At 38.8% G+C, this 288,358-nt stretch overlaps 12 protein-coding genes and 4 long non-coding RNA genes across 24 annotated transcripts in view; 9 read left to right on the top strand and 7 right to left on the bottom strand.

The window, feature by feature from the left end:
• lingo4b (leucine rich repeat and Ig domain containing 4b) overlaps positions 1–16,912 on the bottom strand; it is an 18,009-nt gene extending 1,097 nt beyond the window's left edge. The window contains exons 1-4 of one of the 4 annotated variants that reach the window (XM_026183513.2): positions 16,522–16,912; positions 15,317–15,350; positions 2,237–2,342; positions 1–2,083 (exon numbers count right to left, since the gene is read on the bottom strand). The exon at positions 1–2,083 is cut by the window's left edge and continues 1,097 nt beyond it. In XM_026183513.2, the coding sequence (XP_026039298.2) occupies positions 257–2,071 (1,815 nt within the window). In that variant the 5' untranslated portion in view covers positions 2,072–2,083; positions 2,237–2,342; positions 15,317–15,350; positions 16,522–16,912 and the 3' untranslated portion in view covers positions 1–256. Of the gene's footprint in view, positions 2,084–2,236; positions 2,343–3,322; positions 3,476–3,495; positions 3,644–15,316; positions 15,351–16,521 lie in introns of those variants that run through there. The other 3 variants (XM_026183512.2, XM_026183514.2, XM_026183515.2) reach the window with 3 other exon arrangements.
• Positions 16,913–33,332: 16,420 nt separating this feature from the next.
• On the bottom strand, positions 33,333–36,583 carry LOC145431961 (uncharacterized). The gene is made up of 2 exons (XR_013912294.1): positions 36,248–36,583; positions 33,333–34,759 (listed from the first exon to the last, which is right to left on the bottom strand). It is a non-coding gene; the product is annotated as an uncharacterized LOC145431961 (long non-coding RNA).
• On the top strand, positions 33,616–44,647 carry ctsk (cathepsin K). The gene is made up of 8 exons (XM_026184938.2): positions 33,616–33,749; positions 35,321–35,444; positions 37,700–37,822; positions 39,195–39,347; positions 41,951–42,169; positions 43,123–43,288; positions 43,600–43,708; positions 43,899–44,647. The coding sequence occupies exons 2-8, from the start codon at positions 35,322–35,324 to the stop codon at positions 43,996–43,998; spliced, it is 993 nt and encodes a 330-aa protein (XP_026040723.1). The 5' UTR covers positions 33,616–33,749; position 35,321; the 3' UTR covers positions 43,999–44,647.
• An 899-nt stretch (positions 44,648–45,546) lies between these two features.
• On the top strand, positions 45,547–55,547 carry LOC113032063 (cathepsin S-like). Its single transcript, XM_026184719.2, has 8 exons — positions 45,547–45,691; positions 47,297–47,412; positions 47,538–47,660; positions 49,409–49,561; positions 50,997–51,221; positions 52,401–52,566; positions 52,753–52,855; positions 53,514–55,547. The coding sequence occupies exons 1-8, from the start codon at positions 45,673–45,675 to the stop codon at positions 53,611–53,613; spliced, it is 1,005 nt and encodes a 334-aa protein (XP_026040504.1). The 5' UTR covers positions 45,547–45,672; the 3' UTR covers positions 53,614–55,547.
• A 4,602-nt stretch (positions 55,548–60,149) lies between these two features.
• On the top strand, positions 60,150–62,903 carry LOC113032064 (cathepsin K-like). The gene is made up of 4 exons (XM_080308652.1): positions 60,150–60,161; positions 60,725–60,970; positions 61,337–61,563; positions 61,745–62,903. The coding sequence occupies exons 1-4, from the start codon at positions 60,150–60,152 to the stop codon at positions 61,842–61,844; spliced, it is 585 nt and encodes a 194-aa protein (XP_080164778.1). The 3' UTR covers positions 61,845–62,903.
• Positions 62,904–63,611: 708 nt separating this feature from the next.
• Positions 63,612–68,367, bottom strand: LOC145431960 (uncharacterized). Its single transcript, XR_013912293.1, has 4 exons — positions 67,742–68,367; positions 66,679–66,827; positions 65,813–65,978; positions 63,612–65,737 (listed from the first exon to the last, which is right to left on the bottom strand). It is a non-coding gene; the product is annotated as an uncharacterized LOC145431960 (long non-coding RNA).
• A 387-nt stretch (positions 68,368–68,754) lies between these two features.
• On the top strand, positions 68,755–80,430 carry LOC113032328 (cathepsin S-like). Its single transcript, XM_026185194.2, has 8 exons — positions 68,755–68,904; positions 73,236–73,351; positions 73,473–73,595; positions 75,084–75,236; positions 76,165–76,389; positions 77,803–77,968; positions 78,154–78,256; positions 79,720–80,430. The coding sequence occupies exons 1-8, from the start codon at positions 68,886–68,888 to the stop codon at positions 79,817–79,819; spliced, it is 1,005 nt and encodes a 334-aa protein (XP_026040979.2). The 5' UTR covers positions 68,755–68,885; the 3' UTR covers positions 79,820–80,430.
• Positions 80,431–81,203: 773 nt separating this feature from the next.
• Positions 81,204–126,454, bottom strand: onecutl (one cut domain, family member, like). 5 transcript variants are annotated; one of them, XM_026183925.2, is made up of 17 exons: positions 126,099–126,363; positions 125,962–125,996; positions 124,156–124,300; positions 123,983–124,046; positions 123,248–123,284; positions 123,080–123,100; positions 122,856–122,882; positions 122,475–122,542; positions 121,855–122,006; positions 120,940–121,097; positions 120,724–120,774; positions 120,214–120,274; positions 119,925–119,977; positions 119,111–119,194; positions 118,209–118,266; positions 94,297–94,422; positions 93,752–93,853 (listed from the first exon to the last, which is right to left on the bottom strand). In XM_026183925.2, exons 2-16 carry the CDS (start codon positions 125,992–125,994, stop codon positions 94,313–94,315), a joined length of 1,122 nt encoding a protein of 373 aa, XP_026039710.2. In that variant the 5' UTR covers positions 125,995–125,996; positions 126,099–126,363; the 3' UTR covers positions 93,752–93,853; positions 94,297–94,312. The 5 variants fall into 5 exon arrangements, with proteins under 5 accessions (XP_080164614.1, XP_026039709.2, XP_026039708.2 ...); XM_080308488.1 differs by lacking the exons at positions 93,752–93,853; positions 94,297–94,422 and adding an exon at positions 81,204–86,207 and having other exon boundaries at positions 121,855–121,961; positions 126,099–126,454; XM_026183924.2 differs by lacking the exons at positions 93,752–93,853; positions 94,297–94,422 and adding an exon at positions 81,204–86,207 and having other exon boundaries at positions 126,099–126,380.
• A 3-nt stretch (positions 126,455–126,457) lies between these two features.
• Positions 126,458–134,606, top strand: ensab (endosulfine alpha b). The gene is made up of 3 exons (XM_026183928.2): positions 126,458–126,942; positions 129,538–129,660; positions 130,973–134,606. Exons 1-3 carry the CDS (start codon positions 126,727–126,729, stop codon positions 131,141–131,143), a joined length of 510 nt encoding a protein of 169 aa, XP_026039713.2. The 5' UTR covers positions 126,458–126,726; the 3' UTR covers positions 131,144–134,606.
• An 896-nt stretch (positions 134,607–135,502) lies between these two features.
• mcl1b (MCL1 apoptosis regulator, BCL2 family member b) lies at positions 135,503–137,529 on the top strand. The gene is made up of 3 exons (XM_026183974.2): positions 135,503–136,158; positions 136,385–136,635; positions 136,760–137,529. Exons 1-3 carry the CDS (start codon positions 135,708–135,710, stop codon positions 136,874–136,876), a joined length of 819 nt encoding a protein of 272 aa, XP_026039759.1. The 5' UTR covers positions 135,503–135,707; the 3' UTR covers positions 136,877–137,529.
• Positions 137,530–140,727: 3,198 nt separating this feature from the next.
• On the top strand, positions 140,728–167,888 carry LOC113031679 (uncharacterized). Its single transcript, XR_003273764.2, has 2 exons — positions 140,728–143,614; positions 167,037–167,888. It is a non-coding gene; the product is annotated as an uncharacterized LOC113031679 (long non-coding RNA).
• Positions 167,889–188,320: 20,432 nt separating this feature from the next.
• LOC145431963 (uncharacterized) lies at positions 188,321–189,311 on the bottom strand. Its single transcript, XR_013912295.1, has 2 exons — positions 188,942–189,311; positions 188,321–188,791 (listed from the first exon to the last, which is right to left on the bottom strand). It is a non-coding gene; the product is annotated as an uncharacterized LOC145431963 (long non-coding RNA).
• Positions 189,312–192,715: 3,404 nt separating this feature from the next.
• On the top strand, positions 192,716–208,582 carry tmod4 (tropomodulin 4 (muscle)). 2 transcript variants are annotated; one of them, XM_026183615.2, is made up of 10 exons: positions 192,716–192,848; positions 200,112–200,288; positions 200,992–201,148; positions 201,675–201,794; positions 205,797–205,889; positions 206,044–206,174; positions 206,441–206,548; positions 207,026–207,169; positions 207,884–208,028; positions 208,153–208,582. In XM_026183615.2, exons 2-10 carry the CDS (start codon positions 200,187–200,189, stop codon positions 208,173–208,175), a joined length of 1,023 nt encoding a protein of 340 aa, XP_026039400.1. In that variant the 5' UTR covers positions 192,716–192,848; positions 200,112–200,186; the 3' UTR covers positions 208,176–208,582. The 2 variants fall into 2 exon arrangements, with proteins under 2 accessions (XP_026039400.1, XP_026039399.1); XM_026183614.2 differs by lacking the exon at positions 192,716–192,848 and adding an exon at positions 193,799–194,078.
• Positions 208,583–211,137: 2,555 nt separating this feature from the next.
• On the bottom strand, positions 211,138–215,406 carry scnm1 (sodium channel modifier 1). The gene is made up of 8 exons (XM_026183616.2): positions 215,266–215,406; positions 215,018–215,088; positions 214,838–214,926; positions 213,366–213,460; positions 212,929–213,029; positions 212,714–212,838; positions 212,507–212,627; positions 211,138–212,372 (listed from the first exon to the last, which is right to left on the bottom strand). Exons 1-8 carry the CDS (start codon positions 215,314–215,316, stop codon positions 212,261–212,263), a joined length of 765 nt encoding a protein of 254 aa, XP_026039401.1. The 5' UTR covers positions 215,317–215,406; the 3' UTR covers positions 211,138–212,260.
• A 4-nt stretch (positions 215,407–215,410) lies between these two features.
• lysmd1 (LysM, putative peptidoglycan-binding, domain containing 1) lies at positions 215,411–218,707 on the top strand. Its single transcript, XM_026183617.2, has 3 exons — positions 215,411–216,254; positions 216,682–216,989; positions 217,646–218,707. The coding sequence occupies exons 1-3, from the start codon at positions 216,024–216,026 to the stop codon at positions 217,818–217,820; spliced, it is 714 nt and encodes a 237-aa protein (XP_026039402.2). The 5' UTR covers positions 215,411–216,023; the 3' UTR covers positions 217,821–218,707.
• On the bottom strand, positions 218,701–225,316 carry tnfaip8l2b (tumor necrosis factor, alpha-induced protein 8-like 2b). Its single transcript, XM_026183618.2, has 3 exons — positions 224,815–225,316; positions 220,106–220,429; positions 218,701–219,507 (listed from the first exon to the last, which is right to left on the bottom strand). Exons 2-3 carry the CDS (start codon positions 220,421–220,423, stop codon positions 219,265–219,267), a joined length of 561 nt encoding a protein of 186 aa, XP_026039403.1. The 5' UTR covers positions 220,424–220,429; positions 224,815–225,316; the 3' UTR covers positions 218,701–219,264.
• Positions 225,317–288,358: the final 63,042 nt, after the last annotated feature.

The following is a 288,358-nucleotide window of genomic DNA, read 5'->3' on the forward strand; positions in this document are numbered from 1 at the left end:
ATCTGCTAACATTATCCCATCCCTGGATCATAAGATATTCATTAGTTAGATAACACAGCCATGTTGGTGCTGAGATGGAACTTTCAACTCTAAAATTAGAAGAGGACTGGCACAAGTGCATCACACTGGCTCCGATTTGCCTTCTTAGGGGGTGTTTAAATAGTAGTGTTGGTTTTTGAGTGTCTCAGTGGAAATCACCAGTGATACAGAAGGACTCAAATTCTATATAAACGCTCCTTTTAATTCTAACTCAGCTTTAAATGAGTTTCATGGTAAATCTGCCACCATCACCTCCATCCCCTCCCCCTCCACCCATGGAAGACCGAGGAACAAAGTCAATAGTTGCAGTGTGTTTAATTTGACCTTTGCTCTGGCTCCAGAAAAACATGAAGACAAAACAGATGGCAACTGAGCTAAGGAACGACAGGAAGCCCATGGTGGTTGCAATGATCAAGGTCTTTGCATCGAATGGGTATGGCTTAGCCATTTGAGCTGAGGAGTTTGCAGCTTGGGTATTTGAAGGTTCTACCAAGCCCTCCTCTGTGACGAAAGACATGTTTCGGTTGCGTGGGAGCCCCTTCACATACAAGCTGACAGTCAGACTGTCATTGCCAGCTGCATTACTTGCCAGGCACTGATACGTGCCACTATCCTGAACTTGGGCAAAACGCACTTCTAAAGTTCCATTTGGTAAAACTCTGATTCTTCCTGTTGGAGAAATCACATTTTTATGGGATGAGATCCAGGTGATAGATGGTGATGGATCCCCATCAGCCTTGCAGGAAAAGAGAACAGTAGTGCCCTCCTCTACTCTTTCCTCTTGCGGCCTACGGTGCATGATGCGAGCAGGGCGGCAGGTAAAAACCCTTGGAAGTTCCTTCTCTAAGAAGTCTTTGAATTCACGCTGCCTTACTGCATCAGGAGAGGAGCAAGTGGGCTGATGTCCATCGAAGTTCAAGCGCACTCTGCGACGAAACACCCAGAGAAGCCGGCAGTCACATGCTAGGGGATTCCCATCTAACCGCAGCACCTGAAGGTTCCCAACAGAATGGAAGGCGCTCTCTTCCAAAGTAGTGAGCTGATTGGATGTCACATTAAGCATGCGAAAATAGGCTAGTCCCCTGAAGGCTCCCGGCTCTATTCGTAGTAGGCTGCCACCTGCTAAGTGTAACTCCTGAAGTCTCAAGAGATCCCCAAGCAGGTTACCTTGGATAACAGTGATGGGGTTATAGGACAGGTCCAGGAAGCGCAGATACACCAGGTGACGAAGTGCAGAATAAGGAACTGCACTTAGGTTACAGCTACTGATAACAAGCGAGGTCAAATTTAGACCAATTAGGCTGTTGCCAGCTATAGTGTCCAGTGCTGGCCAGTTTGTGATCAGGAGGCTGCGCAGGTGTTGCAGTTTACGGAAAGCATTGTTGGGAAGTGTAGAAATGGTGAGGCGTAGCATTCGTAGACGTGTCAGGCTCTGGAGCTGGGACAATGCCTCAGTGGGAATTGAGGTCAGGTTGCTACGGTCTAAGTTGAGCTCCTGTAGATTCTGCAGACCAAAGAAAGCACGCTGGGAGATGAAGACCAAGTCATTTTCACTAGCTTCCAGTGTCTGCAGATTTACCATTTCTTTAAAGGTATAGTCCAGAAAGACCAAAATCTCATTTTGGCTCAAATCCAGAAATTTTAGACTGGACAGGCCAGAAAACACCCCAACTGGGATGATCTTGAGGCGGTTATTCTTAAGCCGAAGTGTCCTGAGATTCTGTAGGCCCAGGAAAGCCTCTACCTCAATCATGGAGATTATATTATCACTGAGGTCCAACTCTTGAAGTTTCACAAGGCCAGAAAATTGACGGCGTCCCACAGTCTTAATCCTGTTGCGGGATAAATCCAAACGTCTGGCATCACTGGGCAAGGCCCCTGGCACTGAATTTAAGTGTTTTCCAGAGCAGATCACTTCTTTGGGCTCAGGTCGACACAGACAGCCTGGAGTACAGCCTCCTGCAGATACGCCCAGTCCAAACTGGAGCAGGATGCTCCACAAGCCCCATCGGACGACTGACTCCACAAACATCTTACGCCCGGCCTGAAAAGAGATGCACATAATTACCTTTTTTAAAAACATTTATAAAGATGTTTTTCTCTATAGGAGCTTAATGTTTCTAAGACAGAGTGTAAGCAAAATGTATTTGTATTGAATTCACTGCCCTCACAAGCTTACATTTTAATCAAAACATACCGTTTTAGTTTTGAAGTGCAGATTTTCATAACCAGTGGCAGTCAAGTTGGAGTCAAGCTTAAGTCCACTGATGATTTTCTGTCAACAACATGCCCTTTTGTGTCACCTGAGGATAAAAGAAAATCAGAAAAACCAAGGTTAACTAAGTGAAAAAATGGCAACTCCACAACAGGCTGAGTAAGTTTCAACATTTATTAGTTGTAAGATCTATTAACCCCATCTATTTAATCAGCTTAGTGTTCCTAGCAGGACAAACCAAATGGATTAAAAACCACCACAAACACAGCTTTCTCAGAAGGTGAGTTAAATGATTCATTTTGTAGCATCTGGCAACACACAGAATAGTGTCTGAGGCACCAGTGTGCACCTCACATGAGGGGAAGACAACCATTTGACCAGTGTGTTAAACCAATCACTGCCAAAGTGAAAGAAATCAAGAATTCAAGATTGTGTGAATTTTGAGTCCTGCAATCAGTATATTGCATAATTAATTCTGCTTGTCAGTAGGTGCATTGCAACAGCATTTTTACATAAGGAAGTGAACAACAGAAAGTGCCTATTTTTATAGCCAATCTGTTCTAATTACTCACAACTATGAACAGAATATTAATGCAGTCAGTGTTAGAGCTATTGAATCCATCAAGACTTGTGCACAAATATCTTTTGTTTAAATTGTACCTTAATTTGCTCTACGGTGTTGCTTTAGAGTAAAGCACTATAATGATAAACATATTTTCATATAGATGTTTAGAAGACATGATAACACAAAGCAGCCTCCATTGTTGGTGCAAATTAAGTAGGAAAATATTACAGCATAAATCTTGTATGAACATATTCTAAAATAATCAGTGAAGAAACTGAGTGATAAGTAAAAGCAACCTCCAAACTTTAGGGAACAGAGTCAAAAAAGAGCCCTGCTGTCTGTAAAATGCTGCAAAGTGAAATATCAGTAAATTACATAATGCTGCTGTCTGGCTTGCCAGTTGAATTTAAGAAAATGATGAATGTAGAATCTAATATAAATTATGCATCCCTTCTCCAACAACTACCACTAAGACCTGCTAAAATATGAAGAACAAATCTTACCTAACAGACGTTAAAAGAAACAAATCTTAATTCTTAACACTTTTCCACAGCTGCATGAAAACCTCCAAGTCCAGAAGTTGAACTGCTCTCACACAGGATATTTCCTTTCATATAAAAAAAAAGATACAATACAAAAATAATCCTCAAAATACTAAAGCCAAACTGTGTCTGACCTGCAGCAGCTGCAGCTTACTCTTCACCATCAAACAGTTTCCAGAGTGTGGACCCACCCTCGCTGCAGCCTCTCCTCTGAGTGCCTGAGTTGCCAACAGTCCCAGAGCTCTACAGTCTTTGTCTCATCCTTGTTCTTCATGCAAACAGCTCTTATACTGGCAGGCTGGGAGCGCTGACTCACAAACCCAACACTTGTGCTCTTAGACTCACAGGGCTCCTTTTAGACCAATATATTAGAGTGCAGTCACACAAGAAAGATACCAATAAATGTTGGACGTCAGCCAGGCATAGTTGGTGATTTCCCAGTTTTTACTGACCACAGCTAAAGTCAAATCGGCTGTAAAATGCTACGTTTTATTACTGGTGTTTGTGAACTATTATTATTATTATTGTTATTATTACTATTATTATTATTTTGTTTCTGCAGGTTAATTGTTATGCTAATTTTATGTAGTATATGTGATCTCAAGCTCAAGTTCTTCAACTATTAAAAATGGCAAAAAATACATAACATGGTATTAAATTTATATTCTTTAAAAACTGTAAAAAAAATAAAAAAATAAAAAAATAAAAACCTAAAGAAATGGACCATGAGTAGCAAATATAGTATTTTACAAAACTGCATTGGTTTACTTTGTCCATTGATGGGGTTCACAAGTTAAATATGCTGATACCCCCCCCTGAGCTAAGTTGTGAGAGACAGAGACTGACAGCTGGGAGATATCCCAGGCCTGTACCCTGTCAGTTGCCGAGACCTTCCAGCCAATCAGCAATTGGTTTCACACCTCCCCTGTGTCTATCTGCACACCATAAAGATACAGTCCAGCCAAAGGTCACGACTCCAGAGTTATACCCAGGACTGACCCATCCATCAAATTAGAAAGTGGGAAATAAATGAATTTGTTATTTCTCACCCTGTGTGGATTGTGGTCACATGAGTGTCATGTTACAGTGTTAATTGTTTTAACTATTTTCTATCATACTGAAACACTTGTTGTTTCTATTAATAATACAATTTCTCATTAGAATGAAAAACATACACAAAAAGTGCACTGTCAGTGCATTTGTCAAAGACTGGCACAAATGGAAAACTGAGTACCCCCTTAAATTTTGTAACCTTCACAAATGAAAATAAATCAGACATTATATCTGTATTTCCAGGAGAACTCCCTGCATTTAAATATGTGTTACTCTGTAGTTGCTCACACATGCACAGTAATTGACTACAGCATGGTTTTTATTGGTTTAAGACGCTAAGCTGTCAAGATAAACACAAATACACAAAAATAAAAATACTAAAAGCTTTACTGTTTTTAAAAATTTGAATATATACAGAGGTATCTATTTTTTTAAATATTACCTCAGCATTTCTTAGTGCTGCAACTTTCAATTTTGTTTTTTGTGCAAATGACTTTCCCTGTCAGTGACTGGGCTTCTTTGACAGTACAGCTGCTGCTGCATGCATGGGGGGATATTCTGGTTGTGTTCCAAATCTACCTTGATCCATGTGTGGCTTTACAATATGCCACTAAGAAACAATAGGTCATTACAGTCCAAAAGCTACACAGCTAACTGAATGAGATGAAGATGAAAAGAGTTTAGCAGATCATCATATTTTACTACAGTACTGTTTGCAGTTATGCAGGCAAACGAGGGACAACACACTGCAGAAGACCTCCTACAGGGGGAATTAGAAAAGAAGACTGAAGATGAGGAGACTATGGGTTAAATTAATCCATTTAATAAAATAAATAAATACAAATCTGTGGTTACCTTTGGGAATACAAAAACAGGTTTAATAGTCTTGCCTACTATAGTTGCAGTTATTTTCATGGATACATTTTTTTCCAAAACAAGCTACCAATTTAAATTAATAGATTTAAAAAATCATTTATTGAAAATCACACTCTGCAAATAACTTATTTTTATTATATTTTGTTTCATTTTTGAATCACAATGAGTTGTTAATAATAAAACGTTTCCTGTATTTCTTTTCAGTCTTTCTAAGTGTTTTATTATTTCTGGTTAATTCAATTATATATGTATATTTGTATTTCTTTATTATATATTTTTCTTAGAAATACCCTGCAGTCATTTCTAAGAAGTCACTTCAGGTTCATTTCAGTTTAATTCTGTTTAGTAAGCATGCTGTTTGATCACTGTGAGAACTTGTTCCATCCAGTTCCTGGGATTTGCTTATGTTGCCAGAGTCTGGCAAGATACTGCAGACTCTGATTGACCAATATGAAGCTGCCATTTGATGACCCTGCAAAAACCTTTTTATGCATGAGTCAAAAATATCCACTCGCCTAAAGCCAAGAAGATGCCAGCTCTTACCTAATAACCCCTCACATTGCCAAAATGCAAACAATATCAGTGATGTAACATCTCATCAGACAATTCTTTGGCAGAGTATTTTGGATGGGCTCCAACTGTCGCATAATTGTTCGACATAATTCACCTTCCATACTCTGTTCAGTTTTCCCTTTCTCTGTTCTTTCATCAGACATAACTCATCAAGCCTCTCAGCTCGGGCTCTTATCACCTTACATCAGTCTGTGGTTAGTTTCCAACCCATGTTAACATTTGGACTTTCTTCTTTGCCCTAGTGTTGCTGCAGGTTCAGTCATTTCTTCACTGTCCGAAGTTGCTGTGTTCTTCCACAGGAATTAAGATTATAATGATTTAAATTAAAAGTAGCATACCATTAATGATTGCTGTGACTACTAAAGTCACTGAGATGGCTTCATGAGTATGGATGTTGTTTGTTTATGCTGATGCCAGAAATGTGAAACACAGCTTAAATGAGACATTTTTGCTGTTCCTCTTATTCATCAAACCTAACATGATCCATGTATTTACTCACTGAAAAGCAATTTGCATCATTACTTTGCTAAAACACTGCCACGAGGAAGAAAGAGGCAATGACTCTCAATTAACCTGAACTTCTCTTGTAGCCTGCACTGTGGTTTCATTAGCTTTGAGGGACGTCTTTCTGAAACTCAGCCCTTTAAAGTTCCACCTTAGCTGAGTTCTTTAATGTTCGATCGCTTTGTCACCAAAGGACTTCAAGCAAAATGTGAAGAATTGTGACAGACAGAATCCAATTACTGAGATGAAAAGAAAAGTTCTTTTAGCAACAGGTGCATGGAACAGGAACATGAGCTCACATGGGCCACAGGATGACAGTTTGGCAGTATCCACTCCACTGAATTTGGATGCCCCAAGCTTGAATCCCTGCGCCAAGCAGCCCCATCTGACACAGAATGCACAGTCTGAGCCCGGTTGAGTTTTCTGACACTTGTCAAAGGGCTATTTTTAGCTTGTCACAGTGAGAAAGACAAGAGCCTGGCTCAAATCCCCAATTAAAAAGACTGGAACAGAACAACAGTGCAGGGATCACAGAGCATGAATTTGTGTCTTCTCTGTGTGGGTGTGTGCACTCAAGTTGTTAAAAGAACGTTTGATGGGGGAGATGGTGGAGCTGTGCGTTTCCATTTTTTTTTAAGGGTTTCTGGCACCTGCTACAATGTGACGGCCCCTGAGACCTGCATGCAAGCAGCAAATATTAAAGGGTTTACTGGCAGAACAGCTGTTCAGTGCATAGAAAGAAAACACAAGTCTCCTGGTCTTTCCCCTTTGGGTGTATCTGAGGAAGTCTTTGTAAACAAGCTCATGTCAGGAGGCACATCTATAAAGAAAATATCTGAAATACAAGTGTAAAAGCTCAGAGAAAAACTGAATCACAAAAGGAGCTACAGTTGCAAAAGTACCGACTATAGTTTTACCCCATTGAGAGCAGGGTCACACATTTGGTCACTAACTTATGCTAATAAGTGAAATCTTGTTGAAACCAACAAAAACAAAGATTCAAAATAATTTGAATTTATAAAAAATCTTGATCCCAAGGTTGCCAAAGAGTATGATGGACTAAAAATATTGCAGAGATCTATCGATCTGGTGTTCAGATGTAGAAAATGCAGAATCTTGTAGCCGAAACACGTTGCACACTTGATGGAAAAAATGGCCCCAAGTGTGAAAAAACTCAAGATTTATTTTTTTTAAACTTCTGAACTGAGCTAATTTTAAATAATGAACTTGCAAAATCTATCCTGCAAAATATAACGAAAGGCAATTTGGTAAAAAGGCCTAGTTTAAAAGCATTAACATTTGTTGAAGTCCTTTGTGTGCCTTATTGTGCAGTTGTTTAAACCTGCTGATTAGCCTGCTGTACTGAGTTTAGTGTCTCACAGTGATGTAAAGTTTCAGGATGCTATTCTGGAACATGGATGTTCTTTTCTTAATGCTTCTTAGTGAGAAGGAGGAAATTAAAAAGGTTTTTAGCTGGGTGACAGGATTCTTTAGTATTCTAAATACGCCTACACTCTGAGATTTTAGCAATCCTATAAATTAAATGGACACTGTGAGACGTCATACACTACTCCCAGACATCAAGCTTAGTGCACACAAACTGTTGGATGATAAGAAATGAATTGCAGCCCACAATATAGTTCCTCCATTATTTGTTTGTATACTGTCCCACGACTGGAGCATACAAAACACTCTACTTTTAAATGTGCTGTATAAATTTAACTCAGTTTTCTTCTCCAATGAAATCTCTGAGAATTTTTTAACACATAAATATATAACACATAAAAGGCAAAAGACAAGGTGAATTGATCACTTGTATACAAAGAGATGAAAGAAGCAAAACCATAATTTATGCATCATTTATAGTGCTGTACTCAGGGGTTAAAATGCAGAGGGATGATCTGGAACTGTGGTTTTGGATTTTTTTTTTTTTTGGGATATTTATAAGTTGTGGTTGTAATACTTCAGCACCTACAGAAGAGAAGCTAGCACAAAGGCAGAAACATTTTTTAAGTGGCAAGCAATTTCAAATGCAATATTTTTATAAGCTCAAAAAATGTCACTAACTGTTTGTGCAGTGTGCAGTTTGTCACACAATGTGTCTGCTATCTGAAGGCACACTAATGCATTTTCCAAGGACAGAAAAGAGTACAGGATAACGTCGTTGAGAAAAATGTAAGAAAGACAAGATGGGGAGAAAGAAGAGCAGTTATACTTAGCAAAGGACTTACATGTAATGCCCTAATTTTTTAAAATTGATATTGGATCTGATATAATGTGAAGTTGTGTTTTTTCATGTTGTGAAACATTTTGCGAAACAACCTGAGGTACACTAACTTTGTGTTTTATCTAAAGGTTACATGAAAACACAATGCATTTTAAAATAGGGCAAACAGATTAGCATGCCTTAAGTAAAGCACTGTGTACTGTACAACACAGTTATGCCATCCAATACTGAACTTTCTTACAGTATAACAGAGCCACAAACACAATATTGACACTATTCTTTTACATTGTCATCATTCATCGAGTACATCACAAAATTGCATAATGTTAACCCAGCATAACGCTCTGAGTTCTTGCATCTAGGCCACGCTATACTATGAATTTGTACGGTATTATTCAAGTACATACATGTTTCATTTTATTACTTTTTTCTCCTTGGTCTTAAAAACAAAAAGTTATAAAAAGGCTTAAAAAATGTTTGATATTAAAAGACTTAAATTTGGTGCTCCATAAAAAAATTCTGTTTAATGTCTTTGTGTATTTATAATGATGCTCGTAAACAAGCTTATAATGGCCATAAAATATATGCCAATGGATGTATTTTACATCAGCTAAACATTAGCAAGCTTGGCTCAGTAGCTTTGTAAATTGTATATAAACTCAACAGCATTGTGTATCTTCTAAAGAAACTAAAGTTGCTGTTGGCCGCACAACTGGTTTATGAATACTGTCCAAATAGGAGAAACCTTACACGATTATTTATTGGCTGCAGTTAGCAGCCTATCGGAGAGTCGAAGAGCAACACGTGGGTTTATAAACAGCTCCAACGGAAATGTTAAAGATATACATAACAGATGCAAAATGAAATATGGTTCATATTTTCTCATAGTTCTTTAGGTTTAAAATTACGATTAATACTACAATCATGTAGCTACTATCTATCTATATATCTATATCTATATATATATATATATCTATATATATATATATAATTTGCGGGACTTAAGATATGTTATGCAAATTTTAATGAATGAAACAATAATAGGCAGTTACATATCAGGTGCCAGGTGTTGTTACGTAATCCAGTTTGTGATGGTAGAATCTAATCTTCACATAATTCATGTCTACATTACGCAATCTCTGCATTCATTGCCAACATTTTACAAACTGTGTGGAGCACATGCAAGACATTTCTAATTTGATCACCTTCTAAAATGCTGGGAGGAAAGCAAAGACCTGTGAATATATGAGTATAGCAAAGGAGGATTGTTCTTGCCTGGTTGCATGTTTGAAATTGACACATCCAACTGAGACAAAGAAGAAAATATCTCAGTATGGTTATAAGCTTTTGCTTGGGACAAATAGGACTGTATAAATTGTTTGCCAAAGATCACTGATTGATTTATGAAGCTAATTTTAACATGGTAAAGATTTTTCTCAAGAACAAACTCCATTATCGCCCATCATAACAGTGTCCAAATTTTAAAAGCTCTTGGTTATAAATAATTAGCGTGTGTCTCTGTGCCTCTGTCTTCAAGAGTTGTGTATTTTTTCTGTTTCTATTATCTCTTGGTGTATGCATGTCACTATCATTGATTTTGCCAAGAGAAAAAAAGACGGAACAAAGAACAGACACATTAAGTATGGTGTGATTGAATATTGGTGTGATTACCAATTTAATGTGTGGTGGAACTGGGTCACAGTGACAGATTCACTCACATCAGCCTTGTTCCAGACTGTGTGTTGGGTAAAGCACTTTGCTGTAATTCCTCATTCCGACAAGGAGAGAGTTAAGACTCTGTGCAACGTCATGCAAAGTGCACCGTCTGCAATATTAATAATAGCACAAATAAATGAGGGAAGGGAATTAGATTCAGCGCAGCACCCTATGTGATGTGACAAATGAGGTCATCTCAGCTAACTGATATGATGCACTGGATCCATCATTATACAACAAAGAGATAATGGGAGGTCACACATTAATAGGGAGCTGAGGGCTCTTAACCTGCAACAGATCATAGATGAAAAACTCAATAATTCAGGACAACTTACATACCGAGTGCAGAATATAGCTGCAATCAGAACAGCAGAATGGGTCTTAAACTGCTTATTGATAAATTATGTTTCTATAGTGATGAAAGACAAAAGACAGGAGAACTACCTGGATCCTACACAATTCCAATGAATTAAAGATTACCAGCAAAAGTAACGTGCAAAGAAAATTATAAAAAAAAATACACTTTAACACATTAAACATTAAAGAGAAAACTAATGTGTGAGGTAAAAAGAAGAAATATAAAGTATGAAATAAAGAAATACTGAAAAGTACGGTGAAAAGAACCAAAGGGAAGAGAAAATAGTAGAAATAAGTAACAGTAGGAGAAAAGAATGATCTGGAGGAATCTGGGAAAGGAAAACAATTAAGAGGTAAAATAGCTAAAAGGCCTAAATTGAGAAAATTGAGAACTGAAAACTAGAAAACAAATGAAATTTAAAAGTCCTTAAAAAATGTCTTAAAAAGACATTTCTGATCACATTTCCCGATATAATTTTTTTTTTTAATCTAAAATAAGCCAAATTATAAAATCACTACAAACACCAAAGACAGAATGAACTTTTACTTCACAGAAATCCACCAACTCCATAATCTTCCCTTTTATGCAGGTTGAGCTTTTCTTTTTTAGAAGACCTAATGCTAATGCTAATCTGATAGCAGCCAAGGCTACTACCACAAGCCTGCCTAGACAGTCTTAGCAACACAAAAGCAAACGGAAACAAATCAATGCTATTCAGAAAGTGACTTAGTCCCATCTCACCAGAAAAAAGGGAAAGAAAAAAAAACTTGGTCAAGTCCCCTTTCTTATTAATTTCATAAAATGGGGGTTTATTGTCAGTGCCTTGAGTGGGACTCTTCGTCATCGTCAATGACGAATTGGACATAATGAATATTTATGAACATGGTAGAATTTTGCCATCCAACTTCTGCATAATTTTTGTCCTAAATCTGTCCAAAGAGAACAAAAGTAAGAAAAAATACAAATTGACTGAGAAGAAAAAACTTTGGACCATAACATTTTTATGCAAATTGGAGATGGTCGAGTAGAAGACCCGCATAGATTTGAGATGGAATGACCCAAATTGTCTGATAAAGTTCTGATAAGAACTGCACTGCTAAATTCGAGACAGTATTCTTTTAAAGAGCTTGGTGATTTGAACAGCGTACAACACGCTCTGTCATTAGATCTTCCACCAAAACACAGTGAAGACGTCTTGATGGAGTAACAGCATTAAACAATACGGCTTTTTCTTTTTCTGAAAGAGGGAAATTTTAGGTCTAATATACATAGTTTTGTATTTTTACATTGAGAAGCAATCAATTACACCATGTAGATGGAAAGAAATACTACAATGTGAGGCCCAGCAGTAGCCATGAATGTGACAAGAAGGACATAAGCTTTTGACTACTCCAGTTCACAATACTGTATTAATTACTTTTAATTATTTCTTTGAAAATTTCTGATTGGCCACTCCATCTAGTTCTCTATTTGTTTATTTTTTGACCTAGAGCAAATATTGTCCAGCCTTTATGACTATGGCTAAATGGGGTCAGAAAAAGGACCCGGTTAATGGCCTGAAGACATTTGCTTTTTTAAATCTTCCTAGCGGACAGGAAGTGATATTTTCAATAGCGGATAAAGCGAATAAAGATAGGGTAGGTTACTAAGAAGTTGAGTTTTCTTCAGAAAAACTAGTTCATGTTTAATGTAACCCAAATTCTAAAGCCTAAACCCTTTATACGTGTTCACAATGTCTGCACTAAAAGGGGGAGCAAAAGCCCTGAGGTCACAGCCTTATTTATACTAACTGCATCAAACTGGATTCTCTTTATCTCTTCACAGACTGTTTTCTGTGTGCCTTTGTAGACTTGATTCAATGAATAATACAAATGAGGAAGTGCTTTTGAACAGCATGTCCTTGTAGACATTCATGAAATTGCACGCAGTTATACATACAAAAACTGATGAAAGTAGTTGTGTGAATGACAACAAAACAGCTTGATCGAGAAGCTTGAGACCTACTGTGGTTTCAATCTGTATATGACATATCGAGCTTCCAGTAACCACAACAATGGTTTGAAGCATGCTAACTTTCAGCTCTGCATGTTTGATTTGGCAGAGTTTTAGGTTGGATGACCTTCCTGCTGCAACACCCAAAGGGGATTTATGTCCTTGTCTGGAATTAAACTAGCAACTGTGTTACCACCACACTATACATTATTTTTTCTGAAGTGAGGTGCTTTGAATGGCCCCAGTGTATGACTCAACAACTACTTGATGATAAAATTAAGCACACTCACTGACTGACAACCAGTAGAATTAAGTAGATCAAAAAAACATCAGAGTCATAAAAATACACAAACAGAATAAGAGTAACATACTGTAACATGCCCCTTTTGATTTTCTCTTTCCTTGCCCTCACAATATCTTACCCTGAAGGAAACAATCCGGGACGCTTACCATAGAAAAGCTTAGGAAGTGCCTATGCTTTACTCTTTGTTGGACGTTGGGTTAGTCTTCGCATGTGAAATGGGTTAATGGCTTACAGATGAATAAAATAATAGAATAAACCGGAAAGGACGCATGCATCATGAAAATGGAAACTCAACCTAGAAAAACATGTAGCATGAAAGAAATCCTCTATTACATATTTTTTTCTTTTTCATGGCCAAACAACACAAGACTGCTGCTAACACAAGCAATGGGCCAGTGGCTTTCAAGTCTTTACTCAAGCCCTGACTACATTCCTCCAGTGGCAGTAAACATCTGATGTTTCTGTTCATCTACAAAAGGACTTCAAATGACTATGTGGCCTGAATAGTGAGTGTTGTGTACTGTGAGTTCAAATGTGCTGTGCAGATTCTGCCCTGGATACAGTACACGAGTCGTTTTCATGTGCAATCCCTCCAAAACCAGGATAAGTTAAGACTGATGAAAAGGCAAACCGCACATGGCCTTATGTGAAAATTAAGAGATTTAGCTTTTGCACAAAAAGGAAAGGGGGGGGGCAGAAGTACTAAATGGAACTGTGATGTTAATCTCATAGCTGTTAAGATTGAAACTGCGGCTGGGGAAATGAGGATGCATTGTTCCAGGCTAAAATATACCTTCTCCCAGACAGCTCTTTGGCGGAGCCTGGTATTAAGAAGCTGCTGTTGGAAAGAAGTCAAAGCTGCAGTGAAGTAATCTCCCACCTACATGTCTCTTTTTTTCCTCATGTGATGGGTTTATATGGAAATGTGTGTCATTTTGAAGTATTGTAAAGTATTCTTTTTAAGCTGTCTTCACGGATGCTGAACAAAAAAGTTTGCTTGTAATTAACCATACAAGTTAGGAAAACACAAGTTCCATAAATACATGAGCAAAAGTTGTGCTATATAATAAATCAAATCAAAATTTACAAAAGTGCCCAATTTAATCTGTGCCTTTACAGTATGTAAAGCCAAGGATTCCCTCATAATACGTGCGTAAAAGAGTTTTTGAACTACAGATTAGTTTTAATGTGTAAATAGTCTGTCTGTCTGTCTATCTATTCCAGATCTCATGTCAAGGCACCATGTCTCAAATCACCCTCTGACCTCTGTATGATTTCTGTTCCTATATATGTTGTTTTACTGTTTCACTGTTTTTCAGATTACCCCATGATCAGTCAGTGCCTGTCTCTGTGCGATATGTGAGGAAATAATAAAGGGCTATAGGTGATGTGATGCTCTTGTTACAGTGTAAAGGTCTCTCTTGTCCTCTGTCACCAATGTCGCATAACAATATACAGTGTTACAGTTTCAAAGATCCCCTAAAACCATCATTTATTCGATTTGACCCACACTGATAGATCTAAAATCCATCTAAAAAGATATGGGTCAAATCTGCTCAAAAACAAGGAAAATGTAGAAAAAATGTATAAGAGCAATACAACAGTAAACAATTAGACTATTTTTTGACTATGTCAAAATGTGTCAAATTTGACCCAAACAGTGTGTTAGGATTAATACAAACCTAATATTATACAACAGCTTGCTTTTTCTTTGTAAAGATTTTTTCTCTTTCTACAGAATATTTATTTCCACAAATGTTTTAGGTTCATGCTGCCAAATAACAGCTAAACATGTTTTTTTAATCGTGTAGACAGCACACTCTAATTAAGCAAAACGTTGTCTAAAATCTCTACCTCAGAAAACAAGTGGGATGGTTGACAGTGTTGACAGTTGAAGAGAAAGTATGTTTTAATTTAAATTTATAATAATTTCAGTCTTCATGTGAGTCACATATATATATATATATATAACTGAAGGGGTGATGATATTTCTTTCCACCAAAGAGCCAACTACACTATTTATCTGGCCAAGCTCTTCAAGATCATTTCTTTGGCAGGTATAAAATGAATGTCTGGATTCTACCTGGGAGCATATAGAAAGCAGACCAAAGCTGATTATACTCCACTTAATTTTACCTACTTTGACCTAAAGTGGGATCTGAAATTTAAATTCAAAGGTTCTGAGTTTCCCGCAGTACAAAAAAGCCCTTAATATTCATCATCAAAGTTTTTTTAACATTAAAACAAAGGAGAAAAATTTCATTCTTTATGATATCATGCAAGCAATAATACAGATAAATGTATAAACTCACCACAAGATTAGCATGCAAAGTCACTGTCTAACCAACATACCTCAAGACCCAGCTGCATATATCTGCCACTGAAGCTGTGCAATAAAAGTGAAAAACAATTAAAAACTTGTCTTGTACTTCTTTGCCTAAGGCTCCAATCAACTGAGGTCTGGAGTGGCTGCCCAATATAACAGTCCAGATAAATCAGTTTCTAACAAGGAGACTGACATACTTCCTGTGCATAAAATGCCCTCTGATTAAATTGCCATTTGGCAGAATCCCAAGTGTCAAATCCTTGGTTCTCCCTTGATGGTGATCTGCTCCTCCTGAGCCACAACCGATATGATGTGTGTCCTCATTATGACAGGAGGGGGGGACAAAGAGTTGGCTGCTGGTCTGAGTTCATATCTGTACCTTCACTGAAATGTGGATCCTGACTACAGGTGAGGTGATGATCATATCTTTAATAATAGCAAACTGACAAACATATCTTTCAGCGACAGTACTGAAAATACTGTGGCGTATACTACAAAGTAGTATAGAGTATAAAGACAAACGGAGGGACTTGCACTGCCCCAGGGGAAATGAGGCTGCAGTTACAGCTGTCAGTAATCCTGCCTAAACGCTGTTAAAACAAAGTCTGCTGTGGCCCTTTTTTAGGTTTATGGAACAAACTATCCTGAGGATTACTGTTCCCATGGACACTCTAACTCCACAACACAAACAACAACAACAAGAAACAAGCAGACCTCTAGAAAAAACTTGGCTGAACATTAAAGTGACATTAAAGGTATGTTTATCTTTGTGGTTTCAAGTAATAAAATATAGGTCAGTGTTTAAACTCAGCCCTGGCAATCTCCAGACAACTCACAATAAATGGCACAAAAGTTCTTCACATTATAACTGTTATGATATTTTTACTATCTGTTTTGCAATTCTACAGACTTGGTTTGGACTAAATGTTATAGAAACACGGTGTAGGCTACAAATACATAAATAATATAAATGTTTGGTTCATTTTTTTTTTTTCAATTTTGTTTAAGTTCTCACAGAACTGCGACTAGTGGTAAGAATGCGAACTTTAGCGATTCCACATAAAAATAAAATATAAAGTAAACACTGGCTCGTTTTAGAGTCACCTACCCTAAGATGAAGACCAAACCTAAGCTCAACTCGTGCTTTAAATAAATATAGTGTGGCCTATTTCTGTTATGACTGGTTCATGGAACCCTACAAAGTAGTTTGTAGGAAAATAAAGAAACTCACCTGAATCATCGCATTAAAGCCTTCAGCGCTTAAACTCTCACTGCCCATCTCCCACAGAAAGGCGTACTCATCTCTGTTAAGGACGGTTTCCCTCTCCCTCCTCTCCCTTTTCGGTTGGTCTACATTCAGCCAGACTTTTCCAACATCTGTCACGCTAGAGTCGCGCAATTTACTTCGCCCTCCTTCTTCATTAATTTCCTTTTCCAACTGCCGAATACCTCCGGGAGTTTTCCAATAATTGCGCTACTAAAGTAATTTAGGTCGGCTGTGTCTCTGTCTGTGTTGTTGTGAGTGGTTGATTCTGTGGAGAAGCTCCTGCGCTCAAACCGCGGTGCTACTGATGCTGCGCTCTCCGCATCTCCATCCCTCTGCTCAGCTCACGGAGCAAAAGTCACACAGATTTAAGGCTGGAGCGGTGCCATGCGTCGGAGCTGCAAATCCGCACGTAACGAAGAATGAGTCTATTGGTCCTCAACCTTTACGTGCGCTACTGCTCCCTGTCTATAACAACGACTCAAAAATACATCTATAAATAGAAATAAATATATCACTATAATGATATATTTTGTATATGAGGTCATCTGATTCAGATTGAAACTCAATGTAATGACGAAATAAGTTAAGTCTTGAAACCAAGAGTACTACATTTACCCTAAACTTGTACCTGCTCATATCTACATGGTCAAAGTTTTGTCATGAGTCTGAAGTGCTAAAAAGAACATAAAAAACAAGATAGGAAAACCGAAAATGCAGTCACATTTCTGTAATAGAGAAATGTTAGCCTTCTGAGAGTGTCATGGGTTAAAATTGATTATCAGAATGTTTTTATTAAGTTAGGGTGTTCTGCTGGGTTATACTTAGACCCTTTTTAGTCTCAACATTACAGACAAATCAACAAAATATCCCCGAGGACCTGGCAGAGTGAAGTTACTATGCATGCATACTGAACTACTTCAAAGTGTTTTCTTAATTAAATAATTTGGGTGTAACACAATGCAAAGCTGATATCTATATTTCAGTGCTACCATGGTACATGGATATTGATGCACATTACCTATATAAGCATACACCTCTCTCTGTACAGTTTAACCTATATCTGTATTTATTGTTGGCTTGGAGGACAAATTGGATTTGGAATTTTGGCTAATGTAAACACTTTTCATTTCAAGGAGATTTGTTTAGGTTCAGTTATTTGAAAAAGTGGTCAAGGAAAGTTTTATGGTCTATTTGATCATCTGACAGTTCTTGTCTCCAGTCCTGTCAGGCTCTTCACTAACAGTGTTGCAGTGTATTAAGTTTTTATGCACCATACAATTAGTTATACCTACTTTATCCTCTGTAGGGTTTCAAGTGGGGAGTGGAGCCTATTAAAATACCTGCCTGACTCTCTTTGCATCAGAACCTGGGACCTTGACAGCTCAACAGTATTAGTTATTCATTTATTTGGTGTTTCTGCTTTTAACCAGTTAAAATACATGGAAATACAATTTAAGACTTCTTACTTTCATTGAAATTAAAAAAAGAAAAAAACAATACAGTGCTTTACTAAGACCACAGCTGTACTCACAACAGGTTGATGTGAATAAAACTAGCTTTCTGTCACAAAAGTAACTGTTAGAACACATCCAGAGTGATAGAGATGTGCAAATAATAATAATATGGGTGGAAAAATCCCCAAGCTGTCAGCTCTGAGGGGATTTGTGATTTTTTTTTTCCTTTTTTTTATCCTCTACTCTGAGTGAGGCCTGGCACGCTTCCAGGACAGTACATTACTATCAAAGCTTGTAGGGAGAAATGTGCAGATATGTATGGGACAGCTAAATCTTCAGATTAAAGAAACAGCTGGATATTAAAGACAAGGAAAGCCCCTACTGTCTCTCCCACAAACACCAGTATACATGACAGCCACCATAAACACTTATTAATGATGTTTTCAAGTGTAATCTGAGAAAAAAAAAGGTTTTAATGGCCTTAATGACATCCTTTTAACTTCTCATTTCAGTTCACCTCGGTTCAGTTTTCCTGTGAGGTCATAATCTTTCAAAACCTAGATTATCATAATTATACAGATGTATTTTTCAAGCTCACACAGAGAAGTCAGTGGACTGACTGTGTGCAGTTCTTGTTTATTAGCATGAGGCAGACTGACCTTCCCCCTCCGTTCAGAACAGAGATGCTCCATACCGCAGGCTAAAAACCTGTTTAATAGGGACCTCACATTCTAAACACATACACACACATCATGCACTCACACACACTTATACTTACTGTGAGACCTGGTGGTATGCAACCAATTCAAGGAGCAAGTATTTATAGCTGTTCTTAATGGAAGCCTTCTGTCATAAAGAGATACAACATAAAAGGACTGTACAAAATAAAGTTAATGGATTCCCCACTCCCCACAAATGCACACATATGCATACACATACACACATATTTCCCATGTGTAACAAATTTCCCACTGGGAAACAGACGTCAAATTAAAAGCCAAGAATTATTTTTTCAATTCAATTCAATTCAATTCTTTATTTATTTGTCACATGTAGTTATAACTAGTACAACACACAGTGAAATGTTTTTTCCGGCTAAAAAGTACTCCCCCCCCCGACTGTGCATCTTACTAAACTTATAATAAAAAAATATCTATATAAAAGTATAAAAATGTATAATATCGTGCAAAATATTACGCTGTAATAGTTAAGAGCTATAGTATACGTATTTACGTAAATACAGATGTAAATGATAAAATTACAAATAAAAATAAGGATAAAACTCAAAAGAAAATTATATACTGTGTATGGAATTGTCCATCATGTTGTCCGATTTGTGTTTTGATTGAGGAGTCTCACTGTTTGTGGGTAAAAACTCCTCCTGAACCTTTCAGTTCTTGTTTTCAGGCTACAGAGGCGTTTCCCTGACCTCAGTGGCCTGAACAGTTTGTAAGCGGGATGGCTGGAGTCGTTAGTGATCCTGATGGCCCGGGATCTGCACCTTTCAGCGTAGATGTCCTGCAGTGTTGGTAAAGATGTTCCCATAGTGCGTTCAGCTGTGCGCACGACCCTCTGCAGGGCTTTCTGTTGCTGTACTGTGCAGTTCCCGTACCACACCGTGATGTTATTACACAGGATGCTCTCAATGACCCCGGTGTAGAATCTCCTCTGGATGTTCTTGGAGATCTTAAACCTCTTTAAACGCCTCAGATGATAGAGGCGCTGTCTGCCTTTGCTGATGAGGAAGTCCGTATGTGTGTTCCAATTAAGGTCCTCGTTGATATAAACACCGAGGTATTTAAAATTAGAGACTTTCTCCACAGGGTTTCCATTGATCTGAATTGGGGTGTGAGTTTTCTCGCCTCTCTGTCTCCTAAAATCAATCACCATCTCCTTTGTTTTGCTGATATTCATGGAGAGGTGGTTTGCCACACACCACTTTGCTAATCCGTCCACCTCGCTTCGGTAGGCCCTCTCGTCATTCCCGGAGATGAGTCCTACCACCACTGTGTCGTCAGCGAACTTCACAATGGAGTTAGTGGGGTATCTGGCCGTGCAGTCCGCGGTGTAGAGGGAATAAAGAAGAGGGCTAAGCACACATCCCTGGGGGGCCCCTATGTTCAGTGAAAGGGTATGAGAGTACACATCCCCTATTCTCACCGACTGTGGTCTCGCAGTCAAAAAGCTGTGAATCCACCTGCACAAGGATGTGCTGAATCCCAGATCCCGGAGCTTATCCGTAAGGATGTGGGGCACTATGGTGTTGAACGCTGAGCTGTAGTCTATAAACAGCATTCTCACATAGTTCCCACGTCCCTCATCTAGATGGCTCAGTGTGGTGTGCAGGACCTGTGCTACAGCATCTCCAGTGGATCTATTTGTCCGGTATGCAAACTGCAATGAGTCCAAGTCGGGAGGGAGGAAAGAACTAATAAAGGGTTTCATGAGCCTCTCAAAACATTTCATCACTACAGATGTTAGGGCCACTGGGCGATAATCATTTAGGCTGGCTGGGCGGGTGTTCTTAGGGATCGGAACAATCACTGATGTTTTAAAGCAGGTGGGGACTACCTGCTGGGCCAGGGAGGCATTGAAGATGTTAGTGAAAACTGTAGTTAGCTGATCTGCACATACTCTTAGCACACGTCCCGGTATGCTATCTGGTCCCGCTGCCTTCCTGCAGTTGGTTGCCCTCAGAGCTCTCCTCACGTCATGCTCAGAGAGTATCAGTGGTGCTGGTTCAGCAGCGGGGGCGGGTGCAGGGCTCTGAGATTGAAACTGAGGCGCCTCAAAACGCGCAAAAAAAGCATTGAGTTCGTCAGCTAACTCCGGTTTCGTACATCTCACAGTGCTGGGTTTATAATCTGTGATTGTTCGTAGCCCGTCCCATATACGTCGGGAGTCGCCATATTGGAAATGCGACTCCACCTTGTCCTTGTAACGCCTTTTAGCCGCTTTCACAGTCTTCCTTAAACCATAAGAAGCTGCTTTATAGTTGGTCATATCGCCCGATGTGAGCCCCATATTGTAGGCCGTGGTCCGTGCTTTGAGAGCTCTCCTGAGTAAGATATAGAGAAACACACAATAATAACGCGGTAGGTTGGAAATCTTATCAAAATACATCTTCAATTAAGTTTCGTCTATAAATTACCTAATAATTATTAAGAAATTTGGTGCTGAAAAATGAAGATGAGAATTTTCTCAAGTGGCCAACCTTCAAATACAAACCAGTTCCAAAGACTGCCACGATAAAATGTGCAGCGAAATTCTAGTTTTTTACTTTGATGTTACTCAGTACTCATAAGCAGGTATCTGCAACAGTGCAGTGCACATATATCTCTACAATTCATGGATACATCTTTATAATCAAGCTTGCTAATCTTAGATGATAACTTAATATGCCACCCCCTTATAGTGAGTACTCAGGGGTACGGTTTTGGTCACTTCAGTATCTGTGATACTTTGCATAAAAGGAACATGCAGGACTGAGAGCTTCTTCTAAATGGATTTATTTGCAAGGATCTATATACAACAGGAACAAGAAAGCATTAAATAAAGCATTAAATAAAGATGTGACCAGATGTTACCAGGATCAGAACTGATGAACGGAAGAATAGCACATGAAATGCTAAAGATAAAAGGACAGATCTGGGTTTAACTATCGAGTTACCTGTTAGATTTGTATTGTTGATTGTCATTTATGCTTAGAAATATTTACTTATATATGCTTAGAGTTTTGTAATTAGTTGTAGATTGGTAGAGGTTTTGATCCTTGATAGTCTGCAAACTTTGTGACAGCACTTTGGGAGCATGAGAGGTCATACCGTGTCTTATTGTTTTATGGTAGGATTAACGTAGTTGCGTCTGTTCTAGTCTAAGTGCTCTTTGTTTAGATGAACTGCAGGACTTCCTCACCGTGTTATCTAGGATGAACCATCTAGGGTGAGGGGGAGGCTACCCTCTTCCTGACCAAGGATGTTTGACCCTTTGATCAGCAGTCCACACACACACACACACACACACACACACACACACACACACACACACACACACACACACACACACAGGCAAGGTACTCTTTGTGTGTATGTAGACGTCATATGTTAATGAACTTATGCATATTCATGTAACCTCAATAAAAGAACAGTGGTACGGGAGAACGGACGAGAGCAACTGGGGTCAAGCGAAGGAACGGTGCCTGTCCGGTTCTCTCCCGTGCACGAGAAACATGAAGAAGCTTGCCTACTTGTGTCTTGCTTTGCAGTGTAATTATATTGTCTTCAACGTTCCAGCGGATGGGTTCAAGCTACAAACCTATCATTACCAATGAACAGTGAAAAGCTAATTAAACTTCTTTAAGATTTAATGAAAAATTAATTCATTCTAAATGTGTATTTCATGGAACAACCTCTCCGCTGTGTTGCAGACTGACCATGAGCACCTAGTCAGGGGCTGATGGTTTCAAGCTGTAGCATCCTTTCGCACAGTTTTAAGAGTTCCTAAAAAAATCATATAGCAGGTGAACAGCACTTGAACATCACTGGATTGCAGATTCTGTTTAACAGCCTTACGCCTGAGTTTTTGTTTGTGACATGAAGCTGTTTTGGCCTTTAATGCTACATCCTCACCCTCACATAGTGCTTTATTCCACTGTGTAATTGTGCCAGGTGCACACTAAACTCTAAGCCAGACTCATGGCAGTTCATGAACTCAGATCATGACTGTATCACAAACTGCCATGAGACCAGGTCAACAGATGCGGTCTCCTCTGGTTCCAAAAAAAAGGAAAGAAAACAAAATGTTAACACTGAGGCTTCAAAAAGGAGATAAAAAGCAGTGGGTGATATTGCAGTGGCTATTTCAACTTCTTAGTCTATGACTACAGTCCATCATAGTCTCCGTGTAGTTTACTATTCAAATAACAGCATTGTCAGATGATAGACATGAAAGATCTAATGCTGTGTTTGAGAATTTTTTTGGCTCAACCATAGCCAGAAGGCATTTTTTAAAATTCTTTTTATTCTTTATTCTTTCATAATGCTAAAGTACCAACTCCAAGTCAAGCTCAAATATGGAAACATTTCAGTGATTTTGTAAGTGTGACATAAACTTTGACAGACTGAAGTGGTTTCTACAGAATAGATACACATGTGTTTGCCCTCTTGCAAAAAAAAGAAAAAAAAGAAGAAGATAATAATTGAACATTTAAATCAATTTTCAATAAAACTGTTTAAATGTTTCATTTTCATTTGGTACACTGTGTTTTCAAACATGACTGATTCTTTGGGTGTTTGTCGCAGCTGCAGTGGTTTTCAGTCTCAAAGCACCCATCAAATGGGAGCAAACATTTCTCAAAGGCCGTTGCTAAACTATTCAAGCATTCAGCTGTTGCAAACAGGTGCAGAAAATTTTTCACAGTTAATGCATCCCAGGCTGAAATGGAAAGTCACCCATCCAAAGAGACCTTCCCTCTGGATTTTACCATGTGTGCCTGTCAGAGCTCCCTTCGGGAGCAATAGAAACAGACGAGGAAACCCACTAAAAGCAAATGGAATCCAAGAGAGACCAATAGAGCTGAGACTGTCTTCAGAAATGGACAGAATTTATAAAAGATTTCATTTTTAAAAAGTTTCGCTTTGAAACACTCGATTTTTCTAAAGTAAACATTGCCAGGAGAAGACTGACCAGGAATGAAACTGGGAGTGGGGAGCTAATTTTCACTGATATGATATGCAACCATAAGGTCATCTGGGCAGTTAAACTTTTGTGTGAAATGTAGTAAATGTAGTAATTCTGCAACTAATCACTCTTGTGTGTGTGTGTGTGTGTGTGTGTGTGTGTGTGTGTGTGTGTGTGTGTGTGTGTGTGTGTGTGTGTGTGTGTGTGTGTGTACCTAAATAAAAAAATACAGTTAGCTCATATACTTTATGAGCTCAATATAACTTTTATTTGATTTTTCATTATAAAGTCATTTAAAGGCCACTATAAACTGTACATTTTACACTTTTTCTTATTTATAACAGTAGACTTTCATTTGTTGACAGTAAAGAACACAAGACAAACAGCTGAAGTTTGATTTAATAGTCTTTGGGCTTTTAATTTAGTGCCATAAACGTTGCTTTTATGTAAGCATAAAAAAACAAAAATACAGAAACAGATGCCTTTAACTTTTAAGGTATACTTGGTGTCATTGTGTAGACACTTTATCATACTGATTAAGACATATCAAGAAATAATCTGACCAATTTATGTAGCAGATTATTAGCAATAGAACAGCTGTATCAAAGTTTTGAATAAAGTCTGTGCTTTAGTTTCCTCGAAGCACTAAAATTGTTTTTTCAGACAGTAAGCAGATTTTCAGGAAGCTTGAAGATCTCAGTTTTAGCTCCCAAAAGGAGTCTGACTGGGGCTTAACCTCACTTTCCATTTTAATTAATCCTCATCCATTGGCCTCCGGCTCAGTGATTAGAGCAGGGCATCCTTCCTCAGTTCCCTGCAGCAGAAGACAGACCATCTGCCAGACAGGTGGCTGCTCTTGATGGACAAGTCAGCAGTTCATATCCAGGTAGGTTTAAGAGAAGTCTTACAACACTCAGCATACAGGAATGTTTGATATGTGCTGTTGAAATAATCGAAGGGAGCTTGTAGACGCAAGCAATCTAGAGAGGATGTGGACAAAACAATGAGAGCATCATTGCCGGAGCGCTCAGCTAACTATTATTCTAGAGATTGTTTTGGACGCCGTAATCCAAGAAGACAGCTCATCAATAATGGTATATTGAAGGGACAGTGTTGCCTGAAGGTGAACTCGCATTCTACAAATGAAGACACATCCATCTGTGTTTTCGAATGGCGGTGGTATTCTGTTCACCGGGGTTTAATTTGAATAAAACCCCCAAGAAGGCTCAACATCAGATGAGATGAGCAATGGAAAGTAGAGCTAATTAGGAGAGAGGAATCATGAAGCCTGACCTTTGGCCCCTCGGGGCAAACTTCTGTGGAAATCCTGCAAATAACAGCAACACTGATAAAGAAAGGCATGTGACTGTTCAATAGATACACACATTCCTCTTTAGACAGTCAATTCTAAATGCACGTTATTATAAATATCAACAGAAAATTGTACATCAGTTCCTTGGCGCCGAATTGTACCTATAAACCCAATTTGCTCTCACCCCTAGTCCTCTATATTAGGGTAATTTGTCAAGAGCAGGTTCTGGATGATTAAGCAGAAACGTGACCAGATTCTCAACAGCATGTGGTTTACCAGACAAAAACAAATAGCTGACGTCCATCGTGTCCATTTGCATGTGAGGAGAATAATTTGTAGGGCTGGTTACCCCTGATTGCCCTTCTCTGTTTTCCTTTCTGTTGCGAGCTTGTTTGTGTATGAGAGCAGTCATCTCAGTTTGATTTGTTGGTACACACTGGATTGGAAGATCAATGAAGTAACTAATAACATTAAAAATCCTTAGGAGGGTGACCCATGTGCTTATTAAAGCTTCATCCACAGTGCTGACTGGCTGATATGATGCTTAATTAAATGCCTCAGCACAGTTAGCCAACAGGAACCTCTATCAGGTTGTTGAAGAGGAAGCAAGGCTTCTCAAGTGATTATCCTTTTTATAATGGCTGCCAGCGACATCTGGTCTCCCTGCTGCCATCCACAGACTGCGTCTCATCTTATAACCATGGATACTATGTGAGGATCATTTATTTATTCCTTAATGGGTCATCTTTATAATAAATGGGTCTTTTTTTGAAAAAGGCTAAGGCAAATGCAGCGTATTTCTTATCACTACCCTTACACATGTTCACGATCTACATTCAAAACCTTCAACAAGCAAACTGTTTATTTTTCCAGACGGTCTCTCACAAAGGGTGGCGTTTTAAATGGAGTTTTAAATCCCCTTTTTCTGATATTCAATGAAATCTTTTTGAAGTCTTGATGCTTTTTTTTCATTAACCTCTCTAAACCTTTCATTTAAATCTGTCTTTAAATTAAAGCTGTGATGAACTAGCAACTGATTTCAAAGGTGACACTTATGCTGTTTCACAGACCAAAGTAAACAAGCACAAATAGATCTTTTAGTATTTTAATCCATGTTGAGGCATCAGCTGAGAGTCCGACTAATGCTGAGTGCTCAAACATTCTTCAGGGTTAACATATTGGCACTACTATAAAGAGGGTGTCACTTAAGCTAGACGCTTTGAGCACATTTAATTTCTGCACATTAGCAATTTTTGCCTAACCCTACCCTAAAAATATAAATTAAAGGACAGAAGTGTAAGCCACTGCAGCACTTTAAAGCCTCGTGTGGGCTGCTAATCCCTGAAGAGCGAACTTGGAGATGGATTGGCACGTGACAGATCAACCATTGGAAAAATTATGAATGTGTGCTGGCAGGTTGTTTGTGAAATGGGCTTTCAATTCCGTGTGTGTGATATGGGGGGGTTTCTCTGCTTAGAATAAATACTAATCCTTTAAACATCAGAGCACATGTGTGCATCAACGGACTGCACAGATGCACAGCAACCAGGCCATGTAAAGAGATTAGATGCCAGGAATTGTGAATGACTTTGTTTTTCTGCCAGCTTATGGTGAGATTCGTTGATAATTTACTCATGGGTATATGATGAAGATGCAGAAAGGAAAGCTTCAAAGCGAGGTGATGCTTTAAAAATAAAGCAAACACTGTTCTGCAATTTATTTTATTAATTTTTTTATTGAATTTTATATGGATTTCAAATTTGTAAAAGGGGAATGAATAAATTAAGACAGTCAAAGTTTTCTAGAAGTTGACATAAGATGAAATCTTTTTGTTTATATTTTATTACAAGTTTTTGGCAAAATGTAACTTCCCTTAAATTTAGCTGTTATCCTTGACATTTCTTATTATAATTGGCTCTTTCACCACTTAGTGTTGTTTATAAGCTCAAATGATGGCATTAGGAAATAAATCCATGATCTTTTGTTCTTTGTTTTTGGGTTAATGGTCCATACAGGTATAAAGCTGCCATTATTTATCAAACCTATCACCACATTGCCCCATGATTTGCAGTCTTTACTGAGTTGTGCTTATTGATGATGCTTTAAAATGCCAACCATTAACATGAAAAATTAGTCTAGAAGTGCAAAACTGCAATTTCTTATTTCAAGGCAATGGGGAAGTGCAATGTAGCCCTTCCCCATAGACTCTAATCTCAAAGTGCCTAACTCTAGAGCACAAATTAAGCCTTACACAATAAACTGTTTGCCTGGTTGCTTTGAGTAACTGGTAGCTACAGCTGCTAGCTACCTGCTTGTCACATTAATTGGAATCACTGACCCAGTTAAAGTGCTCTTGTTCTTGCATCTTTACTGCAATAGTTAACTATTAATATGTATTTTGTGTGCATCCAGTAAGTGGGTAGTGACTAAAACTCTTGTATTAGCAGAATTTGTTTGTTTTTGTGTGTGTGAAATGCACCATGTGGACAGTGGTAGTGACTTTCTAACCAATATCAGGCGAGCAAAGTTGGCTAAATCCATTCACCTGTCATGAAACAAAGTTGTGGATTTCATCAGTTTATACAATTCTACTTCAGCCACAGTAACTTCACAACAGTTTTATGAAGACCATTTTTTTTAAGACATGGCCAAAAACCACCCCCGGGGAATCTATCCGTGATTCAGTGAATCGTGTAGTTCTACTGTGTGTTTTTGTCTGTTTTCTGTTGCTTGTTCTGTTTTCTTTTCCACACTGACTTTGCTGCCAAAACAACCCCTAGAGCTCCTCTAGGGCAATTCATCTAATTAACCTACTGAATACATGTTGGTCAGCTCAACCTCATTTTGCATTCTACACAAGTTCTTTGGGGACCTTTTTAACCTTGCTGATGATACAGGTTGTTACTACATATTTGTATTTGAACAGCAGAGGCAGTAGTTTATTCAAATTCTGTGCTGATTGCATGTTGATTCTTCTGACAACAGTGCTGAGTTTATCTTGATATAATTACGAAGCTACAAAAACAGGTCCAAAAACCATTTTAGAGTTTCTTAGAACACTGCAGCAAACAAGAGCAACATTTTCTACCAGAATAGATATTAAATAATGATTCTGGCATACGATCTGAGCTGAAATCAAAAAGTTGAAATTTGATCTGATTTATTTCATGGAAGAGAATATTTATTTTATACTCTGAAATGAACTCAGTCAAATGAGCTGACGAGAGGGCGTAACAGAGTTCAGATCAGAAATGATCAGATAAATGTGCTAAACTCAGTCATCAGTGAACCAGCATCACTGCTGGCCGAGTGTGAGCTCTGTTTTATAAACTGTGAGATTTTTTGTTTTTTGATTTATTGGTCATTTTGTTTCTAAATTTGCCAAATATCCATCTTGAATGTTGATACTAACAAAAAGGATTATCCTAGAAGAAATAGTGACAAATAACAATAGTAAAAGCTACTCAACAGTAAAAAATAATTGCTTTCCCATGAAGACAAGTTACTGAAATGTACAAATGAAACTGAAGGTCATCGTGGATATTATATCCTCAGGAGTAATATGGTATTAGCACAAAGCCCCAGTGGCTCCTGGCTGCTTTATTGCACATACTGTATGTGTCGCTCATTGCTGCACACATCCCTCTCAGTGCTGCTTTTGGAAGTACCTTATGAATTTACTTTGTTTGAACACTGAATTGACATTCAATGGAAAATGTCTCTCATGACACGCTCTCAGATACACATCAGCTGTGCCAGTGTGTCAGCTTTGCCTGAATTGGACATAAGCCATGATAAAAGAAATGGAGCTTGAAAAAATATGAAATTTATCATTTTGGTATATATGATTATATGACCACTTTACGATGTTAAATTTACTGTAAATTCTGACAGGAGGCGCAAGAAGCCACCAGGTGGCACTAATTTGTTCCCACTATTACTTTGCTATTATCTTTCAGTGTGTTGCATGAGCTATACAGATTGTACTGAAACATATTGGCTACTTTCATTTGCAACATGTAATATGGGAAATTTGATTTAACGCTCTTGGAAAATTATTCCTATTATTATTATAGACGCCAGTATGTGACTCTTCTGATCAGAAGAATCACACTCACCTCTGTTCTTGGTGACATAAAAAGCCTTATTTACATAATAAAATGGATCAAATTCAGAAACAGAAATGGGGATTATTATAGCAGGAAGCTTTCATACAGTCACAAGTAGTGAAACAGCTTTAATATTTGCTAATTTACTAATTGAGGAATTCTAAAAATGTAAGTATGAAAAGATTTTTTTGTGTGACCAGAAGCAGTAACTTCCTGAAGTCTTGTCTTCACTCTAGGTACTGAAAATCCATCAGAAACAAATTTTCAGAAATACCTTAGACAAATTTGACAATTCTAGAAGAATAGCATCAGTAACACAAAGATGCACCTGGCTTCAGGCCACTACTCTTATTTCTAGACAGAATTATACAGCAAAACTGAATGGCAGCTTTTAGGGCATGACAAACATCTCCTCTTCATTTTTAATGTAAAACACAGACACTCGTGTTTTCATAGAGAAAGCAGGACATGCATGGCTCAGACAACAACAACTCAGTATACACGTAATGGGTTTTTTCCCCCTGCTATAAACAATTTGAGCTTGGAATGAAAAAAGACAACACTGTCTAATCTGTTGGAATCAAAACAAGCCTTTAAAACCTCTTTGGTGTCTGCGGCACTAATCTCTGAACTGGTCAATGAAAAGTGCACACAGTTCAGATGAGAATTTAAAGCCTCTTGGGCTTTCTCACTAGATTGCCAGGGGAAAAGAATCTGAATGAAGCCTGATTTTCTATGGTGCTCAAATGCAATGGATTTCAACAAGTTACAGCATTCGGGGCATATAATCTGTCCTCTGAGAGCCATATACATGCATATAGAAAATGAGATGTCACTCAGCTTACTCTGCAGTACCTAAACGCTGTGATGTAAGGCTATTTCTTGCTATTACAGAGCCAGTTCAGTTTTTGTAATGATAAAACCCAACCCTATCCCGTGATGGGGTGAGTCAGGATCATATGACTTGCAGAGGATTCTGGGAGGTAAGCTGTTTCCAGTTTTGCGGTGGGTTGTGAGTATGTGCTGAGATGGGAAACAGATGTGACCTAATAGGAGGAGAAAAAACGGAAGACAAGAGGAATTTACTGCTGAGCTGGGCCTCAGAGTACTTTTCACTGTTCAAAACAAAGAGTCAGACAAGAACAAAAAATGGCTGCCAAGTGGTCACATGAGAAAAAGTCATAAATGCAGAAAAGCATTCTCAGCATCAGCCCCATGTGGAGATATTAATAGATTGTTTTAGCACTCAAGAAGAAAAAACAGAGCTATACGGACTGCTAGGTAACCATTTTAGTAAGGAATACCTGTATAAATCAATCTGCTCAAATACATACATTTACACACAGGTTATGACCTGCTGCAAGATGGTATGCTCCCTGATGCTAAGATTGGGGTTGAGTGCTGCATGGTGGATCAATCAAAATACCGCCCGTTCATGAATCTCATTATCTAAAGTGCCAAAGAGGAAGGAAGAGTCTTACAAAGGCTTAAGATGCACTCTCCAGCCTGGTGAAATCCAGTGAGCAGATGTTTCATCAGTTAAAATATCGATCAGTTAGATAGTGAGCTGTCAGTGATGAAAGCCATTGCCTTGAGCTGCTTGCCTGCACTGCACTTAACACACTAGAGATCTTAACACAACAGGAATCTTAGCACAGCACCCAAGATTGTTCTTGACCTTGAGGAGAACTGAAGCAGCAAAGGAGAGAGCGACAGCTGCATTTGTGCACTGTATGATACCGTCTCCGATTGCATATTGATTTTTTCATAAAGCCTTTGAAATTGTAAATCGTCGGATTCTGCTGAACAAACTCTGCTCATTTAAATTTTTGCCTTTTGATATTCATGGTTTTCCTCTAACTAAACTGTCCCAGTGGGTAAAATCAGTCATGTAATATCTTTTTTAAACCTTAGGAGTCCCACAAGGCAGGATTCTGGATCATTTTCTTTTTGTCTAATACATGCTGGTGTCATGTATTCAAAACTTGCTTTTGCAATGACCTATTTTCATAAGTGGTTAGAATAATATCACTTGATAATTAATTCAAACAAAACAGAATACAGCTCTGAACCTACTCATGAAAAAAATATGCTAAACATCGCAGAAATTTACAAAAATCTTGGAGAATTCATTTATTTAAACCAAAAGTCATATTTTAAATCTATCAAGAAAGATTAAAATATAAAAGTATATTACCATCAGGCCAAATAATGTAAAAAAAAAATGTGCACTGTGGACTTGCAATCCACTATCAGCAGCTTTTAGCTAGATATCTAACAATGACATGTAACTTTAACAAGAGTAATAACAATAGTAATAACAAGGTAATTCATGTCTATTTTTTTAATTGTCCCACCTTGTTTTGCCATTTAGTATATTTTTGTGTATTTGTAGTGGCTTAATTATGGCTTCATCTACCGCTATCAATAAAATTAGTTCTACAGGCCTAACTCGCCATCAAATTTGATGTTTTCATCTCAGAGTGGCAATCGGAATTACAGAGAACTTCATTTACTTCCAGTATTCAATGAGTTTAGATTAGATTTTAATACTATTGAGTTTAAAAAGGTGTTTTAGTTAGATATTGATGGAAAAATCATTGTCATTGTCCATCTTATAAATGGATTCATGGCCACTCGTAGTTTTTTTAGCACCTGAAGATATCCCTCAGTAATGCAATGGCAAGATAAATTATGGGGAGCAAAATCCACACTCGTGGTTCTACATACAAATTGTCTCTTTTCAGCAACACATCAAGCTCAAGCTAACATGAGACAACAGGAGTCTGACTTAAACAACTCAAACTGGTATCTTAATTTCCTTTGTTTCCTTGCAGTGCTGCAGGAAAGCATAATACATGCTTGTCTGATTTACTTCAAATTGCTGAAACTTCATGTTGTGCTGGATCAATGTTTTGTATTGAGCAAGGACATGCATAAAATAGCCACTACTGATTAGGGAATTAAGGAGCCAATAAAGATTTAAATTTACATAAATACAAGACAAGGTATAGTCCTGTCATTTATTGTTCATAGCTGTGCACCAAAATATCATGTTAGCATCTTAAAGTTTCATTGCCTGCAAAACCTTGGTATGTTTCAAGTTCAAGGTGGCATAAATATATATTTGTCCAGATCACAAACACATGATAGACTGATATGTAATGATATGCATGAATAATCTTGTAATAGCAGTTGTGATAATGGTAGTGCAAGCACTTGTGTTAGCAAGGCCTCTCCATTGAACAATGTGTTATTGTTCATGGAGACATGATTATACGTCTGATTAACTTGTAGCAACATGGACATGTATCACTGGACATCTCAGCTGCACGGGATGCTCCTATATTTAATTCACTGTCTAGATATGTGCTAGACAACAGTATGAGTATAGGAGTCATAAGACACATTCATGTATATACACACATGACTAACAGCAAGAGGAAGTACCACCAAACAGACAGAAATTGGAGCAAATACAAATATGGCAAAGACCTATTTGGATTCTGCCGTGGGAATGTTTTTTTATCAAACTGCCACTCATGATCAAGTTTCACATGCTGTGTTCTTGTATAATTAATCTAAAATCTAAAATAAGCACGTTTGGTTTTTATTCTTCAAGTAGAGAAATTGTTTTCCAGTTACACACAATGAACATAAAAAAATACATATAGTAGCCTTAATAGCCTTTCCACACCAAGTGTCAGAACATTCTGAGAAAATGTTCTGCTGAGAAAAATTTCAGCATAACAAGAGACAAAAGAAATTGCGCTGGAAGAGTCTCTGGAAATCTTCAGCCGACAGGCCTGAAAAAAAACTTTGCAAATATTTTGACTTATCGTGTTGGTTTGGTTCCAGTGATACTCATAATGACCACACTAAATGCTAAATAAATAATAGCAGTACTAAATTTGCAGTGCAGGAGATGACATGTTTTCTTGTAACAGCCGCTGCTGGTGCCCACCGTCAAATTATTTTTAGTGCAAACTGAGTAACCCAGTTTATTGGCTGACAACTATTACATTGTACACACTTGTACCATACTGTTTTTTTCCATGTGCCTTTTTTGCTGCATCCTTCCTTCCTTCCTTCCTTCCTTTTGGAATAAAAATATCTTTGCTCAATAATTAATCACTCAGAGACCCATCCATTCATCTATGTTAACCTAGCATTATTCTTCTTCTTCATGATTTAGAGTAAACTTGAAAGCAGACTAAAAGGTCACTTTGATTCTTGAACAAAATACAAAGCATGATCATGTATATAAATCAATGTTCTGCTATAAAAGATAATCAGTGTTAGACTTGTAAAGAAAGGCCAAGTTCCAGGTCTTTTTTTTTTCAAAGCACCTTTGTTGTTCTTCAGGCACTAACCCAGACTGCAGCAGTGCCACATCCTCTGTGGAGTTTTCAGACATGTCTCTGTAACCTGACACCTGACATCATCCGGTTTATTCAGTGAAACCAGATGTAATTTCCCTCCATGTTAGAAGAAAACTCCTCCCCAGGCCTGGAGCTCCCATTGTACTTCCTCAAAATTCAGCCGATATAAACTCGCCCACTGACCTACTTCAGCAGCAGAGGAAGACCAAGTCAAACTCGGAAGAATTCCCTGAGCTTTTTGACTTTTGGACTTCAGGTAAGTTTGTTTACTGCTGATCTCCTAACACTCCTAACACACAAAATCTTTTTTGCTCTTTTGTGCGTGTTGTAACTTTATTGTTTTAAACTTTAAATCAGTTTGAAAGAACTGCTGCTTTCTGATATTTTAGTATTTAAGTAAAAACAACTCAGCTGAACTGAACTTAGACATGGCTCTTACTTAATTACATGAACTGATTTTCAAGACCTTGAAAGAGATTTTTCCATAAATGTTGGTTCAAATATATGCATAGCTTTTCTGCAGCTAAGAAAGTAATCAGCCTTAAAAAAGATTACAGAACAATTTTGACCCAACTGCACATTAATAGAGTCATTCTTGGAAGAGGGGGGCAGGGAGACGTAACATTTACTGGCAGCCAGTTTGAGTTCTGGAAAGTTTGACATACCAATGCAAAAAAAAAAAAAAAAAACCACACATCTGGGAATGTGAAAAAAGTCATGAATGCTAATGTTTTATGCAAAATATAAATTTATTTTCAAAACATAAGCTACCACAGGGAGAAGTCTTGTGACTCATACTCAGCATTGTGCACATATGCTGAATTACTGGCATGTATCATGGGATTGCTCTATTTAAAACATAGATTTTCACCCAAAGGTGAAGCCATGCTGTGTATAATCCATTAGTGTAGGAAGCAGGAATCAAAAAGAAAAAGAAAAGAAAACAAAAGGAAATATTGTTTTCTGCTCTTAGTTAAGAGAAACTCCAAGGTCAGCGACCTTTACTGGAAACAAAGCCCACAAATGCAGATTAGAAGCACAATGTATTAAAATACAAGATGGACTCAGAAAGCCCAAGAAACAAAGGCAGAGAAAAAATTTCACACTGCCTGGACTTAAAAAACCCACAGTTAAAATGTTTGAATCACTGATGAGAGCGAGAGTGAAAACATTTTCTCAGTGGAGTTCAGTTGTGTTTGAGACTTCATCCTGTAGCTGTCATTCACGTTTGCTGTCAAACTATATCCAGCATTGTCCGGTCTGACCCTGAAAATGAAAGTGAAATTCGTTGAAAATCATATAAGAATTATCCTGAGAGTTTCCTGTCTCAAACCAAAACATGGAATAGAGGTTTGTTTCCCAAGAAGTGCAACTTAGCATTTTGTTTTTGTCACTGTGGCATGATTGAGATAATGAAACCAACCACATGAGAGTAAACCCCTGCAGAAACACAATGCTCTCACTGGATTATAGGAAAGCATATATAGATATCGATAGATATATATATTAGCTTTTATCCTTATGACAGTCGAGTGCAGACAGGAAGGTTATAAATGAAGAAGTGACCTGATTCAAACCTAAGCTTCTCCAGCAAGTTCATATGGTAAACTGTTTCTGTTTCTGAATGGGAATTTTGACAGTAACTCCTCTCTTGGACACCCATAAGATAACACTGAGATATTTTATATGCGTACACATACCCTAATTATAATGTTGTGACACTTTTGAAATATGAAAACTCTATTGTAAAAAATAAAACTTTGTTAATAAAAAAAACTTTTGGGTTTGGTATAAATAAAAACATGAAGGTGTTTTTTGTTCTTTTAGGATGTTGCCACTTGTGTGTGTGCTGTTGCTGGCTACCTCTGCGCTGGGCCGTTTTGATGAATACTCTTTGGATGCCCAGTGGGAAGAGTGGAAGAGCACACATAGGAAAGAATACAATGGCTTGGTGAGTGTGTGTTACTATTGTTTTAGAGTTAAAATAATGATAAAATTAAGAGATATAAATAGCACAAAGAAAACTTAAATATAAGGTAGGAAATATAAAGATTTTGTTTTTAAAAAGCAGATGCTTCTTTTTAAATCTGATTTTCCTGAAAGAGGACTTCTACAAATAAAACACTAAACCTGAAAACAAAACTGAGAGCAGTATTGGTGAAGCCTTTGGTGAATTAATTCTAAAATGAAATAATGAAATAAAAAAATATGCACATTATGTGCTTTCCCATCAAATGTGCATATCACAGTTTCAAAACATCATTGGTTTTCCTTATCTGATGCAACTTGCTCCTTGAAAAGGAATAGACATGACTGCACAATGCTATGTTTGACTTAAAAAAAACCTCATCCAGTCTCAGCAACATGTAGTTATTTATAATTTACATGGTTTAATACATTTGCATACACATGTGGCAAAGACTCATATTTTATTTATACACAGCATGTTCCACATCTTAGCCCAAGACAGGCTTCTGTAAGTCTGCAGGCTAAGCTGCCCTTTTTAAGGAAGCTCCACCAGTTTCAGTTATTTTGGCAGAAACGCTAACAGCAGATCAGGTAAAGCCAGAGAGTCACAGAAGGAAGCATCAGCAACATTAACAGGGAACAAATATGCTTCCCCAGTCACATTTTGTTTTATATGATCGAATCAGTTATGTTTAAACTGTTGATAATTTTACCTCCTTACTTGATGGCAGCACTGGTTGATCTTCTTCTTTGTTTTGGCTGAAAATTAAACAGACAGAAGCTTACCTGAAGCAGGACATGCAATTTTCTGTCAGTCCAACTTTCTCATCCATAACCAGTAGATGTTTGGATCCTCCTTTAAACTTTAAATTTTTGTTTTTTTGTTTAGTATAATTCAACACTTTTCAGTTTAAAAGACTAATTCAACAACTATGGGTATTTAAATCATTATTTAATGATATTATGAAACAAGAGGAGAAAAAAATCCTAGCATATTTTGTAATTTAGTTTTATCATTAGCTTTTTATGTGTCATATCACCAGAGCCAGAAATTTCTAACAGAGGAAAGTCCTCCACTCCTCTTTCTCGGTTTCTCTGCGGCAAAAAAATCCCTATACTCTGTTTCTCTTCCTGGCTGTGAAGAAGGGGTTGTTTGCAGTTTGCTCTTAAACCATAGCGGACTGTGATTTACTCCATGAATGCTCACTGAGCATCTGTTATCCCTCTGCTCTTCACCTCAAGCTAGAGGTCAGCACTCCACAGCTGGGGCATGTGTGTGTGTGTTTATGTCTAGTTTTCATGAGTGTGTATAGTTACATGTGCTTTGATTCATGAACTGAATGTGCGTATATAGTTTTTATAACATGTGTTTCTGTAGTGTGCAGAAAAGACATCTCTCTCTCCCCCTCATGGTGATTTTAATCAGTATTTATGCACAGGAGAGCTTTTCAACCTTCTTTGAATTGGCATCACTGATCTAATATAATCAAAGTCCCCTTACCATATTTACATTTTCCATTACTGGAATGAATATCAAGATGGAAATAATGCTTATAGTTATGCTAATCATTGGTGAGATTACCTAGACTACTAAGTAGAGCATATTTGATTTTCTCAATACCAAACACTTGGCTCTATCTCACTTCCATATTATAATATTACTCTTTCGTGGATGACACATAGTGGTGGAATTTGAATAAAGGCAAACTAATGTTTTAACCCACATATGTATAATCTGTAGGGAAGATTGTTGTGTGAATGTGCACTGGTTTAATTGACCTAATTAATGAAATGGGGCTGTAACACAGACAAGCTTTTTTTTAATCTGCTAATTATAATGCAAATTTGTCCTGTTTGCCTAGATTAGTTTCTTTCAGCTGTCAGGTGTTCGTGCATGAGTGTAGAAACAAGGAAAGCAAACTTTAAGACTGGAAAAAGTGTTTCTTTTATTTTTTATAAAGATTTTTTTATAAGAAAACCATTCACACCAGTTCAAAAGTGAGGCTGCATCATCATCCTAGAAAGTAAAAGTCCTCTTGTTGTTCATATTAGGAGGGTCACCGTTGTTTCTAATAATAATGGAAGCAACGAAATGATAATGACTTCTTTATAACATCTGCTATAATATTTATTTGTGATACTTTTAAAGCTTCTAAAAATGTGGATTGTTTTGTAAGTGTAAGCCAGGGAGCTCTTTTTTAACTTAAGTACAGTGACGTGTACTTTTGTTCCCCTCAGGGTGAGGAGGGGATCCGCAGGGCCATTTGGGAGAAGAATATGCGCATGATTGAGGCTCACAACGAGGAGGCCGCGCTGGGCATTCACTCCTTTGAGATGGGGATGAACCATCTGGGAGACATGGTGAGTTCAATCTTGTCAAATACCAGATAAAACTTTTTATTCCATGAAGTGCATCATAATTACGGTAAGGACACTGGTTTAGACTTTGTCTAAAACCTGACAAAAAGAAGAGTCAGTGGACATACCATAGCTCACACTGCTCGTCCCAGAAGCCTGTTTCTGAAAAACCAGACGCTCTTATTGGTTGTGGATCGTCATGCAGTCTGGCACATCTCTGTCCTAATCACGACTCCATGTTCACTTTTTTTACATCTTGTTTTTGACATGTATGTGATCCCAGCACATTACATCTCTATAAGATCATCTGTCCCTATTTTTTATACATGTCACTTGCAGTGTGTAACACACCAACATAGATTTGAATATACTAAAGTACAAAATATTTTGTTTCTTCTGGTACATCTTTCATGTATGACGCTAGACACAATCAAATCCACCTTTTTGAGAAACTGGAACAGCAAATATTTTGCTTGTTTGAGTAAGATCTGGGTAATTTTGACAGTAAAAAATAGCTCCTGCATGTCACATTCATGTTTTCTTCAGCAGTTTTGGCTTTTTGCAGCTGCAGTCGGTTTGTCATCTCTGCTTTTTTTATTCACTAATGCATGCTGCAGCCCCTTGATGTGAAACTGGGTTTGGTGTCCTTAAATCAGCCGGTGTCAGTGACATGCCAGCATGGGTTGTGACTGATGGTGGCTTTTTTTCATCAACACGGAGAGGTTTTAAAAGGCTGCTCCAGAAATGAAGCACAACATGGCAGGGCTCAAGCTCATTTATTAGTGATAGAACAAGTATGCGCATCTGAATTCTTGACAAATGGCCAATTTCATGTTTATGAAATAACAGGTGGTGGGAAATGAAGGATGCTTTTCCATTTTGATTGAAAGCACTTAAATTAAATAAACGAAATTAACAGATGGCCTGTATTTCTTCCATTAATGATCTTTCTACTTTTAGACTCAGCTGTAATAAAAGCCCCAGGGAATCCAGACAATAACAAAGTGGGGATTTTTTTTATTTTATTTAGCAAAAAGTTCCATTGTGGCAGCCAGTAAAAAGTACAAATGTATCACAAATTTGAATTCCCTTTGACCTCTTTATATCCCTCTCTCCTTTACTCCTTTGCCTGCAGTTTCTTGAAGTCTGCAGTTTGTCATATGCACATTTGAAAATCTTTTTGTATTCCAGCTCCCCCCGGCACTCTGGTTCTTTTTCAAGAACACTTTCTCTCATTCAATTATTCAAAAATCCCATTGCCTGGATGTTATGACCTATGACCCCGACTACAACTTTGTTCAAATGTTCATTCAGTAACATCCCTACGATGTGAAACACAATTTAAAATACCTTAACTGTGTTTCTGTTCATGCAGACCTCAGAGGAGGTGGTTGAGAAGATGACTGGCCTGCAAATCCCAGTGAACCAGGAGCGCAGTTTCACACTGGCTATGGATGACATGCCCTCCAAAATTCCCAAATCTGTTGACTACCGCAAGAAGGGCATGGTGACTTCAGTTAAGAACCAGGTGAGAACTGAATAATATTTGACTAGTTTCTGTCAGTGTGGATTAATATCATCAGCTGAAATGTTGTTGTTTGGTATCATTAGCTGCATGTGTTGGTTTTCAGAAAGCAGCTCTTTAACTGTCAAAGTGCGGCTTTAACTTCTTTTTTTTTTCACAACCACAATTCACTGACCAAGTGAGCATAAAAAAACATGTGTGGCTGCTGCTTTTAATAAAAAAAGAAATAGGCACTTAACAAAAAAAAGCATGAATCAGAAATGTGTGAATAAATAGATTCAGTGCAAGTGTTTTAGAGATAGCATTCAAATGAAATGTGTCAGTCAACACACAATTGATAGCAGCACAAGGGCACAGCTTGTGTAATGGAAACATTTAACGTGATCAAGTACAGTGTAGCATATCGCAACACGGGGCAGACCAAACAGGACAGAGGACAGAGACAATCTGCTCTGTCACAGTTCTTGGAAATCAAATCTGAAACTGCAGGTTTCTTACTGGAGGAAGTTTTTGTAGATTTTAGCAGAGTAATCTACAGTTAGGATTCCTGTGGGCTCTGGCATATGATTGTTTGTCTAAAAGTTTGTGGAGAACTAAGAAAAAGTTCCTAGGGCTATTTTCAGGAAATGTTTTAAGAGTGAAACTCAAAACCTCTGTGATTTCTGTGGGGAACTGTTACTGTTGAAGGCAGAGGCAAGAATAATGACATCAACTGGGATTTCAGTTACACATTTTATGTTGTGTTCAGTGGCAATATCTGACATTGTTTTACACAAAGTCAAAGTACATGTTTATGAAACCATCTGAAATCAGAAATGAATAGTTTTAAAAAGTTTTATGTAAGTGTAGGTGAACACCTTTATATTCATCTCTAGTATAAATGAAAACATTCAGCAGCCTGTTGCCTTGAAAAAATTGAATGTAATTCACAATTTGTGAAGATTTTTTTTTTTTTACTGTAACCTCGAAAAAAGAAAAAGGATTCAGAAAAATACTTTGCAGCGTTTATTTAAACATTTAAAGACGTAACCAGTCCCACTTAATGCTCAGATCAACACTAAAAGTAACAGGCTGTTCTCATGGTTAATTGACTTGGTAACAAAGGCCTTCATTATTAGATGTAATTGGTCGTTAAGAGCAAATTAAACAACCATTTATGTAAACAACATTCATCTGGTGGAATTGGTGAATATACTTGTAGGAAATGTTTTACAATGTTCAACAGTTTCTTTATTGTGATAACAAATTATGATAGAAATCATTGTTATATGAGTGTCAAAAATAGGTAACTGTGATAGATAATATAAATTAGTAAAACATAAATTTGAGGGCTTGTGTGTTACGTTGTCTCCCCCTGGCGGATGTATTTGAACACACAGCCATAAACAGGATTTTTTTTTTTTTTTTTAGCTCTTGCTTTGGTGCTTGTGGTTCATGAATTATGCAGCAGACTGGTTGCAGTCTCTGCATACTAACAGTTCTGCTGCTTCATCCTGAGCTCCTTTTATGATGACTGAATTCTGTTTCTGATGTTTTCTTCATTTCAGGCAAATTTCTGTTATCGCTGAGCTCAAAGCCACAAACAACATTCAGCCATCTGATTTCAGATTTACAACGTTTTTAATTGGGGCATCTCTAAGCAGCAGAGTGAGGTGGAGCATTAGAGGTGTGAAGACTCAGATATTTCAAAATGAAGGCCAAAAAAAGAAAATAATAAGCTATTATTTGTTCGTCTGAATAGGGAATAAGATTGAAATGGGTCCTTCTACTTCTAGACGCACTTTAAAGCCAAATGTATGTGGACATGTAAGCGTTTCAGAGCTGTAAGCATTAACCTAGTGTTATTACATCATGCACTCCTCCAGGGAGGTTGTTCATAACATACAGGGAAGGGATCTGTTCCTTTTCAGGCACAGAAGCATTAGTTACACCCAACACATGTTAACAAGAATAACCTTTTCATTTAAATTCAACATAAACGTTCATCTATATTACAGCAAGTCCCTATTTCCTGGGTGAAAGCCAAACACGATGGCGGTGTCAGTGATTCATTAGCGCTGGATGTGTCAGTCCAGACCTGTAAAAAAGACCATTTCTCACTGTGTGTCATTAACACTGTTTCAACATTACTGAACACCACAAACTGCCCAGCAGCTGATTCTATTTACAACCCAAATTCACAGCAGTTACAGAATTTCGATCAGCAAACAGAAATGGCTTTCTTTCATTGTCAATGTGGTCACAGTCTGCCTCCCGGTGGACAGACAGGAGAAGACACAGCATTTGCTGTGATGTTGATTTAATCTGTTTAACTTGATTCTCTTTAATATGATAAATCTTGATGAAAAAAACAGGCTCTCTGCAAATGGTTTGCTTAAACAATAATGCCTATCAGAACAGCTGGGTATTTATTTCCTTACAATGTGCACATTTATTCCTGTTTCCTACCAACTCTGGTCTGGTCTGGGTTTCTTACATTTCTGCTGATTATAGCTTCCATGTCGGCTTAGTTTCCTCTTACTGTTGTCAGCAACAGTCCAGTCACAGTGGTATGTACATATCAAACTAAACCTCTTACTCACCAGTCTTTCTTTGACCCCTGACAGGGCTCCTGTGGCTCCTGCTGGGCCTTTAGCTCTGCCGGGGCCCTTGAGGGGCAGTTGGCCAAGCAGACCGGGCAGCTCGTTGACCTCAGTCCTCAGAACCTGGTGGACTGTGTTACAGAGAACGACGGCTGTGGAGGAGGCTACATGACCAATGCCTTCCAGTATGTGAATGAAAATGGAGGTATTGACTCTGAAGCGGCCTACCCATATGTTGGACAGGTGAGCAACCCACTCTGCCAAACACACAACTAAACTTGAAGTAGCTTATTAATCTGAGCCTTTCACTTCAGTTCGTTTCATGTAGTGAGTGCCACATCCTCTATAAACTAAGCACTTATATTTTAATATCACTGGGTGCTTGAACACATAAAAGCAAGATGGTCCAAAGCAGTCAAGCGGGGGTTTTTAAAGTAATAAACAAGTATAATTTAGTTGGTGTTTGTTGTTTTTTAAATGAGTGATTGCCCCACCTCTTCCAGTACTTAAGATAAGCTCGAAGTTGTTCTGGTAAGGCACTCTTACAAAGAAGCTTTGCACAAAAAGTCTTTTAACCTAGTTGTTATAAATAATACCCAGTAATCAGCTGTTAGCTGCAGATGCATAGATGGTGAAGAGGTTCTCACTTGGCTGTGAGGGTGTCACGTTTGTCCCCTTCACACGCTTCACCAACAACATGCAACGAGGAAGAAAATATTTCATTTTGACAGTAAAGTAGCTGCAAACATCTTACCAGAGGGAGGTGATTCAGCAGAAATGATGAAGTGGAAACTCTCCCACAGAGTGAGCATAGTTTCCTCTTTAGTCATTTGGTAATATGAGAAGGAAGTACATCTGCTCGGTAATGATAAAAATCTGCCGTCTCTCTATTGTTTGGCTAGTTGGAATTGCACCAAACACATCATGTGATATAACATGTGACAGAAGAGTCACAAGGTACTAAAACCTTGCATAGCAAGTATTTTGACTATTGATTTTATACAGCAATTATTAACTTTCTTTTATTGTCGGTTAATCAGTAATAACCATCGGATTAAAATTCGATATTCTACCTAAATATGATTATACTGTGAGGTAAGGACATGAAAAGTAGCATCTTAAATATCAAGAATTGACACTTTTAAAATCGGCAACAAACGCTTTTAGCATTTTCTCCTCCTTTGTCTTGCCTGCAGGATCAGACCTGCCGCTACAATGCATCAGGCATGGCAGCCCAGTGCAAAGGCTACAAGGAGATCCCAGTGGGTAATGAGCGCGCGCTGGCTGTTGCACTCTACAAAGTTGGTCCAGTGTCTGTGGGCATCGATGCACAACAGAGCAGCTTCCAGTTCTACAAGCATGGTCAGTGAACTTCTCATATGTCTGGTCAGATGAAATTATTATCTGCACCTACTTCATGGAGGAAGGAAAGTGTGTGGAATAAAATCCTAGAATTTAAGGGCCTGTTTAGTCAGGGTTTCTTAATTAAATATGAATTAAATAAACTAAACATGGAGTTCACACCTAGTAAAACTAGTAAAACAATTAAACATAACACATCAACAGCTTTCTGGTTATATTCAACATTAAAAAGTGTGCGAGGTACATCGTTTATGCACTGTTCACTAATGCAGCTCACTCTTTTTTTCTCTCTCTCTCTGTTGTGAACCCAGGTGTTTACTACGATCCCAACTGTAACAAAGATGACGTCAATCATGCCGTACTGGCAGTAGGCTATGGAGTGAACACCAAGGGGAAGAAGTACTGGATTGTCAAGAACAGGTGGGACATGTCACTTGTCTGAATGGCATCAGGTGGCTCAAATGTCCACTAAAATTAAGTGTTGGTTGTTTGTTGATTTGTTTTCATGTCATCTGTCAAAATGATAAGCTGAAATGCTGTTTGACTCCTGGCGATATTTCATTGTCTCCATCGTTCCATCTTAACTCCGTCTTTTGGCTTTTCTTCACAGCTGGGGTGAGGAATGGGGCAACAAGGGATACATCCTGATGGCACGTAACCGTGGCAACCTCTGCGGCATCACCAACCTCGCTAGCTACCCCATCTTGTGAAGAGATTAGGGAAAATGAACGGGCTTTGCTTAGACTACTATAAGACGAATATACACTTGGAAATGTTCAGAGTAAATGTTCATTTCAACACATCCGCAACCACTACAGTACAATATGTTTGTTTACAGTCTTTTCTAACAGGAAATGGAATTTGGAGATAACGAACAGGTTCACTGAAAACAGGCATTAAATGTTTCTGAGTCTTGGATTCCAAAAAACACTTTTAAACCATGAGTTATCTCATGCCTGCAGACCTCTGCTGTGCTCTGGTTAATAAAGAAACACATACAGTTTATTGTAACTTCAGAGCATGCTGTTGAATAAACCTAAGCCAGAACACAGGCTTGTTTTATGCTGAAGTCGCAAGTTAAATCTACATATCTACATGGCACAACATACTTTTTCTTTTTACAGTATTTGACTGGTAGTCAGTGATAGTTTCAGTCCCTACTTTTACTTGCTTTCTGTGTGAAAAAAGACAGGAAACATTGCTGTGCAATGGGAGCTACTCCTTTCCTGCTGGTAGTGTGAGTTCCTATAACTATTTTCTCTTGTGATCACAAGGACTTGTCGTTCTGTTCTGCACTTTTCCAATGATTACATTGTAAACAGATGTTTTCTATGAAATTGAATAAAGGGTTCATTTTGACTTTGAATGCCTCATTTGGAATTTTTTTATGTTTTTGTAAAAAACATTTTATGGAATTTTTACAAAAACACAAACAAATATGGGAATAAGTTATGTAAGGATCAGGATATGCACTCAATGATACACCACAACATGATAAACTATAATCATATGATATGCTCAAACTCTGTGTGTTACATTTCCAGATTTTCTAAACAGCCTCACATTCCATAAAACTGTAAATGAGCTGCTGTCAGATCATGTTGGATAATACTGGCAGCTTACACTGAAATCATGTCCTTTGCTTCTATCACCCCAACCGGTTGAAGCAGATTATGATTTTATGCCATTCTGAGGCAATAGAATATAATAGAATATTAGAATATTAGTCACTGAGATCAAATGAAAACTCAAAGGAAATATTGTTGGAAATAATTTTGTCAGTTTGGTCGAATTTGTAATTTCAAGAAAGGAATTCTGGCATATGAAACATGACTGTGAGATACCTTCTTTGACAAAACGATGTGCTTCTGTTATGTTTATTCTGAACTTTAATCTTGCCTCTGTCATACTAATATAAAACAGAAACACAACTCTCAGTCTAATAAGAAGCTAAACTAAAACATAAAATAATAACGAGGAAACCCCAATCTGGAAATAAACCCAACTACACTGAACTAAAGATAAATAACTTAATAAATTAAAACTAAAAAACTTGATTGCTCCTAGGGTGTAATGAAAATGCTAAATGTGGGAAGTAAGACACTTTTAATGTGCAATAAAATGCTGAGTGTGTGTACTTGTCATACTTTCCGAAAATGTGCAATTCTGTGGTTCAAGTTTTTGGGAAAACCTCTGAATAAGTGGTTTTTGTTTACCTTCTGTTTCATGTCTTATGCGTTCAACTATTCCTTTCCTGCACTGTGAGGCAAACGGTGTAGCTTTTACTTTCGAAAGAGGAAGAACTGCGAGAGAACATGTGACACTTTGCTCATAAATAATAGCAACAAGGAAACGCAGTCAGACTGAATTTCCGCGCAGCAAAGATGAGTCCGACTAATCAAGGCAAGTGAAACACTTTCCAGTAATACTTTAACAGCTTTAGTAGAAATATTAATGGCTGGTAAAACAAAAAGGCGGACATCGCCCCATAAAAAGCTTCATAATTTAGTTTACTTTCGTTTTTGTAGCTTTCAAAGACTTTTCTTTGTTCAGGCCGCAGGTGTGTTCAACGATAGAAATACATTGTAACCTTGTTATAATGTCATCACAGTGAAGTAAAGTGTTTCTATAATGTTAAATAATTGCAGAAAAAGAAATCGTCCAAACACACTCGGTGTATTTTTAGTATATCCTTATGTAATTACACCATTGACAGGAAGGCTGTGCTGTACAACTACGCTGTAGCATTTGTTTAGTAAAACAATTTGAAAGTAATATAAAACCGGAATTCTTCGTTTTTGTATTTGTATTTATGAAACTGACAACAAAACGAAGCGGAAAAAAGAGCCAGTCAAAGTGCTTTTGGGGTAAAAGTCCAAGTAAAAATTGAATAGATCGCTTACTTAAATCGTATACATTAGTATGAGAAGCCTGATGAGTTATAAATTCTGGTTAAAAAATATTATATATATCATATTACATTTAGGTTCTACACTGAGGGTATTGTGTGTGTTGTTTGAAGAGGGTCCTTTCCCCAGCTGGGAACTGTACCAGGTGGAGCTTCATATTCATGGATGTACTTCTTGCTTGTTCATAAGTTTCACTTCAGGCCTTGTGACTGTGGCGTCATTTTGAAAATTTTGCACAGCCTTAAATATGTGGAAGTTATACTTGAGACTTCTCTTAACACTCAGAGACTAAAGACAAAGTGGTCAGTGCAAAAAGCTGTTTTTTAAAAAGTGACTTTTGCTATGTAGATAAGGCCAATGAGCCACCTCAGTATAAAACCCCTGGAGACAACATCAGCACCAATTATAATCTGGTAACATGCTTGAACACTCAGTTCAAACAGAAGTGTTCAGTGGAATCACTTCACTGTCTTTAGTTTTGTATATTTGCTCTTAGTCATTGTAAGAAAACTGAGCAAACACTCTCCCTTTTTGTATTTTGAGGCCTGTTTGTTGATTCTTGTATGCCTTTTTCAGCTTGTTGCCAGCCCTTCTGATAACAAGTGACGTAAACCAATATTTACAATCATGTTTTTCCGCGTTCTGACTGAGAAGCAGATCAAGACAGTGAAATTGTGAAAAAAAGGCCTTTTAATTTGGGAAAAATTACCATGTATGAATCTAGGAAAATAGTTGTGGCTTCTGTTAACCTTTTAGAGTAAATGTTGGATTTTAATAAGAAGAATTAAATATCAGGGGCTCTCATAAACAAGTTCAGTTGTGCTCATATTTCACTAAACGCCTATTCTTTGTTTTGATTTCCATCTTTTTGTTGTTTTCTTTTTGTCAACATGTAACACAACTCTGAAAATATTTTGGCCTGTGTCGTGCCAGAGTCTCTATGTGTGGTTTTTATGAAACTAAGGTCTGTTTCTGACTGGAAACTTGAGCTCTTTGCCAGGCAGGTTGTTTTCTCAGTGTGTTAGTGAGCATCAGTCTCATCAAAGGTCAGGTGACATCCTGTCTTCTCGTGTCATCGTCTATGTTTGTGTGTTTGCAGGCCTGCTGTTGCTGCTCATCTCCCTGTGTGCCGGGGCAGCAGCCATGTTTGAATCCACACTGGACGCACACTGGGAGCTGTGGAAGAAGACACATGGGAAGAGCTACAAAAATGATGTATGTGACAAAAAGTAGTAATAAATATTTTTTTAAAGTGTTATATTTGTATGGACAAACTCTGCACAAGGCTTATAATTAACTTATATGGCATTTTCACCTCATCTGCTCTTTCTTTATGTGAGGTGGAGAATGCTCACCGCCGGGAGCTGTGGGAGAATAACCTGAAGATGATTACCGTGCACAACCTGGAGGCCTCAATGGGACTTCACACCTATGAACTGGGCATGAATCACATGGGAGACCTGGTGAGACACTCTCTTGCTTCATTAATGTTTTTGACTTATGATATTTTTTATTCAATAATGGTGATTGTATTAATGATGTTGAAAAGGTCAACAGGATCAAAGCTGATCCGTATTGAAGAGTAGCTGGGTGTGTGATGGATGATAGATTACTGGCAGAAAACTGAGGCTACAAGTGGCTCAAAAGTCTTTGTGTTCAGGCCCAACAGAGTTATGTCAAAACACTTGACCATCATTTTCCACATAAAACCTCCACAGTAATGCTGGCTCAAAACCTCATGCCACAGTTATATGATCAGTTTCCACCTGCCCCTCAAAATACTTTTTTTCACTTCCTGCGTTTACATCTACACTTCTGCAGCTCACATTTTTAGCTTCTGTAGAAGCACCCTTTCTTCCCTTGTTGCCTTCTCTCATGTTTAAGCTAATGAATGAGAAACTAGAAGTTTACATCAAGAAATATCTCGAGCTTTATGACCCAAAAATTAAGTCTGGTGAGATGGAGCTCTGGAAAATTATTCTTGAGGTGAAAAGTCTACACTGTTAAAAAAAAAAAAAATCCTAGAAAAACAGTAATATTCCTGCAGCTGGGGCGCCAAAGTAATAACATACAATAACAGAAAATAACTTTCTCATAAAAATACAGTTATTTTCAGTAATGATAATACAGTTTGTTGCCCTAATTTTACATGGGATTTTGCCTTTCTCAAGTGCTTTTAAACATTAAATTAGGAACATTTTAATGTGATCAAACAATGAAATTACCTATAAACAAGGTCAATGAATGTGGCAATATGAATAATAATACTTAAATGTACAGAAACATACTGTTAACAGTTGGTTTAAATAATAATGGATTGCATACCCTGGGACAGACTGAGAGAGGCGAGGCTGCCATATCGCACCATCTGGCCATCACCAGTAGGTGAAGAGTCTTGACCAAGGACACAATGACCAAGAGTGTCCGAGCCGGGGCTTGAACCAGCAACCTTGTGATTACAAGGCGAACTGCCAACGCTTGAGCCACGATGGCCCTAAGTAGCAATAATAGTAATAATTATTTTATGTAAACAACGTTTATAGGAATCATGTTATATATTTTGCCATAGCATTACATTTGAATTCAACAGTTCAATCCTTCAAATAACGGACAAATATCTGTGCAATCATGATACATTTGTGAATGTATTTTAACAATCATATTTAGATTGTACAGACAAAAAACAAGAAAGTTCTGTTTTATTACATTACGGTGATTTTACGTTAATTTACATTTGAAATGTGAAATCACAGTCTTTTTATGTAAATTTAATGATATTCTAGAAGAACAGAACGAAACTGTAAAATACAAGTAAAATACTTTTATATTAGGACTTGTTCTTACAGTGTAGCTTAAATCAAAAAGACAGCCACCATGGCCTTTTGTTGTCTTGCAACATGTTTGGTCTTCCTGTTGACATATCCTGTTAGTGCTTGGAGCAGCACTTGATGCACCACAATGTTTTTACAGCTCCAGTTGCCTGCAGCTTGGTTAGTAGTTGGATTAGATGCAAAGTTTGATTATGAAATTAAACATTAAAATGGCTCTAATGAAGTCAGGGAGATTATAACATATAAATATTGCATAGGGGAGAAATTAAAGCTTTTAGAAAGTTTATAAAGCACATTGAAGTTGAAAACTTTGATAACTGTCTGCCAGCTGTGACTGGCTTTTGTTTCTTATTTCATCATTGCCATTTTCTTTCTCATAGACAGAAGAAGAGATCATGCAGTTTTTTGCCAGTCTCACTCCTCCCACTGACATCCAGAGGGCGCCGTCTCCCTTTGCAGGGGCATCAGGTTCTGGTATACCAGACACCATGGACTGGAGAGAGAAGGGTTGTGTCACCAAAGTCAAGATGCAGGTAAAAAGAAAAGAAAAGAAGAGGGCATTTAAATCAATGTATATGTATTAGTGCTGCTGAGAGGAGCAAAAACATTTGATGTCTCATAGCCACACAGGCAGTAGTGTCAACATATCCCCCATTCATCCTGTTCCTTATTCTTTGAAAAGGTTCATGTTTACACAGGATGTCATTACCACAGTTGCTAGTTTAGCAATTATTTGGTCACATCCATTTGTCTTGGTGCAAAGAAGGTGGGTAGCACAGTCTTACAGGGTTTTTTTTTAACCTAGATACTTTCAAAACTGTCTCGTTATCTTAGTTTTTGGATGATTAATATACAAAAATGAAGGTGAAATAAGGAAATATATGTCTTAATGTTCTGCCTTTTCTTTCTGTATGTAAATAGTCCATTCCAAAGCTTCACTTTATTTGTCTCTAGAAACGTTTAGTGCTAAAATATGCATTACTTTAGGGTATTTTAAATCCATATGACTTTCTGTGCTGAAATTGCTTTGCGTGGAGTCTAAGGGGAAAAATCATAAAGATAAAAATAATAATTTTAAAAGAAAGAAACAGATTTTGATGCCCAATTTATTATTAACTTGTGTTGTGCAGATGAATATCATTTAACCAGAGACACACACATATTGATTTTGGCATTGCTTCTGTTCTGTGCAACAGGGTAAATGTAACTGACCAAAAAACATTCTCATTTAATCACTTGAGTTCTTTAACCTCCTACACCCTGCTGGACCCTTGCTTCACCAACACCTCTACAAACGCCTGTTGAGCTGCCAAACACAGAAATGTGTGAAATGATGCACAAGGAATTTATTCTATTTCTGTCTGATGTAGTGACAAGCTACAGGAACATTGTTGAAGGGGGATTTTTCACTCTGTCTTTATTTATTATTATATCAATGAATTGTATATATTAAATCAAAATCAAGATGGATTTCTTTATGGATTTCTAAGAAGTGTGGAAAGAGACCAGAAAGGAAAACTCAAGCAACAGAACAAATATAAAGAACACCTTTGTTGCCAGACCAGTGTGTTTCAGCTTGTTTATTTTGTCACAGCTACAAGTGCAGTCAGATGTGTAATTTGGGGTCAAAGTTTTACAACCATAATTCCAAGGGTGTTGGGATGCTGTGTAAAATACCTTTTGCTAGTTAGTCTAATTATTTTCAAAATTTTCGTTGCCTCCATCCCAACATTTTTGAGACATCTTTTGCTGCCATGAAATTCAAAATCGAATTCATATTTGTCATGAAATTGTAAAGTGTCTCAGTTTCAACATTTATGGGATTTGCAAATCACTGCAGGACTTTTTTTTTGTAGTTGGTATTGTTAAAAAGTGCATCAGTGCTATTAAGATGGACATTTAGAGGAATACTGAGAATATAAGCATATTTGTATTTTAGATCCTATGGGTTTGTTTTTTTTATCTTAGGGTGCTTGTGGGTCTTGCTGGGCCTTCAGTGCTGCAGGGGCCCTGGAAGGCCAGTTAGCCAAGAGTACAGGAAAGCTGGTGGATCTCAGTCCTCAAAACCTGGTGGATTGTTCCGGCAAATATGGCAACCACGGCTGCAACGGAGGCTTCATGACCCGAGCTTTCCAGTATGTCATCGACAACCACGGAATCGACTCTGATGCTTCATACCCATATACAGGACGTGTAAGTAAACACACAACCTTTTTGTGGCCCTATAAGCACACTTTTGTGCTAAAAGAACATACCTACGTACTTAACTGATGTTTTCAGCTATAATATTAGTGATAGGTGAATGTTCATAAGGTAAAACCAAAACATCTGACTCCATTATTTACAGTAAAAATTGAGTAGACAGGAGCAAAGCTACTTTATTTTTTATTTAATCTAAGGAATGTTACTATTTTTTAATATGTTTATATAATGTTAGTTTATGTTGTCTTTGTCTAATTTTCAATTTTCAATTTAAATATTGTGTTTAAATGATTTTCAGTCATCATATTCTGTTTTATTTTTGTTGTTCATACAATGTGAACAAAGTTTTGCAAAAAAAATAATAAACACAGGACTCTAACACAAGCTTTACAAAACCCTGTATGAGACACCTAGGTGGGTGTATAAACACCAGCAAGAAGTTGAGTCTGATCCTTCAGGCTGTAGACAGCAACACTCACACTGTGGTCAGCTGTTAACGTCTCTTTGGAGCAACAATAAATTAATCGGAGCGGACAACATGTTTGTCCTCCAGGCTTTATGTAGTTCGCTGTTGTTTGTGTGGAGGAGGCCAGTTCTGAGACGATTCAGCAGACTGTTCCAGCCTCACGGGGGTGGCGATGTTTTTAATTTTAGAAAAAGATATTTGAAAAAGCAACTTTTTGATGTTAAATATTCTATAAGCATAGTGACCAAAAATATTCAATATGGACATGACAATATGTGTGTATTTTGAAAAAATCTTTAGGTTTAGTTTTGTCCTGAAGTACAAATTATGAAACCACTGACTTTCTCTTTTATGAGTGAGGTGCAGTTCAGTCAAGGGAGAGCCTGTTTTCCAGTGTCTGGTGACTAAAGGGGTGGTTTAAAAAAAAAACTGCAGCTCATAATCCAAAATAATCCACAACTTTGCCAAAGTATCATTCATATGTAAAATGTCACATTAGAATGGGCAAGTAGAGCAAGCTCAAGGACTGCTCTGCTGGTTGGTGTCACTTCTAGTGGTATGAGGTCCCATCTCCCAGTTTGTTCAGTTCTGTCTAAGGCCTGCCTTGTATGTTTTTAATAAACAAGAATAATTTAAGATTTTTATTTTTTAATTTTTTTTCCTGACTGCATCAGATCCTTTAACATTTTGTCCTTTAACTTCAGGATGATCAGTGCCACTACAACCCAGCAACCCGTGCTGCCAACTGCTCCAGTTACCAGTTTCTGCCTGAAGGGGACGAGAACGCTCTGAAGCAGGGTCTTGCTACCATTGGACCCATTTCAGTGGCAATTGATGCTAGGCGGCCCAGATTTAGTTTCTATAGAAGTGGTAAGATACACTTCGTCAGGTGTCAAGTGTACTCTTGTCTATTAATATGGAAAAATAGTTTTGAGAAGTTTGGAGGAATGAAGATGTTTCGAGAAAAGCTTGAATTAATAAAACTTTCTTGGAAATTATTGTTTTTAGCTTTTTGGAATGTTACAATGAGATTGGTAATTCTTCTTATCATTTCAGGAGTGTATAATGACCCATCATGCACACAAGAGGTGAATCACGGTGTGTTGGCAGTGGGCTACGGTACTCTGAATGGACAAGACTACTGGCTCGTAAAGAACAGGTGAGACATTTTCACTCCACTGATTTCTTTGGAATCTGGGTTATATATACAAAGTGATTTTATAGACAGGGCTTCTATTGTCTTCCACTATCTGTTCACTTATGTGGTGCATTCTGGGAGGACTCTACAAGACAAACAGGAAATGAAAGAGAGAAGTCAGCGCTTTTTAGGAAAGTACATATCATTAATAACATGCAAAGACTGATTGTTACATTCTGTTCAGACTTTCAGTTTTTGCTGACAGGACTAAAGTGGATTTCTTTAAATTATATATATTTTTAAACTTAAGCAATAACTCTCCAGACTGTTGGGCTGCGATATACCAGTTGGCCTCCATCATTAAATTAAAGTTTAATCAAACATTAGTTATTCCATGGAAACATCAAGACTTCAAAAGAATACAGCCAATCAAAAGTTTGAACATACCCATGTATATAAGTTTCCTATCCGTATTAATAATTAACCATGCACTGCACCTAGTTAAATGTAAAGAAGAAGAAGAAGAAGAAGAAGAAGAAAGACAGCTTTGTTAATGTTTATTCATAGATTAAAACAAAGCAACCAGCTGCTGAATGACATGTGGAGTTTTAAAAACAGTTCAATTTCACCGATGAGCTATTATTTCATAATGATTTTTTTTTTTTTTTTTACTCTCCAGCTGGGGAACAACCTTCGGAGATCAGGGATACATCCGGATGGCACGCAACACAGGCAACCAGTGTGGCATCGCTTTGTATCCCTGCTACCCCGTCATGTAACTACAGTGTGCACTGAAATTAAATTCTTGCAAAAAAAAAATAAAAAATTCATATATGATGACCCTTTTTTATATGATCACCTCGAAGCTGTAGTTTTTTTTATCTTCAAAAACTACAGCTTCAAACTAATGCCTTTTGGTACTTCTCTTGAGAAATGATATCTTGAGGAGGAAGCATTATATTTTCTTTGGCTTGTGACATTGTGGAAATGCTAATGTTTCTATCTCTGTGTGTGAGTGCTTGTTTAAGAGTCTTTTTTGTATGTTTTTTTTCTTCTGACCCTCTTCTCAAAGCTCAAGCTGCTTTCCGAAAAAGTCTCCTTAAAAGTCAAGATTCAGCAATTTCATTAAAAGATTTCATTTTTATAAGTTAGTGAGAAATATTTATCCCCAATGTTTACTGTGGTTATCCAGTGTTGGGAAGGTTACTTTTAAAATGTATTCCACTACGAATTACAGAATACATGAAAATGTATTTTGTAACGTATTCTTTTACGTTACTCAATGAGAGTAACGTATTTTGAATACTTTGGATTACTTAATATATTATCATGCTTTTTACAACTACATGAATGCACTATTGCTAGTGATTTATTACTATTACTGAAGGTTATTCACCATACCAAAACCAACAGGATTTTTACATTTTAATATAAAATGAGTATCAGTAGGATGGACATGTATGTCGTATAGAAAACAATTCTGCGCGTATATAAAACAGCTCTGTGGCTCCGAACCGTAAAAAAGGGTCCTCTGGCTAATACGGTGGGTTCCGTGTCGGCTCATAGCTGAAAACTAGCTTTACTTTGTTGTCTGGGTCAACTTTGCTAGCGAGAGACAGAGAGAGGCGTTGAAAGGCTGCTCCAATGGAACTTACTGTTTCGGAGGAAAACACAAACACAGTGTACAGTCGAGTCTTAATAGCGTACTTACAAATGGGCTCCTCAGGCATTCTTTTTGGCTGCAATGGTTATTATTATATTTAGATGCTTCCAGCTCCCGTTTCTGGTCGGTGAATCTCGTACTTTTCACCTCTTTTTCTCCCTCCTCGCGCTCACAGACACATTCCACCGGCGTGGAATTCCCAAAAATAGAGATGGCATAGCCTAACATATGAAACAGAAAAATACCGCAGTGTAATCCATTCATTTCAACAAAGTAACTGTATTCTGAATACTACCTTTTTAAACGGTAATTGTAACGGAATACAGTTACTCGTATTTTGTATTTTAAATACGTAACGGCGGTACATGTATTCCATTACACTCCAACACTGTGGCTATTATTAACTACTAAATCAGGGGTAACCAGAAGTACAGACGTCTGTCCAAGGCTACAAGGTTTCATTAAAAATATGTTTATATCTATTGTAAAAAGCTGTGACTTTACCGGATGTTTAGCGCCTGACAATTGTATATTTTTTGACTGCTGCTTTGTTGTTGATACTGATATTATGTAACCTGACTCAATATAAAAATAAAACATTGTCCGAAAATCTGGTTCCTTATTCACAAAATAATGGACACGGAATTATAATATGTAAATTTATAGATGTTATGGTGATAGGTCTGTTACTGAGCATTTATGTTTTTGGACTTCTGGCCTTGTTTTCTTACGATGGTAGCGATTTATGTTTCTTAGTCCTTTTCTGGTATTATTTAGTTTCCCGGTTTAATCATTTAGATTTCTGGTTCTTAATTACTTTGAGTTAGTTCCCTTTTGTTCCCTCTCGTTTGCCTTTGTGTATCTTTATTATGTGAGTCTCCCTTTGTCCCTCGTCAGATCCTTGTCATGTTCATCATCCGTCATGTTTCAGGTCTCAGGTTTCCTTGTTCCAGGTACCTTGTGTTTAGTTTTCGTTGGTTTAATCTTAGTCTCCCTTTTGCTTTGGTTGTATTTTGTGCAGTCAAAAATAAAAAGCTCACTTTCATTTTTGACTGCAGTCCAGTACCGTGTCTTTAGTCTGCATTTGGGTCCACACTCTGTCCACTCTCCACACAGTCTGCCATCACAGACCTGACAAAGGGGGGGATATGTATGTATGTAAATATGCCTGGGAGGTTGAGGGTTTTAACTGACCAGGTACTGAATTGTGCATGTTATACAGCATTTTTGTTAAACAAAAAGGACGTTTAAAAAGAAGAGTTGGTTTCGTGAGGGTGTTTTCTTGTTGTTGGATCAAATAAAAAATAAATCAGATTTCAGAGCAGTTACTGGTGCTGGAGTTGGTCCTTAAAACCCACATATCTTTCCTGCTAACACCTTGAACAAGGTCAGAATAAAGTCAACAGACTGCAGTGTTGGGTTACAAATGAGTCATTTTTAATTTTTTTAGTGCAACATCACAACAAACAATTTTCACATGAGGTATTCAAAGGGATTTTCTTTAGTTGTTGATACAAAATGTCCCACCATGATTGACGTTTAAAGTTTTGTATATCTTTTTTTAAAGCCTTTGGTTGGTTAGCCACATTCATTAGCAAGGCAAGTTTATTTATATAGCACAATTCAACCACAAGGTGATTCAAAGTGGTTTACAGAGACATTAAAAAACAAAAACGAATAAAAAGCATGATTTAAAATTGATTTAAAAAAAACAGTAGATAAAATCAGAACAGCAGATGAAATCAGTAGTTAAAATGTAAGCTTTGAAATTTAAGCTTAAAAGTGTGGATTTGGTGTTTTACTCAAATGCAGCTGAGAATAGGTGAGTCTTCAACCTGGATTTAAGTAAACTAAGCAAATTTCAGCTGATCTGAGGCTTTCTGGGAGTTTGTTCCACATATATGGAGCATAAAAGCTGAATGCAGCTTCTCCGTGGCTGGTTCTGACTCTGGGAACTGATAAAAAAAAAAACGATCCAGATGACCTGAGGGATCCGGAAGGTTCATAGTGGGTCAGGAGGTCACTGATGTATTTTGGTACTAAACCATTCAGAGCTTTATAGACCAGCATCAGAACTTTAAAGTCTATCCTCTGACGGACAGGCAGGCAGTGTAAAGACCTCAGAGCTGGACTGTAGTAAGTCTAACACATGGACAAGAATGGCACAATAAAGCATGGTGGGTCGAGTCAAGCTGGGGAAAGTTAGACTCAGTCAGATATTTCCCACAGCCTTTCCAGTTTAAAGCTTTTTGTATGGATCTTATTAATTTCTACTTACAACAGTGGGATTGAACAGTATTTCAGCTACACTAAACATTTTGAAAAGAACAGGTGGGAGGGACACAACAGTTCCCCTGTTTGTCACGGTGCTGGGTCGGTGACCCAGTGTTTTGAGTTTCTTGTGTCTCTAAATTTTTGTATTTTTATCTTACTTCTCTTTGTTGCCCCAGTTTATTCTTTAGTCTAGTGTCTTAGTTTGGCTTTCTTGTATTCTCTTTAGTTTTCTAAGTATTTAGTAGCTGCCCTCCATGTCTCCTTGTTGTTGTTTTCTGTGTTTCTTAGTGCTGTCTCCCCTAGTCAAGTCTGTGTCTGTTACATTTCCTGTTTTACTTTGAAGGTCTGTGTCCTACGTGAATGTACTGAGTTTCGCTTCCTTTGGGTCTGGTTATGTCCAATTTCTCTCAGCTGTGCTCCCCTTCTGTGTCTCATTCCCCTCGTTATTTCCCAGTGTATTTAAGCCCTGTGTTTCTCTGTGTTAGTGTTGAGATCTCTCATATGCTGTGTGTGGTTCTCCTTGTGTTTCCTGGTGTACCTTACATTTAGATTTTCCCAGTTTAATATTGTCTTATTTGTGATCTGTTTTCCAGCAATAAAGCTGTGCTTTTTGAGTTTATTCCCTGTGTGCCCGTGAGCAGGGGCGGATCTAGAGAAATTTTCTTAGGGTGGCAAAGAAATCAACCCCCCACATATGCAGGTGGTTACATATGGTTAAAATGATTCAAATGCACTAAGTATACACGTTTTTCGTATAAATATAGTCTATAACTTAATTATTGTCTGTAGCCCACATAATTACACACTTTAGTTACATAAAACATGTGAGTTTTGATGTTATGTACTGTATAGCCTGTATATTAAATAATATGTAGCCCAATCCAGAAAGCTACACAACATGGGGCGGTTCATTTACAAACACAAGTCTAATTTAAGTTTCACACTGTTTTTTGTTAGAAAACAATCACATTGTTAGATGCTTAAATTACACAAAATGTCAGAAATGCACTGTCATGAACAAAAATTTAAACCTAATTTTTCATCATTTGTTGGATTAACCCACTGAGGCCTGAAATACAACCGGCCATTTTTGACTCCTTTTGAGTTTACGTTTGTTTCATTTTATTTTTTTCCCCTTGCCTTGTTTGGTATCATTCTTTTCAGCTCAACTGAATTTTGTTGTTTTTTTCACTGACATACTGCATTTGTACTACAATTACTATTAATAGTACTATTACTGATCTGAAATCACACAAAGAACTTAAAATCCTAGTAGTATTTTTTACTGTAAAAAAACCCCAGACATTTTGAGTAAATTTTTATAACTTGAAATGCAAATATAAAATGTACATTTTCTAAACATATACAACTATTTATCTAAAAATGCAGACAATACACCTGCTGTTTGTTTTGTTTTTTCATTTTCTACAACCATTTAAAAATATTACTAAAACTAAAATGAGAGAACAATCAGGTTTCGCAATAAGATGCCCCACAAATGATGTGTGCCAGTAAAAAAAAAGTTTGTCCACCAAAAGACAGAGGAGAACGGCACAGGGATAAACCTGCAGGCCTGACAACAGGAGGTGTATCACTCCGCTGGTTTTCTACTTAGTGACAGTGTTTACCTTTCAAATGTGCCTTTGTGACATTCATTAGTGCCCTCACTGACACACAAAACAAAACGACTACACAACAGAACAGCTACACAAGTCAACACAACACACTAAGTATACACTCCACACGTCACAAATCTCCCACATCTAAAAACTCTCTCTCTCGCTCTCTCTCTCACTCGCTCTGTCTCGCTGCCATTACTGTCACTGTCACTCCCAAAACTTTTCCCTCTTCCTAAACAACCAAATCCCACATGTTGACTTTTTTTTAATTCGTCCACATGGTACATTTTTCTACCGATAGGAAAGAGGTGGCTTTTTTTCCTTTCTTTACTGTTTTCACGCTGTCCTTAGAAAACGCTTAAAACACACACACAAAAACGTGACGACAGTATTTAGAAAAAGCATGGCTTATATATATTATCATAACTCTGGATTTACTGGCCTGTAATTAAAATTTAAAAACTTTGAAGTCCGAACTTTCAGTGTGGGCTGAAATAGAGACTCAGCGTGGCTGCAGCTTTTTGCTATGTCAGCTTAAAATTGTCATGGAGGTGGAGGTGCAGCGTGTCCGTGGACCACATGGTTAATAACACTCACCTTCCTTCCATTTCCAGAGTGTAACATCCAACCACCTGTGTAAAATTGAAAAGACTGACTTCACAATTTGTGAAGATTTTTTTTTTTTTTTACTGTAAACTCAAAAAAAAGATTCAGAAAAACTTGGAAAAAAGCTTGAATCTTTGCAGCATTTATTTAAACATTTAAAGACGTAACCAGTCCCACTTAATGCTCAGATCAACACTAAAAGTAACAGGCTGTTCTCATGGTTAATTGACTTGGTAACAAAGGCCTTCATTATTAGATGTAATTGGTTGTTAAGAGCAAATTAAAAAAAACATTTATGTAAACAACATTCATCTGGTGGAATTGGTGACTATATTTGTATGAATGTATTTCAACAGTTTGGATGACTGAATGTGTAAAGCGCTTTAGGGTCCTTAGGAACTAGTAAAGCGCTATACAAATACAGGCCATTCACAGGCCAGATAATATAAATTAGTAAAACATACATTCTTTGAGGGATTGTGTGTTACGTTGTCTCCCCCTGGCGGATGTATTTGAACACACAGCCATAAACAGGATTTTTTTTTTTTTTTAGCTCTTGCTTTGGTTCCTTTGGTTCATGAATTATGCAGCAAACTGGTTGCAGTCTCTGCATAGTAACAGCTCTGCTGCTTCATCCTGAGCTCCTTTTATGATGACTGAATTCTGTTTCTGATGTTTTCTTCAGTTCAGGCAAATTTCTGTTATCGCAGAGCTCAAAGCCACAAACAACATTCAGCGATCTGATTTAAGATTTACAAAGTTTTTAATTGGGGCATCTGCATCTCTAAGCAGCAGACTGACGTGGAGCATTAGAGGTGTGAAGACTCAGATATTTCAAAATGAAGGCCAAGAAAAGAAAATAATAAGCTAATAAATGTTCGTCTGATTAGGGAATGAGACACACTTTAAAACCAAATGTATGTTTACATGTAAGTGTTTCAGAGCTATAAGCATTAATCTAGTTTATTACATCATGCACTCCTCCAGGGAGGTTGTTCATAACATACAGGGAAGGGATCTGCACCTTTTCAGGCACAGAAGCATTAGTTACACCCAACACATGTTAACAAGAATAACCTTTTCATTTAAAGTCAACATAAACGTTCATCTATATTACAGCAAGTCCCTATTTCCTGGGTGAAAGCCAAACACGATGGCGGTGTCAGTGATTCATTAGCGCTGGATGTGTCAGTCCAGACCTGTAAAAAAGCCCATTTCTCACTGTGTGTCATTAACACTGTTTCAACATTACTGAACACCACAAACTGCCCAGCAGCTGATTCTATTTACAACCCAAATTCACAGCAGTTACAGAATTTCGATCAGCAAACAGAAATGGCTTTCTTTCATTGTCAATGTGGTCACAGTCTGCCTCCCGGTGGACAGACAGGAGAAGACACAGCATTTGCTGTGATGTTGATTTAATCTGTTTAACTTGATTCTCTTTAATATGATAAATCTTGATGAAAAAAACAGGCTCTCTGCAAATGGTTTGCTTAAACAATAATGCCTATCAGAACAGCTGGGTATTTATTTCCTTACAATGTGCACATTTATTCCTGTTTCCTACCAACTCTGGTCTGGTCTGGGTTTCTTACATTTCTGCTGATTATAGCTTCCATGTCGGCTTAGTTTCCTCTTACTGTTGTCAGCAACAGTCCAGTCATAGTGGTATGTACATATCAAACTAAACCTCTTACTCACCAGTCTTTCTTTGACCCCTGACAGGGCTCCTGTGGCTCCTGCTGGGCCTTTAGCTCTGCCGGGGCCCTTGAGGGGCAGTTGGCCAAGCAGACCGGGCAGCTCGTTGACCTCAGTCCTCAGAACCTGGTGGACTGTGTTACAGAGAACGACGGCTGTGGAGGAGGCTACATGACCAATGCCTTCCAGTATGTGAATGAAAATGGAGGTATTGACTCTGAAGCGGCCTACCCATATGTTGGACAGGTGAGCAACCCACTCTGCCAAACACACAACTAAACTTGAAGTAGCTTATTAATCTGAGCCTTTCACTTCAGTTCGTTTCATGTAGTGAGTGCCACATCCTCTATAAACTAAGCACTTATATTTTAATATCACTGGGTGCTTGAACACATAAAAGCATGTCTGGTCAAATGAAATTGTTACCTGCACCTACTTCATATAAGGGAAGGAAAGTGTGTGGAATAAAATCCTAGAATTTAAGGGCCTGTTTAGTCAGGATTTCTTCATTAAATATGAATTAAATAAACTAAACATGGAGTTCACACCTTCATTTTGAGCAATAAACTTTAAATTAGGCAGCAGTAAAATTTAGTTATAATGGTCTGTATAAGCTAGTAAAACAATTAAACATAATAACACATCAACAACTTTCTGGTTATATTCAACATTAAAAAGTGTGCGAGGTACATAGTTTATGCACTGTTCACTAATGCAGCTCACTCTTTTTTTCTCTCTCTCTCTGTTGTAAACCCAGGTGTTTACTACGATCCCAACTGTAACAAAGATGACGTCAATCATGCCGTACTGGCAGTAGGCTATGGAGTGAACACCAAGGGGAAGAAGTACTGGATTGTAAAGAACAGGTGGGACATGTCACTTGTCTGAATGGCATCAGGTGGCTCAAATGTCCACTAAAATTAAGTGTTGGTTGGTTGTTGTTTTCATGTCATCTGTCAAAATGATAAGCTGAAATGCTGTTTGACTCCTGGTGATATTTCATTTTCTCCGTCATTTCCAAGTCCATCTTTTGTCTTTTCTTCACAGCTGGGGTGAGGAATGGGGCAACAAGGGATACATCTTGATGGCACATAACTGTGGCAATGTCTGCGGCATCACCAACCTCGCTAGCTACCCCATCGTGTGAACAGACTAGGGAATGGGCTTTGCTTAGACTACTATAAGACGAATATACACTTAAGCATTTACTCTGAACACCCCACCCCTAGACCGGCCATAACAGCTGCTTGACATGTTGTGCATTCAAAGATTTGGAATACTTTTCTACACACCTTGGTTATAATTACTGATTTTTTTGAGTTACTGTTTCCTTCCTATAATATCAATGGATATTTTCACATTTTGAACTTCAGCAGGTTGTTTTGACCTGTCTATGTGCCTAAATGTAATGAGTGGCTGCCATTGGATTGGCTGATAATCAGTCATTGTTTTAATGAGTGGTTTAACAGGTATATAAAGTGGCTGTTGTGTTTATATTTATAATTTAATTATTCGACTAAGTGTGCAATATTTCTATATTTTTTGAAGTAAGGAACACCATCACTCCAACACTAACTCCATGACTATTTTCATGTAGGAAAATGAGTGACGTTTGTATTTTTTCGGGCATAGTTGGCACCACAAGGAGTTTGCATTAATGATTATTATTTATATGGTGCTGAATTACTCTATAAAAGCATGTAGTGCCGTGAAACCATTGCTTGAACTTATATGTTCATGACTGAAATGCATGATTTGGTTTGTTCCTCTTTCAGTGTTCTGTGTTCATCCAACAGCAGACAACGTACTGACCTCATGATCTTTCATTTACAGCTGACAGGTCAAATATTTATTTTGACCTTCTGTAACTGCAGAATTAACTTCCAAGATTTTTAATGACCTTCCTGACCTTTCTGATTAGTTTCAATGAATTAAATATAAAATTCTAATAAGTGAATTGCCATAATATAATTTTCCATTCTCCAAGTTTTCCATTTCCATATTTCTAACCCTCAGAGAAAACTGTCATTTGCACACATGATAGTCTCATAGTTAATATGGGTAGCTACAGCTAAAATTATGATTTTATGCCATTCTGTACAAAACTCACAAGATCAAATGAAAACTCAAAGGAAATATTGTTGGAAATAACTTTGTCAGCTTGGTCGAATTTGTAATTTCAAGAAAGGAATTCTGGCATATGAAACATGACTGTGAGATACCTTCTTTGACAAAACGATGTGCTTCTGTTGTGTTTATTCTGAACTTTAATCTTGCCTCTGCCATACTAATATAAAACAGAAACACAACTCTCAGTCTAATAAGAAGCTAAACTAAAACATAAAATAATAACGAGGAAACCCCAATCTGGAAATAAACCCAACTACACTGAACTAAAGATAAATAAATTAATAAATTAAAACTAAAAAAAACTTGATTGCTCATAGGGTGTAATGAAAAGGCTAAATGTGGGAAGTAAGACACTTTTAATGTGCATAAAATGCTGAGTGTGTGCACTCAGAAAAATAAAGGTGCCAACTGGAACCAAAAGTGGTTCTTTAGACTGATGCCATAGAAGAACCTTTTTTGGTGCCACAAAGAACCTTTCAAACAATGGTTCTTTGAAGAACCATTTCTTTCAGTGGTTCATTGAAGAACCTTTAAAGGTGCCCCACAGAACCATCAAGAAATGGTTCTTTGGGGCACCTTTAATGGTTTTTCAAAGAACCTTTTTAAAAATGGTTCTTTAAAGAACCATTTTTAAAAAGGTCCTTCAAATGGTTCTTTAAAAGAACCATTTTAAATCTTTCAAAATAAAATGCATCATAAATTGAATTTGAGTAGGGTAAAATAAATACGAGCACAGCATAGACATATATTAATGGTTTATTGTCATTTTGTAGTATACCAAAAGACAAAAAGGCATTTTAACCCTCAGCACAACATCACTACTAATACATGTCACATATTAGTGTTTTAAACAGTAATAATTAAATATATTTGCTATACTATAAATAAATATATATATGAATACTATAGCTACAGATAACACAACAATACATGTATTGTTTAATTAATAAAACATCAGAAAGTGATAAAACACATTAGAAATAGCAATAGCTTCATAACAGACCAATAAATCAACACATTTTCATCAGCAGATGTTTGCATGTTCAGTAACAATATTTCAACAAGTTTATGATTAAAATGATCAATGAACTTTAGCATTACGCTATGTAATGTACATTTCATGTTGTACTCATGGTCCTTTGTTAGTCCAGTTTAGGATAATGTCTCTGACGTATGTTTCATATCAAATACAGGGAGTGCAGAATTATTAGGCAAATGAGTATTTAGTCCACATCATCCTCTTCATACATGTTGTCTTACTCCAAGCTGTATAGGCTCGAAAGCCAACTACCAATTAAGCATATTAGGTCATGTGCATCTCTGTAATGAGAAGGGGTGTGGTCTAATGACATCAACACCCTATATCAGGTGTGCATAATTATTAGGCAACGTCCTTTCCTTTGGCAAAATGGGTCAAAAGAAGGACTTGACAGGCTCAGAAAAGTCAAAAATAGTGAGATATCTTGCAGAGGGATGCAGCAGTCTCAAAATTGCAAAGCTTCTGAAGCGTGATCATCGAACAATCAAGCGTTTCATTCAAAATAGTCAACAGGGTCGCAAGAAGCGTGTGGAAAAACCAAGGCACCAAATAACTGCCCATGAACTGAGAAAAGTCAAGCGTGCAGCTGCCAAGATGCCACTTGCCACCAGTTTGGCCATATTTCAGAGCTGCAACATCACTGGAGTGCCCAAAAGCACAAGGTGTGCAATACTCAGAGACATGGCCAAGGTAAGAAAGGCTGAAAGACGACCACCACTGAACAAGACACACAAGCTGAAACATCAAGACTGGGCCAAGAAATATCTCAAGACTGACTAAGGTTTTATGGACTGATGAAATGAGAGTGAGTCTTGATGGGCCAGATGGATGGGCCCGTGGCTGGATTGGTAAAGGGCAGAGAGCTCCAGTCCGACTCAGACGCCAGCAAGGTGGAGGTGGAGTACTGGTTTGGGCTGGTATCATCAAAGAGGAGCTTGTGGGGCCTTTTCGGGTTGAGGATGGAGTCAAGCTCAACTCCCAGTCCTACTGCCAGTTTCTGGAAGACACCTTCTTCAAGCAGTGGTACAGGAAGAAGTCTGCATCCTTCAAGTAAAACATGATTTTCATGCAGGACAATGCTCCATCACACGCGTCCAAGTACTCCACAGCGTGGCTGGCAAGAAAGGGTATAAAAGAAGAAAAACTAATGACATGGCCTCCTTGTTCACCTGATCTGAACCCCATTGAGAACCTGTGGTCCATCATCAAATGTGAGATTTACAAGGAGGGAAAACAGTACACCTCTCTGAACAGTGTCTGGGAGGCTGTGGTTGCTGCTGCACGCAATGTTGATGGTGAACAGATCAAAACACTGACAGAATCCATGGATGGCAGGCTTTTGAGTGTCCTTGCAAAGAAAGGTGGCTATATTGGTCGCTGATTTGTTTTTGTTTTGTTTTTGAATGTCAGAAATGTATATTTGTGAATGTGGAGATGTTATATTGGTTTCACTGGTAAAAATAAATAATTGAAATGGGTATATATTTGTTTTTTGTTAAGTTGCCTAATAATTATGCACAGTAATAGTCACCTGCACACACAGATATCCCCCTAAAACAGCTAAAACTAAAAACAAACTAAAACTACTTCCAAAAACATTCAGCTTTGATATTAATGAGTTTTTTGGGTTCATTGAGAACATGGTTGTTGTTCAATAATAAAATTATTCCTCAAAAATACAACTTGCCTAATAATTCTGCACTCCCTGTATATGTCATATCAAAACAAACCCACACCTGCAGTTGTTTCAGTTTTTCACTGGCGTTTCCTGTCAGCTGGTCAACCTCACTCAGGCGGACATCCATATCAGCCAAACAAACGACAAGTTCCTCCCTTTGTGCTTCAAATCCCTCCCACTCTGAGACAAGGAGCTGAAAGAGAGAGAAAAGAGTCAATTATAAAGAAGAGAAAAGTGAAACCCTCCTCAGAAGGTCTGACTCGCATACCTGCAGTTGACCTGTGATGGACTCCAGTTTGGCGTTCACGTCATCCCTCGCCGATGCCAACAGCCGAGTCTGCCCAGGTGCCCTGGAAGAGCTGAGTTAATGTTCCACTCCTCCTGGTCAGGCTCTCCAGCTGGATGAGCCGAGATCTCCCCTCTCGCCGCTGCCTCTGAACACAGAAACACAAATTGCATCTGAAGCAGGAGGTGCAGATTTTTTTGCTATTCTTTTCTAAATGCAGGCTAGATCAAGTGGAGGTATTTGGAAAACTTTTTTGGCCAGTGGACGACTGTTGTCTTGCAGAAAGTCAAATCAAACATATGCGATACACAATCAATTCACAAGAACACATTATAAAAAATAAGTCCAGTTCTTGCCTGATTTCAAGTGAATTCTGCATCAAAACAGGGTGACAGAAGTAAAACGAGAGCACAAAGCTTCACTTTGTACAAGCCTGCTATTACAGTTCTCCTCTATGCAGACGACTTTCCTGTTTTCAAGGCACAACTTGGATCTGCTGTACGAATCTTATGGATACACACTAAATGAAACAATAGTGTGCATGACTCCAGATTCTGATCCCTCATCCTAATATGGTCCCAACATAGCAACAGCAATAAAGAAAGTGTTGAGGCTTCAAAATACAAAGTCCATAAACCAATGGCTTACATGGGTTTTATCATAAGGGTGATAAATATACAGATTTCAGTCTGTCTTAGAGATTTGATGTTCATTTACCTGCAGATGCCCTATACGTGCCTGCTCCATGGTTTTTCACAACGTTTTGCACATCACTATTTAATACAGGAAGTAGGTGAACTAAAACAAGTCATCTTTCTTTGTGAGAGGACCATATTAATGAAACAAACCTCAATGACATCATAGGGATCCCTAAAGATGCTCCTGCTGCTTCTCTTCCTCCTCATCCTAAGCTTCCTTCTCCTTGTCCTCGCCTTCCATCCAATTGTAATTCAACCTAATTGTGTTTCTCCCCCTCCTATTCCTCATTTTGTTGGAGCTGTGAACACAATTAATGTGAATCTGGATTAATTTGTGCAAACAAGAAAAATCTACAGCTTTTTGGTTAGAGGTGCTCTTGTGATTTAAGCCGGGTAGAGTAGATTTATGTGTTGATGCTACCTGCTTCAGCTCTGGCTGCTGAGTGATATTTACACCCTGGCTGGATTACAAACTTTAACCATGTGCTGAACTTTGGCCCAGCGTTGATACCTCTTGTTAGTATAACGACCTCTTCTTAGCTTAATGTATGATGGTGGATAAATGAGATATACAAAAAAAATTAACTATATTACAAAAGAACATCTATCTTGGAAACATCAAATGACCGGAGCATAACTTGTCAACTAGTCCGAAACTAAGTTATGCAGGAACAGTCAAAGACACACCTTCTCATGTCACATTTCTATTCATTTGTATATAATTAGATTAGACAATAAAGAGTTATCTAATCGAATTATTCATTCAAAACTCTTATGCATAGCTGTATTTTATACAGCTCATACAGAATTCAAAGTAGAGGTTCATGTGAGTATTTAATGTACGGCTGAGATCTACAGAATTTCAGAGTTTCTAGAGCAGACACAGAGCTCACATCACAACAGGCTTCAGGCGCCATTTTAGTGACTTTAATAATATATTAAATTTTAATTTCGGTCTTGCTGACATTGGGTTATGTACGCAGCACGCAATTGAACCACATATTTTAGAAGCCAAAGGTTCAAATTAGCTGGGAGCAGCTTCACTTAATTATAACAGTGGTTTTGTTAGGAAAACAGTTAGATACTAAATTGCGCTGACCTCAACGGCTAACGTATCTAGCTAATCGCTACTGTTAGCACAACATTAACAGCAAGCTACAATGACGAGTAACAAAAATAAAACCGTAATAAGGTTTTAATGAAAATGTTTTACCTTTTCTAACAATCCCAGAATCCACAGCTTCAAAGTCCAGCAGGTACTGAAGACTGCTATCCGTTTCGCTGTCACCGTCCATGAGTTTTTTTTCCCGAAAGGTCAAGGCCCGCCGGTCGCACACTCCGTCTGCGCATGCGCATCTCAACGACTGACCCCCTCCGTCCGCTCCCGGGAGGTTATAGTATGACGTGTTCTGACGTCACTCTCTCTCTCCCTGTCATTTATTTGGCTCGAAACACATATTAACAAATTGCTCAGTGATGAACAACTACTCAGATCATTTACCTAAGCAGTGTGCTTTGTCAAAACGAAGTCTGTGTCCATTACACTGACATTCTGTTCTGCAATTGTTATTTACTTGTATTTTATAATTTGACTTTACATACTGCTGGGTGGTTTGTAAAGTTTACAATAACTAGTATTATCATTATGCTATATTTTCAAAAATATATAATAATCTCAAAAGTAATGCCTTGGAGTAGAAAATAGTAATGCTTTATTAAAATTTAAAACTAAAGTACAGTATTTGAATGTGTGTATTGTGTCTACTGTTTGCAAATATTTCTAACTTTTATTTGAATATTCAGTTTCCTACCATCTTCTCTTAAAGGGTAATTGCCAGGTATCCGGCCCTCCCCCTTCGCACACACATGCACACAAAGAAAACACACAGTATAATTCACAGCCTCATTATAGTGAATAAATATTTATGCCATTTACACCATCAAACTTAGATTGCTAAAGATGAAGAACCTTTTGTTCTTTAAAGAACCATTTGTTATAGCTGAAGAACCATCCACAAAATAAAAAGGTTCTTTGACGTATGATGGTTTTTTAAAGAACCATGAAGACATCTGAAGAACCATTTAAGAACCATAATTTTTCTGAGTGTGTACTTGTCATACTTTCCGAAAGTGTGCAATAGTGTGGTTCAATTTTTGAGAAAACCTCTGAATAAGTGTTTTTTGTTTACCTTCTGTTTCATATCTTATGCGTTCAACTATTCCTTTCCTGCACTGTGAGGAAAACGGTGTAGCTTTTACTTTCGAAAGAGGAAGAACTGCGAGAGAACATGTGACACTTCGTTCTTAAATAATAGCAACAAGGAAACGCAGTCAGACTGAATTTCCGCGCAGTAAAGATGAGTCCGACTAATCAAGGCAAGTGAAACACTTTCCAGTAATACTTTAACAGCTTTAGTAGAAATATTAATCGCTGGTAAAACAAAAAGGCGGACATCGCCCCATAAAAAGCTTCATAATTTAGTTTACTTTCGTTTTTGTAGCTTTCAAAGACTTTTCTTTGTTCAGGCTGCAGGTGTGTTCAACGATAAAAAATATATTGTAACCTTGTTATAATGTCATGACAGTGAAGTAAAGTGTTTCTATAATGTTTAATAATTGTAAAAATAAAAAAGAAAGAAAGAAAGAAATTGTCCAAACACACTCGGTGTATGTTTAGTATGTAATTACACCATAGAAATGAAGGCTGTGTTGTACAACTACGCTGTAGCATTTGTTTAGTAAAACAATTTAGCTCAGTAGGTAGAGTGGTTGCCCCATGATCGGAAGGTCGGGGGTTCGATTCCCCTTAACAGCTACCCTGAGGTACCCCTGAGCAAGGTACCGTCCCTACACACTGCTCCCCGGGCGCCCAATGGCTGCCCACTGCTTCACTGAGTGAATGGGTTAAATGCAGAGAGCAATTTCCCCACGGGGCTCAATAAAGTACAATAATGTACACACCTTCTTCTTCTTTAAAAGTAATATAAAACCGGAATTCTTCGTTTTTGTATTTGTATTTATGAAACTGACAACAAAGCGAAGCGGAAAAAAGAGCCAGTCAAAGTCACTTTTGGGTAAAACTCCAAGTACAAACGGAGTAGATGGCTTACTTAAATTGCTTTAAATCGCATACATTAGTATGAGAAGCCTGATGAGTTATAAATTCTCGTTAAAAAATATTATATATATCATATTAAATTAAGGTTATACACTGAGGGTATTGTATGTACCGGTATTGTTTGAAGAGGGTCCTCTTCCCAGTTGAGAACTGTACCAGGTATAAGAGGTGGAGCTTCATATTCATCGCTGTACTTTTTGCGTTTTCATAAGTTTCACTTCAGGTCTTGTGACTGTGGAGTCATTTTGAAAACTTGCACAGCCTTAAATATGTGGATGTGATACTTGAGACTCATCTTAACACAGTGACCCTAAAGACACAGTGATCTGTGCAAAAAGTTGTTTTTTTTTAAAGTGACTTTTGCTATTAGTGATGAGAATTCCGGCTCTTTTTAGAGAACCGGCTCTTTCGGCTCGCCTCACTAAAAAAAAAAAAACCCGGCTCTTTCAGCTCCCAATCGATTCTTCAGGTTGTTTTGTTGCTTTAATTCATTTATTATCAACAACAATATAAAATCATGCACAAAAGAAATTAGTAATTAAAAAAACAACAACGTGGTTTTATTTATTTATATATTTACATATAAATATAAATGGTGGTCCTTGGAGACAAAGCTTGTACAAACTCCAAAAAGCATGTAAAAACTCTGAAGCATTTACAAACTCCAAAACACATTTCTAGCGTTAACTGAACTTCCAAAACAGAGATATCTAGATCACTTAAATTACACAATTGAAAGCATATGTGTATTGTTTGTGTATTTATACACAAGCACTCATATATAGTCAAATAATTTAAAAAAAATGTTCATTTACCTGTTGCACACCAAATCCAGTCGTTGGTACTTCTTGGCATGTGTAGGTAACAAAAGCTCAACACTGTGCCTAGCATCCTGGAGCACTTCTGTTGTGTTTTGAGTTTGTACGTGTTTTGGGGCCACCGTAAATATACTTTTGTTTATTCACTCCACATAAAATGTAATCAATAAATCATATAATACAAAAGAACAACTATTTACATTTCAACTTTTAACTATTTAAACTTTCAGCTTTAAAGTGAAACAACACAAAACACCGCAAACCACAACACAATTAAATCTAGATTAAAATATGCAAAACAAAAAGATCCACATTCTCTGTCATATAGGTCTGCATGAATAAACTTTCTGAATCCTTTATCATCCACAACTGAAAATTGTGGATGGTTACTATACCTTTCCAGTGTTGGGCAAGTTACTTTGAAAAAGTAATTAATTATAGTTACTAGTTACTTCTTCAAAAAAGTAACTGAGTTAGTAACTGAGTTACAATATTCTCAAAGTAATTAAATACTTGAAAAGTAACTATTGCATTACTTAAAAAAAACAAAAAAACAAAAAAAAAACATATAACCCTCTGGGGTCCAGGGTATAATTGGCCATTTTTTTAACTACTTTTGATTTTCCCTCCACATTTCACCTTTAAAAACGATTTACTTTACCTTGTTTGGTATCATCCTTTTCAGCACAACCTCATGTGTCTGAATTTACAGTTATGTTTTCATTTTGACATACTGTATTAACACAATTGATCTAAAATCAGACAAAGAACATAAAATCAGAGAAGAAAAAGTTATATTTTTTAACAATCGCAAACATGTTTAATGAATCATATTTCATAACTTTAAATGGAAATATAAATTGTCAATTTTAAAATCCTATGCACAAGTTTTGCAAACAACAAAGTTATTTGCATCCATTTACCTTTTACATTGATTTTTTTAAATAACCATTTCAAACTATTTACAGAACAATCAGCTGTTCTGCATTCAATAAGATGCCACACAAATTATTTGTGCCATTCCAAAAAAAAAAAACAGTCGCCTCATTGTTCTGACACACAACACAAAACTATCCACAACACTACACACTAACTACACCAGACAACACATTAACTACACACCCTAAACGTCACTAATCTCTCACATCTCAAAACTCCCTCTCTCTCTCTCTCTCTCTCTCTCTCTCTCTATCTATCTATCTATCTCTCTCTCTCCGCGTCACTCTTAAAACTTCCCCTATTTTTTGTTTTGTTTTTTTATTTTTTGCTCATAAGCAGAGCGTGCTTGCTAGCGCTGTCCTTAGACAGTAAACGTGACGAAACTATTGAGGAAAAAACACACGTATATATTGTTTATCATGACTCTGGTTTTACATGGCCTATTAACACAATTTAAAAACTGGTATATATCACCTTGTTGCTTTGTCTTTAAGTGGCCGTGTGATTGGCTTACCACGACTTCTTTATTCTTCCTCAGTCAAACAGCAGCACTCATGCCATTGTTTTGCCCCCTTAGCTCCAGGTGTTGTGCTAGACAGTGATCATGATTACCGTCCGCGGGAGCGCGCGCAGCTGCTTAAAGCTGTATCGCCCAGATTACTTACAGCTGCTTCCGTGCAACTGATATAAGATGCTAAGCTGAACACAGCTTCAACCGTCTGTTTGTTGAAAAATAGTAACGGACCGCATTTTCTTGTTAGTAACTGTAACGGCGTTGTAACGATAGGAACAGTAATTAGTTAGATTACTCGTTACTGAAAAAAGTAACGCCGTTACTTGTAGCGCCGTTATTCCCATCACTGTACCTTTCTGATGTGACGTTGTTGTCCTTGGCTCTCTTGCCCTCCCGCTCTGTTCCTGTGCTACTGCGAGTTTAACTACCGCCCCTCCCCCCTCTGCTCAGCGCAAGCACAAGGCTCGCATGCGGAGTGAAGCGGAAAAACAGTGCGAGAGAAAGGGTGAGAGAAAGAAAAGAAAAACACGCCTTGCCTCGTTCACTTCAAAGAGTCGGCTCAAAGAGCAATTTCGTTCGCGAATGACACATCACTATTTGCTATGTAGATGAGGCCAATGAGCCACCTTGGTATAAAACCCCTGAAGACAACATCAGCACCAATTACAGCCTGGTAACATGCTTGAACTCTGAGTTCAAACAGCAGTTTTCAGTGGAATCACTTTAATGTCTACAGTTTTGTATATTTCATCTTAGTCATTGTAAGAAAACCTTCCAAACACTCTCCCTTTTTGTATTTTGAGACCTTTTTGTTGATTCTAGTACATGCTGATATGTTTATGCCCTGTTTCTGAGACGCAGAGGTGACCTAGATCAGTTTGGTTTAGATTTATTGCCAGCAATCTAATAACAAGTGACGTAAACCAATATTTACAAGTGTGTTTTGTCCCCATTCTGAGAATTAGAGACAGTAAAATTGTGAAAAAAATGCCTTTTCATTTGGGAAAAATAACCATGGATGTATCTAGAAAAATAATTGTGGCCTCTTTTGACCCTTTAGAGTTACTAAACACCTATCTCCATCTTTTTGTTGTTTTCTTTTTGTTAGTATGTAAAGCAGCACTGAAAATATTTTGGCCTGTGTCGTGCCAGAGTCTCTATGTGTGGTTTTTATGAAACTAAGGTCTGTTTCTGACTGGAAACCAGAACTTTCTGCCAGGCAGGTTGTTTTCTCAGTGTGTTAGTGAGCATCAGTCTCATCAAAGGTCAGGTGACATCCTGTCTTCTCGTGTCATCGTCTATGTTTGTGTGTTTGCAGGCCTGCTGTTGCTGCTCATCTCCCTGTGTGCCGGGGCAGCAGCCATGTTTGAATCCACACTGGACGCACACTGGGAGCTGTGGAAGAAGACACATGGGAAGAGCTACAAAAAAGATGTATGTGACAAAAAGTAGTAGTAATAAATATTTTTTTGTGTTATATATGTACAAACTCTGCACAAGGCTTATAATTAACTTATACGGCATTTTCACCTCATCTGCTCTTTCTTTATGTGAGGTGGAGGATGCTCACCGCCGCAAGCTGTGGGAGAATAACCTGAAGATGATTACCATGCACAACCTGGAGGCCTCAATGGGACTTCACACCTATGAACTGGGCATGAATCACATGGGAGACCTGGTGAGACACTCTCTTGCTTCATTAATGCTTTTGACTTATGATATTTTTTATTCATTAATGGTGATTGTATTAATGATGTTGAAAAGGTCAACAGAATTAAAGCTGATCTGTCTTAAAGAGTAGCTATGAATAGATAACAGATTACTGGCACTTCATGTTTCTGGTTTCCCTATTTTTGTTTTCTGAGTTCCCCTTTCTCTGTCTTTATGTTCCGTGTCAGTTTTCATGTTTCAGTGTCTTCATATTTTGTATTTAGTGTCTTTTGGGTGCTTTATCAATTAATGCAGGCTAGATACCTCTAACAAAAACAAATACAAGTCAAGCAGGCTAATATTAAACATATGTTGGGGCACACATGTATAGTTTCACATTGCTAATTTTATCTCAGGTCTCTTAATTTATTCAGTTAGCATTCATAACATTTCAATATGCTGTGGTAACACTTAAACTGAGTTTAAAAAAAACTATCAAATATTCAAAAAATAAATTATGGTACCTTTGCTTTAACTTTCTGCAGAATGTAAATTAGCAACATTAACTGGTAAAGCACCAAGCTTTACCTTTAACCCTTTGGCTCTTCTAACCTTTCTTTCCTGATTAGCTGCAGAGTTTTGGTTCTGGCCTTTGAGACTTGACTGGAGTAATGAGGTGATTTCTCCTCTTAGCTCAAATAATCATCAGGCTGACTAGGATCTATTCTCCAGTCAAGACCCTACAGTATATTCCTGAGCTAACTTAATGAATAACCAAAGCACTCAGACTGCATACTGGAATCTCAACCGTTGTCTGGTCAGTGACCTGCTTCACCTTAGTCTTTGTTGGAGAATGTTTTTGAGCATTCAGACAGAACTGAGTCCATTCTGTTTATTTATTGACTTCATCTATACCAAAAGAAACAAATGTGATTCCTGAGAGGAATCAGATTTGAAAAGGACAGACACAGATTACTGTATATAAAGTGGACAGTGAAACATGTTTACCTTTTTTAACACATTGGTTTTATTTTGCATACTGTCAAGAGTGTTATCAGGGCATTTTTTTAATATGTGCTCATGAAAATCTGAAATGGTAGTTATTTGTTTACATATGATCTCGTGCAACAGCAGGAGCAGCAAACTGAAACTGTTCTCTTTTTTGACTGCTCTCTCCATTCAATCAATATTAAAAAGGCTCTTATTGTCCTGGAGAGGTTATCCGCAATCAACAAATAATTCGTTTGAGGGAAAAAAATATTTTAAAATGTTCCCAGTCTTTGGGAACATATAAAATGATTGTAGCAAAAATCAACAAAAACTTAAATAATAATATAGCATTTTCATGAATTAAAAATGTCAAGTGTTTTTTATTATTTAATTGAAAGCGACATCAAAAAACTGTCAAAATAATCCTACATCCATTAAATGAACTGGAATTTCCGTATTCAGACAGAAAAGGCTGATTGTAACAGATATTTGTGTCTCATTCCATAATTTGTGTTCTTCCTCATAGACAGAAGAAGAGATCCTGCAGTCTTTTGCAACTCTCAAACCTCCCACTGGCATCCAGAGGGCGCCATCTCCCTTTGCAGGGGCATCAGGTTCTGGCATACCAGACACTGTGGACTGGAGAGAGAAGGGTTATGTCACCAGTGTCAAGATGCAGGTAAAAAAAAAGAGGTCATTTAAATCAGGGTTTGTGTATTAGTGCTGCTGAGAAGAATCAGTTCATGTTTGCACGAGAAGAATTTCACCATATCCACTTTTACTACTACGAAGAAGATGACTGCCTCTCGTTTACTGAACCCTGAAAGTTCTCTGGGGTTTTTTTGTTTGTTATTTTTTTTATGTTTTTTCATAGTTTTACATCCCAAAAAAGGTGTAACACTGTTGAAAAAAAACAAAAACAGAACGCAATAATTTGCAAATCTCATAAACCTGTACTGTATTCACACTAGAACATAGCAATCATCACTGTTTTAAAGCAGTGCATATTTATTTATTTATATTTTTGCATTTTTTATATGATATGATAAGATTATAAAATAAATCATGTATGTTAGAAAACAGGATATTGAGATGTTCAAAGTCTTTACAATTTTATGTTGAGGAACATTCTTCTAAAAATATTTCACAGTTCATATAAGCAGTTTTTGGTGAAAAAAATTGGTGAACCCCTGACAGTCTTTACTTCTGACAAACTCTGCCTCTCTAAGATGTTTTTAATGCCCAATCATGTTACTGACCTGTTGCCAGTAACCTTATTATTTGAAAAGTATTCTTCCAGCTGTTTCTTTGTAGCCTTCCCAGCCTTTGGTTGTCAGTGGCCTAAATTTTTTGAGACAACGTTTGCTAACATGAAATGTAGAATGAGCTAATATCTGACATGAAATAGTATGAAATAGTTTTTATGTTCTACTATAAATGAAATATTGGATTTGAAAATCATTGCATTCTGTTTGTATTTACATTTTACACAGCGGTCCAATATTTTTGGAATTGGAGTTATAAAAAGTGCTTCTATGCTCTTAAAGTGGACATTTAGAGGAAGACTTAAGAATATGAGCATGACATTTTATTTTTTTTTTATTCAGGGTGCTTGTGGAGCTTGCTGGGCCTTCAGTGTTGCAGGGGCCCTGGAAGGTCAGTTAGCCAAGACAACAGGAAAGCTGGTGGATCTCAGTCCCCAAAACCTGGTGGATTGTTCTGGCAAATATGGTAACGAAGGCTGCAACGGAGGCTACATAGACCGAGCTTTCCAATATGTCATCGACAACCACGGAATTGACTCTGATGCTTCATACCCATATACAGGACGTGTAAGTAAACATACATGCATGTGTGACCTCATGTGCACACTTCTGTGCTAAAAGAACATTCAGCACTTATTTAAGTGATAATTCCAAGGCAAAAACAAAATCTCAGTTAAAATAGTAATTCATCACAATCCCTGTCACCCTCCTTTCATTAATCAGCCATCTCCAGGTTAGTAGGGACAAATATAATTAATACAAATATTAAACATGTGAGAAGCAAGTACCCCTAAGAAAGGTACTTTCCTCAGCATCTCTACACACCGCTCCCCGGACACTGTATTGGTGGTTGCTTCACTGAGTGAATGATTAAATGCAGTGGACTAATTTCCAATGGGATTAATAAAGTGTATCTCCTTCTTCGTTAACAGAAGGTCAAATATCAAAATTCATTATTTACAACAAAAATGGAGTAGACAGTAGCAAAGTTATTTTTTGCTCATAAAGATAAACATAAACTAGGATTATATTATGATTATATAAAGAAAAACATGTCTTAGTTTAAAATGTGTGTAGAAATAAAAACAATTTGTAACTTTTAATTAAGAAATGTTATGTTTTTAATAAAATCCTAATATAATCCTAGTTTATACCGTCTTTATATTATATTCAATTAATAACAGAGTTTAAATAATTTGAAATTAGTATATTCTGTTCCAACAAGCCAACTTTTACAAAACTTTTACAAAAATTTAAACATAGGACTCTAACACAAGCTTTACAAAACCCTGTATGAGACACCTAGGTGGGTGTATAAACACCAGCAAGAAGTTGAGTCCGATCCTTCAGGCTGTAGACAGCAACACTCACACTTGTCTGTGGTCAGCTGTTAACGTCTCTTTGGAGCAACAATAAATTAATCGGAGCGGACAACATGTTTGTCCTCCAGGCTTTATGTAGTTCGCTGTTGTTTGTGTGGAGGAGGCCAGTTCTGAGACGATTCAACAGACTGTTCCAGCCTCGCGGGGGTGGCGATGTTTTTAATTTAGCCAAAAGAAAATTTAAAAAAAAAACGAAAAAACAAAAACAAAACAAGAACTTTGTAATGTGAAATACTCAGTGACTATCCTTACCAAAAAAATCAAGCATGGAAATTATGACAATATCTATATAGTTTGCAACAGTCTTTAGGTTTATTTTTGTCCTGAAGTGCAAATTATGACACCACTGACTTATTCCTTTGAGAAGTGAGATGCAGTCCAATCAATGGAGAGCCTACAAGACTAAAGGAGTGATTTTAACTGAGTTCAAAAACCTAGTTAATGAATATATTTTCAATTTGTTGGTGCCCCTCCCAATTCTGCCTTAGGGCAGCCCTGTATGTTGTAAAACAAGAATATTTTTAGATTTTTTTTTAATGTGTATGAAGTTCTTTCCTGACTGCATCAGATCCTTTAACATTTTTTTCTTTAACTTCAGGATGATCAGTGCCACTACAACCCAGCAACCCGTGCTGCCAACTGCTCCAGTTACCAGTGTCTGCCTGAAGGGGACGAGAACGCTCTGAAGCAGGGTCTTGCTACCATTGGACCCATTTCAGTGGGAATTGATGCTAGGCGGCCCACGTTTATTTTATATAGGAGTGGTAAGATACACCTCATCAGATGCAAAGTAAATGGAAAAACAGTTTTAAAATGTTTGGAGGATGAAGGAGTTTTTTTTTTTTGTTTTTTTTAGAAGACAAATTTGAGTTCAGTTTTCCTGGAAATTATTATTTATGGCTGCTTAGAAAATTTTAATCAGATTGATCATTTCTTCTTATAATTTCAGGAGTGTATAATGACCCATCATGCACTCAGAATGTGAATCACGCTGTGTTAGCTGTGGGCTACGGCACTCTGAATGGACAAGACTACTGGCTCATAAAGAACAGGTGAGACATTTTCACTGATTTCTCTTGAATCTGGCTTTTATATACAAAGTGATTTCATGGACAGGGCCTTTATTGTCTTCCACCATCTGTTCACTAATGTGGTGCATACTGGAGGACTCTAGAAGACAAATAAGAAGTGAAAGAGAGAAGTCAGGCTTTTTAAAAAGTACATATCATCAACACGCAAAAACTGACCTGGCCTGGGAATACCAAGGTTTTCCCAGGCCAGCCGAGAGATATAATCTCTCCAGAGTGTCCTGGGTCTGCCCCAGGGCCTCCTCCCAGTGGGACATGCCCCGAACACCTCACCCAGGGGGGCACCCAGGTAGCGTCCTTGTCAGATGCCCGAACCACCTCGACTGGCTCCTTTTGTTGTGGAGGAGCAGCGGCTCTACTCTGAGCCCCTCCCGGATGGCTGAACTTCTCATCCTATAAGAGGGAGGCTAGCCACCCTTCGGAGGAAGCCCATTTCTGCCTCTTTTATCTCGTTCTTTCGGTCACTGCCCACATCTAGTGACCATAGGTGAGGGTAGGGACGTAGACTGACCGGCAAATTGAGAGCTTTGCTTTTACACTCAGCTCTCTCTTTACCACAACAGACCGATACAGCGTCCGCATCACTCAGCCGCAGCACCAATCCATCTGTCGATCTCCCACTCCCTTTTCCCATCAGTCGTGAACAAGTACTTGAACTCCTCCACTTGGGGCAAGAACTTGTCTCTGACCCGGAGTGGGCACTCCACCCTTTTCCTGGCTGAGGACCATTGCCTCAGATTTGGAGGTGCTGATTCTCATTCCCAAAGCTTCACACTCAGCTGCGAACCATTCCAAGGCGAGCTGGAGGCCATCACCCGATGAAGCCAACAGAACCACATCATCTGCGAAAAGCAGAGATGACATTCTGAGACCACCCAAGTGAAAGCCCTCTGCCACTTGGGTACGCCTAGGAATTCTGTCCATAAAAATTATGAAAAGAATAGGTGACTAAGGGCTGCCCTGGCAAAGCCCATCACCCACCAGGAACAAGTCCAACTTATTGGACTTTGCAGACCAAGAGCTGGTCAAGTGTTCCACGACCAGGACAAAAAAATGCATTGTTCCTCCTGTATCTGAGGTTCGACTAATGGACACATCCATTCATATGACATCCTGTCCTTTGTTAATACTTAAACATAAACTATACTGAGTTAGATGTAAAAGTAGGAAGAAAGACAGTTTTGTTAATGTTTATTCAAAGATGAAAAAACAAATGTACCAGCTGCTGAAGTCATTTCATTTTTAGAATTCATATGAACAAGCATTTAATCATCCACTGGACCTGGTTTTATCTTCTTTTGTTTTCTTTTTTTAATAAAAACATAAAAAAACAAGATAAGAATGATTTAATACATCAATAACAAAATGTGAAGTTTTAAAACATTTAATTACATTTATCTGATAATTCATTATTTTGTACTCTCCAGCTGGGGAACTTCCTTCGGAGATCAGGGATACATCCGGATGGCACGCAACCAGAATGATCAGTGTGGCATTGCTCTGGATGCCTGCTACCCCGTCATGTAACTGCAGAGGGAACTGAAATGAATCTCTTGCAAAATGAATATAAATGAATATATCATTTATGACTTTTTTTATTAAGTCTTCAAAAACTACAGCTTCAAACTAACACTTTTTGGTGCTTCTCTTGAAAAATTATATCTTGAGGAGGAATCATTATCACTGACTTTATTTGGCGTGTGACATTGTGGAAATGCTAATGTGTGTATCTCTGTGTGTGAGTACACACATTTTTGGTATACCCGCTTATCAAAGTTCAAACTACTTTTCTCCTTGAAAGGTAAGGTTCAGCAATTGCTTTAAAAGATTTGATTTTTCACAAGTTAAAGAAAAATATTTATCCCCCAATGTTTACTTTGGTTAGCATTAACTACTAAATCAGGGGGTTACCAGAAGTATAGACATTTGTTCAAGGTTACAAGGTTTAATTAAAAATCTTTCTATATCTGTGGTAAAAAGTTGTGAATGTACTGGATGTTTAGCGCTGGACTACTGTATATTTTATGACATGAGTGAGATTAAGATTAAATTCACAACACAACATGTACTGCTGCTTTGTTGTTGACACTTATATTATGTAATCAGACTCAATGTAAAAATAAAACATTTTCCAAAAATCTGGTTCCTTATTCACAAAATAATGAACACGGAATTATAACTTTAAGGGTGTCATGGTGCTGTGTCTGTTACTGCGTTTATGTCTTTGGACTTTTGGCCTTGTTTTCTTACGATGGTAGCGGTTTATGTTTCTTAGCCCTTTTCTGGTATTACTTAGTTTCCCGGTTTAATCATTTAGATTTCTGGTTCTTAATTACTTTTAGTTAGTTCTGTTTCGTTCCCTCTCTTTTGCCTTTGTGTATCTTTATTGTGTGAGTTTGTCCCTTTGTCCCTCGTCAGATCCTCGTCATGTTCATCATCCGTCATGTTTCAGGTCTCAGGTTTCCTTGTTCCTGGTACCTTGTGTTTAGTTTTTGTTGATTTAATCTTAGTCTCCCTTTTGCTTTGGTTGTATTTTGTGCAGTCAAAAATAAAAAGCTCACTTTCATTTTTGACTGCAGTCCTCCTTACTCTGCAATTGGGTCCACACTCCCCACACAGTCTGCCATCACAGACCTGACAAAAGGGGGATATGTATTTATGTAAACATGCCTGGGATGTTGAGGGTTTTAACTGGTTGAGTACTAAATTGTGCATGTTATACAGCATTTTCGTTAAACAAAAAGGACGTTTAAAAGGAAGCCTTGGTTTCGTAAGTGTGTTTTCTTGTTTTTGGACAAAATAAAAAATAAATCAGATTTCAGAGCAGCTATTGGTGTTGGCCTTTAAAACCCACATATCTTTCCTGCTAACATCTTGAACAAGGTCAGAATAAAGTCAACAGACTGCAGTGTTGGGTTACAAATGAGTCATTTTTATTTTTTTTAGTGCAACATCACAACAAACAATTTTCACATGAGGTATTCAAAGGGATTTTCTTTAGTTGTTGATACAAAATGTCCCACCATGATTGACGTTTAAAGTTTTGTATATCTTTTTTTAAAGCCTTTGGTTGGTTAGCCACATTCATTAGTAAGTCTAACACATGGACAAGAATGGCACAATAAAGCATGGTGGGTCGAGTCCAAGCTGGGGAAAGTCAGACTCAGTCAGATATTTCCCTCAGCTCTTTCCCGTTTAAAGCTTTTTGTATGGATCTTATTAATTCCTACTTACAACAGTGGGATTGAACAGTATTTCAACTACACTAAACATTTTGAAAAAAAAACAGGTGGGAGGGGTGGCTTACAAATGTGGAAAAATAGCTTCTGTCTCCTCTGATCTTTTTTTTATGTTAGGATGAGTGCTTGATTTGGGGTTTTTTTTTTCTATTACAGCAATTCGCATAATTCTAGCTTTTGGAAAACAAGGAACAGGCAACGTTGATTACAGCAAGATCCTCCTTGCTTGGATTGTCACCTCCTTCTTTTTTGGTCTTGAGAATGATTTTATTTATATACAGAACATGGATCAATGGGACACTAGCATACTCGACTTGAGCTTTGGCTGGACAGGGGGTTCCTTCAGCCCCTTCACAGATTGATTCCAGCACATTTGGTTTGAAGAAGTAAAAGGCATGAAGAAGAAGAGACGGATGAACAGACAAGATAGATAGATAGATAGACAGACACCCTGACAGAATGGATTCTTTGGTTAAGGAACATTTTTGCCACACAACATCTCACACAGTTGAGGTAGATGGGTAAAGTCTTCATGTACGCACACGGGAGAAGACAGGGACAGAGGGGGAGACACTGGGGTCAAAAGACTTTCATCTGAAGACACTGCTTCATGTCAGTTTCTCAGTTCCAGCTCAACATAATACTGATTTATGCAACATAAATAACCAGCACACGGAACCCCACTGGTGCTTTTTTGAATCCTCTGAGTGCTACGGTAGCTCTGATGAGGAACTGCTAAAACTACCTACATTACATAATGATTCAGCAGTTACTCATTGATCTTTGGTTGTTTTTTCGTTCAAACGTTATCAAAAACAGTACTTTTTTGGTCTTTTTAAATTTTTTATTCTGAAAGTATATGTCAACTTTCAGTTCTGCTATTTCATTATTAACGCGCTCCTAAGAATTGCTCTGCAATGGCCTCGGCTGCCAGGCTTGTCTCAGGGTCAAGTTTCTAGAAAAGTCACTAGGGGGTGCCGCAGGCTAAAATGGCAATGCGGATCACCTGCAGCAGCCAACTGGATTCACTCCTCCCTCCCGCCTACCCTCTGTACAGAAAGGGAAGAGCTTCCCTGCTTGACACGGAGCAGAGGGTGGCTCAATACAAAAAGCACTGTCTCCATTTTAGACTCGCAGTCAGAGAGACAAAGAAAAACCTGAAAGGTGTCACCTCAGCTTTGATACAATGACAGCAGTGGGCAGAGATCAGCAGAAGAGCCTTCAAGCTCTTTTATTTTTAATTTTTTCACCGCTGTACAGACACAGCCACACAACCCCACTGCCACCCCCCGTAGCTCTCAGCATGCTTACAATTGTTGCTCATTAAAGTTTAATTCAGCTCTATGCCCCACTACTCCAACACCTCCTGTTCCTCAAACAACCCCCCCTCCTACTTCTCCGCACACACTGCTACCACCATCCTCATTCTGGACGATTCAGCCTCCTCTCTGATCTCCCCCCACCCCTTTTTGAATGCCCCCTAAAGCCCACAGGTCTGGCCAAGAGCAGACCCCAGACCAGATACCCAGAGAGGAGACGGGATGAAAAAAGCCTCCCCTTTGAAGTCCACGAAAAAGTCGATGGCCTCTTTCATGACCACCCGTCTTTCAAGTGCACGCTGTGAAGGGGGCCCCGGCAATCCGCCTCTTACAACGTTAAAGACAGAGAAAGGGAGAGAAAATGAGACAGGGAAAGAGTCAATGTTGAAAACGGCAAATCTAGCTTTGCCACACTTGGGCAGCATTTAGTCGAGAGTGAGAAAATTAAATCTTAGGTGACTTCTCCTGATTTCAGCACCCACTATTCAGAATGGAAAATCCAGGTAAGGAAGGAGGACCTAGAACAAATGCCAAAACTCCAAATGATTTGGAAAGATCCATGAAGCTCTTACAGGGTCAGGGACAAGCCCCACAAGCCTTACAACAAAATCTAAGACTTCTCAAACACTGAACTTTGGATGGCAGAGGGCATAGGTCATAAAACTAAAGAATCTTACAAAAGAAATTAAAGATTCCCAGAAAACGAGAATGGGAAAAACCTTTAAAAGACCTTAAAAACCACGGGTACATAAATCCAATTCCCCGGAAGATGAGGAACACCCTTTAAGAATCACATTGGACAGCAAACAAACCCAGAAAAAAACTCCAGTATCTCAATTCAAGTTGAGGAAAACACGGGAGGAGTCAGGAGTGAACCCTACTAAACGTCTTGGAACTGAGACAACTAGCAGAAGCCTTTGCGTGTGGTGGACGGTGAGATCACACTGAGAAGGACATAGACAGTAGTGTCTGCACTGCACTGGGGAAGGGGTTAGGTGAGGGAGATTGGGCGGGGTGGGGGGTCATAACCATGCATTTCCCCAGGCAGATGCACAGTACGCATGTTTGCGCGTGACCCCGAAGGACTTACGCAACATTAGACAGTGCTTTAAGTGGGTCCCCAGACACATTACGCACTCTGCCAGATGGCATTGGTCTGAACACAACTTTACAAGCAACTTGTGAGCCTATGGGATGCCACATCATCTTTGTTATTATTGTTATTGTCATTATTGGTAGTATTATTAATTATAAATATTATCACAACATTCAAACAAGCTTTGGCCTTGGCGTTAAGAGCTGACAGCAGAGACATTTGCAAGAGTAAAGAATTCCCCATAATTCTACAACAAAACAAAGAAAACAAAAAGGGCCAGGCCTTAAAGATAGAGAGATACTTAACATCACTGGGTGGGTCGGGCTGGATCCGGGTGGATCGGGTACTGGGTTTAGGGATTCAGGCCGTACATTCAGGGAGGCAATGTTAATCTTTGGTATTACGATGGGATTCTACAGCTAAAAGTGCCCATCACAAAAAGTTTTCAGTTTCACACAGACATACAGAGCATTGTTAAATAAATACTTACAGTATATAGATAGCATAAATAAATAAATAACCAAATAAATAAAGGAAAGAAAAAGGGAAACCAATAAATACACAAATGCAGTAATAAATATGTTGATCAGATCATTAATTGCATTTGAAAAGTTCTTGGTTTGATTCATCTATTGGCTATAAGGAGGCATGGTTAAAGCCATTCCTTTGTGGACCAAAAAAATGACCTTGTACGTCAGCAGGGCTGAAACAAACTGCCCCACACTTCCAACGTGTTACTATAAATAGAGCGATGTGCTTGAAATCTGTACAAAAACATTGGAAAGAATCACATTCCTCCATTTTCTAGACATCTGTAAAAAAAAGATTTTGTAATGGAGGAGTATACAGTTGTTTGGAAATGAGTGGAAAAAATACTACAATGTCACTATACATTGTGTCAGGTGTACCTCTTCTCCAGAGAGCCTTTGTGTTCAAATTGTTTTTGTTTTCGTTTTTTTTGTGTGTGTGTTTTGGTTTTTTTCTTTTTGATTTGGAGTCCAAAAAAATGGCTGTGGAGCTTTAATTTGGAAGCTCAGTGAGAGTCTTAAAGCTAGACGGTTGCACCAACAAGTCTGTTTCTGTGTCCTACTTGTGTTTATCGATTCTGTCCTGGCATACGGTGAGATGTGCCGCGATTCCCCCTTGAAAACTCTGATTCATTCGAGGTGGGACCGTCTTGACACAATACAGAAGAGGCTCCTGTTGATGGGAAATGATTGACAATTGGGAGTCACAGGCGCTACAGAACCCTCCTGATTATTCCAGGCTCCAAGCTTGGAACAACGCCATACAGTCCTGGGAACCATTACCATGGAAACACATGCTAAGAAAAGGGCATTCAGTTCTCCAAGAAAAAAAAAAAGAGGACTTAAAAAAAATGCCTCTTCTTCCTCTTTCACCTTGATTCTGGAGGAATAAAGGGACTACAATAACATCGGGGAAGGATTAATGTCTTCGGATGATGGCGATCACTTGATTAGGAAGTTACACAATGAAGCTCTCCAGATGTGAGCAAACGACACCTCTTGATTCTTCACGTTTGGAGAGATGAGAAAAGATTTGAAGGTACACCAAAATATGCTTACTCCTGATTTGCAATACCCTCATTATCTCTAATCTACATAATCAAAATAATGCAATGAGATGGTGTCTATGTAAGGGTGTGACTCTTCTTTGAGTCAAATCATCTTTGCACCCTTGACTATACAGGCAAGACCTCACATCTTGCAATCATATCACTAAGCATTGCCCCTTCCTTTTCAAGGGAGCAATTAACTTTGGTTTGGGAAAAATGCTTCATCTTCATAAACTCATCTATAATAGCTGGCTCCATCTCTCCTTCTGATAACGAGGAGGACATTTATTACGGCTGATCTCTGCCTAGACCAGTCTATGTGCCCCCTTGCTCCCTCAGCGCCCTCCTCACCGCACCTCCGCGACGGTCTAGCATCACGCCGTGCTGCAGGACACTGCGGAGGAGGAAATGCTGGAGCCCGAGGAACCGGTGGAAGAAGGACGGCCCTCGTCTGCCCACTTGTTGAGGTTGCGTCGGCGGGCATTCATGAAGAAATTGCTGACAGTTGAGAGCTCCAGGCCCAGCTGCTGGGCAATGGTGACCTGGAGCTCTTTGGTTGGGCGGTGGTTCTCCCTGAAGATGGCCAGAAGCGTACGCCGCTGCAGGTCTGTGAACACCAGCCTGGTGCGCTTCGGGCCCTGGTTGCGCTCCAGCTTGTTCTGCTCCTGTTCCTTACGCTTGCAGGCTGCAGGCAGATGGATAAAAGATAAATTAAAAAAAGGAAAGGGGAAGCAGGTTAGCTAACAGACTGGCTGGCTAACTAGGACAAATGGATTAAGCTGTGGGAAAGTGGATTTGTTGAAAGAAAACAGATTAGCTAAGCAACTTTGATTAGTTAAAAGAGATGAATCAGCAACTTGTTTCACTGTGCAGTAAAGGAATCAAGATGTTCAACCTATCACATCTTATTACCAGTGAGCTGCTCTAAGCTGCTAGGGAGAAAAAAACATATAACTACATCCAGACCAAAGTCCTGAAGTCTTCCATGATGTTTTTCATTATTCCCTTTAATTACATTTTGGAAAATGGTCTAATTTTTTACATAGATATGGCCTGGAGACAAACTAAATCTGGTGTTGCACTGATAATGGCAATATCTTCCAAACAAAAATTGAATTCAAACACAAAAACAGATGTATATCAAATTTCTCCCCTTAAAAATTTGAAATATAACCTTTCATCACATCAAATGTCACGTTTTGTCCCTCTTAGACTCTCCCTTATTTAACATCCGTATATTTCTGCATCTTTAGTCCTCAGAAGATAAAAAGCTTTAGCAGCATTTGTCCAGTATCAAAGTTATCCAAATCCAATCTACAGTAACAGTTAAGTCTTCTGGTGATTCTTTTTTAAATCTAAGTCTTGCGTACAACAACCACAAAATAAAATCCCGGGGTCTGGGTTAAACACCACTCTAGCTGCGGCAGCCCGCCCAATTATATAATCGATATTTTCTCGCGAAAAAGTCTGAAATTTATTTTGAAGGGAAAAAAAAGAGTGCAAAGAACAGTTTTGTTTAGTGAGAGAGAAAAATAGCCTGATGCGTGTGGGCTGAGCTCAGATCCATTTTGAGAATCAGACGAGCATTTTGAATTCAGGCTGCATGTTCCTCTGCATATCCATCGCTGAACCTTTCACCTCTAACACGCTGTAATTCTGTATTTACAGGAAACACAACACCAACCTCTGCCTTTGTGTACCGAGCCAACTTCTCCTCCCTTCCCTCCCACCCTCCATCCCGCTCTTTTTCTCTAACCATCTCCCTCCACTTCCACTCTTTCCTTTCCCTTAGTGGACACTTCAACATCATTAGTTTCTCATAAAAGTCATTTACATGTGGCGGCAGTGAGTGAGTAATAATCACTTTAGGGGGAACTAATTTATTTTCTATTAAAGGCAGGTTACGTCAGGGGTGAGTGAAACAAGCAGAGTCGGCATTGCCCAGGGCATTTAGAAGCCTTAAGTGGGCTAAAACATATTTGGGAGAGTCGTGCAATTACCTAAATGCACACTTTTAAGAGGTTTCAATCAGCACTGTGCGGTTGCTGGGCGACTATTTTGCTGATGGTATCAAATGCATTTCTAAGTGTAAGCACACTGGTGTACGTGCACAAAAAACACAAAGACACAAATACACACACACAAATGAGCAAGGACAGATGGATTAGTGCCTATATAGACAGTGGGTTTTTTTTCAGAGGGGGTATAAAATATGAATTCTTCTAATAGGTATGATATTAGATATGCATGTTATTTGGCATGTTGTGTCAGAAGCTTTCTCGATCTCAGAAAGATAAGATGCTGGGGTTACACATGCTCTTTGGGCTTTTTGAGCATTTAGCCAACCAAAACAGCCCTCAGTGTAACAAACGTGTCATTTTTATTGCAAGAAAAGAGAAACTCTTTCTTTCTTTTCGAGATTTAACACACACCATTTTTCAAGCAAGAGAGGAATAAGCTGTATTCGTGTTGAAGCTGGTTGAAATAATCCTGCTGCACAGGCAGATTTTTTTTTTAACTTATATTAAGAAAACACAGAGAAATATGTATGGAGTTCTATTATTGACAAAAAAAATATGTGATTATATGGAGATTTCAGCTCGCAATAACCTTGAGATCCAATATTTCAAACCCTAACACACGGAGAAACACAACCCAACTCACGCTGCAAACATACATTATATAAAACACAGATGCTGCCTTTTGCTCTCACAACAGCACTGACGCGTCCAATTGATTGGCTCACAGTTTCCCATTGAGAAACATCTCACATACTGAGGGGTGCTGCTGATGTTAACTGTATGACTGTCTTTTCACTCTTCAAACGCACAGTGGCAAATTTCTCTCATTAGCAGAGCGTTTTAGGAAAAAGTGTGACCTCACCGCCATCTTTTTTTTCACAGAGTGCAATCACAACAGCAGAATTAGACGCAGGTCTAAAGGGTGTGTGTGTGTGTGTGTGTGTGTGTGTGTGTGTGTGTGTGTGTGTGTGTGTGTGTGTGTGTGTGTGTGTGTGTGTACTTCGCACCGTCTGGCTTTGATTGCTCTAACATCCAGCTGAGTTTCTGAAACTTAAGTACTCAACTGGACATGAATAAATCTCCCCATGAATTCCCTGTGAACATTCTCCTCTAAAATCATTATCTGAAGGAAGTGTTTTGACTCGGGGATGCACTCTTGTCAACTTGAGATTACAGGGGCCTGTTAGCTTTTAGGCATCCAGAGCTCGTTTGCATTTCTGAGAGTTATCGAACCACGTCTCATTAAAATCTGAACAGGCCGAGATGTCAGCAACATGTCAATATCACCACAAGTGAAATTATATATATATATATATATATATATATATATATATATAGTATTTGTGCTGCATTCTTCATAGGAGTTATACCATCACCACGGTCAATATTTCAGGGTTGGGGGTGTTGGGATGTGAGCTGCAGCTATGGAATGTATATACAGTGGTGCACTCTGAGCTCATGTAGTAATGAAAGGAATGACATGATAGTGCTGGCTAGCTCGCTTGTAGCGTGGATTTATGGCTCGTTGGAGGAGCTGCCGTGTCCTGCCGCTCTCCTCCTCCTCGCCGCCATCCTATCCTCAGCTCTCTCCCTTACTGACGATCATAACGCCGACCATTAAGTAAATGCTTCCTTATGCTGTAATCATGTGTAAAAGGCTCACAATTACCATGCTATAAATCCCCAGCACCGGGGCTACTCTTGGAGACATAAATATTCCCCTATAGGCTTCTTATGATCGTGGGAACAGCCCCTAATCATGATGTATGCCCCTGTCTCGTGTTGCTGAAACGTGATCGAAAGCCCTTTCCCTACCCCCTGGCGTCTCAGCCCCCCCCCCCCCCCCCCCCTCACAACCACCACCACTCCCCTCCCTGTCCTCTCCCTCCACACCCCCTCCACCCCCCACCCCCACCCAGCCCCAGCCCACCCCCTGCTGATTTCTTGGGCCAGGGGCTGATAGAAATTATTGATTAAATCTGTGCAGCTCAGACTCCTCGACCCACAGAGGCTGGTTAACCCCTTCAGCGCCAGAGTGGGGGGAGCTGCAAGAGTCAGATAAAAAAAAAAAAACAACACAACACAACAAAAACAACAACCCTGTTTGTTTGATGTTGCACAGCTAAGGTCACGCCGGCCTGTTTGCAATTCCTGATATGCAAATGGCATTGGGTTTGACCTTTGAGCCTCGCTAGCAAAACGTGAACTGTACGCAGCGAGCGGTGGACAAGGCTTTGTGGCTTTCATTACTGTGGGGGTGGTGCGGGCACTGGAGCTGACACGTAAACCGCATTGACCTTTCTTATTCATTTAGACCTTTAGTCAAGGGCTTCGGCCATCATCTTTAAAGTTATAGTCTCTGATCCCCCCTCCTTGACTTTAAGTGTCAGAGCAAGGCTGTGTGGTCTTTATCCTGCCTTCTTCTCTGACTAAATCCTGATTGCCTCCTCCACAGCCTGAGGTTGGGCTGGAGATGCATCTCATATACAGTGCAGTAATCCATACAGCACACACACAAGATACTGCAGATAAATCCCAGGGATCACAGTATTTTTACCAAAAGGTTTCTGCAAAAAAGACATATGAAAATACAAAATGGCAGCAACTAAATTCCACAATTACGGTGCGTCAAGCTTTGGAGAGAGCTCTGCAGCCCTCTATAGAAGAGACATTATGGAAATAACAGTGCTTCTGGCTGACACTAAAGGGCCTTCTATGTATTTAAGCAAGTGCTGCATTAAGGAGGATCATCTTAAAACTTGAGGCGTGAAGCAGAGAGCACTTGAGCTATCTTCAGACTGGGGAGCACAGGGCACCGCGCATTCTAATTCCAGTCTCGATTTGCCGATGCGGCCGAGGTGTGTGTGGGCAAAGCGTGCTGCTCTTTCCCATGGAAATCAATAGAGGCTTGTAATTAAACAAAAGGGGGTTGGCCAGGGGGGGGAAAACACAACAACCCCCTTCGGAAAGTAGGTTATGTAGAAAAGTGCCGAGCTGTCCAAATTGTGCCTTTGCCAAGAACTAAATATGCAATTTCAGAGAGTGTGAGAGCAGAGAGAGAGTAGGAGCATTGTCAAACATTAGTACGCTTCTCTGTGTAGGGACTTTAATTTTTTATGAGTCTGATTGATCGGCTGCTCGGACTTGGCGGTCTGACTCGTTAAAAATAATGTTTGTGTTTGTGACAATGAAGAAACAAGGATGCTGCACATAAAGAAAGAACGATGATTAAATCTGCTCCAAAGAACAAAGGGCTGATTTATCATGATGAAGATTTGCCTTTTCGTGGGGGAGATAATAGGTGTTTTGCGTACAAAGCATTCACACATCACGGGATGGGATTAATCAAACGGCGTTTGGGTCAAATTACAGAGCAAAACCCAAGATAACTAATCTTTAGAAAAGAGGTTTGGTTGTGATTGCGCTAACGTTTTGCTGAATGGAGGATGTACACATGTGCTCTCAGAGTTGAACAATCAAAGATCAATAATTGTGAAGGGATTGCAAGAGCGCACAATCATTACCTATGAACCCTATTGTGTTGCTCGGCTTAATCAGTCGAGCTGCCAACAGAAACGAAAGAAGCGGTGATCAAGTGGGGAGGCTCACACACACGTACAGCTCACAGACCCCCGCAGTGAGCCGACCACTTGCAGATACACACTCGTCTATGCTCATCTCATATTACCGCGTTCACTTGGATCTCTTTCTGTGCTGCGTGTATCAGATGGGTCTTAGGTCCCTGTGGAGGGACTACACTGTAACACGGCACTGTACGGCGTGCTGTCACGTCTTGAATCCACATCCCCAAAGAATATTAAATGGCAAGCAGCACACTGTAATGTGCCTTTAAAAAATAATACTAGTAATAATTAAAATTTGCCATGAAATCTGTATAAAAAGCAAGAAATAATTACAATGAAATATTATTATTATGATATTTATTTAACTGAAAAGATGTAGCAAATCATAGCAAAAGAAGAAAGCTGGTGTTCTACATTGGAAAAAACTTTCTTTTTTTTTTTTTACTTTGTAACTAAATTCTATTAACTTTCAAAACTGTTGTCAAATTTTCCATATGACTGAGTGATTCTGCACTAATGACTACATGCACCTCACTTAAGCAGCAACATCTTCTTTTCCACATGTGAGAAACCTGGAAGGAGCTGCCTTAGAGCTGAACAACATCCGTATTTAGCCCCGCAGTAATTGCCTCAGTGACAACGTTGATAAAAGGTGTCTGGCAAAAGCTCAAGTCTAATTTGCATCAGTTACCTTGCCAACTCAACTTGAGTCAGGCGCTGAGCAGATATAAATCACTGCTGAAATTAATCAATCGCTTCAGAATGGCATATCTGCGCAAATTATTTTGTGGGCTCAAAAGCGATTAAATTGCCAATCGCTGCTCACACTGATCTTCATGGTTCATTTAAGAGGAGGGCAAATGTCTGTGGGGTTTTTTTTATTGTAGCTACTGTACAAATCAATAGGAACTGTTTGGGAGCAAAGTAAACAAAGGAACGGCACATATGGCCTGTTCTTGATCAAACTGACCTTAATGTGCTGCTAAGTTCTTATTACCCAGGCTGATGAGACAACAGACACAGCGGTTGTACATTCACAGCAGTGGGAAGGAGGGAAACATCAGTATGATGCTTTTGCTTTTACTCATGTACCAACCTGAGCTGCATACTGATTGCTGGAGAGGAGATTTTTTTTGGAAGACACGGAGAAGGGAGGCGTTTGGGGAAAACAAGGAGAGTGAGCGTGTCTGTTGTTGTGGTTTCTGTTTGAGCCTCTGTGTGTGTGTGTGTGTGTGTGTGGTGTGTGTGTGTGTGTGTGTGTGTGTGTGTGTGTGTGTGTGTGTGTGTGTGTGTGTGTGTGTGTGTGTGTGTGTGTGTGGAAAAAATACAGAGTAAAGCCAGATCTTACCCTCCAGCCTGAGCGAGGCCATTCTTTGAAACTCCGGTTCCTGGAGCCAGCGGGACATCCTTTTAAAGGTCTCACGGCCAGACTTGAGCTTGCCCCAGGGCTTAGGGTTCCTCAGGAGGTCAGACAGTGTGCCCTGTGACCTACACAAAACCCTCTCAGCAAAGATGGCCTGGGGGATGCTGTACCTCTTCAGCTCAGTGATGATCCTTTGGGCCACATCCCTGGTGTTGATCTCCTCTCCAGTGCTGCCTCCACTGCCCTGTGAGCCCAGCAGCATGCCCTCGCTGGGTGAGGATGAAGCAGACGATGAAGAGTGCAGGTGGTCACCCATCTTGGTGGCCTGCTGGCTCGGGTGATGGTGTGGCTGGTAGTGCTGGCTATAGATGTGTGGGTGATGGCCTGGGGCATGCTGGTGAGTCTCCATTTTATTTAGCTGATGCCCCACTGAAACATCACCTCCTCCTAGGCCTGGCGGTGACATCTCTCGGCCAAAATCCGATGTTCGGCAGAAAAGGCTCCCGCCATGTACATCATAACCACCAGGGAGCATCTGACTGCCGTTACCATTAGGGCTGTTGCCCAGACTTCCGTAGCCATGCATGGAGGAACCCAGGCCTGATCCTGTGGATGGAGGCGACAGGCTTTGGGACATGGCCAGTTCCTTGCCATAAGGGTTGTAGAAGTTGGTGCTGAGGCCTCGATCCTCACGCATAAGGGTAAAGCTACCAATAACATTGCTGACAGGGAGACAGGGGTGATGGTGATGGTGGTGGTGGAACTTGTCGTCAAAGGGCTGCAGGGGGGTCAGGGTAGTGTATGTGCTGCCAGAGCTGGCTGGGGAGTCGCCGCTGTAGCCCAGTGCTGACATGGAGTGATCGAAGCCTGGTGGACGGGGCTCAGGTTCCAGAGACATGGAGGAGCCCCCAAGGGAAGGCCTGGGGAAAGCAGCTGAAAGGTCCCGGGAGTGCAGCATAGCCCTGCCATCCTGGCTGTGAGCCAGATCAGAGTGGCTGTGGAGGGACATCTCCCCTAGACTCCCATCCATCGTTAATTTCAACAAATAAAGTTGTATTTCTTGCCGTGATGTGTGGCTGGTCTCCTCTTGTTATTGTTGTTGGACAACTGGGCCAACAGTCTGTAAGGTCTCTTGTTACACCAGACTATAGATTTATTGATTTGTGAATTAATTGATTTCCGGGCTTATAGGGTGTCTAATTAATTATCTGATAACGTTAAGTACTTCCTCAAACTCCCGGAAAACGAGATTGCAACAACATTAGGAGCTCTAACTGAGATTTTATTCTCGCTTGTGCATCAGCGCTCTGCTTGTCTCTTTGGTGCTCAGCTTGGTTCCTCGGCAAAAGCCTCGCTTTTGTGCCTGCGTGAGACAAGACAGGCGCTGTTATTCGCTTTATTTAAACTTCAGTCGTTACAGAGAAAAAATAAAGCAGCCCAGTGAGAGAAAATAAAATGTAGCCCAAACAACAACAAGAGCAACAAATAATTTAAAAAAATTAATTAAAAAGCACTTTTGTTTTTCTGCCACACACACTCCTCGGAAAGCGCCAGAAAACACAGATATCACTTTTCACTCCAACCTAATATTCTCTTGGAATGTAATATTTTTGCTCTTTTTGAATCTTATGCAAAGTTATGATACAGAAGCAGCCCACAGCGCGCATGCGAAGCGCTGTAAATGACCAGTTCCTTTGCATTTTCGCTCCACATGTAGGACACGTAAACTAACTATCACACATGGTGGCGATTCAGAAAATATATCACCACCACGTATTGGTTTTACAAAAACGTGCAAAATCCTACCTTTATTATCCACTTCTCAGAGCGCGTCCGCGACTCTTGTCCGTCCTGTGCATCTCTCCGACTCTGTCAGCAAGCAGCCTGCAGATTCACACAATTGGTCCGCTGCGCCCCGGGGTGTAACATTCACTAAAACCAGACACCACAAACCATCTGCGGTCACAAACGAGCCTCTCTCGGTCTTTCCGTCCTTGTTTTTCTCCCAGTCTTTGGTTTTCACTCCAAAAAATGTCCCGTTCTAGCCTCGTTTGTTGCTCTACACTAGCAGCTCTCTTCTTGTTCTTTCATTATCTCGTGAGATTTTCCTCCTCCTCCTCCTCTTCCCTCTGCCTGCCACTTCATCGATCTCACCACCAACTCTTTCTCCTTCTCCTCCTCCTCCTCCTCCCCCTTGCTCACATTGACTCTCTGCTTTCAGTGCGTCACGGCCTTAAAAATCTGACAGATGTGCGATGAAATTCCTACTCCAATTAACCCTTTCTCTCCGGGGGGAGGAGGGGAGAGGGTGTGGGTGTGACGAGGCGGGGGAAGCGTTGAGGTGGAGATGCTCTCTTTCTCATAACCCCACAGGTTAAGCCTTCTTCAGCTGATTGCAAGCACAACTTATGAATTATGTGCGCACAGCCTGGTCATTCTGCTGCGCTCGCCTGTTTATCGCGTCTGATCAATTGATTTCACTGGCTGCAGCTAATGTCATTCTGTCCTTTTTATGTAACAAGTAATGCTGTTGCTCCTTTTGTCAGTATGAAATAATATATCACGAAGACGGAAAGAGACCACGCTAGCTAACACGCGAGCCTTTTGTTTTTGAAATTATTATTAATGCTATTTTCATTTATTAATGTCATGATTTTGTCAAAGGTTGTGCTTTCCCCCCTAATATAATTTCAAGTATATGTGCAGAACAGGAGGCCCTTTTAGTGAATATGTAGTTATATGAGTCACTTCACTAACTGAGGGGAAAAATAGAAATAAATATAAAAAAATAGAAATAAATAAATAATATAAACATATCTCATTTAGCAGTGTGTTGTGTATAAAATTCAACCCATGCCACAATTTATTTGTTTTTATTATTTTCTTTATAAACTATTAATAGAAAATGATTTGTGCTTTTGGTCTTAATATCTTGTGTTGGTTTAATGTAAATCCTACCTCTCAGGAAAACAATGGTGTCAAGTGGCGCTCGTGTTTTGCTCAGCTCTTAATCAGCACTCAGCACGCGCCTCCATTCACTCACACTGCCAACACTTCAATCTGGAAAGTCCCTAAAGAAGATCAATGCGACCCTTTTTTCCAGAAGCCCCACGACCTGCTGCTGTCGCAGCACCACGTAGACACATATAATGCAGGCCCGGAATACGGAGAGCGCGTGCGTGTGTAAATTTAGCATCTTACAATACCTGGTTTTCTGTTTGTTTTTTGTTTTGTTTGTTTTTTAGTTTATTCTCGTTTTGTGTGTGGGAGCGCGCTAATGCGCGCCTGCATACATGGCTCTGTGCACTTATGGTGTGGCTTGTGCAACTTGTGTGTTTACATGAGAGTGCCTGCATGCGCATACAATATGCGCAAATTACATCTGGTCTGTGTGGCGAGACCTGAGCGTGCATGTTTGCGCGCGAATCGGCCTCAGAGAGAAACAGGGAGACAGACAGAAGCAGGGAGGCAGAGCGCATACTAATCATATCTGTCTGTCAGTTTAATTTTCAGAGATGAGCAGTTCTGGCGTTTGGAAACAGCGAAGCGGTGCGCGGTGTGGGACCGCGGGCTTCCTGGAGCAGATGCTGCCCTATCGATCCGCCCCGCGCACAGCAAGCACGAAGGGATGCGTGTATGGATGGCAAGTAGCTGGAGGTAAAAATGGTCAACGGCTACAGAACGAAAATAAAAGGTCCTCTCGGAGGTCGGGGTGAAAGTTCACCTGCTGTGGCTGGAAAACCCGAGAAAGCAGGCCGACACCCGAGCTGCAAAACGCCCCAACTTTTACGCAGCGGGCCTAGAGGGGAAACTGACACACAGCAGGATGTTCAGGGTGTGGGTTTGTCAACACTGGGTTTTGAAGTTAGCCACATACAGTCATAACAATTCTGAAAAAGCCTCATATTTCTGTCTTATGCCTAATGAGTTCTGATGAAAAAAATGCATTTCTATCCACCTGATTTATCTGATTTATTCAAGCTTCAAATCTTTTGATCACAGATAATAAGCGTATTTCCATTTTAGGCATTTAGCTGATGCTCTGAGAGTCACTTTCCTCACAATGAGAGCGGCAGCAGGATCAGCAACACTGCAGCCAAAACATTTACATTTCAGCCATTTAGCTGATGCCCTCAGAAGGACTTGGGAAAAGAAACGGTGGATGCCCAACTTCCCCATTACAATACAGGCAATAAATATACCGAAGGATGCTCTGTTTGAGTATTAACTGCAGCTCTTATCAAAGGAAGGCCTGCTTTATAGATACGGTGGGTGGGGAAAGACTTTTTAATCTAAATCCAATGCTGAGCCTTTTTAGATTGCAACCGTTTAGCTGAAGTTTCATTAAAGACACATATGACTGCAGTCCTCCATCGCCAATAAAACAAACATGCAATAGCAGGAAGGTCAGGGGGTCAAAGGACATTGTCCTGACCTTAAAATGACCATGCATGCAGCAGAAAATAAACAGAATCAGTCAAAGGAACAGAAGCGGCTGATTTTCTGTTGCACTGATTAAGGACGGTGTGAGAGAGAGAGACAGCTTCTCCCGAGCAGATGAATTTCCAGCATCTGGCTTGTCAAGATTCATAAATTCATATTTTATAAGGAAAAAAAATGTCTGCAGATATGGACGTGCTATGAATGCTGGACACGACGGCCTGCAAACATCCACCACACTGATCTGTAGGAGAAAAATACAGCAACGTTTTTGTTTTCATCCTGCAGCTTACACTCCCTTCTCAAATCTTCTGGTTAATCACCGAGTAAACGTGATCACTTATGGGTAAATCATAATGGATGAAGCGCACGCGCAGGGTTGCAGTTTTGAATGAGATATTGACGCTCTCTTTGCAGCCGTGAAAAAGAAAAAAATAAGCACCCAAATTGACGATTTTATGCAGCCTGTTTCAGGGAAAAGGAATTTATTCTGAAGAATTAAACGACAAAAAGCAGCATCCTTCTCATTCTGGTGACTTAAGTCATGAGATTTTGCCTGTTCAGTTGCAAACATAGACATTAATATATATTTCATATATTCATGCATCCTTAAAAATCTCTTGTTGATGATGAGGTGGAAGATTCAAGGTTTCATTCTCATATTAGATTAGTTTGTTTTCATCTCATCTACACACCCATGCGTCATTTAATCACGCAAGCGCACATACACGCGCGCGCGCGATAATGGCTGGTATTTGTGGCATCTACAATCTTGAGTGTTGCGTGGGTGTGTAAACACTTCAGCTCGCAGCACGCATACGCTACACAATGAACACAAAACACAAGTTGATTTTCAAGTTATTTATTGTCATATGTAAGAAAACTTACAGAACAGTTAATATTCCCCCATGTCTTATTTTGAAAGAAAAATATACAGTGGACAAGTTTTCATCTTTTTTGTGACAAAAAACAACTTCATAAACACGCGTACTGGAAACAAAGTTCATCAGGGATATTACAAAAAAAAGCTTCAGGTGTGAAAAGCTCAGTTTTCATACCTGAAGTTTCCATCAGTAATGTTGGTTTTATTCATCACATTCACACATATACATTCATCAAGTCTAACTTTCTCGCTCATTTCACCGCCCCCCGTTACCTGTCACTTCTATTTTGCTTGACAATGACAATGTGCCATGAAGGGTTTGCTATAAACGTCGCACATTTATTTACAACTAGTTTATATATGATCCAAACTAAAACCATGTGAGACAAATATGTGGGAGTGGGGGATTTTCTATGTGATGGAAATCATTAGAAAAGGGCGACCGTGAAAAAACAAATATCACCTGTTCCTCTGCAAGACACGCAAATATGGCTTTCACGAGACGATTAAAAAAATCACAACTACAGTTGTTAATAAAGTAATAAATTCCTTATGCTGCCAAAGATGGTTTTTATTATTAGATACCTGGCATTATTTACCAGCGGAAATATTTAAAAAGAAAAAAAATAATAATAATGGTTTTTCCATATGTAGACAAAAAACTATCTATTAAATTGACTTCAGAAATTTTGGTAGCACTGTTATTTGATTTTTTTGTGTCAGATAGAAGTTTTAAAGCAGACATTTAAAACTTATTAATCAAACTTTGACGTTTTTGTGCCGACTGAGACTTAGTTTTAATGCTCTTGTCATGCACATCTTTAGACTGACTTTGTAAAGAGTTAACAAATGTAATTAAAGCAACAACTTTCCTTATATTATTTTCTAAAAATGTTTATTATTTAACCGGTTTTTACTAAGGTGCCTGACAATGTTTGTATTTTTTAAAGCACATAATAACTAAGTTATAACTTGAAAACTAGAAAAGACAAAGGGAAAAAATTAATAAATAAAATGTAACAATTTGCGTCTGCAAAATAAACAAACAAAAACATTTAATTTTGACATCACACGAGCTCAGTGAAATTTACCCTGTTATAATTTACAAATAAAACTTTCACTAGTGAATAATAATATTTTATCACTTTGACAGTGCGCTGTTTTTCTCTTCCTTTGCCCCTGTTGTTGCCTTTTCTCCCCTTTCCCTTCCCTAACTGATCGATAGAATCAATTATTACCACGAGACCTGGCGTTACACAGATCACAATGTGAATAATCAATAACTAAATAAGTATGGCTAGATGAGACCTGAATGGGAAGAAAATGAACAAAATATACCTGATGATAATAATGGTAGAAATGAGCACAGATGTAACCACCATATTGACTCAACACATTTAGCTGGTTATCAGACAAGCTGAATGAATGACGCACTCATTAACCTGCAAGACTGATTCTGCGCAACATACATGTGGCTCATTATGAAGTTAAAAATGATTTCAGCATTTGATCTGTTCACCAATATGAGAAAATGTGATCAATATGATGCTGGGTGATCCTTTTATGGCCTTTTCACATACGCTGTTTTAAGGGGGGTTGAAACAAACAAGAATAAGCTGCAGGCAAATATGTTTTCATGATGCAGGCCTACAATTTATCAGTGTATGGCCTGATAAAAAAAACACACACACACACACACACACAAACACACACACTGTTAACTGAATATGAACACTCGATTTCACACTAAATATTACAGCAAAATGAATAAAGCCTAATATTATACTATATTATTTATAATAGATATTTATTCTCACACCATATTCAGCGGTGGTTAAGTTAGCCTACAGCTCAAAACAGATGCCTCACGCTATAGAAATATGTTTAACAAAAAAAACCCCTAAATAAATAAATAAAAATCTATTTTTTCGACACAGAGTGGAGTCCACCTGGCCCCATCCTCCATCAGGTCGAAAATGTAAAATAGCCTACTGGAGCTGCTGCTGGAAAGTTTGAGCAAGTGAATGAATGATAATCACATTATTTTCGTCTATTATTTGCAGGTTTAGTTGCAGTAATGATCGTGTACGCCGTGATGTGGAACTTGACTTCGCAGCGTGAATAATGTTATTATCGATCATATCTGGATTAATGCAAATTCACTCGTTTAATTCACTGAGTTCGCCTCCTGTGCTCACGAGCCAATAATGCACTACAGAAAAGAAAAAAATCTACAAAACTTGCAAAAAGCAAAGAAAACATGAGGAGAAATTAAATGATTTCATTTGTTATATTTTCCCTTCGAACAGCATATCAAGGTGTTTAAAACATCTCTCGGACTTTTTATAATTTTTTTTTATTTATGGGAAGATAAAAGCTTTTATTTTGTGAAGTTGTAAGGGATAAAGTGTAGGTGTGTGCGTGTGTTTGTGTGTGTGTGTGAGCGCACATCAGTTAATATCGATCCGTGCATTTTAAACAGCCTCCTATTTGCCCTACAACTATTTTTCATATAAAATGCAAATATGTCCCTCTGTAATTGGCTCTGCATTCTTTATGTAAATGAAATTATCTTCTGGCCCCCGTCCGCGAGGGGAGAAAAGAAAAAGTGTTTATGCAAAATGGAGCTCAAGGGGGTGCAAAGGTCGATAAGTTGCAACTTGTCTGAGTTTATTCCCCCCCCCCCCCCCCCCCTTCTCTGTGCATGTGTCTATTTCTGAGTCAGTGCTCATTACAAGTTCGTAAAAGTTAAACAATTAGCGCTTTCCAATGTTAGTCGGGGAGCATGTGGAAGTAAACGAAGCCCTGCACTCAGACGTTTTCACCAAGTTTTGAAAAATGATTTAAATTTGGTGCTTTAACTGTGCAGGTCGGTCAGAAATTATGTTTTCATGTTCATCACCTTATACTGAGACAAATATGTTAAATTGTAACTGTGTTTTACATCTACAATTTTTTTTGTCTAAGCTTTAATTGCATATAGGTGTTGTTGCTGAAAGTGCAGGGGTTTAGTAATAATTAATCCAATTTATTTTTCTGGGGCTTGAGTGTTAAGTGGAGGCCAATAAGATGTCACATGAATGTACATGAATATCATTTGCAAAATTAATCAAACCCACTCACACTTACACCCCCCCCCCCCCCCCCCAAAAAAAAAGGAAAAAAGAAGAAAAAAATAACATTTGTAGGGGGAAAGGACTGTGAAGGTCATTTTCAACCCTTTTCCCTTCCAATAAAAAATAAAATAATATACTTTAGTAATTAGGCAACCAAATAATGTTAAAAAAAAAGAGTTTGGTCTCAGTCAGTGGATTTGTTTTGTTGTCATTTTCCACTTGTTTTCTGATTGGAGATCAGATTAATGCCAGGGCCGAGAGACACATACTTTGAGTGAATTTTAAAAAGATTCCACTCAAAGATCACGCATGCTAAAGAAAAACAAGACGCAAGAACAACACATGGCCTAATGTATAATACACACATGCATTTCTGGGCCTGGATTGTTAGCACTGCAAGCTGCAGGTATACATTCACAGCAACACTGCACAAAATACACATTACCGAAAATGTCACCATATTACTGTATGCGGCAAACAGCCTGAGCTATTTTTCTAAATGAGACAACATGCACATGTCCATTTCTAATGAGAGTCGGCTCCCTGGTGAAACACTGAAACCCACGTTCTTCTCTTACATGCAAAATTACTGAGAAACAAGCAGACACACCAACTCAAATGCCTCCACACAAACATACACATAAACAAGTTTGCATCCTGTTTTTCATCCCTCCCTCTCTTCCTCCATCTTGCCCTTCACACCTTCTGGTCCCTATCGGAATAAAACACGCCCTTTCTCAGGCAACCTTGGTGTGCATCTTAAGAAATCCCTTGTTGCATGCTGCTTAACATGGTCACTAACAGATAAAAATACCTTTTAAAAAGCATCTACATATTGATCACATAAAAACTCGCAGCTATTTTCGGCTGCGGTAATGCATGCGTTTGCCAAGGCCTGTCAGTCTCTAAGGGTGTGTGAGTGTGTGTCTACGCTAGCTTTCAGGTGTGTGTGTATAAGCTTGTGAGAGTGTGTGTGGGTGTAAAAGTGTGTGTCTACCAGCTGAAAACTGTGTGTCAGCCTATCCAGCCAGTGTAACTTGGTGGGGGATCAAAGGCAGCAGGGTTTCTCTCTTTTTCCTGGTTTTTCCAGTCAGGTTCCCCCCCACCACCACCACCCCCCTCCCTTTTACTTCCACCCCCTCACCACTGCCACCACCTCCTCCTCTTCCTCACCCTCCTCCTCTTCTCTTGCATCCGCTCCTCGCTTCCCTCTCTCCTCCTCTTCCCAATTATTCCCTGATTTTCCTTCCCTGCTCGGCTGTTAAATCCACTCTGCATCCTTTTCTTTTCCCCGGCATCGGCTGCTGCTTCCTCTCCGTCCATCCGAGCTGAGGGAAGGAGTGCGTGTGTGTGTGCAGCCTCATCTGCCTCTCTTTCACTCCCTCTCCCTCTCTCTCTCTCTTCTCTCTTTAATCAGCATGTTAATAAGAAAGGTAACTAATCAATACATTCAATGGCCTGGCTTGGCGATTGATACGATCTCCATCCACCTCCCCCTCGCTCTGTGCTGCTAAACACACACGCACACATACGGATCAACACGCACACACGGACACACAACTGCAGGACTCTCTTGGGTGCAGAGGCCCTTAATGGTAATTTATTCAAGTCATTTTATTTAGAAGGCACATTAATAAACAGCAAAGCCTGACCTAAAATTATGTCAAAACTCTTCTCATGTGTGAGTAATCAGATGTTGGGACGTACACTGATAGTGATTCGAGTGCAGCTGACAAAGAAGTTAAAGAAATGCTCAAATACCTTTGATGCAGGACTTTTTTTTGTAGAATCATTTGGTTGTTAAGAGTGAGGCCTTTTGCTAGTCTCAGAGTCACATTAGTGATTGTGACAGATAAATTCAGGTTACAGGGTCAGCTCAAAGCAGTGACTTTTAGAGTCATAGCCCTTTTGCCTGATCCTTAAACAAACTAACTCAGACAGTAAAGTTGAGCTGCACTGCTATAAACACACATAACATGCACTCAGCCGCACCCCAAGCCCCACACTCGGTGCTATCAAACACTATTCTTCCACCTGTAAATTAACTCTTCAGACATATGCTTTTGGAGCGTACAGAGTGATGGTGGATGAGAAAATGGTCATGCATATCATAATTTTTTTAAAGGCTGGTTATACATGCACCAAGCAAAGTTGTTCTTTTAATAAGAAAAAGCCCTGATCACGTATCAGCAATTTGGAGGTAAAGTCGAAAGACCTGTTATGTCAATCAATTCTGAAAGAGCAGCTGTTCTGATTTTTCACCATGAAACCTGGCATGAACTCCCAAATACACGCCATACAAACAAGCATCGTCATTTTAAAATCAGTACAAGCATTCTGATCAAGTTGACTAAACTGAAAGCAATTCAATCGTTACATTAAAGTTACAGTGATCTACATGACAAAACACGAGAGTGTGTAACTTTCTCCTGATGAAAGGGGAAAAAAATGCTTTGGAAAACATTCACAGCTGTAGGCAGGTGGACTGAACTGTAGGACTGAATGCTTCTCAAAGACGAGATTGGAATAGAAAAAAAAGGTTTTAGGCAGATAATTTAAAACATTTAGCTTGTATTGAACTTTTCATGCTTTTCACTTATTACAGTTTTTGAGTTTTGAAGCTTTAAGGTACCAATCTCTCCTAATAAATGGCTGCCTTTATATCCAGCACTGTACTTTTGCTCTGTTCCATTTGTTCTCATCTTTAACTCTGTCTCCAGCCACCAAGCCCTAAATTCTCCCATTTAAAAAAAAGTCAGTTGCCAGTTGCTGTTAAAGGTATGTGGATATTTGGCCAGGGAGGTCCATGCATCCCTTTAGGGCACAAGATAGTTTGAAATCACAAGGGAAGGGAATATTTAAGAGCTGAATACTCACACAGCTTAGGGCTGCAAACAGAGAAACATCTCGCCTTATACCAAAGCAAACATCCACTTCTATCTCCCTGTCTCTCTCCCCAATATTATTAATAGATAGCAGGAAGGAAAATACACAAGCGCGCACACAAAGACACATAAGTCCTCCCTCCTCAGGATATGGAACTCCAACAGACATGAAAAAACTCAGGCTCCTTCTGAGGAGGACATTAGAGGCATGGCACAGGATGAAGGGAAATCCTTCATACAGGAACAACACAGGCAACTGCAAGAATGCAAGGTGGCCTTTCAGGGCTGACTGAATGGGTTTCTCCCCATGACCCTCACCCCGACACACACACAAGTACACACACAAACCTCCCACCCCCTTCTGTGCTGCTTTTTTGCCTTCTGGTAACTTCTGTCTCAGTGCAAAGCTTACAGTGTGAGGTAGATCCTTTTACATTTGTCTCCCAGTTTATCCCCCCACCCCTCCACCCCCCGTGCTTCTTCTTTTCCTCCTCCTCCTACTTCTGCTTCTTCTTCTTCTCTTTTACCTCCATATCATTTTTCACTCGCGCAGTGGAACAATCGATATGTAGAAAAGCGTTACGGTATCATGTATCATTGTGGAATATGTGATATAGATTATGGTCAGTTCATGTTTACAGTATTTTTCTTTTGTACTGTTTGCCATTTGTGTGTAGCCTGCATTTGACGAAGATTTATAATGCTTTTAAATTGAAGCTTTCGCTGACTGATTATTTAAAACAGAAGACTATATAAGTAAAAACACATGTTCATGTAAGATGTCTTATCATAAACCACAGTTGGAATAAAAAGCTGTAAAACATTCTACTTGCACGCCTATAATCAGTCTGCAGAAAGGAAAAGCACTTTATATTATAAACTGCATTTAAGCCTACAACGACAATGGATAAAAAATTTCACTCCGGACAAAAGGAACTCTGTGCTGCATATTTATATTGGCAGAACCATGACAATAAATTTCTCGACCTCTTCTGCTTGTAAATTGTACATTTCAGTAAATTGCTTTGGCTCTGTAATGAGAACTGTGGTGTACTTTTACTGTGACTGCAAGAAGACAATAACCTCCATTTTCAAATTTAGGCAATATGTTTTAGACAATGACTATCTGAATAGCCCTTTGTTTTCCAAATCAATATTTTCATATATGGTCAACGGCCGTTTTGAAATCACACGGGTGCCATAAATATTTTTCAGGGAATCTATTTTTGCAGAAGATGCTGTGACGTGAAACCTGAAACCTCATAAAAAACTGATCTAACAGCTGCTTTCCAATTGTACTCTGTTTTAATGTATGTCATAAACGTGCATATGGCAACGTGCGTGCAATGATACAGTACATGTTGACCGAGCATCGATCACAGCCGAGCACAACAAATATGCCACACAACAACACTGTGCTCTGATATTGTTTTTCTATATTTCTGCTTTGCCCGAGTTTCGCTGCAAGCTGAGGTCCAATTTCATTGCATTATCTGCATGTCCGGAGTGTCCCAGAGGGGCTGCAGAATGACCAGTGGCCCCACTGACCCTCAGAGCTGCTGTCACCCTTCATCACCCTGCTCTCCATCTTGGATGGTGTGGTCACCTAGCAACCGGGGCCAGAGTTCGCTGCTCATGGACCAGAGGCTATTGGGAAATCAATCGATACGCCTCAGCCCAACCTAGAGAGCTGCCTGCCTGCCTGGCTGGCTGGCTGTCCCCCCTCCTCCCCATACCTTCCCTCCTCACAATCTTCCTCCCTCTCTCCCTTGTTATGGCCAAATGAAGACGATGCAGTTCTCACTTTTCCACACCTCAGTGTACGTGGATATCCTGTTACAGGATAAGAAATGCCTCTGCTTGCCAGGGGCTTGCAGGTCCCGAGGCTGATGTATCTGTCCTGTCAACTGGCCTCCATTTCCACCAATGTTTGGATTGAGAGGCGGAGAGACAGCAATTAATCAAATTTCAGAGGAGCATTTCTCTCCTTTCATGGTATTGGCCGTGAAGAAGTGCTGACCAAAGATTACATTGGTGCACAGTTGCAGCTCACCCCACTCCGCCACCACATTTATGAATTTCTTTCAGCACATTGTGGCACTTTGGTGTTTCTGAGAGCAATAACTCCACCACTCCAATACTCCCTTGGCTCATCTTTTGGATCATTTCCACATGGGTCTATGTGAATCTAATTAGAAGCCTATCAGACATGAACACAAAGATCACTTTCATTAGCAGAACAATGATAAATGTTAAAGGGATTACAAGGTCCCCACTAAAATCAAAAAATGTGATTTTTTTAAGCTCATAAAAACATCTAGAAGGTCAGATCTGTTTAGCAGGACTTCTATTTATGATGAAGTTTCCTCACTGAAATCTTTACAATCAGACTGGGGTCAGCAACCTTTGATCCCCTCTGACCACGTTGGGAGGATGGGGAAAATTCGATCACCTTAAACAGTTCGAAGACAGAGGGCTCTGGGAGAAGGAGAAGACGATGAAAAGATGGGGGAGGACAGAGCTTGGAAGCAGAAGACAGAAGGGGTGGAGACAAAGAAGGAGGGGTCAGGTTAGAAATGACAAGAAACCGGTGCTCATCTGCTGCTCTCTGATCAGAGTCATCAAACTGAGCAGCTTAGCTAAAAGAGAATCCGGTGGTCCATCTGGGGTCCTGTGTGACACCTCCCGTTTCTCAAAGATATCTGAACTATAGTTATCTTTACTAATTTTGACAATGTAAACTCATGAATGTCGCATCAAATGAAAGAATAATTAATTTCAAAACGTAGAATGGTTGGAGCTATTTTGATGTGAAGTTTTGCTGCTTTTTGTTCGTTTCTATTGGGATGAAAAACAAAATTTTTGGAAACTATTTGCTAGACAATGCAAGTTATTTGTGGTGTCTGGAAATGTGTGATACTGATATAACTCATATCTGAAATTCCTTTGTTAAGAAAATCAGAAAAATATATTGAAAAACAAGTAACACTTCAAGCAGTAAATAATCTATTTGCATTTATTCGCAAAGACTAAAGTTCTTGGAAGTGCAAACATTCAACCCTATTGCATTAAAAAGTAGTTCTGCACACTTAATACTAAACAACAACAGGCAGCTGCAGTGCTCCCTCCCACCTCACTCCGGATTAGGCTGACAGATTTCTTGACTTTTGTTGTTGTCCATCTCTGCAACTAAGAAGATGATTCTACCTCTGTTGTGGGGTTTGCCAGATCCCCAGATGGTCATCCAGCACGTGGCTGGAGGTGGACTGTGAAATGACCCCCCCAGCTGGACACTGTGGCCAGGTCACTGATCTCTTAGCTGCCCCTGACCCCCCTCCTCTTCCTTTTTTTTGGGGCCAGCTGCCATCGCCACAGTCCTAGCCTAATGGTGTTGGATCACCTCCCCTCTGAAAACCCCCCACATCACCGGCTAGCCAGGCCACAGGGAGTGTCCAGATGCCCTCTTACCCTCCCCTCCCTGAATACACTGGACACAGGAGAGTCAGGGGGGTGGGGAAGAGTGTAAAAGGGTGGGCTGGTCTGAGCCTCCCCCCTTAGTAAAAGACAGCAAAAAGGGGAGATGAGAGCAATAGCCACAAGGATGATGACCACATAGGCATGACATTGACACGGACGAAAGAAAAGAACCTTTTAACCATAAAAGTGGAATAGTCGCCTCTGGAAATTGGAGGCGACAGTAAATGCATTTGTGAGTGCCAGGGTGTCTCACTCATTGTCCCTATTACATGTCTCATGGAGGGCAGAGGAGAAGAGGGGGGACAGGCTGAAACTAGACTGGGAAAGGGAGGGGTGATGCTTAAAAGCATTCTCAGTGACATACGCACACATGCAGTCAGACTAGAATACTGTTCAGTTGTTTGCAACTAATGCGCTGCTGCTTCCAGATACTGGTACAGTTGGATGACTTGGCACGGGCTCACCCGGCGCAGAGGGAGGTACGCCTCTGCTGGGTTGGAGTCTGGCTGCCTACTGAGAGAGGGGGCTTCTGGGTTTGCTTGCCTGGAGTAATGTCGATAAATCAATAGGACACACGTCACTGCAAGCCCAGAGAAGCCACATGAAACTGTCATTGATCGGCATAAGGTGGAGTGTGTGGGGGAAGAGGGGTAAGGCAAGGGGGAGGGATGGATAGTGTTGGGATGGGAGGGGTGAAGCTGTGGGGGAAGGAGGATCCAAACATTTGGAGCCCAAGGGTCATCTATTTCCCCTTTACTCCCACTTCCTCTACCCCTAACAATGAAGGCTAGCGCATGGATGGGGTGTCAAAGGTCAGCTCAGTAGCCAGTGGTCCCTGAACAACAGTGTTGAGCCACGTGCCTGTCAATAGTTCGCTGTCACAGCTCACAAAACACAGAATGCCTCTGGTGCTAGAGGACAACCGCTGTGTTGTCCACAGCAGTGCTGCCTTCTACACACCAGCATGCTGTGCTCACGCTCGAGTTTCTCTATGCTGTCATTCAAGCAAATCCGCAGCAGTTTGTGATTTGTCATTCATGACTTCTCCCTCAATGAAAATACCAGAATACACTTGTAAAACAGGGCAGTCTTCAAAGAAATGCACGAGCCGTATGCATTTCATACAACACTCTCAGGAACCACCATCTCCTCCTATGCAGCAATGTCAGCAACCGCAACAGCCAGAAACAGGAGCACTGAGCGTAGCAAGAAGCCACAGCTGATTGCCTTCCCTCCCACTCTGTCTCTTGCTCTCTCCTTCTCAATCCTGCATTTTCAGCAGTAGTTGCAATTGGCGATCAATACAGTATATGATCGACACGGGCCCTAGATCATGATATCTATTCCCTTCTCTAAGGGCTAACCCATCTCAGCGCCATGGCTCTGGAGCCTGTGGTTCAATCGGGGTTAGAAGTTCAGTGCCTGCGATGGTCAGAAAGACAGAGACTCAGTGATCGCCTGGGTGTCAAGTTCTCCTGACAGTCTGTCTGGCTCAGCCTGCTGGGTTTTGATCTGAAGAAAGCTCGGGCTAACCTTGGCCACAGCACCACTCCCACCCTCCTGCCTGTCTTCACTTCTCAGTCCTTTTCAGTATCTACCACGCCATAATTCTCTGCTGTTGCGTCTACAGTTGCTCATGGCGAGCTAATGACCACCACATTGATCATGCCTGCTCGACCTCCAAATTGGGGTCAACAACAAAAGAGGCCAAGTCTCCAGTGTCAGGAAACAATTGCCATTTTCAAACTGTCATTTGTACGTCTTCTTCTGAAAATAACACAGAACAAGGAACCTGGATTTGTACCCAACATGCCGCAACCTACTTTGCCTTCGAGCGTCCTTCAACCCCCATAAGGAGGGTCACCTAAATCTCCACAGAACCACTATCCTCACTGCCATTTTTCACCACTGATTTCCAGCAAGCTTTTAACCTTTATGTAATTTTTTTAATTGTGAAAGTTGACACCAGACAGGAGCCCCTTGTCACCTTTGCATTCGTTTTTCTGACATTTTCATTATCACGATAGGTATAGGAAATAGACAGGTGCAAAATGCATGGCAACCCTCTGTCCTTGCTCGACCGGTTGCCATGGAAACGGCTGATAGAGTAGGTTATCGATCGCTGTGTCCAGTCCCCCTACGTTCCCCCACCCCCTGTACCGACTTTTTTTCTGCAGTGATGGGCGTGGATCAATAGCCTGTATATTGTATGGTTTTCTCACCATTCGCCCTCCATAATAGCAAAAACCCCCAAAAAAAAACAGCAGAGAGAGAGAGAGAGAGGCAGAATTGTAAAAATGTAAGCGATCATATTTAATAGGAAAGATGAGTTGAAAAAAAAATCAAATCAAGAGAAAAATGCCTGGAGTCTGATGAAATGTAAATACTGTGGAGCTGTATTTGTATTAAGGAAACTGAAAATTCCTACCAAAACAAATAAGCAAGCAAACAAGAAAGACAGAAAGTTGTAGAAAACCTCAACATTCCTCCTGTCCTTCTGTCACAGTCACTTCAAATTCTACCTTTTACTTCTCTCTGGCAGACTATTTTCACATACGTGTCATGCTGCATTTACCCGCATGTTTTTTATTTCAATTTACTGAAATCTTTTTTCATTTAAATTAAGTTTTACTATCAACCATCAGAGAGGTCCAATTCATGTCTTTAAAAACGTGACGATGAATAGAGGAGCCTCTGCAGACCTGGGGGAGCTCGTTTAAATCTCGCCTGAGGGATCCCTCAAGCGAGGGGTCATGGTTGAAGTCATGGAGCAGTAAATTTAAAGGTGGGCACTCCTCAAGGTGTCTCTGTCGCCCCGAGGCACGGTCATCACAATTCCAAGAAAGGTGGAAATAAAAGTGCACTGAGAACACAAAGGCTTTTGGCACTTCTGGAGAAATTAGCCGGTCAGCTCACTGATGGTCAACCACCTTGGCTTAGCTACAAACAGCCCACACCCCCCCTTGGCCCACCCTTCTAAATGACATGATCCCATACATCACTCATCATTCAACTCACCATTTCTCAGTACAGTATTGATATTACACTGACAAATGAATGTGAAACAGGCAGTTTAGATGTAATGAGTTTAGGAAGAAATCTGAAAAGCAGGAGAGCAAAAGTGTAAAGGACATTGCATATATTTTTACTCCACCAGTCAAGTTCTCCTTTCATGCACCACTTCACCTCTCAAAGTTTCACATTTTATAGCCATATTTACAAAAAAAATTGAAGACTTAATACATGTGGATGAGGTTGAGCCTATATGGAGGGTCATATTGTCCATTTTTCTCCTTTCGAACCAAGTTGCACTTATATACAGTCTCTCCCCCTACACACATATGTCAATATGTTTGGTCTTCAGTGGTAGGAATGTGCCCTGAGGCTCCCATATAAAATTAGCAGACCATTCCCATGTTGGCTTCCTTTCATGCCCCCACTTGCAAAGCGGCCGACGCCACTGTATCAATAATTCAGCCACAATTTAGTTGTAGTTGGGCCACATGTTACGGGTCAGTTGTAATGGGTGCTATTGCTACCGGATGCCTGCTCCATCTGATGGGTTTTGCAGGAGGTTTGTGGCCAAATGGCCTGGGTGTCCAATCACTTTTTGACTAATATAGATCTCCATGTAAGTCTGCTGAATTTTGCCAAAAGCATTTCAGAATAATGTGCAATTGCAGGTCATGGTAATACTGTCAAATAAATAAGGTCTATTTTGTTCTTAAGGGTGCAGGGTAAGTTCAATAAACAAAAAAAAAGTATATTAAAATTACTACCTTTGTGTGCATTTATTGAAAACTTTTACCATTCTTTTACGCATGTTTTGTTTCCTGATCTGGTTTGCTACAGTTCATCTGGCACAATTAGAAACATATCAGAAAATATGTTAAATTTTGTTTAAAAAAAAAGAGCGCCTACAGCACCATTGTGCCTATACAACAATAAGGCGGCGTGCATGATCATGTTATATGGATCAATTCATTACCTCAATAATTAAAAACAAAAATCACGAAGCTTTATTGGTTTTTGTAGTAAAGAAAACAAAAAAAGCCCACAGATCAAATAGCTTTCTTCAACATAACATATCTTTAAATGTCTTTTCCCCACGCAGTGGAGAGTTAGCTATATGTGAGGTCATCAAGTTGACAACAAATTGACACTTCAGAACACAGCTCAGCCTAAACAACCACATGAGTGTTTTGAGGATTCATCCATCGAATCCACAGTGGCCTCAAACAAGTCTTGTGGGATCTGCTCCCCCGCATGCATCCCACCAACACTGCTGGATGTCTGCCCTCCTGTCTTAAGCCAGCCTTGGGGTGGTGGAGCTGCTAATCTCACACTATAGCTGAATTGGAAATCCGCATGTGTACGTCCATGTTGGACGGGAGGGAAGGGGCTGGGAGTGGAGAGAAGTGGCTGCCCTTGCACCTTGGTGAGATGAAAAGCTCTCAAAGCCTGGAGAGCAGGAAAACACTGGCAGGGCAAAAGTCAAACTCCTAAGGCCACAGAGAGAGAGAAGAAAAAATCCCAAACTTTTTCTTGTATCCTCTGGCAGATTGTGTGTGGTCAAACTGAGGGCTTAGTGTTAAAACTGAGTTATTGTATATGAAATGTGCATTCAGTGCCACAGAAAACTTCTGAGCAACTTGTGAAAAGCTGCCTGACAGCAGTGACCTGGTTTTGCATTTGGTATTTCACTGTACAGTGAGTTTGACAAGTACAATTTCAGAAATTTTTAGCACAATTTTATTTTATGTTTTTTGCACAAGGGATTGCATCATGTAGTACATTTTTTATTTAATTTTGATAAAAGTTATTGTGAAATGTACCAGAACAAACCTGCAATTATAATTAGGGCTTGAAATGAGATTATTCTTACTCAAACACATGACATTTGAGCACTACACAATATGTATGTGATGCAAGCAAGAGCAACATTTACCTCTTAAAATGCTTGACAAATACATATGTTGTTCTGAATAATGTGTGACACACAAAAGATTCTATTCTCATTGAAATAGCAGCTGTTTTGTTGGGTTTTTTGTTTTATTTATGTATTTTTTGTTTTGCTCCACTTGCTGATTTTAAGTGAACGGGTCTATTTTTCTGAAAAAGGTGAGCTCAGGTAAGGATACAAAATATAACCATATACAATACTATCTTTATGTTGCAAATGTGACACAGTGTGCTAACAAACAAAATTTATGCGACATTAACAAAGCATTTACAAGTCAGTGTTACCATAAAGTACATGAAGTTTCCTTATCTGTTTAACTAGTAATGAAAAAGGTTTTCTGTCCATCATTTTTTGTTTTCTTCTTTGTTTTTTAAACAAACATATTGACATATTGATAGACTACGAGAGACTATTGTTGATTGATTGCTTCTAGAATTTTTATTGAAAGAATATTTTAGATTCTGTTTTAATGTAGAGCATCCTCGCCTAAAATTGACATCTGCTTTTTTTGTCCTTATAGCTTGTTAACAGGTTAAAATGCTGACAGACTTACTTCAGAATTGTGTCTGGCTGATCTTTTAATCTAATTCAAAATTAAGATAAATTCATCAGATGCGGGGGAGATGCAAATAAGAATGCCCAAAGGAACTTTTAGTTTTTTACTTTAGTTCCTGTGAACATCTGGTGATCAGAGACCACACTGCTATCACTCCAGCTCTAAAAAAAAATGAACTCAATGTTCTATAGTGTTTTTATTCTGTGCTCATTTCACAAATGACTTCTACATTAATTAACTTGCTTAAAAATGTAAAATTCATGCCCCCAGCTGTGGCAATGTTGACCATAATAATTTCTTTGTCTGTTTTCTGAGTTTTTTCAGAAACTACAGTAAATTCAACCATTTAGAACGATCAATACAGACTCAGAGAAAAAAAAATCCACTGCAGATGCCTGAACAGCCGATGCTAGAGGTTAAGTGTTCCTGAGTACACATCGGGGTATGTGTGCTAAAAAATAAATAAATAATTATATATATATATATACATATATATGAGAGAAAAGCGTAAAGCGCAGAAGTGATCTATGTCCTTAAGCACCTTGGTGTGCTTTGCTGGCTCTCCTGATGAGCTGTCGCTGTAAGTGGGTAGAAAAACACCTCTAAGTGATGTGGGCCTTTAGTCACCTGACCATCACGAATGCCACTGTGGGCCCCTAGCTGGTCCAAGTCTGCATGGCACGGCAACATATTGCGTAGGTATAAGGCAGTCAGTAGTTATTCATCATCCATAATGTTAACGATTACAGCATGTCGATAACAAACCCAGGAGTTAAATGAGTTTGTGCACTCAGCTACGCCTGTGCCTCGGCAGTTCAAGGTCACTCCCTCCCGTCTCTGACAGGAGGGATGATTCCCGGGCCAAGCTGCAACCACACACATCTTGCCTCAAGGTCAAGTGTGCCACTATTTAGAACAAATAGATACATAAAACACTCAATCTTGTGTGTGTATAAGGTATGGGCCAGGACCTTGGGCCGGGATAAAGTTGGCCAGCAGCTCGTATATTTCGTCCTGTACTTGTATTTCAGCTTGACACTTTGTCACCCCACACCCCCTCCACTCACTTTAACGTTTTGAAGTCCCTCTTGTGTGACTGAACGCAAAAAGTTAGCATTGATTCTTGCTATGTTAGAGCTCACCAGAGTGCAATGTGGATGGATCTCGAGCATCTCGGGGTGACAAACTGTGTTTATCATTCAGTCCGTTGGCCAGCTGAATTTAGACTCTGCAGCCTCCTTTAAGCTGCTCGTTCAGACATACCATGACCAAAGCAGCTATTCACCTATGGATGGCTGAAAAAATAAAAACACAGAGGGCCTTTGTGTTTGAGCAGAAGCAGGACACGGCTAGGGCACGTGGTGAGAGGATACACTTGATTTGGAGTCAGTTACCAGCTCACGCCTATCATAATGGACAATGGGGCAAGGGCAAGTGTCTCCCTCTCCTAAGCTTTCCTCTCTCCCTCACCCTGTCTCTTGGCGTGCTTCCCCCAGGAGACACGAGCCCGGGGCTGGGCGCTCTGATGGCCAAGCGTGACATTTAAACCCCTGCCCTGCGGTAGCTTTAGGGGGGCTTTATGGAGTAGATGGGGGGCCACAGAGAGGTCCATCTGAGCACAGTGAAAGAAAAAAGGGGGTACGGGCAGAGGCTCACCCTACAAACCCCCTATTACTCAATGCACACAAACTACTCACCCCCCACCTCTATGCTTCACCCTGCAGAAATCCTCAGTATGTCAGTACGGTGGGGGCTCCATTGTGCACGGGTCTTCCACTGAAGAAAAGGACCCTTTGGTGATAAACAATTCAGCTGTCCACTCTGATCACAATGGGGGCACATCCCATTGCTTTGAGCATCTGTTTCGAGTAGGTACTGGTCCCCTCGCTGCTCAGCAGCGTTGACCATACAAACACGGTGTGCAACTAAATCCCTGAATCTGCTGGCCCACTACCACCTGCTCTCATCCTCCCCTCCTTTTATTATTCCTTATTTGGATCAATACTGTTGACTCCACTGCAGTATCTCTCAAAAGACAAGTTGAATAGCCTTGTGCTGGCTGTTCAGTAGGATCGCATGCTTTTTAAATTGTCTACAGTGTGGCAGCAAAACTGCATGAGCTGATTAAGGCGTGCATGAGAGAGAAGATGCTTTTCTGCCAAGACACAGGGCACAGAGTTATCTATGTAGGCCTCATACGTACAGCAGAGTCCATGGCTACTTATCACCCCCTTGTGGACATTCAGCATACATCATTCCTGCTTTTAAATTTGTCCACTCTTTTTATGGTGAGACTGTTGGTCTATATGGTTACCTGGTTATATGTATGTAAACTTTTTCAATGTTGTTACATACTATCATTTATCAGATTAAATTATTATTGGATGATCCTTTCCACCGCACTGTACCTGTAATGTTTATCTTATTTATGGCAGAAGGGCAGTGTTTACCCAGCAACGCTGCCCTTCTGCCACACATAAGGAAAACAGGAAAAGGACATCTCGTCCTTTTACTGAATTACTTCAGACTGTGGGAGAATGAACATGAGATTCATGTAAACATGTGCAACACTAATACATTTTTAAATTAAGGCTGTTGGTTTTTTTTTTTTTACATCTTGTAAAGTTGTTTTGAGTATTTGCTTATTTATATCTATTTGTAACACTTTAAAATCAAAGTGATCTGCATTTTTAATTGTTTCAGTTTCTTTAATTTGTTTTAATGTCATTTTATCTTACATTTTATAAAATTGCTTTGCTTTAGCAGAATGCACGTGAGTTTCTACTTATTATGCAGAAGGAATTATTTCAATAATATATATTAAGATACATTTTTAATCATATTAACCAATAAAACTGTCTGGAAAGTCCTGTTTGCAACTCTCTTTCAAATTCGGAAATTCAAAGTTCAAAATTTTCAAGGAGAATCGGTGAAAGGCAGTAAAATAAGGCAAAGAAAAAATACTGCGAAGCAATAGTAATAGTATTAATAGTAACATTAATTATAGTGATCAAGAATACATTGAGATATGGTTCACTGTTTTATGTGGTTTTCCAGAAGATACGTGAATGACATGTTTTCTGGATTTCATCCAATATCTCTGCCAACTATCTGATTCCAAGGGGTTAACTGTGAGCAGGGCACTCTGCTGGGGAAGCGCTAATCAGCTCGGAAACATTTGCTGCCCTTCTGGCAAGGTCAAAAGGGTCACGGTCCCTGGGCTGGATGTCCACTCCATCCTGTGCTCCTCCCCCATTGCTGTAAAGCCCAGCCTCCCCTTGGGGCCTATAGGCCCTGCAGGCACAATCACTGCAACGCCACTATAGGCCCACAGAAGCTGGCTTTAATCTATATGGAGCCCTGGGATGGACTGCGGCTGTCTGTCCATCAGCCTGTCAGTGTGTCTTGCCTTGACCGTACATAAGCAGCCATGGACCAGAGCTATCGACTTAGACAATCCGAACCCACATTTGTGATTGGTTTGCAGAGCCATCCGGTGGGCCCCTCCTGCTGTTTGACCAGGTGATTGATCTGTTAACACTGGCCACTGGACGTGTGTCTCTGAATTTAATTTCAGAATTCATTTCTGTGGGACGTGTGTGTACAGAAATGATGTAGAGTCCCAGGATCAAATGAAGGATTGATGGTTTCATCTGATATCTAAGTAAAAATGCAATTTAGATTTCTTTTCCACCCTTTATCATTAGATATTTGGAACGTGCCTAACAGGAACACTGACCAACCCTTAAAGCATGGCCTTATATCATTCTTACAATTTTAACAAAAATGTGAACAGTGTCTGCGTCTCTAAGCATTAAAGTCTTGAATCACCAGAGGTTAACCCCTTTGAGTGAAGATAATTTCTCAATATTTTTATTTGTCAGGCCATTATATTTTCCAGGCCTTGAGGCATTTTTCTTTGTAACAATATCTCTACTATAACTGAGATACTGTTTATCAACAATACATGAAAACACCTGTAAAGAAGCCTTTGTTGTCAAGGCATTTCATCACTTATCAACAGCAAGAGAATCTCCTGCTGTTAAAATAATAAAAATGCTGAAAAGGGCACTAAAGTCAGGCTGAGAGGTTAGGTAACCCTGATTCATTTCACAGCTCATAAAGAGCACCAACGCATCGGTGAGTGGGTATTGTCCACCATGGATTTCCCAGTCCATTCTGCTTTATGCTTCTCTGTTTTCAGAAATGCCCATAAAACACAAAGACTATGAAATAAATGTGACGACCAAGACAATGCCTGAGTTAGGAAGTGAGGGCTGATTTGATGGAGTCTCTCTTTCTCCACTCTGGCCTGCTGCAGACGTGGGGAGAGGGGGCAGGCTGCTTGGATATGCATCACAAAGGCTTCCTGCAGTATTGATCTGCAGTGGGTTAAGGCAGTCTATCAGCAAATGTCCCTCTCTCTGGGAAAAACAATAGATTAAAAACACACAGCTTGCAGGGCGGGAGGCTGCTGATGGGCCCTTATCTGGGCCCAAAGGTCACTGTGTACAGATATAATCCACTTTCACTTAACAGCTTCATTTAAGGCACCTCGCATGCAAATGGTGGCATTTCAGGGTCTATTCAAAGACTGAGGTTTTGTTTTTCCAAGAGGCAGGCAGGGTTTTTTTAAACATTCTTTCAGAGATGGGTTGAAAGTGTTCAGTGCTTAAGCTTTAGTGGTTGAGTACATCATCTTTTCCCAAATCAAGAAATGACCACAGTGTTTTTATGACACCTAATAATGAAAAATGTATCATCTGAAAAAATTTAAATGCCCTATTTTATTCATAAGATATTGACACAGCAGGTAGTGCTGCATATTTCATTAAACTGGAGCTCTGTCACTCCAGTGGAAAATGTATAAACCCTTACACTATGGAGCAAATAAATGCACAAACTTAGAAATACAGCAAAAATATCTATGTGTAAAAACTCATTTTTATAATTTACAGCCAAATTTGTAGTACCTTGTCCCCCTTTCCACTAACAAGTTGAAAACACAGGTTATACTTTGATGCCCTCTTTCTATTTAATTAAAGTTTGCAAACTGATTTATACATAGGGCATATATAATGGTTACAATAAAACAAACAACCATTAAAAAGTAACAAACACTGTTTTGGGCATAGGTATTCCAACATTACTGATGAACATCATTTAACAATGTATTTCAGATCACTATGTCATTCAAACAACAAACCTAACCATCGGACAGTAATGGCACAACCTCAAAATGTTTCTGAAACATCGCCAAAAAAAGTCAGTAACACGTTCTAAAAATCAAACTGTGGAGCTTGTGATCAAAATCGAAATTCAAAAAAGAAAAAACATCACTGCTGGATTAACAGTAGGCTGTGATGTCAGTAGCGTTCTTTAGGCTCGCTAAACTTACGTTTCTTCGTAGGCAAGTCGGTGGACGGCGTTTCCTGACTGGTGGGAAACTGAGAAGCCTGAAAACAGCAGAAGAAACATGCATTTGACATTTAGTAAAGCACGGCTTTATGTGTCTACTGACAGGCACCATCCCACTCTGAGAAACCAAAGCGACCAGTGTTGACTCATCTGTGGAACAAACGGTTCCTACGCATTTTCCACTTATTAATCCTAAATCTGCAGAACACATCTTGGTTATGCACGAATACTGCAGTATTATCAAACAAATCAAATCGTGTTTTTACGAACCGAGTGATAGGTCATGTGAGGACATGTTTCCACCCACATTTACATTTCTTTTGACAACAGGTAGTAGTTTTGGATAAACTACCAAATTATTTTCATTTATTTAACTACAGTCTGTTTGTTGCCCATGCATGCTTAGGTTTGTCTCCTGCTGACAAACGTAGAGAAACACACTTTACTTTTCCAACCTTGCAAAATCTACAAAAGTCTGTATAATAAAAAGAGTTTTCATTATTACAGAATTACAGAAGATGTTAGCAATGCTACTTAAGCAGCTACATGACCATTTTCATGCCTGATTTTGTGCTTACTTTTTGTGCTTGAAGACCATTACATCCTAAATGAGCAGAGATGACCTTATTGGGCCCATATCTATTATATATTTCAAAGATGTGCCTGATTAAGACATCAGGTTTACATGATAATATAGTAATTGCTGCCTTAAAAAGGCAACTAGTCTTCCACTGTTCAAAATGTTACAAACTCTAGAGAGTTTCATAAGTACAATTTCAATTTCTGCACAGTTACAAAGTGTTTTAGTGTGGAGGGGGTTGTCAAGCTGTAATAGAGTGAGGCGAGGACCTGTAGCTAATAGGTTTTAAATGTTAGACTGACCATAGTTGGCTTGATGATCCTTCCACTCCTGGTCCTTTTCGTCCCCACCTCCATATAAGAAGTCTTCTTCACCAGAGTGTCCATCTGACAGAGGAGAGATGATCCTTAAAGCCAGTGATTATTAAGTACACTTGAGGCACTCGGCTGCCGTCAGCATTTTTGCGTTTTGAACAGATTAGAGGTCCTTAACTTTTTAGTATTAGCATTTATAGCGCTCTTGAAGGCAAAGTTAACCCCCCACATTTCTGGATAATAACACTGTTTTTTTGTAAATAGTGCAGACTTTCAGCTTTAACTCAAGGATTCACAAAAATAATGCATTAACTGTTTCATTCCTTTTATTGAGTCTCATAAATGGCTTCCTTAACTTGTATCTCTTTGGACCTCATAGTAAGAGTTTCGATGAACAGCTACAAGATCAACATTTGGAATCAAATCCAGATCTTTATTTTTATTTTTTCTATCTGTCATGGAAACATTAGGGGATAAGCCTCACCTCGCCATAAACCTCCACATCAGTTAACCAGTCAATTTTACAAAACAGTTCTTGAAACACTTTTTTAGTTTCAGCTCCCAAAAAACGCTAGAATATCAATATTCAGAATGCTCAGATACAAAATATTATAATTTCTCCTATAAGAAGTTTTTCTTTGGTTTGGCTTTTATATTTTGAGTCGATGCAACAAACAACAACAAAGCTACAAACCACAGGCATATGTAACAGATATAGTGCATTTTAACGGCCAAGTCGTCATATATTTTTAAATGTCACCTGTTCACAATGTGTTGAGCATCATCAGTGAGTCACACATACCTCTGTGACTTCCTCACAAGTATTGATCTCCTCATGACAGTTCACCTGCACCTCTAGAATTCATAAAACACAAATACCTTAAGATTGTTTTAGTTCAGCTTGAGTTATTATTATCATATTTAGTCAAGACTACTAACAGAGTCTAGCAATAATATTTATTCTACATCTTTCAGTTTAAAATTTTTCAGTTTATTAACTGAGACATCCTGAAAATAAGTTTAACAAAATAAGATGGGAGACTTTCAGTTATTGCTTTGTTTTAGACTGTTTTATGTTTACAGATTTTTACCAGTGTTCTCCAGGATTGTGTTCTCCTTTTGAGCCTCCTCCACACATTTAGGGTCTTCACTCTATGGGGTTACAACAGCTTTACTGAACATCATGACTGGAAAATGTCAAAACTTACCACAATGACAAAATGCTGACACTGACTCACCGGTTTTTGCATCATTTAGGTACTTCCCACTTTGTATGTTAGTAGTGAAGCTACTACTTCAGTGCATTGGACAATGATCTCAAGAACATACTTCATTCTAACATAAAATGAATATGTAGAGCACATTTTCGAGGAAAAGAAGCAGGAAAATTTGTAAAATCTGCTATAAAAATGACAACGAGTTATACACATCATGTTGATTTACCAGGGTTATGTAAATAAAACACATTTAGCAATGCTTTTTTGGCCATTGTAAAGACTATTGTGTCTAAAATGATAATGTGCTATTACGCAGGATAAATAATACTGTAAACAACATAAATCACTTAATGGGCTAAAAAAACCAAGTATTTGTCCACTGACCTGGGTGATGGCATCTTCTTCATCTATCTTCAAGACCCACTTTTCCTCCACCTGAATAATTAAAGAATATGCCTTATTGAGCTCTCAGAAGGGCTAATATGAAAAAGCTGCACATTTAACATAAACCTCATGAAAAAGAAAGACAAAAACCTTTATATGCATTTTAATGTCTTTTATCACTTTCTATCCCTTTATCTTACAGTTCTCTCAATTAACCTGCTCTAGCCTGTGTCTTTCTGTTGCCATGTCAAACTTTAAGGTATGGTAGGGGCTGACCACCTCCCCCATGGTCAGTTTGACAGGTTCCTGTTCAAACTCCATAGTGTCACAGTCAGCCTCCCTAAAGCCGGGTGGTTGGTATGCCTGAGGAGTAACTGGAAAATAAAAAAGCAAACACAGAGTGAAGCAACAGTGAAAGGGAAAATCAGCAGCTTTTTCAAATACGCAGACCAGCCTGTTTTGAACCAATGACCATGCCACATTCAAAGTCAGGGCAGGCAGTTCTTCCAAGTCACATTGTTATTGCCCATATGAGTGTTACAGTCTCTCTGCGAAACAATGAAGTTTCTGGATGGAGCACTCTCCAGCACCCCATCCAGTGACTCCAAGAGGGCTGGGTACTCTCAACTGCTGTCTGGCGCATGGGCTGGGTTTCTCACTATGTTATTGTGTGATTAGATACTTGCATTAGCTGAATAGATATATAATGTGTGAGTATGTGTAGAAACTTAGTGGCAGTAAAAAAAACAAAAAAGTTAATGAACTGTTGTTAATATGTTAATATTCACTTGGACACCATTTGAGGAAAATATGCAAATCGTAACAACACACTGAAAAATTTTCTGTTTTTCCTGCGTATGAATCATCTAAACCCAGACCTTCATCTCTTTTTGTCTACTTTTCAAAAAACAGAAAAGCACATCACCATTGTTGAATAACTGCCAAAAAAGATCAAAGCTGGGGCACGTATGAGACATCAAGCAGCACCACCTAAAACACTGGATTTAAGAGTCTTTATTGTGATTGGTATAATGAATTAATAAAAAAAAAATAATAAAAATGTTCAAAGCCTTAAAAAAATGTGGGTTCTATATAATTAATGCTAATCATTAATTTTGATGTGAGTGTTACCATCGTCATAGTAAGCCAGCTTCATGTTGAGGTAGACATTTTCTGGCAGAGGGCCCAGGTACTGCATCACAGTGTAGAGCTTCCTCACCAGCAGGATGATGGCTTTCCTGGTGTTTCCACATGACATTGATGAGACTTTGATGTTGTTATTGCTGATCAAGAAAGTCAAGCAAGAAGAAAAATTAGCATAAAAGGGCCCGCTACTTCAGCTGCTCTGCCAGACAATCATTACACTGGCAGGTAAAGGGTATATAGTTTCTTGGGGTGGTCTAACATAAGCCAGTCACTCTGAAGTCACATTTCAAAGATGATGCAGTTGGAGAGATGTTAAGAGCTCCACCCTTTAATTCAGTTGTAGCCCAGTGCTGATACAATGATATAGTAATCATTCTTTCAAGGCTTCGATTTATTGACACAATAACAGACATTTCACCTTGGGTTTAAGTTTTACTCATACATAAAACTCTTTAAGCTCCTCACTTCTTTTCTCCAACTTTCAAGCAACTTCTGGCCCGAAGAAAGACAGGCAAATTCAAAGATTGACTAGGTAACAATTAAAACAGAAACTCAAGTTAATTTCTCATACGTGAGTGTAATCTGTAAGCATAAACACACCCCACCTTTCAAAATCCATGTGTGCCCCTGCTGCAGAGTACTGGATCCTAAAGTGGTAAAACTCGGTCACTTTCTGAAAAAGACGACATGCCAGATGTTATAGGTAATCACTATGGAGACAGTAAACGGAAAATGGACCACTTCTTATATATCACTTTTCTACTCTACTCAAAGTGCCTCATTCACCCAATAATACAAGAACTTTTTTCTACAACCAGTTTCTTTCCATCTAACGGTCACACACATTCATACCCCAATGAACACATGGGACAGCAACCTTGGGTTCAGTATCTTGCCCATAGATACTTAGGCATGCAGACTGTAGACTGGAGCAGCCTTCAAATTGTTAAACAGTGAATATTGCAAAAAGATAACCTGATATTTACCTGTGGGTTCTCTGGGTCGGTATAAATCTAAAAAATAAGGCCAAATGGACAAACATCAGTACCGCATAGAATATAAGACTAAATTATCTAAAACATTACAGCTCTTCCGACATTTAGTTGCTCATGTGTTAGATACACTCGCTTTTCCAGGCTGATCCTAACTGGTTTTAATACAAAGAGTCATTATTCAAGAACACACATTCAAGTATTAGCAAAATACTCACAGATATAATGACTGTCCGAAGCTGGTGAGGAAGAAAAAACAACATTTTGACTGCATTAGTTGCTCTGATACAAAAAAAAGTGGAAATTACAATTTATTTTTTTAAATCTCCCCTAACGTATGTGTACATTACAAATCTTCTGACTGATAAAGGTCAAATGTGACTTACGTATTTCTTTTCGATGGCATCAAAACATCCTTGCATCCTGGTGGAAATTAAAAACAATTATGATCCATAGAAAAAATAATAATTAAAATTAAGCACAAAAAATGAAACAAGAACAAGGAGCCACTGAAATTATTTCTTGATGAACAAACTGGCATTAATTTAATTGTAATGTAAATTTAAAAGAAATTAAAAAAAAACTAATTTCTTCAACAACCTGTCCCTTATTTACATTGTTACACACTTGAAACTGTTGCGTGTAACATAACAATATACTTCTCATCTCATTTTCCATGACCCTAAGAGCTAGAACGTTTTATTTATGAAGCATAATTGTCTGTTGCACTAATTAGATTATATTTGTTCACTGCATGTAAATATCTTCTTGATGAAAACAGATCAAGAATATCATTTCAACTTCACCAAGTTCAATCAAGTTCAATTTTTGACCAACCACAAAAGATATGATGGTCTTATTTTTACCTTGTAGGTCTGTTTGTCTACCTATGGTAAAACATAGTTCTGGTGACACCTACTAAAACGAGAACTATCATAAAGTACCTCTGTAGGGGTTTGTCTATGAACAGATTTTGTCAAAGGGATAACACTGGAAGACAAAATCAAAACTGGTACATCACAATGGAGCAGTTGATATGACTCCACAAGATGGTGTCTATTTGGCTTTAGTGACCCTAATAAACGGCTCTTGCTAGCAAATGTCAAGCTGCTGTAATTTACCACTGAAGAATCTGAGTGGCACCAGGACAGCTGTGCTCCTCTCTGAGGATCATCACTTGCTGATCTAAAAAGAAGAAATAGAACGCGTGAATGTTCTATGGAACTTTTTCCAGGTAAGTGAACTTGAAAGCTAATAGGATGTACAGTCAAATTAGGTTCATATGTAATCTAACCTTCCACATATTTTTTCCCATAGGCTTTCCCCGGGAAAATGCCCCTGAGGTATGTGATGCCAGATACTGCAATGGCCAGAAGCTTCTTCATAACAACCAATGACTGCTGCTCCGAGGCAATCTGATTAGGAAACAGCTGAGTGCTCTGTATGAGTGAAACAAATTAATCAGACTCAGCACTGCTTAGTCATGACAGGTAACACAATTATTAGAAATCCTGCCCTCCAACAGCTGCGTTTCAGCTATAGCACCTTATTTAATACATACACAAACAGAATTTTTCTAATCTTTGTGGACCTCAATATTAGTGCCACAATTTGTTTCTGTGTAAGTCTGTTGATATTTGGAAAAAAAAGCACTGATGTTATTTCACCCATGATGCAACTTAAATAATTACTTATGAAACATGCATGACAAACAATACTTTTATCACAAACCAAGTGACTCTACTGTTAGTATATCTCATATCTCAGCATAGTGTGCCGTGTGTTCTTACAATGAAATCTTAGAAAACTGGAAAAGTGATGGACAAAGGTGGCAAGCCTTAAAAACTATCTACAGCAGTTTTATTGGCTTTCAGTATCTGTACCATGTCCTTCAAAAGTCTTAAGTCTCATTATAAATAGTCTCACTAGAATAGTGGCTTTTAAGAAGCCATTCTTACGGACTGAAATAGCAAGAAAAGGCTGAGGTATGCCACATTACAAAAGAATTGGACTGAAGATTATTGACAACAGTTCAAATGAAATAATTAATCCAAATATGAAAATGTTGTTGCAAATCAACATTAATATGTACAGAGGTCAGGAGAGAGGTACAGCACTGAGTGTCTACAGCCATCTGTAAAACACAGTGGAGGCTCTGTTATGGATTGGGGTCAGTGATACTGGATAGCTTGTCAAAAGTGTAATTATGAATGCAAAAAAGTAACATTAGATTTGATCCACCATGCAGTAGCAGCTGGAAAGCATCTGATTGACAACAGCTTCATTTTTCTGAGAATCCTCAGAAAAATGGACCTGAAGAAGGAGCTGCTGACCGTCTTCTACCGCTGCTCCATTGAAAGTGTGCTGACATATTGCATCGTTGTATGGTTCTCCAGCTACACCACAGCACACAGACTCAAGGACAGCTTTTACAAGAGGGCAATAGCCCTAATCAATGCAAATAGCTGACCTGATTGGCTACCTCCCTGGACTTTTTTGGGGGGGAGGCAACAACGGTAAAAACAATAACAATAACAATAATAATATTTATATTTATAACAAGTTGCAATAATAACAGTGTGCAGTACACATACACTTCTTCTTCTTCTTTTTTATTACTAAGTTAATATACTGTGTTGTGTTTCTGTTGCGTTGTGATGTGTCATATCGTGTTGTGTTGTGTTATATGTAGTGCCGACGTAGGACAGTTTTCCAATTTCATTGTACTACTGTACTATGTATGACTGTGCAATGACAATAACGAGTTATCTTATCTTATCTTTCAGGATAACAATAATCCCAAACACACTGCTACTGCAGTAAAACCATACATGAATGAATCACTTCTTGAAGGACATTCAAAGCTCTGCTTTGGATGTTGGCTTCCTTTTGTTCCATTCCCACTAAAGGTGATTCCACATTATTTCAATAATGTTGACGCCTTGGCTCTTGCACTAATAGTGATCCATTGTTAATACAAAAACTACTTTTTACAAAACTAAAAACTGCCGTTGGAAAAAAAGGAAACTGCCTGCTAGCTAAGCAACTTAGTGTTTGCAGGATTACATCACAATAAAATCATATGAGTAATGTATTTTACCTGTGATGTTCTCACTTGCTGTGCACACGCCATACCTTTGGTGAAAAATAACAACAAAATTTAAAATAAAAAAAAAAGCAAAGCAAAGAGAGAAAATTTGAGGACAGATAGGAGTCTACTCAGAAAACTGTACTTACTGTAAATCGCAACTAGCTAGCTGACCTTCTAGTTTCTAGCTGATGTAGCCCTCTACTTGTCTCTAGCACACTACTTTGACCTACCGTGAAGTTATTCTATAGATTATGCTCTTGTAATTACATGGGAACAATAACCAGAAACACACGGTACAGTCGTTCTGGGGAACTAGGAAATAAAAGCTAACCTTTTGGTGTTAGCTATTATAAAGGTTCCCGCTAAATGTTTAACGGGCAGCAACCTGTAGAAATCAATGGCAGCAACAGGTTCACCACCAGGGAGCCAATCACAGAGTAGGGAGATAAAAACTAAAAACAAAGAGGGCTTCAGAGCCTTTTGTCTACCGCTTTTTGTTTTGTTTTTTTATTGTTATAATTTTGATTTGATATGTCAAACGTTAACTGAAAACTAACGTTTTACCCCAAATATGTTTTTTGTGGTGATTTGTGTTGATGCAGCGCGGCCCCCGCATCGCCTCCGTCTTCACTTTGTAATTTCATTGGCCAACCGGTTGTCAATCACAGCCGGGACACATTCAACGTAATCTTATTGGCTTCGTGTGGGATATTACTCCACTTCTATTGGTTACTGTATTTGTTAGTTACAAGGGAAACGCCGGCCCTAACGGTGATGTCATATGTCGTTACGCCATTTTTGTTGGAGAGCAGTCGTGTTCAGAAAAGCAGGATTAGATCCAGTACAGGTACAAAAAACGGTACCTTGAATAATCATCTCTTTGAGTTGGTCCAGCAACCGACGAGACACCTGCGTGTCCTCCACACTCACAAAATGTCGTCAGAAAACCTGGACTCGGATACTCAGGTGGACTACGAGGACGAAAAACAGGTGGGTTTCTGCCTGCTATCTTGATGTTGTTAGCTAACCTCAGAGCATGCTAACTAAGCAGTGGCTAGCATCAGTTAGCATAAGTGTTTGCAGTAAGCTTAGCGCTGCACCAATGCACCGGGGAAGACCTGGAAGATGCGTACAGCCGATATGAGCTGCTCTGTATAATGGAAGTGGTTTAGTTGTAGCTGCCATAGCATAGAAGCACCTTGCTTGTGTGTCACTTTGTTTTGTCCCTTGCTTGGTGTCATTGGCTGGCGAGTCCACAGCAGCTCAGGCCTCATTGGTCTGTACCCGAGGGGGGGTTTACACACTAAATGTGTGGCCTGCGGTCTCCAGATAAAGGCATGACTGGGTAATTTCACTCAGTGCACACTGAGTAAGTAAAGATAACTGCGCTAAAGTCGAATAGAAAACTGTCTTTCCTGAATGGCTAGCAGTTTCTGGATTCCTGGTGGTCTTGCACTGACTGTGACAACCAGCTGCAGTGCTTCCGCATTTCCATACTATGCCATAAGCACAGCAGCGATGCCATGTAGTCCATTATTAGGATCGAGGGTTTGCCAAACATTCTTATGTCAGTATCTGTTAGATTAGTGTTGACACTCGTTAAGTTTATTTACACTGTACCAACAGTGGGGCAGAAATAACAAGATAAACACCCGTGGTGGATGCTAACATTAATGTCAGTATCTATTATCTTTACAAGAAAGATGTTCAGTCCTAACACTATAAAGCAAAGGTTATAATGTAAAGTCTAGTTTTCTCATTTTAAGTACTTTTAACTTTGTTTTTATTATTCACATATCTAAATTGCGTTACTCAATACGAGAAAACTAATGAAAAGTGGAAACTAAACGTTGCCCAGCCTTTACAAGGTAGGAAGTTAAAAATTCAGACTTTGCTTGGCAAACTTGTTGATTTCTGTTTATAACCGTGCATTACTGTTCATGCCCTACTAATCATAAAGTTGAAGGGAATAGAAATTGTTTGTATTGCAGTGACAGATGTTGCTTTATGACTGTTGATATTGTCATAACTCAATTTGAATCATGAGTTTTTGTTACTGAGATTCTGTGTGAATTAAGCTGATGCCACAAAAGGAAATATTATTTTAATATTTCATCTCTTCGTATGGCGACACAGCCTGTGCATTTAAGCTTTTCCAGTAGTTTAAGCAAACCTTATAAACAGGACTTTTAACCCTGTCTGTTGCTTTAAGTGAACAAAAAAAGACAGTCCTTCCTGAGGGGAATATTTAGTTATACTGTAACTAAATATTCCCCAGTTCCACTGTGTACACAAAGACTGTGTTGGAATCTGCAGTTTCCCTGCATCAAAACCAAATATAGTACCTCATAAATTTCTCTTCATGGACCCAAGTGAATCAGCACACTCTGTGCAACACCTCCTCCACCCCCACCCCCCCAAGGGAATCTGTTCATCGGCTTCTGTGTCCTGGGTCACATTTTATCCCTGCCCCAGCAAGCTTTATAGGCTGAGTGCCCTATCTTGTCTCTATAGTGGAAGTAGGTCTATGCTGTGCAGCTCACTTGAGGTGTGTTTATAAGGAATGTCTAAATGCCCTTTGGAGTTTGTCCATTATAGTCTTGCACTAGCCTGTTTTCTGAAATAGTTTTAACATGGAGTCAAGCGCTTGACTCCTGCTGTGTGCACAGGGTGGTGCCCCAGATTAGTAGCTTCAGTATCTACCTGTCGGGTACTTGAATGGCAATGTCTGACTAGTTTTACTAGTATTCGGCAGAGGCATCAGCACAAGCCCTTCCATTGTTTCAGAATTCCCACTGTAGGCTTCAGCAATCTAAGCCTAGCATTGTTTGGACAGCCCGGTCATGTTGTTATTTCTTGACCCAAATTTTCAGATTTTCTCTAAATGTATGACTACATAACATAGTAGTTACTATTACCAGAAACACAGTTGAGCACAAGATCACAATAGGATTTAGCAATTAATAGCATAGATTTTGTGTCTTGTTTAAAAAATGGAAAGTTGCAGAATTCAGTTACTATAAATAATGGACTCTGTTACAGCGTTTAGTTTTATAGTAATTTTGAGATTTCAGCTTTATACATTCTAGTTTTATTTTTAATATATGCATAAACAATATTTTGGTCACAAGATCTTTAGCAACACAACTTTCCAATAGAGCTTTAGTTGTTTGTTACTATCATAAGCTTCTAAAATCATTCAGCATTCATTCTTAAGGTCCCTGGTCGTACCAAGTTTCCTCTCAGGCATTATGGTGTTATGAGAGACTGTAAGAGGAGGACAGTCATGCTGTGACTCATGCTATCATGGAGTATATGAAGTTTCCGCTAGTCACTGTCATGCTTTTGAATCCCTTTCACAGCATTACTTTTAGGTGTTTTTAATGTACTGGTCCTGTGCTCCACAGTAAACTTGTAGTCTTTGTGGAAAAAGTTGTAGAATTGCAGGGTGGCCAGAAGTGAGTGGCTATCACATGACCAGCTGTTCTAGTTGTGAACTTTTCTGAAGCTGCATCCACCGACATTTTAAAGGATCCCTGTTTTTCTGCAAAACAAGAGGGTTAAACCTTTTTTTTGTCTCTACAGGACTCTCAAGAGAAAAATGCAAACCCAGTTAAAGCAGAAGAGGCGAAGCTGAAGGCCAAATATCCTGGTCTGGGCCAGAGACCCGGTGGGTCAGACTTCCTGATGAAGAGACTACAAAAAGGAGTGAGTTACTATAGTTTGCCTATGATGCGATCAGAGACAGCAGCAGCCGCAACAGCAGTGGAAAAACAGGACTGTGCGTTAATGAGAGCTTCTCAGAAAACAAGTCATTAAACACCTGCACCCCACGTAAAATTGAAAAAGGATAGCTGTTGTTTTGGTATGGTCAAGCTGCTGTTACTATTATTGAACAACGAACAATTTGAATGTAATTGCAGTGAACATATCTTTAATTTTTAATAAAGATATCAGCGATCTAAAAACCCAACTGATAAAGTTTATGCTCACCTTAGAAACCAAAGAATCAAGGCTCTACCTAGAACCACCATTGAGTTGTTGATTCATCAGTGCTACAAGGGTAAATTAATTGAAACGAAGAGAAAAATAATTTCTCCATCCTCAATAGACTGGAATACAAAGCTGCTAGATTGATGGCACGTGCAGTACAGCTTGTGTGACAGAGTAACTTTAATTTGTATTTTGAACTGCAGAACAGAGCACCCAAAGGAAACTTTAACTCCAATCTCACTTTTCCCGGATTTAAAATTGTATGTCTCTCTCCACCTGCACATGCTCTATATGCTTCCACCTCTAGAGGTTGTTGAAAGTCATTCTGGGAAACATGGGTAGGAGTAGGAGTAGCCAAGACATTCAGAGGGAAAAGCGTTTTATCATAAGATAATAAACACTATCAGAGACTGAGGAGGTAGGTAATCTCATACTTAAATTTTTTAAATGTTGAAACATAAGCATATGATTTGATTAAAGAGAATAGCATTACCACTGTGGTATCTTCTCTGATGTGTGAGCACTATCGACATATTTGTTATTGTGCTGGTTCTAGTTCTCTTTAGCTGTTAAACTGAACACTGTTAAATTTATAGTAAGGAACAATATTAAAGAAGGAAATGCAAAGCATGCTTTATAATGATTACAGCTTATATGGTGACTGTATCCTCATTTTATAAAAGGCAATTTGGAAGGAGGTAGAAGATGATGCGGCTGGGTCTTAAAGCTACATTCAGTTAGCATTGTTTCAAATTTTATTAGGCACACACAAAACCGGTTTTTAAAGCTGTTCTGGTTTATGGGTATGATTGTGGTGTTCAGCATTAAAAAAATATGGTAGTTAAACTCAGGCTGCTAAAGATGAGTATGAATTTTCCTCCATCTGTTACACAGGAATACATTTGGAAAGTTTTCTATAGCACTAGTGCAATCAGCAATAACCCTTTGTACAAATATGTAAGCACTGTTCTCAGTATTTAGCATGTCGCTAAACTTTGTAGCACCTCTGCTCTCTCTTTTCACGCAGCAAAAGTACTTTGATTCGGGTGACTACAACATGGCCAAGGCCAAGATGAAGAACAAACAGCTTCCTGTGGCAGGGCCTGACAAGAATCTGGTAACTGGTGACCACATTCCCACGCCACAAGATCTACCCCAGAGGAAGTCCTCCTTGGTGACCAGCAAGCTAGCTGGCTAGCCTTTGTCATTCAAGAAGCACCCTCCCCCCCTTCCCCCCCGGGATTCCCAGCAAGCATCCCTCCTCCACTTCACCTGTGTCCCCAATATGTCCATCCACTCCCCTCTCTTCCTTTTACATCCCCATGCACCACTGGCTTTAACATATCGGGCAGAGTTGTATAAGTTAAAACTCCATTTGCTTATATGTGGGTGGGGCGGGATGGGAGGGACGGAGGTTTAGGAGGCCCACAAGGTCACAGCCTTCTCTGCCTTCCCACAACGCACAGCTCTGCCCCCTCTGTGCACTCTGCGCTACCGCCTCCCTTATATCTTGGTTTTCAGTGTTCCAAGATGCATTACAGTAGGTGTGTGTGTCATCGGGCAGGGGTAGGATGGGATGAGTTAATGCACTTTGTATTCTGTATAGTATTTTTTTTTTTTTTTTTCATTTTTGCATCCTGAATGACACCAAAATAATGTGTGTACGGGAGTTAGGAACCATGATCACAATGTGTTCTTTGAGCTTCATCTTCCCTTTCTATGCTGGTAGCTAGCTTCAGCGGGAGGGTTTGGAAGATATATGTGAATAATTGCTTGCTTACCAAATCTGTGAGGGGCAGCTTAAGGGATACTTGGCATTCACTAACACCCTATTGGGAAATGAGTGGAAGTTTCCTTGCATCTCACCCCTTCAGTCACTTCAGTCAAATATAATCTGACGACAACTGCTGCAGCTCATCCAGGCAGGGATTTGAAACACTTTTTTCTCTGTCTGTGTGCTTCTGTTGCTTTTATTTCCTACACCTTTTGCTCCTGTTTCTCTCATTTAAAAAAAAACATGGCTGCATGTTTGTAATATGTAACAAAAAAAAAAAAAAATTAACATGCTTTTGTAACAGGAGTGGAGCAGCTGCTTAGTAAGTGATCAAAACAACCACCTAAAGTCCTGAAATGTCCACAGTCACACTTCTTTACTTGCTTTGCTTTATGCTATTCTGACAATCCATGTACACACGCTCCTGTTTGCTGCCCAGGGTGGGAGCCAGTTGAGTATATCCTGGTATTATTTTTAAAGGCTGGGAACCCTGCCAGCCTATGAGCTCAGCCTTTGTGTGGTTGCTGTTGAGATGCATCAAGATATGTGCTAACTATGAGCCTAAAAGATTTGTTGGGGGGGAAGCACCCTGCATAGTGTATATGCTTCTGTAAATAATACTCAAACAAGCACGTAACTCGTGATAAGCTTAGCGCTTTAAGGACTAAACCGGCTAGCATGCCTGAGAGAAATGGTAGTGCTAAATCAACTCAGTTGGGATTACACCCTAGGATTTCTGGCTTGGATATTCTTTGCTTTAACAACTGAGCCGAATTCCACATTGCAAGCCCAGAGGCTGTGGATACACTTGTCTTTTCAATGTGACTGTTACTATCCAATCATCCTGCTTACATTGCAATGTGATGAGGCAGCTTTGAGCCCACACTGATCTGGCTAGAGATGTAAGGAGTGATGTGGCTTCCACATATCTTTCTGGCTATTTTTGAAGCACTGATGCAAGCACTTCTAAAGGTTTTGTATCCAGCCACAAAAGTCTCATTGAGATGACAAAAAGTACCCAGAGTCGTTGCAGTCATACTTGTGTCTTTCAAGGCCATATGTAAAGTAAATTTTTTTTAGTATTTAAGGGTTGACTATGAAAAAAAACCTAATTCTGACAGTGATTTCTAATTTCATGTAAGAGAATGTTTTAATACTTAAGAATGAACAGTATGTCATAGTGGTTCCCTTAACAGCTGACCTCCTTTCACTGCAGTTCACATAATGAAACACTAACCTTAGTTTAAAAAAAGTTCAACTACTTCACTAAAATCTCAGCTGGAGTATTGCCCTACATTACTACCAGCACGTCGTAGAAGTTTATTCTCTCCAAAACTCACACTACTCATATGGATGTTTGATCTCAGGGGTGTTAGAGGGTAAACGACAGGCAACCTGATAAGTGCAGCTCTATAACGCATCATCACGGGCTTAAAGTGGAACAGGGCATATCTGCAGGAGCGCCAACACTTGCGAAGCAGAGAGAGATTTTATAACACATGGTGAGGGGGTAATCCCACCTGTTATCGTGATTCAGCTTCTGAAACAGGTCAATGGAACGATCGCTAAATCTCTATACTTTGAATGTGCGCCCTTCGCACAGTCAAGAATCTGAACTGGATGCCGGCACTCACTGAGAATCAGTGTAAATTACTGCTTCAGGGAACCTTCACAAACGCACACTCCACCACGTAGGCTAGGTAACAGGGTGCATGCACCATCACGTTCTCGACCTCACTTATTTTTCAATGAGACTTTAAAATGTGTCAAAGTTGCAGTGGGTGAAAGAGGACTGACTTGTGCATATATGCTTGTTGTTGTGGTGGTGTATGAATGCACTGCTTTTCTCTGTTCCAGCTGTTGTAAATAGACTTAAACAGGAAATTATTTTTGTTGTTTCCCACTTGCGTTCCACTCTTTCATAGCCCAAGCTATTTCTGATTCAATGGTTCCTCTCTCCTTTCTGTTTAACACTACTTCTGCTGTATCTTATTGTATCGCAGAGGCTATGTGAATCTGTATCAAATGGAAATATGTGTAAATGCTGCTGATTCAGTCAATGACAAATCTAAGAGAGCATACCCTGTAAAGAACATCTGTCCTCTTGATTCTGCCAGTCTGACTCTTTAAGCATCTCACTTCAAGAGTCATAAAGCTCCTGTGGCAAAAACTGGTTACATGTTAACTATGTTAAACTTCAACTTAAGTGCAGATTCCAAAAAATGTATGTATAAATGCATCGTTGGTTTGGAACAAATGTGTGGTCTAGCCAGATCTTAAAATTCTGAGCTGCTTTGTCACTTTGATAAGAACAGACTATTGTGTTGTGTTTAAAAAGCCTACATTATTTCTGCTTCAAGAAGTAAGCCCAGGTTAAATAAAGAAAAGGTTAATATGCTGTGATGTTATGAAACAACAGTGGAGAGATGTTCTTGAATGCTACTTGATGTTTGGCTTTGCAAGGAGCAGTGCAACAAGAGGAAATAGCTGGGTATGTTTCATACCCAACACACAGGGTGTCTCTTGTTCAGCTATGATAAATATGTGCCAGAATGTATAAAATAATTAACAGGCTGTGTGCTCTGAAGTACTTTTGTGCTGCTTTTACCTTATCTGTTTTCTTGTTTTGCAAGTAATATTTTTTTTTCTTGTGTTCTCTTAATGCATAATTAGTATATTTCATCCTGGCCCAAGACTGCAGGGAAATCAGATGCACCCTTGCTTCCAAGAAAAAAAAGGGTTTACATGATAAACAGGATGACTGGAGAATACAGGAATGATTTTAAGACTTCAGAAGTACAAGGGTACTTGGAATGTTTAAGTTGTGTGGAAGTAGGTGAGAGGATTTTTGTCAGTATTTGAAATAAACTTTTACATTAATAAGGTGCTTTTGTGGGGTTTTGTTTTATGAGTTCAGTTGTTCATCCTTGTTACATGTTAAACAGATGAATTAGCTGCTGATTAAATCCTAAGATTTCTTGCATGGTCAACAGAAGAAATCTTGGGATGAGGCGCAAAACCCGGAATGTTCTGGGTTTAAAAAAAACAGAAGAAGGAAGAAGCATTCTCAGACACACAAACGCATAGGAGGCGCAAGCTTTCATTTAACACTAGGGGGAGGCATAATCATGCAGGTGTGAGAGACGAGCCAGGATGGAAAATTCTAGGTGTTTCTGTTATACCAGCATATAACATGAAAGGTGATGAAAGCTACTAATTAGGATATATTTTGACATTGGCAAAGCAAAGACAGTTCTTTAACTTAAGGAAATGTGTCAACATTGGCATTCTGTCAGATCAAATGCACTTCTGCTTATGTGAGGATAGGGTTGTTGTAAATCAATGGCACGTTATGGAGCTCGGAGATTTAAGATGATGGTTTCCTATACTCCTTTATTGGTAGATTAGTGTTGGAGTGATATCAAAGGAGTGTAATGGTGTCACTTCCTACCTAGGTGAATGTCCCTCTACAGTGCAACACATCTGTCAGAAGATAATCCAATACACTATAATTTTAACATTATATTTTAACCATAAAGTCTTAAACTACTTTATTATTATTAGTTAAATTAAATTGTGTTTTGCTTTGAGTTTAAAATATTTTACTTTGCTTTATCATTATTATTATTTTTGTTGTTATGTTGCCAAGCGTAGGAAAATAATTAATAATGAGGACATAACAACAGAGTTTTAATTATAACCTCTGTGCGTGTTTTCAGTTGTATTGTTATTATTAATTTTGGGAGTATTTATGACAATGCCTAACACGGTTTAAACTGGAAATTTTTCCACGCCTACGTCGTGCGTCAGTGAGGACTATAAAAAGGCGGACTCAACCGTTTTCAGTGCGTTACTTCCGCTCGAGAGAAAATGCCAGAGATGAAGCGTTAGGCAAGAAGCTAGCTTTTTGTCAAATATAGCCTAACGCCGATTTTCTTGTCGAAGTATTTTTCGTGTAACAGTTTGGTGTTCGTTTGAAGTTAACAAGATGGCCAACTATATGATGTTGAAAAGGAACCAGTGCACCTTAATGGAATATCTTATTCCTCAAAATGGAGTCTTGGAGGGACCAATGCACTACGGATCGGGAAATTCCTCTCCGCAGAACGCCACAGGCTCCTCTAAAGACTCTAGCAATGGGATTGTGTCCAATGGTACCCCCAAACGGCCGGACAACCTCGAGGTAACCTCAACAAACGGGTATAAAACAAAAGCTATCCGGGACCGGGAGGAAGACGGTTCGTTGCCGAGCACCCCGGAGTTTCATTCGGACAGTGAATCCGACGAGCAGCTGGAGAGAGAAACGAAACTCCTTATTCACAGTTTTTTGGGTGACTTTATTGGACTTTCTCAGCCTCAACGAAAAGAAACCAAAGCACTAAAGACGATGAAAAGAGTTGTTGCGGACGTATTAGAAAAGCACAGATACGCTTACAACGGTAAGTTGAAACCAGTCTGTGCGGATTTTGCACAAAGACCTTTCAGAGCGTTTGTCTGCTTCACTCACAGGCTGCCTTTTAACTGCTTCAAGTCACCACAAGCTTGCAATTTTTAAACCGAGACCAAACTGCTAATATACTAAAATAGAATTTACACATTTCACTAAACTTCGACTTAAAATAAGTGACTTCGATTTTCTGATCTAGTCTAATTTTCTTTTCGCAGGAATGATTAATAAATTGTCATTGGATGAAAGAGACGAGGATATGTCATTTGTCGGTGCTGTAGCGAAGAGCCTCTTTGGAGACCACACGACCAACTGGGGTCGTATTGTCAGCTTTATGGCCTTCGGGGCAGTGGTCTCTCAGCACCTGAAGGAAAAGGGCAGGGACAACTACGTGGCGCTAGTGAGCCAAGAGATTTCTGCATACCTGCTGTCTGAACAGCGAGACTGGATTGTAAAAAACAATGCATGGGTGAGTAGTGACATGATTGGGGGAAAATAACTGCATAACTTCCTTTTATTGTCCCAGAAAGTATTTTGTGCCCAGTGAACATAATCTGCCTCTTTCTTACCCCATCTTTCTTTTTCCTTTCCAGGATGGCTTTGTGGAGTTCTTTCGAGTAGCAGACCCTGAGTCGATAGTCAGGCACACACTCATGGCCTTTGCTGGATTTGCTGGTATTGGGGCAACACTGGCCCTGTTGATCAGGTGAATTTGGTGGACACTGAGCAGCAACCTTTTTTTTTTTTTTTTTCTCCTTTTCTTTTTTTTTTTCCTTCCCCATTGGACACCTTTTCAAACCGCTTTCGGGAGGTGGAATGGACAAAAGGAAAAAATGTTTCAGAAATACATTATTTAATTCAGAAGTCTATTTTTGCTAAAAGATGTCATAATAAAAAGGAAAAAGACATTTTTTTTCCTTTTTTGCTAGTCTTTTTTAAATGATTGTTTACTCACTATATTTTGTTGTATAATGCTTTGGTGGCAGTGGTTTGTAAGAATGACCCAGATCAAAACTAGGAAGCGAAACCTGCATGATTCCAGTTTCCAAAATCCATTCAGATCTTCTACAATCTTTTGAGGATATCTGAAGTCAAGAGAGTGCTGGAGGAGGTGGATTTGCATGAGTGTGGCAGTACTTCCTGATTATGAAAATGCTGGAACTGCACTAGGAGACAAGACCAACAACATGGACTTTTGACTGTAAAAGGATTCTGGAAATTTTGAATCTGTTGAAAAGCTGAACAAGGACTAAGAACAGTTGGGGGGGGGGGGAGGCTGAGGCTATGTGCTTGAACAGAAAGCAGTCTATGATCCAGCTGTAAGCTACAACCCTGTACAGATCAATTAAAGATATTTAATTTACATAGTTTGGCCTTTTCACACTCTTTGCTTAAAAAGGAAATTCGCAAAAGCAGGAAGTTGGTTAAATCTATGCTCGTTAGTTCTAATGCTGCTTATTTAGGCCTGTGCAGTAAAGTTGACACCTACACATTTGTTAGCCTTTATACAGTCACACCACAACCCAAATGCAGCACAATGGCTGCCATTTCCTAGAAATTTTAGGCTGCAGCAGCACCTTCCTCACACTAAGTGCTCAGCTGCATCCACACTTCTAGGTGCATCTGTAGCAAATTATCTGCAAAGAGCTGGTGCACAATAACTGAATTCAACAAGCAGATTGTGAAACTAGGCTAAAGGAGTTCATAACATCCTGAAATTACATAACATTGTCTACTTCCTGTGTTTTTTAGCTACCTAGAGACTAGTGACTTATCACATATGGCACATTTGATTGGGTCTTTGCATTTTTAATGTCTGGGTATATTTTCATGCGTTGATGCAGTTTATTCTAGTTTGTCTTTTAACTGCACACATCTTTAAAGTCTTTGCCATCCAGGAGGTTTCTAAAGTACACTTGACTTCTACGGTGTTCTGCTGCTGTTTTGTTGAAAGCAATCCTGATGCGTGGCTTCACCCATGTTTGTTCAGATCCTCCTGTTGTCTCGGGTTACAGAACAAACACTCACTCAGGTCTCAGGAAGAAATGGAGTGTGTCTCGCCATGGTGATGATCCACAGCAGGCCTACCCTAGTCTTCTCCTGTGGCTAATGTTATCTACCACCCAGGTTACCCCTGTAGTTAACTGTGAAGAACAGACTGGTAGACAATAGGGAATTAAGGCTGAGGTAATTTCATAGAGAAGTTTGCGCAATACCCGAATGGACTGGGTATGCAGAAAAGAAAGCTCTGCAGTGTGAAGCACACAATCTTTAAACAACCTTGAGACTGGTAACTAGGAAGTGTGTGTGTGTGTGTGTGTGTATTTCTCCTTCTGAAGGACTAAAGCTGTTTTCCAGCGGTAAGAAGTGGAAGATCTGATATAAAAGAGCAAAAGTGGTGTGCACAAAAAGAGGGAAGCACACTGTCACTACATATTGGCAAACCAATTCTGAAAATGCCAGTAATTTAGACAAATGTAAAAACAAAGATTTTGTATTGAACTGAAAATGAAACAGTTGCTGAAATGGGTGTTGCGCTTGCAAATTTCAAAGTCATTGTAGTTTATACACTGGGATAGGTGGTCAGTAGCAGCAAAGGGAAGCTGTAAGATGAATTCTGTGACAGTCTCACAATATACCTTTTTCTGTTTTTTTTTTTTTTTCTTAAACTTTTTAATTTTCCAGCTGCATTAGTTACGTTCAGATACAATAGTGAAGCTGTAAACTGAAAAAGCTCACTCCAACACATCAGCTTGAATTCCTTTCGTGGGATAGTTTGAGGAGTGGTTTAGAAACCTTTGTCTGCACATACCATCACAGAAACTACCCACGCAGAGAGATAAAATGGTTGGGCCTAATCTGTCTTTACTCAGACTGCAGAACTCTTCTGGATATCAGTCAATATACCCCCCTTTGACATTTAAAACTAGTGATTTTGGTCTGCAGCTCATTAGGTTTTTGTTTTATAGTGCCTCTGATAAGGCAGTCTGCCTTAACTCCCATCAGAGATATTCAAAAGTAAACTTCAGAAAACAGTTTTGGTTTCAAGTCAAACCCATTTCAGTTGCTCAAGTGTTTCTTTTGCAATTTTGAAACATGAGCCTGAGGACCTGGCAAAGATGGTATTGGTTAAGTTGCTCTACTTCCTCATAGCAACAGCCCGCCCCTTGATTTTAAAATAAGCAGTGTTTCTGAGAAGTCAGCTGACGCAGAAGTTAATCTTTAACGACACTGCACACTGTAGAATTCTGAGAACTCTGACCCTGAGATACAAAGATAGGCCCAGTTTTCGCAGTTTGCTTTAACACTGCGTAAAAGGGGAGCAAAATTTGTTAGATTAAAAAGTTAAGTGCTTGCATGCCCTACTAGCCACAAAGAGACAAAACAAGAGTTCAGAGCTGCTTCACTGGTGCAGAATTAGAGGCTTGCACTGTTTACTTTAAGGTTTGAGAGGAAACTTTAATTAAACCTTTGACTAAGTTTGTGCTTGACTTGAAGAGAACCTGTTTAAATAACTGTGCAAAGTATCAGCTGATGGCTCTCCTTTAATGGCAGGAGTTCCTTTGAGCTAAACAAGTTTAAATAAAATGTAAATGGCCTGTATTGAGTGCTAGATCAAATCCTAGTTTCTACACTACATTTTGCAGACATTAAAGCTAAACATTCACTCTGTTACTTTTGGTGGCTGGGGCCCGTTCACAGCCTTTATCTCTGCTGACACTAGTGTCCCACGCTTCTTTGGAATCTGTACCTATAACTGGTTTGCCCAGAAGAGAAACGCCTGTTGAATGCCATTTATGCAAAAAGCAGACATGTGCATGCACATTCTCTCTGATAAAAGCAGCTACAAACCTGCCCTTGTTATAACTCACACAAGCCTTTCATTCATGCTCAGTTACTTATAAATGGATGTCAACAGTCTGTAAAAAATAAATGAAACAAACAGAAGCAAAGAGTACATATGATCTGTTATGTGCTCGTTGTGCAAGAAACCTGCCATGAAAATATTGAAACCACTTTGTGTCATATAGTCCACATTGCAACTCAGTGCTACTTAGATGACATTGCAAAACTTTAAGGACAAATTACAGTTCTATAGATTTACAGACAAATTTAACAAATTTATGAACAACTTTATTCATATGACTGTTCATTAGCGATTGTTTTGCACCACAATGGTTCCATGATACTGGACTTCACTACATCACACTATCTTTTTTTTTTTCCTTCTTCTTTTTATGATAAGATGGTTGACTTCAGTTCACCTTACACCCAGTGGATACCTGCCACCTCGAGTGTCAGAAAGTAGAAACGTGGCTGCAGTCCTTTTTTTTTTTTTTAATGTGGTATTGTTAGAGGAGATACTATACAACAGTTGCAACAACAACAAAAAGAACTTGAAGGATGTATCAGAATCTGTGAAAGCCCCTGCCTGTGGCTAATATCTCAGTCTTCCTAGGTATTCCTGAATGCACCATTGTAAAGCTCAGCTTAAGTAATTAGCTGATTCGGTGTACCTGGTCTGGAAACAGAATAAAGCCACTCCAGTTCAGAAGTAAGTCCCACTCATTCTGACTTCCCATTTGGCATTTCTCCGTCCATTGTTGCTTTTTGTTAATTAAGCATTCAAATATAAATGAGCCATCTACTGCTGTGTCAGATTGCCATATTGTTTGTCTTTGGGTTTTCAGCTTTAAAATTCTATTTTTCTCCTGTCTAATCATACTTGTGTGTTCTGTGGTAGGAACTGTTCATAGATATGAGTGTCTTGCTCCCATGCATTTCCAAAGCCTTTTTAGCATTGTTGTTGGAAGCGGCTATTTCGGGATGTAGATAAAGGAAACAATGTCTTTAAATAGAAGTGTGTTTGTTTTTAAATAATAATTGCAGACCAGAGGTTGTGTGGTTTGCATTCGTCAATGGCTCAGCCTGAACCTTTGAACATCAATCTCTTCTTGGTGAGGTGATACTTATCTCAGATCAAATTGGATCCACTGGGTGACGTGTCATGTTCCTTCCTGAGTGGAGTCATCTCTCCTCCTGAAACTTTATTCTTTGACTTGACTGATGACCATAGTGCAGTATTATCGGCTTATCCGTGTTGGCAGTTATGACATACAGGCTGGACTCTTGTCAGTTTCTACTGCAGTCCTCAGTTTTCTTTTGACACCCTGTACGTTTAAACTGTGTTCATACCTTTTTCTTTAAAAAAACAAACAAAAAACACTTATTATAGTAGTCTTATTAATGACATTTATTTAAATTAGTAAATTTTATATTGTTTGGCAGACTAGATCACTTCAGGATCAGTTTTAGTTCTCTGCCTAGGTTCTCTGTAATTTTGATATAGGCGTCTAGTTTGTGATGTTATAAATAGCTAAGGCCTACCACTGTCTAGTACGCAAAGATATGCAAACTACAGGAAAATGATGCATTTGTTTCCAAATTAAGTTGCCAAGCAAGTTTAGGATTCTCCATAGAAATAAATGCACTCTTCTCTTTTAGTGAGTGTTTGCTTTAAGATAGCTTATTGTAGGCTGTTCACACAAAGTCTTATAATAATAATTATTATTATTTTTATTAGTTTTTCTTGGTTTCATTTGTAAGCAATAAGCATCATAACATTGTGAAAAATGTCCACGATGGCTGCTGTGGAGAAGCTGGAAGACTGCTTAACATTTGGAGTCACTTCTACAGTAATGTGCAAAAGTCTTATCCATCCTTCATTTCTTCATACACTACTCAGAAAAATTAGACATGTGACATGTAGTGTAGCAAAAGTCAGAGAAAGGGTCGGTAATCATATAAAATTTTTAATCTGAATTACTGTGGTTTGTTTAATATATGCACATTTTAAAAACAAAAGTCCAATCATGGAGATGAGCATTTCCCATCGTGTTGCATCACTTCTTCTTTTGACAAAAGTCATTTGTGAACTGACCATTTCTTGTATTTCTTTTCCCATTCTTGCTTTATATTGGATGTCACTTGCACAACAGTAATATTTTGTGTCACCTACTTTGGTCATATGTTTCCAGTGCGTGAGAAGTTTGGACTACAGGCAGGCCGGTTTAGCAACCACACGGTATTACCTTATGGAGCAAAGCTGTTGTAACATGTAGATGTAGAACATCTTGCTGAAATAAGTAAGGCCTTCCTTGAACAAGATGTAAGGAAGATGGCAGTATGCATTCCTCTTAAATCCTGTATGTGCTACTCAGCATTAAGATGTTTAAGTTGCTTGTGCAATGTGTACTAGTGCCCCATCATTATGGATGCTATTATTTGATGTTAGCTTCTAAACAGAACACATTGTCCCTTGTCTCTCTGCTCGTTAAGATGCTGTTAACAAAACTGAGATAGTCAAAGGAGCTTGCAAAGAAAAGTGTCTGGACTTCTTTAAGTTGCTTGAAGACGTTTCACCTCTCATCCGAGAAGCTTCTTCAGTTCTGATCAAGATCAAAAAACTGAGAGTTTTCCACTTCATTAACGCCATCTTAAATGAGTTCAGGCCCAGAGAAGGCACCAGTGATCCTAGATCTTGTTTATACACAATACTGTGCACATGTTTTGTGCCAGCCCTCTTTATATTTTGCTAGGGAAATGGGGTGTGATTGACTGAAATTTACATGGAAATGCAGTATATAAGCCTAAAACAGAATTTGTACAACTCTAACAAACTTGAAAGTCAACATCTGACCATCTTCATTCTTCAGCACAGCCTCAACTCTAATACTGTAATCAAGCTTTCTTATAATTTCTTCAGCAATAGTTTGGCTGCCATTTCCGTGTAATTTTACACTGAAGTGCTACTGACGATTGACTATCCAATACCCAATCACATTGCAAACCTATTGTCAATTAACCTGATTAGTTGTCTGATTTTCCAGAATGTAACAAAAGCATTTGGTATTACCCAACTTCACTATTTGCTAGCAATAAGATTTGCATCGACTTTTCAAATTGTAACAGCTCTTAGTGTCAGTTTTCTTTGTTAGTAATATTAAGTAGCATTTAAATTAAACATCTTACAACTTGCTTTGGGAACAGCACTGAACATCTAACTTTATCGGCTCATACAGGTTTCTTTCAGGGTTCGTACGGGTGCTTGAAATCCTTGAAAATGTTGTTGTTAATGTTGTCTTTTCAAGGTATGAAAAGTGCTTGAATTTCAGATGTGGTGCTTAAAAGTGCTTGAAAGTGTAGCTGTATTTCATTCACCACAAACAACTATCTGATTTAATAGTTTTCCTATCAGATAGATATAAAATGAGTCGCAAAATGTAAAAGGAAATTTTCCCCGCCTGGCTGCCTTGTGTCTGTTTCAACGTGTGACCCCGCCCCTCCCTCGGCCAGTCGGGGATGAGTGCGCTAACATACCTGTAGGTTGCTGTTGTGATGTCAGAAAACGATAATGGCGGAGTTTGCGCTCTCCAGTCGCATGATAGGTGAGTGCTAGTAAATAATTTTCCAGTACGCGTACGTTACACACGCTATATTTTTTTTTAAATTATGATTATTATTTTGCTATCAAACTCGCTGTAGAAATGATTGACATACACTTAGTGTGATGCAGTATGGCAGCGCTGTTATGGAATACGCTGTGAACTTAGCTAACATTACTTAGCAGTGATATGAGTTAATTTACTCAAGTGAAAGCTTTAAACATTAGCCCAATACATAACTGGCCAACTTAGGCTTTCTAATTAACCCTCTGGGGTCGACGGACCCAGAGTCTCCATTTCAACTTGGGTTGAAAGTGCGAACTTCAAACTGTATACCAGTTGTTAAATTGTGTTGATAGGCCACGTAAAACCGGTGTTTGGTTTTTTCTGAATAAAACAGTGGCGTTTACTCCAGGAAGAAACGGTAAAAACATATTTTCTAAGGAGAGCGCTAGCAAACACGTTTTGCCTGTGAGTGAAAAAAGAAAAAACACTCCATCCTGATTGATGTCGACCAATCAAAAAATGATATGGCAACATGTGGCATCTGGTTGTTTGGGAAGAGGGGGAAGTTTTAGGAGTGACCAGCGAGAGAGGGTGAGTGAGCGAAAGAGAGAGAGAGAGTTTTGATATGTGATTTTGTGAGGTTTGCCGTGTTTGGAGTCTCAAGTTAGTGTGTTGTCTTGTGTAGTTAGTGTGTAGTGTAGTCGTGTTTTGTTTTTTGTGTCAGTTCTACTAGTGAACGTCACAGTTGCTGCAAAAAAGCCACCAAAAGCAGATTGCAGTGTAAACGCTGAGTGACACACCTGCTGTCAGACCTGCAGGTTTATCCCTGTGCTGTTCTCATCTGTATTATAGTGAACACAAACTATTTTTTTGGAGTTGCATAAATAATTTTTGTGCCTTCTTATCTGATGCAGAACAGCTGCTTCTTTTGTAAAGTAGTTTTAAGTAGTTGTAAAAAACTGAGCCTTGGCTGCATTTTTAGGTAAATAGTACCATATAACTTTGTTGTTTGCAAAACTGACAATTTATTTAAAAATGTACAATTTCTATTTGCATTTGAATTTATGAAAATGATGTGTTAAACATGCTTGTGGTTTTTACAGTCAAAAATATCACTTTCTACTCGTATTTTAAATTGTCTGAATTTAGATAAATTGTGCTGATACAGTATGTCGAAATGAGAAAATAACAGATTAAAAACTCTATCTTGCCAAAGATGAAATATAGTCAAAAACGGCCAATTATACCCTGGACCCCAGAGGGTTAAAGGCTAAAAGCAAAGTTGTCACCAAGTACTGTTTATATTTGTGTGTATTGCTGCAGCTTTTTTGAGTATTAACTTGGTGCCTTTGGGTGAAATAATGGTAATATGAGGGACCGATCCATATGGTCACAAAGAATAGCCACTTGTTTCTGTGCTACCAAAGTTCCCCGGCTTTCATTCAAAATGTGTTTCTGGCCAGCACCTACACATTAAACTACTTAAACATTATGAATGTCTTCAAGCTCACACTGAAGCCTGTGGGGCACAATCAGCCCCACATTTATGTGTATTTGTATATGAATATTTCATACTTTAAAGCTGCCTGTTTATTTAAGGGAGATGAACAAAATACATTGGAATTGTACGTGATAATATGACGGATGATAAATTCAATAGATTTTAAGTAGATACTTGTAAATTTTCTTAAAGTCTTATATGTTGAATTGAACGATGTGATCTATTCAAAGCCTCTCCCAGTCAGTGCTGTTCTCCATGCCTGTCTGACTGTACATGATGTTATTAGCACAAACACTTTAAAGGTGATCATTTAGGACTTCAGCAATAATACAGACAGCAATGTAGTTAGCAATAAAACGGTTTAATTGGGAATTAACTTAAAAAACAAACATCTCCTATTTCTTGTCACACAGGAAAGAAGCATCAATGTGCTGGAAAAGCTTGCAAAGGGACCTTGAAAGTGCTTAAGAAGTGCTTGAATTTGACCCTGAAAAAGGTGTATGAAGCCTGTTCTTTGTTTTTGGAACTGTGTAGAAGTTTCTAGCTTAACTTCAACTACTTCCAAGGTGTCTGAATTAGTTCAAATCACCAGCTATTGGCCTTCATCAGGGACCTTGATGCAAACACACGTGTGATAACTGTCAATGGAATAACCTCTTAAGACTTTATTCTTTATTCTGCCTGAAGGAAATCCTGTGAGCACAGATAATGCGTCTTTAAAGATAAATAGTCCTTTAAGAAAAAGAAAAAACCAACAACAACGTGCTATTGGCTGGTTGTGGCACATTTTCATTTATTTCCTCAAGCTGAAGCTTAACTCTAGGCTTTTTCTCAGCACATTTTGTACTCTACAGCCAGTCTTTGACCCTGAGTGAAGTCATTGGAAGCTTGTTGTGTTTTGTTCTATTCCAAGGATAGAACAGTTTGGTAACAAGAGTCACATTCTGTCTGGAAGGGTGGGATGTTCCCAGCAATGTTCCCAGCATGTTACCAGCAGGAAGGAAATTGCAGCGCATTGAGGAATAAATAGCAAGCCACAGAAGCCTGTGCTTGTCAATCAGTAACTATTTATTAAGCCTTGAGATGGCAGTGTCTTTTCTTATACTTCTTATATTTTTTTAACAACAAAAACTTTACTCTGAATTTACTTTGCATGGGCTTAAAGGAGCACAAAGGCAGAAAAATAACTTTCTGACTGCTTTTTTGAAGTTACAGTTTGTCTTCTGCTGTGATATAGTCTGGTAGCCCAATGTACAAATATGCTGTTGAGACATGGGTTACCGTTGGAGTTCTATAGTAACATGATTTCGTAAGTTTGACACAATAAAGTGACCTGAGAAATGGAAGTGGTTAGATTAACCCATCAGTGTGGCCCAAGGTCAAAATTTCCAACTATGTCCTTACTGACTCCCAACTCTGTGCAGTCATCTGAGTTTAGAACTGTAAGTACAATACTGGAATTATGTCAACATTTATCTCCATATATGGTAATTTCACAAAAAACAACTTTATTTTTTAACATGTACCATTTGATCTTTGATCCATGTCTGATGGATCCCCTGTTGAGCCTCTACCTAATCACACGAGCCAAGGTGTGAAAACGGGTTTGGGTCACAATCAGCCAAGGTTTCACTTGAACCCATTGTGAAGCCTAGTCTCACCCTATCATGTGATTTACTCAGTAAATTAGAGGATCAATATCAATAAGGGGTCTATGACCCTCTTGGGGACACTCCCATAGGGCTTAAAATCTGGGATTCTCCACCAATTGCTCTTAGAACTGAATAAACTTCTCGGATGAGAGGTGAAACGTCTTCAAGGAAACTTAAAGCAGACCAGCGCTTTTCTTTCCAAGCTCCTTAAATTACGATGACCTGGATGACTGAGAACCTTCATACATGCAGTTTTTATGTTATCGGTTACTTTCATGATGTTTTCTGTGTTTGTGTTGATGATACAGTTGTAAGGGAAAAATAACAGGGGGTGACAGCCACCTGAGAATTGCATCATGTTTCCTTCTTAGTCACTGAACTCTTATGACCTGTGGCAGAAGTAGATTTTGCCCTGCATTCTGTTTTCAGAAGCATCGTGACTTGGCTGCAAGGCGTCTCTTTCCATTGACTTCTGGTATTTTGGGGTCAAACTGTGACATGTCTGAACTTGTTTAACCTGAATGTTCCAAGGTGTGATGATGATATCACTGGTGGGTGGAGGTCAGGTGGTCAGTGTTGGTTACAGGTTGTTGGCGCCCCCACCCTGCCTTCACCTTTTTTTGGGAAACTGCATGTTTGCCGCTGGTTGTTTATTGAGATCTGCAGCTTTTAACATTCCTCACAACAATCTCTGGAGCTCAATGTTTAAAAGCCACTGATCCCAGATGAATGGAGGTTATTGTGTTTATTAAAAAAAAAACACAGTATGCTCCTGATAGTTATCCATTTATGTGGTCATTTTCGAGAACCTCTGTGCTGAACATAATTCATATGACTTACTACCATTTCACCACTGAAAATATGGGATCATGCGTCTTTGTATCACATGAATTTTTTTTCCATGATTCTTCTTGCTTTGAAACACGTGTCTCTTTTGTCAGCAGGATTTATACATCCACTTTTCTTGTTTCAGCACTTGGTCAGCAAAAAGATTCAACACAGACCCTTTGCAAATGAATCTCCGGTGTCTGAGATTTTAAATTTACTTCTCAAGCAAACCCACAGATTTTCAGTTGGACTAGCAAATATTACTGCTGCATAGGAGACAAAAATGAGTCATACTTTAATGTCATGAGCTAAGCTTGACTGACGCATCATTCATTCATTAGTGGTCCCAGTCATATGGCACAATAGGGCAGTCTGGGCAGAAGGCTTAGCACAAGAGCTACATGTAAGCTTCCTGGTAGATTTCTAGTACCATATTTGTGTAGTTTACTTAGAATTTTAAGTATGGAAGGTATTTCTCACTTCTATAATGTTTTATAAAGTCCCTTGTCTCAATAGTATCAGCTGGCCTATGACTGTGGCAGTCTGGATTGTTCCGTTTTTCACTAGTAGGCATACTCATAGATACTACTTTTTTTTTTTTTTTTTTTTTTTTTTTTTTGGCCAATTGTTAAGAAGGAAATCCATAGATTCTTTGTCATCTATTTGTTTTTGGTGTGGTGGTGTGGGAGCTAGCCTTTTCAGTCGATAATTCTAGAATGTGAAGAGTTTTCTGCCTCTCTGTGTTAACCCTGCTGAAGACTGTCGGCCTGTCAGGACTGTGATCTGCCTTTTGCCCAATGGTAACTGTGATAGGCTCCAGCCCAACCACTAATTTGACTTTGATATGTGGAAGTTGGTTAATGGGTTCTAACTGATAATGAAATCATGGTGTTCAAAATGAAGTGTATTTAGCTAGGCTATAACGAATAACATTACTTTTATATATTTTCTTAACCTTTTCCTAGAAGATTTGGAGACTCCCAAATTCAGTGTTGCCTATTTTTTTTTTTTAAATCTGCTGTGTAACTTCTCATAGAAACAAAAAGAAATTGTAGATGTTGTCCAATATTCTGTACTAGAGACAGTAAATTTTCTCATTACGCGGTTTCTTTTGCATATCTGTAGCAGGAATTAATTCACTGCAATGTCCTCCAGAGATCTGAGTTGTGCATTACCTAACAGTAACGTTTTTTTATTTGGACGCACCCATGGGGAAAGGTTGAAATATATGATGCTAAAGTATCAAGTAGTCTATTGTATGTGCTAAATTACCACTGGTTGTGACTACAGTTCTAGCTAAGTCACTATATGTTGGTAGCCCAATGCCTCTCTTAACACCACAGCATCTTAAACTAGCCCTATTGCAACAGGACAGGTTTAAAAACAGAAGTGTTATGCCTTCATTCCTTTGCAACATTAGATATGTTTACTAGTAAGAGTACTGTAATATGATTCCACACATTTTTCTGAAACCTTATATTGTCCACTTATATTACCCACTATATAACTTATCCTTGAAGACTAACAACTAAGATAATTCTGAGGTTAGGGTGTGTTAGATTGCTTAGAGTGACTGTTTTTAAGCAAAGATAAAGTGTAAGTAATAGAAGTTTCTTTACCAAAGAGTCTTTCATTTTCTCAGTTCACCTGTAATTTAACTTAAAGACAAGAGGGTATGTTTGAAGTTTCAGTGAAAAGATGCATGCAACTTGTGTACTGGAATAAGCTGAACTTTGCAGCTAAAATATGGGGCAATCAAAGTCAAGATAAGCAGAAATCATTAAAATGACTTTGTGTTGGTACTATTAGTTTCACTTCATTAGCTCCCTGTTAAATCCACTTTTTGAATGATCACGCATAGTAGAGCTGGGCGATAGAACGATAACGATATGTATCGCGATATAACTTTTACTCGATAGAGAAATTAAGCTATCGCGATAGACCTCGCCGCTCTTGTCCTCTTAAAAAAAAAAAAAAAGGTCAGCCAATCCAAATTAAGTAGCGCAGAGCCGAACTAATCGCAGCCGCAGCGTCACGTCGCGTGACTTGTTACGTACAGCACAAGTGCCAAGCCGCACGTGTGTTTGTTTGGGAAGCAGCCAGCAGGTAATGGAGCCAGCGCGTAATGGAGGAAATGAGTGTGCCGACTAGAAAAATCAACCGAGCGTGACCGAAGAAAAAACAGATGATGGTTCCAATGCCGGAGAGATTGTCGAACGGAAGAGCCATAGAAGTTCCGTAGTGTGAAGGTATTTCGGCTATTTCAAGTCTGACAAAAATAGAGTAGCGTGCACTGTAAATTGTGCCGAAAGCAAGTCTGGAAATACAATAAACTGGTGCATGCGTCACACTGTGCGCCACGTTATTGTTTCGGTGAAATGAATTTCTACAATACTGTTAATTCTACTCTCTGCAGTGTTTAAATGCTTACATATACACACAGTTACTGTCCGTCCACACATACGACTCGGTTCTGCTTCTATGCCCCAGCTTTGTTTACTTTTTCCCACCGAGGCTTCTAGACTTCTGATTGGCCAACATTTCTGCACGGTTAGGAATCTAGCGCCACCTGCTGCTTTGGCATGTTCACAGCAGCGTTTTCCTTAATTTCTGCCTTTATGTGTGGACGGGATTATTTTTTAAAACAAAAACGGAAAATCTCCGTTTTCATAAATACCCGTGTACATGTGGACGTAGCCTCAGTCTCTGACTGGAAGCGCTAATTCGTCATTCGGCTTTTGTCAGACTAAAGTAACTGTTAAAACTGTTTGAAAAGCTAAGCTATACAACAAGGAGAGATTGAGAATTTCCTTTTAGTTCTCAGTTTATTTGATATTGACAAAAGTTAGTCAGTTTTGTCTGTTCTTCTTTAAAACAAACTAAGATTTATTTTTAGAATTAATATTTTGTTTCTAAGTGGAATTGACAATTTAGTAGTCTGTTTCGTTTGTTCTATTTTGAAACTTAAACGCTTTAGCGGCTGCCTTTTGTGTAGTTTGCAATATTTGCCTTTATTTATCTGAAAAAGTCTCACGTTCCTTAAGTACATCTACCCTGTTGAACTTATTATGGGAAATAAATATTTAAATAAAAACAAGCTGCTGATTATTTCACATTTTACTTGTGAGCAACGGCACATTTAAATCTTACAAATATAGTTATTTGGCTTATATCGTTAAAGATATCGTTATCGCCTGAAATGAAAAAAACATATCGTGATATGAAAAAATCTCATATCGCCCAGCTCTACTACATAGTATCATATTATCCCATCAGAACACTTTGCTCCCAGATTGCAGGCTTACTTGCGGTTTCTGGAGTTTACAAAAGTAGAATCGGAGGCAGAGCCTTCAGCTATCAGGTGCTTCTGCTCTTGAACCAACCCCCAATTTGTATTCAGGAGTTGGACACCCTCTCTACTTTTAACCTTAAAGTTGTGGAGGTTTTATTTGTTTTTGTTTTTTTTAAATAAAGTTTATAGTATACAGAACAACATGGGGTTTAAATAACTTAGTAGTTGTAGCGAATAAAATAGTTAGAGTCCAAGTTCTGTTAAATGTTTTACTAAGAGAATTAAATTACTGTTTTCAGTGCATAGTTCCCCAGTTACATGCCTCAGAGAATACCTACGCACTTACAAAAACGATAATTAGGGGCTTTTGCTGTAGGCTTTGCCATTGTTATGTCTCAAGGACTTTCTGTGAATTTGGGTCAGGTCTAAAGTCTTTCATCCTCCCCCATACATGACGATACGAGGGATTACTTCACAGACAAAATACAAGCTCAGCTGATAACCAAAGACAAAAAGAGAGGTCTGCTAGCTCGAGCCTGTCGCCTTCACATTACCAGAAAAAAGCTGCTTGGTAAAGTGTTGATCCCTGTGTTGGTAGGCTGTCATTTCATAAAGACAAAGAAAAGATTGGTCATTGTGTTGTGGAAAACACAATTTAAAAACATAATCCACTTAATTCTGCCATGAATGCTTATCAAATTGATTTAAGAATTTTTATATATACATGCGCATTCCTCCAATGCCTTAATCCAGTTTTACTATACAAATCCTACGAATTCAATCAAAGTCCAAACCAGAAAAGCGGTTTAGCTGAAGATCAAATGTGTTCATAAACAACAACATGAACTGTATGAAGTTTCTTCTAATCAGAACTGAGTTGGGGATATTTTCCCAATTATTACAAAATTCCATAAGAAGAGTACAACCAGCAGTAACCTGACCAAACTGATGCATATCATCTCATTCTTTGCAACAGATTCTCATCAATGTTCCAAACTTTTAATTCATCAGACGTCCACAATGTTATAATAGGTGACGCACAAACACTTAGTGTAGTTTACTTTGACTCATGAAACATGTAATAATCCACAGCTGAAGATAGTCCCCAGCAAATCTATTGTTTACTGCAGTCTGAAAGCTTATTAAGCCAAGTGTGGCTACACTGTTGCTAAGTCTTTTTTGACATCACCCGTGGTCTTGTTTGTCTGTGAACATTGGCGGTCAGTTGAGACCACTCATGGAGGCATTGCTTACGTACCTTGGTAGCAGACTTGAGGACACTTGATCTGTGTCCATCCAGCTCCTTACCACCGTTGGTCATGAATGTCAACTTTAGCTAGACTGTACAAGACTGGTTTAGGCTAAGCTCCTGTACTGCACACAACAGCAGAGTGTGGCCAGCTACATTGTGTGCACAAACATATGAACATATGGTTGATGCTTTACTGCATCATTGCAGAGCTGAAAATGTTAAGGCCAGCTCAACTTTAATTTGCTGCATGTCACGCTTGCAATACAGTGGCCAGTGCCAGGCATCAGGTTGCTTGTACTGGTTTTGCAGTTCAAAATTACTTTATCACTCGCCTCTGTCCAAGCAACGAGAATACAGTGTTATATTTGCTACACTTCATTTGAATGGCCAAATGTAGCTGGGAAGGTGTTTGCTTAAATCTTTCTTAAAAATGCTTTGCTAAATAAGGTAGAAACTTATCAAGATAGAAATCTGATAGATTGGGTAAGCGTGGCATCAAACGGAAATTACTGCGTGGGTGGTGTGATTATAATACTAAGCAAATGTAAGCCAATAACAGTGGAACAATATGTCAATACCACCACTGACTTGCTGCTAAAGATTGGTCTTTACTTTATTATACACTTTCACCAAAAAAGAGGAGATATTTTTTTTTAGAAAAACACATTTTTCAAAAAGTACTGTGAATAATTTCTTTATCGGGAAGTTGTGGTAATTCATGTGTTACCACAAGCAAACCTTAAGATTGCAATGAAGGTCTAAAGTCTGAATATAAAGCAAGTTGATTATGTTTACCAGGTTAACATTTAAGCTTTTCTGTCTTTAAAAAGCACTTCATAAAACCAAGGACACAGGACCTGGCCTGACCATGATTGATTTCATTGCGTATCTAATGAACAGTAATGGAGAAAGAAAAGCATTGAAAACTCAGGCGATATCAGGTATACACCAGCGCGAAATGTGCATATACACATGCCACTTGTTTGCCATGGGCTATATTATATGTCATCTGATCGTGGTGTTTGTGCAGACGCTGTTTGCAGTTCTATATTTGTTTGCTTCAACAATGAGCTCAGCCTTGAATGAAAAGGTTCACATTTAGGAAATGTGCCTCTTTAATGAGAAGGGCAACATTTTCACGTGTGATATTTAACCCACCACAATCTACAATCTTGAAAACGGCACCCTGGAATATACAGAAGAACTTTGGTTAGACTAATAAGGCAGAATGTTCATAGCAAAAATAATATTAACTATAGGTTTGAAAGGAAAGTTCTAATCCATGTTTGGTAGATGGTTGACATACACAACATTCACCTTGTCCAAGAGATGCTGCTGCCACAATAAAATGTAAGAGACACTTCACTTGGTTACACCATGTTTGTTTATCCAGGTTGGAGTTCTTGTTGTCTTTAGTACTGCGTTCTTTGTGGCATAGATTTAACAAAGTGCTTGAAACATTCCTCAGATCTTTTCCCATATTTACACGATAACTTCACGTCATTGCTGCAGATCTGTCGGCTGCACATCTGTGTTACAAATCTTCCATTCCACCACATTCCACAGATACTCTGTCTGAAATCTGATCAGTGTGGAGGCCATTTGAGTACAATAACCTCATTTAAGGAGCAAGTCTTGTATAATTTGAGCTTTGTGACCTGGTACATCACAATGCTGAAATTAGCCATCAGAAGATGGCTGCTTTGACTGTGGTCATAAAGTCATAGACATGGTCAGAGGTAGCCGATGGTGTGTAAATTATGTAGTTTTGTGCCAAGAAAATATCTTCTGTGGTCTAATTTTGGTGAACTGTGAAAATTCTTGCTATTCTCCTCTCACATCAGCTAAAGAAGACAAAGCTAACCAGGTTCTAATGCCAGCTCAATGCAATTCAGTTTTATTCATATAGCACCAAATCACAGTAACAGTCAGCTCAAGTTCAGTATTCATTGTACAAGCACATGTTTTTAAAAATGATCAGGCCCCATCTTATCTTAAAGACCGCATTGTTCCCCAATAGAGCACAATGCTCTCAGACTGTGGGCTTACTTGTGGTTCCTAAGATATTTAAAAGTAGAATGGAAGGCAAATGCTTCAGCTTTCAGCTTCCAGTTTGAATTTGGACAAACTGGAAGCTGGCTGGACATGCACTCTCTCTGCACTTTTAAGCTGAAGCTTAAAACTTTCCTTTTTGATGAAACACATAGTCGGGGCTGGATCAGGTGATCCTGAATCATCTGATCATTTGTTATACTGCATTAGGCCTAGGGTTTTGCGTGCTTCCCATGATGCACCAAGCGTTCCTTCTTCACGTCCTACTTATTTTCTCTCTCCCGTGTGTGTTTATATCCCACTCTGCATTTAATTGGTTATTATAATCTCTGCCTCTTTTACATAGTTATCTTTTGTTCTGTTTCCCTCCAGTTATCCGGCAGATGGTTGCCACTCTCTGAACTTGGTGCTGCCTGAAGTTTCTTCCTGTTAAAAGGGAGTTTTTCCTTTCCACTCAAATCACCAAGTGCTTGCTCATAGGGGGGTGTCGTCTGATAGTTGCAGTTTTCTCTATTTTGTTGAAGGTTATTTACCTTACAATATAAAGTGCCTTGAGGTAACTGTTGTTGTGATGTGGTGCTATATAAATAAAATTTAAATTGATTAATAAAAGGGAGTTCAAAAGCCTGGAGCGTCTTATGCAGAATATAAACTTGTTCACAACAGTGACAGAGGAAACCAAATAGATTTACTTGAAAGCACTTGTCGGAAATAGGTTGTAAACAACATCCTCCTACTCATCTCTGTATGTGAGCAGAGATGACAGACCCTATTCATCACTCCTCCGTCACCACCTTCAATATACAGTGATGAACCTCCTTCATTCACCTTTTTTACCCCATTTGTTTCTTAATCAGAAATGGACAGGTTACAACCTGAACAAACATTTTCATTAGACATGTCACAAAACTGTGCAGTTATCCCATACCTGCTGACTGGAAGCAGATCGCTCTGATAAATCTGGGGTAAACTGTATAACCTCTGTGTGTGACCTCTGCTGCGTGACTTCTGTAAGAACAGTATGCTTCTGAGTGCATTTGATCTCAAATGTGCTGTGTGCAGACTTTTGTGTTTCTATGAATGTATTCCACACTTGCTCTGTCAGGATTTGTGACCATTATAGCTGACATGGATCGTGTGAGAAAATGCCTTTTTTTTTTTTTTTTTTTTTTTTTAGATAAAATAATTCTCGTGAGAACACTGTACCCACATAGTATCAACATAACGATAAAATCTCAACGTGATGTAATGTGTTTTCATTTCGTAACGTTTCCCAAACAATCCTACAACTATTATCGTTGAAAAGGGCCGTTCCCTTTAGTGACGTTAGCTCTTTCTGTAGTAGTAGCAACACCAGCTGAGTGTGGGAACTGTTTACACCAGGACAACTGAATGTGTTTTCAGTAAGCTTTTTGTTGTTGATTATTGACTGGAAGGAAAAGGAGAATATTTTCTTTTTCTCTTTCATGGGATTAAACAGGTGAGAAAGTCCCAGAGCATCCAAGAAAAACATTCAGGTTAGGCTTACTGTAGGACTTGGGGAAAATAGGTGTTAGCTGACACTGCATCAGATTCTGGCAATGAAACCTGATAGGCGTGAGACAAGGAAGAAGTGCACAGTCTCATGGGAAGACATGGTGCAACGAGCAATGATTAACACAAATGGTGTTCCCAAGCTCAATGACGGCACGTGGAGAGGACATGTACGTAAGGTCAAGGAGAAACACGCTTGATGTTTGTCCTCACGTCCAGTTACATGAGAAAAATACACAAACTTTATTAAACATACATCATGCATACACGTAATATTTGATATGCTAACGTGAACAGATTATGTCTCTTATCAACTTTGTGATCCTTCATCTTGTAGTGCCTACATGTGCATTTTGTTTGTGGTCTAGTTAACATGTCTCCAGACGCATGTTAACCTCAAATGCAGATTTGGGCCAGGTCAAAATTTCATTTTTCCTCCAGTACTTTTGACTATAATCGATTACCTATACAACTAATAGCTTTTTTTTTGCTTTTTTTTTTTTTGCTAGTATCAGTGTTAGTGCTAAATGGTTAAATGAAGATTATCAAAGAGTATCAACCATTAGTACGGTAGTTATGTCAAAAGGAGTTTGCTATCCTGACATAATGCTGTAGCACCATGCTAGTTTGTTCCATCTACTTTTTTCACCTTTGATTGTGATGTAGCTTGTAAGTCTCTGCATTAAGTTTATTTGGCATACTATGATGAATAATCACAGGTCTGTGTGCCCTGGAATTAGACCCCGAGAAGCTAATGTAGTCATATGCAGACTGCATGAAGTGCACATGAGTTGCGTTGCTTTAGTTTAGTGATCCAAGGCATTTTCCAGTTTCAGTATGAGCACCCAGACATTCCCTTTTTAGTCCAGAAAAACAAGAGCTTAGTCCAAAGGAATTCAAAGAGCCCTTCAGTGAACCTCGAACAGGCTCCTCAGTTTACAGAAAGAGAGGAACAGTTATGTTTTCCTGTGTAAGGTTTGCACCCCGCCTTGTCTGGAAGAATCTGGTTCACAGCTATTTGATAGTCTGTTGTGCAGTAAAAGGAACAGAAACACAGCTAGTCTCTTAATAAAATCACAGAACATACCTAAATGTAGACTAAATGGCTTTAATCTGCTAAAACACCAGGAAATCTGTTACTAAAATTATAGAAAGCATTTGTTTTTTCACCGTTAACCAACATAGGTGCAGAAATCTCATCTTTGTTGTCTGGAGGAACATTTCTTTCCTCCAGCCTTGGCTGTTCTTTTTATTTTTTATTTTTTGTGGCTTTATGGGAAGCACACTTCAAAAATCCATCCTTAGCCTCAAGCATATGGCATGCACCTCAGGCTGATGGTGTGCAATGCACCCAATTTAAGACCTTTCTATACTTGCCTGCCTGAACAGATTTGGTCTCCATGTGCTATGTTTTCATAAGACTTGGTTATGGTTTCATGTCATATCCCAAAATACATGTTTTTCTGTGCTTTATCAGCCCACGCAGAAAAATTCTTCTGCCACCTAAAAAATAAAAAATTATCTGACACCTTCGGTGTTTTGAGTGAAATACTGGCAGACTTTTACATCCCACTCACATATCTGACATAATTAAAGGTCCTGACACAGGAGTCTGTGGACTGGGGAAGTACATGTCTGTTTACCAAATGTGAGGTAGCTTTGGCACACTCTCCACATTCTTGAGCTGCACGCCCACGCTCAAAGACTGATTCAGTTTCACAGTGCAGCTGTATAAAGTGAGTCTCCTACACAAGTTTCAGTCTTTTGCCTTTGGTGATAAGGGCAGCTGTTAACAAGAGATTCTACACAAATCCACAACAAATCAATTGCTTTTAATACTGGAGACGGTGGAAAATAAGGAAACTTTAGTTTTAGTTTCGTCACAGAAGTTTGTGTGATCATAGCTTCCCGCAGCAGTCACAAGATTTGTGAAACTTGGTTTAGGAATTCTAGTCACATGTCAGTAGATCCAAGAAAGTTTGTGCAAACATTATGCATATTACATATAAAAATAGCATAGATTCTCTGTACAGTAGTAAAAAAAAAACTAGTAGTGACCTTGTGGGATATGTGTAATGCACAATCGAGGCCACGTGAAAGTAACGTAAACATTCAGTATACTGGTGGATGGTGGCTGGCACGTGTCCTACAAACCTCTACACCAAACCACCTTATAGCAGTTAAGATATTTTTGGCAATTAGAATATGTCAGATATGTGAAACTCAGGTCACTCGTAGAAACTAATTCCTGACAAAAGTCAGTCAGAAGGCAGCCAGTGAGTAAGCTGCCTCAAACTGGTTTTGCTGGAGTTTTCTTCCTACTGTTGCCAAATACTTGCTCAAAGTTGGTTGCTTGTTTGCTGTGTTTTCTCTGTATTATCGTACGGTCTCTACCTTGAAGCGTCTGCTGTTGTGATTTGGCGCTATAAAATTTAATTGAACTGAAGGGCTGAAGAGCAAGAAGTGATTTCTATAAGAATTACAAAATGGTTCACAGTTGATTATGTGAACTTGACATCATTTGTCTTGCCAGTTTTCTTAGCTGAATAATGAAGAGTTAGAACTTGCCCTTCTTTTGAGTTTTAGACTGTAAGAACATGAAAATGAATTGAAAATCATTTTAACTGAATTTGGATCTGAGCATAGTCCCTGTTCTAACTGAAACCACAGCCATCTTTAAGAGGATTATGAATAGTATGTTTTGTCTTTGTCTTAACTGATTTTGAATGAGTCAGGTGGTTCATTTGAACTGCGCCCAACCTTCTTCTGGTTAATTTACCTGGGTTAGTTTAATGCCAGTGTCCGTGAACTTTGCCCAGAATTTCTTTCCTTTCTGTGCAATGTGAACTCATCCACATCAGCCATTCAGATCCAGTCTACACAGGAAACAGATGAGCTCATTTCTCAGTTATAATGGTCGCAAACGCCACATTTCTGCTTTTTCTGAGGCTTTGCGTCTTTAGTTTCTGTTTTCCTAACCACAGACTACGCAAACTGGAATTTAACTTATCTCACAGATGGTCTTCCTTGTTCCACTTCACTTTGTCCTCATTGGACTCTGAAACAAATGAATGGAACTTCCTGTTATTGTTAATTGTTAATATTACTGTGGAATTACTTGCTTCCTGTTCAGCTGACTGATCAGCTGACTTTCTAAGTGCTTGGTACTGTAAACTTTGAACCCAGTTTAAGTGCTGACCTCATTATTCCACGTTCTCTTTTATGTCATCTATAAACGGTTAAAACCAGCATGTCATGTACAGTATGCAAGTCTTTAACGAGGCTGTCTTCCAAAGTGGCTATTTAGTCTAGCTCTGAGGGTTTTTTCTTTTGTTTGCTTCCTCCTAAAGCAAATTTACTCACTGGAAAGCCAACTCACAAGAACAGGCTTGTCTTTGGCAAAGACCTATATCTGTAAATGCCTTTCAAGTCACCCTTTCATTCTTTCTCTTTCATCTTTTTACTGTACAGTTTTATTTCTCCGTGTCCCTTCGTTGTTGTATTTTAACATTTCCTGAACACTAAATCTGCTGCGAAGTTTGTTGCTGTTTGTGGGATAAGTGTGAGGAATGAAAGGAATGACGATCAGCCCATATTGTGGCGTTACTCCAGAGTAAGAGGGATACAAATTTCTGGGAACATGGTGTACTAATACAACCTGTGTGCATGAGGGTGTGTAACATGGAACTAGTGATGACTGAATTTCCAGGTGCTAGTTTGAAGGTTATTTGAACTGTGGATGGTTAAACAGGAATATCAAGAGCTTTTATTTTTGCCACGACTCACTAAAGCTTTTGAGGGCTGGCCTTTGTCTCTGCTTTGAATAGCAAGGTAGACTTTAAAGCACTTCCCTGAAAAAAGAAAAATGAAAGCGGCTCATAACACAGCTGCTAGTCCAATTGCAGTTGCTGTCTCTCAAGTCAAGAACCAACCTGCTGTCCTGATTCAGTTTTTCCAGTTTTCCTTTTGTTTTGGGTACACAGGACAGTGTGGGTGTGTGTGTCGGTAACAGATGGTTTACTTCAGGGCTATAGTTAATAGTATTCCCACGCAGTTCCCTGGTTCAGGAAACTTATAGGCAAGAAGCAAGTCATCACTTTTGGTATAAACAATCTCAGCTGACTGAAGGCAAACAGCAGCTTGGAGATGGCAAACACCCAGTGCAAATAAAACACCACAGTGTTTCAGGCAGTATGTCTATGTCTAGCTTCTATTTTGACAGTTAAGAAGGGCTGTTCCTTGTTTATGAGGAAAAATGCAGTGGGCTTCTATAATAAAATGATTTATTATAGAAACAGGGACGGGGATAGTGCCATGTTGAAATGAGCTTTGATCTATTTCACTCTATTTTGGGGCAATCTGGGTGCAACCGACTCATATTGTGACCCATGACACATTTCTTTTGTGTTAATATAAAAAAAGTTAGGCATAAAACAATAGACTTGATCAGTGTTATGTCATCCATTACTTTGTAGACTATGCCTTGAGTACAGCTGTTAAGCTGGTAATTTCTATGCAAACATCACAAAGGATGAGTGGATTTAGCAACCCTAGGCACTGCATTCTCATTAGTTAGCTGGTTGCTACAATCTTATCAGTTTTACTAAGGCCTTTACACACCATCCATCCATCCATTCTCTTCCACTTATCCTTGTCAGGGTCACGAGGGAGCTGGAGCCTATCTAGGCTACCATAGAGCGAGAGGCAGGGTACATCCCGGACAGGTTACCAGGCTGTTACAGGGCTAACACATAAGCAACTATTCGCACTCACATTCACACCTATGAGCAATTTAGAATTACCAAATAACCTAACCCCACTAACTGTGGAAGGAAGCCAGAGTACCTGAAGAGAACCTACACAGAAAGATCCTGGCCAGGACCTTCTTGGTGTGAGGCAACAGTGCTAACCACTGTTCAGATTTTTTTTGTATGTGAATAACAATTCTGACCAATCAGACCTGCACATTTCACAACAAGCACGCTTGTAGCTCAAATCGTGCAACTCTAATTATAAACCATAACATAGATAAAATAATACTAATTTACCTCAGACACACAGGTAGATGTTGCTCCAGGTCAGTCGGATCTCAGATGTGGTCCCAACTCTGCCAAAAAGAGTTCAAACTGTCCCTCTAACATCCTGAAGTGCATATGAAGCACTTTTCTTTTTTTAGCAATGCACTTGTTGTGTAAAGACCTTTAATGTGATCATAATTTACAAAATGAACAGCATGCTGTATTCAGCAAGACTTTAAACGAGTAACTGAAATCGTAACATTATTAGAAAAAGACACACAGAGGTCATATGGCAGTTGAAAAGAAGATTATGAGAATTTTAATCTTGTATAGAAATGATTTTTGTGAGGAGTCACCCCCCTGTTGGTTCAGGTTTAACCCTTGTATGGTGTTCGGGTCTGTGAGACCCTTGTTCAGTTTTTTTCAAAAGAAAAATTAAACAATTAATTATTTTTTCACGTGTAAATGTGTTGTGTCTTTCCACTCACTCCACTTGATTATAACTGATTTATTTATAACATTTTATATAAAAGAAAAACGAGAAGCACATTAATTCATAAATGTGATCTAACAAAGGTAAAGGGAAAAAATTAACCATGTTTGCTGTTCATATGTCTTGTAATTGGGATGAAGTAAACATCTGTTGAGTAATTTAACATAAAATTGTTTGATAGTGTTAATTTGGAAAGCCAAAACTCTAGCGGGTCCACCAGACCCATGAACACTGGCTGAGTAACAAAAATACAAACACCACACAAGGGTTAAAGCTCTTACCTTACACATTTGTTACACTTTTCAGTTCCAGAGGACATGTCTATCATGTATTGAATATACAGGCCGTGGTTAGTGTGGGAGATTGTCATTTCTCGTTAGCTGGCCAGTATTTAGGTGTATTTTGCTTTTTAGCAACCTCAAAGGAAATATGTTTGTTCTCTATAAATGTTCCTCTGTAGTGATCTGCTTTTTTTAGATGAATAGCGTGTGTGAAATTTCGAGCTTTTGCGTTAAATGGCAGCCTCCACCCTGTTGAGGTTAAAATCTAACTGTCGGTGATGTGTACCAATCTCAACCTAATTTGACAGCTGAACACTGACATGAAAGGTGTCAGACTAGGAGGGTTGTTCGCCTACACTCTAACTTAGCTGGGGACAACATTTACATCACTGCTGACGTGGCTGTGTGCTACTCTTAATAACTGCTTTTGGGAAACTGCATCTTCAGTCTTGACTTCAGCCTATACCAGTGGGTGTAACTTAACACTCTGACATGCCACATAATTACTTATTTGCTATTTGTTGTCTAACTGTGCCCAGGAGAGAAACCTTTCATTTCATAATGTTCCCTGTTGATCAACATTTAAGGCAGGTTTGGTCATACAGCAAAATGGGTGAAAGGATGTAAGGCATCAATTACTTATTTTATCCACGAAGAAAGTAGTTTGTTACACTATTAAGTACTTTTACTTTTCTAGGGTAGATAAAGTGATTAGACTCTTGAAAAATGTTAAAAGCTGTCTATAAATCTGAAGGTTAATCAGTTTGTTAATCCCTGACTCAAAGTGTGCTTGGAGGTTGAGCAAGATACTGAACCCCAAATTTCCCCCAGTGTATCAATCAGATTGTGAGTGTGTGTGGCTTGTAGTAAAAAGTGCTTTAAGTGCTCAGTTGCAGTTTTGCTGAAGGCCACAGTTCACTGAAGTTAACAGAGTAACATCAGCAAAAAGAACCGATGCAACTCTTAGTTCACGATAATGGCTCCGGCTGAGCAGAGATTCTTGTCAAATAAAAAAAGTAAAATCAAACCCGGTGACAAGGGTAACCCTGCCTGAGGCCCACACCAACTGAGAATTTGCATAACTGCCTGATTTGAATGTGGACGCATGGGGTTATGGAGGGAGCTCATGTGAACACTCATGCATGACACCTTCATCCATCATTAACTCATACAAAAAAGACCCAACAGGACCCAGTTAATATCTTTCTAAACCAGGGGTGGGGAACTCCAAGCCTCAAGGGCCGGTATCCTGCAGGTTTTAGATGTCACCCTGGGTCAACACACCTGAATCAAATGATTAGTTCATTACCAGCCCTCTGGAGAACTTCAAGACATGTTGAGGAAGTAATTTAGCCATTTAAATCAGCTGTGTTGGATCAAGGATACATCTAAAATCTGCAGGACACCAGCACTCGAGGCCTGGAGTTGGCTACCCCTGTTCTAAACCTTCCATTACCGCTAATTTTGTGTTGCAGTGAACATGAGCAGACAACTTGTCACAAGAAGGTTGTTCAGCATTACAACCTTTAAAAGAAAAATTGGCAAATTACAAAAAATGGTGCACTTTTGAAGAAAACAAACAAATCTTCATGCTCACTCTTGACAAGCTAATGGTTACAGTATGAAACGATTGTCTTTATTTGAGGCTAGTGAACTATTAAAGATGTTTCTGCACAAAACGCTTGGGTGGAGCACATCGCTGGTTAGCGGCCCGGATCAGCTGTTTGTTGTTTTTTTTTTTTTTTTTTTTTTTTTGGTGAAGAGGAAAGTACCTAAATGCTTGCGTCAGTTAGAGAAACCTGTGAAGAGAAAACTGCAACTAGTGCAAAATGGTTGACATATTCTGCTCTTGTTTCACTGTTAAATTTGACTGAATGCAACTGAGAATGCTGCAGCTGTGGCCTCAAAGCTTTAGGTGTGTCAGGGCTTGTTATTATAAGAGGTGTGTCTCTTCCTGTAACTCAATATAAATTGAATAAAGAGAGGAAAAGGGTGCTTAGAAAAGTTCAGATTATAGTTATGAAAGGCTTTAAAAAGCATCATTGTTTTCATGTGTTTTGTCTCCATCACTACTGCCCTGTACTCATTGCTGTGGAGACGCCAAAGCAGACTTCTCAAAAGATCTTAGAACAAGTCATGCAATACTTCCTCGAACTTACTTACTGGCAGTGAAGTCTGGAAAAAAATTTGTCTCACACAACTGATTTCTTCCTGTGTATCACTAAATTTACCCCCTTTATTAACAAGCCCCCCAATCATACTTATTCACTAGAGTCCCAAACCCGCTTACGGTTTCCTACACTTTCTTAATCTATGAAAATGTAAATTTAGAACTAGTTTATTAACAAAATTTACTTGAATAAAGTAAAAGGATGTAAAATTTTGATAAAGGAAGCTTTGAGCTTCAAACAAATATTACTAATATTCAGTCAATCAAATGGTGAGGATGTCCTGTTTTAGTTTTTAGCATTTTGTCTTAATACTGTAATTTAACGTGGCACATCATCACAAAACATTACGACATCTGTAAATGAAATGTAATCTGAGTTTCTTTTTTTGGTAACTTGTATTTTCACGTAAAACGATTACATCTTCTTTTAAGGACACGTACACATAAGCCTTGTCAACATGAATAATCATGAGTCCTCCAGTCCTAACTCATGATTAATATTTAGCTTTGTTGCAGGCTCTCTTTAAACTGTGTGTCAGTGCAGCTGTTTCCACAGAAGAGCCCAACAGCTGAGAGAGGATCAAGGCTCCAAAAAGCTGGATGACATCATGCACTTTAAATAAAAGGCTCACATCATTTGTAATTAGGATTGCACAACAAGTTAAAGACCACTTTAGTGAATTATTGCCTGTGGCCTCATAGCCCTTTAAACTATATTTAAGGGTTTTGCTGAGTATATCTTTTTTTGGCTTACACTTTGTGCACACAGCAAATACAGTCTGGTTTTAGAGACACGTCACGTGTATGTTGCTCTGGGGAACTTGAGTAGAAGCTGGCGCACATTAGAAACGGGGAATGTCAGATGAACTAAATTAGGGTAATAGCTTAGTATAAATCACGTTCGTCATATCTGAAGTGCATTTATGTAGCACAGGCTACCCTAGCGTCTCGGTTTAACTGTACTGGGGATTATTTTAAGTATCACGTCCACATCAGTGTGCTCACAATTACAGTAACATTTAGAGTCCCGTTGAATATTTTTATCAGCAGATAATAGGTATTAGCCAGTCTGCATCATCATTTATAATGGCCAAAGTATAAAAATTGAAAAGTAACACAAATGGAAAAAACACCCTTCAACCATGTCATTAGTGCTTATGTTGCATAGTTTGTCTGCTGTAAGCCACTCCGCAATTGCCTGTTTCGTTTGTCTGAAAGAAACAAAAATGTTGCCCAGTGCACATACAAAACCGTAAATGTGAACTTTATGGTATCATCAGTGAAATAAATCACTGGTTCCCCAAGAATGAGAGATGTCTTGAAGTGTGTTAGATACTAGGTCCATTGTAGACCACTAGAACGCCATAATCAATGGTTATGTTGGTTTATGGTTGCTCAAAATCTGTCATGTTTCTCTTATTAAGCTGTCAGGTTTCTTGTATCATGTCGCGGTTTTGAGTGAAACTTGCATGATGTAGTTAAAGCATTTTAAAACTATGAAATCATCTGTAGATATTATATTTTCGTATTTCTGAAATCAGTGTGACCTCTTGTACTTTGACAGCCAACCTTACCTCATGCATGTTTACAGAGCAGCGGTGACCCATACAGCCTACTAGCGCTCGTAACATACGAAGCCCGTATTGGTGATTAACAGGTTGACTTACGTCAGCCATCACCCAGTCACTCAATCTGTTTCTTGCCAAAACACAGTGTCACTTGGACACTTTGTGGGATGAGTTTGTTTTTAATGACAAAGATCAGGGAATGCAAAACGTGATGCACTGTACATACATCATACAGCCACTGTACACTTTTTTTTTTAAAGACAGGCAACTACCTACTGTCCTTCATGTAGTTTTATGTGTGCTGTTTTTAATTTACTGTCGAATCATCTGTTTGCATTTGTGCTTAGAAATGTCCAATCCAGCTGTTTATCCATGACTTAATTCTTTGTACATCAGTTTTATTAGGCATGTTGTTTGGATCAATACTTACCATAATGCTGCACTTGTACCATAGTCCCATTACGGGAAGATGATTTAAAACATGATCACGCTGTGTATAATTTGGCTGCCATACAATCGACTTGGCTGTGCAGACAAGAAGTGATTAAACAGTGAAGTACTCAACAGTATGTTGATTCACAGTCATGCATTTGCAGCACACCCATGCCATACAGAGAAGCTGATAAAACAGAAGTGGAGTCCCATGCGAAATGTTGTCACAGTAAACACTTCATACCCGGATGTTTACAGCCTGAGCAGCTTGATAACTGATTGGCATGGCTATATCAAATAAATTCCAGTATTTTAAAAGGAAACCCATCTTATCAGTCTGGTCTCAAGGTTGATGACTCATTTTCTTTTTTAGTTTTTCAAAAATAAACTATAAAGACATGGAGTTACACAACTCGCTTCTTACCAAAACAGCTTTAAAAATATGGAAATATATCAAAGTTAGATTTTAGATTTGAAAGCTAGCAAAACGGTTCTTTTGCAATTGCACATAAAGCTCCTTAAAGGGAAAGGAACTGCTGTCTTCTGGCTGACAAACTCATGACTTACTCCAGCACCACCACTCCATCCTTCAACTGAGGACTTTGTAGTTGACTAGCAGACTGTTCTCGCTGCTAGTGCGCCGTGACACTAACACCATAGACCACTTTGTGCATAGCTCTCTTGTGCCAGTTGTGATCTGTCAGCTCATATCAGCAAGGTTTGAAACATAGGAGGAAAGCATATTATAAATGACTGTATCAGAAGATACAGTGCACCGGTCCGTCGTGGTGAAGAGGGAGCTGAGTGTAAAAGCGAAGCTCTCAATTTACCGGTCGATCTACGTCCCTACCCTCACCTATGGCCACGAGCTGTGGGTAGTGACCGAAAGAATGAGATCGCGGATACAAGCGGCAGAAATGAGCTTCCTCCGAAGGGTGGCTGGCCTCTCCCTTAGAGATAGGGTGAGAAGTTCAGCCATCTGGGAGGGGCTCAGAGTAGAGCCGCTGCTGCTCCACATCGAAAGGAGCCAGCTGAGGTGGTTCGGGCATCTGACAAGGATGCCCCCTGGGCGCCTCCTGGGTGAGGTGTTCCAGGCATGTCCCACCGGGAGGAGGCCCCGGGGCAGACCCAGGACACGCTGGAGAGATTATATCTCTCGGCTGGCCTGGGAACGTCTTGGTGTTCCCCCGGATAGGTGGAGGAGGTGGCTGGGGAGAGGGAGGTCTGGGCCTCTTTGCTTAGGCTGCTGCCCCCGCGACCCGGCCTCGGATAAAGCAGATGAGGATGGATGGATGGATGTATCAGAAGAGGAATGGTATAATAACCGCTGTTTTCTGTCTTTTGCAGTTGCTGGGATGCATTATTGTGACCTTCCACTGGAACGACAGTGTTGCCAAGATGAAAGTTCATCAGCTTAATAAACTCTACACCAACGTTTCTATCCAGCTCTGTCGCATCCTCATCCTCTGCATCTTCCATTCATCACTATCACATTACACATTGTGATTGTAGATCGACTTAACATAATGGAATCCTGCACATTTAAAACTCAAAGCCTAGCTTCTCTATCCCAGCTGTTAAACTATTAGCTAAAAAACTCATGGTTTTTGCAGCAAACATGCACTTTATTTTTTATTATTTATTTATTAATTTAAATGAAGGCACTTAACTGATCTGTTTGGTTTAATTATTTTTATTTTATTATTTTATAACCATGACCTCCTTGAGCCTGGTTCTGATGGAGGTTTCTTCCTGTTAAAAGGGAGTTTTTCCTTCCCCCTGTTGCCAAAGCACTTGGTTTTCTCTTTTCTTTGTATTATTCTAGGGTCTTTACCTTATAATATAAAGTGTCTTGAGGCAACTGTTGTTGTGATTTTAGCGCTCTATAAATAGATAAAACTAAACTGAATGAAGAACCTTTATTTTAATTGCTTCAGTTGTGAGTTACATGTTTCTTAGTTCTGTCTGTCCATTTAATAAAACTGAACAAATGTCAGTCTTGTGGCCCTGAAAATACTGAAAACAGTACATGAAGCTCTTAACATTAAGAATCCATTAAGAATGTTTTCTAACGGGAGGATCTACTTTGTCAAAAATTGATTGTGACAACCATGATTTGTTTTTGACTGAACTTCTTTGTGTTCTTAGGAAAGAGAATAAAATGAGCTTTTAGAATTTATAAACTGAAATGGAAATGCAGTTTGTTTTTTTTGTTTTTTTTTTTGGGGGGGGGTTATACTTTATGTATTATGTGTGCAATTTGTTATTGTTGTTATGCCTCATTTAGTGTTCCAGTTTTTTATTCTTAACATTGTTAATGGATTATTAGTTACATTTAAATGTAATTAAATAAATTATATTTCATTGTATAAACATTAAATAGTTTTGGAAGTAAAAGCAGGTTCTTATCAGAAAGGTTTCAACATTTGGATGCCGTATTGTCCTTTGAACCCTCTGGGCTCTATGCTGGCCATTTCTGACCACTTTTTCTTTTTTGATCATTTTTACAGTGTTAATGCATATGGAAATTTTCAACTTCAGCTCCTTGAATATATCAATAATATACACTATACATCCAATTATTCCTTATAGCTTTATCGTGGCCACATTTTGGCCAATTGAAACCCATTATAATGACATTTTTTTTAATTCCTTGTTATTGACAGTAATAAATCATGCAGTTTAGGTAAAATTGCTTTCATTCTAAACTTAAGACATGAATATTGTATTGTTGTTGTTGTTGTTGTTGTTTTTTTGTTTGTTTGTTTGTTGTTGTTGTTTTTACCAAATCGTGACTAGCCCGGCTAGCGATTTTTTTCCAGTCGGGCTACCAAAATCTATCTCTGCCCTACCCGTCGGGCTATCATAGGAAGGAAAAATATATGTCAATGCTTTTGCATTCTTTCGGAAATGTATCTGGGTAATTATGTCATTGGCATCGGTGAGCCACTGTCAATATGTGACATATTGAAATCGCGTTTGAATTTGCGCTTGTTTTTTGCTTTCACTTTGCAATCGCACGAACTGTGTATAGAGAGCGACAGTACTGATTGGTGAGTCACGATAATTTGCGCACCAATTCGTTAGCTTACTATGCAAACATGACAAGTGAAATCTCCCGCAGCAAGCTTAAACATATGAGAGGTTGATCGCGCAGAGAATCGTTGAGTGTTATGTGAGTCCGTGTGTAAAAGCAGCAGGATATATATTTTAGTTCTGCTGAGCCAAATAAGACAGGTCAGGGTGAAGAAGTGACAGCCAAAGAAAAGCTTACCACAAAACGGAAAAGTTATGACAAATCAGACTATAAGGCAAAAAGAAAGTCCAGCGCTATGGTTTCATGGACAAAAGAATTTCTGTGGCTGCAAAATGACGAGCTAAATAATAACCAGGGCTGCACATAAGTGGTCCGCAGGCGCGCATTCGCTGTCAAAATAAAAAACGCACACAAGATAAGAAGTTGCAACGCGTGTTTGCGTACATAAGATTTTCTGGAGGAGGACAGACATTTGTGTAGAACTCTTAAAGATGTCGAAGAAGCTCTTTTAAGCAATTACTTTGGTGTTCCTCCACCTCCAAAGAAATGTCAGAAGGAGTCCGAACCACAAAAGAAGCGCGTATTCTCGAAAAAGTGGTTGCAGGAGGTGAGCTGGCTTCAAACAAATGATGAACGCACAGAGATGTGGTGCGGAATGTGCCGTGAAAATCCCACTCTAGCGGACAAAAACACTGCCTTTTATATGGACGCAAATGCGCGTTGCAACTTCTTATCTGGTGCGCGTCTTTTATTTTGACAGCTAATGCGCACCTGCGGACCACTTATGTGCACCCGTGTAAATAACATAATGTTCTGTCGGGTGTGTTGTTGGTTTTCCCTCGATTTCTGAATCGACAAGCGCCTTTGTTACTGGGACCAGTAATTTTAAGAAAGCCCCCCATTAGAACCCATGAGAAATGCAAGAAATGCATTATTGCTCAGATATTGCCAAGTCAATATATTTCCTGGAACAAACACCAATTGCAAATAACATACTAAAAATAAACCTGAAAAATCTGTTTAGAACAGCGTACTATGTTGCAAAGAGTGAACTACCACTGGCAAAATTTAGCAGTCTTTGCAAACTTCAAAAAGCAAATGGCCTAGATCTTGGTTCCACTTGTCTCTTACCCATGACTTCAGTGGAAATTTCAAATTCAGGATCTGACACAGACTGATTCATGTCCTACACAGTTCTTACAAGTTCATAGAAATTTCTGTTCAATTAGAACCAAGTATTTGAGTTGATGATTGTAATTTTTATACAATGTTGTAATTTGTGTTTCAACAATTTTTTGATTAATGTTTTGTTTGTTACAAAACATCAATCAAAAAATTGCTCTCTTTTTTTTCGGGCTACTTAAATTTATTTTGGGCTACCAAAAACTGAAGAGTCCCTACCCGAAGGGCTACCAGGGGTTTTGAAATTTTGCGAGCCCTGACATCATTTACCCATTTTTGGCCAAACAAGCAATTTCATGTAATATTCTTAGTTTTGTATAAGGGCGTACGGTGGCTTACTGCACTCCAATGGACCAAAAGAATGACGCTATGTTGCCATAGGTTTGATCTTAAGGATGTAATAGCTTGTGTTTGTGCATGACATTGCAGCACAAATATGTATCTGCAAGATAGAGTGGAATAAATTACAACACATCAAATATTACATAGGCTGCAGTGAGTTTCTGTAGATGCAGGCTATTGATCTTTGAGTTTCCCAGGCAAACTTAGCTTCAAAGCACTTTTATTCTTGTACTTTTCATAGAAAATACCATACCCAAAATATTAACTTTCAAAAAATTTATATATATGTATATGTATGTATATATATATGTGTGTGTGTGTGTGTGTCACAGGACATTTTGCAGAGTTCACAGCTGCAGCGCAAACAACAACAAACACTGTTTGTAAATCTGTCCTGCAGTTTATGCAGGTTCAGTTAGTGCTGCTGCTATAAGTAAGCCCAACAGCTTCCAGATAATTTTCTTCTGACAAGATAACAACAACAACAACAACAACAACAACAACAATCTTTATTTATAGAGCACATTTAAAAGCCTTGGGCATACCAAAGTGCTTTACATAAAACAATAAAAGGTTCAAACATTGATAACGGATAAATAAAAATAACGAGTTATGTTCATAGATAAAAGCTACCAATAAGAATGACTACAGCACATGGGTAATAGCAAGATAAAAGCTGTACCACCATAATAAAAGACACCAATAGAAAGATAGGAGGGAATTAATACAAGAGGTCAATAGGTCACAGCAACCAAACAAACAAACAAACCAGCAATTAAAAGGTGGAGAAGGCAAGTTTAAAAAGATATGTTTTAAGCTGTGATTTAAAAGAATGAATAGATGGCAAGAAGGTCATAACTGCTTCAAGCTCCCTGACCATATGATGTGATCAGGGAGCAAGGATAGGAAGAAGTCCTCTGCCCTACTATCTCCTGGATGTCTTGGAATACAATGCATTTGTCCCTTGGAAACCACTTCATAGGAGTGGGAGTTGTCTAAAACCTACAAATGAAGAGTGATCCTCGAAGAGCTGGGGCACATGCTGATGATCTCAACAATTGCAAGACGGCCTTGTTCCTGATGCTCAGCCGCTTCTGCCATTGATCCGAACATACAGTAGTCTGAACTAGATGGTTAACCTCACCTCGCCAACAAAATGAGAACAAGGTTTTGTTTTTTGTTTTTTGGCTATTCATCAATAGAAGTAATAATGCAAAAAAGTTAAAATCATTGTTACTGTTACTGGTACTGACCTGCACTGATGACTGAAAAAAATATTCAACTTATTCCCTTTTCTTTCTGAAAAGTTACTGGTAATATATAACCTGACATTTAAAGGGTAAAAAACATGGCCATAACATGCTAAGTGGGAGTTTTTCTGTCACTGCAAAAAAAAGTAATGATGCATATTTAATCACTGATACTGTTAATCATTGATATACATCCAACTGCAATCATGATGAGAAAATAAATCAGATTGCATGTTTATTTTGAAAAATTTTTTTAAGCTTTTATCTCTTTCTAAATAATTACAATTATGTGATCTAACTGATATTTAACTGGCACCTGTGGCTCAGTCAGGCCCCTTCTGGGAAATGGGGGGGGGGCCTCGAACCTCAGGGCCTGGGGCTCGGCCCGCTCTGGCGCGACTGGCTGCTGGCGGAGACTGCGGGCACTTCACTGCTGGGTGACCCCCGTCTGGGGAGCTCCTCAGCTCTTTTCGGGAGGGTGGTGCATCTGTCCCTCCGGTGGTACTCCGTGGGCTCCGTGGGCCTGCTTTATGTCCTGGGGGGCAGGGCTATGGCTCCCCACACCCACTATCAAATAGTTACATGGAAAAACCTTTTGAAAACAAGTGCGCTCAGGCACACAGGTGTGACCACAGGTGTACACACGGGTGTTCATAGACATACACACAATCTTCCCTGGCAGGTGCCTCAAAGCATGCCGTGCATTGTTGGTCTTGTGTGCTGCTCAGTAACACTCAATATTTATTATTTACTGTTACTTATACTTATCTAGAGTGTTGCTGTGGTTTTTGTGTTGTTGTCTTTATGTTTGCTTTCTTCTTCTTCTTTTTTTCCCCACCAGGTGATCTAGCAGATTTAGTCTTTTCTCTGTTTGCCTCTTCTCCCAGTTCTCCCTCCTTGCTTTAAACGTATCTTGTCTACGTCTCTCCTTTTCCTATCCCCCAGTCATTTCTGTTCCATTTGTAATAACTTAAAAGTTTAAAAGAAATTATAAAATAAAATAAATAAATAAATATCAAGTTGACCAGTATGGCAAAGCCATAATGATCCACTTGGAAAAGTAAATCCGTTGGGCATCTTTCTTGGCCTTCAGACAGTAATTCTGATTGCTACAGTGCCGAACGGAACAGGCAAAAAAAATCAATTATATTGAGAAAAAAATTGAACATTATTCCCCTTTTTTCTGAAAAGTTACTGGTAATATATAACCTAACTGACATTTAAAGGGTAAAAAAATCTTAATTTGAAGAAAATTTAGGTTTTCACCTCAAGGACTGATGCCAATTTGAAAAATCAAGTTGAAATTGTTTAATATATATTCATTTTATAGCATTTTGTGACCTTAAGCAGGAGGTGGCCACTTTTGTCCATGAACATGCTAAGTGGGAGCTTTTCTGTTTTTCTGTCACTGCACAAAGAAGTAATGATGCATATATAATCATTGATACTATTAATTATTGATGTATTTGGCCATGAACAAGCTGAGTGGGAGTTTTATCTATTTTGCTTTCCATGCACAACAATAACAATGCATAATAATCAATGTTGATGTTAATCAATTACATGTCCCAGACTCGACTATTAATAATACAAGAAAATCCAGTAGCACTGCGAATTTATGAAATGGTCATTTTTGAGGTTGTCTTCCAACAAGTGCATTGTACAAACAAACTGGTGTTTTAAGGGTTAAACAAGTAAAAAGTCATGTCTATTTTATATTTCTGAAAAGAACTGATATTAGTAAAAAAATTTATGCAGAAAAAATAGCAAAAAAACATACAAATAACCAACCAACAGACCTAATCTGTTGGTTGGCACTTTTGGCCATGAACAAACTGATAGGATTGTGATTTTGAACAAACCCAGAGGGTTGTGTGGGTGTGTGTGTCATTCTAGATTAAAACTCTGCAATGATTTGTTTTTGTGCATGTTTCTATACAAATGCAAATGAGGTTGTACTGCCATGTTGTGCACTTTTGTAAAATGTTCACCTCCTTTAAATCCCTCCCTACATCCTTAAGCTATGATTTTTTAGAATCCGAAACGTTACCCAAAAGCTCTTTTTCTGCAGCCATAAATGATTCAATGGAACCAAATACCTGTGGGCGGGCATGTATTTCTTCCCCCGTCTCTTTACAGTACAGTTGTTGGATGTCTCTGGGGAGTCTGCTGGATTATGGAAGGGATTTCTGTAGGATTTCTGTAAAACAAAGACAACTGTTTTTTAAAACACTAAAGAGCTCGCCTGTTGCATCAACCAATCACAAAGCCTGCAGACATGACATACCCTTAAGTGCTGTTTACATGCATTTTTAACAGCAGACATCTCAGACTGTAAGCCGTGTATAATAGAGTATTGCATCAGTGGAACCAGAACGGCTGTGAGTATATAAACCTTTTAGAACAGCATTGGCCTACTTTGTTATCTAAATGAATAACATTACAAAACTTCATCGGGATCTATTGTCTATGATGACATTTACACTAACCCAGTGACACCAGCTGACAAATACGTGATAAGACTTTCAGATAGAAATAAAGGACAAAGTGACAAAATGACATCTATGTAAAACATGGTTATATTTAAAAAGCAGAGGAGGTAAAAAACACAAAACAAAACCCATCTATACAGTGAAAATATATATATATTGAAGCCTTACAACCACAAAAGCTGATATTAAGATAGTATTAAGTTGACCTCACTCACAAGAACAATGCATCCTTGAAGCCACCATGAAGTCCACTTATGTAGACTTCTGCATAGACTTCATGGTGGCACAGGTGGGAAAAGTGTCATGGAGGTTTGTCAAATAGTAGGATGTATTGATTCATGTTTCCGGACACAAATTTCCCCTTTTTTTCCATTTTCCTGCACACTATTTGTCATATCTCACATGTGTTGACTTTTGCGATGAGTCTTTTTCACTTTTAATGGGGGAAAGAAGTGCACATCTGGAGGGTCAAAGTAAAGATTTGTTTAAATTTAGGAATTACAAATTACTTTGTAAGTTTATGCAATAAAACTACTTTGTTAGGGGTATCAAAGGAGTGACGTGTCCCCAATGAAGAGTCTAGACAACATGTGTTCTGCAGGTACTAAATATGCTTACCTACATAACATCGGTTTAACAGTTGTGCTGACTGTCACAAAAACCCAAAAAACATGACAACTGCAGTCCATATACACAAACAGACTGTCTTGTGACTCACATTTTGCTGCGAGACTGGGCTGAGCACTCTTAGGAGCTATACTGATTACATCCTATCCTGTTTTCAGTGATAACTGAATAACTCCTGGGAGAAGATGTGCTCATCTGCAGTTTGTTTATGTGGTTGCCTGACATTCCACGTGCATGCTGCATCAGTAGTTGAGAACATTGTGTTCTGAAGTGCAGTGGTGAGACAGATTCCTGCTAGAAACTGAAATAACTGCTCAGAAACACATGCCTGGACATGTATGCCTTACATAACAGGTCAGTGTAATCTCATCAGATGTGACTTGGCCTTACAATAACAAGGGAGGTACAAGAAGTCAGGCATTCACAATTTGAAGCTTGACTGACGACACACCGCAGCAAGAACAGGGCAAGAAGATCTGAAGACACGCTGCAGGGCATTTTCATTTGAAACACTCTGTGTCAGCCAAACAGCATCATTAGAAATGCTTAGCCCAACTGTGTATCTTAGATGTTCAGCTCAGTTCAGATTCAGGCATGTTGATAGTGTCAGTATAATTTTTTCATATTACATTTAAAATTCCCGAGTGCCTCCATCACACATCCCTAGCATCCTCTTCTGTCACAGCAACCCTCTGCATGTCCTCTTTTACTACATCCATGAATATTCTCTATTTCCTCTTGACTGGCAGCTTCCTCCTCTACAAATGCCCAAACCATTTCACCCTCTTGGCCTCTCTAACTTTGTCTCCAAAATCAGTTGTGTCAAGCTGGGTGAGGATTTACTAGGTTATGAATGTGAAAGCATAAAACATTCTGTGCTAAACAGACAGTGTAGGGTAGTTTCGGTAGATGACAGGAGCTTCAGGTATGTATGTTAAGTACTAAGACGTAAGAGGTAGCATGCTTTTATTTAGATCCTCGTGGTTGTTAGGTGTCATCAAAATAAGTCCCCAACCAGGCTTTACCCATATCCGTCATTTTTCTTCCATATTTAGATATTATCACACTGGACTTAAGCTGTCATTCTCTCTGCTCATTTCTAGAGCTTCTACTGACTATCATTCCTCTTTTTTATGCAGAGCATACCTACCTTTCTGCCACCTGCATCCTGCTCTCACTACAGGTCACAATGTCTGTAACATCATAGTCCACTGAGACTTCTGCCTAACCTTATCTTTCAACCTGGCCGGTGTAAACAAGAAGGGGCTCAGAGCCAACCCCTAATGTAATCCCACCACCACCTTGAACTCATCTGTCACTCCTACCACACACCTCATCACTGTCCACACACATGTCCTGCATCACCCTCACATACTTCTCTGCCACCCCCAACTTTCTCATACAGTACCACAGTTATATCCTGGAATATTTTAAAGTGCTATTATCTCAGTATCCTCACCTTTTAAAAAAAAAAAAAAAGCTCTCAACAGAAACAACTTTTTTATTACACTTATTTTCAGTATTTCTTTAGGAAAACAGAACTAAACCCTCTTCCCCTTTCCCCATTCCCCTTTTGTTTGGTTAAAAACAAGCACTGTGGGTCAAAACAGTACTGATTTTCTCTTTGTGTGCGGTAAAAACAGGCCCTGTGAGTGAATAGAGTAATTGCAATTTGTATTTAAAACATATTTGCTGTTTCAGTTCAGATGTATATAAGCATCACTTCTGGGGGAAGGTTCACAGCTGGGATTCTTGTGTGTTGTTTCATCCCTTTAAGGGTGAGCCATTGTAATAGTTTCACCTGCACACACAAATCTGTTCTGTTTAGGTAGAGGAGATCGTTGACCAATCAGAAGACTGATGTTTAGATCCCTGGATGCTTTAGTCCAAATGCCAAAGTATTCTTGGGCAAGATGAGTTTTGCAGAGTGTGCATGTTAGATTAAAACACTTGGATGCAGAAAAAAGTGCTAAGATAAATGAGCCATGTTGTATAAAGCAGCGGTCCCCAACGGGTCAAGGACCGGTACCAGTCTGTGAGTTGTTTGGTACTGGGCCATGAGAGTTGAGGCTCGGGTGTGAAATTTATGGTTTTCAGGGTTTTTATTGATATATTTTAAACTGTTTTTATCGTTATTTCGGTTTCACTGAGTCTTTTCCTGTGTGTTACGAATCAATTTTTCTTTTTCTGGGCACCGGTGCTGGTTTTATTTAGTTGTATTTATTCACGACACCTTAAAGGCCGGTCCGTGAAAATATTGTCGGACATAAACCGGTCTGTGGCGCAAAAAAGGTTGGGGACCCCTGGTATAAAGCACTCAGTTAGATTAGAAACATATGAACTACTTCTTCTACCATGTGTGTTTTAAGGCTATTGAAAAAAGAAATGGAAAATCTTCATCCATCTTTTTTTCCCATCTTTTCTCCAATTTTTTCAAATCTTAACTTTACTTTGCCAGGTTCAATTTAATATCTTAAATCCAAAAGGATTGCAGTAATTTAGTGAAACTAAGCTCAGCGTTTCATAAATTCAAGTTAATCACAGTTAATTCATGATTTAACAAGAGTTAACAAGAATTCCTCCACAGCAATGTGAATAACTGACAATTACTGCAAACACTTGATTGCAGCTCTTGCTACCAAGAGTAGCACAACCAATAATTAGGCTTAGTGGAAAATTACTTTTTCATGTAAGGTTGGGTAGGTTTGGGTAGGTTTTTCATTCAATAAATGAAATCAGTATTTAAGAACTACATTTTGGATTATTCAGGCTATCTTTGTCTAATATTTACATTTTTTTAATGATCTGAAACATTTAAGTATGACAAATATGGAAAACATTAAGAAACCAGAAAGGGGTCCAGTACCGTTTCACAGCAGTCACGACAAGAATGCGACAACTGCATCAAACTGGGTGAGGACGCTCATCAGTGTGAAAAAATAGAACATTGTGTCCTACACAGACAATGTTGGGTAGATGACAACAGCTTCAGGCATATAGGTTACGCACTGAGACTGAGGGAACATTCTTTTATTTAGATAACTGTGGTTGTTAGGTGTCACCAAAATAAATCCCTCCAGGCTTTTGCCAGTAAGTGTATGTCATTGTTCTTGTGTGTTATGATGTCATCGTGTTCCTACTTGCTGAGTTCTTTAAAGTTCACTCACATTTTTTAATGTTCGCTTTGATACATATCTGTGCAAAATCTTGATCTGCATTTGCTTTTATTTTTATAAAAAGAATGTTGTTTGCAAAAATAAAAAAAAACTTAAAATCCAACTTCATCTGGTTGTTGTAATTCAAGGTGCAGGGCTTTCCTGGGCATGTTCTGATATTTGCACGATTCAAGAACAGGTTTCTCAGCTGTGTTATGGCTGGGTTTTGCCAAAGGCTTTTAAACAAGTCTGTCCTTTGTGGTTCTTTTGCTTTTATTTTCGCATTCTGTTTAGTTTTCAGTCAGTCTGTTAATTTAATCTGTCTGTAATCATGATTGCTACATCTAACTTAAAAAAAAGTGTCTTATTTTGGATGTTTAATCTTTGTTATTTTTCTGATAGTTCATTTGATCAACATTTTGGTGATTTCATTATTAACCACTTGTCAATTGTCTTGATGGATTTTTTCATATGTAAGCAGGTATCTGTGTTTTGAAAGTGGCTGAAAATATTTCAGTACATAAGAAACCCTCGTGTGATGGTTGCTTCCTGCAGGATTATGAACCACGTCACAAAAGCTTAAACTATCTCAAACTGGTTTCTTGAACAAAACCGTTAGCTCACTCCATTGAAATGGCCTCCACAGTAGTTGGATGGTGATTCATATCATGTATCAATTTAGTTTCACGTCCAGCACTTCTTATCAGTGACATCGTGTGCTCTATTGCATCACTAGCCACACCCATCAGTACTTTCATGACATATGCAAAAATGTCATGAAGAGTACATTCCTATAGTAAAAGAGGCGTTTAACGAATGGAACGTAAGTTATTCATTTACTGTGAAAGAATTGTTAGGAATACAGCTTATTATGCTAGAATCAGAAAGAATAGAATAGAATAGAATAGAATAGAATAGAATAGAATAGAATAGAATAATCCTTTAATTGTCCCACAAGAGGAAATTTGGTTGTCACAGCAGCAGAAGAAAAGCACATATACAAACAGAACAGGACACAGAGCAGACACAATCACACACAATCTTTACCGAAAAAAAATATTTACATCTTGGACAATAGTAACAAAAACAGAGTACTGTACAGTTATTAAGATTAAAGTACAGTTTTTTTTAAAAAACAAAAACTTGGGTCTGTTAAAAGTATAAATAAATGTCAGTCCCATCACCATATTAATAAAGCTTAAAAATGTAGTTTTCAAAAGTATGACTTCTTAATTGATGTACATATATGAGGAAAAGAATGGGATCAAGTCATGAGCCCTGTGGAACGCCCAAAAATTGGGAACTGTGTAAGCAGGCTGTTCTTCATAATTAGTCAAAGCTCTTGCAGTCTTCAATTAGCAAGCACATTTTTTTCATTTCATTTTCATTGTGAATCAAACATAAAATAAACTTTTCACATATTTTTACTTTTATTTAATGTGAAAATGTGTAAAACTATTAATTTGGATGACTCTGCTTTGAATATTTTAAAAAAAACTGAACTTCCAAAGAGTGTACTTTTTGTCTCAAAATTTGAATTTGAAAAAAAAATAAAAATATTTAATTAAAATGATATCCATTTACACGTGATTTTTTACAGCCGTTTCTTTTCGAAACATGACAGATCATCTCGTATATATTTCAGACATATCTCCTCAGACCATCAGGCAAAGTACGTCTGTACTACCTCAGACTGCTCTCATGTCGCCAGTATGTTTTCACTGTGTGTTATCCACAGCCATGTGTCTCAGGCCTCCCTGCCCCCTCAGTCCGACTCAGGCAGCGTGTGTGGCATGTGTTTTGGATTCCTGCCCAAGGCCTATACAGAGCACAGGAACAAGGGCCCCCTGTGTGTTCTGTTTTTCACATTCCTCAGCCCTGACATCAGCCCAGTTCCAGGAAGGACGCTGAAATGACTGTGTGCGGGAAGAGGCCCCCTTGACCTCTGCAGTCTGGCTAGCGTACCCTGGTTTGGTGGAGGCCCCTACCATCCCAGCCAAAGCCCCCACAACAATGCAATCAAAGGGATGCTTTACATACCACATGTTGTTTTGCAGCAGAAGTTAGATGGGTAGCCAGTGATCGTTAAGATGGATTATCCCCCCTTAGACTGCCATATGGAAATTTAGGACACATGCTGAATGTAAATATTATGCTTCACTAAAATGAAATATCAAACTAACTGAAAACTCGTGGCTTTTTTTGTGTTTTAGTTTTTGGTAGTTTTGGCAATAGTTTTCTTGGGTAGATACTATTGCCACTCTATCAGTGTCTGAGTTTCTTTTAATGTCAACAAATATGCATGCATACTGTAATATATCAGTTTGTTTTCTCAGCTGTTGTTCTTCTCCTCGTAATCCTGCCCCTTTTTTGTGTATCCAATGAATGATCTTCACCTGTGGGGTTGTTAGCATCTCATTGGCTGATTTAAACTCGAGTTAGCTGCTAGAGGCCTCTTCAGAGGAGACAAAGAATGATGCTCTTTGTCCCCTTTTTCACCAAAGGAGTATTTTTTTGTATTTCTGCATTACTTGATGGAGTTTAAGCTTTTATTTGGAATGTATTTACAGAAATGCGAGATTACTTTAGCATAAGATTTGTTGAATGACCATTATTTAATTAAACAGTCATTTTGACCTATCCTTCCGGTATTTACTTCTCTCTGTCTCTTGTCTTGTTATTGTTTGGCTTTTTTCAGTATTTTATTTGTTCCTGAGTAAATCGGTTTGGCTGAGATTAAAGTTATAGTTTTTACACAGCTGAATAAACGTCAAGCAGACAACTGATTATCAGAAGTGTGAGATGCTCGAGAATATACTCTGGTGTGCTGTTATATTTTAGATAGCAAGGAGTTTATTAAACTTCCCCGAAACAATCTGCAAATTTCATTAAAATTTAATAAACTATGATCTTGTCTTTATTTTTAGTTAGCACATACCTTAAACACTTACAGCTGTAAGCTAATGATAGTTATATAAGAGCAGATGCTGCTGGTGCAATAAGCTGTACGTTTTACATCCAATGGATGCGCGATCTGATTAGTCGACTAATCGCAAAAATAATCGGTGACTAGTCGACTATCAAAATAATCGTTTGTGGCAGCCCTACTACGGTATCAGTTTCAAAATCCTACATCACCTCATTCTCAAATGATCACATTCATAATCATGCATGTCCACCTGCCCAGCCTTGTGACGACAACACCGGATCAGCCGTTTATAGCTGAGCACATAAAAACACAGGCTCAGGTAAAACATTAAAAGGCGTTTGTGTCTTCCTGTCCAGAGACATTTAGTGATCAAATTACACTCCCCCCTCGAACCTGCTCATACCAGTTTGTGGTAGTTATTTCCTAGAGCCAGTATACTCTGGAAAATGGAAGGATTTAGATTTACTCGAGGTATTTTCCATGAGCTCACAAAATGGCTCAGATGGGTTTAGTTTGGATAATGGTTATTTTGTTCCACAGTACACTGAGAATGACATATTAACTCCAGAACCAAACTGTATGAAAAACAAAGTCATGTTTAAAAAAAGAATCGGTTTATTGTGCCAAAGTTTTTTCAGTACACGGTTTTCAGCACACATAATGTTTTATATGAGGACAGGAAATGTAAAAGCATTCTGTAATCGGGCGCAGAATGCTTTCAGTTCTGTTATTTATTTCTGGACTCAAAGCCAATGGCGTCGTCAGTTTCAAGTTTCCTGTCTGCTATATTTCATCTCGACTGCTTCATACATGAAGTCATTCGATGAGGTTTTCGGGCTCACGGCCAGCTTCGCCCACCAGATGCAGCCTTGTGTCGGGTTTCACACAAGCATAAGGCACAAGCATGTGAGTGAGTGAGTGTGTGTTCATGTTCATGTGTGTGGGTGAACAAGTGGGTGCCTCAACAGAAAGGAGGGTGGAAGCTTGGGAGGAGGAGACATCAAAGCCTCGAGAAATCGGATCCCCTCTTTCAACAAAGCAGGCCATGGGGTTTGGAGACAAAGGAAACGCGATCTGCCATGTGACTGTGAACGCCATGCATGCCTCCCCCAGTCTGGCTCCATTCAGCTTTTCACTCATTCAACTTTATCAGGCCCCACCACCACAGCGAGCATTTGGAACAAACTAAATTAACCTTTAGAGTAATGTTGTGGTTTGCATGTTTCTTTCTTTTGTTTTTTTTTTTGTTGTTTTTTTTAGCGAGAGCTTGGGTGCCTCTTTTTTTTATATCTTGTGAGGTTCTTTTGTTTGATGTGGCTACTACTTTTGCTTTCATTGTTACTCATGTAGAAGCATATTTGTTTACACTGACACCGTGGGGGCTTCCCACCCTTTTTGGGGGGAGGGGGGAAAGCAAGCCTCGTTACATAAAATTGAAGTTTATGTTTAATTATTTGTTTCAGGTTGGCATGATTAAAGCATGTCTTTTTTCATGTTTTTAAGCACGTGTTAGTAAACTTGAACAATAATTACTTACAACTACCACAAAAGAAAACTACAAGTGTGTAAGCACTGCTACACATTTCATAACAATTTACTTTCATCCATATTCATAAATCTACTCAATGCTTTCTGCTAAAGATTTTCAGCTTTTCATGCTGTAGTCTCTCAATTCAACAACTACAGCATTCTCTGCTAAATGTTCTTATGATTTTGTATTAACACATACATGTCGTAATCAGTCCAGCTTTTCTAGTTTTGTTCTAATACAGATACCTTGGCTTCAGTTAATGTCATGGTCCTGGGTCGTTGACCCAGCGTTTTGTGTTTTGTGATTATTTCCCTCTGTTCTAGTTATTCTGTGTCCTCCCCCCTTGTGTCCGGTTCGGGTTCTAGATTTCCTGTTTTGTTCTGAAAGTCTGTGTCTGTTGTCATTGTGTTCAGCTTGTGTCCTCCAGTCATCATGTGTATTCAGATCAGCTGTTCTTCCCTCCTGTGTGCGATTACCCGATTACCTTGTGTGTGTGTGTGTATATATAGTGGGTGTCGGTCTGTGTTCGTTGTCGGCTCGTCTGTGTTTCTTGGTATCCTGGTCCTTGGTCTGCGTCTCTCTGCTCCGCTCTCCGTTTTGTAAGATTTCAGGTTTGCTCTTTAGTTTCTCCCAGTTTAGGTTTGTCATTACTCATGCTTCATTGCCTGTTTTTGCCACTGCCACCGTGTAAATAAACTTCACTCGTATCATCAGTTTGCTGCATTTTGGGTCCTCCTTTTCCTCCACTCCACACGGCTCACTCCGCCAGCCGTGACAGTACGAGCCGACCAAACATGGACCCAGCGGCATCCGCACCTCCCGAGGAGCTTCGGGAGGAACTAATTGACTCTGTTTCCAGGTTGGTTAACCTATGGCTCGAGCATGAGGGGGAAGAGTGTCTCCGCGCTGTAGAAGCCAGGCTACAGCAGCTCATCTCACTCCTGGCTGCTGGACTCTCTTCACCCGCTCGCACAGGACTTCATACTCAACGAACTGCACCTTCACCCACCAGCCGCTACCGCTTCCCAACTCATCCCGGCGGCGAAGATTTAGCCCGGCGGCGAAGATTTTGCCCGGCCCGCCGGAGGTTTTGCCCGGCCCGCCGGAGGTTTTGCCCGGGAGGAAGCGACGATCGCGCCGTCGGCGCATCACCCCACAGCCGAAGACTAGGACTTTGGAACTGCCAGCTGTGCCATCGTTGTCACCAACTCCTCCTGCACAACAAGTTAAGTCCATCCAACCCGGAAAGAACTATTTTTCACCTGTTCATGTCAAGCAGAGAGACACACCACATAATATTGTAATCAGTCCTCAAAAGCTGGCCAGCCCAGAGACTGTGACACACTCCAGGGCCTCCCCAGAGGCTGGGTCCCAGCCCCCGGCCGACTCTGGACCCCTGGAGATTAAGAAGCCAGCTGAGGACTGTATCCGGCTGTCGCTGCCCGAGCTGGGTCAATGCTCTGTGCAGCTGCAGTCTGCCTTGTGTTTGCCAGAGGCCCGTGTGCCTGCTGGTTCTGAACTGTGCCTGCCAGAGGCCCGTGCGCCTACTGGTTCTGACCTGTGTGTTCCAGGGGCCCCGGTGCCCACTGGTCCAGAGACTGTTTTCGCTGGGGGGCCCGAGGAGCCCGTCCAGCCTCCTGCTTCGCCTGCTGGGGGGCCCGAGGAGCCCGTCCAGCCTCCTGCCTCGTCAGCTGGGGGGCCCGAGGAGCCCGCCCAGCTTCCTGTCTCGCCAGCTGGATGGCCCGAGGAGCCCGTCCAGCCTCAAGACTCATCGGCTGGAGGTTCAGGAGAACCTAGCCAGCCTCCTGTCTCGTCAGCTGGGGGGCCCGAGGAGCCCGTCCAGCCTCAAGACTCGTCAGCTGGAGGTTCAGGAGAACCTAGCCAGCCTCCTGCCTCGTCAGCTGGAGGGCCCGAGGAGCCCGTCCAGCTGCCAACTGCAGCCTCATCATCCTCGCCAGCTGCAGCTTCATCCACGCCACGGGCAGCAGCAGCTTCTTCCACGCCTGCAGCGCTACAGTCTCCGGCTTCCACGCCGTCGCCTGCTGCAGCCTCATCATCCTCGCCAGCTGCAGCCTCCGAGCCTTCATCCTCGCCCGGTGCAGCATCGTCATCTGCCTCGCCTGGCCCGGCTGCAGCATCGTCATCTGCCTCGCCTGGCCCGGCCTCTGCTTCAGCTTCAGCCTCGCCTGGCCCGGCCTCTGCTTCAGCTTCAGCCGCGCCTGGCCCGGCTGCAGCATCGTCATCTGCCTCGCCTGGCCCGGCTGCAGCATCGTCATCTGCCTCGCCTGGCCCGGCCTCCGCTTCAGCTTCAGCTGCGCCTGGACCAGCCGCTGCTTCGGTCTCGTCTGGTGCTGCGACGGCCACGCCACCTTCGGGTCCCGAACTGCCGCCTCGACATCGGCGGTCATCTACCAGGCCGCTGGTGGAGCGTCATCGTCAATATGGACGACCTCCTAGACGCCGCCGCTGCCTTCCGCGCGGTCGGCCTCCAGACTTGTGTCATCGTCGCCGTTGCTGTCCGCACGGTCGGCCGCCTGAACGGTTTCCCCGTCGCCGCCGCTGCCGTGTGCACGGTCGGCCCCCTGAACTGCCTCCACTCCGCCACCGCTGCCTTCCGCTCGGTTGGCTTATGGATCTACGTCGCCGACGTGGCCGGCCTCAGAAGATGAACTGTCCTGGACTTCTGAGTTAATAATAATAATAATAATAATAATAATGGATACTTTATTGATCCCCATGGGGAAATTACTTGTTTTTCTCTGCATTTGACCCATTCACTCAGTGAAGCAGTGGGCAGCCCACTAAGCAGGCGCCCGGGGAGCAGTGTGTAGGGACGGTACCTTGCTCAGGGGTACCTCAGGGTAGCCGTTAAGTGGATTCGAACCGCCGACCTTCCGATCATGGGGCGACCACTTTACCTACTGAGCTATCCCTGCCCCTAAGTTGTCAGCCTCCGGGCCGGCCTCCTGAACTGTTTTGTTCTCGTGCTCCAGCATGTGTGTTTTTGTTTTGGACAATTCTCTCGGTTCGCTGGAGCTTGTGTTGGTCCCTCCGTCCTGGGCCCCCGCCGCCCGCCCTGGGTTGGTCGTCTGTTTTTGTTTTGGGCTGTCTGGAGCCAGCCCTTGGAGGGGGGGTACTGTCATGGTCCTGGGTCGTTGACCCAGCGTTTTGTGTGTTGTGATTATTTCCCTCTGTTCTAGTTATTCTGTGTCCTCCCCCCTTGTGTCCGGTTCGGGTTCTAGATTTCCTGTTTTGTTCTGAAAGTCTGTGTCTGTTGTCATTGTGTTCAGCTTGTGTCCTCCAGTCATCATGTGTATTCAGATCAGCTGTTCTTCCCTCCTGTGTGCGATTACCCAATTACCTTGTGTGTGTGTGTGTGTGTGTATATATAGTGGGTGTCGGTCTGTGTTCGTTGTCGGCTCGTCTGTGTTTCTTGGTATCCTGGTCCTTGGTCTGCGTCTCTCTGCTCCGCTCTCCGTTTTGTAAGATTTCAGGTTTGCTCTTTAGTTTCTCCCAGTTTAGGTTTGTCATTACTCATGCTTCATTGCCTGTTTTTGCCACTGCCACCGTGTAAATAAACTTCACTCGTATCATCAGTTTGCTGCATTTTGGGTCCTCCTTTTCCTCCACTCCACACGGCTCACTCCGCCAGCCGTGACAGTTAAGATCAGTATCGGCTTATGGGTGGGGGGTATGACAAAGTCAAACATCAGAACTTCATTTGTTTCAGCATGTCTTGTATGACATGTCATCCAGCTGACTGCATTCTTAAAAGCCACTTTACCTTTAGAGTACAGGCTCACGCCCTTACCTGAGGTATTGTTAACATGTTCACAGGTGCTTGAGTAATACAGGAATTTGTTCCTCCTTGTCTAATGTCTGGATGTTAGTTTGGTGTGCTCTCCTGCAGATCATTCCTTCCAAAACAGCACATAATAAAGTGCTGGTGAGCAACTGCATTTGCAAAACGACAATATAAATAATTGCATTTCATTTAAAAATGAAGAAAAATCTGACTCATAAACTGTTGCAAAGAGCAAGTACCATCAGGAATGGAAAGGATTCATGACATGCAATGATGTGAGTTTATTAGAAACGACTGCAAAAACATTAAATCTATTTCTCTTTTATGGTAACTATTTCCACAGTGGTGAACCTTTTACTGAAAAGTCGACTAAGACTGAAAATTGTATAGGGATCTGAAAAACTCAACACCTATGTGTGTATTTTGTTGTGTCAGCGGCGCTTGAACAATCTTTATGTTTGCTTAATATGTCACCTGTATTTACGCAAAGTGTGATAAAGAACATCCGGACTGCATCCTTTGAACCCTGTGGGTCATAACTGCCACACCTCAAATGACACAGTCTGACCACACCTTGTGGGTGGTAGGTGTAATAACAGCATGTTCTCTGTTTAACCCCTTAAGTCTGTGTTGTTTCTCCGGACCCAAATGTAACTGAAAGAAAATACCCAAACTTAATCAGTAACAGCTCCTCAACTGTATGACGATTCTTGGAAAACAGACACTTGGGATACCAAATATTAAGAGATGGCCTAGTCTGAGTAACATTTATTAATGGTGTACTTTCGTAAAAGTCATGTCATGCATGACAGAAAGTTCCTGTTTTGCTTTTAAAAAGAACAATGATAAAAGCCAATATAAAAAACACTAACAGCAAATGTTTGCCTTGAGTCAAAGTGAAAAAAAGAAAAGAAAAAAAAAGGACCAAATTATTCAAAGACTTCCCGAGTTCACGCTATTGTAGAAGAGGCATTTCCGGCTCTGGTCAGTTTTCCTTATCAGTTTCCTTGCCCTTATTTGGAAGTTCCGGAAATTTCAACTTGTTCCCAACAGTTGATGTATAAATAAATTTTGTAACGAGATGCAATAATCTACAATCTCTTTGTAGATTATTGTAGATTAGACAATAGAGTGATCAATACAGAACATTACTGATCATAAAGCTGGTAGATATAGTCTACTCTGAAACTCAAACAGCAACAGTACAAACATGATGACTACAGGTCTACATATAGATCCTATACTGTGTATATATTGTATATTGCTGTAAAAGGGATAACGAAGGCGAAGATGGGATGTTTTGGAAATAAGAAGAGAACCAAAAGTACATTTGAAAAGCATTTAAAAGCTGAGAAGAGCTAAAGACAAAAAGAAAACTAAAGTTAAACAACCCAGTGTGGGCTAGGCTTTCACATTCCACATAATTACTATACAATCCTGAGTCCCTTTCAGTCATGTGCAGTGCTCGGCCTCACCCAATGCTTTATCTAATCTTTTTCCAACTTATATTATAATAGAGTTTAACCATTAACTCTTTTACATTATTTAGGTAGCTTTTAAGCAGATGCACAGATACTATTGCATAACAATTTTTTTTTCTGCACAACAAAACAGCAGGTCTGGTATGGCTGAGATTGAATCAGTCTTGGTAGATGTTCTAGAGATCCTCGTGCAGTTTGGCGTTGCCTACGTGAAAAGCATGCAACATTGTTGTCAACAGCCAATGTACCTTAACAGCTCTTGTGAGCATGCTCTGCACGTAGCACACACACAAGAGAGACTGGAGGCGGGGCGACAACACAGAAGAGCCTCTTTGTTTCACTGCACACGTGTCATTACGCCATCTAGTGGTGAAAAACACTGTATTTGCAGGAATCTGAGGTACGCGTATCCTCTTTTAAGTAAAAGAGGAACGAGGCATACTGTAGTTCTCGTCCTGTTTCCACTACCCGGTTGGCTATGAGAAGAAATCATTTAGACGTGTGATTGAGAGCAGAGCGCACACACAGGGAAATAACAGAGCGACGGATATTTGCAAGAGTTGGGAGCTGTGGCAGAAAGAAGGAAGAAAGTAAAAATGAAAGAAAAAACCCCTTTGTTGTTGAAAGTGACTGTCAAGGGGGAGCCCCCGCCTCTTCCTGTCAACGCGGGGCAATCCCCGCCTCTTTCACATCTCCGAAAAATTCAAATTAAATTCAGATTTAGTGACAGGATGCAAATACAGTGTATCAATAGCAGGCTTCAAAAAGTCTATGTAAAATGTATAATTCATGAAGAAGTGTCTCACTCGTGTCATTTATTGTGAAGTAAAAGGCGCACATTCACTTAAAGGACAAGGTTAAAGTATTTTAGAAGCATAAAAAGCTTATTTCCCAAAATATAGAAACATTTTTAGCTCAAAGTAGCAGCAAGCATCACTGCATTTGTTGGCACACGTAAAGCTTAGTATTATTAACTGAGAGCATAAACCTTAAAGCGGGGTAATATCAAAATTTCACACAAACTTGAACTGAGGTGTCACGAAATGAGTCATGTTTGATTTTGGAAGAACAAACAACACCAAGGTTGATTTGGCTAATCCACGTGAGCTGCACTTCCTGTTACTCAGAGCCCAGTCAAATTCCAGCGTCTCACACCTAATTTCACTTTTCCTGGTAAAACCCCAGATGGTAAATTTTTGACTTCTGCCAAAATGTGATTGGGCCATCTCCGGGGGATCTCGTTCAGGCTGGCTTTTTTTCTTTCTTTCTTTCTTTAAAAAAAAAAAAAGTTTTCTAAGTTAGTATGCACTTCCTCTTTTCTTGTGGTTGCAACCAAGTGCCATTAACTGGAAACACCCCCACACCACACGTATGACACACACACAGAAGAAAAACCTTTTGTTTGAAAGAATTCCACTGACCTAAACATCTGGAAGGAAATTTTCAGAAGCGATGCGTTGTTTTGATTGTGTGGGCGAGGGGGCATCTATAAACCAGAGAGCGCATAACATTTAAAAAAAAGTGTCAAGTTGAAAATGACAACAAGAAGGAAGCAGACCTTGAGGGGGAAGAACGTATAACACTTTGATTATACTGCAGCAGTAAAACATTGTTGATTACTACTGTGTGTATGGACTATAAAGCTCAAAACATTTTCAGCGCCACGTGAATGTGAATGCTAATGTTTGATCATTTATCATTGAACTGCAGTCAAATGTTGCAACAAGCTAAAGATAATGTTGTTGTGGTGTTTCATCAGACTTCAGTGGAAATCTAATGCGAAACCGATAAGTCAGGTCAGGTTGGTATTTAGCCAAGTAAAACACACACACACACACACACACACACACACACACACACACACACACACACACACACACACACACACACACACACGCACGCACACTGTATACTAACAACAAGGGGAACAGGGGAACACAAAAATATGTCTTCTTGTTATTCCTTGTTGTGGTTAGTGTGGATAATCCCTATTCATGATTGTTGGCAGGTCAAAGGGACTATTTCTTTGCAGAATGTAGTCCCTATAAAAAGGATGGGATGAAAAAGAAAAGCCCAGTATCAGGTTTGGGACAGCAGACCAGTGCAACACATCCACTGGTGTTGGTTTGGTGTTGATGCAGTTAAGTCCAAACCTGTGCTATACACCAAGACAACCTGAAAGGGCATGTCAGAATAATAACCAGGGATAATATTTTAAGTGTAACCTGGAGCCCATCTAGTTTTGTGTTTTGAGTGAATTTACCCTTTTGACACAAGCACATTTTATTTGCTTACACAGGCTGCAGGTGCAATAGATCACACCACGAGATCAAACAGACACTGAAGGTAAAAAACAGAACACAAACAGTTTGAGAACTCAGGTGTTTTTTTGTTTGCAGTCATAGATGATGCTGAGTTAATGCTGTGCTTGTTGTTGCTATGATTGGTATCTTTAAAGCGAGCGCAATGCAGTCAGTTGGAATTTCTGACATCTTTGGAATACAGAGAACTTGGAGTTACTCCTTTTATAACGACTAAAGATTGGTCATAGGGATGACTCTGCATGGATGTGCAGAAAAAAGTTACCATCATGACTTTGCAAAGTACTTGACCATAATGCAGAACTTTATAACAAAGTCATGTATCTTCACAACTGCTCTTTGCGTGACATTTTTTAAAACAGTGTTTGTTCTCATATATCGACACATATTACAGGCTATTGCCTAAACACCAAAAGCCGACTCCTGGCAGGCATCACAGAGAGAAACACAAAAAAGTGTTAAAGACTTTTTCACAAGCCCTCGAAAGGTGCTGGGCTGTATTTGCAATGCCATCTAGTGGTGAAAGAGAAGGGGTGTGAAATGTATCTACAGTGAAGAGCACAATTTACATCTGTAGCTTGCAGATGTAAGATGATGGACTCTAAATTAAAGCAAAAATACTAAGAAAAAAATAGTAAAGGAGTGAAACCACGAGCTTCTTTTAATGGAATTCCCAAAGGGTTTTTTTGTTTTGTTTTTTCAGGGAAAACAGGGAGATCACAGTGGTTTTGGTGATTTCCCCTCCAGGGGAGAGTTTTTATCATGTTGTTTTTACATAAATGACAAATCCAAAGCATTATTGTAAATAATGATGTTATGATGTGCAGCAATCGGGTCTTAGTTATCTTAATTACGTCATAGTACTGTTACCGTATCACCCCCTGCTTTGGGGATTCCCATGATGTCACTTTTTTCCCACACATTTGTTTATTATTATTATTAATCTCTGGCTCTTTAGCCTGTCTTCCTCCCTTCACCCCAACAGGTTTCGTCAGATGGCTGCCCTGAGCCTGGTTCTACTGGAGGTTTTTCTTTCCAACTGTGACCAAAGCAGTTGCTCAGCGGAGTTTATATGATTGCCAGTGTTTTATCTGTGTTCTGTGTATTATTGGAGGGTCTTTACCTTACAATATAAAGCACCTTGAGGCAACTTTTGATTTGGTGCTATATTAATACTATTGAAATGAAACTGGAATTGAATCCATTGTTTACTCCATTCTATTCTTTTATAAAGTTCCAAGCCTTGTTGTGTTTCAGGGATTTGTGTGTTCCAGTGATCTGAGGAGCTACGCTATATTGCCAAAGTGTGTTTATGGGATTTTTTTTTTCTTTTACCATTCTTCCAGAAGTGCATTTGTGAGGTCAGACACTGATGTTGGGTGAAAAGGCCTGGTTCGCAGTCTCCGCTCTAATTCATCTCATAGCTTTTCTACTAGGTTGAGGTCGGGACTCTGTGCTGACCAGTCAAGTTCTTCCACACCAGACTCCCTCAGCCACGTCTTTATGGACCTTGCTTTGTGCACTGGTGCGCAGTCATGTTGGAAGAGGAAGGAGCCATCCCCAAGCTGTTCGCACAAAGCTGGGAGCATGAAATTATTCAAAATGCCTTTGTATGAAATGGCATTAGGGGTTCCTTCCACTGACACTAAGGGGCCCAGTCTAACTCCTGACAAACAACTCCATACTATAATCTCCCTTCCACGAAATGTTTCACTTGGCACAATGCAGTCAGACAAGTACCGCTCTCCTGCAACCGACAAACCCAGACTTGTCTATCAGATTGCCAGATAGAAAAGTCTGATTCATCACTCTAGAGAACGTGTCTCCACTGCTTTAGAGTCCAGTGACATCGTGTTTTACACCACTGCATCTGACACTTTGCATTTTGATTGGTGATACAAGACTAGGATGCAGCTTTTGAGCCATGGGAACCTTTTTTCATGAAGCTTTCTACACTCTATTCTTGAGCTAATCTGAAGGTCACATGAAGTTGGAGGTCTGTAGTGACAGATGCTTCAGAAAGTTCACTTGAGCATCTGCTGATCCCACTCTGTAATTTTACATGGTAATACCATTTCATGGCGAACTTTCCGTTGTTCCCTTATCACTTCCATTTTGTTATAATACTTTGTTACAAACCAGCTCACTGTGGAATATTTAGTAGTGAGGACATTTTATGATTATATTTGTTAGACAGGAAGCATCCTATCATGGTACCACACTGGAATTCACTGAGCTCCTGAGAGTGACTCAATCTTTCACAAATGTTTGTGGAAGCATTTTGCATGCCAAGGTGCTAGATCAGTGAATACTTTTGGCAATATAATGTATGTTGTTGGGGGCAATTCACCCCTGGTAGGGTCTCTCAAGTCTAATTGATCCTGGGTGAGAGGCCAGACCAAGAGCAAATTTGGCAGCTCCTATTAGTAAAAAATCAAGGGTCCAATTTACTCTGCCTGGGACAGTGTCGCCAGGCAGGCCCTTCTGGAGCCCTTTAATCTGAACATTGGCTGCATTACATTTGTGGGCCACTGGAGTAAAAACTCTTTTGACAGTCCCAAGAATTATTATTATTTTCATTTTATTTCAATAATTATTCATTTTTCATATTGACAAGACAATGAAAAAAAAACATAAACTGGATTAAAAAGTAACCAAACAACAGTCTCGTCATAGTCATTGTGCTTTTATGGAACATATTAGCTGTACATAAAAACAACAACAACAGCAACAACAACAACAAAAACTGTGTAAGATAAAACCCTTAAATGGTCGAAAGATATATACGTCACATCTACTGATTCTAAAGTAAAAAACACTTTAATCCATTCTGCAGTCAAAGGTCACTGTTACACAGTTATTGGGAAATGCAGTTAATCTAAACAGTCATACGGAAACAGCTCAATGCATGTAGATATGGTCAAGACAACCTGAGAACGACCACACTGCTTCAAGTCAACAGGACAGTGCTCAACAGTGACTCAGACAACCACTGGTTACAGTTAAGGTAAGGAGCAAATCTGAACACACAAACTGTACCTTAAAACAAATGGACTGCAGCAGCAATATATTATAATAATAAATAGTAATAATACAGGATACCACTCCTGTTAATAAAGAACACAAAACTGAACATTTCTGCTGTGACATTCAGAATTTGGTGAAACATTAAAATAAAACATGAAAAAATGTTTTATATTATGTCAATATGTATATATGAACCAAGGTCATAGATTTAGACAGCAACCTGTTGAATCTGTGCTATGAAGAATTAAAGCACTTCCGTAGACAAAAGAGGGTCCTGCTACTTTCAAGGTCTATCTGATTGTAGTGTAAAAGTGTATTTTGTGACACTTTGACTATTTTAAAAACATTTCTTATGTACAAATCTTTTATTATTTGTTCAATTTGAAGTCATTGCAATAAATGAATAGAAATAAAATGATGTATATAATGTTTGCACTAAAACACTAACACATTCAGCGTCATTACCACTTGTTAGCAACACCATCTAAAACCAATTCATGGCACAAATGTGAGAAGCATCTATTGCTGAAACAAAAAATGATCTCAAATGATGCCAACATGATGCTTTCTGAAGTACAATTCTTCACTTTATCAAAGCAAAAAATTTACAATGAAGCAATGATAAAACAGACAAAAGTGTGATAAAGGTGCTGTTAATGTGAGTGTGTCATCTCATTTCTGATTGAAATGGCAGTTTTATTTATATACCACATTTCATTAAAAGCAAACTTAACTTCAAGAACATGAATTGCCAAATGAAGTAAAAAACAATAAAATATAATCAAACAAAACCAAAACACCTACTGAAATAAAAAAGGTTTGAAGTTTTACCGTTTTGATGTACATCTCAGCTCTGACCACTAGATGTCAGCCATCCTCCTTCTGCCCGCCGCTAAGTTTTAATTGAAGGATGAATGTGGTTGATTCCCCACTTCAGTCTCTCTCTTTCTCTCTCTCGCCCCCCTTTCTACACGACTCTCTACCATCTCCGTCACACAGCCAAAATAATAAAATGCTGACTTCTCAAAGTGCTGTCAGTATGCCGGTCTCAGCATAGCAGCCCTGAAGCTTGACACACAGGAGAGAGGGGTGGGGGGTGGGGAGAGAAATAGGGGGTCGAGAGAGTGAGAGGAGGGAAAAAAGAGAAACAAGTTTCTCTGACAGCAGGCTCTGCCTTGCCCAGGGGCTTCAGCACTGCACTTCTGTGAAGGTAGGTGTGAGGCTGCTCTCTGTGTCTGTTTCAGTGAGTTTTTACTGGCATGTTTTAATGGCATCTCTTTGCCTCTTTGTGGGGCTTTCCTTCATCCACACTCTGTTGTGTCACTATGAGGTGTTTGTAAAATAGGAGAAAGGTGCTAGACAAATGGTATTGTCCAAAAATATGGTGTTTCTGTAAAGTTCTGTGCTTTTGTGGTTGATTTAACTATAAATCAGAAATGAGTTTTTTGGGGGTTTTTCTCCCAGATATAGCATCTAAAAGACATTCACTTAAATGAATCTATCAGTATGGTATTTGTAGGCTGCCCATCACTGTGTAAGTAATTTGTCACCGGGGATTTGGAGATGTTGTCTCAGGAGTCTGCAAAGTTTGGAAACCAGAAAAGGCTAAAGTTTACACGTGGCCTGCTCGTCCTTTCCATTTAACATCCATTAGTGTCTGATGTTTTACTATTATCACCAGGTCAGATTGTCTTTTTGGGATTGAATGGTGTAATTATATTAAAAGCAGGGACCTTTCATTTTATGTAGATGGGACCTTTTGGGTTTTTTGGCTCAGGTACAATGTTAGTGAAAGCCACAGTATGTCTTAAAAATGAATTTCTTCAATGGAACCCCCCAGCAAAGTGGTTCTTAGGGTGCTCAAAATGGTGCTCTGACTTGGTCTCACGGAGCAACCCAAGCTGGGGAGGATTCACACAGCTGTAAGTAGCTGACTTGTGAAGCTAAAATTAAGCTGAAGGGTGATTTGGAATGTTACACTTGGTCGGTAAGACGTGGAGAAGATGGCTCGCTGTTGGTGACAAATCTTCTGAGCTCTCGGTGGCAGAACGAGGCCTTAGCCTGCTCACGAGCAAAAAGAAAAAAAACCTTTTTCTGCTAACGTTACAGAAAATTGGATCTACCAAAAGAGCAAGGGAAACAGTGCAGTACAGTATTTGGAATCCCTTTAAAGTTTATTTATGTTCCAGGAAAGATAATGCACTGACACAGAAGCAGAGTGTAAATCATCTTGGAGCATTTATGAGTGCGTAACCTTTGTCACTATGAAATCTAGACGCTTGTAATGGTCTTTTACTTGTAAAATGCACTGTAACTCATCCCTGCTGCCTGCTTAAATGCAGTACTTTGACATGTATTCATTAGAACTCCTTGCATTTAAATTAAATATGATAAAAGTTATACGATGATAAAAGTTACCTTATAGTGAGTCATGGTTTTAATGCATTCACAATAAGTGCTTCTATCCTTCAGACCTCTAACAATCGTTGCTCCAAAATGAAGCTGCACCCATTTTTTTCTTCAAATAACTTCACAGAAGTTCAAGCATTGAAATCTCTCAATACTGGAGCTGCTGTAGACAACATAGTTGTGAAAATGCTTGTAGAAACTCAATAGATGGCTTGAGATGGAAGGTTTGTAAGGGCAGGATTTTAACTGTTGCAGACACACACACTGACAGCTGCAGACACCATGGATGAGCAGTTGTTCTTATTCCACTTTTTTCAGGCCTTCTTGGCATATGCCTGGAGACACTACATTGTGCCTGAGCAGTGCACAGTGTAGTGTAGTGTCTGCTAAAACAAGTTTGTGTGATCAAAACAAATTTATGTCACTTGGACCCAAGCGGGCATAGTTGTAGATGCAGAAACTGTAACACTGGCTTAACACTGGTTTAATAGGTGCAGTCATCAAGGGGAGTGGAGACCAGGCGTCTGTTCCTGTTGAGGAAAACTCCGTGTGCTTATCAGTCTTAGCTGAAATTTGCCCTGTGAGCTCAGTTATTCTGACTGACTGGACTTTTGCTCCCTTTGAGCAAGTTATATGAAGTTGGCCTGCATAGGTGTGATCTAATCAAAGGAGAGTGGGGGATACGTCAATAGCGACAGTCTTTGATTTACAGCTAAAATAACATTTAGTTTCTAGTTTTAATTTTTATGAGGTAGAATTACTTGATGCAAAACAGTTTATACAAATGAGTCAAAGCAATGGGTTAAAAGGGACCTGAATTGAATGCTGCTTACAAAAGCAGTACTTATCTCAAGAGACGGTTTAAGGTTTACGTAAAATGACACAGTCTTATCTGAAACAAAGAATCAAATTTATCTGAATTTGAAAAAAAAAACTTTTTCAGATCAAAACAGAAAAAATATGACCCATTGGACTTTTGTGATCTCACTAAAGGTTAAAAACAAAACTGTATTTCAATGAAACATCAATAACATGTAGCTGTACATTTATAGCCAGGCTTAGCTGAGATCACGACTCCTATAACTAGAGCAGCTGCAGGTGCAGGACGTGGTTGAGATTTTAACTGGAAAAAGAACGGTCCAGAGCCAGCTGGCAGCGGCAGGTGACGGTCGTTGCACTGCTCCACACCCACTTTGCTTTCTATCATGCAGAAACCCTGCTGGGACTGCTGGAGACAGATGCACATGCACAAATACACCATCTGTTTCCAATGTGGACAGGGGCTTCCTGGAATGTGTCAAAACACATCATTTGATCAGACTGTTAGTTTACCAGAGTGCTATTTTCTATAGTCTACCAAAGCTGACAGCAAGCAATTCCCTCAAAATTGTAAAGTTTTGACTCTGTTTTGTAGTTTTCATGTCTCAGTGGTAGTTTTGCCTTTTGATACTTTGAAGGTTAGCTTTCTGATTTGTCATTTTCCCCCTAATCTATCTTCCCTTTGTGATTATGTGACCCTTCAAGCCTCTATAAGTTAAGAAAATATGTTCTTCGGCGCTGGCAGGCTGTTGGTATCCAGTTGTCTGAGCCCTCACTCTCAGCTGGTCAGAACAGCCATGTATTTAGCTCATCAATAAGTAAGGCTCAAAGGCTTGACAGCAGGCAAATCACATGAGCTGAGTTTGGCCAGAAACCACTTTAAAAAAAGGGAAAAATGAATGATCTAGTTAGCCTCATTTTTTTTCATGTCACAATGTTTTGGATTTATTACACTGTCTGCTTCAAATGCATGAGTCAGACTAACATAAATATATATGAATAGGTAAAAAATGACATTTATCAGGCATTGCAGATTACATCATTAGTTTTCTTTTGATCATAGAAAAAAGCCCCACAATGCATCTTTAAATTTACCAATTTATTGATTTGATTTGACAGATTACCAGATAGTGTTCTGTGAAAAAAAAGGCATTTTAAAAAAGGAGTTCACTGTAATGACTTTTATTGATCTGAAGTCACATTAAAGCATTTTTGTCTGCATCTGTGACATGATGGTCCAGCAAAAGATGAATGACTCTGTAGCTGACTGATATTTAGTGGGGTTTTTTTTATAGCTATGAGTCTACTTTAAAGAGCTGGGGGAGCTTTACTGTCAAGAGACTGGTAAAACCTTTCATCCGTGGTAAAAAGTGAGTCTAAGTAGATTGATGCCTCACCTTGACCTGTAAGCTGCATCTTTTAAATCTCCTCTATCTTCCTCAACACTGGTTTATGCGATCCAGTGTTTGCGTCCCTGGCTTTACACATTAGAGGCACGCAGTGTTGATGAAAATAAAGATATACTTTAGTACATGTTATTTTGTGGGGTACAATATAATTTAATGGCCTATATTTTGTTTAAAAAACTCTGAATTCAGAGTTTTCACACATATGTGTATACACAGTACTCAGTATTACACAGTCACATTATGTGTGGGGACTAGACTTTACTGTGGGCATGAAAAGAAATCCCCACAATAAAGATTTGAAATTTTATGGGTAGAAACATGGCTTTTGGTTAGGTTAGGTCTGTGAAATTGATGTATGTCATTGTTTTGTCCTGTATGTGTATGCGTATTTGTGTGTTTGTGTGTGTCTGTCTGCCCTTTCTAATAAAATGTAACCTGATCGGTGACTAAGAACACAAACAAGCTTTCAGTCTCAGACGTTTTATGAAGAATAGAATAGAATAGAATAGAACAGAACAGAATAGAATAGAATAGAGTAGAATAGAATAGAACAGAACAGAATAGAATAGAATAGAGTAGAATAGAATAGAATGGAATAGAACAGATTAGAATAGAATAGAATAGAATAGAATGCCCATTAATCGCAAAGTTATTTAGAGCTTCTGGAATAATGCAGAACAGTGCAGTTCAGTTCTATTTCCATGGTAACCAAGTTCCCATGGCGTCGTCAGGGAAACCAACTCATTTGGTTGTGTTGTATCACGACATTATTTTTTACTGATTTTCTAGAGAAACTCTGGTGACACAACAAACTCACAGGGCCTTACAAACAAACACAAGGTGTGCCTTTCCACCTCAGGCCGATGTCCTTATTCAACTTTTCATATCAGAAATTTTGTGTGTTAAATGTTTCAGCTTTTTCATGTGTTTGTGCTTTTGTTTTGAAAAAACAATGATCAAGAAAACAAGTGAAAATCCTAAAAGGGGATGTGGCTCATTTGTATGTTGTAAACCATTGTTATAAATAATTTATATCTTGATACACAGCTTTTATTTTCAATTCATTTAAAAATGGAAATGAGAAACTTGACATCTGCTGCACATATGCAGTCACTAATTTGGACCATCTTGAATGTGTTTCGACAAACTTTGTTTCAGTATAAATGAAAATAAAGAGCAAGGGCTCCCTGAAACACAAAACCTCGCAACCACAATAGAGTTATTTGAGTGCTGGAAAAGTACACTTTTCAGATCACTTTGGATAGTGGAAAGTTACTCTGAATTATGCTGTCCTAATCCATCCTTGAGCACGTGATTATGTTGTCATGCAAAAGAACTGCCTGCTATAAAACACTCGGAGTTATAGATGTGAGTGGTTTCTGACATCACGCTAGCAGACTGCCTGCAAGATACAATATTGTATGACCTGATCTGCAATGGTTTTCGCTCTGTGACCAAGTTGGGAAAAAATTTGGAGTAAAAATGAAAACACTGGCCCTTTAACCTGATAGCTGCATTACTCATACTTTGACCCAGATGTATACATGTTCTGTCACTGTGGTATTTTCATGTTTGGGGAGCCCTGTGGTGTTGTATGTAGACCACACTCTTTGTTATTTGAGGCTGGTGTGAATTAACTGCAACGTTTTAATGTGTCAAAAGCATAACTGTGTCACTGAGTTTTCATCCCTGGGTGCAGATATGTTTCGGGTGGGTCCACAACTGTATCAGCGAGTGTCTGTCAATGATAAATAAGGGATTGCACTTTCCACTCCTCTCTTCTCTCCATTTGACTATTCTTAGTCACTGTGTGGTAAGCTGAGGGTTTAAAGTTACAAAGACCTCATTCTCGCTCTCAGTCTTTCGTTGCTTACACTTCTTCGTGTCACTGACTCTCTTCTGTTAAAACTGCAAAGCATCAGTGGGCTCTTCTGCTGCAGTTTGCTTTAAGGTGAAAATAAAGACTATGCAAGAATGTGATCTGGGGGCTGCTGTAGCATATTTCCACAGACACTGCTTTCCTGAGTATTGCAGATGTATTATTGGAAGCGCATCTATTATTATCATAATAGCATTATTGAAGCACTCTGGATAGGGCAGCTGATAGGAGATCATGATGCTACTTGCCAAGGACAGTGGTTGACAAAATACAAAGAAGGGGACCCCTTGTGGTCCTTGACAGGTTTCCAAGAGGATCCCAGATAAAATAAGAGCTGGGTGGTTTATCATTTACTTATATAGTCAGTAGATCTGCGGATTAAGCTTTCTGACCATGAGCTGTAACATCCTCTGTTAGCATCTGGCTGAGGATTTCAAAAGCCTGTGTTTACACTGCAACATGTTTAATGTAGGCTATAGTAATGCTAAAACAGTACTCAGTCACTCCTTTGTCTTGCATGATTAACAGTCAAAGCTAAGCTTTTTACAATGAAACTGATATTATTGTAAGAGTTTCTAACATAATAAGTGACAGCACAAGATAAGTAAAAGAGGGTTGGAAATAGGACACAGTAAAAGAAACCAAGGTATGACAGAAAAAAGATTTTAGATAAAAGAGTATAAAGATTGATTGTCCTCTCTTCTTTTCCCCCCTTTTTTACTGGCAGTGCCCTCTTACCCAGGGGTGCGCAGCAGTGTGTATGAGTGTGTGTGTGTATATGTGATTCACAGCCTCAGGAACCATGTCAGACCCCAGGGACATTGATGAGGATGCCATCCTCAAAGGCCTTAGTGCCGCGGAGCTGGATCAGCTGGAGTATGAGCTGCAGGAGATGGACCCTGAGGTATGGATGATTTGACCTAAAACCTGCTTTTCCAGTGTCATGGGGCTTTAATAGCTGGTTCCTGACATTCACAAGTCTTACCTTTGTGCCGAAAATCTACCCGACATCAGGAGTAGCTTGTTAACCATCAGACATGTGGGAAGTATGTGACATCTAAAGCAAGAACTACATTTTTTGTACCCTTTGTTACTTGTAAATTTTTTACTAGTAGGAGAGTAAAAGCAAATGATGACGTTTTAAAGCATACCTCTCAGTCAGTAAACTGTAGTGTTGCCATATCAAACATTACCCAATTATAAAGATAAAATAACATGGTTCTACAATGCAGAAAGTGCATGGGTTACAAATTACATTTCATTTTAGTGACTTCTTTCATAAAAGAAAATTTTTTTAATGGGTCTCTCACTTTTCACATTAGATGTAAAAAAAAAAAAATAGCATCCATTTGCAGAAAATGTTCATTTGATGCACTTTCAGTGCAGGGTAGAACATTACCTGCAAGAAGAGTGAGTCTAGACGTTTTATATAATTCTTAGAAGGAAAGTAAGATAACAAGGAAGGAAGACAACAAGGAACCTTCTCAGCTATCTTTTGGGTAATAAATTCTGCTGCTTCTCTGTTCAGATCATTTGATATACCTAAAACTTTCTACTAATTTAGTCTTATTTTCCCATCAACATAATATGATCCGATGTTCTCCCAGAATGCCATGCTGCCGGCTGGCTTTCGGCAACGAGATCAGACAAAGAAGACCCCGACGGGGCCATTTGACCGTGACGCCCTGATGAAGCACCTGGAGAAGCAGGCCATGGAGCACGAGGACAGGGAGGACCTGGTGCCCTTCACCGGTGAAAAGAAAGGTGGGAAAGCAGATTCTTTGTCTGAGGATTTATGTAGGTGTCCTGTTACATAATATGCAGCAAGTCATTTAATTTTGTTTTCAGGCTAAAGTTTGAACATACAGTAAAAATCTATCTAAGCACTTTCAATATCTCCCCTTTCAATTGGGAATAGTTAGTCACTAATATCAACAATGGAATTTGCAATAAATGGAAACTAGTGATGCGAAAAGCAGATGTTCTTGGGATTCACCACTGAAATTGTGAAGATAAATGAGCACAAAAAAGAGCTGAGAAAGCACCGTGTAGGATTAAGTGAAACCTGAGTTTATTAAAGCTCCATTTGTGATATGTTTTGGGAAAAATCATACAAATAAAGCTTTCATGAGAAGTGAAATTATTAGATAGATAACTTCATTAAGAAATATATATATAAACAAACAACATCAGATATTTTGTAGTTTTTTTTAACTACCTTTTTTGGCCTTTGCTACCCTTTTGCCTGCTTTTGTCTTCTTATTTATCATCTTTTTCTTTCTGTATCTAGGAAAGCCTTTTGTGGCCAAGAAAGCACCAGAGATCCCCCTGCATGAGCAGGTGATCCTGGAACCAGAGCTAGAGGAGGCCTTGAAAAATGCCACTGATGCAGAGATGTGCGATATTGCAGGTAAGATTTACTATTGCTACTGTTTACTATTACTACTAATTGTTTGGCAGCACTATACTTATGTAGTATATATACTATATACACATTGGTTTTTTACAAGTGCAACTTAGTAAACAGGGCGCTTTTATGACAGGCTTTATCAGGCTGCAGATAATTCCAAAATCTATATTTAGTCTGTATTTCAGGAGCTAAACATCTAACGATCCTACAGGTAATCACAGGTAAAAGGGAACTGCAACTACTACTCTGACCACAAGTTCTTAGAAAAAAAAAACTATGTATCCATCCATCCATCCCCTTATCCAGTGGAGGCTTGCAGGGAAGTTGGAGAGGTTGGGTGCATACTGGACAGGGTGGCAGTTTATCCCAGGATGCACAAAAGACAAAACATAACAGCAATCTCATATTTAAGGAATAGTCCTTTAGTTTGTTCTCTCCCTAATACTGTAATGAGGGGAACCAGTGTTGCCTTCATGAATCACATACATACAATAGGAGACAGATTTCTCAGTCAGATCTGCTCATCGTTTCCAGTGAACAGATCTGACTGAGAAATCAAGGAACAGTGCATGCTCAGCAACTTGTGAAGTAAAGCATACGTTGCTTTATCATTCATTCCAACTGTAATGAGGACCATTAATTTATAAAATGAACATTGTTTTTATTTGATAAGATTTGGAACTAGAGACCGAGACCGTAAACTTGTTAGGGAAATGTTTACTGAGATCACAGGCAAAGGAGCTGGAGGGTCATTTTCTCATAGACTTCTACATAACCAAACATCTTTTTGAAACCAGAGCCATTGCCCTCTTGTACTTTTGTGAGGGATGAAATGGGTAAAATAAAGTGTTAAATGCGAATATTAGCAACGGTTCTGTCCCAGTAAGCCGTACTAATGAGCCGGCATTCATAACACCAAGACCCCGACTCACCTATGACATGTAAAAATGTCTGTAATTACATCTTTTTTATGTGTGATGTCATCTGTTTGTCCTCATGCAATTTCCCACCAGTCGGTGCTTATTAACCAACAATGACATGCACAGCATACTGTGACCTCAGTGTTTTCATCACAGCGGCTTTGACCCACATAGTTCTATTATACAGATCCATTCTCTTTCTACTGCTAGCTTTATATTGTTTCCCTCAACACTGAGACAGCTCGGTTAATGACATGGCCAAACATGTGACGGGGTCCAATTCCCCACGCTCAGCAACACAAAAATAAATAGGTCTGGCTCCAGGCCACCGAAGGAAGGGTGGAGTGGACATGGGGATGGTGGAGGCAAAGATATTGTATCTGTTTAAAACATACTGTGTTTGCAGATAAAGCCTCAGTTTTCCATGTTTCCAGAAACTTGAAATTAAAAAAAAAGTTCACACTTGTTGGATTGCTTTGTTCTTGAATAATAAAATAATTTAAGAGGTGATTTTGACATTTTTTAATGTACTAATGCATCTTAGGTTAGTAGTAATGGTAAACAGCCAAACTAAAGAAAATGTAGTGACAGTATGACAACTGCAGCTTTGTCAAAGTTAACAGTATCCTGTGCAATGCCCTTTCTGGGTTTCTTAAATGTTAGAGAGAAATCAAAACCCTTACAGCCTTCCTCAGTGAGTTACGTTGCTCATCAGTAATTGGACAAGACCTATTTGGGGGAGCTATTTTACAAATGCAGAAAAAATGAAAACGGAAAACCTTAGATTTTCTAAAATCCTCTACACACCATTAATCCTAAATGCCGGATGGTATTTTAGGCAAAGTCAAACTGAAGCATAAAACATGCTTTATTGAGTGTGAAACCCTGAACAGGCGGTTAGACTCCCCTGATGTGCCAAACAGGCAGGCAGGCATCCGGAAAGGCATAGTAGGGGAACATGTTTGTCCAGCACCATGAGTCTGACAGAGAGACCGCCGTTTTAAGCTTGGATAGAGTCCAGATGGGGATTAAACCTCGGTTAGCCTCTGTCAGTCTATTGTTGGGGCTTTCTGGCAAACAGACTGAAGGGAGTGAATAGCCTGGCTGGCATGTCCAACAAATCACTTAAGGATTTTGATTTATATAAGACAATAGCAGTTTATTTGAATTGGTTTAAATTGATCTTGTCTTGATTTATTTAGATTTATCTCAGTTTATTTAAAAGAATTCCAGCATTAATTTTTTTTAGGTTGCTGTTAGTGTATTTAGCCACTTTAGGATGGCATGGGTGTCCATGGCAAATACTCCCCTTAACCGCCACACACACACACACACACACACACACACACACACACACACACACACACACACACACACACACACACACACACACACACACACACACACACACACACACACAAGGACCTTCCCATGGTTAGAAATACTCCGACGTTGAATGAGGAGGTTGGTGGGAAGGTGCTATGCAGGGAGGTGTTGCTGTCACAGCAGTTGGTTTGTCAGAGACTTTGGACCTGGCAGGTTTCGACAAGAGCAAAAAAAAACACAAAACAACTTGAAGTCTGCCTCCTCCTGGTTGTAAAGAGTAACAGCAATAGAAAAAGAAGCCCCGATTCAACAGCTGTAGAAGGTATTCATTAGTAAATATTTTATATAAGTGTAAGTTCTATTTTTTTGCGTGAGTTCTATTTTTTTTCTAGTTCACATGAATATAATAATGAAGACAACAGTAATTTTATCCAATGATAAACTGCAGAAATTGGGAAAAAAATTATCACAGTATATTGTCACCTAATCTTCAAACTACTAAAACTACCGTGAATATTATGATACTATAATATTACAGTGCATATTAAACACAATAAAATAACACAATACTAACTCCTGCACTAATATGCAGATTGTGAGGTTCTTATTTAATATTTTATTATTTCCAGTTTGGGTTCCTCTTTGCTACATTTCAGCAGTAAATGCTACTTTGACATTACTACTCTAATATGACAGGTATACTTTGTATTTTGAAATGGTCTTTATAGCATTTATGATCAGCTCATATTGCTATACAGTTAAGCTTAGAGGTATAACATGTAAAAGCAGGAGAATATCTTTTTACATCACAATTTTAGCATATGTTAGCAGTTACTGTAAAACAAAAAAGGTATAAATAATTATTTTTAACATCTAACGCTGAACACAATTATTGTGCATCACGTGAATGTCTTGGTTTTATTGTCCTGCAGTGTTATTGTTTTTGTTTTGCTGAGGTGTCAGCTGTTTAAGAAAATCTAAATGCGATACGCCCGTCCTGCACTACCACATCAAACAGCTGACAGACATGGGTCAGCGTATTGCTGATTGTGACCACTGGCAACCTCCATAACAAACCTAAAAACAGGAAAACAAAAAAGCCAGTGAACACTGAACTATAACTTCAACTTAATGCAACAGGAATGATGCAAAGATATAGTTAGTGTTACTTAAGAAAAGCAGTACTTCCTTCACCTTTTCTAAATACTTGCTATTGATGTATTTTTAGGATTAGTTTGACCTGACAAATACTTTAGGTGCCCCTAAACAGAGTCTTTTCTTCTTTTAACTTTGTGTTGTCACAAATTAACACTGTCTCAATGTCAGCTATAATAACACTAAGAATTCTAGAGGCCCGCAGCTTGACCCTGAAAGTTGTGTATTGTGCAAGGTATCTTTACTTCCTTGGGGGCCCCTCGAAAGTGTAAGATTAGAAGTCCCCACTGAACTCAGACAACAGTTTCCTTATCTCATCAAACACCTGTGCACACACACATAGACACACACAGGAGATGAAGGAAAAGGAAAAACTAACTGTGGCACTTTAGGTTTTGTCCTCGCCACAGAAACATTTTTTCCTAGCAAAGCAATATTAACAAACTTGCCTTTGGTATATCAGTACAGGGACACAGGACACACCATTAAAACTAGCTAAAAAAAATAAGTATAACAGAGGCACAACTCTCTGATTTTATTCAAATAGTATAGATATTTTTATCTGAATGTATTCATGGTGATTGTTTTCCTGTATTTACAGCTATCCTTGGAATGTACACGCTGATGAGTAACAAGCAGTACTACGATGCTCTGGGCACCACAGGCACCATCGCCAACACCGAGGGCATCAACAGTATGTCTGAAAGCCAAAGACATTTATGAGCTATTGCTTATACTCACACAGACAGACGTTAAAATGAAATGCAGACAGACATGTGACAGTACTGTATGTTTTATTGTGTACCGTTTACACTGTAGCCAAAGTTGTGATCATTTATCTCCTTCAGGCGTTGTGAAACCAGATCCTTTCAAGGTCTTCCCTGAAGAACCTCCAAACCCCACCAATGTGGAGGAAACCCTGGAGAGAATTCACAACAATGATAGCAGTCTGACTGAAGTCAACCTTAACAACATCAAGGTCAGCTCATTGGAACGTCACAATTATGAAAAAATTATGCACAGATAAAAAAAAAATGTTTGTCAAAGGGAGCTTGAAGCTGGACTCAGAGTCCTTAAACGCCCAAACAAGATTAATTTCCCATATGACAACAAATATTACACAATCGTTTCAGTGAACCAGCTCATGTCATATGCTATACTGATCCTTGGCTGCAAAACCCGGATCTGCAAGCTTATCAAGTATTCCTTGTTTGCGAACTGAACATCTCCGTATTTTCCTTGCAGGACATTCCCATCCCAACACTAAAAGAGATCTTTGAAGCGATGAAAGGAAACTCTCACGTGGAGTTTCTGAGCATCGCTGCAACCCGAAGCAACGACCCTGTGGCATATGTGAGTAAATTACCCACTGTAATTATCAACTGCTTGCCAATGACAGCAAATTTCCTCAAAGTTTAAATCAATTTTTATGGTATTTATTTCTTTGATATAAAAATCTTAGAAATGTCTTACAGTTTATATCTCGTTCTAGCTACAGATCTGTTTGTTTACTGAATGACTCTTGATTGAGGGTATTAGAGGATATTTATTTGTAGTGTAAAATATCAACTTAAGGTACTGTTGTACCTCTACTGTGTAATATTGTTTCACATAAAAAGAGATTAATTGCAATGACTGAAGTTTTCCTTCAGATTCTATAAAGATCTCCTTTTCTTTGTCACCTGCTCTTCAGATGCACTGTGGTAAACTATAGTTTATATCCGAATGTGTCTGCCACCTGACTATAAAAAATATTTTTAAGTCCTTAAGAGCTTTTAAAATGTGGAAGAAAAATATAGTTTCAATGTGCGTTTCTGTCTGTGTTTCTAGGCATGCGCTGAGATGCTGCAGGAGAACACCAGCTTACAGAGTCTTAACATCGAGTCTAACTTCATCACTGCAGACGGCATGATGGCGATCATCAAAGCAATGGCTAATAACGCCACACTGATGGAGCTCAAGATTGACAACCAGGTTAGAAACAAATTATTGGACATGCTGTGCATCTACAGCTGATAATTTGCAAGCCACTTTGATACTCACCTGTAGAATAATTTAAGCCTGGCACACAAACGTACCATTTGTGTGCAAAACAATGCCAACATCTACAGTTTTACAGACATTAAATTGTAATTTTGTACCAACAAAGTGATTCCAAAAGAGCTATTAACCGAAGACTTGGCATATTTCAGCATGATGTGCAGTGTAATCTAAAAAAAAAAGAAAGAAATTAAATTGAAAAACACAATGAAACATGGAATGACCTCCCCAGAGGCTGGACCTGAACATTACTGAAGCAGTGTGGGATCGTCTTGGCAGAGAAGCTTTAAATGTCCTTCAAGAAGCCTGGAGAACTGTTCCTGAAGACTATTTAAAAAAAAATTATAAGTCTGCCTAAAAGAAGAAAAATGGTGGTAACACCAACTATTAATTTTCAAGCTCATTAGAACTGTGCAGACTTTGCCATTTCCATCAATGCATGCATTTCCCATTTTCATGGTAACATATAAAAAAAGACTTATGCACAGCAACCAAAACAAGACATCCTAATTTTTATTGTCCAAGTATGAAATAACTGAGTTAATACTCATACCCAATGACATGCTTTTCTTACTGCTTTCAAATTTAATTCACAATGGAAAAAAGGACTCAGTGCTTGATTGTGTTATCCTTTCATGTATCATATAGCGACAAAAACTTGGAGACTCAGTTGAGATGGAGATTGCCTCCATGTTGGAGAACAACTCCAGTATCCTGAGATTTGGCTACCACTTCACCCAGCAGGGTCCCCGAGCCAGAGCCGCCATGGCCATCACACGAAACAATGACATGAGTAAGAAACCTGAATCCATGGTCAGATAGTCTTGAAATATTCATGTATAATACAAGGAATCATTTAAAGTGTTATTGGATTGTGCAACAGAATATGAAATCGGCATCTTCTCTCTTTTACATAGTTCGTCAGCAAAGATTAAGATGAACACGACAAGGAGTGAGCAGAAGAGCAACCATTAGCCCCTCGAAGCCTGCAAAAACGGATGACTCTTGTGCCAGCTCACTGTGGTGCAGCAGAGCTGAATGAATTCTTCCAAATTAATTCTGGTCACTGTGCCTGGGGGAAACCATGTCTAACATCCATGTTCAACCATTCATTTCATTTACTGCAGCAAGAGTTTTGTAGGTTGCTGAATTTCTCATAAAGGCATGTAGAGATCACAAGCACAACCTGAAGTGTCTTTTTTGTGCTTTTAGTTTATGCGTCACCAACATCAACCCAAACAAATAGTTAACTATTTTCATTCACTAACTCAATGTGGTGCTATATCATATGTGGGAGAGGGGGGAAAAAATCTGTAAATACTTTAAATAAAAATATATATTCGATTATTTTTTGTAATTGTTTGGTAAGTTTAATTTTATTGTTTCTAATTCTTATTGCACACATAAATATTATACTCAACAAATATTGTTTTAAATGCACCAAGAAAAAAAAAAATCATACTTTGGCACATTTAAGCAGACTATCTACAGGTTGTGAGTAATCTGTATTTGAGCCACTGATACTGGATAAACTGCTATTTACAAAAGTGACAGCATTTTCTTTTCAAAATTGTGTCCATCAAATAATTGCCATCTTGTAAACCTGAATCAAGAAATTACTTAAATAAAACCTGACTGACAAAGTGAAGTCGGCTAAAAGATTTAGACTCAAGAACAGAAGAAAAACAAAGTCCTTGACATCTATATGGGAAGGCTTTGGGACTCCAACGAACCACGGTGAGAGCCATTATCCCCAAATGGACCAAACTTAGAACAATGGTGAACCGTACCAGAAATTGCCAACCTACCAAAATGACTCCAAGAGGACATCAAGAACTCATCCTGGAGGTCACGAAGGAACCCAGCATAACATCTAAAGAACCAAAAGCCTCCCTTATGATTGAACAATAACAAAGAGAGTGGGCAAAAATGGTATCCATTGGAGAGTTCCAAAGAGAGAAATCACAGCTGACCAAAAAGAACACAAAGGCTCATCTCATATTTCCCCCCAAAAAACATCTTGATGATCTCCAAGACTTTGGTGAAAATGTTGGGGGACTGATGAGACAAAGCTGAACTTTCTGGAAGGCTTGAGTGGGGTAAATCTGGCACAAAGCTAACAGCATTTCATAAAAAACAACAGCAAACCAACAGTCAAACCTGGTGGTGGCAGTGTGATGGTTTGGGGCTTGCACTTTAGTGCTTCAGGATCGGTAACCGATGGAACCGTGAATCAGAATATCAGAATGTCCGGCCATCATTTCATGACCTGAAGCATCAAGCCCACTTAGGCGGCAAAACTGAGTCGTTAAACAGGTTCATGCAGGAAAACTCTCCAGTGTGACTGCATGAAAACTATTCTGCAAAGAACAGCAGACCAAAATTCTTCATCCCTTCAATTCAAAATTCCTTACAAAAGCTTGGTTGCAGTTTTTGCCGTCATGGGTGGCACAACCAGTTATAAGGTTTAGGGGGCAAGTAGGTTTGGATAACTCTTTTCCCCTTAATAAATGAAATGATTTTTAAAAACTGCATTCTACAGGTTATCTTCGTCTAATATTAAAATTTACTTGATGATCTGAAACATTTAAGAAATCAGAAGGGGTGCAAATAGTTTTTCACAGCACTATACATAATCGGAACTGTTATAATCATAATCTCATTTTCTGTGGTAAATATTATATGAAATTATTTCCTAAAACTAACACATTCAGCATTTTAGGTAACCCCCCCCCCCCCTCAAAAAAAACCCTTGATTTAATAAATCACAGCCCTTTAATCGCTTACAGTTTCTTCTGATCTTTAGACTTCCTCCAGGCACCTGAGCTATTTTTACATCCCACCCGGCCCAACGCAAATGTGAAACGGATCCTAGCCCACTGAGCTTGAGTTACCTTGTTCCAAATATAAGAACTAACTTTAAGAGGGTTGCACCCTAATGCACCCACAGAAATTTATGAGGAGAAACAGCTGCTAACCTCTCAGGATTTTCACAGCATTGCTTGCATCCCTGCCTTCCACCTCTCGTTTCATTAATCCATTTCTTGAAAGACTTCTCACCTAATGTCAAGTTTGACAAGACCACATATGCTTTTTAGATTTCTCAAAGGTCACATTTTAAAACTGCAAGCTTCACTGACATTTGGCTTTGTGTAAAACTTTCAAGTCAGTGTTGCCTTACCACATCTATTCTGAGAGTTTCTCTTCCACTTCTTAGTTTCCAGTAAAACACGGATGTATTTTTGGACTGTAACCCTGTCACAAATGTATTCACCACATTGTATTTATGCTTCTACTGTTTCGTAAACAGTAATACTGAAATATCAGATTTGAATTTGTCTTAAAACGCTCTAACATACTTCCAAATCCCTACAAAGACGTTTTAAGACCGTGGTGACGCTCTTAACTCCAAACTAATGAAGTGAGTGAGCTTCTGAAACATATTAGCCATGTCATCAGAAACTAACCCATGTTAAGTCCCTTTGCCCCCTTCCACTGACCCTGATGTTATCCAATTTATACCAACTGTGCTGAGAGGAGCTTTAAACGAACGCACAGATTAGCACCAATACAGCCAATCTGCTGCTGATTTATAGGAAAGCTGGCTGAGAATTGATCGTATCAGACAGAGCTCACTGAACTCAAATGGAAAGGACACGATGAACAAGAAAAGGGTAATGAAAATAGTCACAATAATTATAAAGGTCAGAAGTTCAGCTGAAAATTGTTGCCCGAGCTTTTAAACCTGCTTCTTTCATTCTAGAGGAGCCATGAAAAAGATGTAAGGCTAATGTCACTGAGGATGGCACAGTTTATCCAGTCTTTCCAGACTTCTAAGATGTTTCATGTTCAGGCGGGATGTTTTGGCAAAAGAACATCCTGGTGATCAAGAATGAGAATGATTTTCTTATAAAACTAATTTCATTTAATGAACACAAACCCCCAACTACATCACAATAACAAGTTTTAAAAAACAGAGCTATCACATATGTTGGGACAATGTTTTGTGAGTGATCCACCACAAAAGAAGAAAGTTGTTCAACAGTCCAGGATGACTTTTTCAGTCTTAATCTTTATGTCTTTAAAGCTAAGGCAGATGTTTTAATGTATAAATTCTATACAGATTTTAAAAATGTTCTGAATTTCTGCCAGATAATCAGGCAAATGCCAATTTGAGTATTTTCCAACTTCTTAATAACATGAAGAGTTTGGTCAGTCGTATTGAATATGAATATTTCCAAAATCACCTTTCCCAGAATTCTGATGTTACCTTAATCTGCTTGTGCAAGTAGGGAATCAAACATGCAGCAGACAAAAGAGCCAAATCTTAACACATCTTTGGGACAAACTTGCTCTTCCCGCATGAAGAAGCACAACCTGTCGGGGGGGAGGGTCACAAGCAGAGGTCACATTACACAAATCTTTTCAACAGATTGGAGGAGCGGTGTTGGATTTTAATGTAACAAAAAATATTCACAGAACATTTTAAGGAAAAGTGCCGGTAACTGAGTGGTTTGTCTCTGTCACAGGTGTAAACGATTTCAGACTCTTCCATTCAGGACTCTTTATGGGTGTAGAGGGATTTCCTCCCTGATAAGTAAGCTGTTAGAGAATATAAGTACTCAAATTCAGAGACCATTGGTTAATTCTTGTCACTTTCCTGCAACTCAATGCTTTTCAGGGTGGACTATGATAAGCCAACAAAGGTTCAGCCTTAAGCATAAAATATAACTGGATATGAAAAGTTGTCACTTGAATAAAGACTGACTCTGTAGCAACCTCTATTGATCACATCCTGGATGGAAGAAATAGTTCAACGCTGAACACTCAGTAGCTTTAAAAAACAAACAAACAAACAAACAAAAAAACAACAAAAAAAACAAAACATAAAAAGGCTGATGAACAGAATAAATCTGTTAAATTTTTGTTTTCACATTGAGCTGTCTGTTTTATGCAGCACTGTGCCTCGTGAACGTACCACTGTGGTACAGGTTTTATCTGTGTGTCCACACCATTCTGGTGCTCTCATTTATTTGCAGGCGCTGGGGCAAGCGTGAGCGGCTCTTCCTCATCTGAATCAAACTCGACATTCTCGTCTTTAACCCACTTGCCGCTGTGGTCTTGCAGCCACCCGTCACTATGATAAAACAACAACAACAAAAAAAATAGATGAAATGCACTGAAAATCTAATAGTGACCTACATGCAGATGTGATAAAAGTAGTGAAAATGTAGAACATTAGAAAGTGAAAGTCCCACAACATTTAGGCACCTTTTCAGTTTGAGATAGTGCTCCAGCTCCCTCTTCCTCTGAGCAGTAATGGGTTCAGCCTCCTGTCTCTCTGCAGCCTGACATTCGGCAGTATCTTTTGATGGATGTGGCTCGTTATTGGCTACAAAAGGAGTTGAAGCAAAATCATGACCGAGGTTTGCTCAAAATAAAAGCTGACAATAAAACATTTTCTCTAGCAGATCTTACCTGTTGAACAGACAGTAGAGTTGCTTTGTGACGTGTTCACTGAAATGCCAGACTCCCAGCATGCAGATGTCATGTTGTCACTGGGGTTTGAGCTGGTGCTTGCTGTCACTTTTTCAGATTTTGTACTTAAAAAGAATGACAAATAATTTAAATTGTGTTTTTTATTGTATGGCTTTAAATACAGACAACAACTCTCATACCAAGTAATCACTCACCTGGTTTTTCTATGGCAGCTGTTATATGGTACCGTTTTCAGCAAAGCATGATGGGTGAGCTTCCGTGTTTGTGCTAGTAATGGGGCTGAACTGGAGGGCTCCTGAAATCACAACAAGAGTAGCTCATATTTTCCACCATTACACAACTACACTGAATTGTTTAGTAAGGTGTAATTTGTTAGGGTCATATGGTAGTCACACGGGCACCACATAAGTAATTTAACAGGAGACAGCATGGAATAACAATGTCATGCAATAATGAAAGATTACATCTGTCGAGCTTGTGATGTTTTTCCTGTGATGATTCATTGACCGTCTGCTGGCAGAATGACCCAGCTGGTTCTCATCTGTTGTTGCTTTGTTAAACACAGCTTTTTTCTGTTGGCTATGAGAGACTTGTAACCTTGACAGAGAACGCATGATTAACAGTTACTGACCTGCCTTTTTTCTTCAGCCTGGACATAGTTTTCATGTTGCCGTTTTGTTATTTCAGTCTTCAGCCGTGCTTTCTTGCCATAAAATGCTTTTAGCCCTGAGTAGAACACACAACAAATAATTGGGTTTACTAAAAAGTCAATGTAAAATGAACCAAACCTGAAAAAAAAAAAGTCATACTCGTTTCCCTTTGAAGTACAGCAAGTTTGGTAGATATCATGAAGACGTGCAAAACTTTACCTTCATACTGTAGAAATTAAACTCGTATCGAAATGTAGGTAAAAACAACATTTTTTATATGCTGTAATTTATCTAACATACATGTTATACGGTGATACCCTTATTCAAAATACACTTTCCGGCATTTTTTCATCAGAAAATAAAGAAAACCTCCAGGGTACACATGCTTGTCTTTGACTGTTTGTGTAAGAGACAACAGACAGAGTTTTGCTTTTCCGAATGAGAAAAGTTGGATATTTAAAAAAAAAAAAAAAAAAAATGAGGTGAAGAAAAATTAGATAGTTGTACAAGACTCTGATACTTAAAGAGTACAATTTGTTTGACAGCCATTTAAAGTGATGGAAAAACTAACATAAATTCAAAAGCATGGAATTTTTACTTATCCCTATGTACTTGTAAATATACAGTTTTAGCGTAAAAAAGTGCGACAATGTATAATTGTTTGGGTTTTTAATTCTTCCAAATAATGAGGGGATATCAAATCCAGATAATTTGAAAAGAAAAACTACTCTCTGTGACGCAGCATTAGAAAAGACACACAAAAACAGCTTACCAATGACGCAATCCAAAAACTACTGAACTTTCCAATATTTCAACTCTTTGTTATCTTGATTATCTTGACTTGATTATCTACAAATCCAATACAAAATTCCCCCCTGGCTGCTGCTTTTGAGTTTTATTGAGTGTATTCATTTACTCTGTTGGGTTCTCAACTGCTGCATCAAATTACAATACAGGTCTTGTTTTGACTGTTGTTTTGCCTGATGACTACATTGGCATTTTACTGAGGACACAACTACTGACCAGCACATCTCTTTCTTTGATCCTCAGTTAGTTATGTAGCTTCTCCCTCTCACAAGTAGCTTTTCAGTCTTCAGTGTTGTATTTTATTTTTGAGCAGATTGTATTAAATATGCATAGTTTATGTATCTGTATTCCTCTGATTTTGTGTAGCATATGTAGCAAGGATGGCATATTAACCTGCACTTCACAGCACCTCAGATGATAGCACGACCTCATACAAGTGCCCCTCCTGCAGCATTGACTTTGAAATGCAGAGCCATTTAAAATATGGGGCACTGTCTCAATTAATAGGGCGAAAGACAAGGGATAGAAATGCTGTGCAGATGGCTAACCCTTGATACAGTGCTTCTTAATAAGACTGGGAGCGAAACTTCAGGTCCCCTGGGTCCCCAAATTGCTTTAAATAACTTTACAGGTTCAAGGTGCTCACCGTCTAGATGCCTCTTTCCTTTTCTGTGGACTGCCAACATGTCGACTGTATCAAACACAGGACGGTAGGAACACACAAGGCAAGTGTACCTATAAGATAAGGGGATAAATTACATTTAATGCCATTAGCTACACAAGTTTTTCTTTCCCAAACATATCAATGTTTTGAAGTTCACTTCACCTTCCGTTTTTCATAAGAGCAGCCTCATCTTCTGGAATAAAATTAGACAAAAGGTCTGCCACACGACGTTTCTGTAAAACGAAGTGAATAACGTTAGATAGTATGTAAGTATTACTACTTATTTTATTCTCCAAAGAAATAACTACAATATGTTGTTAGCTTAAAGATGCTAACACTAGCCGCATGTGTGCTCTTAGCTGAAGTCTCTGTTATTAAGCCAACATAAAATGCTGCAAATTGATCCATACCTTAAGGAGATTCAGCTGGCTTTTATCATCACCTTCTCTTTTAAAAGACATAACTGTTATGATCGATAATCTAAAAACTAATCTGAATAGCAGCGTATAGCTTCTTGGCTATAATATATAAGCTAATAGCAATGCTGCATTCATGGACAAACGGAAGATGGGAAATATAGACAACTCCCCCCCCCCCCTATGTGCTCAGCTTTGAGGTGGATAATTGTTCCGGCTATCGGAACTACAACGATATCTGCTTGTTTTTATAACATAAAATCCGCATAGTCATTTGAAAGCTCGATTTGTGGCTATAGTTCATATTTACTAAATTTGCGAAAAAAAAACACCAAACTCTGTCAACTTAATATAAAACGCACAATTTTCCCCTACAGTCTTTAATGCAACACGTTGTGGCGAATCATCGGACTAGTCAGTGAACACGGCAGCCATGGCAACATATGGTTGTAGACAGCTGACTGCAAGAGTTTTGAAAACAAGTTTTTCAGCGACTTTTAGGTGTGTATTTGACAGATAAGGTACGTTATATTTGTAATCCAAGAAATTTTCTATAGAGTTTAAACGGCTGTCATTTGGAGAAAATATTGAACGCTTGGGAAAATAACGCGCGACGACATTAATTAAGTTGATAGCCTTAGCTAGCAGGCTAACTAAGCTGCTAGTTTGATAGTTATGGGCTAAAGCGGAAGCCATTATTGTAAAGATGTTATCAGCAGTGAAGTTCGCTGGTAAGCGCATTTTAGGCCCACATGGTTGTTTACCACCACACGAAAAAAGAACAATATAAGTGTTTTACGACAATGTCAGGGGAGCGAGCTCCACTACCAGCCGGAGGGGACGGCCTACTCCGAGGGAACCGCACAAGATCTTACGGCAGTTTGATCCGATCTCCGCTGTCCCCGGTGCACCAGAGACGCATTGAACATATAATTCAGCCGGGAGAGACACTGCAAGGCCTGGCGCTGAAGTATGGAGTGTCTGTGAGTATGACTGTGTTGATTTGACTCTGAGACTGAATTAGTTCAAGTATTCATTTTTTGCGCCTTTAACAGTTCATATTAAGCTTATATTGAAATTTACTTGTTGCGATATGATGTCTTCTAACTGAATACTTGATTTGCCAATACTGAAATGTAAATGTGGGTGAATATTCACTTTTCTTATAGTCGTTGTTTTATTTTCATATTTATTGAGGTAGGTTATCTCAGTGGTTCAACAAAACGTTCAACTACATAATTAAGTTGTTTATTCAGCTGTTAGGGCATACTATGAAAAAGTGTTTGCCTTAAAATGGCATGTATTTATTTGGTTTCCTGTCTGCCTACTGATCTCGGTAAAAGTGAGACTTGATTTAGCCAAGTCTAATACTAATTAACAAAAGGTTCACAAGGACATCTTCTCTTTCAGATGGAGCAAATCAAAAGAGCAAACAGGCTTTACACCAATGACTCAATATTCCTGAAGAAGTCTTTGACAATCCCTGTGATATCAGACCTGGATGACTGCAGTAATGGGTTGGATGTGGCGGAGGAGGATGGCAACAAAGGCAGTGGTAACTCTGCTTCACTTCACAATGGACACATAGGGAGTTCCTCTGAGAAAAAGCAAGAAGACAGAAAAGATCTCACTCCAGGGGATTTTTTGAAAAGGTTGGATGACTTGATAAGCCAGTCCAAGCAGGCTGCAGTCAAAGGATGCCAGGAAGCAGAGAAAAGGTATAACTGTGCCTGTCGCTGGTTGCTCTTTTCTTTGCACAGTTGTTGTCCAGTCAGGGTCATTTGTAGCATTACAGAGACTTACTCTCTTCGTTTTTAAGTCACTAATAGTTAGATCAGTTGGTCCTGCTTATGCATATGTTTTTAGTCATAATCCCTGGGCCATTATACTCATGCCATTCGTATTCCTAAACACAGTTCAGTGGAAATATTATGTTACTCAGATTAACATTTTTTCCTCCAGGTTAATATTGGAACATATTACTGCATGAGAAATGGTCAGTGGCAGTGTAATTTGCAAATATTGTACCTTCACTGATGTGTAAGTAATGTTGAGGTCATGGTCAAATATAATGCATTTTGATGCTAAGCATAGATATGCATGGATAGTATCTGATAGTCAGATTAGCCTAGATTGTCATGTCAAGTATAGTCATCCACCTTTCTGGCCTTCTTAATATTTCATCAGCCACTCACAATGTGGCTGTTCAAAAGATTCCCAATGCTTAATAGCTGCTTTAAATGCAGTTTCTAATGGCCTGGTGATAGTACCAGTGCAACAGCGATTTTTTTTTTTTAAGAATACCAATCAATTTAGCCTAAAGTCAGTACACTCTGAACGACTTGCTCTGTTATATATTTATTTTATTTGCCAGGTTTGCTGCACTAGAAGCAACTTGCAACAACAGGACATCAGATTGCCGGCCGCTTACGAGGTCACAGAGTGTCATTTCATCTTCCAGGATGGCAGTACAGGGGACAGTACCGCTCACTGTCACCAAACTGACCAGGAAACTGAGAGACAAGGAAGATGAGATCTTTGAACTGTGACATGTCTGTCACTCAGAACATTAATGGAGCTTTCCCAGGGAGCCGTGATGCGCTGTTTGATCTCCAGAATAATGGAGCGTTACGGATAAAGGAATGAAAAGGAATCCCCGGTGATCCCGCTGCTGCTTAAAGTATAAAAGTGTTTTCACACTTCCATTTAAAAATTTATATTGCACAATTGTAGACTTGTTATTTATTTGGTGAGACATGCTGTAGGTTGTGAAAAGCTTCATATGACTATTCACATCTGGGAAGTTGGAAACTTGAAATTTGAAGAATTAAAAATCAATCATATTTGTAGTCAGATGATCATATGGTCAACACAAAAAGGGTTTGTGTGTAACTGCCTCATATTTTCAGACTTGTAACGTTAGGAAATGGAATCTAAAACACAAGTCGTGTTTACTGTAATAATGATGATGACAATGAACTGGTTAGAATGATGGTTTTTCTATTAATGCTGAAAATGCAAGAAAAAATGTTGTAGGCTTTAGAATATTTGATAGCAATGATTGTATTGTTAAGGTTATATTTCTAATGTCTTTTCAATTTTGTATTGTTTGTTTTAAAATACATATTTTTATCCCATGTTAAATGACATTTGTTCACATTACTGCTAACAAATATTTCTTTTAGTATAACATGTAGATTTAGCTGTTTTGGGAGATTTAATGTCCAATTGGAGTTGATTTTTATCTGTTTTAACTGCCATATAAGACCAACGAATAGTCAGTAGGCCAATGAATTTAAACATTTTTTAAGCCCTACTGCGATCCAAAAATCATGAATTATAGATTGGATGTCCAAGCAGTCATGAGTAAAGAGTCTGTCTTTTTGTTGAGCTAAACATGTTTTTAAAATACAGTCATGGTCGCAGTAATTGTGCACTCTGGGGTCATTATCTTTATTTTTGGCTTGATTGTTGTCTGGACACCTCAGTAAATACAGTTTGTTGCTGCAGAAGCATCATCTTAACCACCAGATGGCAGTGCTGTACTATAGTGGTATTGTTCCCAGGCCTAACTTGCTTATGCATCGGTCCACCTGATTCATATCAGTGATTATAATGCATAATATCAGTAGTTCTGAATAATACAGTTCAAAGTCACAAATATTAGATGATACTTTGTGTCCTAGTAAAATAATCAATGCAGAATATATCTGTTTAATTTCAAGTTTGTTTTCTCTGGACACTGTCTGAATAGAAGATTAGCATCACTTACATAATATATATTTATGGCCCCAAAATATCAAAAACTTGAATGACTCCACAAAGCTTTTTTTGTATCCCTCATGTTCTTTGAGAACTATGGGAAAGCAGGTTGGTTCTCAAATGACTTGTTTTATGTTGCCAGTCCTCAGTAACAGAAAAACAAGCAGTTCGGAGTCCTAGTTGAGTCTGTCTGTTGATCTCCCAGTGTCTGTTTGAAATTTAGTTCTGATGTCATATTGTCCCATCCTCCACTAGTTTATTCAGTCCTTTACAGATCTTGGTGAGGTTGGGTCTGAAGGGCCCATCAGGGTTGTACAGTTGGGTCAGGAGCTGTGGGTCGGAGTAATGGTTGAAAACATGGTTGATGCGACCATGAGATTTAGTGGTGAGGTGGGTGTTGACCAGTTTCAGCAGCAGATCCCTGCAGCTGGTCAGGATGTCTGCCATCACTGTTTTTTCAAAGGTAAAGTCCACCTGCGTCAGACAAGACATGCATTCATGTTACGTATTTCATACAAGTCAAATTGTATAATATCTTAATGTGAAGTAGCAGGATATGATGTATGAATATTCTACCATGTTTAAAGACTTCTTAGAGATTGCATATTTTTGTTATTTTGCATCATTAATCTTCCTGCATATTCAGTTTTAATCCCAATACAGAAGTTTCAATATCAACGTATTATGTGGAACTGAAATAAAACAAGCGACCCTTTAAAGCAACGTCTGAGCCACGCGTTGATGCATAAGAGAATCCTATTCAACAGTGAATTAACCTGGACGTTTTGATGCCATGTGATTAATATATTTATTTATCTGTTTTAATTGGAAATATTAACACAACTGCAAATTGCATTTATTGTGGAAAAACTAAGGTCAGAAACCTCTTGAAGTTGCCTGATTTTCCAGCCTTGAAGTTCATGCTGCGCACAAAACATTTTCCCCATTTGAGAGTAATTGGCATTCTTTTGCAATTGGAGCTAGAAAACAAGTGCATTGGCACAAATTTCTTTCAGGTGATGTATGCTTACTCATACATCATGGATTAAAAAATTAAAGTTGGGAAGTGTACCTCATAGAAACTGATAGCTGTCATTGCTCCCTGGTGGAGCTTCTTCTTAAAGTCTTGGGCCACTGCCAGCTCTTCTGTGCTGAAGCGGTTGTTCCTGAAAAGGACGCCAATCTTGACTGCAATCTTGATGAGGTCTTTGATGACTTTCTGAGCCTCTGATTTATTTCCCAAGTAGTCTCTGGAGACCCGGTACAGTTCATCTAGGATCTCACTGGTGGTGTCATCAATGAACATTTGTACAGAGCTTTTTGTGGCCATGCTGCTGAGGATTTTCTTCTGTGCCTTCATGGCCATGTCCTTGGCATTGAACGCATCCATTGTTGCCTGAATTATGAAGACAATTAATTTAATATTTCATTTTAATGTCTGTCCTGATAAAGTTATTATACAACTATTCAACTGTTTTAATATCCATAATATCCACATAAACATTTTACAGCTCAGTTTGAGCGCAATTAAATTTGTGTATAGACAAAAAAAATTCATAATTATACCTGCAGAAAGAAAGCAGTGAAAAGAAATAAAATATTCATACTTTATGCTCATAAATAGCCCAACAGGATATCATTACACAGTGTGTAGTTCTCTCAGCTATAGAGGCAGAATGTTCAACATTTACAGTTTCAGCTTCCTGTGATTAAACTGATTGGTAACCATTTTCAGTTTGAAAGTTTGAATTTGTCTCTTCAGGCAGATTTCCTGTCACTACCCATACCCATCACAGTAAATCGACAGCAAATCCTGTTGGTAGGCAAGTAAAGACTAGATTGCACAACTTTTTTTGGCTGAATGAATTAGCATGGAAGTGCTAAAGAGGTCCTGTTTAAACCTGAAAGGAGAAGACACACAAGTACACTCTTAAAAGAAAACAGTTTTTCTTTCTGCCCTCGATTTAAAACAGCAGTTCCAGTTGAGTAGTTAGAGAATGATTGCTGACTACAAGGTTTAACTGTTGGAAAGGGAGGAGAAACATGTTTTACAGCAAAGTGGCGAGTCTTCCCTCATTACTTTTTAACTTTCAGATTATCATCCACTGACCCTTCTTACACATCATAAAACTCCATTTTAGTGTCAATATTAGTAACAGTTCAAGCCTTTTATTTGTCATCTTTAAATTAGAAACATACATCGACACAAACACTGAACATGTAGTGTGTTAAATTCTGAAGTAATGCCTTCATCTTATGTTAGTTACAGTGTTTGTTTTGATATCTGACATGTACTTACATTGCCAAAAGGGAAAACTACCATGGAGGAGCCTCCACAGAGGCACTTAATTTTCACTCCTGGGATTCTAACCACACCTAACATCCATCACAGAACCCCCCCCCCTCGGGAAGTCATCAGCATGCATACAGCACACTATGACAGAACTACAAAATCCACAGTTTTATCTTTGATTGTCAACACAGTTTGAATTAATTCTTTTTTAATTCCATCTAATTTCCCTCTAATCTCTAACATGGAAGCAAGCAGATATGAAGTGGATCAATCTCAGAGGAAAACTACATTTGAATTTGATTTCTCTGATGTTCTTGTTAGAGTGTTGCAAAGAGTGGGCAAGCAAAATAAGATTTAATTCCCACATCACCAAAAGAACAAAGATTGAAAGTATCACAGCAATAAGACTCTTACAATGGATGAAGCAAACAAGTGTGTTTGTAGAATATTAATGCTAAATAGATAAGCTCTAGCCTTATATCTCCAGTTCCAGAAACACGGCAGCTTAAGCATGAGCCTAAATGCTTAGCTTCTGCTTCATATTAATCCATGTTTTATGAGTAACACAGAATCAACAGATATGCAGTATCTTTAGCAAACATCAGTGCCACCGAGGCAGCTGTGCATTCTCTCCTACTTCCTGTGTCACTTAGTATTGTCACATGTGCAGAATCTCAAAGTCTAAACAGGTCTCCAGTTAATAAGACTGTTTCTGAACCTCTTTCTGAGTCATTTTCTGCACTAAACCTGACTTGTGGCCTGTATGGACAAGTATATGAGGGGTGCAGGGAGGCTGCATAGCTCAAGCATGTCCGCGCCTGCTTTTTTCACATTGCATCAGTGCTAGAACAAGAACAGGAAGTGAGCACCCTGAATCCACACGCTACCTCAATTTTTCTAACTGGGTCTACCTTTGAGTGGAACGTCGAAACAGGATGTAAACACTATTTATTAAGCGCATATTTTCTGTAAGCTGTCAGCTATCAACAACTGTAACCCCTGTGATGCATTTCTTTCCTCCCTGTTTATTGTTATTAGCAACATCATTTAAAATATGATGTTCAAGTCGCCCAGTGCCAGCAATGCACAGTCAGCAGTGTGAGCAAATGACTCCACCATTCACTCATGAATGAAAAAGTGATCGAGTCACATTAACGATCATATCATGCAAATAAGTAGCACTCGCTGTGATTCTCCCCATCACTGTTATGCATCCCACTCCCAGCTCCAAAATTCATTATAAGCAAACAGTCACTTTTATAGCATATCTCTAGTAGGGTTTATTTTACATGCACAACCATTAATTTCAAACAAGTGTCACATTTCTAATAGCTCCCTTTGTTACAAAAGCTTTGGGGTCCCTGTGGGGAATTCAAAAACATTCATAAGATTAATTTCCCTTAACAGTGATAATGAAAGTAGAGCAGTGTGACAGCTATTTCAGTTTCATACTTCAGTCTCATTTATTTGCTAAAAAGACTACTGGGATCGGAAGGATGTGCACTGTGCGCAGTCATCAGCCAGTATTCCACACAGTGAAACTCCCACAGCACGAGACAGGTCGCTGTTTGGCCTTTTGTGCATCAGCATTGTTTATTTTATGCAGCGCTGTCAGGGGGTTGAGGCTGTTTGGGTAACACTGGAACATTTCGATGCTACAGCAGCATATTGCCATAAAACCAGTGTTTTGTAATGGACATCATTCAGTCGATCATGTCGAGGATGCGCTCAATGTTGAGCAGCAATTTTCTGGTACAAATGGATAGAAGAGGGCCTTTGAGTATTTATCAGTTTGTTGTTGACATCCACAGGGAGTGACTCCATTATATGTTCAAGTGTTTGTTTCCCTCCCAAATGCCTGAAACTGCATGCTGTGTGAAATCTAATGCTGGAAGGAAAAGCACAAAAATGCAGAAGTAGAACTATCAGAGCAGAGATGGCCTTAATCAGTTTCAGAGCTGCTGTAACATCCAGGCAGTGCAGAATCTTTAAATGGTAGGTTAATGGACAGTCAAAGAGAGTTGTCCTTATTGGTGGAGTCATCCAGGCAGGCAGGAGAGGTAAATATTTAGCATTCCTCAGATGACTCAAGCATTAAGCCTGAGTGTTTTTGTGTTTGTTCGTGTTTCTACATGTTTTTAGTTGCAAGGATGACAGAGTGTATGGCCAAGCAAAAGTCATTTTCCTGCAGTTTTTGTCTGCAACTTTTTAGCAATAAAAGATTTGTTTGATGTTTCGTGTGTACTTACGTGCTTGCATCTTTGTTTATTCTACTGTTTTTGTGTTATGAAAATAGATCTGCTCGCACGCCCCCTTTGACTGAGCCAATCTAAATATTCTTTGTAATGTTCCTAGAGTGCAGCTGAGCATTATCTATGAAATCCTCACTGTTTCTCATACCAGCCCTGAGATTTCTATACTGGATTGTAGCTTCTGGGACCTAAAGGAATGTATGTTCCCTTTAGTTGCCTTTTTTCATACTGAACACTGAGAATATTCTGGGAACAGCTCAGAGACACGAGTCTGTCATGCCATTTTTAGAAAGGTCATCATTGATTGGCGGTAGTTGCATTAGTACCTGATGATATTCTGGACAACCTGAGACAATAACAGCATAAAAAATAGGAGAAGTTTCTGTGTCCTTACTCAGCAGGTTTTTGTAATAGATCAGTATCTTGCTGAATAAAATGTCACTTCCGTTGTATGTTTTGAACTGTGGGTAATTGTTGTAGTTTGTGATCCTGTTTTTCAATTATATAAATATATAAGTATATAAAGTGTTTTATACAGGTTTCTAAGAATTAATTTTGCTTTATGTTATTGTTATTAACCAAGTAATACTTTTGTTTCAGTAAAGATGACTGCTTTATAGGTTTAGGTTAAACGAGGAAGCGTTTTGAAATCCTCTTAAAGCAGATATTGCAGTTTCTCTTTCAACATTGCACAACTTAGCAGAGTTGTTCAAGCCTGCCACACATCTGTACTGCCTCAAAAGGGAAGCGAAACAGAGCCGTTGGCGCACTGGCGAGGAGTCATTACCAAAGGCCCTCAGCGTTGTATTTGTCCCTTGAATGTGTGCGGCCATGAGAGCTATGTTGCAAGCTTTCACTGTCTTTGGCTTGGGCTTAACATGCTTCAAATCAAAGTAGGCCAAAGAAGAACTAAAGTTCACTGCCTTGAGATTTGAGTTGAGCAACTCTCAGCCTGTGCAAACAAAAAAAATGAGAGCTCTACATCTGTGCCTGTCACTGTACTTGTCCCAGCATGACTGTGAGCATACATGCATATCTTCCAACTCGTGTTCAAGATGGGGAAGTGAAGCAAAGTCACACAGTTTCCAGTCATCCCTCTTCTTAGCTAACCTCTGTTGGAAACCCTTAATTAATACTCTTAATTTTTAGGAGATTAAAGAAATGGAGAGACCACAGATATCTAGTCCCAGAGGTTGTTTTTTTTACTGGCATATGAACACAGCAGAAGTTTCTTACCTGTGTGTGCGTGCTGAGTCCCCCTCCCTCCTTGTCTGTGTCAGATGTCTGCCTCTGCTCTGTGTATCAAGTTGACAGCACAGGCTGGTCAATTTAACGGGATCCCTTCATCTTAACTACGAACAGAACCAAAACCTAAAAAGAGCCCTCCTGCAGCGCTTCTGTCAGTGCTTGCCACCCTTTTCTTAAGATAATGTTGAGTTGTACTTCCTTGAGGAACTAAATTGCTGTGACACACCCCTTAGTGTGTGTGTATGTCTCTCTCTCTCTCCCTCGCTCTCTCTTCCTCTCTCTCTCTTGCTTTTTCTCTCTCTATACGCTATCATGTGTTTCCCTCTGAAATTCAAATTCAAACTCTTCCAAACCACTGTATTTCTCTCTTAGCCTCGCTCTTCACAATTTGGCACTCTGAATCGGCTTGTCTCTTTCCCTGCTCTTCTCTGTATTGCTGACGCTGTGCCTCTGCTTGTTCTGACTAGTGAAAAACCCAGAAAGAATTTACGAATAATCCAGTGATGCAGCCCATTGAAAGGGGAGAGGCTTAACTCTTTTTTTTACTGCTGTTCACCTTCGCTGGAATGTGGCTCCTGTCAGTTCTGCTGCGCGCCATGTCCCTCCCCGCATGTCTCTTTTTGAAGGTAGAATCAAAACAATGAGTAGCCAGGAGTGTGTCTGACGTACACAAACAGTCAGAGATCACTAACTGTTCTACAGCTTTTTTTTTATGTTTAAAGATTGTGTAGAAACACAGCACCAATGTGATAATTAACAAAGTTAAAGCTTTATATTAGTTCTTTTCTTTAGTTGTTTAATAATGTTGTAGTAAGTTGTCCATTTTAAATTTTTTTTAAATCTTTACACTAACATTTTAATTACAAGCTAACTTAGCGCATTGTCGCTGAAATGTTTCTGTTGTTATCAGATTACAATAAAAACTAAAGTCCAAAAGTGTTGCTCCCCTGAATGAACTATTGTTCAATCAGTGGCCATAAAACTCATAAAGTCTTATCTGAATCGGAGGCATGCAAATACACATAAAGGTCTCAATAAGTCTCAGCAGTTACAGCAAATGTCTGCGATTCAACGATTCATTTAGAATCAGGAAGTGTCCCCTGCCTCTTGAGCTGTGTGTTTATCTATATATTTTTTTTTTCTGAATGACAACCAGCTGTGCTGAAAGACTTTTGGCCGAGGCCTGTGCCATTCAAAAAGACATATCCACTAAGCATTTGCAAATGGTAATTGTTGTCAGATGTTGAGGTTACAAGTCGCACTGAGACCCAGCTGGACTAAGAGGAGTGCCTGGACAGGATACAGCCCACCAGTATCCGATCGAGCACACCTGCCTCTTTGTTTTGCCACCTACCCTGCCCTTCTGCAAGAAATTAACATGAGTAAAGTCGTGGTAAACTTTTCTGCAATTGCAGAATGAGGTCTGTCGCCTTGGCAACAGACAGGAAGTAGTGCTTAAGCGGTTTCCTGATGGCTTCCTCTTTATCATGTAATGACATCTCACAAGGAAACATCAGCAGGGAGTACTCAGCTGTATATCTGTGAGTGAGAGTTTACACCCTTGCCTATGTTTGTGCATATGAGCGAGTGTGTTTTTGTGAAGGAACGTGCACGCGGTGAAATTGAGTTCTTAACTCTCTCACCTTCATACTGTACACATCTGACGCATGCTCCTCTTTTGGTCATGAGATAATGTGAGCATCTTAAATTATGCCTGTTATGTTTCATTAAAAGATCACAGGAACCTTCAAAGCCTCCAACTTTGCACACACACACACATACAGGCACTCACATAATGGCAGTGTGTTATCACCAGATGACTAAGACAAGAATAACCACTGAGGTCAGAAAATTGGACCTGAAGATTTGGAGTCTGAATTGGATGGAGGATTTGGTGAGCTTAGGTGCTTTCTGCACTCATGCTGGCTTTGTGTTATACGGTGAACAAATGCTGTTTCAGGTGAGGCTAGAGGCGTGATATGGTCTTTCTGAAGGTAACAGAGAATCAGTTTTTAAACCCTTACAGCTCAGCTGTTTTTTTTTTTTAGCTTTGAAGAACCTCAATGATCCAAAAAATAACTAGGTCATGGTCTCTAATTCATTTATTTGTTGCTGTGTGTCTAGTGCATCACCTCCTAGTGGTTGTTAAAATTAATGCCATCTGTTTACAGATAACACCTGAACAGTAGTTGTTTATCATCATCCTTTTGCAATCTCGTGCTTTTTTAGACACACCTTTTTAATGTCCTTACAATTTCAAGAATCTCCTAAGTTTTGGGAAACTACAACAGCAGCTTATTATCACCACTTAAGCTGTATTTTTGTAATTCAGATAAACTTTTAGTTGTCCACAGTATAGACTTTGTCTAATAGAGATTGACCATTATAGTTATAATGAAACATTCATAAATGAATATTTGCTTATTTCAATGAAATTCTTCTTTTTTTATATAAATGTTATCAAGTGATATAAGAAATTGCCTAATTTTTAGGAATTTATGCCTGTGTAAATTGAGGTCACCTCATTATCATACTTAGAAATCAGGATTGAGAGTTCACAAACATTCCAAGTCAAGAACACATTAGATGCGTATTTCTGTAGGTCAGTATTTTATCAAATCATCACTTAGGTGTCACTGCCGTGTCACTGTCGTTTCCAAAACAGAATTATTTGAGGTTGTAAATGCAGTTGTTTAAAAAAACAACACAGTCAGCAAAAGAAAATTGTAATCACAAACAGGAAGAAGAAAGTCTATCATAGATTTTTCATATACTTGGACAAAACAGGATAAACAAGTTGACTTCTGATTGTATCTATTCTTGATTAATCAGGCTTCCATTTCTGTATAATCCCGCACCTCTTTTAAGAAAAGTGGAAAGTAATATCACTGTACTATTTGCAGTGACTTCATAAATGTTTTACTGATATAAAATGCAGCAAATAGCACACGAACAATTCCCATGCTGGTCACTACCTGTAGTACAAGTTTTAGGTTCTCTGCTTCTGTATATGCCTGCTGTTCTCGCATGTAGAGGAAATTGGACTTCCTCTTTTTTGAGAAAAAAAACAAAACAAAAAACCAACCCATAAGGCAGGCATGTTGTAAAACCTGCACAGTCTCATTATTTAGAATAGTAACAAACCTATAAAACAAGACAATGTCATTACAATTCTGTTCATTAGTAAGAATTTTTATCTTGTCCCTAATTGACGTGAAAAGATATAATTTTTTTATTTGTTTTAATCGCACTACAACACTGCTTATAGGATGCAGCAGGCAAAACTGAACAGAAGTGGGTTGGTGGGCAGTTTGGCATAGTCCTGTTTGAAGCTGTTTCTCTTGTTATTGAGTAAAGGACCAGGGTTCTCCAGCCTATCAGCAAGGGAAGAGGATTCTGACATTATTGAGCTTTCGTCACTTGTTCTTCGCCTTTTTGGCTTCCTCCTTCGCTTGAAGTTTTGCTGAAGTGGTGGGGGGCTCATTAGCAGCTTTTCGTGTAGGCAAGGTGTTGCAGGGAAGGTCACTTGGGCTTGGTTTACCTTCTGAATATGCCTCATTGCCATTAATGTGCAGACTACAGGACATGTGCTTAGGATTGGTGCTAGTGCAGTTATACATTAGTTGAATTCACAGATACAACATAGAAAATGTTCAGAAATTCTATGGCTTAAAGCAGGCTTTGGTACATCTGATCACACGGGCAATAGTTTGGGAAAAAAAGTCTTATTTTCTTACAGCATCTCTCCTTCAAGTAATACTATTCCATTAAATGGAATATTTTCCCTCAAAAATAAAATGTGTGCATTTCTAATCCACTCTTTCAACAAATTGTTGCTTATTTTTAAGATAAACCTCGGGAAATAAGGGAAACATCACTGAGTAAAAAGTGCAGTTATGTTGCTAAAGTTAATGAATCTTTCCCCTTCTTTTTTCATTGTTTCAGGCCCAATGTGAGGCTAAGTTGTGTTCTTCGTAGGCAGTATTGCTCCTTCCAATAGACAAACGCACCTTAAGTGCCTTCCAGTTTGCTTTCTGTCTCATACTGCAGGGGGCAATGAGCACAACTCTGACTAAATCAACAGGGGGCATCCTGAGTCCACACTGTGTGAAAAAGATAAGTGATTCTTTGGTGCTGACTGCTCTGCTTTTCTCTACTCACCCATTAGAGCTCATCAGAGTCTTTCTGTTCACTGCTGTAGTGCAGCTCTGCTGGGGGCTTGAATGATAGATCTTTCTTTCCTTTAAGCCAGTAGTTTTTCATGTTTACCCTGGAAAAATGTGGAAGATATATTATTTGATTAAAAAAAGAAATTCTTGTGTACATTTTGGAATGAATATTTCATGCAATATCTCAGAGAGTGGCTTAAGATAGGGGGCATTTTTTAGGAATACATAACAGCAATGTTCCCCTGAATTTTGCATCTCATCGTAAATTAAATTGCTTACAACTGCAGTTACAACAACAACAGAAAGTGTGTAAAGTTGTAATCAAAATGTTCATCTCGATGCTTTCTGGGAGGATAAGAATGCTTTTTTTGTCCGAAGCATGACCGACAGCAAAAAGATATGTATGCTTGGCTTCTACTCGCTTTTACAACAATTTTGCCCTTGGCCTCAGTTATATAGGGCTCATGCTCCAAGTGGTCTTTGGTGGTCTAATGTATGTGGATCTGCATGCCCTGCTCAGTCACACAAACACAAAACTAAGCTAAAGCTGGCTATTGAGATATAAGGCCTATTTGTTCTGAAATATCTTTTTTTGTGCAGTTTACTGAACTCGTAAATGACAGTTCTTTTACTTGCCTTGTGGGAATGTATAGCGAGGAAATTATGTCTGCACAAGCGGCTTCCTTTTTTTCCTTTTCTTTTCATCAAGAGCAGATTTCATACACAACATGACATCAACTTCTATTATTGTAAGTAATTGAAAGGAAATGAAGTGAATAGCATGTTGCATCAACCAAAGAGTAACACGCATAGTGGCATCATTACACGGAAAATGGTTTTCTATTCTAAACTATATGAAATTTGACTGCATGAAGTCATGAATATTATTACCGTTTTTTTTATATTTTTGCTGTTGCTTATTTGGAACATTTTGCAGGACAGTTGGTTATTAACAAAGTTATTGTTGTCACCACTCCACTGCTTTTCATCCTTGAGGCTGCGTTAACAGTGTCACCATGCAGACAGTAGCAAGGCTTCTTCAGACCCGCAACGCCAGCCACCCCCATACTCGAATGAATACCTTTAGTGTAGTTATTGCTGACATATGAGAAGAGGTTTACATTTATTTCTCTAGCTTCCACCCATAGTTTAAGCAATTAATTCAGAACTAATTCACATTAATAAAAAACTCACCCATTCTTTCTTTGAAGGTGCAGTAATTTTAAATGTTTGCTATTGTTAACATAGCCATGATACATGTTTAATCACAATTAATAAGTGTCTCCAACCTGCAAATTTTCTGCCAGTTGAAAAACAAAGTTTTCTGTATAGCAGTGCTTCCTTCAGATGTTTAAAATCTAGAATATTAAAATTGAGCCAATAATGATCTACAATAATCTATCTCAGTACATGCTAGGATAGGCTTCACGAGAAGCTGATCAGAATAAGCTGTTTACAGAGTAGATGTACAGTTTAGTACAGTGATATTTTAACTTAGCTTTGTGTATATGTCACACCCCAGTGCAACATTACGACTTTTCATTTTGTTACAGATGGTAGGAAAACACATAAAACAGCTGTTCTGTTGCGTAGTATAGTACATTAGTCATGCATTGTTTAATGTTCCTTTAAATCGAAGCATTTAGATTTCCCCCGTTTGCTCTAATGATGTCAGGGACAAAATCAAAATAGAGACCCTTTGTGATCTGTGTATTTGAAAAAAGATGCATCTGTTAAACTTCTGTCTCTCAAAATTTCTGTTTTTGAACGGTTGCTTGAACATTGCTGAATAGCTGAGTAGATAAAATGCCAAAACCAAGACTGTTTGAAGTGCAAGGATCAATCCGCTGAATCCTTTCAAGAAGTATAGTTAATTGTATACCATCACCAACATATGAACAGCAATATTTAAACCACAAACATCCAAATAATCTTGGTGCCTTATGACTTTGAAGCCACCAAAGCTCCAGACAGTTTTACTGTTTCACCAACTCTGATTTGGATGTTATTCCCGGCGGAATGATCTTTAATATGGTCAATGTAGCTCCATTTATGCGATGTAGCTCCATGCTCACCATATCTGTGATATGGTGAGCATGGAAGGTGCTCTTGTTAGGCGCACCTGCAACCACCATGTAAGCATCATTATTGTTTCCACCTGGACAGAAAGTGGAAATTCAAAGTGAAAATATAATTCTTTCTCTTGGCCAACAAATGCCAGAATGTGTTTTATGCTTTATTTTAAAACTAAAATATAAGATAAGATAAGATAAGATAAGATAAGATAACCTTTATTAGTCCCACACGTGGGAAATTTGTTTTGTCACAGCAGGAGTGGATAGTGCAAAAGTTATGAGGCAAAAATTAGAATACAATAAGAATAAATACAGTACACAACTGTACAGAATAGAATAAAATAAAATACTATATACAGTAGAATAAAAAAAATTAATACACAATAAGATAAAAATAGAATACAAATACTATATACAACTGAGTAAAAATACAACGATGACAGAAAGGATTATTGCACTTAGTATTATTGCATATGTATGGATGTGTGTGCTTGATCAGTTAAAGTCTTTATTATGGAGTCTGACAGCAGTGGGGAGGAAAGACAGAATAAAACAAACAAACAAACAAACAAACAAACAAACAAACAAACAAACAAACAAACAAACAAACAAACAAACAAACAAACAAACAAACAAACAAACAAACAAACAAACAAAACTCAGTGTATAAATAAAGTCAGTAGGTATTTTAAAGTATTTCTAATTCATTAAATATTAATTTCATTTAATAACTCAGAAATGTATCATTTTTTAAATCATGTATTTATTCACATAAGTGATATTTTCCTTTTCCTTTATCAAATGAAGTGTTTCCACCTTTGCCCCATGTCAGCTGGGATAGGCATACATGGATGGATCTGTTTCCACAGAATTGCATGCTGAACAGGGAAAAGGCCAAATGTAACAATCATCAGTTTTTCTTTTATTTTCCAGAAATAACAACCAGACTCCTACACACTGTTCAACTCGCAATAAATATTTATATGTTCTGCAAATAAATATATTTCTCTGTTTGCAACCTGAGATGTGTTTCCCTCCCTTTCCTATTTGTTTTTCTTATCAAGTAAATGTGCTAAAATATATTTGTCATATTCTGAAATATGAAAATAGGCTTCAGACAGACCCTAAAAACTGCATATGTCAGATAATTTGGTTCAGAGTTATATACAAATACAATTGTTTGTGTTGCTTTCTTGGACTGACTTTGTAAACATTGTGTTTAAAATGTCAAAGACAATGTAGATCTCATTAACATGTCTACCACCTGTATGGGTGTAATGGGGATACAGATCTCGCTAAACTTAACTTTGTCCATGGACAGGACAATCGCATCTTGGAAGACCCGGGACACAAGACGTGTATTTCAAATGATGACAAACCTGCACTGCTGCACTTGCCAGGAAAAAGTGCATTTAATTCATAAAGTGTTCTTCTGACACCTGAGTTCTTTTGTGAATGAATAAAAGTTACTTTAGATGCAAGATGTGCTTTCCCTGTGCATGACTTGGGTGCTTTGGTGATCATTTCTTAATAACTAGAACAGCAGGACTTTCAAATAACAAGAAAAGTCTATGACCTCAATTTCCCTCTTGACCATTTTTTAAATAGCATAATGTTTTTATATGTAGTTCAGACCAAGCATTTTTTTCTACCTGGCATGTCTCCAGAGCAGTGATTCCCTTTCTGAGGCGGTCAGCAACGACTTTACGGTACAGCCCAAAATCGCGTCTCTTCTTCTCTTTGTCCAGCTCCTTGAGAATTTCCTAAAGCTGAGTAAATTTTTGTTGCTTTTACAGGATGAGAAATGGGACACAAGAGTCTATAGTTACAGTCTCACCTCTTTTAAAGCTCAAAAATCCCTCTTTGCATTTTCTAATCCTCTTAATCCACATCTTTCCTGCATGACTGAAGTGGATTTAATGGGTGAAATCAATAGGGTAGCAAAGCTTTTCACCTGGGTTCACTTGGTCAGGTTGCTTTATGGAGAGCTGGCATTATTTTGTGCACTTAGTGTATCATTCTACAAAATCACTGATGCTTTAAGCCATACAAGCCTTTTACTTTTTATAAGGTTATGTGAGCTACCTCAAACTCCCTTTAAAATGCAGCATTGTTCGGTTCTCACTGTTGAAGAAAAGTCAGCTCTGTTGGCATAATGTGCTCTCTCTCCCTCTCTCGAAGGAATGGGCATTCTGGGTATTTTCTTCACCTGATCCAGGGCCAGCTGCAGCTCTGCTGATTGCTGTGTTCAGGCCAAAATCAGCTGTGCTAGAATCATGCAGGTTCAGATCGTTTACATAAACACCCATTTTCAGCATGTCCTCCGCAGTCTATACTACAAGAATAAAGAAAGAAAATGAGGCAGTGATTGGGAAACACACAATTTAGTATCAAATGTCAGCACATTAGGCTAAAATGTGGAAGTTCTGTTTTTTCCACTGTTGCACAACAGAAATAGCCCATTTTCTGTTCTGTTCTGGATGTTATTACTTTTTTCTAATAAGCTGATATTAATAAAACCATTTCACTGTAAGGAAATCAAAGGAATATGCTGTCTTGAATTATCTTAAACAGTTAAACAGTGTCAACAGCAAATTAAGACCACAAATAGGAGGAAATCAGAATGTAAATTTGATATTAAGAGAGCTTGAAAAGACATTTGACCTCTTATCTAAGAGACTTCATAGGATCTAAAACTGACTGAGAGTCTGCTTGGGCCTATCACCAAGATGCCAAGATGTGAAAGATCTGTAAGATAGTCAAAAATGTGAACGCTGGGTTCTTCAAAAGAGTATCCTTTCTCTTTGAAGTGCAGGTGTACAGTAGAGTCTTGTCCTGTTGAGGTTGCTCTGCTATGTTGTGCCTTAATTTGTGGAGTGGTTGTGAGCAGGGCTAATATACTTTGTACTCGCCCTCACTTTGATAAGTCTCTTCGAGCACTCGGGGATATCTCATAGTATGAAGTCTACATTCTAATCTTCTATTTCTGGTCTTGATTTGTTGATGATGCTGTGTGATCCTTCAGGTAAAGAGAGCCTCAATTTATGTGTTTTTAATACTTAGAAGACAAAAAAATCGACTATAATGATTAAACATGATGTAGGTGGATCCATATTGGTGTTAGGCGCAATAAGCTACAGACTAACACGACTGTCTGATTGACCCTCTATATGGCCAGTCAGACATGATTAGACTGAATATACCCAGTCTTTCTTGCAGCTTGTGTTAGGTCTCTATTATTAAGGATGTGCCTAGATGTCTAGTCCTGAATCAGTATCATCAGTCACTATTGTCACAGTATGCCTTGGTCTTACATGGGTGTTCCTAGGAAGATGAGAATCCCACTAGGGGACTTAATCTGGCTCTTCAGGTGTAGAGGCTTCTTAGGAGGCTCCCACATGTCTTCAGAGATGGTCTCGCTACATTTGCCTGAATATCATTTAAGAGAGTTTTTTTAAATTGCATTTTAATTACAGAGGTTTTTTTTTTTTTTAATAAAATTAATTAAAAATATTTTCATTAAGATAATTAAGGAGGGACAGTGATAGATTGGTTTTCCTAAAACAGCTATTTATTTACAATCCTACTGATAAGCACAGGGAAAGTAAGATAAGCTGTGTTTTTGTCTTTTCAAGACAAAGGCTGTTTGAAAAGGGTAAAATGTTCTGACCAGTTACAGTGTGGAATGCCAACAATTTGATGTCCTCGCCTACGGAGTTGGCAGAGCTGTTCTACTGAGTGAGAAAACTGCTGTACTCTTCTACCCTTCATTTCCTCCACTGCCTTTGGCTCTGATGGAGGGTGAGAAATGGAAATTGTGAGAGGATAGGTGGCCGAATGAACCAGGAAAAGTTAACTATGCAAAATTAACAATGTGTCAAGATGCAAATCCAAATCACACAGTTGGGCAATAGCCGAATAACGCTGGCCGGCAAGAGGATAAAATAAAGGGGATATCCTCTCGAAATAATTATACACAGTATTGTGCTTCAGATTAATTTCCTTATTTCATTTCCTCTAATCCCCTTTTATTCTAGTGATGAATATTTGAGACATATTACTCAGTCTGTACTGGGTCTACAAGGTTTGCATAAGGGTCTCTTATGTACTGAAAGTTTATCTATTTCTTTCTACATTTTTAAACTTGATGGGGACTTTTATTTCCATCAAGTTGTGATCCCATTTACCGTATTAAAAATGTTTTTAATACACCATGAATTTGACATTGAAACGACAAGCAAAAAACAAATAAAAAATGACATGGCAAGACCAGTACCCCTTTCTTCTCCTCTTTTTGCTTCGTCAAACTCCTTCCTTTCCTCGTCTTCCTCCGTACTGAGTTTCAGGATATTTATCTTCTGCTTGCTTTCCACCACAGATTTCGACAAAAGCTCAAACACACTGTTCAAATGGGCGTAGATCAACAAGTAGAAACAAGTAAGAAGATACATTTTTGTTAAGTATATTCAATAGTGACGATAAAACAGGAAGGTGGGACTTTAAACTAAATTTGAATTATGACAAATAACTCCTGCCAAACTCACATTATTCCAGCTGAACTCCACATTGGTCTGACCAGAGTGAACTCTTCATTGACTTTCTTGCCTTGGGGGTTGGCGAAGATCTCTTTGAAGCCAGTACATGTTGGTCATATTAAGATTTTGTTTCTTCCCAGTACACCAAGTAGTGAGCAAATAATTTGGATAAAGTGCTGGTTTACTGTTTCAGAAACATTAGCTCGAGGAACAGTTCTAGAATAATAAGGATGACAATGTCCATGTGAAGCCTAATATGACATTCACTTATATACCTCTTTTAACTCCCAAGATGTGTCTAAATGGATATTGCATAGGCACTTAGACTCTATTAAAAGTTGGTGGACAATTTTCTTCAACTGAGAAAACAGGAGTCCTTGTTTGTGGCCCTGACAGATTTGTGCCTAAGGTAATGGAAACTTTATATTCCTTTGTCACTGTTGCTAAATCTTCTATCAGGAACCTGGGACTTTTGACTCAGCCTTCACTTTGGATACTCACATGAAATCTGTGGTTTGCTCTTTGTTGTCACTCAAGAAATGTTGCCAGGTTAAGCTCTACTGTGTCACGGTCTGAATACAAAATTATTATTCATGCCTTTATTTCACCACATCTGTATTATTGTAATTCAGTGTTCGCTTGTGTTGGAACGTCTGCTGCGAGGCCTCTAACTACTCACATTTCACTGTTGCATTGCACTATTGTTGTGGTGGCTGACCATTAACTTCAGAGTCCGCTGTAAGATTCTGGTTTTGACTTTTAGAGCTCTGCATGGGCAAACACCAGTGTACATCAGTAAACTTTTACATCCATTCATCCCCAGCGGGTCCCCAAGGTCATGTGATCAGGGCCTGCTGGGTGTGCAGTATACAGGCCTGAGAACTAAAGGAGACAGAGTTTGTGCAACAGTGGCCCCCATAATCTGGAACGCTCTCCTACTGAGACTGAAATCTGTGGACTTGGTAATCAGTTGTTTTTTTTTTAAAGCAGCTAAAAACTCATTTTATTAAACTTGCTTATGGTTAGTTTTTATCTTTATGGTTTCAGATAATGTTTTGTTATAAAGCACTTTGTCATATTTATCATGAACAGTGCTATAAAAATAACATAATATCCCAATTCACATGTTATATGTTCTATGGTTGTAAAAGCTAAAACAGAATAAACATTCTCAAAAAAAGTCCTTGTCAGGATTAATGGCCTCAAATGGATTGACATTTCAGTTAGTTTCAGGGGCCCCAGTTAAATATTTCTGGAAATTGATCAGTGGAAAAAAAATTTATAATGCCAATGATTCAACCATCCATCTTTGCTGTAAATGTGTGGGTCCATTTTTGCTCTTTCCAAAAATGCTGGCCTTTAGACTGAAATGATCCTCTGCAGAGAGTTTAAAAAAAATCCTGTTCTGTCTGGCAGCTTTTGCAATCAGAGTTGTGATCTGAATGCACTGTGGTGCCAAACACATTTTTCTTTTCCAAGAACAGCTATATAAAATCTTTATAGCCTCCTCTTGTTCATGTGAATCATTTATCTGTTTATTTTGTAATTTCTATTTGGGTAATTTCATTTATTATATGTTATAGTATGACAATGTCCAAAGCAGAAAAGGCAGGGGGGTAAAAGGAAGAGGGGGTGGGGATTTAGGGAGAATGCATAATGTATCACCAACTGCTTCACCTTCACGAAAAAACAAACATACAATACCTGGAACACAAAAATTTGAAAATGCACTCATATGTAAATTAACAGTCTTCTTGTAGTGTGAGTGTTTGTGTGTGTGAGAGAGGCAGAGTGCCTGTGTATGTGTCTTTGTCACAAATGTACTTGTAATGAGTAATGAGGGTGGGAAGCCGCAATAATAGGGATTTATTTTTCCCAGTATGGATTTCAGTTGCCGAAATTCAAGAAATTTACCTTTGCTGATTCTAGATTTTGATACAAATTCTTCAAATGACATAAACTTTCCATCTTGTACAACATGTTCCAGATTTTTTTTAACCTTTTCTCTTGCCACAATGAAAAACTTATTATATTCTTCTTCTGATAAATATCTAGATTGTTCCAAATGGGTGTTAGTTTACATGGATAAGTGATACATATTTATTTATTTTTTTAGAATTCCCACCAGGCTCTCAGAGAAATGTTTAATAGTGGGGCTAATGAAAGGCAGTTTTACATTTCCACAGAATGCTTGTTCTAGGCCCAGCCAAGAGCTGTCGAATAAGCTTGGTTTAAAACACTTTGAAAGATATAGCAATCTATTGGATAGGAAGTGGTGATAAAAATTTGGTAGTTCTACACCACCATTGTGTTTTGGTTTTAGGCTTATCTGTGATGGTTTGATTTTCCATAAAAAGTTCCAAATGTTTGAATCTAGTGATCTAAACCAAATAAGAGAGGGTTTATTAAGGATCAGTGAAAATAAGTAGTTTATTTTCAGCAGAATCATCATTTTCATGGTCTCAGCTCTTCCCATGAGTGATATAGGTAAAGTTCTCCAACGTGTGAGATCATCCTCCACTGTTTTTAATAAAGGAATATGATTTAACTGTACCAGGTCTGAGACCTTGGTGGAAAAGTTAATACCTAGATATCTAATGTTACCTGACTGTAGTGAAGTGGTGGTGTTTTGAAAATTACAATTCAAAGGTAAAACTATTGACTTACTCCAGTTGATCGAGTAGTGATTGTCTTTATAAGCGAGGTTTGTGAGTTCCCGAGTAAATGTAATACATCATCAGCATATAGGCTTATCTTATGGTCGGTATTTTCAGTTCTTTGATATCTACACTTTCTTAGATTACTGCTGCTAATGGTTTGATAAAAATAACAAAGAGGGAGGTGAAAGTGTCTGGTGCCCCTCTGTAGGTTGAAGCTTTGTGAAGTAAGATCATTTGTTCTAACACAAGCATTTGGAGTGCTGTACAGTGTTTTAATCCTGTATATGAAGAATGAACTAAATCCAAATGTATGTTTTCCAGTTTACCCAGTCAAATGCTTCCTCTGCATCTGGGGAGACAACTGTGGTTTCAGATTTCTTGATGGAACAATAGCCTATTATATATATTAGTCTGTGTATTATTCGATGAGCGTCTGCCTTTAATCAAACCTGTTTGATCAGGTTGTGTTATGAATGGAGTGATTGTTTTTCTAATTTTCTCTCAAGGACTTTGCAAAATATTTTAAGGTCTATGTTTATAAGAGATACTGGGCTGGATGGGGAAGCAGGATTCTTGCTTGGTTTAAGAAGTAGACTAATAGGCCACAAATCTTTGTAAAACTCTGCTGAAAAAACACCTGGATCTGGGGCTTCATTGTTTGGGAGATACTGTAGGGTTTCATGGATTTCAGAGATTGAAAGAGGTGAATCCAGAGCCACAATCTGTTTGTCATTTAGTTTTGCTAGATTTATATTGTTAAGAAATTCTGCGACATCAGCGTTGGAGGGATTAATCTGTGATGAGTATAAAGCATCATAAAATTCTTTAAAAGATTTGTTTCTTTGTTGTGGATCATGAGTAATGTTTTCCAACTACCTACTACCATCTCCAAAGTTCTCCCAAAGCAAACTGTGCATCAGAAGGTTTGTTCTTCTGTTAATTATTTCATTTAATACTACTTTTAGTTTTCTCAGGTTATTAATTACATGTTCTTGTGGTGAGGCAGCATAGGCAGATTCTAGTGATTAAATTTTTTGTTCTAGTTCTAATACCAGCATTTTTCCCCTTCTTTTTCTTATATGAACAGTAAGATAATATTTTGCCTGCCATTACTACTTTTCCTGCTCCCCATAAAACACACGGTGATATTCCTGGCAGGTCATTATTATTTAAATGCATTGCCCATTCCTTTTTGAAATAAATTAATGAAATCTTGTTCCTCCAATAATGATGTATTAAATCTCCAGCTCATTATTGGTGGTGTGACTCTTTTCTCTGTCAGAGAGATAGATATCGGTGCATGATTGTTGATAGTGATAGGATGAATCTGAGTGTCTGTGATATCCCTCAAAATGACACTGCTAACCAAAATCTAGTGTAAGTGAGACAGTGAGTGGTGTACTGGTGAAAAGGTGTAATCCCTGAGAGTGGGGTGATGTTGATATGAGCGCCAAGCATCGCAAAGACCAAATCACTCATGTATTGTTTAAGAATATCTGTAGACTGCCAGTTCCTTTGACTCACTCCAATTCTAAGTGTGGTGTCAAAGTGATCCAAAAGGGAAGAAAAGAAGGAAATGATCCTCTGCAGAGAGTTAAGACTCTTAACGAATTAAGAGCAACATAATAACAAGATCTAGGAGATAGATATTTATCTTCAGGAAGCTAATCAAACACATGAAATAAGCTATTCGCTCTGGAAGAAACATGCATGACATATTCAAAACTTGTTACATTGTTTCAATTTAATTGCATCTGTGCATGTAAATACCAGAGCGAGTCCCATTTCATGTAAGCCAATCTGAAATCACAAGTAAATATGGAAGAAAAGAAATGTGTACAAGTAACTGCAGACAATACTGACAGAATCATGCAGGTTTCACTAGGTTGCATAATTCATATTTGTTCCGTTGTGAATCCTGTCTTTACCCAGAGTCCCATCCCAATAAACACTTATCTAGATGCAGTAACCACTTGCTCTCCAAGTGAAAACACAAACGCTGCCTGGTGCCTCACTGAAGAGGATGATATCTTTTGCATGCTCAACAAACTGACATAGGGTCAAGATCAGGCATACAGTAGCTGGACTGATAGTTCAAAGTCTGAGTACCTACCACATATGTCATTTTCTCAGTTTCCTCCTAAGATAGGATTTCTACTTCAATATCTGTGTTGTAGAATTGTCGTCCCACTTAGGAGAGCTACCCTGCTGCAATCAGACAAGCGCATGCTGCTCATGAATGTGTAGAGGTCAACTTCGTGCACAGGAAATTAAGTTACAATCGGCTTGCGTAACCTTAATTTATGAGCTGTCTGTAGTAGGTTTATATTTAGTTTTATTTTAAATGAAGGACTGAATAGGTTAAACCTTTCCGTTTCAACAACTGTGCTCATTCATTTGTTGACAAAAGGTTTTTCTCTCCATTTCCTTAAAATACATATACATATACATATACATATACTCTTTGAAGTAGTTTGGCCAGATTAAAAGCAGAGCTTTGTTAATATACTACAGCAGCTATAGTATACAGTACATACACATGTACACACTTTGTATGTATACTATAGCTAGTGTAGAGTGTTAAAAAACACTCATTTTGTGTTTTTGGCACAAATTGGCCAAAATACTTCAAAGCAACTTTTATTGTTAAAGAACTTTTTCTTACTTGATCACACTTAGACCTGTTAGACTAGACCCTTTCCCAGCATGCAATAAAAAAGAAAGCCACACAAACACAGGAGAGATGTAAGCATTGCATTACAGATAGGTCTAGGGTTTGGGGTCAAACCAATTTCCTGTTGCTCTGGTAAACCATTTTGCACACCCGCTGTTTACCCCATCATGTTTCTTGTTACCTTTGACAAACAGGGTGAAGCCCTTGCGGGTGCTGCGGTAGTGCAGCATGAGGCTCGTCTCACAGTCCTCCTCCACACAGAAACTTGGTGGCTGCAGCTTGGGGAAGCAAGTTGCCAAACTTATTGATGAAATCATGCACATTTCTCCCCAAAACCTAAAAAAATGGTCCCACGGTTATTCATAAGCAGTAAAACAAAATGTTGTTTGTATAATTTAAATAACATTTAATGTAAAGGGTTTTTTTTCATGTTGCCACAAAACTTAGTAGTTTGTAATCTGTTCCTACTCTGTGCTGTTTCTACACACTCCTCATTGGGGTTGAAGATCACAATTCAACCCCACTATTGCTATATAAGATACTTATATACAGGTTTCCCCCCCCTATATTACCTTGCAGGAACAAGTTGTCACTGTATAAAAGAGAGAATACCCTTTTTTGGGTATTCTCTCTTTTGTGCAGCATCATTAGTTTCTGTTCAGAATTTGATTATTTCTGTTTAAGTACAGAAATCCAAGATATTGTGAAGATTGTTCCTAAACCAAGCAATCATCACAATATACTGTGGCATGAAAAACAAAAACAGACTTATACATCTGATGTCTCAGAAACTTGAGATTGGGTCAGCTCTCAGTCTCCATAAAATAAAAAAAACAGGGCATACAGTTCATATTGAGTCCACATGTATTCATTGATTAGAACAAGATAATATCCTTTTTACCTGTGACACACACAACAGTCATGGAAACTCGGGCAGCTTCTCCAGACTCCAGCTACATCTAGGAAAGAATGTCAGGGAAAGTATTAAACAAAAAACTGGTATAGCTGTGCACACCCACTGCTGCTTTGTTTTACACATACTGTAAAATTTTATTGTTATAGAAAATACAAGGCACTGAAGATGCATCGCTAGGTAATCAACCAGTGTGTAATGCTTGTAACCCATCAGTTATCGACAATAAAATCCATAAAATGAAGACAAAAAACTCTGCAAAGCATGAAAAAGTGCAAAGACAAGGCCCCTTACCTACATTCACTTAGTGCTGTATTACCCAAGGCTCTCCGACTGTGCCTGCCAGCATTACCCAGTGCTGAGAGTTTCCACCTGCAGCTGACGTGTGCTCTCCCCTGACTCTTGGATGCCAGGTCAATAGATGACCTCATCCAACATAGTAACACCAAGGCATGTTTGTGGCAGGTAATAAAAAAAATAAGAAAGTTTAATTTGTGAGGCATTTGTTAAGAAAGAGGTCTGTGGCTGGTTGTGACCGGTTATGGGAATCCCTTAAAAAGAAGCTCAGTTTCCATCTTAGTTCACAGTGTCAGGCTCATTATCCGAAATTAGCTTGTACTCTTTTGCAAAAACTCATTAGGGCTACAGGTTGTTTGACTAATTACTTTAAATTTGCATAATTACAGTCAGGTGCACATTAAACTGACAGGCATTGTGTTGAGATTGGCATTTGAAAGGTTTTGTTGCTTTGTGAAGTGTAGCTAAATGGATCCATTCAAAACATTCGGGCCTCCTGTTAAGGCTACTATTATCTACCCCTTGATCAGTGAAGGTTAAAATTTGACAAACATTTGTGTTTTGACTCATATCATGACTGTTTTGACCACCAGAAAGTACTTTTGCATTTGAAAAGAGTATTTTGTCATACTGGAACAGGCACATATGATAAGTGAAGCTTTATTTAAAATAACAAAAACAAAAGAAAACAAAAAAAACCTGTCAGCTATTGGGGCTTACTCAGTTTCTAAGATGAGGTAAATATTTAAACATATCCACAAGGGGGCACTGTTACAACATCTTTTATTTATTACTGGCTCTTCTTCTGCTTCCACTGGCAGAAATTAAAAACTAAAAAATGTGTGGCTGTGGCCTTTTGGTAAGGCCAGACAGCGAAGATCAAGCATTCTGTCATTTTCTGACATTTGTGGCCTTTTATATTTGGCCTGTTGCAAAATATACAGACCTAGTTCAAAATATCCTTTTACTCCATGAAAAGACTGGCTTTAGTCATGAACAAAGAGAAATACGTTTTTTACTTTAACTTTTTTAATATTTAAATCTTGACCTGGAAGGTTGAGAGACTTACTCCTATCATGTGGAGGTCTAATTAAGAAAACACTTTGAGCCATCTAGCCACCGCTTTCCACCGCACCTACTCTCCACCAGGCAACCAAAAGGGTGATGACAGCTAACCTGTAATACCTGCTCTGAGCGATAATGAGGCACTCTCTGTTCCATTTATTGTATGGCTTCCTGCCCCGTTCCCTGCCTCTTTCTTCCAAGCTGTCCCCTATATTCTACATGCTGCCTTCTGTCTTTAATGGCCTCTAGTGCAGCTTTTACCACACTCTGGTCTGGGAGGTCTGCTGCTGCCTCTTAGCCTGGGAACAGAGGGAGATAACAATGTGCTGATGGTGCCAACCACAACTCCACACAGATGCTGCGAGAGCTTTCATTAAAGATGACATGACTCATCTTCTTTTGCTTCACCAATATTACACCCCGCCTTCCTTCCGTTCTCACAAAGACAGAAGTGCCGCTGTTTCAAAAGGTGTCCATTCATACCATTTTTCAAACGCTAACAGGGAGCCAAGGAACACCTCCCTCCTATTGTTTGATGTGAACAACAGAAACACACACAGCAACACACTTACACAAATGGGCACCCAGCCCTGTTTTTCCTATTACTCCACCGCATGCACTGGCCGTATCTTTTTCACTCTTACTCATATATGTTTCTTTTCTGTCCTTGCTGGTTATCTGGGCTGGCTGACGCTGATAACTCCCCTAACAGAGCGGGGATCCAATCTTTGGAGAGAATCGGGGTCACTGGAGGAAGCCATGCATAGTTGGGCTTATTCAGCTACGGCAAAAAGATAGCGGTTTATATAAGTTTTATATCATCGAAGCACGAAACGACTTCACCATTCAAATAAGAGACATTGATTAAAGCATCAGCACAAAGCACAATCAGGTTATTGGAGCATTTCAGCAGACTCGGGCGATGGAGTTATCGGGTGACAAACTCGCACCATAAACTGCTGCTTATATTTTATAACCAGCAGCCCTTCAAGATAAAATTACACATCCCTTTGCTGTAGCAGGGCTGTGACTGCACTAAAGCTGCAGGTATGAATTCTGCGATGTGACAAAATGGAAATCTCTGCCTCTGTGGAGGAGCTGTAACTGCTGTGACCCTGTGGTGGAATACTTAATGGGAGTCTATCTGTATCCCAGCCGTCCTATCTCTCAATCCACTGAACCATGCCCCCCACACCTACCCCTTTCTCCCCCGCATGCACACACACACATGCGCGTGCACACACACCTCCCACTGCAAACGAATATTCCATATTTATCCTGCACAATCCCATGATACCACACTCTTATTGGTTTTACTGTAGACACAGCAGGAGCTGCTCCATAAAGCGACGCTAGCTGAATGCTAACAATGTCGAAGCATCTTATTGTGACTTTATGCAGCAACCAAGGTCCTCACTTTTGCTGTATTTATAGCTCCTCTGTGAGTTCTTCCCCCTGTCTTCCCTCCCTCTCTTTTCAGTTTCACCTGTCAGCATCTCTATCTTTCCCCGTACTCTTTACTTCACCTGATACTTTTCCCTCTCTCTCTCTTTTTTTACTATTTCTACAAAGACCAACTCTCAGTTTCTTCCAACACCAGCTGTCTCCAGCTTTCCACCATCATTTAAGGCAGCGTTTCCAGATTATTGCTATGATTCATCAAATAAGGAGCCGTGAAAACGTGTTTTCCATCTCCTTGATTCCTTAGTTTTTGCACATTTGTCACACTTCAGATCATCATACAAATGTTAATATTAGACAAAAATAACCAAAGGAAATCCGAAATGTAGTTGGGTTGGAAAGTGTAGCTTTTTTTCCTTTCATAAGAGATGATTTCATTTATTAAAGGAAAAAAAGATCACCAAACCTGTTTCACCCTTGGCACAAAGAACTACAATCAAGAATTTGCTTTTACTGGCAATGTTTTTTTTTTTCCATATAACTGTGAGTGATTTTTGTCCCAGTCTTCTCTGCAGAATTATTTTAATTCAACCACATTTGAGGGTTTTCAAGCATGAAAGGTCCGATTTAAGTCCAGACTTTGATTAGGTAACTCCAGAAGCTTTATTTTGTGTTTTTCTTAGCCATTCAGAGGTGGACTTGCTAGTGTGTTTCAGATGTTTGTCCTACTACATAACCCAAGTGTGCTTGAACTTCAGCACACTTGGGTCCTTCATGGTTTTCTTTTAGAGAGCGGAATTGCGGATTTGTTTTGGTCCCTAAAGCAGCCTAAGAATATCACTCTAACACCACCATGTTTGACTGTTGGTATGATGATCTTTTTATGAAATGTTATGTTGCTTTTATGCCAGGTGTAACGGAACTCTAAAAAGTTAACAGATTGTCTTGTCAATCCATAGAATATTCTCTCAAATGTCTTCAGGTTATCAGGATGTTTTGGGGTTTCGCGCTGTTTTTGATCAGCAGTGGTTTTTTCCTTTGAAATCTCTCATTGATGCCATTTTTCCTCAGTCTCTTTCTTATTGTATAATCATGAACACTGACTTTAATTGATGCAAGTGAGGCCTGAAGTTCTTTAGATGTCATTCTGGGTTCTTTTCTGACTTCACTGATAAATTGTTGACGCTCTCTTGAAGTAATTTTGGTAGGCTGGCCATTCCTGGGAAGTTTCATCAATGTTCCAGTTGTTCTGCACTTGTCGATAATGGCTCTAACCGCAGATTGCTGGAGTCCCAGAACCTTAGAAATGGCTTTTTAACTGCTTCCAACCTAGAAGGAGGTTAATGACTTTGTCTCTCAGTTGCTTCTTTAGATTGTGGTATGATGTGTTGCTTTTGGAAATCATTTAACCAACTTTAATTTATCAGACAGACTCTATTTAAGTGTTTTCTTGGTTTAACATATCTAGTAACCCCCCGTCTGCGTTACTCTGCATTAATTTAACTGAATCTTCCTTTGACATTTAAAAGCATGTGGTGTGAGGATGTTTTTACGCCTATTTCTGTGTGCCATTGCGAGGTGAAGGTAACAGCACCTGACCAAACGCTGCTCATATTCACTCAGTCTCTCTACAGGCCCTTTCAACTGCAACCAATGGAAATACAGTGCTCTTGGAGGTGTAAAAATAGTGTCAAATCCTAACAAAGGCAATTCTAAAACTAGAGATAGGAGAAAGGGAAGTGCGTAGGGGGGGTGCTATTCGGAAAGAAAGAGAATTCAGGGTTCCGCAGTCTGCATATAAATATTCTATTAACTTCAGCTGGCTCCATAACGGTATGGCTCTGCGGTTTTGTATTCAGAGCCTAGAATTTGAAATGAAATTATTGTGGAGGTGGAGGTAGAGAGGGAAGTATTGGTGGTGAAATAGCCGCTTCCTTTCTTCCAATTTTCTCTTCTTCCCTCTTTCGCCCCTTCTCCTTATCACGGGTGACACTAATCCAATTTCAGCTCTGCTTGTGACAGCTCTAACGTGGTTTGGTGTACCGATTCCACCCGCCTTATGCACCCACATAAACACATAAGTGGTTCATGCACACTTTGAAAGGTCACATACAGTATCTACACAATGCACACGCTGAGGGATACATATATGTCCAGGTGTGCACTTTACAATGCATACGCACAAAATCTCACACACATTTGTATGACGTTCAAAACACGACTAGTAACACAGTATGAAGGGAATCTTTGCTCAGGTTCTAATGTATCTATCAGCAAGACTTACCAAAATGAGACTGGAAACCCATTCTAAAGGCAGCTACAGTAGTAGCTGTCCGGGCCAATTTTTCTTTTCCCACCCACTCATAAAAACAGTAAGAAGGGTAAATCATCATCATCAGACACTGGTCGATGGTTTTGAGATTTGATGAATGCTATCCACGCGGACGTTTTTACCTGCTAGAAGCCTTTACCTGCTTCGAGACTACAAATCAAAAAGCTTCCTTAATCAAAAATAATTTCAAGAAACAAAAATCTCCACAATAACATGCCTTTCCAAAAACTGTTACTTAGTTTCTCTTAATAATGCACAGGCTTCATTCAATATTGGAAGAACTGATCCTTTAAACCCCACTATATTACTGTGATAGAGCAAAACTCAAGGTTCACTTGCTGCTGAAAGCTTGAGCAATATCTAAGTAAATGACAAAATGCTATAGTATTGTATTGTGGCAGTAATATAATTCCAGAGTTGAGTGTTTGCTTTACTTTCCAATCACATTCTGCCATATTACTAAGAATTCATTAACTGTAAAAATACACTCCAATTTTGTTAAATTAACATGACTAGACTTCTGAAGCAGATTTAGACATTGTGTTAGTCTTTCTTTTACTCTCAGCACGAAACATGGCTGTATTGCATCAGCCTCTTGGGGATACTGCTGGTAGAGAAATTAGTCTCTGTGCGCCTTCCATGATGGATTTCTCCCTCTTTGATTATTGAATCTTGGTGCAGAATTGTGAGATTAGGAATAAGTCCATGGCTCTTTGATTCAGAGTGACTGACACCAATGGCTGACATTAACCGATGGTATAGAAATTCCATTATAGTTGCTGGAAATGAGAAAATTGCACTCCCATACAACAAACTCGGTAAGAAATGCAGCACGACACCAAAAATGTTCTTTAAAGGTCTGGTAAAAATATTACTGCTCAATAGAAACTCAAAATTGGGTTGTGAACTGTTAATTGAAATCTGTAGATCCTTTAACACACAAACACAAGGCTGCATTTTTGTTTTTTACCTCAAGAATATATTGCATCACTTCACAATTTTGTAGGCCTCAACCTTTTATTGCTCTTATGTCCAGATTTCTGGCAACCCAAGATTGAGGGACCTCCAGTGGCTGTCATATCATCAGTGAGTTATGACTTTTCTTCATCAGAGATGTGGCTTTAAGTAGTCTGACATTGTTCTTGAGCTGCTAAGCCTTGAATGAAGGATGGTAAACTTCATGAAGCAGGAATATGTGGGAATGGGAAGGAAAGTTTAGTATTTCTATACAAAGAATCATATTGAATATTTCTTAACTTAAGACAAGTTAACAGCAGTTCTGAAATCATAGTTACTCTGTCAGAATGTATTTTTTGTATCATATTTACTTAAGCTGGCATGTGTAATATGGTTTATAACAAGGATATTGCTGGATTGGATTTTTCCTCCAAATTAGTAGACAAGCCAGTGATCTGTATTTGGTAAATTTAGTCAAGTCTGTGTGCAAAGGCAGCATTTCACCAGAGTTAAAGCATTTTCTTCCAGACAAGAAATTCAATTGTTACTGGAGTAACTTCAGTTTGCAAACAGATGCTACAGCTCCGTGTTGATTTCACACCTAGATTGTATTATTAGTAGGCAGGAGACATTGCATGCACAGAGTGGGTGAAGTAAGGACACTGACTGGGGAGGGTGGCGGCATGGTATTTAATTCAGATTATGACTATCAGTACTTTATGCATTTGCTCCATTTATCTGTTTTCTGTCTGTGGGTTTCTGCATTAACTGACTTTTATATGTAATTTACTGCTCAGCCATCTGCCCACATTGATTTTTATGGTCCAAACAGCCCACACTGGAATGAATGACACCGAAAAGCAGATAATTGAGCACATTGTAAGTAATGCTGGCATCAATTCTGTTTTGATTTTATGCTAAAAATAGGTAGTGACTTCACATGCAATTTCATAAATGACAACCATTTGGCACATTGCATTTTATATTATTCGTAAAGATCAGTTCACAATTATGATTTGTGTATTCTTGTTTTGCAGGCTTCAAAAGTGGAAACAGAAAGTTCCAGTCGTGGAAGTTTTTCTGCCCCTGTGAAGTGGCAGGCAAAGAGTACGCACTGAGAGAGTGGTTGTGAGGTAAACAAAAGTTTTGCATTTTATTTTGGTAACTTGAACAAGTGCTGAAGACAGCAGTTCTTCTCTTACCTGGTATTGTTGCATTGACCACACAGCACAGGAAACAGGAGACAACAACTTAAAGATGATAAACCTTCAGTGCTTTCCTTCATCTCCTTTTGTAGTTTATTGTTGCCACATCAATGCACATACACAGTGGCGCACACACACACACACACACACACACACACACACACACACACACACACACACACTTTCCACACACCATTGAGCATCCCATTTCCTATTCCTATCCCCCATGTTTCCACTGAGAGTCCTTTGACAGTTGTCATCATCCCGAACATCTCTAAGAGTAGCACATTTATTTTTTTGCGTGGCTGGGTATTGGTGTCTAAATAGGAGGCAAGGTCACAGAGTGTTTGTGAAGATGGTCCCCAGAGGATAGACTGACAAAACAAAAGATGGTGAGACAAAAAGCCAACATTAGTTTCAAGCAAGAGAGGTAATTGCATCACAAAGAAGTAATTTAAAACAGGGTCATAGCCCGGCTGCTGTAGGCCCCTTTACGTTTGTGCATGTGCAGTCATGTTGTACAGGGAGTGCAGAATTATTAGGCAAATGAGTATTTTGTCCACATCATCCTCTTCATGCATGTTGCCTTACTCCAAGCTGTATAGGCTCGAAAGCCTACTACCAATTAAGCATATTAGGTGATGTGCATCTCTGTAATGAGAAGGGGTGTGGTCTAATGACATCAACACCCTATAACAGGTGTGCATAATTATTAGGCAACGTCCTTTCCTTTGGCAAAATGGGTCAAAAGAAGGACTTGACAGGCTCAGAAAAGTCAAAAATAGTGAGATATCTTGCAGAGGGATGCAGCAGTCTCAAAATTGCAAAGCTTCTGAAGCGTGATTATCGAACAATCAAGCGTTTTATTCAAAATAGTCAACAGGGTCGCAAGAAGCGTGTGGAAAAACCAAGGCGCAAAATAACTGCCCATGAACTGAGAAAAGTCAAGCGTGCAGCTGCCAAGATGCCACTTGCCACCAGTTTGGCCATATTTCAGAGCTGCAACATCACTGGAGTGCCCAAAAGCACAAGGTGTGCAATACTCAGAGACATGGCCAAGGTAAGAAAGGCTGAAAGACGACCACCACTGAACAAGACACACAAGCTGAAACGTCAAGACTGGGCCAAGAAATATCTCAAGACGGATTTTTCTAAGGTTTTATGGACTGATGAAATGAGAGTGAATCTTGATGGGCCAGATGGATGGGCCCGTGGCTGGATTGGTAAAGGGCAGAGAGCTCCAGTCCGACTCAGACCCCAGCAAGGTGGAGGTGGAGTACTGGTTTGGGCTGGTATCATCAAAGATGAGCTTGTGGGGCCTTTTCAGGTTGAGGATGGAGTCAAGCTCAACTCCCAGTCCTACTGCCAGTTTCTGGAAGACACCTTCTTCAAGCAGTGGTACAGGAAGAAGTCTGCATCCTTCAAGTAAAACATGATTTTCATGCAGGACAATGCTCCATCACACGCGTCCAAGTACTCCACAGCGTGGCTGGCAAGAAAGGGTATAAAACAGGGCTGCCCAATCCCAGTCCTCGAGAGCTACTATCCTGCAGCTTTTAGATGCATCCCTACTCCAACACAGCTGAATCAAATGGTTTGATTACCTCTTCAGCATGCCATCATGTTTGGCAAAGGCCTGATAACAAGCCATTCATTTGATTCGGGTGTGTGGGAACAAGGATGCATCTAAAAGCTGCAGGACGGTAGCTCTCGAGGACCGGGATTGGGCACCCCTGGTATAAAAGAAGAAAAACTAATGACATGGCCACCTTGTTCACCTGATCTGAACCCCATTGAGAACCTGTGGTCCATCGTCAAATGTGAGATTTACAAGGAGGGAAAACAGTACACCTCTCTGAACAGTGTCTGGGAGGCTGTGGTTGCTGCTGCACGCAATGTTGATGGTGAACAGATCAAAACACTGACAGAATCCATGGATGGCAGGCTTTTGAGTGTCCTTGCAAAGAAAGGTGGCTATGTTGGTCGCTGATTTGTTTTTGTTTTGTTTTTGAATGTCAGAAATGTATATTTGTGAACGTGGAGATGTTATATTGGTTTCACTGGTAAAAATAAATAATTGAAATGGGTATATATTTGTTTTTTGTTAAGTTGCCTAATAATTATGCACAGTAATAGTCACCTGCACACACAGATATCCCCCTAAAATAGCTAAAACTAAAAACAAACTAAAAACTACTTCCAAAAACATTCAGCTTTGATATTAATGAGTTTTTTGGGTTCATTGAGAACATGGTTGTTGTTCAATAATAAAATTATTCCTCAAAAATACAACTTGCCTAATAATTCTGCACTCCCTGTATTTTGTTACATGTACACACGGGCTTCCAGTGGTGTAGCGGTTCAGTCAGCAGTGCGTGTCGTAAATCATTCACACAACAATGCGGCAGAGGCTTGGAGATCACGGCTGAAGTATTGTTTACACTGAAATAATGGGTGAACTTCAATCTCAGTTTTAACCACATTCGTCACTAACTGTCATTTAGCACAGCCTGAAACCTAAGAATTCTTACTTGCAGGTCGATGATAATGGTAATGAAATGCTTTGTGGGTAATAATGGGTCATGCTTACTACCCAGCCACTCTGTTATTATTTCAGAGATAATACTATATTATTCAATAATAATTGAATAATACTTGACTGGTCAACTCTTTTTACTGTAGTAAAGTTTAGTAAATATAACAGTTTTGTCAAAGATGCTGGTGCCACTGCACCTTTCATGTCAATAGTAAAGTAAAGTAAACCTGCATGGTGAGTGTTACTTAATATAATTAAAAAAACATCAATAGTGATATTTTTATTGTTATTCAAAATGATGAAAAATGAGTAGACATAATTTCCCTATAGGTAATGTTCAGCTTTGATACAGCGATATGTTCAAAGAAAGTCATAAAAACTATTTTTACAATCCAGTTAGCGAAAATGAAAAGTTTACAATGCAGCAATAGCATGGTTTGTCTTTTGATGTATTATATATGATGTATTATATATCCTTTTCTACCCAAAACTAATAAAAATAACTGCACAGTTTATTTTTCAGTGTTGGAAAATCAATTCTAGAAAAGTAAGAAACAAATGTCAGAGTAAAGATTAAAAAAAGGTCTACAAACATGTATATCACAATACTTGGCCATAGAATATCCAGAAAACACAACATAACAAAGAAAAAACAGTCTAAAATATGAATTGTCCTTAAAAAAAAATCTTGGCAGCACGCAGCAGTAAACAGGTCATCTGGCAGGCAGCGAGTCCCAGTAGCCCTCTGAAGCTGGTTAAACACCTCCTGCTGGATAAAGCAGCATGGTGCTTTTGTCTCGACACTGAAATGGTGTGAGTCTGTCAAAGCCCTCTGCACGCTCCCCTTCCCAGCACAGGGGCTGATGATGAAGCCCTGCAGCATGGGTTGGGAGTAGATCTATAATCCTTTTTATTTCTCTATAGATTCTTCTGGAGTGCAGATGATACAAAAAATTTGAACTTGACCCTCGCTGTCCCCGTGCAGTGGGAGGTCCTTTTATCATTCATGGCTGTGTGCATCAGTGTCTGCTGTCATCTTTGCAGCAATGTCATTCTTATCTAAGATGTTTGATGTTTTAGGCCAGTCTGTTCACACTAAAGAGTAAAAGACAAACAAAATTGTATTTTATTTACTTCTTACAATTGTCACCAAGTCAGAGATCTACATTTTTTACCTTTTGATTTTGGGCAAAAATGCTTTTAGCACACCAGGAAACATCACCATCATATACAGTGGTGTAACATTGAGCTTTATAATACAATGCTATGAGACTACAGCATGTGCACTGCAATAATGTTACACAAATACATAAAATGTATTAAAACAAAAAGAGACAAACATAAAGAAAAAATGAATTCTCCAGATTTGAATGTCACAAAATTTGATTTAAATCATACGCTACTGTTGTTCATTATTGTATCTCCATGTTTTGGAAATCAGGTGGCCTATTAGTTTCTATTTTGGTATAGATTAAAGATTACAAATATATATATAATACATTTGATGCTCAACAAATCTATGTCATATATCTAAAGCATTTACTCGTCATATAAATGTGAATCTTAAGGGTTTGGCTAAAAGAGAAGTACTATAAAGGCATAGCAGTGATACTAATATAGTGCAATGGCGTACATTGTTTTGTTGTAAAACTCATTAAACTGTGTGAGACATTGTTGAAAATGAATGTGTTTTGCCATAATGTTTTGCCCTTGTAATGTGTTGGCTTGTTTGCATGCCAGTGTAGATAAGACACTGCTGTGTGTTTTGCCAGTGTGTTCAATGTATCGCTGTGCAGCTCATTTTGGATGCTGTGAGGCCAGGTCTCTGCCAAGTGATTGGGTCTTAGCAGGAATCTCCTCACAGGCGGTAAATGGATACCAGATTGTTGATCTCATATGTTTAAACTCATTAACGAGATGCATGCTAAAGTGCCAGGATGCATATCTGTGTAAAGTACTGGTTCTGTAAGAAAATGTGATAAATGTTAAATGCGCATGGTATCGTGAAATTTGTTAGCCTAGAGATGACAGTTACAAAAAGATGTAATTATGGACAACTAAAGACTAAAGAAGATGCAAACTACTTGGGTTCATATAATGTTGAAAAACTTCTGAAATGTTTCCGCCTTTTCTGTGTTTGAGCCTTTTTTGAACTGAGCACCAGGGGAAAAGATCCCCTATTATAGCCATTAGACCCATAAATGTGTGCAAGACCAAGACAAACCTTACAAAACGGCCATGCGGTGTGTAAGAGGGTACCGCTTGGGAGCTCAATGTGTACAACTTCATCAGTTCATTGCAAAGAAGGTTGTGCCATTGCAGTAAGGCTCCCACCTTTATAACAAAACCTCTCATTCACAACAGCTGCAAATTTTCTCTATGCTTCACTTCCCTGCGACCACCCAGTCCTGCATGACACCATCAGCCCTGGGATGAGATTATCATAAACCTCGAGCCATGCACATTCATATCACAAAGAGAAATGCTCCAGCAACGAGGGGACACAGACACGCTAGAATTTCACTGTCCCATTGTCTTCATAGATGCTGGGTGGTGCGATAAACCGAATATAGAGGGGGGAGGCGGGGCTGTCGTCAGCGATGAGGGTGGCAGTGATGTTGGTGGGATGCACGTTCCTCTTGTGCCAGATGCTTGTGGTGTGCCAAAGACGGCCACGTGCCACCCACCCCTCCTCTCTCCGTCGTTCTCTGCCAGCTTGACACAGCCATCTGCGCGCTTGCTTGGCAGCATCTCCCTGTAGTCAAATTCACATTCTTGCACAATTCTCATTCCTTTCCGTTTGTGCCCTCGAGGGAATGTGTCAAGGTGTTGCAGTCCAAGAAGTCCCTTGAGGATGCCTGAGAATGAGCTCAGCAATTTGTAATTCCTAAACTCTACCCCAAGCAGTCTGTATTCTATTAACATTTATTAAAGCTTATCAAAGGCCTGAGAGGAAGCACCGAGAAAAGTACTTTGTTGATGCTGTGCACTGACAGTACTCAGAGTTTTAGGAGGTATGCAGCTCTATCTGTCTACCTTTATCCTGAGTTTGACATCACGAGGAGCCAAAGGTGGCCACGTTCTTCTTCTTCTTCTTTCTTTTTTCTTGTATGATTAGATTTTCTGTGATGGCCGCAGATAGAATCATTCTATTCTGGACTGAGAGAAAATATACGTGTGTCGAAAGAGGCCTTTTGTTCATTTCATTTTTTCATCTCTGTAGAAATTGAGGTACAGTTAGACAATCTTGGCCACTGTTAGAGCGAAGTGCAACATAAGAGAACAGTTGAGTAAGAAAAACAACAGATGGTGAGGCGTATGAAACAGGCGGGAGGATAGAGCATATTGTTTTCGTGTACAATTAAATCTTAGGTAATAAAGGGGAACATAATGCAAACTGATCTGTGATCACATGCTATCTCTGAACTTTCTCATTGTGTTTCCTCTGCTGCCATATCTCATTGTCTTTCCCATCCCAATTAGCGTTGTTTAAAATTGTTCAAGCCGTTTTTATTGCCAATCAGATAGCCTTCATGCCCTGGAGGTCTGTGTTTAATATTTTATCTACAGCTGTGTGGATATCATCAGCGGAGATTTCCCCATTCTTGTTTCATTTTAAGCTTTCATTTAAAACCGGCTTCTCAGGATAAAGGCATCAAAACCCAGTCTAAATAATGATGATGACATTTACATGACTAATTGATGCTGTGGTGCCATCCCAGCTCGTTCTTTCGGAAAACACACAAGTGATGAGAGTGCTAATCCATGCTGATGTAGGGATCAGAATCATGCATATTTCGAACTAATTTGACATTAGCCAGAGAGGATATACAGTAACTAAATATTCTCAGGGCATACGCTGTCAGTTGTTTCATTTTATTAAGAAAGGGGGATGTAAATACTCGTGTTATAAAAACTGACCTTTTACATTATTTTATATATAAGCCTTTAATTCACTTTAAAAATCTGTGTGTAAATGTCTTCCTTTTCACTAAGCATTGGTGTGTCTGTTAAGTAATCAGTTTCTGTAGATTGTCCAGGATTATTATTCATATGGGTTATGGGCAGCATGGTGGTTAGCACTGTTGCTGCACAGCAAGAAGGTCCAGAGTCTTTCTGTGTGGTGTTTGCATGTTCTCCTTGTGTTTGCGTGGGTTCTCCCCGGGTACGCCGGCTTCCTCCCACAGTCCAAAGACAATCTAAATTGCCTATAGGTGTGAATGCGGGAGTGAATGTGATTGCGATGCTGTCTCTGTGTGTTAGCCCTGCGACAGACTGGCGACCTATCCAGGGTGCACCCTGCGTCTCGCCCTATGACAGCTGGGATAGGCTCCAGTGCCCCAAGCAACACTGCAAAGGATAAGCGGAAGCGAATGGATGGATGGATATTATTCACATGTACATTTAAGATGACTGGACCATGTAAATTTTCCATGAATTTTCTTTTCTTTTTCTTTTTTTACAAGCATAGGGTAAAATCGTAAAATACAAATTTCCTTGACTGGTATACATTTAAGTACATCTTAGCACTGTTGCCTCACAATAAGAAGGTCCTAAGTTCAACTCCACCATCCACCATTTCAGTGTGGAGCATTAAATTATTTAAACCTTTGATTTCATATATTTCACTTGGATTTTATTGAAAATGATTAATTCATATTTGTTGAGGCAGAAGAATTGTTTTTTTGAACGTACAGTACAACTGTAGTGAATTTTCCCCCCCAGAAGTAAAAAGTAACCATATTTAGACAGGAAATGGTGTGTTAAGCTAAAGTAGCAGTTCATAAACTGCATGTGTGCAAACACAAATATCTGCAAATTTGTAAAAACAACAACAACAACAACAAAAAAAAAAAAACAAGTTCCACCAAACTTTCTCCAAAACTGGATCAGAGACTTAATTTGAATCTCTGTTAAACAGTTAAGTATTGTAAGTTATATTAGAGGTGAAGCCTATTAGATAGTTGGTGGCCTAACTTTAAGCATTACTTACAGTTTGTGTGAAGGAAATTAGCTATAGAGTCCAAAAGTGTTTTGTCACAGTTTGTAGACATGTTTAAAGACTTGGAATTTTTTTTTACCCATATAATTTATTACTTATGATGGTGGACGGGTTAGCAGTGTCACCTCACAGGAAAACGTTTCTGGGTTTGAATCTGCTGGCCAGCTGAGGCCTCTCTCTGTGGGGTTTGCAAAATGCATTCCTTCTGGTTACTCTAGATTCCTGCCGCAGTCTAACGACATGCTTGTTAGGTTAACTGGTGATTCTAAATTGTCTGTTTCTGTAAGCCCTGTCATGGATTAGTAATGCGTCTGTGGTGGTTCCCACATCTTGTCTGATGTCAGCTGGGATAGGCTTCAGCACCCCCAAGAACCCTCAATTGGATAAGTGGTTAGGAAAATGCATGATGGATGGAAGGTTGGTTAACGAATTTCTGTGTCTGTCACATCCTCTATTACTGTTGAAAGGAAATCAAAAGCACTCAGAATTTTAGTGAGCAGCACTTTTAGCTCCAGTATGAGCGAGTAGCAAATTTGACATGGAGCCCAATGTTTTGGTCTATGGTGGGGACAGAGTTACAAACATGTAAGGAGAGACTTCTGGAGTGCTCTCAACTGTTGTTTTTATGGATGTGTGTGTGCCCACAGATAAATTTAAGTACTTGGCTTTCACCGTTATTGTGTAGTCTTTGACAGTTTCTTTTGGTAGAGCGTAGAAGGTATAGCAAGTCTCCTAAGCTCCATAAGCTGTTCAGAATTAATGTCTCATTGACCAACAGTAAAAACCATGCATAGGCTCATGTGTGCACAACACTTGATGAATCTCAAACAGGAATATATCCGAAGAGTGGCTTCTCCACCTCCACCATTGTCATATTTCTTAATTTTAAAGAAAATTTCACTCAAACATACTGGGTTTAGAGAAATAAGGCCTCAAAGTTGCTGTCGTTATTGCGTAATTCTAGCATACCTGCGAAAATTCATTTATGCTCAGTAAATCATTGTTTCACAGAATATAAACGTGACAACTTCATAGTTTTCTCCCTGGATGAAAGCACGCTGTAAAGTCTCTGTTACTTAGAGTTATTGAACCATTTGCAGAGGTTGTTGTTGATGTTTTTGGCACTTAATTAGAGAAGTTGATGCTGCCGCTGGAACCTAGTGATAAAATGTTGATGTGTTTTATTAGAATAAAGCTTTCTAGCAAGCCTTTGTATACTGTAATAATTTACCTCTCCAGACACTATGCTCTGTCATCCAGCTCCAGCTCTTGTTTTATGTCTTTAAAGTTATCTTATATCACATCATTGTGTTCAGGGTGGGAAAACACACAATGTTCTGACTTTTTGAAGCCATATCTTTTTATGAGTATATACTGTATATAACACTAGGTGCTCACAAATATCTGAGACATCTCTTTTTCCAAGCTACACGGAGCCTCATCCAGTATTCCTCTATGCAAGTGTGACCTGGATGTTTCTCACCATTTAGACATGTAACAGTATTGATTTACATGTAAACAGGATGTGGTGCTTGTTTGCTATGCTGCAACCTCACCTTAACTCATACATCAGTAGAGTAATGCTCTTTTCTCAGGCTTCAATGCACACTCAAAAAAAAGATACTGATATATATACCATATACTGATGATAACACAAAAATGAGTATTCGTGTTCAAAACTGATGCGTAACTGGCCCGAGAATCTCCTTTGTTCCTTTCTGTGGCAGCAATACTCTGAAAAGGTCATTGACTGAAAAGGACTATTTTAACCAATATTCATTTATGGCATGAAAAGATAGTTGTAGTAGTAGTACAGTAATGGTAAATGGCCTGTATTTATATAGCGCTTTACTAGTCCCTAAGGATCCCAAAGCGCTTTACATATCCAGTCATCCACCCATTCACACACACATTCACACACTGGTGATGGCAGCTACATTGTAGCCACAGCCACCCTGGGGCGCACTGACAGAGGCGAGGCTGCCGGACATTGGCGCCACCGGGCCCTCTGGCCAGTAGTCCTTAAACACCGAAATTAAAGACTTAAATCTGCATAAATCTTCAGGTTTTAGGCATCTTCAGGTATGTTTACTAAGTAAAAACACAGTTAATAATTATTCACAGTGTTGATCAAATAAATTAATAAAGAATAAAGTTAGAAACACTGATGGACCACAACAATTAGAGAACTCATAAATGTTGCCAGTAATCACTTCAGTTTTTACATTTACATGACATTTTACTGCCATTTCGTAACAAACCAAAACAATCGAAAACTCCTCAAAAAATTCAGATATTTATGAGGATTTTTAAATCTCTAGGCGGAGGCCCAGCTCCAGCTACGCAGTAAGGCTGCCGCACTGATGCATTATTCCAATAAACAGTGGATCCCATGTGACATCTATGTAGATATATCTATGCAATAGCATAAAATACAGGGCATAAATATGTTAACTAAATCATAGAACACTACAATAGCATTAACAGATACGCATGCTTCTCTAATCCTCATTTGTTTCTAACAAACAATGAAAGACAACAATGAAAAGAATAATACAAAGACTTACCGCGCAACAGGATGATGTTCTATTCAGCTCAAAACACTCTTTTATAAAATAAATATGTAAAAACTGGAGCCCTGCAGTGTGCAAGCCGTTTGGAGCTCTTTTTTTCATTTTTTTTGCTTGTTTTCAGCCCCCTTTTTCAGCTTGCGTATATTCTTAGTATCTAACGAAGTACACTAACTTCCCATTTCAAAACAGACACCTGAACACTTTCATTTCTTTCATGCTTTGGATGATAATGAAAGGTTTGACTTTCCCTGGTGCACATTTTTTCCTTTAAAAAGTCAAATTTATATCCCAGATTTTCACAAGACTGATTTATCTTCCCACACTCCACTTAGGCTGCAACTGTCCCAGATAAACTGCTAACCTGTAAATCACTCATTGCATGTTCATTTGCAGCCAAGCAGCTTCATCTAACTCAGAAACCACTCGTGCTGCTGTTTCTCGGTTATAGTAGATTGCTCTGCAGTTGTGATGCTTATCATCAATTTCAGTTTAGAGCTTTTTTTAATGGCCCGGCCTTATTTCGCGCTCTAAGGTGGATTATATGCATTATTCACATTCTAATATTGTGGTGATATTACAAATCCTCCCTACTCCTCTCTCCACCACGTGCACACATACCCACAAACACCGCACACGCACACTCTCTCGCCTCGGAGTGATGAAATATGTGCATACTGTTTACAGCTTCATAAATTGAGGATGCAGACTCAGACATAAAAGATTACATAAAGCAATTCCTTGTGGTTATTTTTCTCGGTTCATTTTCAGCACATGGAAATGAACTGCAGAATTCCTCCACTCACTGTGGCTCCGTGAACCTTTGCCTAGCTTGCCAAGCCGACGCACAAAACATTAGAAACAGGAAAGCAGAGCAAAGAGCTGCAAGCAGGGAAGCTGGTTTTCCCTGTTCATGTGCTGTGTAAAGAAGTGCAGTACTGTAGCCTTGTAACCAAAGGCCTCGGAGGCTCCCCGAAGCAGGAGGAAGACTTGACTAGCTGACCACAATCTATTATTAAGGAGCAGATGAAAGCTGTATGAAGATGGGCATCTGCAGGACTATTGGGGTGGACTCAATGGGTTGGCGGTAATGAGATTATAAAAGCCAGGAAGGAGGAATTGTTTCATTTTATATCATACAAATCATGAGTTATGTCAATTTGATATTGATTTTTAGTTGTTGGGGGAAAGGTGCAAGTTTTCCATCCTTTTAACATTCTTGAAAGAGAGTGACTCAACTGGCTCAGAGAAAGTTATTTTCAGTTTTCTCTTTACTGGGTTAAAAATCCATTTTCATGAATGCCAACTCAAACTATCAAAACGATCACAAACCATTACAATATGACCTCTACAAGATACTACAAGATATTTCTTAAATTTAACAAGTATGATGGACAAGAATTCAGCTCCAAATGTAAGCAATGGAGGAAGGTTTAATGGAAAAACACTAAAGTCTCCTGCAACAAATGGAGCACCTCAAGTCTGAATGCCAGATTTGTTAGTGCTATCTGAGCATAAAGGAGACTGCAGTATGCTAATCACGTTCGAGCAATTGCAATGAAATGGGATTTAGTAAGTTATGCGGTAAGATAGAAGGTGAAACATGTAAAAAGGTAGTTTTTCATTGGTTTGACTGCATGAGTACTTTGATATTGCTTGGAAAGACAGAGCACTTCTTTTGTTCGTTATGCACAGAGCTACTGTCAGAAAAAATAAACCACTACTGTAATTCTGTTGGCTCGCCCTGTATACAAATTCACTTTTTGTTTTGAATGCTTCCCTTGGGCACCTGCATGCTTAAAAAAGGCAGATTGTGGTTGCCAAAAACAATGACATCAATGGCAAATATACAGCAGAGAAACTGTATGCATCCCACAGCATTCCTTGCGAACATCTGGCCAACACCTGCTGTCTTTTGCTGCATCTCTATATTGTATTAATCTGCGGAGAAAATTCTTCATATCGGGTTACAGTAAGTCAAGAGAAACTTTGCAAAGAAGTAAACAAAATTGCCCTGTTTTGAGACTTGCCAAGAAAAATATAAACTCACATTTTGCTCTTTTATAGCGGTGTTTAATGAAACTTGCCCCACTGAGGTAAAATATCTTTTTTTGGAATCAATCAGAGAAATGGTTGCACCCTTCCAGATTATTTCAGAGCACTGCCAATATTCCATTATAGAAAGGACAAGAGTTTGTTTTCGGACAGATTTTCTCCGTTAAATATTAATTTTGGCTCTTTTTACTACCAAGCCTAATGTCTCCAGGCAGGTGCATAGTTAATAAGGCATAGGTGCAGAGATGGCGCACTCCACAGCAACCTTTATGCCCCTCTTGTTGACATTACTGGATCAATAAGGTAATACAAAATACTGGAAATATAAGGGCAAGAAGTCACAATCCACCAGCCCGTGACCTTTTAAGAGAAATACAGGAATGGCACATTGGAAAACACCTCATGCTGCCACATAAACTGCAGCATAGGATTGCCAAGGATTTGCTGGACCTCTGCAGATAGAGCACAAAGTGAAAATCTAACAGAAAGAATTGGGATGAAGCAGAGCGGCAACAAAGTGTTGCATCACAATCCTCACGGCTTCTTAAAACACCCCCTTTACTAAAATGACTTGTTTGTCTGCCGGGGGGGTCCTGTCGGGGGCTCTGATGCCATTAATATTTGATAGAGCTCGATGGAGCTAACCTTTAAGGCATCCCACTGCTATACACTCCCAGGTGACCTTTTCTTTTTAGCTGGACTCCCCCTCCTTCAGTAGCTACTGTAACTTGTCCTGATGCTGGCTGAACAAGTAATGCATGAGAGAACTTTTTATTTGCTTTATTCAGTAAGAAGACTGTCGAACATTTTCAGCATAATGAAATGAAATTTTATTTCTAAGCTACAAAATAAATAATAATTGCCGAGCTGATTTTTTAAGTAGGTTTTAAATGGGTCTTTAAATGTTACTGGTAGATATTGCCTTCTTACTTCATTCTGTTTTCACAGTAACCCTAATCTGACAGTCTTTCATCACATTTAAGCCAATGAAACCACATGCCTTTTGCAAAATAGCTGGAAATGAAAATAAATATAGTTTTACTTATAATATACTTTTATATTGCTTTTCAACACTTTCAACATTTAAAAATGTGATTACATATAAGCTTAATATTATTGAAGTCTGTTTTTATTTGCATTATCTGCAGCTCCTCTACTTGTATAACCCCAAAAGAGCGATAAGATCTTCTAGGCAGATGTTCTTACAACCAAGGTCTTGGCAGAAGCCCAGAGGGGATCATGCCTTTCCAACTGCAGCTCCTAGACTCTGGAATAACCTTCCTGTTGACATTAGTACTTCCGAGTCTAATCACGTCTTAAAAATCACTTTTTTACTTTGGCTTTTGAATCAAACTAGTTTGACTATCATCCGGCTTGCTTTTTATGTTTGTCACTTGTGTTGTTTGTTGGTCTGTCTTGTTTGTTAATGTTTTGTTTTTAACTACTTATTCTCCTTTTGGCTGATTGTAAAGCACTTTGGTCAACACTGTTGTTTTTAAAATGTGCTATAGAAATTTGTTTTTGATTTGATTTGATTTGAAATCACAATTTTTTTGAAGCTGAGGTGTAACTTTGCATAACAAATAAAAAGTATGGATAACTCAAAGTCTTATCAAATAGGTACTAGTGAAGTGTAACAGCAAAAATTGATAATGGTTAAATGTGAAGGCTTAGTGTTGAAAGTTACTTTGAAGTGGTACTGTATGTTAGAAATGTTCAATACAATTTCCATTTTAACAAAATAGCACTCTTCGCTTCAACTGAGCTCCTGTTTGATTTCCCAACAGGCATTCAGCACCATTCCAACTCATGTGAGTGCAATTGCTTCAAGACAAATGGGTAAAAAAAATGAAACAAACACATGATCACAGCACTTACATGACTTGTTAGCATTTCTCAAAAGCCTTTCATTTCAAACTGATGCATTAAAGCTGGTATATATACAACATTTAAAAATAAATCTTTATATTGAGGAAAAAAACTTCTTCAATTTTAACTGCATACATCAATAATTAGATAACATACACCTCTTTTAAGTCCAGCTGCATCATAACATTGCAGCCAGATCTGCAATGAAAAACTTAGACATGTGCTGTTATTAAGGGAGATCATCAAGGCTGTTAACACATGTCATCTTGAACAGTATGTGTACATACAAATGGTAAGTTGAATACTAAAACTTATAATTTGATTTATTTCCAAAAGCAAATTAACTTGCAAAACTAGCCACGGGGCCGAAAAACTAAATGCTGAACATATTTGAATGTCCTAATTCTTTCAAAATATATATTTTTCTTATTTTACATTATTTTAACACAAAAAGGTGTTCCATCTATGATTCGTTTTTAATGCACAAAATGCACAAATAATTGCCTCATTTTTTTTCTTGCAGAATATATGATTATTCTGTTACTGTGCCTATGGCTAAGTGAGACTATTTAAATGGGCCACACTGGGTTTTTTTTAATATTATGTAGAAGGATGAAAATGGATGGTGGGCATTCAGCTCAATTCAAAAACAGATAGCATGACACACACAACCACTTGGGTGTATTAACTGATGTCAACTAATTCTGACAAAACAAATTAAACCAGTTTAATAAATATAGTGAAATTTGAGTAGAGATGTTGTCATTGAACTGTCTTATCATTGAAGTAGCTGCCTAATAAAATGCAAATATAAAATGTAGGAGGGAATTGTAGAAACCACCGTGCAATTCAAAATCCCTATAATTATTTTACGTGTCCAGATTATATAAAATAAATCTTATGGATAAGAAAACTGGAATTTGGCGTTGGTGACCTCAGTTTGCTTTGTCTTTAATAGAAAACATATCTTATCAAATTGAGATTTTTTTGTTTTAGATTTATTAGAAAGTTACAGTAACTGTGACTTTCTATTTGAAATAATTTTGTAGTAGCCGGATAATAAGGCGGAGACAAGAATGTAATATGTGGAAATAGCATGCCTCTTTATTACCAAAGTAATATTCAAGTAACGTCTAATTTTCTTCTATTAATAGTAGTTATAGATGAGCAAAACTACATTAAAAGTTATGTAACTGGGTAATAACAGGCCAGAAATCGCATGGAAACTAAGTGGAGACCTATGAGGAAAAACCAATTAGTAATCATATAGTAATATTTTGGTAACAAGATAATAACCTGCTAGCAATAAAATGCCATATCTGCGTATTTCTTACACACTGATTTGTGGTAGTAACTTCATAATAATAAAGTAATTGTTTGATACTTTAACATTAGGATTTTATTGCCGTTATGTAATGCTGAAATGAATCCTGCCTTATGTTTCCAGCATTCTTATTTGTTTGTAGGTAGCAATGTAAATATTATGTTGTGCTTTATTACCTGGAAACACCTGTGGTTGTTACAAATAACTAGGATTTATTATTAGGAGTGTGATGATTACTTGGAAATGTGTGGTATCAGCCCCGAATTCTGGTTATTACAGAGAAACCAACACGCTTGTTTTCAGGTAAAACTTCAATGTATGATAACACATGTAATTTACTACATGGAAGATTACACTACCTAATGTAAAAAAAAAAAGCCCAGGTATCTAATCACAGACAATTCCATTGTGTATCTGAAGAAAAAAACATGTTCTAGTTTAGTCTGAGACAGTTTTGAAACTGTCTTCCTACATGAGTCTTCCCAAACAGGTCAATGGATGTTGTCCTTACGCTGTGTTGGATTCAGAGGACGAATAGGTTTAAAATAGCTCTAGGAGCTCCTGGATAATGATTTTATTTCATTCCTAGTGCAGTGTCCAGCAATACCCTGGCAGATTGTTCTGGGAGCAGATGTGTTTGTGCCATTGATCTTGGCCATCTGATAAGGAAACCCAGCGACAGGCTGTTAACCTCAAACAGTGGGAGCATTAATCCATTTCAAAACATCCCGCTGCTTTTCGCTTTGCTCTGCTCGATTTCTCCTGTGCAGGCGTTCCACGGAAGAATGGGACTAAACTACTCCCACCTGCCCCATAACTCTTTTTTATTTTTCCTAGAATGCGAGCTGTCATTAGTTTTATAGAACACAATCAAAACTCCTGATGAACTTTTAAGAAATGCATGGTTATCGGTCAAAGGGAATGGGGTTCCGGGAAATCTTGTTATAAGCTGCAAGCTTTTCTCTGACTGCAGCTTTATACTGGTAGAAGATTTAATACAGAGAATTATATAGCCCTACAGCGGTTTAGAGGGGTTTTGAGTTAACAGGTCATCCTGTTTCAAATGTTTACCACTGTAATGAGAGACGGTAACTCTGAAAACCATTTTGCTCAGGGTGTGCCTGAAGAAATATACAGGATTGGGCACTAATAGATTTGTTATAGGGGGTTGCATTGAGGGAATTTTATCATTAATTGATGTGTTTTAAAAAGAGCTGAAGGTTAATGGAAAGTGCCTGAAGGCAAAACATCAGATCACTTAACATCAAGGGATGTTACTAATGAATTTTGTGACTGATAGCTGCTTTGAGATTATTGTATGTCATTATAGGTGTGTGCCACTTTCTAGCACATGGAATCTGATGTAACCGTTTCTAATTAAACTAAAGTCAGAGGAAAGTCAACGAGATGACAGTCCAGATGAGGACTCTATGACTAGACAGCTGATTGAAAGCATCAGCAGAGACAATATCAAAATGATGCTGATGTCCAGAAGATTGAAGTCAGCCAGCCTGCCCTGTATAAACTCTGGGTTATTTATAACATTTGAAAATGAATCATCCAGTCGAATGAGTCTGTCTTTGTGTTGTCATTTTCAGCATCTAGAAGAAAGTGTCAGCTGTTCAGCAAATCTTGGATAATGGTCTAATTCCATTCATCTATGTTATTGTTGATTCTTTACTTTACAATATAAAGCACCATGAGGCGACTGCTGTTGTGATTTGGCGGTGTGTAAATAAAATTGCACTGAATTGAACTTAATACATTCAAAATTAAGGAAATATGGTTTGATGTACTGAACACAACATAAGTAATATTTTAACAAATCAGTGAAACTTGACCGTCTGGAAATAACGACCAATGTCTATTAATCTGTACACAGAAATACACATGTGAATGTAAAATGACCATTTTTTCTTTTACGTGTGCTCTGGGTAATTTGTTCTATTCCTGCATGCAAATATTTAACCTGTTCTCATAGCAAAATGTGACAATCATAAAAATTTTTTGGTTGTGTGAATGTCACATGACAAATCTGCAGCATCATGCAATTGCTGCAGATTTTTCAGCTGCAAATCCGTAGCATCAATTTCCTGTTCCACCACATCCCAAAAGCTCTTGGTAACTCTGGAGAATGTTTGAGTACACTGAACTCATGTTCAAGAAGCCAGTGTGATATATTTTGAACTTTTGGACGTGTTATTGTGCTGAAAGAAGTCATTAGAAAATGGCTACACTGTGGTCGCAAAGGAAAGGACATGGTCAGCAACAATACTCGGGTAGGCCGTGGAGTTTAAATGGTGCTCAGGTGGGACTAAGTGGCCCAAAGTGTGCCAAGAAACACCATTACATCACCATCACTAAACAGCCTGAACCGCTAGCACAATCGATGATTGCAAATGCTCACTACCATCTTAACGTTGTGGCAGAGCTGTTTGTAAACCTTTTATTTTAATCCGAACTTTTCTAAACATAACAGTTACCAAAGTTAACTGTTATGAAACTGATAGATTTGTCTTCTTAAACTGTATTCCTATGAAAAGCTGTGATGACTCAAGTTCAAGTTCAATTTGGTGTAAACAGACATGCATCAATACATATGAGCCCTGACTGATGAAAGTATTTGATAGGGGACACAAAATTAATGATGGAAACTGTTTACGTGACCAAAAGTTATTAGATTGGAGGCATTGACTATTTATTGAAGCTAGTTGAAAAACACATGTTCACTATTTTGAAATCAGGACACCTCCACTCCAATTTTGCTAAACTGGCAATACGTCTAAAAGCATGGATGATCAGTCTACTTCTCTTGTCCAAACTAAGGAAGAGCAACAACAGACTGTCATGGCTTTTCATCCGGTCCTACAGGAACACTTCATATTAGAATGAATCCTAATAGCATTGGTGATCTCCTTGCCAATAAAATGTCAGTTCGTGTAAATTTAGAATTCATAATCTGATTATCTTTTCATTGTGAGCATAGTAACATGCTGACATTTCGATTCGTTACACTGCACTGCATGCACTGATAGCACTGATGTTGCTAAACAAAATCTCAGCACTCTTGCCATCACTGTGCTCTTGGCTTTGTTTCCATTAATATATTCACAATAGTTCAGAAGGAGACTACTTAGTCTCTATGATAATAATAGTATAGTTAAGTGCTTCTCTTTTATCTCTTTGACATTGAGTTACTTTAGAGAGTTTAGGAGCTGAAAAATAAAGAACTGCTTTGTCAGATATGTCTGTCATATCTAGTGTTTGGTGTTTACTTGTTGTTGGTCTGACAGCCATGCGGTAATTAACTTACACTGCATATATACATTCTGACTTATATTGTTGGTTCAACTGGCTTCTCTGGGTTTAAGTGAGCCCACATTTTAAGGTTTACCTGTAAACATTTACAGACTCATAAGGCTGGCGAAGCACTCCTTACATCCTTGAGTTTTGGCAGGATATCAAACATATTTCAGAACATATGCTTAACATTTGCTGCTGTAGTTGAAGCTGGGCATTAAAGCTGTTGTCTGTGGAGAAAGTACTGAGAGGTAGGTCTTCAGAAAATGGCTTTTGTATATGAATGAAGTCTCGTTTACCTTCCACTGACACTTGTTTTCTCCATGCCTTGGCCATAACGACCTGTATGTGTGAGCATAATGCAGTTTGACCCGTCGCTAATGATGTCCTGACACTTGGTTAGCAGAGCTTTACATTTGAATAGCTGGCATCTAATTGGAAGTGACAGGACAGCACCTGTATCTTACTCACCACAGTATTTACCAGGAAACTGTAAGGCGGTGACTGTAGGAAAAGAGAACTTGAAATAATCTGCTGGACACCTTTTCAATAGTTGTTTTGCACACATATTGTTGCACCCGTCACTGAGGTGATTTATGGAATCCCTTAGGTGGAGCAATAAAGGAATAGTTTAAATTATCATGCTGTTTTATTCCTGTTGATATTAATGAACCTCAGAAGTTCAGAATATAGCAGCTAAAAGTCTCTCATCTATCTCTGTCCTACTGTAATTTGTTACATATATAGAGATAATCATTGCAGAGTGTACCCCAAAATTGCATATAATGTATTATTTATGACTGAAGGTTTGGTTAAGATAGTCATGAAAAATAAAAATACTGTACATTAATACTGCAAATAATGTACTCCATATTGCACTGGTCCGTTTTGTTGCTCCATTAACATTATGTTAAAGTTTGTTAAGTTTCTCTTTGGTGAGTGGCTGCTTATTCTATGATTTTAGGTTTAGCAGTCCCTGTTTTATATCTGTGGAATGTTTTTTGACCTATGAGTCGTTCAAGCATAAAAAGGCACCTAACTGATGGATCACTTTAGCAATTAACCAATTTTAAATTGTATCTTAAAGCACTTTGCTACCAGCAGCTTGTCACAAAACCACACCATTTGTAACATTTCTTTAGAAGACTCTATACAAAATGTCAAAGCTAACGCAGTTTTTAAAGGCATAACATAGTATTTCTAGACCAACAAGGTGATTCCCAATGAGCTATTACCTGAGAAATTGGCATATCTTGGCATAGTGAGCATGCCAAAATTGGACAAGTGGAAGACAAAAGAACCAATGTCAGACCTAAAAACTATCTACAGCAGATGAATGGTAGCTGAACTGTCATGTCTTTCAGAAATAGGAAAAAAATCCATCAAAGACCTGACACAGGAAGTGTGAGACACATCTGGCCCTTCAGTTTATCCATCTACTGTTCACTGAAGCCTTATCAGGTGGAAAGATGGCTGTCAAGAGGTCATTCTTAAAGAATCAAAACAGAGAGAAAAGGCTGATGTATGCCAAATTACACAAGAAATGGATTTAAAATAAGTGACAAGAAGTCTTATGGAGTGACGAAACTAAATTTGACATTTTTGGTTCAAATTATGGTCAGTGTGCACGGAGGAGGTCAGGAGAAAGGTCTGTAAGACACAGTGGAGACTGTCATGATTTGGGGCTATCTTTCAGCTCCACAGAAAAGTACCAGATTTTGATCTATCATGCAATGCCATCTGGAAAGCATCTAATTGGCTATGGCTTCATTTTTCAGCATGACAATGATCTCATATGCACTGCCATGGCAGTAAAATCATAACCTGGGCAGAAAAACACACTGAAGCACTATCAGTCATGGACTGACCTCTCCAGAGCACAGACCACAGCATTATTGAACCAGTGTGGGATCATCTCGACAGAGAACAGAACAAAATGAAGCAAGCAGCAAGCAAAGAAAAGCTTCCCATGTTTTTTAAGAAATCTAGAGAACTATTCCTTAAGATTACTTAAAGAAATTACTAGAGAACTTGACTTTGAGAGTTCATAATGTGTTGATGAATAATGGTAGTTGTGCCAAATATTGACTTTCAAGCTTGTTAGAATTTTCTAGCAAATTTAAAGAAATGTGGGTTGGATGGGTCTTGAGACTGCACAGTACTGTATAAAATATACCCCACATCCAGGCTTATTCTGGCTTCTGATGTTTATGAAAGTGAGAACTATGTTTATTATTTTCATGTCTTGTGATAAGAAAAAACATCGTTGCACCAAATAGTGATTTTCGTTCTTGTTAAAAGTATAAAAATATCAGTTTTTGCCTAATGTTTTTAATAAGTCTTTCCACCCATTTCCCATCTTCCTAGCAGGGGTGGCTCAAGACATTTGCACAGTACTTGACGTTACACATGGCACAAACCTGTGTCTATGGGTATGCAGTTTGATGACACCTCAGTCCCAACAAGACTTTTGGATCAATGTAGGTGTTTCAGACCTGTAATATCAAGCACATTTATAAGTTATGTATGCAAGAGTAAGAGCTTTGTGATGTTCAACCCAAACAGCAGGCATCAAATCCAATCAGTGCTGTTTTTTACGTCTACTTATCATCTTAATAAATGTCTTCTAAATGTAAAATATTTGCTTGTTGAATTCCTGCACTGTTGATTTACCTTTAGTCAGGTTTGAAAGAACAGGGAAGATGGCGAATATGAGTTTGGAGAATAGATTGTTCATAATCAGCAACATCAGAACAGCTGCTGAAGGCTGTCTCACCACATGTGTCCATCAGTGCAGGCGACAGCACTTTTAAACTTTTCCATTTCTGAAATCCTGTGTCTCTGTCTCAGTGAGCCCTGTAAAATGAACTCTATTTTTTCTTTTTATCACCCCAGCACAGGCATCTCAAGGAGTTAAGAATGAAAAGAAAAGACTTCATATTTTTTCTTATCCTCATTAGGTGCTAGCAAAGAACTCCTTCTTGCGGCCATACCCGCCTGCCTTTGTCTCTTAAATCTGTCTCTAGGCCAGGCAGCGGGAGTCATGATAGAGCTCAATGCCATACAGGGTATGATCTTCTCTGGCGATACTGATGCACTGAAACAGTACTTTAGCAAAAAAGAGGAGAAATGAATGTGCTCACAAATCCTGCAGCTTGGTATTCATAGTCAGAGCCAACTTAATTTCAGCACAAATGGCTACTAATCAAGGCATCATTTCCCATTTTAAAGCCCATTTCAGTTTCTTACATGCCTATAAATTCTGCAGGGTTAGTTATTCTTTTCTCATTTCAAAATGTCAGTATTTAGTCTAGCCATTATGTACTCATAGCCATCTGGATACAGAAGAGTTTGGCAACATAAAAAAGGTGAAATATTGAGGCGTTTATCATGTTTAAGTTGCATTATGTAGGACACGGAATTGAGTTTCTGCTACCCAGTCAGCCTAATAATTGTGATGTGTGACACTTTTTCTTGTGGATTTGTACTCTACTATAAGATAAGTATGGTTTTCCATTCTGATTCTTTGTATTTAAGTGCTATTATTTTTTAGTTACTTAAAAAAATGTCCTAGAAGGTCAATTCCAATTTTTTTAGTTAAAATGGGTAGCAAGGTTGACCTGCCACAGCTTTAGATGTGTCCTCTCAAACTGTATTCCTATGCAAATGTGGTTGTTGTTAGCAATTTAAAAAGGAAAGGGTCGATGAAGATGAGATGAAGATGTGTAGATTGCTTTATCTGCTGAAGAGGAAATATGTTGTATAAGTTGTATTTGTATATAGCATTTGTATTCTATTTTTATCCTATTGTATATAGTATTTTATTTTATTCTGTACAGTTGTGTACAGTATCTTATTCTTATTGTATTCCAGTGTTCTCTAATTTTTGCTATATAACTTTGCACTGTCCACTTTCTGCTGTGACAAAAAAAATTCCCACATGTGGTACTAATAAAGGTTATCTTATCTTATCTTATCTTATCTTATCTTATCTTATCTTATGTGTTTAGATCCCATCAAAAACAGATAATAGATGTTAAAATAAAGTTATCCACTAATGTGGTGGAGACCAAAAAAGAGCCAAAAGATACAAAGTCACAAAGTTTCCAAACACGTTAATAAAAACTTCTTCTTTAGCTTCTTTTAAGTTTTTTAAAACTCTCTGGCAGCAAATTCTAGCTTTAGGCTTCAGGCAATGAAATGATTTTAGTAACCTTTGTAATGATTTCAGTTTAAAAATGTAAACTATTTAAGATGACATTAGTGTCTTGAACGATATTTTAAGTTCACATTGCCACTGTGGCACATTCTGATACTAAGCAGAAAATTGGTTTCCCAAATTCTTCCTTGCCTGTTTAACTATGACAGTTTTGGTTATAAGGGTTTCTAGTTACACTTAAAATAACCCAGATAAAAGACTGACTGATGATCAAAAGTGAAACGTCAAGATGAAAACACACAGCAGATTATGCTTTATTTTACTTTGTTTCTTCTCTTATTATGTGACCGTTGGGCTTGTCAAATAAATCGTTCATAGGTTTTATTGATTGGCAGCACAGCGTCCAGTTGAGATACGACTGATAGTGGATGTAGAACACAACAGATACAAGCTTTTTGACTGGAGATTCCATTTGCTATGTTGAGTGCTTTTGTCAATATTGTAGATTAATGCATGGAGATAACCACCGTGTGACTGTCTGTTGTGTTTTTGTGGATTTTTTTGTTCATTATTGTCAGTGGTTTGGATGGTACCTATCCATCAGTTCAAAGAGCAGAATAACCAAGAGTGACATTCAATTACAGTATGCAAATTTGTGTTCTTTATTTATTTATCTGGCCTCACCATTAATTTACTTAATTAACAATTTTGGACGTGAGCTGTCATGAGCAGATTGCAATATTCTTTCCAATAACAGGCCATAATGAAATATATTATTAGCAATAAAGTTAATGAAACAACTGAAGTGAGACTCCTCATCACCACTGGATGGATGGCAAATTAAGGATAATAAAGGGAACAAACAAAGAAGGCAGACTTGAGAAAATGGGTCCTGAAACTTATTAAGGTTCTTGGAAGAAAATCTATGGGCTGTACATTGATGCATAACAGTACTGTACATTGTCAAACTGCCACTGGAATTTCTTAAGAGAACCTTTTTGCCTTGCTGTTAGCGCAAATTACACCTTGTTATCAATTAAATTGTAATTAGAGTGCTAATGGAAAGAGTTGTATATTTTGACAGGCTCAACTGAACTTACTTTGCTTACAGGTAATTAAAAAAAATTCAGGCAGGGTGTGCAGTCTGGAATTCTCTCAGAAATCATGGTTTGATTGTTTTTGTGATGTGCACAGTGATTTTCATCTCATTTAAGAGAAGTTCTTCCCCAAAAAATAGTTGAATCATGACATTAAATATCAAAGATCCGTCTTCATCGTTAATTTCTAATTTTCTGGATGACTTTAGCAGTTGGTCAGAAATTTGTCCGAGTTTACCATTAAAATATTGCAAAAACCTTAAATTTCATGCATGCAAGTTGTTTAAAAGTATATTCATATCTTCAAAAATTAATCTTTAGTGCAGTCCCAACTATATGGATTTTCAACTATATGAAATCAGGTTGACTGAGTTTTTAATCTATGGAAACAGCCTTGGTAGCAACAGTGTTTTCCCCACTGCAAGTTCATATTGTATAACACCAATTAAAGGGAAAGACAGCAAGTAACAGTGGATCTTCTGACTTCTGAGACCAAGCTGGGAATTCAGGAAGAAGGAACTGTTTTTGATGTTGGCTTCAAACTGACTGAAGTTCAGTCAAAGGCTTTGAGCAAGTACCATTTTAACTGTCCAGGTATATCCCTGAAGCAAAGACGCTGACCACATGAAAAACAAAAGAAAAAGATATATATGATTCAAAGCACTTAAGTCCATAGAAGATATCTTAGAACAAATATTTAGGAAGGGCACAGAACAAAACTTTAAGAAGAACTGTATCATTAGAAGGCACTTTATCCATAATTTGATGTCTAGTAGGGTGCAGTGCACACTCTAAATGCTAAAGTGCTAATGTTAACAACTTTTTTTCTGTATGATTGTGTTTGAATGACATGTTCCTAATGGATAGTTTTTTTACTCCGTCACTCGTGTGATTAGCTAAAACGGACTTTCTTTGGTATGATGAGTATCGCTGTACTTGAGTGAAAATACAAAATATTTTCTATTGTGCAAATCTTACTTGGTTGATTATACTGTGGCTTACTTTTACTTTTTGGAGCCTCAAATTGCAGAATCAATGCAAATTGAGATTCTCCTGTGAGGAAGTTTTAATTGTATTCTTGGTAAATGATAAGTCATTCATCAGACACATATTTGCTTGACATAATACCCATGCCTGAATAAGATTTGGAAAGCTCATTTTATAAAAGGAAATCACTGTAATTGCTTGCTAATCCTGTAATATTTATGCCCTGAAAGTTGGCTGCATATAGTACTGTTCTATTTTATGAACTGACCATGACAAACCCGACTGATTTAGTATTCTTTTTCAATATTTGGATGGACAAAATACAATTTGTAATAACTTCCTTTCCACCCCATCACCTTGTCCCAAGGCTGGAGAAAAGTATGAAAGATGAAAGCACTGATCTCCAGGTCTTGGCGGCTGTGTGACATCAACCAGAAGCAGCTCCATTAAAGAATGAAAAGGCAGGTCTCTTTTGTTGCTTCCACATCCACTTGTTATTAAGGAATCCCATTAAACTGTGGAAGAAGGTGACTTTTCCTTTCAGTGTGATGACACATGGAAAGAGACCCCTGTCAGGTCGGAGATGGGAGCCGCTGATGAGGCTGGTGAGGTGGTTTTGGCCCAAGAGGAAAGAGTTATTGATTGACCGAGCCAGCGCTGCGTCTCCTGCACTCTGTCAATCACGTGTGGACCCTTTTCTTTGTTTCTCTTTTTTGCTCTGGCCACAGGTGATCACCCATTTCCCGAATGCTCTTTGTCGAGTGTGTGCCCTCATTTAACTTCATTACTGTTGGGCTGACAGTCAGGCAGCAAGGGGAATAAACTGCATCCTTCGACCCTGCATGTTCGCCATGTCCTGCAGACACCTTTCCTGCTGCCATCCATCCTCAACTCCCCCTACCTTCTCTTTCCGTTCTTTCTTCTTCTCTTCTCTGTGGTTGTTCTGTCACCATCTTTGCCTTCCGTCATGCCCTCCCCGTCGCGCCCACAAATGCAGCTCAGCAGCATTGATAACAGTCTGACAGACCACAGTGGAGCACTGCCGTCAGTTCCTTAGTCCCTTCCCTTCTCCCCCCTAACTCGATGGCTTGCCTTTGTTGTCAAGGTCACCCTGCTGCCCATCTGCAAATAGAGAGAGAATGGCAGGTTGTGAATGGGAGGCTTTCACCTGTCACTACTTGTTTCCTTACTGAGGTTTCTTACTCTGAAAGAGAAAATGGCTGTAGGGCCAGGCTGTCAGAATCATGGGAGACATGATAAGTGAGTGATGCAACCCTGTTACCTTAAAAGTTTTGACTAAAATAAACATGAAAAACAAACAAACACTGAATTAAAAATCATATAAAGACAATATATCAGTGTTAAATCTAATATTTTTTTTCAAAAGCTATATGATCAGTTTGAGTGGCTGTATCCGGTCTTTAAGAGTGGAGTCTAGGCCCAAACACGGCTAGTGACGTCAGACGTAACGACCGGATAGTGCAATGATTTACATATTAGACCAGCAGGGGAAAGATCTCAGGAGGAAACACAAATCCTTCAAATCCCTTTGGGATGACATTAGGGAGGGCATCCAGCATAAAAAAATATGTGACACTACTTGCGGGGGTGATCCCATTTTAATAGTGTAGCAGCTGAAAGTAGTCTTAAATTCTCAATTTTATTTCAACAACACATTTGAAATGAGACGAGAACAACAGGAGATTAGACATGTGTGTATATGTGTGTATGTATTTTGAAATATGGAAATTTTAGAAGATTTTGAATTTTAGCATCTAAAAGTATATAACAAGAAGACTGTTAGAATCCAGTGATATCTCTGTACAAGTGGGAGAAGGCCAAAGACAAAAGAAGGCCTGAACCGAGGAGCAGCTGAAACAGTACATCAAGCCAAAAAGTTTGCTTTCAGAACTATAACTGGCTTTCCTACTTCCTAAACGTTTTAAAGTATTGAAAAAAGGTGATACAAAAAGTAGCAAACTTTACCCTTTCTCAACAATTTTGAAATGTGTTGCAGTCTTCAAAGTAAAGGGGAAAAAAACAGATTTTTTAAAAAAAATAATAGAATTTCTGTTTAAATATTTGAAATAATGTCTGTCTGTCATATTCAGTTAAGTAATATATATTAATTATTATACTGTTTGAAATTTATTTAGTACCAATTTTTCCAGATTGAGAACAATAATTACAGTTTTTAAATATTTTTCAATTCAATTCAATTTTATTTATATAGCGCCAAATCACAACAAAAGTCGCCTCAAGGCGCTTCATATGAAATCATTCCTGTTTTCCACAAATAATATTATTATATTTGAAAAAAGAGGATTTTACTTTTGACTTGTTAATGTGTAGGGTGCATCACTTCATTGTAACACTTTATAGACACTTCGCTGTCACTTATCTAAACTCCGACACATATGCACTCCATATTGTACATAAATGCCATTTTTGCACAATATTCATCTGCTGACTTCTGTATGTATATATATATATATATATATATATATATATATATATATATACACACATGCTTGTGAAGCTGGCACACAAGAATTTCACTCACATGTGCTGCACCAATGTACCAGTCATGTGGTGTGACAATAAAAGTGATTTGATTTGATTAGATCAAAAAGAATCATACCATTTGTAAGTGCTTTCATTCTTCAGAGTAACAGTTGGAACAGCTGCCAGTCGCTAGCATAACAACAACAGTGACCACTCACAGGTTCACAAAAATATGGGACACATTTGACTGTTTTTTAACAGCAATAATAGTTGTCATAATTTTAGTTTTGATAATTAATTCATCTGTTAACACAGTTGTCTTAAACATGAAAGATCCTTGATTTGACAATGAAGGGAGATACAGAGAGTAAGAAACTAGTTTACTCCTAACGCTTCTCAGAAGCTTGCATTAATGGGTTTCATCAGAATAGGCATCGCCATAAAATCTGTGTGAAATCAAATATTTAGATCCTTCCGCTGCGGCAACACCTTGGGGGAAAAAAAGGGATGTTAACATCATCGCTGATCATACCCAGTATCTTAATAATCTGGTCCAAGTACAGCACCAACCAGCAAACATACCTTTCAGAATCATTCACTGGTGATGTAAAAATGTAGACTTGATAATACGAATATACCTCAAAATGATCAACATCTTCTTCTTAACAATTACAACTGAAGTAAAGTTCTTGTATAGAACTCATTTGTAACATGATGACATATATCATTAGCCTAAGAAATCCCAAGCAGGTTGTTTTATTAATTCTGTGTAATTCTGTCTTTCTGCAATATTTGTTTTAAAATCTAACTTAGATGCCGGCACATACAGACCAGATATTATTTAGCAATCCAAGATACTAAAGCCCAAACCACTTAAACATTGTTTTATTGTTTTTTTACTTCTTTTTTTTTTTTAAATAAACGTTGTTAAGAATATCCGCCTTTGTCATGCAAATTGTCCTCAGGAACTCAAGATGCCTGCAAACACAACCTTAATTAGGATGTCAGGAAAAGGAACTAGTCTCATGAAAAGTCTGTGTTGTGTTACCGTCTGTAGAAGTTGTAGTTTTCCTGCCCCCTCTGGAGTATCTACTCTGCTGTCATATATTTAACAACTAACTTCAAACCAAAGTGTCTTGCACCTTTGATTTTGACTGGAAAAGTAACACTTTAATGCAATGTGCAAATTCTGTTTTTCTCTCATAAGCTTCAGCAGCTGCACGCAGTGTACTAGCGTGGCTCACTTAGGCACAGTACACCTACACACACACACAAACAGAGCTGTTTGAGGGTGAAATATCCCAGAGGGGAAAACAGTGAAAACTATAGTAATATCCTAATATATTCAATTCAAGCTTACTACCTGTTTTGTATATGAAATACATAGCTGTAGCAACTTAGAATAAATATTTGTGTGTAATAATGAATACTTTTAGCTGCCCTTGTAGTAACTTCAAAGGAAATGGACATACTCAAATATATGATTTCTTTTTTGGCAAACGTCATCAATAACAATGCATTTTATCAATATTAGTGCCGTTATCTATTCTGCTAAGAAGTCGGATTCTTTACCATTTCAACAGATTCGTGTTCAGCTGAGGGGAAAAGGGGCTAAAAAAGGTTGCACTGATGCAGGTTTACAGTTTCAACCTTTATCATGTCAGTGTTTGAACACAGTGTGGAAGCAAGGGTTTAAAAAAAGGTTTTATGTGACTCAACAATGCAAACGCTCCACTGCCGTAAGTTTGACGTCACTGGTTTGCTTTGCTCAACTGGCAGAAGAAAAAAAGAGTATGATTCTGCTGCACTGGATCCCTGTTGCTGACAAAATACATGTCAAGTATTTAATCATCCTTTGCTGGTCTTTTCCATCAGTCCAGTAACATTCTTGATCATTTATCCACTGCAGGGGGGTCTGGAGCATAAACCATGTGTGTTACAGGGGGGTACACAGTCCATCAGAGGATCAGCACATCTATCTTATCTCTCTGTGTGTTTTCAAACTAAATATTTAGAATGATGTGGCATTAATATCTATATTTAAATAAGTGTTATTGCATAATGTACAGGGTGGGCCATTTATATGGATAGACCATAATAAAATGGGAATGGTTGGTGATATTAAAATCCTGTTTGTGGCACATTAGTATATGTGAGGGGCCAAACTCCTCAAGATGGGTGGTGACCATGGTGGCCATTTAGAAGTCGGCCATCTTGGATACAACTTTTGTTTTTTCAATAGGAAGAGGGCCATGTGACACATCAAACTTATTGGTAATGTCACAAAAAAATAATGGTGTGCTTGGTTTCAACGTAACTTTATTCTTTCATGAGTTATTTACAAGTTTCTGACCACTTATAAAAGGTGTTCAATGTGCTGCCCATTGTGTTGGATTGTCAATGCTGTCAAAGTTGAGGAGTTTGCCCCCTCACATATACTAATGTGCCACAAACAGGATTTTAATATCACCAACTATTCCCATTTTATTACGGTGTATCCATATAAATGGCCCACCCTGTATATTAAACTCCAGTAAACTCAACTCTAGAATATGGTATTGATTTTGAAAGAGCTCTACCAGAATGTTTTTCTACAATTGTCTTTCTTGACCAAACATCTAATATTTCAATTGGAAACTTGAGAAATTGGCTTGATGGCCTGGTGGCATGATGGTTAGCACTGTGGGACGGTGTCTTTCTGTGTGGAGTTTGCATGTCCTCCCCGTGTTTGCATGGATTCTCTGCGGGTGCTCCGGCTTCCTCCCACAGTCCAAAGACGTGCACTTAGTGGGGATAGGTTAATTGCAAACTCTAAATTGCCCATGGGTGTGAATGTGAGTGCGAATGGTTTGTGTCTATGTGTTGGCATAGACATAGACCCACACCTCCCTGAAAAGGACGAGTGGATGGATGCATGGATAAATGACATGACTCAATGGATTTCATTTGGGTGACCAGTACTGTTGTTACTCAGAACAGCATCATTAATATTTTAATTGATGGAATCAGTCATATGTTTAGCCTTTCAGATTTGAAAAGTCAATTTCACAAAGATTTTTATGCTTCCACTGCAGCACTTTCACTCACTCAAAAGAAACGTTTTCTTATTTTATATATATAATGTTGAATTCCCCAAAGGGATGGTGTTTTCTGAAGGTATATTTTTAAAAAAGGATGAAGAAAACATTTGTTTCCTAGAAAGTTTACTGAGTGGCCCCTGGAGACCTTCTGTGGGCACTTGCCGGTAGCATTTTAGCTTGTTTTATAACTTTTGAAAAGTTCTGAGCCAGGACACCACACACACACACACACACACAGTATGGTTCAAAAGAAGAACTGAAAAAAAATTATCACTTCATAGGTGTGATGTAATTTTTGATTTGTGTGCTAAAACACAAGAGCGTATTCTTATTTATTTGTGTTGACAAACTGGAAACTATTTCTTTGTATGTTCTGACACAGTAAACACTAATTGGAATCTGCACACCTGTTGATAATCACACTAATGACAAGAGGCTGAACACTTCCCTAAGCAGTGCTCAATGCAAGAGGCGAGTAACTATTAACGGGGAGCAAAATGAATAATGAAATTAATGATTTGGGGAAATAGGCTGTCGTATAGGATGATTTCTTCTCTTGCATGCATTTTAATTTACTCTGCTGTAATGGATATGTACTTCTACACATTATCTTAGTGACAAATCCAAACGTATACCCTTTATTGAAGCAGATATCTAATTATTGCAGCGTCTTGTTGCTATAAAGTTAAAAGAGTTTTTGAGCTTATTTTGTTTCTTTGTTTCTTTGTTTTCTGGCAGTGCAGCCACTGGTACAATATAATGTAAAGCGAAACATATGTAAGAAAACACAATGATGGAAGTACTTTATGTAATTATGTTGCTGTGGATAGTTTCTTCAGTACTGCCATGTTTTCTTCTTTCCAAACTAAATTTCTTATTTTTGTCTCTCTTCTATCTTTCCACCTCATTAGCAGACTTTATGGTTCATCGCATATTTCATTCAGGGGTGACTCATTCATACCATACTGATTCATATGTTAATATGTTCCTGAGACAACCCCCCATGGCTCGAACAGAGTCTGATATATAATTCTTTTTTTGCTTTGCACTCCATTTGTCTTATTCTTTCACAGCAACCAAACGCACCATGAAAAACCAAGCTTTATCACACTTCCCACCCACTAGATTCTGTTGACCCATCTCACTTATTTCCTGCAATGGGAAAGGCATTTCTGGGATAAACAACCCATTGAAATGTCACCAGATTCCATGGAGTCCACGAGAGTTGTGTCCTTGTGCCTGAGGGACTGGAATGTTGACATTAGACATTAAGCACCATTTCATGTGATATTATAGCCTGACAGTATCATACAACTCCAGTTTTCAGAGATGCCACTCTCAAATGGTGGGCTATGAAGCATATAATGTTGGCATTATATAGTGTAGAGCACAGTATAATTTTAAAAGAATCTGCATGGAGGCACAGACCCTCTTATACTCTGTGCAGCTGCACAAATTCTTATGTTAATATTACTGTGGTGCAGAGACAAGGCACTTGACAGTGTATGGCTCTGATTTAAAACTAAGCCCCTGCTGAGAAATCTACTTGCACATTTAATGAGACCTCGACAAAAGAGAGAAAACATTTTTATATTACTATTCTAAGTGTTTTCTCCCTGCAAGCAAAAGGTTAGTTCAGGTTGTTTGTAAACATACATGATTTCTTTCTTTCGGGAGAGTTTGATTTTACTATATTTTAACATGAATCACACATACATGTGCATTTCTCCCCTGCTTTCTAGTTTTTAATTTGTGATCTGGTTAAAATGTTTTTGAATATTTATTGCTATTCAGGTATTGGAATCTATCTAGCGTATAGATTTCAAATGGTGAATGTAAATGGGGAGTCCTCTTCATACACAGGGTTCTGTGCTGAGACCACTACTGTTTACATTAAGGATGTTCCTGTTGACTAATTTCCTAGAAAAAAAGCCAACTCTAAAACTAAAAAACAAAGACGTCAAGCTAAATTTAAGAAGTGTCTGATGTCAAACTCAGTAAACCAAGGCTTTTTAAACCATTAATCACATTCTACAATAATGAATCATGCCACTTAACTGTCCTGCACCTCGTATTGTGCATCATCTACGCTGCATGTTATACTCCAGGTAACGAAGAAGAAAAACACATAAACCGATGTTAAATATGATATGAAAACATGTTATCTACATGAAATGTTCACAATTACAATGTTATAACAATGTGATAAATTACCATCTGAAAAATGAATACATTGCGACTGAAAAGTGTGAGGCATTGTGCCGAGCATAATGAATGATACATGCTGTTTGAAAATTCATGACATCCAATTCAATACAAGTGAAAATCTAAAATGACAAAAAAAACAAAACAAAACATCCATCCATTTTCTTCTGCGTCTCTGAACTTGTGTTGTGGACGCAGCAACCTAAGCAGGGAATCCCAGGCCTCCCTCTTGCCAGCTACCTCACCCAGCTTATCCAGGGAAATTGTTGAGGTGCCTCTTCCTGGTAGAACATGAGGCGTGCACCTCAGCTGCCTCCTTTTGATGTGGAGGAGCAGCAGCTCTACTCTGAGCCCCTCCCAAATGACTAAACTCCTCATCCTCTAACTAATGCTGGGCATACATTGGGCGATTTTTGTCTCATTTTTGAACTGATTTTTCAGTCGTGCGACCGTTTTGGTGATCGTGTGTCGTGCATCGTGTAGTATACGTGGGGTAACGAGAAGTGATTAACACCTCAAGACCAGCTCCCGATCATCAATTGCTCGGTCGTAAGAAAATCGTAAGAAAATCAAACCTGTTTGAAATCCTGTCGGCCGTCATGAGGGTTTCACCGCGCAAAAACATAAATGAACATGAAAAGACAGGGCAGTACGGCAGTGCAGCGTGCAACACAAGCGATGGAGGCACAATTTGTAGAACTTTGGCAAGCTCATCTGAGCCTTGTCATGTGGCCTTACAAAATTATCACGACCGCAACAACCGTGAAAAGACTTGCATGGACATTGCTGCTCAATCACAGCTGCCCGATCAATGTTTTCTTTAGCAATTTAGCAAAGCTGATGGTGGTGTGCGTGTCTGTGTGAGTGAAAAACAGAGAGGGAGAGCGAGTGACAGATTTTCTGTTATAACCTTCATGTTATGGATGCACAGTGTGAGCACTGAGGTCGCGTCAGAGCATCGGGCCATATAGTGTGAAAACCTGCATCATGACGAACTTCTAACCCCTGCGAGTCAATCGTGCAGTTTGAGAAGCTGAATAACGCGACTGAAAAAATCTCATAGTGTCTGCCCAGCTTAAGAAAGAGCCCATCTACCTTTGGAAGATAGGTAATTTACATCCGCTTGTATTTGCTATTGCATTTTTCACCTTTAAAAGAACTACCAATAATGTGTTAATAAAAGATTAGGGTGAGATTAACAGATTTATGGTGTTTCTCACCAAACATGCCCCATCTGGTGGCAGATGGCTGCATAACATTAGGACACAACTATTTACAGGCATTGGGTATCAATTAAAACGTAAAACAATTACATTAAACAACCAGTACATCTTGTACCTACTAGTGACAAAAACAACGATTAGTCGACTAATCAACTAGTCAAGCACATCCATAGTTGAGATTATACATGCTTCCCCTAGGCAATATTATTAGAAAACTCCACATAGATTTTAACTGTCATGCAAATGACACCCAGCTTTATGAAGTCAAATGACACACATGAGTTAAACTAAAGGAAGGCCTTAAAGACCATTTAATGAACTCTGATTTTCTACTTCTGACTCAGCACATTTAAGTGCTTTATCTAAACAGTCAGAAACATTCATTCACCTCCTGACCTACAATCATCCCCAGTGATAATGTATAGTATATATTTTCTCCTTCTCCTCTTAAATTGCTGTGCTTCCCTGAGCCTGGCTTTGCAAGACGTTTCTTCCTGTTAAAAGTGAGTATTTTCATTCCCTCATAAGGGGTCATTTGATTGTTAGGGTTATCTTTCTAATTTTATAGGATATTTCCCTACAATACAAAGCACTTTAAGGTGACTGCTGCTATTAACTGTTCTATAAATGTCTTATCTCTTGGTTTCCTAATGCTTTACTATCAGACTCTTGTCTGAAGACAATCCTCAGTGTATACTACACTGGAATAGTTTGCCATACTGTGCTCATACTGTATGGGAACAGAGCTACCAAATCTTAAACACCTTAATCCAAATAAGACCTTAACTTCAACACTGTAAATACCTGCATTACTTCAGTGCAACTGTTCCTTTCTGTCACTGTTCACATTGCATTTTCTCATTGTGAAACACACATAGTAATTATACTATTTAATCTCACAGAAGCATTTTGGTATTAAAAAGAAAATTGAATGTGGGGATCATGAAGGAAATGTTTTCCAGGAAAAAGCTTCCTGCAGAATGGAAATGCTGATGACTTTGACCACCTTTAAATAGGCTTACAAGCTTAAAACTTCCACACTTAAAAAGGGCAGCTTTATCTAAATTCAGTTGTTTACACACTGGATGTCAGTGTCATGTTTGCACATATGTTATGTTGATATAACAGCCAGTACTTGTTAAAACCTGTTCTAACTCAATACAGAACACTGATATTAAAAAGTAATCGTAAATGAAACATATTTAACAACAGGCCTATTACACTTGACCACGTGTAGGCTTAATCCTGCAACAATATTCCTTTCAACTGTCTTTACTTTATCTGTGTTGTCCTTGAAATTAATTTCTTTTCCCTTCATACTGTCTCAGCCTGTCTTCATTGCCCTGAGCAACTCTCAGTGGCTGGAGATTGAGCTAGTTTTATCTGAGGTCACCTCACCTCCATCCCAAGCTTCTGTTCCTCAGAGAAACCATTGGATCCTATGAAGCACTGCCCTGCAGTTTTGATTAGTGCTGGCTCCTCCTCCATAATGTTTCCTGTAGGGAAGAGCGCAAACTGTCAGCACAAAGCATAGTTCTCCAACAGGGACAACGGTGAATATCACACATAAACTCAACTCAATTTTCTCTGCACTGCAACCTTGAAACCATCACCGATCAGAATAGTGGTCTTCATATGTAGACACTGGTGGGCAGATTTGAAGCTGCGGGTCTAGTTCCAAATGCCATGTTCTGGTGCCAGCTAAAAAAAAAAAAGAAAAAGAAAAAGAAAAGAAAAACAAGCAAATTGCAGTTTGTAGAGGTAATAATCTTCACTTGGTGCCTTGCAATATTTTTTGGTTTGAGTCTAAAAAACGATTTGTAATCTTAATAGTTTGTTACTTTTAAATCAGAAAGAAGAAGGCAAATGTTGGCTCCAATATGTTGGCCAACACCATTTCTATGCTGTTGGCCAAGATTATCCTAGTACTCATTTCAGCTAAATATGACATCTTCAATAGACTTCATTCAAGGGTCAGTCACTGCTTGGGCAACTGCAGTTGGTTAAAACTACTGGCATGGCAAGTGAGATGATGTATCACCCTTATTGGCTTCCTTACATTGGCTACCAGTCAGTTTTAGAATTCATTTTAAGATCCCATTGATTGTCATTGCATGGCACCTTGCACCCTTAATGAGGTTTGCAAAGCCAATGTTCCTAACCGTTCCAAGGTCCAGATCAATACATAGAGTCTTTGTAACTACTTGTAAACTGTGGAATAAACCGCCTCTTCACATCAGGGACTGTGTCACATTAGACACTTTTAAGCCAGTTTAATCCAGTTTTTTCATTGGCTTGTAAACTACACTGAGATATGATTTCTTTTTATTTATGCCATTTCACGTGCACTTTTTTCATTCTATGTTTCATTTGTTAGATCTGTTTGATAGTTTCATGAAGTTTTATTTTTAGCTGTGTAGCGTTGTGAGGGGGGCATAGAGAGTGCAACAAAAACAGCGACATTTATTAAATTGTGTTATATATATATATATATATATATATATATATATATATATATATATATATATATATATATATATATATATGCTACTTTGTCACAAATAGCAGCTTGTGCAAAATATATATAGGGTAACATTTTGGTGGATGACAGTCTCAAATGTTTATAATCACTATACCCATGGCAACATAACCATTCTTAACCTCCTAAGACTCGAACCCTTCATAGCATGCATTTTTAATTTCTCATTGATATTTGGGCATATTGGGACCCGATGAATGTAAAAACAAAGAATCACCAGATTTTTTTTTTTTTTTTTTTTTTTACCTGATTTTTGTTCCTAAAAAAATGAGGATATTCGGTTTTAATGTTGATAAAACAGAGGCAGTATAATGTTCTCGTAAGTGGATATCAGGCCCTTTTAGAGCAAAAATAAGTATTTTAGTCTAGACAACCCAAAATGTGATGTAGCTTAGAGAAAAAAGGGGCATAAGTTCTATCAATTTGTAACAACCATGATACTTGCTCCTAATAAAAGATATTTGAAACGAAACAAAATGTGATGTCCACATATGTGGATGCCAGGTCCTAGGAGGTTAAGCAACTAAAAGTGATTGTTTAAAATTAATATAAATAGTGTTTTTATAATGACAATGTCCAGTGACAAATAATCTGTCAGAGCAATGAAACCACAGAATAGTTATATATACATTGTTGCAGCCTTCTTAACAACAACGGTTTATCATTTAGCTGTCCGTCCTGTAACTCTACTTTCTGATATATTCTAACTGAACTGATAGTTTTGTTCGGCTGTGGCTTTCAGCAAAAAAACAAAAAACAACAATAAAAAGTCTGCACGCTCACTATATACTGTCTTATTAGCACCAAATAACAAATAGGCACTCAGTGTGTAACAGCCACGCAATCAGATTTTTCAGTAAAAAGGAAGTAAAAGACCTTTTTTCTTTGTGACAAAGGAAATGATTTTTTATGAGTATCTACAGTTGTGATCAGAAGTTTAAATACACTCACCATGAACATGAATGTCATGGTAGGCTTTTAATGATTTAACTGTTGTGTTTTTTTCAGGGTGAAATGATTGTACAGCTTTAATGACTTTATCGAAAAAACAAGAATTGGGTTACATTGGGTGCATAAGTTTGAATTCATTTTGAATTTTCTCTAGTCCACACAGGCTCGAAATCTTTTACATCAATGTTTGGTGCTTTGGGAAGCCCAATCTGGAAGCTTAATGTTAGCCTGTTCTATCGATTCCAACATCAGTTTTAATATGACTGAAATGTTGGAATACCTAATTGTGTTGAAGTTTCAACCATCTAGCTGTTGAATGGAGGTGAAACTGAAGTTTTGGAGATAGTCCTACTACTTTATTACGCCATCCACTTAGTGTAATGTACCAGTATACTGGCAGGAAAACAGCCCCAGAGCATGATGCTACCATCGCCATGATTAACAGTTCTTAGGTTTGAAAGCCTTTAGCTGTCCAAACATGCCTTTTGTCATTGTGAAAAATAGCTCAATCTTTGTCTTTTTTCTCTCCAGACAGCATTTTGTTTTTTAGGTGGCTGCAAGTTTTAGGTAAATTTGAAGGTCTCAATTTTAGATCAGGCGCTTCCTTCTTTTTTGGCACCATTTCAGTCCATGACAACGCCAAATAAACTTCACTGTAAAATAGTGTTCCTGCAGCTACCTGTTCATGGCAGGCTTGAACATCCTAAGCTATTTCCTCGCATCTGAGCATGACAATTTGGGTCTTCTAAGTCATCAGAATAACTTATAATAACTGTACTTTTGTAGATGTCATGTCATCCTCATGTGCGGACTGCCTCTCTTTGTCTCCTATATCCGTGGCAGTGTGTGTATGGGTGGAACTAAGCCCTTTCAGGAGTGGGCATGGTTCACCGAGGTCTCAGTAGCCTTACCTGTCTTACATCCTGCAATCTGTGGCAAATACTCAAACCAGGCTATCACCACTTGTGGCTATATTGTTACCTACTTTATGTGGTAGAGGCCACTTGTGATTCAGCCTCTAGTTCCGTTTGTTTGGTTGTTTCCTAGAATTACAAGAGCTACTAACCTATCTTTCTGTCCCCTCAGTGAATCCAGTTGGGCCTTTTGTAAGATCCGCACAACTGCCTGCCTCCCTCTCTTACCCAGAAGTATAAATGGAAATTAGACTTCTGTAGAGGTTTAGAGACTTTGAGGAGTTCCTAGGAAAATGAGGGCAAGCAGAAGCAGAAACCTGAAAAAACGCACACACCCCTGACCATGTAACAAATACACACTATTATTGAATTAATTTCTCAAAGAACCTTGGAAAAGACTCATTTACATATGAGGATGGATTGAGTAACTTACCTTCACTCCCTGACTGATGAAGCTCTAGACGAAAATCAGTTTTGAGTGTTTCATCTGTACCGTTTCTACCTGTCTTAGCTGGATTATTGTGGCAAAAGATTCATGATTCTATTCATTAAATCTTCTGAAATCATTTCCAGTGTCTTGCTTTTGAGTCCCCTTGATGACCTGAAACAGTAACATTGTTTGAAATGATGAGTTTGGAACCTGGAGTTCTTTAGAGATGGTATAAAGAAACCTTTCATACTTGTGTAAATCTAAAGTTCTCTTTCTTAGAGCTTCACTGAGTTCCTTGTATTTTGTGATTGTTCTGAGTAATCCAATAATTGTTGTCAAAGAAATCCTTTTTATGCTAGCAAAGAGAAACCAGAGCCTTGCCCTTGTCAAGTTAAAAAGCATTGTAGAACATTATGCTCTACTTATTAAAGGACTTAGGTCAGCATATTTGAGAAAATCCAAAATAGTTTCAAACTTCCACCCAATTCTCATTTCCAAAGTCA

The sequence above is a fragment of the Astatotilapia calliptera genome, chromosome 11 (genome assembly GCF_964374335.1).
Source record: "Astatotilapia calliptera chromosome 11, fAstCal68.1, whole genome shotgun sequence".
Taxonomy (NCBI): Eukaryota; Metazoa; Chordata; class Actinopteri; order Cichliformes; family Cichlidae; genus Astatotilapia; species Astatotilapia calliptera.

Bases quoted from the DNA above. Each gene is read 5' to 3' on its own strand.
- LOC113032064 (XM_080308652.1), top strand. The intron at 60,971-61,336 runs AACTAAACTTGA...TAAACATAATAA, and splicing joins ACCCACTCTGCCAAACACAC to CACATCAACAACTTTCTGGT. The intron at 61,564-61,744 runs GTGGGACATGTC...TTTTCTTCACAG, and splicing joins TACTGGATTGTAAAGAACAG to CTGGGGTGAGGAATGGGGCA.
- tnfaip8l2b (XM_026183618.2), bottom strand. From the start codon at position 220,423: ATGGATGCGTTCAATGCCAAGGACATGGCCATGAAGGCACAGAAGAAA. The intron at 219,508-220,105 runs GTACACTTCCCA...TGTCTGACGCAG, and splicing joins CAGCTATCAGTTTCTATGAG to GTGGACTTTACCTTTGAAAA.
- ctsk (XM_026184938.2), top strand. From the start codon at position 35,322: ATGTTGCCACTTGTGTGTGTGCTGTTGCTGGCTACCTCTGCGCTGGGC. The intron at 35,445-37,699 runs GTGAGTGTGTGT...TGTTCCCCTCAG, and splicing joins GGAAAGAATACAATGGCTTG to GGTGAGGAGGGGATCCGCAG. The intron at 39,348-41,950 runs GTGAGAACTGAA...GACCCCTGACAG, and splicing joins TGACTTCAGTTAAGAACCAG to GGCTCCTGTGGCTCCTGCTG.
- lysmd1 (XM_026183617.2), top strand. From the start codon at position 216,024: ATGGTTGTTTACCACCACACGAAAAAAGAACAATATAAGTGTTTTACG. The intron at 216,255-216,681 runs GTGAGTATGACT...CTTCTCTTTCAG, and splicing joins CGCTGAAGTATGGAGTGTCT to ATGGAGCAAATCAAAAGAGC. The intron at 216,990-217,645 runs GTATAACTGTGC...TTTATTTGCCAG, and splicing joins TGCCAGGAAGCAGAGAAAAG to GTTTGCTGCACTAGAAGCAA.
- ensab (XM_026183928.2), top strand. From the start codon at position 126,727: ATGTCATATGTCGTTACGCCATTTTTGTTGGAGAGCAGTCGTGTTCAG. The intron at 126,943-129,537 runs GTGGGTTTCTGC...TTGTCTCTACAG, and splicing joins ACTACGAGGACGAAAAACAG to GACTCTCAAGAGAAAAATGC. The intron at 129,661-130,972 runs GTGAGTTACTAT...CTTTTCACGCAG, and splicing joins TGAAGAGACTACAAAAAGGA to CAAAAGTACTTTGATTCGGG.
- LOC113032063 (XM_026184719.2), top strand. The intron at 49,562-50,996 runs GTAAAAAGAAAA...TTTTTATCTTAG, and splicing joins TCACCAAAGTCAAGATGCAG to GGTGCTTGTGGGTCTTGCTG. The intron at 52,567-52,752 runs GTAAGATACACT...TTATCATTTCAG, and splicing joins ATTTAGTTTCTATAGAAGTG to GAGTGTATAATGACCCATCA.
- LOC113032328 (XM_026185194.2), top strand. The intron at 73,596-75,083 runs GTGAGACACTCT...TCTTCCTCATAG, and splicing joins TGAATCACATGGGAGACCTG to ACAGAAGAAGAGATCCTGCA. The intron at 78,257-79,719 runs GTGAGACATTTT...TGTACTCTCCAG, and splicing joins TACTGGCTCATAAAGAACAG to CTGGGGAACTTCCTTCGGAG.
- onecutl (XM_026183923.2), bottom strand. From the start codon at position 93,520: ATGGATGGGAGTCTAGGGGAGATGTCCCTCCACAGCCACTCTGATCTG. The intron at 86,208-92,475 runs GTAAGATCTGGC...ATCTGCCTGCAG, and splicing joins GGCCTCGCTCAGGCTGGAGG to CCTGCAAGCGTAAGGAACAG.
- mcl1b (XM_026183974.2), top strand. From the start codon at position 135,708: ATGGCCAACTATATGATGTTGAAAAGGAACCAGTGCACCTTAATGGAA. The intron at 136,159-136,384 runs GTAAGTTGAAAC...TTCTTTTCGCAG, and splicing joins GCACAGATACGCTTACAACG to GAATGATTAATAAATTGTCA. The intron at 136,636-136,759 runs GTGAGTAGTGAC...TTTCCTTTCCAG, and splicing joins TTGTAAAAAACAATGCATGG to GATGGCTTTGTGGAGTTCTT.
- scnm1 (XM_026183616.2), bottom strand. From the start codon at position 215,316: ATGTCTTTTAAAAGAGAAGGTGATGATAAAAGCCAGCTGAATCTCCTT. The intron at 214,927-215,017 runs GTGAAGTGAACT...CTTATCTTATAG, and splicing joins GCTCTTATGAAAAACGGAAG to GTACACTTGCCTTGTGTGTT. The intron at 212,628-212,713 runs GTAAGATCTGCT...CTCCTTTTGTAG, and splicing joins CTCTACTGTCTGTTCAACAG to CCAATAACGAGCCACATCCA.
- tmod4 (XM_026183615.2), top strand. From the start codon at position 200,187: ATGTCAGACCCCAGGGACATTGATGAGGATGCCATCCTCAAAGGCCTT. The intron at 207,170-207,883 runs GTTAGAAACAAA...TGTATCATATAG, and splicing joins AGCTCAAGATTGACAACCAG to CGACAAAAACTTGGAGACTC. The intron at 208,029-208,152 runs GTAAGAAACCTG...TCTTTTACATAG, and splicing joins CACACGAAACAATGACATGA to TTCGTCAGCAAAGATTAAGA.